The sequence below is a fragment of the Oncorhynchus mykiss genome, chromosome 8, assembly GCF_057628025.1.
Source record: "Oncorhynchus mykiss isolate SJ-2025 chromosome 8, ASM5762802v1, whole genome shotgun sequence".
Taxonomy (NCBI): Eukaryota; Metazoa; Chordata; class Actinopteri; order Salmoniformes; family Salmonidae; genus Oncorhynchus; species Oncorhynchus mykiss.
The window spans coordinates 34194074-34437866 of record NC_143029.1 but is presented as its reverse complement, the minus strand read 5'-3'; the positions used below and the strand labels follow the sequence as shown (position 1 = coordinate 34437866).

Genomic DNA, 243793 nt, shown 5'->3' with positions numbered 1-243793 from the left:
TGAATCCAATCGAGAATCTGTGGAAAGAACTGAAAACTGCTGTTCACAAATGCTCTCCATCCAACCTCACTGAGCTCGAGCTGTTTTGCAAGGAGGAATGGGAAAAAAATTCAGTCTCTCGATGTGCAAAACTGATAGAGACATAACCCAAGCGACTTACAGCTGTAGTCGCAGCAAAAGGTGGCGCTACAAAGTATTAACTTAAGGGGGCTGAATAATTTTGCACGCCCAATTTTTCAGTTTTTGATTTGTTAAAAAAGTTTGAAATATCCAATAAATGTCGTTCCACTTCATGATTGTGTCCCACTTGTTGTTGATTCTTCACAAAAAAATACAGTTTTATATCTTTATGTTTGAAGCCTGAAATGTGGCAAAAGGTCGCAAAGTTCAAGGGGGCCGAATACTTTGGCAAGGCACTGTAAATCTGTCCCAACAGCAGAGCTTTCTTTTCAGCACCATGGAGTGCATCCTTACCACTGTTACACCTTGCTATCAGCTGACCCTTGTCTGGCAGCGGAATAGTTCATTCAACCTCATTTACTGCCTTTTTTAAAAACATAGCTGATATGGCTGACTTGCTTAAGCAAATGTGATTTCTGCTGACAATTGAGAGGTACAAAATATGGCATAAGGGAACAATGAGCGGATAAGAGGCAATCCGTAAGTTTGATTAAGAAATTAATGAGCGAGTTAAGACTGATGTAGTCAGTATAACTATTTGTTTAGCACTATTGAAACGTACAGCAACAGAATTCAAAACATTGGCCGTTCTTACAGTATTCGACCTGCACACCAAGTCAGAACATAGGATAAGTAAATGGGGCATATAAGCAGACAATGAAAGCTACAATATTACAGTATTTTATTCTAACATTTCTCTAAAACAGGCTATAGGCTACATGTGCACAACCAAGTCAGAACAGCTAAGGCTAAGTTATGAGGGGAAAAGGGACCAAATTATTAGGGTGAGGCACATGAGCTACTAACAGTTTACTACACAACATACACTTAGTATTACTTTCTTAGCTACAGTATACATAGCTCTCTGGCATATTACATCATTTATGCAGCAGCATACAAGACATTTTTAGACTCACCTTGTTGTGCTGTGCTCACTTGAACAGGAAGATGGTGCGGCGGTCCTTCTTGTGGGCATATTTTGTCATAAAACTTTGTCATCAAAGTCTGGCATTCTCTGGATTTAGGGTTCTTTCAAGACAACTGAGAACTCTGAAAAAACAAGGTCGAATCATGACGTCTGTGATCTTCAGGCCGGAGCTCTAAAAAGAGGCCAGCGTTCCCGACTTGGAATTCCGAGTTGGATGACTGTTCTAAACGTATTTGACCAGTCGGAACTCGTTCTTTTCCGTGTTCCCAATTGTCTTGAACTCACTGAAGTCTGAGATTTCCCAGTTCAGAGTTTCCAGTTGTTTTGAATGCGGCAGAAGTCATGCTAGATTGACAGCATGGACAATGTATTCAACCTTTTCTGGCCCATGGTGTTGAATGTTTATCCTTTTAAGCTTGGGAAAGAGACCCTTAAACCCAGACTTGGACCACACACCCTCTACACTGAATAGCAGGCTAGTGATTGCTTTGCAACGCTTGCAGTTAGACACTGATTCCTTCTAAACCATTCATTGTTGAATCTGCGATTTCTAACTTGTTGTGTAACGTTTATGTCCAATGGCCGATGAGCACCGATGCATTTTATCTGTAATTTCTCTCATATGACAAGGATAGAAAAATATTTGCCAGTAGTGATTCATGATGATGACTGCTTGCTAGCTAAGATTTTGAAAGTATGATGTTGACATGATCAGTCCAATCAAAGCTACGGTAGATATAACGTGATTTGACGTCACTTTATCTGTGGCCAATGACCTTGAGCCTTCTTGGATGGGCACTTCTAATGTAACCCTATGGCAGCACCCAAGGGGCTTGAATTTTAGAGCTCTCCTCGTCGATTTTGTGGTGACGTATTGTCCCCGTGAGTGAGAGAACACTGAGCCAATCACTGCACAACTAGAGAACATTACCAACCCCTACACTCCGTATTTTCCTCTGGCTGCCCCACCACCATAGAACGCAAGGAGCTAGGCTGAAACATCTGCATTTTGGAGCTGCCTTACTCAAGAAAGCAAAAAAGAGACCATGTTTGTATTATTATTTTTTACATAATTTGCAAACTGATTTGTGACACATATTAATGCCAAAATATCATGCAAAACAGGCAACAACAAAATAATATGTATTTAGATAAACAAGTGAGGCTCAGAACAGTTGGCCCCACCTGCCCTGAATGACGGGCCACCACTGGTTCTTCTAGCCTACTCCCATATGCTTGATACATCTGGTAGTCCTTAGGGCCCTCTGTCCCATGTACAATTGATTATTTCAAAATATGTACAGTATAGCCTTTGTGCATATGTAGACAATATTTCTAGAACTGGACATTCAAAGTCTGAAATCCAACAGACACAGTGGGTTCATAGAAAGATACGTTGAGAAATTTTTATTGTGACCAAGTGGTGACACGTCAAACACGGGCAGACCCAGAGCTGAGTAGTATTTACCCTTTGAATTCCCTCTTCCCTTCTGCCCTTTCTAAATATGAAAAAACATTTGTCCTGTTCACATCTGCATTGTTATCTTTGGGATGATTTGTAATGAGTCCTAAATGGCTGTGAAGTAGAGCAGAAAGAGGGAAATGCTGGGATGGGGAGCGATCCAGGGAGTGTGTGTGTGTAATGAGTCTGACTTTTCGAAGTGAACTCCAGCTGACTGCGCATCCTCATTAACTTCCCACTAGAAAACATTTGTAGCGACTTCCACTAATGGCTAAGCTGCTTGCAACATATAACAATAATGTGGCTTAAACTTAACATCCTGCAATTGACTCAAATAGACTGTTAAACCCTGTAGATATGAAAGGAACATATACACTCAGTTTAACCAATGTAGTAATTGCATCGTCTTCTGATAGGCTAGGTGGAATTCTTTGCCATACTGCTTGGACCTATTCAGGCTTTTCAGATCCACGGGACAGACGGAGTGCATGGGGGAGCCTGGTCCCAGATCTGTTTGTGTGGTCTTGCCAACTCCTTCCAGATCACAGGAGGTTGGAGGCACCTTCATTAGGGAGAACAGGCTCGTGGTAATGACTGGAGCGGAATTAGTGGAATGGTATCAAATACAGAAAACACATTGTTTCCAGGTGTTTGATGCCATTCCATTTGCTCCGTTCCGGCCATTATTATGAGACGTTCTCTCCTCAGCAGCCTCCACTGTTAGGGATTAAACCGATGTTGGACCAAGCTAGTCTAGGGGGGTAGGAGCTAGAGCTCCGTTTGGGATTCAGTGTTACTGTCGTTCTCTGTGATAGTGTTTTGTCACCCTTCTCAAACGACTGTTTAAAACAGTGTACTCTGTGTTGGCATTAATAACAACACAAGCCAAGCCTCCAGCTCTCACACGAAGTCATTAGACTCGGGTGAACGAACAAAACACAAGGGGTACACAACCACTTTAGGACAGTTTATCCTTTGTCATTGAAGTTAAAGGATACAGTAGGGGGCTACACAGCAATACCATAATAAATACAGAGAAATATGAAGACGCAGGTTATAAAGACTTGACATACGACATGCTGATACTGTAAATAGGATTCATAAAACGGACATCATGGAGTGTGTGTGTGTGTGTGTGTGTGCGTGTGCGTGTGCGTGTGTGCGTGTGTGTGTGTGCGTGCGTGCGTGTGTGTGTGTGAGAGTGTATGTTAAAAATGTAACACTCATATACGTTAGATAAGTATTCACCCCCTGACTAAATACATGTTAGAAACAACTTTGGCAGTGATTACAAAGGTGAGTCAGCTTGGCTTAGTCTCTAAGAGCTTTGCACACCTGAATTGTGCAATATTTCCCCATTATTCTTTTCAAAATTATTCAAGCTCTGTCAAGGTGTTGGGGTCATGGCTACACAGCAAAAGTTGTATCCTGAAAAACTCCCTAGTCTTTGCCAATGTCAAGTATCCCAGGGTGATACCATGATGCAGCCAACACTGTGCTTGAATATAAGGAGGCAGTTACTTAGTGATGTGTTGTGTTGAATTTGCCCCAAACATAAGGCTTTGCATTTAAGCCAAAAAAGTGTATTCCTTTACAATCACCAATGTCCTTATGGTGACATCCCTGAGCAGGTTCATTCCTGTCCTGCAGCTCAGTTCAGAAGGACGACTGTATCTTTGATGCGTCTGCGTGGTTTAATATATAATCCACAGCATAATTATTAACTTGACCATGCTTAAAGAGATACTCAATGTCTGATTTGTTATTGTTACCCATCTACCAATCACTACCCTTCTTTACGAGGCTTTTGAAAAGCTTGCTGGACTTTGTAGTTGAATCTGTGCTTGAAATTAATACTTGACTGAGTGACCTTACTGATGTTGTATGTATGGGGGACAGAGGAAGGGGTAGTAAGTATCCTTACCTTGTGCGAGACAAAACAGCTCATAGGGCAGGACCCTATCTTCTGTTTCTATAGCGTGAGGCCACTGAGTTGGTACACAGGAAGGGGTAGTCATTAAAAAATCATGTCAATTCCTCTTTCGACACATAGTGTGTCCATGTATTTTATGTGATTTGTTGTGCCAAATTTGACTACTGAACTCATTTAGGCTTACCTAAACAAAGGGGGGGAATACTTATGCAACTATATTTAATTTTATTTAATTTGTATTCATTTGTAAACATTTGCACTTTTTTCTTTTCACTTTGACATTATGGATTATTTTGTGTAAATCAGTTAATTCCATTTCAATCCCACTTTGTAATGTAACAAAAGGTGGAATAAAATTCAAGGGGGCGAATACTTCTGATACCCACTGTAACGGTGAATATTGACCTGTATCGTGTGTCAGAAGAACATGCACCATTCGGAGTGAGAGTGCTCTGTGGTATTCAGAGATGCTGATTCCACTCCCTCTTATTCAGGAGAAGTCAACACTGAGTGATACTTCTCACTACTGTTAGGGAGTTGAAATACAAATACCTGTGTATGTTTTCAAGTGGAATTCAAATAAGCATAAAAAGATGGTGGTATTCCATTATTGGCCTTCTCTCTCTCTCTCTCTCTCTCTCTCTCTCTCTCTCTCTCTGTACATCTATTTTTCCCTTTCTTTGTAAATCTCTCTCTTTGTACATCTATTAACAACAATGGGAACAAAATGACACTAAATTCCCATGAATCCTTGCTGCTGTTCCGTCCGACGGCGTCTCCGCGCTTGCCGCCGCTTGGTGGCGACGTCGAAGCACGTGACCATCATGACGTTGGCCTTGCAGAGGTTGACCTTGCTCTCCAGCCTCGCCGTGACCACCTCTAACGCTTCCAGGTGTTCCAGGGAGTCAACCTCAAACGTCTGCCACAGGTCAACTACACAAACACAACACAGTGATCAGTGATGACTGGCCACCAAATTAGCATGATCAAAAACGGCCTATTTCAGCTAGCCATCATCTTAATATAACATGAACTACAGAGGCCTCTCAGGATCAACATTAGCCACACAACACCCTTACAAATACACCAGACAAGGACATGAGATAAGAGGAGAGGCAATCAGGGAAGGGAATATCTTATTATACCGGTTCTATGGCAATACGAAGACTTCATGCAATGGCTGCTATTGCATTGGTCAATAATGAAAAGATGATTGTTCACACCTTGTAGTGTAAGTCCAGTTGCTTAGAGAAATAAACTGACTAGTTAATGAATTGCTGATTACTCTATAGTAAACACTTACACTCTTGGTTCCATTTCCCTGGCTCCAGCATGAGATTTTGTTTGGCCAGCACCAGCTCTCTCTTCAGGCTGTTGTACTTGGCTCTCACCTCTTCGATCCTCTGCTGACGGTGCTCCAGGAACTTGAGTTTGGCACTGAAGCAGGCTATTCCCTGTTAACAACAACACAGCCAAGGACAATGAGAGCTTCAGCTACACATCCATTTACACAGAGAAGAGCCTCTTCAGAACAACAAGCCTCATATTATGGATGCAAGCCATTTTCTTAGGTTAGTTCATAGTGTATATGTATTGTATTTAAATACAAACGTATATACAAAAACATTTTTTTAATCGAGCACACAGCCATGCAATCTTCATAGACAAACATTGGCAGTAGAATGGCTCGTACTGTAGAGCTCAGTGACTTTCGACGTGGCACCATCATAGGATGCCACCTTTCCAACAAGTCCATTTCTGCCCTGTTATTGTGAAGTGGAAACGTCTAGGAGCAATAACGGCTCAGCCGTAAAGTGGTAGGCCACACAAGCTCACAAAACGGGAGAGCCGAGTGCTGAACTGTATAGCGTGTAAAAATCATCTGTCCTTGGTTGCAACACTTACTACCGAGTTCCAAACTACCTCTGGAAGCAACGTCATAACAATAACTGTTCGTTGGAAGCTTCATTAAATGGGTTTCCATGGCCAAGCAGCCGCACACTAAGATCCCAATGCACAACACCAAGCTTCAGCTGGAGTGGTGTAAAGCTCACCGCCATATGACTCTGGAGCAGTGGAAACGAGTTCTCTGGAGTGACGAATCACGCTTCATCATCTGCCAATCTGGGTTTGGTGGATGCCAGGAGAACGCTACCTGCCCGAATGCATAGTGCCAATGTTTGGTGTAGGAAGAATAATGGTCTGGGGCTGTTTTTCAGGACTAGGCCCCTTAGTTCTAGTGAAGGGAAATCTTTTTTTTTGTTTTTTTTCTTTTGAATTTTTACCCCTTTTTCTCCCTAATTTCGTGGTATCCAATTGTTGTAGTAGCTTGTAGTAGCTTGTAGTATCTTGTCTCATCGCTACAACTCCCGTACGGGCTCGGGAGAGACGAATGTTGAAAGTCATGCGTCCTCCGATACACAACCAGCCGCACTGCTTCTTAACACAGCGCACCAATGTGTCGGAGGCTACACCGTGCACCTGGCAACCTTGGTTAGCGCGCACTGCGCCCGGCTCGCCACAGGAGTCGCTGGTGCGCGATGAGACAAGGACATCCCTACCGACCAAGCCCTCCCTAACCCGGACGACGCTAGGCCAATTGTGCATCGCCCCAAGGACCCCGGTCGCGGCCGGTTACGACAGAGCCTGGGCGCGAACCCAGGGACTCTGATGGCACAGCTGGCGCTGCAGTACAGCTCTCTTAACCACTGCGCCACCCGGGAGGCCCAGTGAAGGGAAATCTTAACGCTTACAATGACATTCTAGATGATACTGTGCTTCCAACTTTGTGGCAACTGATTGGGAAAGGCCCTTTCCTGTTTCAGCATGACAATGCCCCTGTGCACAAAGCAAGATCCATACAGAAATGGTTTGTCAATATCACTGTGGAATAACTTGACTGCATTACACAGAGCTCAACTCCATCGAACACCTTTGGGATGAATTGGAACACAGACTGTGCCCGACCTCACTAATGCTCTGTGGTTGAATGGAAGCAAGTCCCAACAGCATTGTTCCAGCATCTAGTGGAAAGCCTTCCCAGAAATGTAGAGGCTGTTATAGCAGCAATGGGGGGACCAACTCCATATTAATGCCCATGATTTTGGAATGAGATGTTCGACGAGCAGTTGTCCACATACTTTTGGTACTGTAGTGTATGTATGTATGTACTGCACATGGACTTTATACATGCAATGCATTGTATGCTTGCATTGTAAGTTTGCCATTGTTCTTGAGTTGTGTTTGGCTATTTATGTGTTTGTACACAAACTCAAGAATAGCTCTGATTTCTCCTGATGAACTAAACTAAACATGTATCCAAGCCTATCCTCAAACACCCACTGACATCTTGTCCCCTCACCTGTTTGCCTGCTCCTCCTCTCCTCTGCAGCCTATCCACGTCATCTATCTCATAGACCTTGATCTCGTAGGCCTCTGAGATGCCCCTGTCCACCCAGCGAGACCTGGGCCCACTGGCAGACCTCCTCAGAGATTGGGACATGTCATTGGACAGATGCCGCGGGTGTGAACCTACAGGTCAGATGAAATGGAATAAGATAGTGTAGAGTGGTGCAGAGCAGTGTAGTGTAGAGTAGATTAGTGTAGAGTAGTGTAGTGTAGAGTAGAGTAGAGTGGAGTAATTCAGAGCCAGGGAAGGCATGAGACTGTAATGAAACATTTTATCTTGTGAAGAGACAGCCTTAAAAAATTTAAATCTTGTTTCAGTCATAAATTATCCTTGGTTCCTGCCTGTGCTTGGTAAAGATATGATGGGGGGGCAACATGACCCCCTCCTTTCGGATCATCTGGCAGAATGCCGAGAATATGTTCTATAAGTTAAGATAAGAGACGGTGCCAGACACATGCCGGCACCAACCCTATGAACTATGTCTATGTAACGTGTCTAACAGGACTGCCCCGGCAGAGCTCCTGATAGACCAATATGGTGCATCAAGTTTGTTGGAACCTCTCCAGTTAACTGTTAATAAACAATGATTCGTTTAAAATTGACTTTGAGTGTCCCTGTGTAGAATTTCCTTGACAATTTGGCGTCAACGAACAGGCTGATTGATTCTGCCTGCGTTGCTTTCCTGTGGGGGTCTGCTAGGAAAACCGCTGGCAAATTTTATGAAGTGCGAGGGAAATTCTCTCCTGACCAAAAGAGGATGAGACCCGCCCAGACCCTTACAGTGAGCTGCCCAGGAGGAGACACATCACCTGCAAACAATTGAGGGACTCAGCAATTGAAGTCAATTTAAATGAATTTGTATAAAAATAGGAAAGAATTATAATAAAACCAATTAAACTAAACATAAAAATGGAGGAAGGTACCCCCAGTCCTAAGTCAAGTAATAGCACAAAGTGAATGTGGATGTGAGTTGTGTGAGTGTAGTGAATGCGGATGTGAGTTGTGTGAGTGTAGTGAATGCGGATGTGAGTTGTGTGAGTGTAGTGAATGTGGATGTGAGTTGTGTGAGTGTAGTGAATGTGGATGTGAGTTGTGTGACTGTAGTGAATGCGGATGTGAGTTGTGTGAGTGTAGTGAATGCGGATGTGAAAGTTTTATGAGTGTGGAAAGTATTAAGCTGATTGAAACTGGGATAATAACCAGATTGAAATTTGGATATTAAGAAATATTATTGGATTTGTAGCCTTAAGTTTAGTTAACAGAAAATCACGTTCAACATTCATTGGTACTATTTATAGTTTTATTGGTTAGGGATAAGTCAAGTCTCGTACCTTTACCAAAAGTCTGAGACTTTATTTCTCAGACCCTTTAGACAGTCATACAATGCTTTAACCTTATCTTAGTCAAATGATCCATAAAGGGACCACTCTGAATATTTCTCAGAATAGTTTTTACAACATTTACTTACGTGTGGGTGTGCAAGTCGTATATTTTAATTATTTTTCTCCATTGTTACTTTATCAAATATCTAGTAACTGTCACGACTCCTACCGAAGGTGGCTCCCCTTCCCGTTCGGGTGGCGCTCGGCGGTCGTCGTCACCGGCCTACTAGCTGCCCCTGATCTTTTCCTCTCCCTCCTTGTCTTTTTATTAGTTACACCTGTTGTTAATAAGGTTTATTAGTTGGGCTTTATTATCCAGCCGGCCCGCCTGCTGTGTGTGCGGGATTGTTTTATGTGTACTCTTTGTACACGCATGTATGTCACGGTTGTCCGTGTACGTGAGCTGTTTTTTGGGACTGTTTAGTTCCCGTGTGTTTTGGGGCATTTGTTTTGAGTGGCGTCTGTTTTCACCTGGTCGGTGTATAAAGAAGTAGCCTACTCTGAACTCTCTGTCTCTTGCGTCTGACTCCTTCCTCCACTACACCCCGGGCATTACAGTAACCCATTAAACTCTTCATATGTTACTTTATCTCTAGTAATCCATTATACTTTTCTTCACCAATTCCTCCTTTAGACTAGTCTTCTAATCATACAGATGTTTAGATATTTACACCAGATGTTCTATTTAACAGCACATTCGGGAATAGTACTATCTCCTTTCATATCTCTCACATGCACAAATTCCCTATTCAATACAGATCATCATAAATGCCTACAGACATCCACACCACTCATGTGCATGTTCAACGACTCTAAATAACACCTTGTGCTATTATCAGTGCTTCTCAGACCACGTAGACTATTGTTACACACGTGCTATTATAAAGGACAGTGGCGGCTCAGGTGAGAGAAATCGGGACATTATCAAGGGCGGATTCAGGTGAGAGAAATCGGGACATTATCAAGGGCGGCTTCAGGTGAGAGAAATCGGGACATTATCAAGGGGCCAGCCAAATGCTAGACCGAGAGTGCCGGGGGGGGAGGGGGGTGGTCAACCATGCCAGTAATTGATTTAGGCTTACCCAAAATGGTTTATTTGGGGTATCAGGATGATTGTGGAGGTCTGCATACTGCGGAATTTAGAGTACTTTAGACTAGAAATGCATTGAGATACTGATATGTCATTAACATGCCACTCGCCACAAAAGCTCCAGCTGAAATGTTATTTCCAGAATCCATAAATGAAAGTGTGTAATGAAGCATGTGGAACTGTATGAAGCGAAGGTCTTAAGCCATGGTTTTGCAAGTTGGATTGTACAACCCAGAATGGAGGGTTTGAAAGTGTCCGTGGTTTTATGCGTTGATTTTGTTTACTTACTACTTTGATTGCAGATTTTAGCTTTAGTATGATGATTATGAAAGAAATTAGATTCACTCCCGTTAATTTAAGTATATCCTTTATTTTGATTTTGTTACAATTATGCATTTTGATATAGAAGCTTAAATCTAATGCTTACCTTAAAATGTAATGATTATTAAGAGGATGGAACATTTTATCTTGTGAAGAGACAGCCTTGAAAATGTTAATCTTGTTTTAGTGTCATAAATAATCCTCGGTTCCTGCCTGTGCTTGGTAAAGATATGAAGGGTGGGCGACATGATCCCCTCCTTAGGACCATCTGGCAGAACACCAAGACTATGTTCTATAAGTTAAGATAGGAGATGGTGCCAGAAACATGCCAGAACCAACCCTATGAACTATAACTATGTAACTTGTCTGTAACCAGTACATAAGAGATCTAACGGGACTGCCCTGGCAGAGCTCCTGACAGAAGTTAACTATGGTGCATCAAGTTTGTTGGAACTTCTCCAGTTAACTCTTCTCCAGACCTCCCTGTTAATAAACAATTATTAATTTAAGATTGACTTTGAGTGTCCCTGTGTAGAATTTCCAGACAAATACAAGCCCCACTAATATCAAGACTATTTTTACTTGACAATTCAAGCACTTTTCTCCTTGGGCTCATTTATTAATGATGTGACCTAGATAAAGTCTTTGGAGGCAAATAAGAGGACAGGAAATGCAATGAATCTGTGCAATACCAATGAATTACATAAAAAGCCAATATTACTGTACAATGCATTACAATTTGTGAAAATGCACGTCGCACACATAGCTGTTCCTCACTTCATTGCACATCTGTGTTTTTTTTGTTGTTAACAGAGAAGACTTTGTTCACCAAATCCACAGAGCACATTCCTGCTATTTTAACACAACACAAAATGCAAAGCAGGAAACATGAATCACACACTTGTAACTACAGTGACTTACAATATGACCAGTGGGTAAAACTGGTTCAAATGCAGTCATTACCAGGTCATTTCAACCAGTTTTGTCCAGTTTTGCTCGCTGGCTGTGCATTCAATTAAGGAATTACCCAGATCAGATCTTACCGTTGCTGCTCCTCCTTTTGGGGTTCCTCTCACTTCGGGCCACACTGATCATAGAACAGCTCTTATTGCTGATAGAGTCTCTGTTGGAGGTAATGCTCCCTGTGGCTTCGCTGTCCCTAACCATGCTCTCATAGCCACTGCTCACCACGCTGTTCCTATTGGTCAATAACGCTGTCTTACCCATGGCCGGGGGCAGCTCCCCGCTCAACACACTAGTGACATCACTGGCGTGCCCGCTGAGGTGGTTGGGCCTGCGAGGCGCTGTTACCCTGGCATAGGGTGAGGGTACAGGGTGAACAGGATTAACCTCTCCCATGGATCTACAGGCAGCTCCAGCCGCTGCTGCCATCTTGTCTAGAACTAGTCCTCCGGAGGCCCCACCAGAGGGGTAGGGCTCTCTGCCGATCTGGAGGAGCTCTGAGATGCGCCCGTTGATTACCCGGACGGGGGACTTTGCTATGAGGCGTGGTGGTAGGGTCTGGGGCGAGGGGGTCTGGTTTCGGCTTAGAGACTGGGTGGACCAGGGTGGACCATGCTCAGGTTTCTTCCCATCAGGGGACAGACTGGTGCTCCTGTTGATGGACTGACGGAACGCCTTGGGAGAGAAGCTGAGGTTCTTGGTACTGGGGATGGGGATGGATATCCGGCGGACCTTAGGGCTGGTCATCATCAGTTTCCCCACCGCGGAGAGCTTAGATCGGCTGGTTCTAGGAGACTGGAGGGCTGTGGAGGTGGTGGTGTTGGGCTCAGTTATAAAGGTTGACCTGTTGGTTTTGGGAGAATGGGCTGTGTAGGAGGTGTTTTTGTCAGTCAAGGGAATGGACCTAGGGGCCCTCCTGGGGCTCCTGCTGGCCCGGGGTAGGGTGGATTGGCTGGACTCCCCTTCCCAACTCCCTTTGGAGCCCTTGGAGCTCCCCATGGAGCTCACAGAGGATAGGCTACTGCCTCGGTCCAGAGTGTGGAACTCCAGTGGTATTCTACCTAAAGAGTTGGTCCTGCTTGCCAACTGCTCTAGTTTAGCACTGAACAGTCTACTGCTTTCCTCTATGGGAGATTCCAGCTTGCCGCTATCATGTCTAACACTCCGAGTGGATGGCTTGGGCTCCAACGGTGAACTACTGGCTGTGCTGAGAGGACTGTTACTAGTTCTCTGTCTCTGCTGCTGCTCCAGGCTGTACTTCCGAGCTGGTGAGAAGGGGAGAGGGAGGCTCTCCCTGGCACAGGAGAAGATCCCCTGCCTGGCTGAGGATGGCCTCCTCTCCAGGGTCACCCAGGGACTACCAGGGGTGGATGATGTAACGTCTGGGGCTTTATCTTTATACTCCTCGCTCATTACATAGCTCTCCTGCTTGTTGATATTATGCCAGCCTCTTGGTAGACTGGCTGTTTTGTGGTGGGTAGCTGCAAGGTAACCAGGGATACAGTTCTCTGGTGTATTCCTGCTCCTTTCACCACTGTCCCCTGGTGTCTTTGGAGTAATTAGGGAAGATGGAACAGGTAAGACCCGGTCATAACAGGTTAGGGAACAGGTGGTGAACTCCCCTCCCCTGGGATAGCTCCTTTCTGCTTGGTTACCACTCCTCCCTCTGGCCCTATTCTCTAATGACATCATCTCATAGTAACCGGTCTCTTCCCAGGCATGTGTGTCACATGATGCAACACTATTAGTTTCACCTGGGAAAGGCATCAAAACGCTCTCGTTGGTATTCTTCTCGTGATTCCTCTCAGTAATATAGAACGCACCTTCTGTCTCCATCGCCGTTTTACTTCCTGAACCTTTTAGATGATCTTTCTTCTCGTGTTCAGCATAAGCATCCGCTCGCGTGAAACGGGTGTTAGAAACCCCTCGGCGATGACGAGACCCCTCCGCATCACTACTCCTACTGAGGTCAGCGAGCGAGGGGTTTATAAAGGAGGGCAAGACCTGGTTCTCCACCCTGGAGAGAGAAGACATGGCTTTGGGTTTGGTGTTGACTTCCACAGCCATGATCTTAGTGGTAGTAGCAGGGTCCATGGCCTTGATAGTGGAACCTGTAGAATCTTCACTAATGTTACTGATAATCCTGATGGGAAGGGAACCCAGTACTGACCCTGAAGAAGCTTGGCCAGAGGAGGAGTGGGCATCCCTGATCCTGATGATGTTCCCTGCCCGGCCTCCTCTCTCCAGCGCCCCGCTGATGGTAACCTCCTCCACCATGGTGAACACCAGCTCATCCTGACCCATCTGGTCCAACGGCTGCTGGACCATGACCGTGATGGTGGCCTTCATCTCCTTCAGGTCCGACTCTGTAGTAGGCAGCTTGGAAAGCTGGGGAAGGATAATCTCTCCTAGGGGAACACTGGTAGCCAAGGAGGAGGTGGTGGAGGACGAGGGGGAGAGGAGGGATGGAGAGACAGAGGGGGATATCGGAGTGCTCTTGCCCGCCGGAGAGGTCCTGGTCTGGTGTTGCAGCAAGCCAGACCTCCCTGGGTATCCAGCTGGCTCCAGAGGCAGGGGAAAAAGAGACAGAGGAGGATGAGAGCTTGGCACCGGGCTGATCTGAGTGTAGATGTCACTGTGCTGCGGAAGAAAGCTGTACTCAGGGGGGTTGCCTTGGTTCTGGCAGGCTGGATGTATACTGATAGAGCCACAGGGGTTTGGTTGGTCCTCTTTGGAGCTGGCTGCACTTCCCTCCTCACAGTCATACAGACCAGAGTCCTCTCTCTGAAAACTGTCGACCGGAAGACTGCCATCTGTCACCAGGCTCTCTTTCTCGCCCACAATGGAAAGCTCACACCACTTCACCTTCATATTCAGTAGTTTCAAGAAGGAGGTATTCTCCACAGTCTCAGTTCTGCCTGAGCCATCTTGGGGGACTGGAGGGGACTCGGTCATGGCAGAAGGTTCTTTTAACGATGACTTGGTAACTGTTTCGCTGCCGTCGATGCACCCGAGTCGCTCCTGCAGCTCTGCGAAAGTGTCACACTTAAGACTTAAGTTCCTCTCACATTGGCCCACTTCTGCTGTATTCTGAGGAAGTTGTTCTTGGATGATGCTCTCATTCTTCTTCTTCTCTCCCTGCAGTCTGGGCATGATGTTTAGAAGGTGCTGCAATAGCTCTTTCTTTAGAGCAGAAAGTTCAGCATCCTCCGATTCCGCTTCAGCCTTATTCTGGTGTAGAGAGTGGATAATGGGGGTAAATTCCGGCTGGCCCTGGCCCTTCTGGGTCAGCTCCGCACTGGGCTGCTGGACCGAGCCATCGGGGTTGACGTGGATGACCGTGTCACAGCACTGGTTGCTGCTGGAGTGGTCATCCAGCAGGTCGCCACCGAGCCTGAGCTGGGGCAGGTCACTGAGGTCAGAGTCCACAGCATTGGTAGAGTGAAACGCTCTGAGAGAGAAGGGACTACTCCCTCCACTCCTCTCTCTAGTCAGACTTCTACCACTGGGAGAGCAGGATGTTGAATGCTGAGACAGAGAGAGAGCGAGAGACAGAGAGAGAGGTCAAAGTTAGTGATAATTTTTTTGCCTCGCCACAACAACAAAAAATGCTACTAAACTGCTTCAATTGTTTACTGTTAGGCCACCCAAGGTTCATTGAATAACACTTTTAACAACATTCTTGGCACCAAGAATGTAATGGTAAGTAATCTATAATTCAGTAGACATACGTTTGCCTTCTTCTGTGTCCTGCGAATGCGCGAGGCAATTTGGACAGTGGAGAACGTCTCTGGGAAGTGTTCTAGTGAGTCAGTCACATGGGCCAGCACGGTCGTATGGCAGTTAATATTACCCAGAGACTCCTGTAGCAGCATGGTCACTTTACTATCTCTGTGGTGAGCACAAAATACAACCATCCTCATCATCATCATCATCACCGTCATGCATTATACATAACACAATTACAAGTACAATTATATGACATACCAGTATTAAAGACTCAATTTCATGATCTACTGCTTGAATCAATTGTTTTAAATTGAAAGTCTTCAGTATCTAACCTGTAGGGGATGTTTTTGTTTCCATTGTTGAGTAGGGCCAGTATAACACTGCCCAGTTCAGACTCAGGACGTCCTGTTCTGCTGTCACTGGTTCTACTGGTCCCCTTTATACTGTTAGCCAGGTCTATCATGATCAACCTGCTATGACCCCCTGGTACTGATAGAGGAAGAGGGAGAGGAGAGGAGAGGAGAGGAGAGGAGAGGAGAGGAGAGGAGAGGCGAGGAGAGGAGAGGAGAGGAGAGGAGAGGAGAGGAGAGGAGAGGAGAGGAGAGGAGAGGAGAGGAGAGGAGAGGAGAGGAGAGGAGAGGAGAGGAGAGGAGAGAATTCACTAGAGGAAATGAAGGGCGGAAAAACTGAGATCACCAGAGAGAATAGTTGAGAATCGAGCAAAGAAAATAATAAAAAATAAATCCAAGGTATTCCAAGTATTCTTAGAATCATAAAACAATTGGAAAAATGAGTTGCTGGCCAATATCGACAAGCATCTTCCAGTCCCGGGCCATGGCTAGGTGTCCAGTTTCTGGCTTTGTAGGAGGATACTTGGGCCTTTTCTGTCCCTCCCGGATGAATGTTGTTGTTTTGACGGGATTGCTTGTTTTTGGAGGTAATGAATTGGTTGCACTCCTCTTGGTCTCAAGTGCTGCAGCCAGGCTCTTGAGGACCTGATTGTGCCTCCAGGTGTAGCGGCCTTGTGAGAGGCTGGTCTTGCAACCTGTCATTATATGCCTGAGAGTCGCTGGAGCTGGGCAGAGGGGGCAGGTCGAGTCCTCGCCATACCATTGATGTAGATTTTTTGGTGATGGAAGCACATCATAAACAGCTCTTATGATGAAGCTGATGTTGCTTGCCTCCATTTGCCAAAGCTCACTCCAGTTGATCTTTCTCCTCTCCAGGCCTTCCCACCGCGTCCATTGCCCTTGTTTAGCAAGAGAGACAGCCTTTGCACTTCTTGCAGTCTCCTCCTGTCTACGCACCTCCTCGACCACCAGCTTCCTGCGTTCAGATGTTGTTGCCTTATGGAACGTTGGTTTGCTTGCTGTCAGGCCAAAGCCTCCTCTTCCATGCTGGATATTCCCCACAATGTCTTGGTGTCTCAGGGCTGATGTTGCTTGCTGCACAGCCTTGGATGATGTCCATTTCCGTCCAGTTTGTAGGGGAGGTGCAGCCTTGCTAATGGTCTGGTCTTTGGAGTCCTTCAATGTCATCTGAAGTCTTACTTTAGACAAATGAGGTACAGTTTATTCAGTCAGCCGTCTGCAAATGAAGTCTCCAGATATTAGCTTGATAGCTTACTCACGAGTCCGTACGGTGACACATACAGTGCAAGCTACGTACAGGTCACTGACCAATAAGAAGAAGGAAAAAATACGAACAAAAATAAAGAGCGTACAGACATTTTTACTGTCAGTGTCTTGACAAAGTACTCTGACTGAAACGTGGACACAGTAAGCAATGTGCATAGGTAATAACCTTATTTCCTACACACCGTAGATATAGGGCCCATAGATATCTCTATCTGATCTATATACGGAATAGCATGCCAGAGTTATCTTTTCTACAATGTACAGAAATAGCCACCTTTGCCGCTGCCCTCTGCGAGCTGCTGTTGGACGTGCAGAGTAAAAAACATATGGGAGCTGGAGGAGGACGATGGTGTGGTGATGTCACTGCGAGCTCCACTCGCCGGGCCGCCGGCACGGTGGCGCGATGCGATGGCTGCATCCAGCAGGAAGGCAGCTCTCTCGGCGTTGGGGGCAGATACCACACTGTGGTGCCGAAGCTGCATTAGAGGAAGACCGCATGTTTAACTTTATTTTAGATTTGTATTTTATTTTCACGACAGAACATAGATATTGTATGTAGAGAGGGAGAAAGGTCGGATAGAGGTACAATGGCACAGAGGGGGAAAGGGGGACTCCGGGACAGACACCGGCAAAGCAAGGCATGAATATAATATGACATGTTGTTCAATGTGACAATGCCAATGTCATTTTGTAACTGGGATTATGTACTGTAATTAAGTTAAATCCCACTCCCTGGCTCTTCTGATAATGCATCTGAATAAGGAGTTAATTAGTGTTGTCAAATTCCTGACTGTGTTAGTACCAAACAAAACAGTAATTATACATAAGTAGTTATATACAGTACCTTCAGAAAGTATTAACACCCCTGACTTTTGCCACATTTTGTTGTGTTACAGTCTGAATTTAAAATGGATTAAATTGCTATTTTGTGTCACTGCCTACACACAATACCCCCTTAATGTCAAAGTGGAATTGAAAAAAAAGAATAATTGTTTTTTGACATTTTTACAAATGTATTAAAAATTAAAGGCTGAAATGGCTTGAGTCAATAAGTATTCAACCCCTTTGTTATGGCAAGCCTAAATAAGTTCCGGAGTATACATTTGCTTAACAAGTCACATAATAAGTTGCATGGACTCACTCTGTGTGCAATCACAGTGTTTCACAAGGTTTTTGAATGAGTACCTCATCTCTGTACCCATCAAATACAATTATCTGTAAGGCCCCTCAGTTGAGCAGGGAATTTCAAACACAGATTCAACCACAAAGACCAGGGAGGTTTTCCAATGCCTCAGGAAGAGCCAGCAGCACGCCACCCTCCTTCCCACTGCTTGCTTACTTCTGAAGCTAAGCAGGGTTGGTCCTGGTCAGTCCCTGGATGGGAGACCAGATTCTGCTGGAAGTGGTGTTGGAGGGCCAGTAGGAGCCACTCTTTCCTCTGCTCTAATGAATAAATATCCCAGGGCAGTGATTGGGGACATTACCTTGTGTAGGATTACATCTTTTGGATGGGATGTTAAATAGGTGTCCTGACTCTCTGTGGTCACTAAGAATCCCACGAGACTTATCGTAAGAGTAGGGGTGTTAACCCTGATGTCATACCTAAATTCCTAATCTGGCCCTCATACTGTCACCTAATCATCCCTAGCTTACGATTGGCGCATTCCTCTCCCCTGTAACTACTCCCCAGGCTGTGAATGAGTTTTCAGTCAACCTGGTAAAAAAAAAGAATGGCACCTATTGGTAGATGGGTAAATGTTTAAAAAGCAGATGTTGAATATCCCCTTGAGCATGGTGGCGTTATTAATTATACTTTGGATGGTGTATCAACACACCCAGTCACTACAAAGATACAGGCTTCCTTCATAACTAAGTTGCTGGAGAGGAAGGATACCGCTCAGGGATATCACCATGAGGCCAGTGGTGACCTGTCATTCAGGGCAGAGCTCCCAATTTTTAGCTAAAATAAATAAATCAATAATTTATACATTGGCTCGTGTTCTGTCACGGCTCAAAACAACTGTTAACTCAGAACTGGGAAATCTGACTTCAGTGAGTTCAAGACAACTGGGAACTTGGGAAAAAATGAGCTCTGACTGGGAAAATACATTTTAAACGGTCATCCAACTCAGAATTGTAAATCAGGAACTCTGGCCTCTTTCTAGAACTCCGACCTGAAGATCACTGATGTCATCATATTTCAACCTTGTTTGTTCCAGAGTTCCCAGTTGTCTTTAAAGCACCATAAATCCAGAGAATACCAGACTTTGATGACAAAGTTTTATCACGAAGGACCACCGTGCCACCTTCCTGTTCAAGTCAGCACAGCACAACAAGGTGTCCAAAAATGTATTGTATGCTGCTGCATAAATTATGTAATATGCCATAGAGATATGTGTACTCTAGCTAAGTGTATGTTGTGTAGTAAACTGTTAGTAGCCCATGTGCCTCATCCTAATAATTTGGTCTATTTTCCCCTCTTAATTTTGCCAGCTATTCTGACTTGGTGGTGCACATGTAGCCTATAACCTGTTTTAGATAAATGTAATCAATGAATATTGTAAGAGCTTTCATTGTCTGCTTATATGCCCCCTTCATTTATCCTATGGTTCTGACTTGGTGTACAGGGAAAATCCTGTAAGAACGGCCCATGTTCTGAACTCTGAATTTTTAAAGGGCTGCTTCGCTGCCAGACAAGGCTCCGCTGATAACCAGGTATAGTAGTGGTAAGGTTTTTGGACTGCTGTTGGGAGTCTGCGGTTAGGACAGCTTTATGTAGTTCCTAACAGTTTGTGGGCACTGTTTGTTACTGTTTTAGTGCAATTAAAGTATTGTTTAGCGTTGTGTTGTGGCTTTGCTGGCACACATTCCCAAAACATTAGTTTGCCCCACAAGATTTACATGCTAAAATAGCCACCATTCATATGAGGCGAATGGTGACTTTAAAACAGTTACAGAGTTTAATGGCTGTGATAGGAGAAAACTAAGTATGGCTCAACAACATTGTAGTTACTCCACAATACTAACCTAAATGACAGTGTGAAAAGAAGGAAGCCTGTACAGAATAAAACTATTCCAAAACATGCATCCTGTTTGCAATAAAGCACTAAAGTAAAACTGCAACAAACAAAAAATATTTTTTTTAAACTTCATTTCCTGAATATAAAGCGTTATATTTGGGGCAAATCCAACACTCTTCATAATTTCAAGCATGGTGGTGGCTGCATCATGTTATGGGTATGCTTGTCAACAGCAAGGACTAGGGAATTTTGGGGGATAAATATAAACGGAATAGAGCTAAGCACAGAAAAACCTGGTTCAGTCTACTTTCCAACAGACACTGGGAAACATTCACCTTTTTGCAGGAAAATAACCTAAAACACAAGGCCAAATATACATTGGAGTTGCTTACCAAGACGACATTGAATGTTCATGAGTGGCCTAGTTATAGTTTTGACTTTAATTGGCTTGAAAATCTATGGCAAGACTTGAAAATGGCTGTTGAGAAATGATCAACAACTTACTTGTCAAAGCTTGGAGAAATTTTAAAAGAACAATGTGCAAATATTGTACAATCCAGATGTACAAAGCTCTTAAAGACTTACCCAGAAAGACTCACATCTGTAATCGCTGCCAAAAGTTATTCTGACATGTATTGACACAGGTGTGTGAATACTTATATAAATGAGATATTTCCGTATATGATTTTAAGTACATTTTAAATACATTTCTAACATTTTTAAAAACATGTTTTCACTTTGTCATTATGGGGTACTGTGTGTAGATGGCTGAGAAAAAGGTCAGTTTAATAAATTTTGAATTCAGGCTGTAACACAACAAAATGTGGAATAAGTCAAGGGGTTATGAATACTTTCTGAAGGCACTGTAAGATACACTTAGAGTGACATGACACCTTAGTGACATGTGTAGTAGTAACAATGTAACTACAGTAGCATGTAGAATATTAAGAAACTGTTCTTACGCAGAGATTTCACACCATTGCTGCACATAGAGAAATTGAATAGAGAGCTGACTCTTCCATATTCTGCATAGCAAAGAATCAAGTCAGTTCTATAAACGTTACACATTTCTATGTGATCTGAACCGTCCACAACAATAAGCCCCTGTATCATCATTTACCTGTATTCCATAGATGGGGTCCTCAAAGAGATAAAGGTCTGCCGATGGGCTGTCTTGGAGGTTGCCTGACAGTAAGTCCCTGAGGGTCTCGTCCTCCCCACAGACCTCCATAGCGGACACAGACACAGCCAGGCTGGCCCCAGTCCTCTCCCTCCTCCTCCTCTCTGTGTGACTGTAGAACCAGGAGATGGCACACGGGATGACCCCTAAACTCTGGCTGCTGCTATCACTACCCATCATGGTGTGCGACTTCCCTGTTAACCACAGTAATAAGACACACACAACACAGTCAGTTTGGGTGCTCTGTTTGTGTGTGTCTGCGTGTGCGTGTCTGTGTGCGAAAGTGCGTGCCAACCTGTGTGTGTGTGTGTTTGTGTGTGTGCGTGCGTGAGAGGGAGAGAGAGAAAGAGACAGAGCATCTTGGTAAACAGCTCGCGGGTAGGGGGGGGGGGGCTTCAGAGTTGGTTTATTGAAACTGTCAGTACAGTGCCTTGCGAAAGTATTCGGCCCCCTTGAACTTTGCGACCTTTTGCCACATTTCAGGCTTCAAACATAAAGATATAAAACTGTATTTTTTTGTGAAGAATCAACAACAAGTGGGACACAATCATGAAGTGGAACGACATTTATTGGATATTTCAAACTTTTTTAACAAATCAAAAACTGAAAAATTGGGCATGCAAAATTATTCAGCCCCCTTAAGTTAATACTTTGTAGCGCCACCTTTTGCTGCGATTACAGCTGTAAGTCGCTTGGGGTATGTCTCTATCAGTTTTGCACATCGAGAGACTGAATTTTTTTCCCATTCCTCCTTGCAAAACAGCTCGAGCTCAGTGAGGTTGGATGGAGAGCATTTGTGAACAGCAGTTTTCAGTTCTTTCCACAGATTCTCGATTGGATTCAGGTCTGGACTTTGACTTGGCCATTCTAACACCTGGATATGTTTATTTTTGAACCATTCCATTGTAGATTTTGCTTTATGTTTTGGATCATTGTCTTGTTGGAAGACAAATCTCCGTCCCAGTCTCAGGTCTTTTGCAGACTCCATCAGGTTTTCTTCCAGAATGGTCCTGTATTTGGCTCCATCCATCTTCCCATCAATTTTAACCATCTTCCCTGTCCCTGCTGAAGAAAAGCAGGCCCAAACCATGATGCTGCCACCACCATGTTTGACAGTGGGTATGGTGTGTTCAGGGTGATGAGCTGTGTTGCTTTTACGCCAAACATAACGTTTTGCATTGTTGCCAAAAAGTTCAATTTTGGTTTCATCTGACCAGAGCACCTTCTTCCACATGTTTGGTGTGTCTCCCAGGTGGCTTGTGGCAAACTTTAAACGACACTTTTTATGGATATCTTTAAGAAATGGCTTTCTTCTTGCCACTCTTCCATAAAGGCCAGATTTGTGCAATATACGACTGATTGTTGTCCTATGGACAGAGTCTCCCACCTCAGCTGTAGATCTCTGCAGTTCATCCAGAGTGATCATGGGCCTCTTGGCTGCATCTCTGATCAGTCTTCTCCTTGTATGAGCTGAAAGTTTAGAGGGACGGCCAGGTCTTGGTAGATTTGCAGTGGTCTGATACTCCTTCCATTTCAATATTATCGCTTGCACAGTGCTCCGTGGGATGTTTAAAGCTTGGGAAATCTTTTTGTATCCAAATCCGGCTTTAAACTTCTTCACAACTGTATCTCGGACCTGCCTGGTGTGTTCCTTGTTCTTCATGATGCTCTCTGGTCTTTTAACGGACCTCTGAGACTATCACAGTGCAGGTGCATTTATACGGAGACTTGATTACACACAGGTGGATTGTATTTATCATCATTAGTCATTTAGGTCAACATTGGATCATTCAGAGATCCTCACTGAACTTCTGGAGAGAGTTTGCTGCACTGAAAGTAAAGGGGCTGAATAATTTTGCACGCCCAATTTTTCAGTTTTTGATTTGTTAAAAAAGTTTGAAATATCCAATAAATGTCGTTCCACTTCATGATTTAGTCCCACTTGTTGTTGATTCTTCACAAAAAAATACAGTTTTATATCTTTATGTTTGAAGCCTGAAATGTGGCAAAAGGTTGCAAAGTTCAAGGGGGCCGAATACTTCGCAAGGCACTGTATTTACAGTACATGTCCCCATTGTAGGGTTAACTTGGAGGACAGAGGGGATAGAAAGGGCAGATTCCCCCCCCCAAATTAAGGTTCTAACAAAACAGTTTTAATTGTCCACACCCAAAACACTGTCAAAATACCATCTTCCGAAATGGGAGTTATTTAAGCAATAAGGCTCAAGGTGGTGTGTTATATGGCCAATATACCACGGCTAAGGGCTGTAATCCAGGCATTCCGCGTTGTGTCGTACGTAAGAACAGCCCTTAGCCGTGGTCTATTGGTCATATATACCGCAATCCCTCTAGGTGCCTTATTGCTATTATAAACTGTTTATCAACGTAATTGTCACACCCGTGCTATACAGTCTGATGTACCAGGGATTTTAGCCAATCAGCATTCAGGGCTTGAACCTCCCAGTTTATAATACAGAACATATTCCCTCCAATTTAATAATGAATTTATTGATAATACCGGATTGGATTTACATACGGCACTATACATTGTATGCCACTGCCACTTACTAGCAGACACTTTTATCTTCCTCCAATAAGCACTTTGAAAAAAAGATGCCACTTAGTACCAAAAAGGGTTCTTCCCTGACCCCCACAAGGAACCCTTTCAGAACCCTTTTTTATAGAGCTTTTTATAGAGCAATGTGTAGAAGCCACCTAAGTGATCCAGTATAGAGGAGGGAGGGAGGGACTTTTGTCCCGTATTACAGTACCATAACTCTAGTGATCCGTGTCCTAGGTTTACTCACTCTAATCCAAATGCTAATTGAATTAGGGTAAGAGAATTGGTTTTGTCCAATTAAAGGCGAACCAGCCTGCCATCATTCATTCCAGAGGGCCATTCTATGGAGGGAGGGAGAGAGATTGATATCCCCTGGCAGCCGACCTGCCGCCGTCTACACCGCCCGACTAATTCAATCTGATTTACGGTCGGTGGCGTCATGTGTAGTAGAAAGGTATAGCTCCAAGGAGACACTGCCCTTACAGGAGAGAAAGGGGTTTTATGTATTTGTGTCACACAGACAGTCATCTATTAAAAGCCTTTAGTAAAGCTAAGTGGATTCCATTTTCCTAATAGCAGAGCAGAGATCGTCTTACAGTCCATTTCGTTTTTTAGTCCACCTCGGCCTTCTCATCCTGACTGACAAAATATTTGCGTCATGTTGACGTGTTTTGCAGGCAGAGCGACAGCGGAAGAATCTTAAAAACACTTGGGATGTATTATGGATGAATCTCCCGCTTTTATTTATCGAAGAGGTGGAAAATGAATGGAATGGAAGATGGGATGAATAAAGGAGAGGACGGATGGAACACCTCCCGTGCCACCACAGCCCCCATAGGGAAAAGAGAGATGGAACACCTCCCATGCCACCACAGCCCCCATAGGGAAAAGAGAGATGGAACACCTCCCATGCCACCACAGCCCCCATAGGGAAAAGAGAGATGGAACACCTCCCATGCCACCACAGCCCCCATAGGGAAAAGAGAGATGGATGCACCTTCCATGCCACCACAGCCCCATGGGGAAAAGAGAGATGGAACACCTCCCATGCCACCACAGCCCCCATAGGGAAAGGAGAGATGGAACACATCCCATGCCACCACAGCCCCCATAGGGAAAAGAGAGATGGAACACCTTCCATGCCACCACAGCCCCCATAGGGAAAAGAGAGATGGATGCACCTTCCATGCCACCACAGCCCCCATAGGGAAAAGAGAGATGGAACACCTTCCATGCCACCACAGCCCCCATAGGGAAAAGAGAGATGAAAGCGATGGATGCAACTCCCATGCCACTGCTGCACACAGGAAAAAGATGAATTCAACAGATATATAAAAGACATTGACGAAAGAGATAATAGCCACTCTCCTTATGAGATTTGGTCTTCATGGCCACTTACAACAATGCTACTTTCCTGATGAAAATAACATCATAGACGAGCATAGGCTGGTCATGCTGATCAACGGTATGCATGTATGCTTTTGGCTAATGCTGGTTTTGCTGCTGACTAGCCTTCGCTGTGTTTCTGCTGGTGCCTTCACTGTGTTTCTGCTGGTGCCTTCGCTGTGTTTCTGCTGGTACCTTCGCTGTGTTTCTGCGGGTGCCTTCGCTGTGTTTCTGCTGGTGCCTTCGCTGTGTTTCTGCTGGTACCTTCGCTGTGTTTCTGCTGGTGCCTTCGCTGTGTTTCTGCCGGTGCCTTCGCTGTGTTTCTGCCGGTGCCTCCGCTGTGTTTCTGCCGGTGCCTTCGCCGTGTTTCTGCCGGTGCCTTCGCTGTGTTTCTGCCGGTGCCTTCGCTGTGTTGTTGCTGGTGCCTTCGCTGTGTTTCTGCCGGTGCCTTAGCTGTGTTTCTGCCGGTGACTTCGCTGTGTTTCTGCCGGTAACTTCGCTGTGTTTCTGCCGGTGCCTTCGCTGTGTTTCTGCCGGTGCCTTCGCTGTGTTGTTGCCGGTGACTTCGCTGTGTTTCTGCCGGTGCCTTTGCTGTGTTTCTGCCGGTGTCTTCGCTGTGTTTCTGCCGGTGCCGTCGCTGTGTTTCTGCCGGTGCCTTCGCTGTGTTTCTGCCGGTGCATTCTCTATGTTTTTCGTTGTTCCCAGCCTTTGCTGTGTTTTTGCTGGTGACCAGCCTTAGCTGTGTTTTCGTTGGTGACCAGTCTTCGCTGTGTCTTTGCTGGTGACCAGCATTTGGTACGTTTTTGCTGCTGAGCAGCCTATGCTGGCTTGGAAAGTGATATTTAATTCCAATTAGAATTCAGCCAGAGTGGGGCTTTCCAACAACTGGAACTTTTATTCACCCACAATCTGGATTCAGAATGACTGCCAGGGTTAGAAAGATGAATAAATAAGACTAACTAAACAATCTAAACTGGAACAACCATTTCAGTAACAGGTGCAATAAGTACAACGAACAGATTGGATTAGTTTAGAACAATGATTTAAAAAATTAAAAAATCTTTGTGTGTCATAAGATTCATTAATCAATCAATGTACATGCAAAAATACAACAAACAAAACAGATATTGAAATAAACAATTCTAAGAATCAACTGCAAAATATGATAATGATGGGCTTGGTAAGACCAGTTTGACCAGCTAGAGCAGGGATAGGCAACCTTTGCAGGCTTGCAGATATATATTTTTGAGAGTTAGACTAGTAGAATACACACAAGGTGCAATTTCAAAATCGTGTTATGTCAGTCACTGACAGTCACTCAATTAGCAATGTCAGCTAACATTTTTAATATTGGTAAATTAGTCTAGCCAGCTATCTAAACTTGTAGTAATCATATACATTTTTGTCACTCTCACTCAGATATAGTATTAAATATTGCAAACATTTATCTCCACCCTTCAGCAAAATGTTAAGAATTGTAGGAAATTAGTTGTAAAATTACATTTTTTTTCTCTCTACTTCATGGCTAGATCATTAGAATTGCATGCAATTATAATAAAATCCTCAATCTTCTCTCTGCCTAATGGCAAGATGTGTTTCTCTCCACTGTCAAGAGGAGAGAAAACAACATTTCACTTAGGGCCCTCAAAAGGCTAGGGCCAGCTTTGACTGCATGTGTAGGTACGCACACCTGGGAGCCACTGCAGCCCTTCATGATGAGTTCAGAGTTGCTAGAAAGGTTGCTAGATTGAAACCCCAAGCTGACAAGGTAAACATCTGTCGTTCTGCCCCTGAACAGGCAGTTAACCCACCGTTCCTAGGCTGTCATTGTAAATAAGAATTTGTTCTTAACTGACTTGCCTAGTTAAATAGGTTAAAAAAAATACATTTAAAGACCATGGACCAGTTTGAAATTTATGCTGGTTTGTGCAGTTTTGTTCATTACTTACCTGCTTCACCATGTCCAAAACACAGAATACATCCGTCTGCCCCGTTGACCACAGAACGGATGACGTCAGGCAGAATACCTACACACACCTCCGCCTAGCAGAGAAGATAAAGGAGGGATCGAAAAATAGGGTGATAAAAGGAGAAAAAGAGGGTGAAAAAAGGAGAAAAAGACGGTGAAAAAAGGAGAAAAAGAGGGTGAATCCATCCACCTTAGCATTCATCCAGCTGTTTAAAACGCAAAAAAAACACTTAAGCGGAGGGGCATGAATGAATGAATTGGCTGAGTGTGCCCAATCCATCAAACAACACTAACACACACAGCTGGGAAAGGAAAGAGGCTGGGAGGCTAAGATAACAGCGCTTGATATAGCGATGGCTGTCTGGAAACGGCATTTTAAGTCCCATCAGTTTTCAGGTCATCAGACAGAGATAACAAACCAACCGTACTGTACTGTACCCACTGACCTGGGTTGACTCTAGGGGGTAGGCTGCGTCAAAGACATATGTCTTAGAGTGGCCCTTGGCTTCCCCAGCGTGTGTCGGCGTGGAGTTGGAGTGTGGTTGTTGATTGTGGTTGGTGGTAGGATCAATAAAGGTGACCCTTCTCTTGGCTGGGTCCACACTAAGAATGGGTGGCTGGGGTTGGGAAGAGGGCACGGTGGGAGAGGGGCAGACTCGCAGCACCACTTTGACCTGTGTGGAGAGAAGAAAGCTGGTGGTGAAGATGTGATCATGTTTTTTTTCAGGGGGGCTCTTGGGAACTGGGATGAACAGGTGTTGAGTAGGTAGGGAAGGGAAATTATACCGTAATTCTTGAAGTTATGTCAAATGTCTTTTATATTATTTTTTTTGTTATTTGCGCCAAAGAAAACAGGTGATAAACAACAATACAGATAAAAAAAAACACTTTTTATTTTTCACAGTGTGCAGGTGTGGTTGGAAACCCAAGGGCTTATATGAAAACCACACCATAAACAAACAATATACAATACATAAGCACAAATATAATAAAGGTTTGTGAAAACAGATTATCCTACTAATTACAAATATACAAATGAACTGATCAGCAATCACGATCAGTTCATGTTTAATGTGTGTGTGCATGTGAAAGTGTGTGCATGTGAAAGTGTGTGCATGTGAAAGTGTGCGAGAGTTAGGCTATACGGAGGAGGTCCCTGCGTATTCCGGTTCATCAGGCTGACCCCCAGTCTTCACTTGAAGTTATTGTAAAGTCCTAACTTGAATCTTCATTCTCCGACTTGAATCTTCTATTTAAAAAAAGGTTTGGTCTCATTTTTACGATAAATGGTCCAGGTCGAAGACAAGATCTACATAGAAATCCATAAAAAGAGCATTTACTAAAAGGTTTAGTGGAAGCTAAAATAGTATTTAAATATTCCATATGGGGGAAAAACACAAAATAAAACTGATAGAAGCAAGAAGGAAAGTATGAAAATCCATGCATTATTAAACAATCAAAATCCTAAACAATAAGATCTAAATGCATCAGATGTGATTGTAGAAGAGTCAAAGCAGCTGTCAATATGGGTCACAGGCAGGAGGCTCTCGTTCTTTTAAAGGAGGTTGGAAACGACAGACACGGCAGTCGCATTAAACCCTAGGAGTTTCCCAGCGTTCCTGATTCTATTCGCTTCTATCCCCTGCTATTTATAAGTTTTCTTTGGAATAGGTGTAAGAAGACGTTAAGCTAAACGGAGTAGGGATATCGCACAGCTAGGCAACTGAGGAGAGATTTCAAACGTCACTGGTAAAGAGTGAGAGAAAGGCAGCATTCTGCTGTTCACCCCTGTGAGATGGTGTCTCTTTTACACCAACTTAGTTACAAGAGAAGAGGAATGTAGAGGAAAACTTGTACAGATCAAAGCACACTGTCTGCCACTCTGACTTAAACACCCACAGACTAGTGCTAGAGAGAGGATATAACTGTAGTAGCTGTTATTATAGCTGTTATTATAGGCTACACAGTTTACCCTGTACTATAAAGCATTGAAATCCTATAATTCAGTGTAATGAGTCTATGTAATTTTATGCTGTTACATTGTCTGTAAAAGCACTATATAAATCTAATCAATGATAAATTATTATTAATTCATGTAGCTACATCCTATATATCCCGAGTAGGAACGCCACATGAACAGATTTCTGCTGTTCAGATATTAACCTAGCTCTACTAGAAATACAGTGGATTTAAAGGCTCTGAGAGGTTTTATGTTAAGTTAGCTAAGACCTCAACAGCCACTTAACTTAGTTCTCTGAGGTCTGACTCTGCACATCTGAAGGGTAAGAACGTCACAGAACCACCAAGATGAAGTCAATTAACCATGTACTTATGCTTAATAAACACAACTGAACTGAAGTTTGTTCCATCTGAGCGAGTCTAACCTCACTATGATGACATACCGCACATGTGTTTGATAGATCCTTTATGTTTTCTTCTACTGCCTCTTAAGGGGAAAGTAATCCAAAGGTAACAGAAAGTAATCTGACTACATTACTGAGTTGGGGTAATCCAAAAGTTACATTACAGATTACAGTGTTGGATAGGTAACTAGTAACTGTAACAGATTACATTTAGAATGTAACCTAACCAACCTTGGCACGAGTAAGGCTTTTATTGCGCAATCTAATTTGTGCTGATTCAAAAAGCCTAACGTACTGCTTAAACTTGTGCACTGTTGATAAACTTCAACAGATGAAAATGATTGAGATATCAAAGTGTCACCCATAGAGATCCTATTAAATTAATGAAGTATTCTAATTCCTAATTCAATGATGTCACCAACCGAAAAGTAAACAATAGGCCTAGCCTATAGCAAATGTTTTTGGTAGTGCTCCAAGCATGCCATTCCATGAGAGCAGCATTTCTTTTTCAACCATGTCTTGAAGCAATGAATCCAATCGGTCCTTCAGAACAAAAATATAAACAACAGAGTAGGGTAATAACTCCTTTTTTGGGGGGGTTATGGTCAGGTTAAAGAATTAAACTAATCTATATTTCCATATTTACAAATCCTATTCTTGAAGATCAATAATATAATTAATTGGAATGACTGTAAATCTGACAGACTTTAGATTTTAATGTAAAAATATAGCCTAATCATTTTATTATCTGTATTGAAGTAGAAAGCAATGGGTTAGAAACCTACATAACCCAACATCCATTTCTGGCCAGCTATGTAAACTCTAACATTGACTTGTAATAGATGTCATTCAATTCTTAATATTCATTTTTGTCTTCTTCTAATGCCTCTTAAAGGAAAGTAATCTAAAAGTAAATGAAAGTAATCCGATTACGTTACTTTGGGTAATCCAAAAGCTAAGTTACTGATAACAATTTTGGACAGGTAACTTGTAACTGTCACTGATTACATTTAGAAAGTGACCTACCCAACCGTGAACATAATCCATCAGCCTTGATTATGATGATGAATCATAATAAAAGCTAGTGATGGTAGCTAGTCTGTCTGCTATCTGTTGGAGGAAATCTTGCTGTGTAACTCCTGTAACTCCTGTATGCTATTGAGCTTGTGTCACCGTATATTTATGGGGCTGAATTATTCAAGAAGCCATATACTGAGAGAGAGAGTAAAGAGGGGGTGAGATAGAGAGAGAATGTGGGAAGGAGAACCGGAGAGAGAAAGGGAGAGGGGTGAAAGAGCGAGCGAGAGAGAGAGGGGGAGACAGAGAGAGGGAAAAAAGAGGTTCTCTCTGAGTTGTTCTGGGCTGAGTGCAGGTGGAATGGAGGGATGGGATGGGGGCCTGTTATCTGTAACTCTAGACCATCATCTGTGAAGCACGAGGGCAGCCATATTGATTTCGTCTACAGTATACCCCAGAGGGGGGAGGGCAGAAACAGAAAGGACATTAACACCACATTATAGCATTTCATAAAGATGGGGGTAGGTATTATGAGTGGCGATATAGGATCTTCTTCACTCCTCGACACAACCACTCTCACTTGCTTAATGACTCTGGAATCACAGAAAAAAGTGTATGTGGGAGAACAATTTATTTATTTAATAAAACATTTATTAAAACATGTATTTAAACATGTATTTATACCAAACAAAAATATAAACACAACATGTTAAGTGTTGGTCCCATGATTCATGAGCTGAAATAAAAGATCCCAGAAATGTTCCACAAAAAGCTTAATACTCTTAAATGTTGTGCACAAATTTGTTTACATCCCTGTTAGTGAGCATTTCTCCTTTGCCACGATCATCCATCCACATAACTGTTTAATCAAGAAGCTGATTAAACAGCATGATCATTACACAGGTGTACCTTATGCTGGGGACAATAAAAGACCACACTAAAATGTGCAGTTTTGACACACAACGCAATGCCACAGATGTCTCAAGTTTTGAGGGAGCGTGCAGTTAACATGGTAATTTCCACCAGAGCTGTTACGAGAAAATGATTAGTTAATTTCTCTACCATAAGCCGCCTCCAATGTTGTTTTAGAGAATTTGGCAGTACATCCAACTAGCCTCAGAACCGCAGACCATGTGTGACCATGCCAGCCCAGGACCTACACATCTGGCTTCTTCAACTGCGGGATCGTGTGAGAACAGCCACCCGGACATCTGATTAAACTTTGGGTTTCCACAACTTAAGAATTTCTGCATAAACTGTCAGAAACCATCAGGGGAGCTCATCTGCCTTCTCGTCGTCCTCACCAGGGTCTTGACCTGATCAGGTGGGCAAGCAATTTGCTGACGTTAACATCGTGATCAGAGTGCCCCATGGTGGCGGTGGAGTTGTGGTATCGGCAGGCATAAGCTACGGACAACAAACACAATTGCATTTTATCGATGGTCATTTGAATGCACTGAGGTACTGTGACGAGATCCTGAGGCCCATTGTCGTGCCATTCATCTGCCGCCATCACCTCATGTTTCAGCATGATAGTGCATGGCCCCTTGTCTCAAGGATTTGTACACAATTCCTGTAGGCTGAAAATGTCCCAGTTCTTCCATGGCCTGCACACTCACCAGACATTTCACACATTGAGAACATTTGGGATGCGCTGGATCGACGTGTACGACAGCGTGTTCCAGTTCCCGCCAATATTCAGCAACTTCACACAGCCATGAAAGAGTGGGACAACATTCCTCAGGCCACAATCAACAGTCTGATCAACTCTATGTGAAGGAGATGTGTCACGCTGCATGAGGCAAATGGGGGAAGCACCAGACACTGACTGGTTTTCTGATCCACGCCCCTACCTTTTTTTAAGGTATCTGTGACCAACAGATGTATTTCTGTATTCCCAGTCATGTGAAATCCATAGATTAGAGCCTAATTAATTTATACCAATTGACTCATTTCCTTATATGCTTTAACTAAGTAAAATAAAATAAAATTGTTGCATGTGGCGTTTATATTTTTGTTCAGTGTAGTCAGGTTAAGTCAATGAGAACAAATTCTCTTTTACATGAACGATCTGATTGATCAAGAACGAGGTGAACAACTGACTACAGCTGGTTACCTTGCCAAAGTTGGGTGCGTCTTTGAGTTGGTTGGCAGCTTGAAGGAGGCAGGTGGGGACTGTGGGTGGAGACCTCTGGATGATGCCCCTGTAGCAGGTGTTGTAATGGGGGAGAGGAGACACGGGAGAGGGGGCGGACATTTGGCTCTTCCTCCTCGACGTCAGGCTCAGTTTCTGGGCTGCCCTGTGGAAAGATAGGATGTGGACATTTCAGTAGGTACATCCTCAACTTCTGAATGATTATTTAAGACTTTTTATTAATCATCAGTGAATAACTACCTGCAGGAGCCCATGTCTACTCAGTAGACATCTAACTGACTAGTTTTACACATACCTGACCAGAAAGGACAAAATTGCAGGAGCCATTGGACTGCTCTGGACAGCCACAGTCTCATTCGGTCCCTCTGAGAACTCCTCTGAAAACTGGAGAGAAGTAGAATGATTATCTTAGGAGATAATACTTCAACTGTATTAGAATATCCATAGCCTGGGGGTCCAGTCTGTTTTGGCTATTAGCCAACTCCTCTTTGTGTTCGTTCAATGTCATGCCAAAGTACAGCTTGGCAATGATAAAAGAGTTGCCAACAGCACATCGTAACATAGCCCAGGGAATAGATGCCATTTGGAACACAACCCAAGAGAAGAATCAATTGTTAACCTGTGGATGTGGGGCATCAGGATGAAAGCACATTAGGTAAATGGGACATTCATCATATAGCTCTACATATAGACTAGTAGTCACACATGGGACACATAGCTCCAAGGTTTAACGGAGACATGACTCAGACAATCAGACTCAGAGCCATTACTAAACCTACTGTGACCGTGCTGCATCTGACTATTCCACACCACATACCCTCGAGGATGTGCGTGAAGAGTCTGACTCTTCAACCCAACCCTGCTTTCCCTTCCCTCCAGCCCTAGTGTGTGTGTGTGTGTGTGTGTGTGTGTGTGTGTGTGTGTGTGTGTGTGTGTGTGTGTGTGTGTGTGTGTGTGTGTGTGTGTGTGTGTGTGTGTGTGTGTGTGTGTGTGTGTGTGTGTGTGTGTGTGTGTGTGTGTGTGTGTGTGTGTGTAAGCTTTGGCCTACTCCCTACTCTGTGTATCTGCTGAAATGAAGTCAAAGAGCTTGGCTGCGAGCGAAAGCGACAGCCAGAGTCCTGTTTTATAGTGGCCCCCTCTGCAGCTCTACTGTCTCATCAATGTTTCAGCTTTTAAGGGCAAGATAACAACCCTGTTCCCCTCCCTCTATTGCTACTGCCACAGGAAATATCCAGCCATGTAATGCCAATTAGAGCCAGGAGGCACCTTGGGGCATGACTAACATCTGGAATGAGATGGGTTTAGGGGGCATGGGGTATAGTTCAATTCTACCTCTACTCCTTTCTAACTCTGAACCCCCTGTCCCCCACACCCTGAAGATCTCTCTTTCTCCTGCTATTTTTCTCTCCCTCTCTCTCTCTCTCTCTCTCTCTCTCTCTCTCTCCCCCCACTCTGTCTCTCTCTACCCCCCCCTCTCTCTCTCTCTACCCCCCCACTCTGTCTCTCTCTACCCCCCTCTCTCTCGCTCTCTCTTTCTCTTTTGTCTTCCCCCCTTCTCTCTGTCCCTCTCCTCGTCCTCTCATCTATCTCAAACTGGAATGGTGTAAAAACTCCCATTACCATTAGCATGAGGTCACCTAGCTTTGACTAACATTTGCTCTGCTTCCTACAAGTGGAAAATCACATGAAAACACATCAATGGTCACGTTTCCATCCACAGCTTTTATGCGAGTAAAGTCATGCCTTATAAAAAAGAATCACGACAGCTGTGAGGGAAACAGGAAGTCCAATTTTCTAAATGCCGTCAGGTCATTTGTTTGTTCGACGTGGGATCTTTTGGTGCCTGTAAAATGAATTATGCGTGAAATAGTGGTGGAAACACCTTTATGCGCAAATATTGATATAATAACCATCACATCAAAGTCAACTTGGAGTGACTCAATGACACAGGGTGTGGTCCTCCCACTATAACTCAATCAGGAAAGCGTGCAGTTTATTAGGCTACAGATGAAATAAGAGATGATGAACTTCACAGGGCGGTGAAAGTGCATGATGTGAGTTGGCACATTCGCTATTTAACGCAACAGTTTGGTGACAAAACTATCAGTAGAGTTGAAAATGTGATGGAAAAACAATGAACTTCAGATTTGTATTCAGTACATATAAACGTAAGCGAAAATGTACATTTTGTGAGCACTACGTCATCACGCACAGATTTTTATCCGTTTTGTGGAAACTCACCACTGTTCGGGAAAATGTGCACATTTTCTTTCATGCGGATTTTAGAATATTCACATGAAAATCTGTCACCAATTGGATGGAAACCTTCCTAATAACAAACTTACGCCGGTATAATATGCTCTGCTTTGCATATTGTCTAATAGACTATGGCAGCTAACCTGGTACCAGATCTGTTTGTGTTGCATACAGCCAACTCCTATGGTCATTGTTATGCCAACCATAACTGATCTGAGATCAGGCTAGTCCTCAGCCAGACAGCCACTCCACTGTCAGAAACTGACAGACCAGAGACCACTTCACTTCATTAGCCACAATGGACTGAAGGAGATATAGGTAGATTCCCAAATGGTGCCCTATTCCCTATATAGTGCACTACTTTTGACCAAAGCCCTATGGTAGGAGCCCTATGGCTGAACAAACTACTGTAGCCTACTTAAGGCTCCTTAAATGCTTCCATCCATCCACTTTCGTCCCGGCTGTATTTACCACCTAGCCCTGTGAGGGTTACAATACTGCACTATGCATATTTCACCAGTCGTTAAATATGACCAGGCTATTGATCATTGCGCCGCCTGCTTTTTTTACTGGCTGTTTTATGACGGAAAATAAATCACAACCCAATTCTCTCCATTAGCGATAAGGTTGCAAATGTACACTTCTCAGGATCTAATTGGGGCAGATCGGACGGAGTCAATCAATTCCGACAGTGACAACATCCTCTATGAGAGCATCCACTCCACTCCTCCCCTCTCCCCTTCCCTCCCCTCTCCCCTTCCCTCTCCCCTACTCCTTCCCCGTCATGTGTCATGACTCATGATATTATCCTGATATTGTTCACGTCGCTTCCATTAGACTCCATAATAACGATAGCTATTGTGATATCAAGGCAATATTGTGATATGCAACCTTTAGGTTTTTAGATGTACAGTACCTGGCAGGGAAAGATGGTGACTCCATTATTGCTGGACATTGATATGGAGGAGGCCAGGTGCTGCTGCTCCTCAACCCATCTCTCCATCTCAGCTGGGGTGGGCTTCAGGATCCTCCTAGGGTGGGTCTTCTGGGGGCTTTGACTCCTGGTGAAGCCTGAGAGGCGGGGGCTAGATGGTGCTGTGGAGGTGGTGGATCGAGGTCCAGGGGAGGGCTTGGCAGAGGAACTATGGGTCCTGGCAGAGCGTGAGAGGTGGGGGCTAGATGGTGCTGCTTTGGTGGAGGTGGATCCAGGAAGGGGCTTGGCGGGATATGGAGTGGCCCACTTGGCACGCTCCTCCCTGGCTAGGATCAGGTGGATGGCCTCCTGCTTCAGCTGGCTCAGGTGGGCACCACAGACGTCACAGCCACTCTGCTCGTCCTCCACAGCCCAGACGTCTATGGTACCACTGTGGGTTTGGAGGTTGTCGTGGAGATAGGCTGACAAGGTGGAGTCCTACAGAAGGGATGTAAAGGGAATGTACAGTATGGTTCTATGCATTGAGTCCAATTCAATCACAAAAACAACAAATATCACAGTGAATTACAAAAGCGGATTTTTTTAAATAATTAATTGTCATTGATGACAGTCTGTCATTGAGGAAATGATGTATCAAAATGTGGCATGGTAAGAAGTAGGTCTACATCGACTTCCAGAATCAATCATTATAATAGCATCTATCATAGGACAGAGATGGTGGCATAGCATACTGTATGTTAGTTTCTGTGCCCTTGTTCTCCCTGAACTTCCATTCCAAAACCTTTCTCCCGCAAGCTGCTAATGTCAATGACCCACATTTTGAGTCCCAGACTACTGCAATATTGCATAAAACAAAGTCAACCAGAAAAATGCAGATGTGCCCAAACAAACTCCAAGCCAAAATCTGAGACCGAGCCTGGTAATAGATCTGTTTGTGCTGTGTAGCCAAACTTTGGGTTGTGTGTTTGTCATAACAAAGAGACAAATTGATCTAGGACCAGGCAAAATAATGACCACACAGTCTTAGAAAAAAAGGTTCCAAACGGGTTCTTTGGCTGTCCCCAGAGGAGAACCCTTTTAGGTTCTACTGTACATAACACTTTTTTCCCCCTAAGAGGGTAAGAGGTGGCTAAACAGCACAAACAGGTCTGGAACCAGACTGTCAGAGACCTGTATTTTCTTTAGGATTCATAACAGGACAGATTTCATCATGGCCCTGGTCTGGAAATCAATACACTACAAGAAGCCATTATCAGATTTCTACTGACCGTCTCCGTCCGAACAATGAGGTAATATCTCCACGTAATGGTCTGTGGTTCATTTTAAAACGTCCTGTTCTATTTCATATTCCTCTCATAGGAGAGTGAAGCAAATGTTTTCGTTGTACCTCTGGTAATAAGGTTTGAAGGGAACATGAGTTGCTTTGTTATTAAAACATGAATATCAGTCTGAATCAGTTCACTCTAGGGATAGCCTATGAGTCAGCTCAATGACAGGAACTGATGTCTGCTACATATCAGATGCAATCGGGAGAAAAACATCTAAGTAAGTGACCATTTGGATTTGTCAAGGCAGCTAAAATATGTCTAAAATCTAAAATGTGTTACAAATCTGTGGCTGAATCCCATTTTCTGACCATTTCAATTCAAACCCATTAAATTGTCACCAACGTATATTGTATCACTACAATGAAAGCATGCTACTGTTTACTGCATAAAACACATTTTCATAGAAAGTGAAGAAGTGATTAGCCTACCTTGCATGAGATATATTGAGGAATGACGAGGCTCCGTGCGTGTATCTTTAGTACAGCCACAGTCGCCGTGCAATGCTCACAAATAACTTTTCCGTCAGATTTCCGAACGCTCCAACTTCCCACCATGGGGGGTCTAACCGTGTCAAATACACTGGTAATCCCAGGTCCTCCGGCGCGGGATGGGACATCCGTTTTTGGCCACGGAACTCCATGACGGTCGGCGTTGGACCCTGCACCCTCTGGAGAGGGGCGATCTGTTGATTGACAGTCCTCGTGTTGTACTGTACCGCTCCCAGTCTCAGAGTAAAATCTGGATGATTTACATTGAGGCGCATCTGTCTGTGAAATGTACAAATACCATGCACCTTAATATACTGCAAACTGAAGAAAATAACCATGACATCATCATAACATAAATTGAAACTGATGTTTTAAAAGCCTATGAGTCATCAAATAATATGTTGATACTAGAACTGTGCAACCCACTATCTAAACAACTTAAGATAAATACTGAATGTGGAAAAAATAATATTGAATCAAGCGTCCCTTACCCAATACATTCGGTTCCCTGCTGTGGGACATCTCTCCTTCTCTCTTCGAGTGAGAGATGCCATAGCAATAGGTTGTTGAGAAGGGAAAACGGAACAAAGCCAAAGACAAGGATATGCTGTCTACTTTACTCGGCTTTGTTTTTTTTTTTTTACACGGTTTAAAAATGAAAAGTATGAAGCAATTATATTATTCTAACCCCGTAAAGTATCCGCACTTGCGCGTCTTGTCATGAGCTATTGGCGGTGTGAATGAAGGCGTGCGTAATGTCAGAGCGCATCAAGAGGGAGAGCGCGCAGGCATCCTACTGATTGTATTTATTTGTGCATTCCCCTCGTTCTCCACAGGGAGGCAGTGAAATGCAAACTATAAACGTGGCATTCGGCCTATCTTTTTTAAACTGCTTTCTCAATTGAAGTTTATGGTCTGTAGGCCATGTGAAATATTCTGATTATATGGCCATTTGGGGTATTTCTTCGCGGTTTTTGGATATGATTGTGCCTAACATAATGCTTGTTCGGATGATAGCGGACTTGGCTACAAGATAAGTTATGTGAGTGTGTCTTGAGGACGTTCCATGGACCAGAGTGCCGAAAGTTCATAGCGTGGGTTTTATGGTGGGAGTGTCTGGGAACAAGTTGAATTGATTCTCTCTGATCTTTGGAGAAAATGTACACTCACTCACCACCTCCCACACAGAGGACTTCTCGTTAGGAAATATGCTGTCAGTCATTACTGATAATGAACTCCATTTTGCTTGCTAATTCTTAGATGGTAGGAAACCATATTTTACTGTACTGTGTTCTTGTGGAAATGTTACTTCAATAATCTGACATTCAATATATGTCTGGAAATTGACAGATATTTGAATGTGTGTGTGTTTGAGGGGCAGTGAGGGTTCTCCAAAATGCACATAGGCAACATGGATAGTATGGAACTTCCATAGTATGGAAGGCCAGTCCCGCCACTGAATTTTATAAATGTTGATTCTATTTGGTATTTGGTATTTTATTAGGATCCCCATTAGCTGTTGCAAAAGCAGAAGCTACTCTTCCTGGGGTCCACACAAAACATGAAACATGACATAATCCAGAACATTAACAGACAAGAACAGCTCAAGGACAGAACTACATGAATTAAAATAAAATGACAAAATGCCCACATATCCTACATATCAATACATACACACTAACTATCTAGGTCAAATAGGGGAGAAGAGTTGTGCCGTGAGGTGTTGCTTTGTCTGTTTTTTTTTTTTGATTTCAGAGGTGGCACCACAGATCCCAAAATTGTTTTCCTGGGGCCCAGCGTTTTCCCTGATCTGGCAGCCTAGAGAAACGCATGTAGCCTAGAGAAGCGCATACATTTCACTGTGATTGTTATCAGTAGGTTACAGTTGACCAGACTGGACCACAGATTAATTGTGTACGAGTTGATAAATCATGAGGCAAATCAGTTTAAACAACAGTACTTTGTCCCTCTTTTCAACACTTTTGTGTCAATAAGCCGAATCAAAAGTGTTGGGGCAAATGCCAAATCGCCACATAATTTCAGGTAATTGGGGCCCTTGTCTGCTGGCCGTGTGTTCCTCGGTGGCTGTTGCCAGAGCCTGATGTTGAAATTACAATTAGTGATTAAAAAAGTTCTGAGGACTGCGGAGAGCCTTCTGGGGTTGTTGAGGCACATCTGAGGCGGGAGTGGGGTCCTTACTTGTGGATCTTCACAAGTGGGTAAAGGGACCAAGGCAGTGGGAGAGCAGGTTTTGGGATACAGGTTCACCACTTTCAGATACACCAGGGTAGGCGGCTGTCTGATGGAGCGTCAGTCTTCTCTGCTGAAATGCTACCACTAGTGTGGGCATTGGGATGGGTGGAAGAAGTGGGGCCTAAAATGGTAACTTTGTGTTCAGACACTTCTGCTAGCCTGGTCAGACTTAGAGAATGGAAAGTCAAAGACATAGCCAGGCCTGATGGCATCTGAGGGCGGCAGGTAGACCAGACCTGAGGGTGGCAGGTAACATAGCGGTTAGAGCATTGGGCCGGTAACTGAAAGGTTGCTGGTTTGAATATCCGAGCCGACTATATGAAAATCTGACAATGGACCTTTGAGCAAGGCACTCAACCCTCATTTGCTCCATGGGTGCTGTACTACTATGGCTAACCCTGTTAAACGACATATTTTGCTACACATGCATTAACATCTGCTGAACCAATAAAACCAATAAAATGTGATTGGATTTGTGTGACAATAAAACATATACAGTACCAGGCATAAGTTTGAACACACCTACTCATTCAAGGGTTTTTCTTTATTTTGACTATTTTCTACATTATAGAATAATAGTGAATACATCAAAACTATGAAATAACACATATGGCACAATGTAGTAACCAAAAAAGTGTTACACATATCAAAACATATTTTAACTTTTAGATTCTTCAAAGTAGCCAACATTTTCTTTGATGACAGTTTTGCACACTCTTGGCATTCTCTCAACCAGCTTCATGAGGTAGTCACCTGAAATGCATTTCAAATAACAGGTGTGCCTTGTTAAAAGATAATTTGTGGAATTTCTTTCCTTCTTAATGCATTTGAGCCAATCAGTTGTGTTGTGACAGGGTGGGAGTGGTATACAGAAGATAGCCCTATTTGATAAAAGACCAAGTTCATATTATGGCAAAAACAGCTCAAATTAGCAAAGAGAAACAACAATCCATCATTACTTTAAGACATGAAGGTCAGTCAATCTGGAACATTTCAAGAACTTTGAAAGTTTCTTCACGTGCACTCTACACTACTAAAGTTTGCTGTAAAGAAACCACTACAAAAAGTTCTACAGCTGCACCATCGAGAGCATCCTGCTCAGCCTTTGACCGCAATGTACTACAGAGTGTAGCTCGTATGGCTCAGTACATCACTGTGGCCAAGCTTCCTGCCAGCTAGGACCTCTATACCGGGATGTGTCAGAGAAAGGCCCTAAAAATTGCTAAAGACTCCAGTCACCCTAGTCATAGACTGTTCTGTCTGCTACCGCACAGCAAGCGGTACCGGAGCGCCAAGTCTAGGTCTAAAAGGCTTCTTAACAGCTTCAACCCCCAAGGCAAAAGACTCCTGAACAGCTAATCAAATGGCTACCCGGACTATTTGCATTGTATAATCTATGCACAGTCACTTAACCTCCACCTACATGTACATACTACCTCAATTACCTTGACCTACCTGTGCCTCCGCACATTGACTTTGTACCAGTACCCCCTGTATACAATCAAATCAAACTGTATTTGTCACATGCACCAAATACAACAGGTGAAATGCTGACTTATACAAGCCCTTAACCTACAATGTAAGTTTTAAGAAGAGAATACTTGTCAAGTAAAAAAAATAGATAAGTAAAAAATAAGAAATAAAAGTAACCAATAATTAAATTTAATTTAATTAAAGAGCAGTGGTAAAATAACAATAGCGAGGCTCGCACAATTGGCCCAGTGTCGTCTGGGCTAGGCTGTTATTGTAAATAAGAATTTGCTGTTAACTGACTTGCCTAGTTTTAAAAAAAAGGTTAGATAAATAAATAAATAAATATACACAGGGGGTACTGGTACAGAGTCAATGTGTGGGGGCAATGGTTAGTCGAGGTAATTCAGGTAATATGTACATGTACAGTGGGTAGACTTAAAGCGACTATGCATAGATAATGAGAAACAGAGAAAAGCAGCTTTTGCTCTTTAATTATTTGTTTATTTTTCTATTTTATTCTTTCTTCTTTTTTACATTTTTTTTATTTCATTATAGTTTAGTAAATACTTTCTTAATTATTTTTCTTAAAATTGAATTGTTGGTTAAAGGCTTGTAAGTAAGCATTTCACAATAAGGTCTACACTTGTTGTATTCGGCGCATGTGACGAATGCAATTTGATTCGATTTTTACAGGACACCAATAAGAAGAAAAGACTTGCATGGGCCAAAAAACACGAGCAAATGGACATTAGACCAGTGGAAATCTGTCCTTTGGTCTGATGAGTCCAAATTTGAGATTTTTGGTTCAAACCGCCGTGTCTTTGTGAGACACACAGTAGGTGAACGGAGGATCTCCGCATGTGTGGTTCCCACCATGAAGCATGGAGGAGGAGGTGTGATAGTGTGGGGGTGCTTTGCTGGTGTCACTGTCAGTGATGTTTTTAGAATTCAAGGCACACTTAACCAGCATGGCTACCACAGCATTCTCCAGCGATACGCCATCCCATCTGGTTTGCGCTTAGTGGGACTATCATTTGTTTTTCAACAGGACAATGACCCAACAAATCAAATCAAAAATCAAATCACATTTTATTTGTCACATACACATGGTTAGCAGATGTGTTGCGAAATGCTTGTGCGTCTAGTTCCGACAATGCAGTAATAACCAACGAGTAATCTAACCTAACAATTTCACAACAACTACCTTATACACACAAGTGTAAAGGGATGAAAAATATGTACATAAAAATATATGACTGAGTGATGGTACAGAACGGCATAGGCAAGATGCAGTAGATGGTATCGAGTACAGTACATACATATGAGATGAGTAATGTAGGGAATGTAAACATATAAAAGTGGCATTGTTTAAAGTGGCTAGTGATACATGTATTACATAAAGATGGCAGGATGCAGTAGATGGTATAGAGTACAGTATATACATATGAGATGAGTAATGTAGGGTATGTAAACATTATATTATGTGGCATTGTTTAAAGTGGCTAGTGATACATTTTTACATCAATTTTTACATTATTAAAGTGGCTGGAGTTGAGTCAGTATGTTGGCAGCAGCCACTCAATGTTAGTGGTGGCTGTTTAACAGTCTGATGGCCTTGAGATAGAAGCTGTTTTTCAATCTCTCGGTCCCTGCTTTGATACACCTGTACTGACCTCGCCTTCTGGATGATAGCGGGGTGAACAGGCAGTGGCTTGGGTGGTTGTTGTCCTTGAGGATCTTTATGTCCTTCTTGTGACATCGGGTGGTGTAGGTGTCCTGGAGGGCAGGTAGTTTGCCCCCGGTGATGCGTTGTGCTGACCTCACCACCCTCTGGAGAGCCTTATGGTTGTGGGCGGAGCAGTTATCCTGTCGGGCGATGATACAGCCCGACAGGATGCTCTCGATTGTGCATCTGTAAAAGTTTGTGAGTGCTTTTGGTGACAAGCCAAATTTCTTCAGCCTCCTGAGGTTGAAGAGGCACTGCTGCGCCTTCTTCACCACACTGGCTGTGTGAGTGGACCAATTCAGTTTGTCCGTGATGTGAATGCCGAGGAACTTAAAACTTACCACCCTCTCCACTATTGTCCCGTCGATGTCGATAGGGGGGTGCTCCATCTGCTGTTTCCTGAAGTCCACGATGATCTCCTTTGTTTTGTTGACGTGAGGTTATTTCCCTGAAACCACACTCCGAAGGCCCTCACCTCTTCCCTGTAGGCCGTCTCGTCGTTGTTGGTAATCAAGCCTACCACTGTAGTGTCGTCTGCAAACTTGATGATTGAGTTGGAGGCGTGCATGGCCACGCAGTTGTGGGTGAACAGGGAGTATAGGAGAGGGATCAGAACGCACCCTTGTGGGGCCCCAGTGTTTAGGATCAGTGGGGTGGAGATGTTGTTACCTACCCTCACCACCTGGGGGCGGCCCGTCAGGAAGTCCAGTACCCAGTTGCACAGGGCAGGGTTGAGACCCAGGGTCTCGAGCTTGATGACGAGGTTGGAGGGTACTATGATGTTAAATGCTGAGCTGTAGTTGATGAACAGCATTCTCACATAGGTATTCCTCTTGTCCAGATGGGTTAGGGCAGTGTGCAGTGTGGTTGCGATTGCGTCGTCTGTGGACCTATTGGGGCGGTAAGCAAATTGGAGTGGGTCCAGGGTGTCAGGTAGGGTGGAGGTGATATGGTCCTTGACTAGTCTCTCAAAGCACTTCATGATGACGGAAGTGAGTGCTACGGGGATGTAGTAGTTTAGCTCAGTTACCATAGCTTTCTTGGGAACAGGAACAATGGTGGCCCTCTTGAAGCATTTGGGAACAGCAGACTGGGATAAGGATTGATTGAATATTTCCGTAAACACACCAGCCAGCTGGTCTGCGCATGCTCTGCGGACGGGGCTGGGGATGCCGTCTGGGCCTGCAGCCTTGCGAGGGTAAACATGTCTAAATGTTTTACTCACGTCGGCTGCAGTGAAGGAGAGTCCACAGGTTTTGGTAGCGGGCTGTGTCAGTCGTACTGTATTGTCCTCAAAGTGAGCAAAGAAGTTGTTTAGTCTGTCTGGGAGCAAGACATCTTGGTCCGCGACGGGGCTGGTTTTCTTTTTGTAATCCGTGATTGACTGTAGACCCTGCCACATACCTCTTGTGTCTGATCCGTTGAATTGCGACTCTACTTTGTCTCTATACTGACGCTTAGCTTGTTTGTTTGCCTCGCGGAGGGAATAGCTACACTGTTTGTATTCGGTCATGTTTCCGGTCTCCTTTCCCTGGTTAAAAGCAATGGTTTGCGCTTTCAGTTTCGCGTGAATGCTGCCTTCAATCCACGGTTTCTGGTTTGGGAATGTTTTAATAGTTGCTGTGGGTATGACATCGCCAATGCACTTGCTAATAAACTCGCTCACCGAATAAACGTATTTGTCAATGTTGTTGTTTGACGCAATGTGGAACATATCCCAATCCACGTAATCGAAGCAATCTTGAAGCGTGGAATCAGATTGGTCGGACCAGCGTTGAACAGACCTGAGGAGCTTCCTGTTTTAGTCTCTGTCTATAGGCTGGGAGCAACAAAATTGAGTTGTGGTCAGCTTTTCCAAAAGGAGGGCAGGGGAGGGCCTTATATGCGTCGCGGAAGTTAGAATAACAATGATCCAGGGTTTTACCAGCCCTGGTAGCACAATCGATATGCTGATAGAATTTAGGGAGTCTTGTTTTCAGATTAGCCTTGTTAAAATCCCCAGCTACAATGAATGCAGGCTCAGGATATGTGGTTTCCAGTTTGCATAGAGTCAAATAAATTTTGTTCAGGGCCATCGATGTGTCTGCTTGGGGGGGAATATATGCGGCTGTTATTATAATCGAAGAGAATTCTCTTGGTAGATAATGTGGTCGACATTTGATTGTGAGGAATTCTAAGTCAGGTGAACAGAAGGACTTGAGTTCCTGTATGTTGTTATGATCACACCACGTCTCGTTAATCATAAGGCATACCCCCCCGCACCTCTTCTTACGAGAAAGATGCATGTTTCTGTCGGCGTGATGCGTGAAGAAACCAGCTGGCTGTACCGACTCCGATAGCGTGTCTCGAGTGAGCCATGTTTCCGGGAAGCAAAGAACGTTACAGTCTCTTATGTCTCTCTGGAATGCTACCCTTGCTCGGATTTCATCAACCTTGTTGTCAAGAGACTGGACATTGGTGAGTAGTATACTCGGGTGCGTGATGTGCCCGTCTCAAGGGCCTGACCAGAAGACCGCTTCGTCTGCCCCTTTTACGGCGACGTTGTTTTGGTTCGCCGGCTCGGATCCGATCCATTGTCCCGGGTGGTGGGCAAAACACAGGATCCGCTTCGGGAAAGTCGTGTTCCTGGTCGTAATGATGGTGAGTTTTTATATCCAGTAGTGCCTCCCGACTGTATGTAATAAAACCTAAGATTACCTGGGGTACCAATGTAAGAAATAACACGTAAAGAAACTAAATACTGCATAGTTTCCTAGGAACGCGAAGCGAGGCGGCCATCTCTGTTGGCACTGGAAGTGGTGTGTAAGGGCTGTGTAAGGGCTATTTGACCAAGAAGGAGAGTGATGGAGTGCTGGGTAAGATGACATGGCCTCCACAATCACCTGACCTCAAATCAATTGAGATGGTTTGGGATGAGTTGGACTGCAGAGTGAAGGAAAAGCAGCCAACAAGTGCTCATCATATGTGGGAACTCCTTCAAGACTATTGGAAAAGCATTCCTGGTGAAGCTGGTTGAGAGAATGCCAAGAGTGTTCAAAGCTGTCATCAAGGCAAAGGGTAGCTACTTTAAAGAATATTAAATATATTTTGATTTGTTTTACACTTTTTTGGTTTCTACTGTATATGATTCCATATGTGTTATTTCATAGTTTTGATGTCTTCACTATTATTCTACAATGTAGAACATAATAAAAAATATAGAAAACCCCCTGAATGAATGGATGTGTCCAAACTTTTGACTGGTACTGTATATACAGTGGGGAGAACAAGTATTTGATACACTGCCGATTTTGCAGGTTTTCCTACTTACAAAGCATGTAGAGGTCTGTAATTTTTTATCATAGTTACACTTCAACTGTGAGAGACGGAATCTAAAACAAAAATCCAGAAAATCACATTGTATGATTTTTAAGTAATTAATTAGCATTTTATTGCTAATTTTATTGTGAGGCTATTAGATACTTAAATGTGTAATTCACACTCCGACCTGAGAAAGGCAGCAATACAGCATCTAGTCTGCCGGAAACGCACAAAAATAAGAACAATACGGGAGGGGTAGAAGACTAACAGTATACTCAGTTGAACTGTTGGCGATAGTAGTTGCCCTCCAGTGGGTGGAGGACGTACAACCTGTAAGAATTATAATATGCTCAGATTCTCTATCGGTATTAAATTGTTTATCATCAGGTAAATCTAATAGGAGTCACCTACTATTGGAGGTATTCATGTGAGAATCTGCTGGGTCCCAGCACATTTGGTTGTGGAAGGGAATGAAATTGTAGACCAGTTAGCCAAAATTAGAAATTAGATATAACTTATATTAATGTTCCACTGGGTAGAGGTGAGGCCAAATGTAAGATCAGAGCCATGTGTGGTAGAAGAGATGGGACTCTAAGCCCAAGGGCCGGCATTTGTATGCCCTCCAATGAAAGGTTGGTGGACCAAGACTCAAAGGTCAGATTAGGAAGGAAGAGGTGGTGTTTGCTCAATTGTGCTTAGGACATTATACATTGAACTCGTCATTACATCGGGCTGGCAAGCATGTGAATGGTTTGTGTCTGGAGTGTGCGGCCGATGAAATGGTGGAGCATGTGTTGTTATATTGTTGTAAGTATGTTGAAGAGAGGAAAAGATTGAAGTGTAGGGTCATTGACCGTTGGGTGGTTGGAAGGGATTTGGGGGATGGGGAGGTCTATTAGAAGTTAGTAGGGCTCTTTTTTTATTTTCTCAGAAGTACTGCGTTAGATAGGAGGATTTAGAAATGTTGTAAACCGTGATTGACCACACATTCCAAAACAGTAGGTGGCGGTATGCACCTATAATGTTGGTTTGCAGACCACCATTATATCATAGAAGAAGGGGGAGAATACGGGAGGGGTTTGCTCGCTTTGGCGCCCACAACCCCTTCTGCCAGTGAAAAGGACTATTAACGCTACTGCCATTTGGCGCAGTTAAAAATACGTGAACTTGCATAGCGTCCTTTACAAAATTTCCCGTCTTTGTTGTAATTTTACTTTATTTTAACAGCGTGGTTCAGTTTAGTGTTTTATACATTTTTCAAAATGAGTTCAATTAACGTAAAAAAACTGAAAGTAAACGAGTTGAAGGACGAGCTGAAAAAGCGTCAGCTGTCGGACAAGGGGTTGAAGGCCGAGTTGATGGACCGTTTGCAGGCCGCGCTTGACGAAGAGGCCCTGGCTGGAGATTCTCCCCTTGGGCTGGAGGCCGCGGAGGGAGGCTTTCCCGAGGGAGACGACGACGCCGCCGCCGCTGCTGATGACCAAGAGGACATGGGGGAAGATGAAGAAGACGAGGGCCCCGTCGTTGAAAGCATGGATGCCAACGAGGAGGAAGAGAATGGAAACGGAGAGGGAGACGCCGCTGTCGTGAACCAATGCGAGGAGGAAGAGAACGCGGCCCAGGAGGACGACGAAATGGGTGAGGTAGAAGAGGAAGAAATGGATCCAATGCTGAAGGAAGGTGTGGACGACATGGAGAAAATTACATTGGACGCAGAAGATGGTGAGCCTGGAGACCATCCAGCAGAGGGTGAGTCGCTGGTTCCATTCGAAAATGATTGGGCTGGGTGTCACATGTTTTTGCTAACGTCGTTAGCCTATAATATGTCGGGTGCTTTCGCGAAATTGGTTTCGATGTATATTTGTTAGCTAGTTAAGGTTAGTGTAGCTAAAAAAATGTAAATATTGTTTCACCTGGTCCTACTACACGAAGAACACAATTGGCCTCACCCTATACGTATTTTTTTCTGTTTGGTTGGTTAGCCTAGCTAGATAGCATAGCTAGCAACTACACAAAAGAATGCTTGCTAACTAGGATAGCTAACTCGCGACGCTAGCAGACAGTGGACAAGATTCGACAGGTGCTGGTTTTGGTAGGCTCGTGGTTCTAACTACTACTCAAGAGTATTCTAAATGCGTCTACAAACGGGTTCCAATAAACTGGTCATAATAGAAATGTAGCTAGCTAAAAACAAACATTGTGTAAACTAACTGAATGAACAAGGATTAGCTAGCTGTCAAGCTAACTCGTAAGCTAGCCGCGTATGGCATTGTGCAGGAAGGGGGTCAATGGAGTTCAGTTTCGTCTCTTCACTGACTTGCCTCAGTAAACTATTGACCCCAACATCAGGGACTGATTGACAATGGTCTATTTCCCGATCCATTTTAATAACTCTAGCCGTAGCTGGGTTATTGTGCCTATTTTACTATTTTTGTCGTGATTGTTTACATCTCTACATTTGATCTGTATTGTTGACCAGCTACATTGTAATCAACCCTACTCTCTGGTCAAAACAGCCGTAGACTTCTGTCTAACTTCAGACAGGCAATGGGGTCCTAATGTAATGGGCAACAAGTTAGTCTTCTGTGGGCCAGCCCCACCACAGTCACAGTGCGACCTATCCTTTCAATAAAGGAGCACCTCATTATATTCTTCTTTTATTTCCTAAGGGGATGCGGACAAAGACACGAATGCTGATCAGAAGAATAAGAAGGGTGTTAAGAGACGCCGGGAGGAACATGGAAGGGGCTACTTTGAATTTATTGAAGAGAACAAATACAGCTGGTAAGGATGGGAGACAAAATGGCCTTCGGTATGTCTGAAGAGCCATCACAGCTATGTGAACTGTATTGGCTTTAAGCGCCAATGCATTAATTAGTGCCAAATCCCTCACTTAACTAACTTCTGTCAACATTATGTAAGTTTCATACATGTTTGAATTGAGGGTCATCCCTGGCTTTTAAATGAACCTTACCATTATTACACATGCAGTGCCCACATACACCCCTTATGGACTGCATAATCTAGTAAGAGAAATGAACACCAGTTTATGAATTTGATTGTTCAACATTCACTCTCTTTGTGCAGAAAGGCTTATTGTGTACACTGACAGGGTGACGCAAAGCTGCTCCAAAAAAAACTCCCGGAAGAGTAGCAGATGATGGGTTGGGGGAGGGGGGGTCGCGTAAGGGCACAAGGATGTATCACTTTTTTCCGGGCGTATCACTTTTTTCCGCAAATTGGAGATGGGTGCTCTCCACTGACCGCTCATTGTTCCTGCTCGCATTGTCTTTTTTTGAATGTTTGCTTTTATGTCAAATCACGTCTCTCTCCACCATGTCATCATTATATTCCGTGTGATTGATGTTTTGTTTTTTTACAGGAATGCTTTCTCACTATACAGGTCACTTAAACCTAGTCCAGGACTTAAAATAAATTCAAATGGATATTCCCCATTAAACAAACTTTAGTCCAGGACTAGGCTGATCTGTATCTGGGGAAACGACACCCCCTCCCCCATGTGTGTATCTGGAACCCTATTTTGTTTTCATTGACCCAGTGAGCGGTTATCTAGCCTGTGTAAACAAATAAATCACCTGGTGGCTGATCCTTTGACTGGAGCAGAGCCCCTCGTAGCTGTTAGCTAAACCACACACTATACTGTATGACCCCTGGCTTATGCTCCTTGGTCTGAGTGTGGTCTGACCAATGTTGAGAGAGGCCATTGCGTCTGACCGTACAGCACTAGTGGCCATTGTGAGGACTGTGCAATATGACCAAGAACAGGTTTTTAACTTGTTTTGTTGCAAAGATTGAAGAGCAACGCTGCATTATGGTGTTCCTCCTGTGCCGGAGGCAGGGTTTAGTTCTGCAAATGCTTCAGTCTACATGCTTTGGACACACTCATCATGTTGTGATACTCCTATTCAATATTTCAAAGCTAGTTTCATAAACACAACTTGGCAACAGCTTGATTCTGGTTCTGAAGGCCTTTATTCTTAAGTCGGTGTGGCACAACATTTCCAAACAAGTTCACCTTTTTATCACTACAGTCGCTGGGGTATTAGAACCCCTGCCACACAGTTGAAGCCCCTATAGGCTACGTGGAGCTAGCTTGCGAGCCTCTGTTCCGTGAACATGAAGCGGCAGCTTCAGTGAGATTTGACCTTTAGTGAGAGCAGCTCCACACAGAGTTAAATATATCCAGCAGCCCTTTATACGGCATGACCTTTCAGCATTCTCCAAAACATAAACACAGTTTCTGCCCACATTGAGGCCTTTTGGCTGTTGATGCTTTTTATAATAAGAAATATAGCCCCTGGGACTAATTTTATTTTGTATGTTTATCCAAGGCACCAGTGGACCACTGCAGGTAAGTGATGTTGTTTCATCGTGATTGTCAAAACCTAAAGACTCCAATAGCTTAGTTCCATTTCTGCCCATAGTCTGGACTCTTTCCACTGCTGGACCTCTCCTTCTCTTCCGGGAGGTCACAACCGGATGGCCGTCCCTGCGATTGTATTCAGGTTCCGTCAGAAAGGTTCTAATTCTCTGATGATGTGACTGACTGGCTGTGTTCTCTTTCAGGCCTAGTCTCAAGTCTCCACTGCCACCCCTGGAGGAGGAAGATGAGGAGTTTGATGATACAACAGTCTGCCTGGACAACTGTGAGTCATGTTTGTTGTGTAGCTGGACAGTGTAGTTGTCGCTGGGTTTAATGAATCCCTCTACAAACACTTGTGCAGAAGTAATATGCCTACACCCAATCCCAAATCATAGCCCCTACTACTGCCCCTATGTACTTGTGAAGATTAGCTTGCTATATTGCCTACATCCGTTCCAATATTCTCTAATCTCCGCTAGTGCATTGCGCATAGGGCCTAGGGGACGATTTTGGCATATGACACCAGAATCTAGATGTGTCAGGGGACCGAGAAGAGGGAACTTAATGTGTTTTTTGTTTGTTTGTGTTCCAGATAACTGCGACCTGCACTTCAAGGTGTCCCGGGACCGCTACAGCGCCTCCTCTCTCACCATGGAGAGCTTTGCCTACCTGTGGTCCGGGGGCAGAGCCTCATACGGGCTGTCCCAGGGCAAGGCCTGCTACGAGATGAAGGTAGCCCAGTTTGCGTTTCATTTGTAATTGGGAATTCATAACATTCTGACCTCGGATAACAAACAACAATGGGTTTATCTCCATTTTTATAATTTAAAAGCACCACTACACAGTTAAATAAAGGGTCATATTTTTTTTGATATCTTTTTCATCGCCTGGTTGTGCAATTAAATGCCTGATGTAATCCATTTGCTGCTAACATCACCAATGTAATGTTCTGCCTACAGATAACTGAGAAAATCCCAGTGAAACACATATCCAGTAAGAACATGGACATCCATGAGGTCCAGGTTGGATGGTCCCTAGCTACTGGCAGTCTGCTCCTTGGTCAGTCTCCAATGGCATTGTTGTTTTTCAAAAAGATAATGGTTGTTATGGGATGTTGGCACCCTCTAGAGGTTGTTAGGGAGCATGACATGGAACTGGAACAAAGCCTGTGTGTGTTGTATTTTGCAAGGCAACAATGCAGTGTTATGGAATGAGTGCAGAAACACTAAAATCACCAAATTTATATGACAAAATCCTAGTTTTAGTTACATCACCTAGTCAGCTGTGTGTATCGTGTCTGACGTGAGTTATGTCATTGCAGGTGAGGAGGAGCATTCCTATGCCTACTCTGGCAAAGGCAAGAAAACCACCAATTGCGTGACTGAAGATTTCGGGGAGACTTATGATGAGAATGACGTCATCTGCTGCCTCATTGTAAGATCTTTCTTAATTTAGCCTTACTAATTGCAATAACGTAATATTCTCAACACACAGGCCGATTTTTTAAAATTAATGTTCAGACTTGCATGTGGTGTCGAGTTTCTCATCACTGAGGCCCGTCCCAAAAAAACAAAGCATTTAGATGACATTTATTTAAAAATATGGTCAGTGATGTAAGCTGTCTTCAAAGTCTTCTGTTTAGAAGGTAATCTATGTCCACAAAAACCCATCAAAACCAACCAGTATTTGTGTTAACTTCACTTGGGGTGATAACTTCCTCATTAGCACCTCACATTTTCAATGGTCAATGTTATATTTTGTACATTGAAACTACAAGCTGTAAAATGTTCTATTGCAGAACTTTGAAGGTGAGGAGGTGGAGATGTCCTTTTCTAAGAACGGTAATGAGCCAGTGGTGGCCTTCCAGGCCAGTAAGGAGTCCCTAGTAGGAAAAGCGCTCTTCCCCCACGTCATCTGCCACAATTGTGCAGTGGAGTTTAACTTTGGCCAGATGGACACGCCCTACTTCCCCCAGCCAGAGGGCTACACCTTCCTGCAGCAGGTCACCATGGAGGACCGTGTCCGCGGACCCAAGGCACCTGACACCAAGAAGGACTGCGAGGTAACTATGGCAACCCAAAACATCACTGGCAGTGATTTGTTTGACACAAGGGCCTCCCTAGCAATGTGATCTATCCATAAGCTCAACCTGTATATTTCAGAATAAACGGCTAGTAAAATGTGTATCAGATAATGATTCGCATATTTCTAGGGCCCTTTTCCTCAAACTAATGTTGACTATTTTACGTGCATAACTTCTTCCACCACTTACTGATCTGTTGCGTATGTGTGTCGTCGTAGGTGATTGCCATGGTGGGCCTGCCTGGCTCAGGAAAGAGCACCTGGGTCAACAAGCACATCCAGGAGAACCCCGGGAAATATTACATCCTGGGCAGCGACACCATCGTGGAGAAGATGATGGTCAGTGTTGTACTTAGTCATGGTGTTTGTGGCCCTCTGTATTTTAGAGTAAGTTCTCTCTGCACCCATATTAGAATGAGGTCCTAGTTGTCTGTCAGTTTAGTTTGTGAGCTAAACGTTCAGTCCTATCCTAATTGTTGTATATGTAGTCCCTGGTCATTTGGCACTGTAGGTGTATATCCTGTCCTGCATCAATCTTATTAGTCTCTTTTTGCCATTCATTTTCATATGTAGATTGGCAGTTTGAAGCGTCAGGCGAAGGACACAACAAAGCTCACGGCCATTTCCCAGCGTGCACCTCTCTTCCTGGGCAAGTTCATTGAGATCGCTGCTCGCAAAAAGAGGAACTATATCCTGGACCACGTAAGGCTTGATATTCAATCGCATTCCATCACAGCTGATTTCTTACAAGTCGCAAACACTGACCTTTAGTACTTATTGTGAATAGGAAAGTAGATGTTTGGATACACATAGAATAGTCTCATACACATGAGTACATCATTATATAGTGTAGGCAGGTCTTCGGTGCCAACAAAGCAGTCCAAATCATCATTATTTATGATCACACAGGTCAGCATTATAAGTAATCCCCCCTCCTTCCTCTGCCCAGACCAACCTGTCTGCCCCGGGCCAAAAGAGGAAGATGTGTCTATTTGCTGGGTACCAGCGGAAGGCTGTGGTGGTCTGTCCCTCAGACGACGACTACAAGGAGAGAGCCCAGAAGAAGGCCGAGAGCGACGGGAAAGACGTGCCCGAGCACGCTCTCCTCAAAATGAAAGGTAACGCCGTGAGCTGAGCTACTTCACTAATAAAAACTGTTAAAAGTAGTCTCTCCTACCGTGCTAAAAAGCTAGCGACTTCACGTCTTTAGCACTAATCCAAAAGACTTCCGAAAGTTTGTAGTAATAGAGTAAGGTTACCCGCACCCTAAAACTATTTTGGTTTTCATGTTAGCATGGCTAGCCCCCTCTAAGCTTTGCCCACTCGTGGCTGTCTGTGTCACGAGTGGCCATATCAGGGGGGCAGAGTGACCCTCTCTCCTAAACCCTGGGTCAGGGGCTGCACCCCTGCCTCTGGGCCTGGTGGGAAGAACACCGCAGGTTTCACAGCAGCACTAGAAATCTAGTTTTTGCTACGAAGGACATCATAAGATGGTGTTCATAAGCTGTCTTCGTAACCACCCCATCTCCTTGACTCTTTCCCCTGTGCAGGATTCTTCACCCTGCCAGAGGAAGGTGAGAGCTTCGCTGTGGTGAGCTACGCTGAGCTGCAGAAGGAGGATGCTGCCAAGCTGGTGGAGCAGTACAAGGAGGAGAGCAAGGCGGCCCTGCCGGCTGAGAAGAAGCCCAACCAGGGGTCTTTGACCCCCAAGAGAGGAGGAGGGAGTGTCCGGGGGGGAGGCAGAGGCAAGAACCAGTTCAACCGTGGAGGTGGACCTGGCCAGAGAGGAGGTGGACGAGGTGGCTTCCAGCAGAGAGGCAACTTCCGAGGAGGTGGGAGGTCACGATTATCGGCCATATTGGTCAGATGGTTAGGGTTTTGGCATGACCGGTTTTAACCCCGTTTTTAGGTCTCGCTAAATTGCTAAAACATTCCTTGTTTTGTCTGCAATGATCTGATAGGACTGGACAAGTGAAGGAAAATCAAACCTCTTGATGGGCCTCTGCCCTTTTTCACTTGCATTTATCCTGTAGTTATTGAATAGTGGAGATGAGCAGAGGATTTTAGATCATTAAGATTCAACCCCAGTCTAACTTATGTGTCCATGTCTGCCTCCACCCAGCTCCAGGCCCACGTGGTGGGTTCACTCGCCCCCCTAGAGGGTTCATGCCCCCTCCAGCCTTCAGAGGTGGATTCGCCAACCGGGGCAACTTCAACAGGGGCGGCGCCCTCATGGCTCCCCAAGGAGGGTCCCCAAGAGGGGGACCGATGAGGGGCCACAGGGGTGGAGCCATGAACAGAGGTGGTCCTCCAATGAGCCGAGGGGGCGGCGGTCACATGAGCCGAGGGGGCGGCGGTCACATGAGCCGAGGGGGCGGCGGTCACATGAGCCGAGGGGGCGGCGGTCACAGGGGCAACTTCAACCAGGTGAGTTTGGTCACAGCATTGGAGAATTACAAGTTGGCCTTTATTTGGATAATCTTCTATAGAAGGTGTGTAGATGCTAAAACTATTGACCTGGATTAGAGTTGGTATATAGTTAGTTGATACATTACATTTATAAACCATCTTTAGGGAACTATCCAAATAAGGTGTTATCAAAAAGTTATTGCTACAATTGTGTATTTATTAGCGAGTCTGTTGTCTTTCTCCCCAGGGGTTCCAGCCCAGAGCAGGCAACAGCCGTGGGAATTTTGGCAACAAGAATGGCAGCGGTGGGTTTGGGGGCGGCAGGAATGGTGGAGGACGTGGTGGCGGATTTGGAGACAACAGGACTGGTGGAGGATTTGGCATGGACAAGGCTCAGGCCTTCAACCAGAGCTGGCAGCAAGGGGTGAGTCTCCATTTTGAGTTTAAAGGGCAAATCCTAGCTTGTTAGCCTTGTAAAACAATTGAAGGTTCTCACATTTTTGTATTTTTTTTCTCACACTGTGGCTGTGTTTACACAGGCAGACCAATACAGATCTTTATTAAATAATTGGTATTTTTCTAATAATTGGGCAAAGATCAAAATTGGACTACATGTGTAAATGCAGCTAGGGTCTATAGGGTCCACTGGACATGTCATAATACCCATAACCTAGAGGTCAAACAGGGAAATGGTTCCAATCGTTTTCTTCCATTTATTTTTCCCATAGGGGATTTTAAAACACTTCAAGTTAGGACTGATTCGTGTAGGCTTACCCTGGCGTGAAGGTTTGGTAACCATGTAAGTCTCGCTAGGCCAGGGTTACTTAACAATATTTTCTGCTTTATTTACTCTGATTTTCGAAAATGCTAATTAGCAAAACTACAAATCCCTGCGGGCTCCTGCGTGTCATGTCTAGCAGACACCTTTGCTAACAGGGATTGTCAATTTAAAACTTGCACAAGACAGTTCGCAGAATTGTCAATTTAAGAAATGTTGCCAATTTATTCATTACTACATTTAGCTAACATTAGATAGTTAATCCAGAGATTCTTACCTTTGCCTCGATTCGTCTGTCTCGTTGATCATGGAATTTGTAGTACTTTATGATAGCCACATTGGCAAATACTCAGCATTTTATTTTGGGTGGTAAATACAGGCAAATATATTGATTTGATACGTCACCTTGTCCTAGAGATTTACAAGGTTATCAAAACATCACGCCAGGGTAAGCCTATGCAAAACACAGCCCTTATTTTAAGTGTTTCTAAAATCCCCTATGGGAAAAATTTATGGAAAATGATTGGAACTATTTCTCTGTTTGACCGCTAGGTTTTATGGGTATTATGACTACATTCTGGATGGTGGAGTATACTTTGAGGCTGAGAACGCGAATTGGGAAAGTTTGCATTGTGAGGCCTAATGTCACTTTTTAAGAGTTGTCTTCTATTGTCTGCATCTAACTTCCTTGATCTGTGTCCCCAGTTTTGGAACCAGAAGCCATGGAGCCAGCAGTATCAGCCAGGATACTATTAAAGACTTTCTGATCAAAAGGACTGGTGGCCATTAATGGTAACCAACCACTAGCCACGGACCCCCTGCCCCACCCCTCCCGTTTTTTCTAGAACCCACTTTTTAAATTGAAAACAAAAAACGCAAGCCGATGGAGCAACATTCCACATCCGAGGAGAGGAGTCTCTCTGAAGCTTTATGGGTTTTTCCATTTGATTTTGTACATTTTATGATCCCCACATTTTAAAGAAATCACATGCTTTTAAAAAAAATCCCATGTTTGAGAAACATACCACATCACGAACCGCAACATTTTCCCTCTGCTTCAGTGACATTTTCAGGGTTGTGCATTTTCTGTAATGTTTTTATTTTTTATTTTTACAAAATGTAAATATTGTCTTGCGTAGTTATGTTTGTATAAGAAGTGAGAACACTTAGTTCCTTTCGGTTATTATCTTATGAGAGGCATGGTAGCTATAGTATTGTTAGTGATTTGTATATGTAGTCCATAAGCAACAAACAGTAATTTGTTATTTTTAATTAAAACATCAAGCATGTAATCTAAACTCCGTAGATTTACAATAAACAACCTATTTGCTTTTTGCAGAAGTCTATGGCTTATGACTTTTACTTGAGTTCAAAGGTTACCTAAAGTACCTTTTGAATGGGCAATGGGCTGGTTTGCTACTTCAAACAACGACATCCGCCCTATATCTACACAGTTAGCATCTCACAATGTGCTACTTACTGATGTAATTCATCCATTGTTAATACACACCTCTATCCTTTTCACCTTTTCATGATACAGGTTCATCTCATTGAGTTGATATTTTGCAAGAGATACCTGTTCATCTGGATGCCATTGTGCTTTGAAGAAGTATTACAGCAAATCCATTTCTGTAGGGTATTAGAAGCCATTTTAAATATTGCATTATGCCTTTTGATATCATAATTTATTTTGTGATTTGTATGTTTCTTGATATAATGGGACACATTACTGATCATGGTGCTGACCAGGCTTGATTCTCAGGTGCAAATTGAACAGCGGTTCCTTTAATTTGTCAAACTTTGGTTGATTGGTGTGGCATTTTTAGGTTAAGCTTTGAATAGTGTGAGTATCTCAATTGTTCTCGCCTCAACCATTGGAGGAGAATGTCAGAGGGGCAGGACCTCTTTCTTTCTCATCCAATGGGTTTTAACACGAGAGGACGCAAGCCATATGGAATTGAGATTCTCCCAGAGTCGATGACCACAAACGAGTTCGCAAGAGCACAAACAAATCTGGGACCAGGCTAATTTGAACTATGCTTTAATGGAAGGGTATACATTCTGTGGCTGGTTTAGCACATATGTTCAACACTCAGTTGTAGGCTACATTGAAAATGGTTGATTTAAAAATTACAGCGGCTTGCATTTACACCAGCAAATAAAGGCCTACATGTCAGTGTATACCCACCAATAACCTCACTGCTACTAGAAGTGACTGACATTGAAACACACACAGCAGACATTGAGTTTTGTATGTGTAATGGAGGTTAGAGACCTGGAGTCTTGCTTTTAGTGTAATTTATCCAGTGCAATTTACAGGAGCAATTAGGGTTATGCGCCTTGCTCAAGGGCACTTTGGCAGATTTTTCAGCTAGTTGGATCAGGGATTTGAACCAGCGACCTTTTGGTTATTGGCCCAATGCTCTTATCTCTCAATGCTAATGCCCGGGCTTAAGCTCAGTAGGCTAACAGTCTTATGGCACACATGATCCAGGTCCAAACCAAGTCAGTAACATCTGTTGAGGTGTGTGAACCCTCTGTTCAAATGAATTGGTGACGGAGTAGTCCGACAATGTGTAAACTCGCATAGCTCAGGCTGAAGAGCCTACCAGCAGTGTCAAAGCGATGTGTGTTCCACTGTAACATTGTGTTGCTAGATCATTGAAAACAATTAGACAAAATTGTCAGTCCATTTTGTAATTGTTTCATTAGCTTATTTAAAATTGTATGACCAGGTGTGATGTGTACTTCCCATGTCAAATTGAATGGATGTCCGTGAACTAATTTAAAGTATTCTGCATAATAATGTACGTTTAAAAAATAGCCCAACCAAACAGATCAAAAAATATATTTCTTTCAGCAGTGTGTATATTACTAAATATTTTCAATATACTAATTCATTACGTTGTGAGTAACTTACAGCTTTTCTCTTCCTGCTGAGATCTTTTTTTTTTTGACAATGTTTTGATATGTGTTGATGCTTCAGTTATGTTTTCTACGTATTTTTGTCACATGATCAATAAAGTAAATGATTATAAAAAATAAAAACAAGTGCTTCTTCCTCCACATCTCCAAGGGAAGGTTTCCAGGCGGGGACTGTCATGGTTAAACAGATTTGTTGAGCATCATTTACATCAGCTTCCTGAGTGTGCTGGTTGTTTGATTCCATTAGGATGAGCCGGTGGCCACATAGGGAGCAGACACTGTCACACAAACCCAGAGGCCATATTTACATCTGGCTTAGCAGATAAATAGGACCCAGACACAGTCAAGAAGAGAGAACTCCATAGACAATCAAGGTTCAATTGCAGACTGGGGGTCTTGTCATTTTAATGGGGGTACTTAAGGTTTTAGAGCTTTGGCCAGTCTGGGTACACATTGCAAAGGCAATGCCAAGAGCACCCTCTTGGGTGCTCTAGGGACAGTTTCCCAGACACAGTTAAGCCTAGTCCTGGACTTGATCAATGTAGAAACTCCATTAAAAGTACTTTTTAGTCCAGGACTAGGCTGAACTGTGTCTGGGAAACTGTCCCTAAAGGTTCACTTTATATCTGAAAATGTGATATAGGAGGAGACCTAGCTGCTTATTTCTTTAACATATCAGAAGTCTGTGGCTTTATATCTGAAAATGTGATATAGGAGGAGACCTAGCTGCTTATTTCTTTAACATATCAGAAGTCTGTGGCTTTATATCTGAAAATGTGTTATGAGGAAACCTAGCAGCCTATTTCTTGAACATATCAGAAGTCTGGCTGACACAAGCTACTTTTCCTAACCAAGAGCACCCAATAGGGTGCTCTTGGCATTGCCTTTGCAATGTGTACCCAGACTAGCCAAAGCTCTAAAACCTTAAGTACCCCCATTAAAATGACAAGACCCCCAGAGTCTGCAATTGAGCCTTGATTGTCGATGGAGTTCTCTCTTCTTGACTATGTCTGGGTCCTATTTATCTGCTAAGCCAGATGTAAACATGGAGATGTAAATATGGCCTCTGGGTTTGTGTGTGGCCACCGGCTCATCCTAATGGAATCAAACAACCAGCACACTCAGTCAGGAAGCTGATGTAAATGATGCTCAACAAACCTGTTTAACCATGACAGTCCCCGCCTAATGCTCTTTCACCGAAACAAGTTTATGTCATTAGATAAATAGTGGTTGTTGACTTATCATTACCAACTGAATACAGTGCTAACTAAGGATAACAAGGTGTATGTAGGCTTAGATGAAGCCAAGTGTATCTGTGCTGGGTGGAAGGATACCTTAATAATAAATGTCTGTCAGTGTGATTTTCCCAATCACGCTTCATGACAAATAACAAAATAAAGACATCTTTAATTAAAAAAAATATGTTACATTTAATCATGAAATCCATAGTATTTACAGCTCAAAAATATAACATCTGAGACCAAATCTTGACAGTTTCCTCTGAGTGGTACAGTATACCATTCATACAAAGGCAAACTTATGAATGAATTATTTACAAAATATAATAAAGTGCTTGGTTAGTTTATCTCAAGAGATCTGCCGTGCTCCTTCTTATTATAGCCTGCAACTCTCCCTGAGAATTCCCATTTTAAATAGAAAAGTACTGTAAGTCCATTTGGAGGCGTCCTGCCCTGCCCAGTCCCAAACACTTAACTTCAAACTATGGAGATGTTGTCCATGGTGCAGGCACATGACTCCACGATCATGTTGGGGAACTCAGCCACTTCTATCTCGGTGTAGTCGCCCTTCTTGACCAGGTACATAATGGGCAGCGGAGCGCTCTCTGCGATGCTACACTTCCTCTCCCCGTAGCCATAGTTGCGCTTGGGCTGCTTGCATCCCCCGGCGCATCTATAGGCCTGGTATCCCGCTGGCTCGATGATCCAGTACTGGGTCCACGTGAGCGCGCGGAAATTGATGAAGTATTTATCTCTGCAGCACGTGTCCTTATCTGGGTTGTTTTCACAGTCGCCTCGAGACCTATGCGGAAACCAAATAGGGAGTCGTTAGTTAACTTGTACTAATTGATGTGTAGCCTAAAGGTATGATAATTGTCACCGGACCAGTGTTACAATGTTTACACATTCTGCATATTAAAGAGCGCCTTACCCAAACTCTTCGAGGTTGAGCGTGTAGAGGACCAGCTCAGGTTTTCCCAAGGTGTTGTCCGCCTGGTCCTGGGTGGTAAAGTGGACACTCTTAGCAATTTCTGCCGCGTAGCTGCCAGGTCTCTCGCCCTCGATCCACACCTCCAGGTGCATAGGTGTTTTTTGCTGCGTCTTTGACCAATAGTGCAAAGCCTGAGTGACATCAAAGCTTTTCCAACCGGTCTCATGGATGGGGATCAACCTACAGGAAATAAATGGTTGATTAAAAACTTTGCACATAGGGTCTAAATGATAAGAACAAAGGACAACACATAGCCTAACGGAAATGATCTGGACACGACATGGCTTTGCGTAAAATCTTACCGTGAGTCCACCAAAGAGGTTCTGTTAGAGCCGTTCTCCAGCATATCTACCCAGTAGATGGAGACTCTGGCGTTGTTGACTGGCCGGTGGTTCCTCCTCTCGGGCATGGAGCGCTTGTTAGGGGCTTTATTGTACAGTTTCAGTTCGGCCATGGTCACCTCGCTGTTATGGGGGATGCGGGTATCCATATCGAAGACCATCCGTTGTCGAGTGGTGTCCGAGTACAGAAACACCCCAGAGATGTCTAATAAAACAGAACATAGAAATGCTTAGGTGTTGAATATAAAATCCGATAAAAATATGAATGGGTTGGAATGCACACTTGCATAAACAGAACAATGAGGGCGCACAAATGCATACAAAAAGTACATGTGTGCGCCTATGCCAAAAATAGGTCTGACAACATTAAATTAAAAATAATTCAGATTTAGGAAGCATTTTATTTATGTCTGTACTGTAAAATTAATTTACCTGCATTTCCTCGAATTCCCCTCAGGATCCCCGCCAAGCTCGGCAGAGACCTGCGCCGCCTGTCGTGATGCAGCTTCAGCATTGACAGATATTTATTCTTAACGAGCGTCGGGATGACAAGATTCTCCAAGTCCCTTTTGTGAATTTTCGGAACATCATCCAGCCCAAGTTTTTGAAGCAGGGCATCCTTCATGTCGTTGTGCGTAAAAGCCTTGGAGACGGTGACGAAAGCAGCAGCGCACAAGACGCAAACACGGAGCAAATCCATCGTAAATCTTCTAAGAGGGTGTCGTGTCCAGCAGAGAGGAGAGAAGTACAGCTGCAAAGTAGCTCAGAGAGAGACAGTGGCACTCTGACATCGGGCCGGCCCTTATAAGCCCCTGGCCCTCCCAGTCAGTCATTCACACATTCAGGAGGAGGAGGAGGAGGGGGATGGGAGGGGGACCGATAGGCTATCTCAACAAAAGGTGTGACATTAGAAGCCACGTACCGGTCAAGACATCAGAAGTGCCATACTTGAAAGGCAACCATCTCCCAAACAATGTATTGTATCCGTTTCATGTATAGGGTCATTTGAACACCATTCCTCTAGAATCATACAGGGATCTCTACAATTTATAACCTACAAATTTATACAAAGCGTTTGTCAAATCCAGTCTGCTCAATGTCAATGGGAAGTCTTGGATGCTTGTCACAAAAGCATTACTTTGCAGAGATGTTTGAGGTAAGAAAACTCCTAAAGACAGTATAGTTATTGGATTGTTGTGGGTTGGAAATATTGAATTGATCCAGAGGCATACATGTATTAATTAGCCTACTTTATTTGTAGTAGCTTTAATTATCGTTAGTTTGCAGGACGAGAGGATTGCAAATTGGTTGGAGTAAATGTCTGCATCCTGTTCCGATATTTCAAAATCATCACTAATAATGAACACTTTTAGATTGATGCAATATTTAGATCAATACTAAAGTATATGTCTTTAAAGAGGCTAAATATTACCATTGCATAATACTTTCTTCTTTTAAAAAAAAAAACAAATGCCTTTCCATTGACTCTTCTTCATGTTGTCTACATCTGCACATGTGTTCCCAGACAGTCCCTGACCCTGTGAACCTGGGCTGCACCCTCTCAGTATCACCGTTGTCTACACACTCTAACGTGTGCATTCCACTGGACAATGTAAAGCAAGCCCAGTCTGGCAACAGTATGTCAGTGTGCTTATTTATGTCTGTCTGGCAGCCATTTTAGTTGATCAAGGGTCCCATTTATGGCCCATCACTGGTGTGGGGACTCTGGGGAGGAGGGGCAAAGGGATTACATGTTTATTCCAAACCCACCACCCCTTCTGCCCCTCCGACAGATTAAAATTATTAGCCAAACAGACAGTTAATCCAAGAGTCGATGTGGATTGGGAGGCTCTTCACATGGTGGTGATTATCTGATTCCATTGCAGGATTTGCCTTGCCTTTTTTTGTCACGCAAACATTAGAAGAGGGGTTGGTGGCCCTAGAATGGGCCCTGTCTGTGTGTGTGTATTGGGGCTTATTTCTTTAGAGATGTCAGACAAACTAAAGGAGGACACAGGAAGAACAAATGACAGATTGACTTTCAGGGGGACCATTGCTAGCCACATCTGAAAACCACACTCTATGCTCTGCAGCTACTATAGTCTAGGCTATTTTAATAATTAAAATACCTGAAATGTATTGCTACATAGGTACATCCAGACCTGGTTCATTGTCAAATACTTTCAATTAAACTAGGCAGGATTTAGTTTACCCAGTACGTTGCCCATTGAATACTGTCAAAAGTGCAAACTCCAAGCTCCAAAGGATTTGACATTTGACCCAAGTCTGCATACATCAATCACTACATCCTTAAATCTACAGACGCATGAAAAGATCATTTAAGAAATCAGTAGTACTGATTTACAATGTAGATTACAATCATATCCACATCAGTGAATGTATGATATTTTCACACAAACAAGTAGCTTGTAATGCAAGGTTGGAATATGCAATAAGATTGTCTGCTGATTAGAAACACCACAGTAGACATGTGAATTCAGACCAGATATATTGGGTCAACCTACACATAGCCTAGGGATCTTAGTGAAAGCACAAAACACACAAAACTTTTCCTTCCACTTCGACCCATAATTTAGTAAATTAAGATTCCTCTTGTACGATATTTGGCAGTCTTTCCCTCATCCCTTCCCAATCAAAGCCAAGACAGGTCCCTGGTTCAAAGCACAGATACATCTGATTCTCCCAACGTGCAAATAATCTTCAATCAAAGGCCAGCTCTTACAATCCATAACAGTAGTGTTAATTAACATCTCACATCTGCATTAGAAAAGCTGTTCAATTTATCTGTGATCTTTAGGCCAATTATTGGTATTTTGATCAAACAGATCAGTTACAAATAATTGGGTAAAAGTTCAGAATTGGGCTGCCTGTGTAAACACAGTCAAAATCCCCCTCTCTATACCCATTATCACATGATCGTTAAATCAAAAACATTTTTTTATTTTATGTTTTGAAATATGATAATTATGGTGAAAGATGCCTAAAATTACATTTACCCAACTCTAAAGTACAGGCATTCTGTACATTTGCATGGACTTGACTTCAGCAGAACATCGGAAGACTAGGCCTATTATTTTGAGTATCTCAAATGAGAAAAGGAAGCTGTGTGTAAAGGTCAATATTGAAGTTGTTGCCCTAATTATTTACATGACATTACATTGTTGTCACTAACTTCCTGATTATGGTATCCTGCCTTATCTCAAATATTTGAAGAAATGCAATGTTTTGCACCTGAATTGCTCTACTTGTAACTAACTGCCCAGGATTCAAGTGGGGGAATGTAGGCCAATAATCATTGAGCAAGTCTGAGGACAAGGCAAGAGTGGGAGGCAAGCCAGTTGAAAGCGCTAGACATGTGCAGGGCCAGACAACAATCCACTAATGGTTCAGTCGTATAGGGTATTTAATTGACCCGGCTATAGCATAATTGTGTTAATTTAATTTGTATCACAGTTAATATCGTTTCAAAACAATATTAACTGTTTTCATCCTAGTAATTTATTTCCATTTGTTCATTGACTATAGGAGACAATATTTTGCATCTGACTACTGTAGATGCTCACTTGGCAGAGGTTCCATATTTATCATTGTTAATATGAAATTGATAAACTTGAAATAAATAAATTAAAGTAACTTTTTAGTCACCTTGTCGATGACTGACAAATCTATCAATCGTTATCTGTAGCACCCAGAGAATTTTAGGCTGCAAAATATTCGCCAGGGGGCGCGATTGCTCCAAGTAGGTCATCAGATCCAATTTGGGACTTTCTTGACCCAGTGCGAGCATGTGTTGAAATAATAATAATATATTTTTTAACTTAATTATTTCAACCCTTGGTCCTTGATACGCTTGTTTAATGGCAAAGAATATAACACAATTCTGTCATACCTGCTAGATCAAAGGGGTGGTGGAAGATTTTTAAACAAAGTAAAAGGTTATAGTTTCTGAAAACTCTTTTCAATGTTGAAACCCATAACGTTTGAACTATTCTCTTTGAAATGTAAATGCCTCTCATGTTGACAGTTCAACACCATTATGTTAGCAGTACTTTTATTTATCATAATAAGCTGCAAGAACACCAACATTGATTGATAGGCTCGCTAAAACACAATGCATATCATATGAATATCTTTGTCAATCAATGAAGTCAATAGTTAACATATTTTGACTTCTGGTGAGGTCCAATTATTCTCATTTTCCTGCCTGTTAACTAAAGAAGAAAAAAACTACCCAGGTGAGCTACTTTGGGTGTAGCCTATCCCCCAAAAAAGAGAAAGAATTTAGTGTTAGTTGCTCGCTCAATATACATGTGCCTAAAAACATATATGCTTAGGCCATTGAAGGGCCAGGTTTTCGTTCTTACCGTAAACGTGTCATTCCATTCCACACCGACGGCCACAGTTTCCATTCACAATATTATTGACTCTCCTTGCAGTATACCCTTGCGCCCCACGGCACAGCAGATGCTGTGACGGTCGCCATGATGAGCTGGGATTTTGCCTGCAGCAGCAAGCAGTAGTTGGAGACGGCAAGCGACCAGGGAGGAAGGCAGTGTCCTGGACTGGTATAAGCAAGAATATCGCTTCTTTTCTTGACAGGAAAGCGTTCAACCCCTTCGGAGAAACCGCCTTTTCGACGGATACGGCAATGGACATATACTCGAACCATGGTTTTTGAACCGCGAAGAGGGCCAGGCAGATGATTTTTTTTTAAAAAGAAGATTTGGACTTAAAAGAAAAAACGAGCTAGCTTAAGCCTTTCGCCCTTCCATTCTCAGACTCAACAGAGGAGGGGCATTGGGGCTTTGTAGCATTGCAGATCTAGTGTTGATGCATTTTTTTTTTGTCGCTGCAGAATTGACAACCACAGATAATAACTCAGGGGATTGCTATAACTGCATTGTCACGGGTAATATTTTCATTGCTTTGGATTTTTGCCAGGAAGAAGACTAGAAATACGAAAGGGAATAATACCAGCGGCGTTCATAAGGCTAACAATACGTCAAAATCTGCCGGCCAGGGCAGGGTCTGGTAATTGTGAATTCTTTATGTGTCTTGGGGGAATAGGTTAGCTAACTAAATAAAATGAGGAAAATGTACATGTCTCGCACAACTCCGAGATACTCTATCGATACCTTTTGTGAGAGGTGGCTCATGATAGATCTATTTTAGCTCGCTAGTAACTCGCCTGGATCAAAACTTCAAAGTTTTTTTCCCTTCTCATTTTGCTACAAGGTGAGACGAGCTAGACTAACTTCTGTTCGTCACCGGTAAGCCTGAATATAAGGCTTAACAATTTTAAGTGAGTTTCTATCATTTTCACGACTGCCATCATCACCAGACTACAGTTCGAATCATGTCGGGAGAGGTCCGTTTGAAGAAACTGGAAAAGCTGATCCTGGACGGCCCAGCTCAGTCAAATGGCCAATGCCTTAGTGTGGAAACGCTATTGGATATCCTTATCTGCCTTTATGATGAGTGCAACAACTCACCCCTCAGAAGAGAGAAAAACATATTGGAGTTTCTAGATTGGGGTAAGTTTTTTTTCTTTCTTTTCTTCCCCCGTTTCTCTTTATGTAAGATGATAATGTTGGTGCAATGTGTCCCCTCCCTTTCACAACACTCCTTTTATAGTAGTAGAGACCTCAGTACTAGGCCCATGGAGGATCTGCTATCCTCTTAGCCTAGGCCACCTTCCACACTTACATTTGAACTGCAAGTTAGTTTTCGGGGCCATTGAGACTTTGTAGTGGAGTATGACTGCGTTGAGGTACTTTCTATCGCACTTGTTTCGTGACCCGTAACAAATAGACGTTTATAAACTAACCACAGAAGAACGGTGACATTGTTGCCATTTGTTGTAGACGTGGTTGGTGGTAGTAGGCATGCAGGCAGGGGCCTAGCGTGAGCCCCAAATGTCATGGAACGTTTGCAATCTTGTAACCTCTCACAGTCAGTGAAAATAAAAGCAAAGCACACAGGACCACACGCACACACAAATAACTATAAACTAACTGTGTTTGTGACAACCTTTGGGGGGGGGGGGGGGGGAGTTCGAGCACGTATGTGGAATGCGACTCACATTTTTAAGACTGGCCCTGTGGCAACTCAGTTGCCGGAGCAAGTGTGATTTCATTTTGACATTTCCCGGTGTTGACACGGACACAGCCGGAGTCCAGGGGTGATGGCTCACGAAGTGGGAAACACTCAATAGGTACTGCAATAAGGTCCTCAAAGATAGCTTTTATTCAGGACTCACTCATTTCACTGGCAGTAGCTGCAAACAATGGAACATATTTCATCTTTAAAAACACCATAGAGAAACGATCAAAACATACTTGTCTGCTTCATATAGGCTAAGGGGTTGTAGTGTAGTACAGGTAGCCCTACTGAAATAAAGCAGCTATCAACGCCGTTGCTGTCCTTCATTTGACTTCAAAGCTCACAGCAAGGTTTGATGACATGGTATGACAGGTGTTACATAGCAGAATGGACACCCAGGCCTGTTACATGAAACAGCACTCCCCAACGATGGGCAAGACACTTAACTTAAAAAAAACACAGTTCACTTGGACTTTAATGTTCACAAAATGTGATACTCAAAACATAGGCCTATGTCATCAAGAATAGATAGTATACTTTGAAGTTATAGGCCTATAACTAGGTTGCCTAGTAATGACTTAGGCCTATTTGTCACCGCTCGTATCCCCTTTAATGCTCAGCCCACTACAGTAAAGACAAACAGTATAAGGTTTGCTTTCAATCACTTAGTTGTTTGGTGACCTCATTCTGGTTGAAATGGAGACCCTTGTATAAACAGCAGCCATCAGTGAATGGACCAGGCCTAGTTCACCATATCCTTTTATTATGTCCTCATAACCACCTCAGATGAGGGCCAGTAAGCAGAAGATTGGGAAGAGCCTTTCACTTAAATTAATCTTAATGCTCAATTATTCAACATGTAGGTCTAACGTCATTGTATTAGCTGCTTTAAAAAAATTATTTGGTCATTGAAAATGATGTTAATTCTAAATACTGATAATGACTGTTACAGCACTATACAATAATAATAACCATGTTATAGGCCTAATTCTATACTATATGATAGTATACTAGTATGTATTTCTTTGTAGCCTGAGAAGTTGTCCAGATATGAGTTGGATCACTCACAGAACCAAAGAAACAACAATCTCTGTTTGAATGAACTTTGGTTCTGGTGTGGTGTGTCTCTGTTTGGTAGTTGAAGAGCTCCACCTCTGTTTATGCAGTGGTTGTGGTGGTGAAGATATTTTACACACACACACACACACACACACACTCTGCCCAGGCCAGGTGCAGATGGGCATGGTTGAAGCTAAAAGGGTCTTTGGATGCCGATGATGAGGGTTGATTGTGATGCCAAGGGTCTGGACATCCTTGTCATGATTCTTGATGTTATACTGTTTCCTGTGTGGAGATTCCACAGGGGCAGCTAACAGGAAACACCGGGACTGGCAGCTGGGCTCTTTGGGCACATGATGTCATACCAGGAAGTGGCTTGCCTCTATTGTGTTGGTCACTCCTGTACTGCAGTGAGTTCACAATCACAAAAGGGTACTATGGAGTCTAAGGTTGGCCCATGTCATGTCTTGCCTCAAACTGGATGCCTTCCCTGAACTGTCACTCCACATCAGACAGTTGAAGTAGCCTAAATATAGCAGACCAGCAGTCTGTCACATTTTTACACCCTCCTCCATACTTCAAATAGCACACATACCCGCTTCTAAGAGGAGGTTCCCAGCTCTAATCTATGAAACAAACTACCTAACCAAAAGAAAGTGAAGCTGAGGATAAATACTATATTACAGCTGCAGAAGGAAGCTAAGCTCCTACATACAGTATGCATGACTGGCTCTGGTCTTTCTCACCATTCTCTCCCGGAGGGTACAGCTCTGTTTATTAGCAGCCTCTGAGGACCAGGAGGTTGGTAAATGGCTGCCTGTCTGCTCTCCCCCGGGGCTCCCCATACTCCCTCTGGCGCTGGGGTGACCCCTCAATCCCTCTCCTGCCTGTGGAGCCAGCTGGCCAGGCTGTATTTACAGAACTTTTTGGTGTGAATAAGAAACACACACACACACACACACACACACACACACACACACACACACACACACACACACACACACACACACACTTTCTACCTGTCCAAATAGGTAAATGGTGTATATATAATATATGTTAAATAAGAAAACACATTTTTGCTTTCTGTTTCAAAATGGTTTCTCGTTGTTAATTTCATACAAAAAAAATGGCCCTGGAATCAAATGTTTTCCCTGTGGCTTAACTCACAAGTCACAACAATCCTAAAACGTATGATGGTGTACACACACACACACACACATGGGCTGAATAAGAAGCATAACTGTACTTCTAAATTAGTCAAACCCAAAGGAACAATTAGCCACTCTTCCATTTCCTCCCTCCCTCTGCCAGCCAAGTCTAGACCAATGACACAGAGCAACATTGTTTTCCCAAATAATTTATCACTTGAAAGGATGAATTGATGCAAGGCCTGCTAGTTGAGCTGTTCTGGCTGAAATTGATGCAGAGCCAATTGGCAAAGACACCTCGCATACTTCTGTCTTTCCCCCTCACTTAGGCATACTGGGCAAGGGTTTCTGTGGTAGCAGGGTAGAGGGAGAGGACCCAGAGGGCTTCTGTTAAGCAGGGTTTGGATCAATTCCATTTCAAGTCAGTTTATTCAGGAAATAAACTGAAGTATCAATTCCAGTTGGTTGCCTATCTGGTAGATACCGGAACTGATTAAAAAAGTGTCATCACATATTGGATCCGTGCCCAGATATACTACCTTCAACCTCAGGATGAAAACTATTAGCAGCTCTTAAAACAGGTCCAGCGTCTTAGAGTAGGAGTGCTGATCTTGTATCAGTTTAGCCTTCTTAGATCATAATGAATACGATTACATGACGGGACGGGGGGCCCTGATCTTAGATCAGCCATCCTTCAGGGCTGAGAAGCTGGGCCTGAGTTAATAAATAACGCGCAGAAAAACCAGGATCTCTCTAGACTTTTAGTTTGGCTCCCCTTCTATCATGGGATGTTGCTTCCAAACACAGAGGGCTTGGCACTGAACACCAGATGTAATACTATGGTTGTTCCAAGTATTTCACCTCCGCTTCCTCCCAGCCTGGTTTTCTCTCCTTCTCCCTCACTAGCTCGTGCCCTCTGTATGTTTTATGTCCCTTGCTGGGTCTGGGTGTGGTTGGGAAATATGCCTACAGACAGACGTGCACACACCCGCATACCAACATACACACACTCACGCACAGATTGATATGAAGCAAACAGACGGCGCATTACAATCATTCTTCAACACAAGCAGGACCAACAAAAGAAACATTGCCAAATGCCAAGTTCCCCAAATTATACTATTAGATAGCAATAAACAATGTATTCTGTGGTGAGGTGTTTAACGTCAAAGGTGTTGTGGTGATGGGTTAATTATGGGGCACAGGCAGGCCAGCGAAAGCCTGTGGTAGCTAGGAAGTGAATGAGAAAAGAGTGGGTGCTTTATGAGCCCCTGTGCATGCCGTAGCCAGAGCATCCCTGCATTTTGTGGAGGCTCAGCTCAGCTGTGTGTGAAAGCGCTGACTCAGCCAAGCCCCGGTCCTTCACAGCTCGGCTGTGGAATTTGGATTGGAGGTGCAATGTGAGGAATACAGCAGCTGTTTAGGGGCTAGCTCTTTGTCCCTCCCTGTCCTCTCTCTCTCTCTCTCTCTCCCATGCTTTCTTTCCTTCTCTGTCTTTCCATCTTCTACCCCTCTCTTGCAATTTCTCTCCATCTTTCTTTTTCCCATCTCTTTCTTGCACCCTCCCCCGTCACTCCGTCTGTGTCTGTCCCTCTCCTGCCCCCTTCTTTTTCTCTCCATCCACCCCCACCCCTTTCTTGGTTTCTACTCCTCCATCGCTCTCCCTCCTTCCCATCCTCTCTGAGGCCCTGTGTTCAGGTATGGTGACTAGTCAGTGTGTGTGTGTGTTGGGTATGGCGGCTGAGCCGGTGTGACCGTGACGATGCAGCAGCCGCCCAGAGCCCAGCGGTGTTCAGTGTTCTCTGACAGCGCTGCTGCTGCTGAGTCACATCTCTACTGTACAGCACAACACAGAGCACTGTAGCTATCTGGTTGTACACACTGTTTATGTATACAGTATGTAAACCTATATCAGGGACTGGGACACACGGTACCAGGATCAGTGGCAATGGACAGGATATAGAAGTAGAATGGAGGGAATCCGTGGTTATGGACAGTCAAATAAGGAGGCACTGTAGTCTATTGTTTTGGAATGATAAGAAATGCGAGAAGTACAGGCTACTAATTAATGAAATGTTCCAAAGGTTGGGATATGTTCAATATGGCTGCTGACTGGCGGCCATCCACATATTGTGGAGTACTGCTTTGAGTTGCAATGTCTGTCATTCTTTTTCCGATCCTATACTACCACCTAGCATTTCTCTGGGAGTGGGTAGATTGTGCCCTTGACTTTTAGTACGTTGGTGATTTTGAGGGTGACCGTATCTATTTTAAGTTGACATGTGCAAGCCAAGCTTCAGTAGCACTGTCAAAGCTGGTGGCACGTCGGTCCTTTGTGGGCAAATTTTGGCATCAAACTTTGTCATCAAAGTCTGGCATTCTCTGGATTTATGGTTGGAACTCTATTGAATAGCAGGCTAATGTTAGTGGTTTCTTTGCAGTGCTTGCAGTTAGCCACTGATTTCTTCCGAACGAGTCATTGTTGAATTTGCGATTTCCAACTGGTTCCGTAATCTTTTTGTCCAATGGCGATGAGCACCGATATTATAGGTTTTTATCTATAATTGCTCTTCATTATTTCTCTTCATATTTATTTTACCTTTACCTAGGCAAGTCAGTTAAGAACACATTCTTATTTTCAATGACGGCCTAGGAACAGTGACTGCTAGCTAAGACTTTGTAAGTAAGATGTTGACCTGATCAGTCCAATCAAAGCTGCTGTACATGTAACGTGATTTGACGTAATTTTGTATGTCACTAATGACCTTGAGCCTTCGTGGAAGGGCACTTGTAATATAACTTTATGGCAGGGCTGACATTCATCCACATTATGGATGTCTACCCCTACTAAGGACTTAAACTTGGCGATGACGTACTGTCCCCATGAGTGACTGAACCAATCACGGCGCAGTGCTCCTGTTTTCCGATGGCTCGCCCCACCATCACAGAAAGCACTGAGCTAGGCTGAAACACCTGCATATTGGAGTTGCTTTACTCAAGAACACAAAAAAAGAGACCGTGTGTATTAGAGGTCGACCGATTAATCGGAATGGCCGATTTAATTAGGGCCGATTTCAAGTTTTCATAACAATCGTAAATCGGTATTTTTGGACGCCGATTTTAATTTAAATTTATTACATTTTATTTTTTACAACTTTTATTTAACGAGGTAAGTCAGTTAAGAACACATTCTTATTTTCTATGACGGCCTAGGAACGGTGGGTTAACTGCCTTGTTCAGGGGCAGAACGACAGACTTTTACCTTGTCAGCTCAGGGATTCAATCTTGCAACCTTGCGGTTAACTAGTCCAACGCTCTAACCACCTGCCTCTCATTGCACTCCACGAGGAGCCTGCCTGTTACGCGAATGCAGTAAGAAGCCAAGGTAAGTTGCTAGCTAGCATTAAACTTATCTTATAAAAAACAATCAATCAATCATAATCACTAGTTATAACTACACATGGTTGATGATATTACTAGTTTATCTAGCGTGTCCTGCGTTGCATATAATCGATGCAGTGCGCATTTGCGAAAAAGGACTGTCGTTGCTCCAACGTGTACCTAACCATAAACATCAATGCCTTTCTTAAAATCAATACTCAGAAGTATATATTTTTAAACCTGCATATTTAGCTAAAAGAAAGGTTAGCAGGCAATATTACCCAGGTGAAATTGTGTCACTTCTCTTGCGTTCATTGCACGCAGAGTCGGGGTATATGAGCAGCCTGGCTCATTGCGAACTAATTTGCCAGAATTTTACGTAATTATGACATAACATTGAAGGTTGTGCAATGTAACAGCAATATTTAGACTTAGGGATACCATCCGTTTGATAAAATACGCAATGGTTCCGTATTTCACTGAAAGAATAAACGTTTTGTTTTCGAAATGATAGTTTCCGGATTTGACCATATTAATGACCTAAGGCTCGTATTTCTGTGTGTTATTATGTTATAATTAAGTCTAGAGCAGTCTGACTGAGCAATGGTAGGCAGCAGCAGGCTCATAAGCATTCATTCAAACAGCACTTTCGTGCATTTTGCCAGCAGCTCTTCGCAATGCTTCAAGCATTGCGCTGTTTATGACTTCAAACCTATCAACTCCCGAGATTATGCTGGTGTAACCGATGTGAAATGGCTAGCTAATAGCGTTTCCAACGTCACTCGCTCTGAGACTTGGAGCAGTTGTTCCCCTTACTCTGCATGGGTAACGCTGCTTCGAGGGTGGCTGTTGTCGATATGTTCCTAGTTCGAGCCCAGGGAGGAGCGGGGAGAGGGATGGAAGCTATACTGTTACACTGGCAATACTACAGTGCCTATAAGAACATCCGATAGTCAAAGGTATATGAAATACAAATCGTATAGAGAGAAATAGTCATATACAGTGGGGCAAAAAAGTATTTAGTCAGCCAACAACTGTGCAAGTTCTCCCACTTAAAAAGATGAGAGGCCTGTAATTTTCATCATAGGTACACTTCAAATATGACAGACAAAATGAGGGAAAAAAATCCAGAAAATCTCATTGTAGGATTTTTAATGAATTTATTTGCAAATTATGGTGGAAAATAAGTATTTGGTCACCTACAATCAAGCAAGATTTCTGGCTCTCACAGACCTGTAACTTCTTCTTTAAGAGGCTCTTCTGTCCTCCACTTGTTACCTGTATTAATGGCACCTGTCCACAACCTCAAATAGTCACACGCCAAACTCCACTATGGCCAAGACCAAAGAGCTGTCAAAGGACACCAGAAACAAAATTGTAGACCTGCACCAGCCTGGGAAGACTGAATCTGCAATAGGTAAGCAGCTTGGTTTGAATAAATCAACTGTGGGAGCAATTATTAGGAAATGGAAGACATTTAAAGACCACTGAAAATCTCCCTCGATCTGGGGCTCCACGCAAGATCTCACCCCGTGGGGTCAAAATGATCACAAGAAAGGTGAGCAAAAATCCCAGAATCACACGTGGGGACCTAGTGAATGACCTGCAGAGAGCTGGGACCAAAGTAACAAAGCCTACCATCAGTAACACACTACGCCGCCAGGGACTCAAGTCCTGCAGTGCCAGGGGGACACCCCCTGCTTAAGCCAGTACATGTCCAGGCCCGTCTGAAGTTTGCTATAGAGCATTTGGATGATCCAGAAGAAGATTAGGAGAATGTCATATGGTCAGATGAAACCAAAATATAACTTTTTGGTAAAAACTCAACTCGTCGTGTTTGGAGGACAAAGAATGCTGAGTTGCATCCAAAGAACACCATACCTACTGTGACGCATGGGGGTGGAAACATCATGCTTTGGGGCTGTTTTTCTGCAAAGGGACTAGGACGACTGATCCGTGTAAATGAAAGAATGAATGGGGCCATGTATCGTGAGATTTTGAGTGAAAACCTCCTTCCATCAGCAAGGACATTGAAGATGAAACGTGGCTGGGTCTTTCAGCATGACAATGATCCCAAACACACTGCCCGGGCAATGAAGGAGTGGCTTCGTAAGAAGCATTTCAAGGTCCTGGAGTGGCCTAGCCAGTCTCCAGATCTCAACCCCATAGAAAATCTTTGGAGGGAGTTGAAAGTCCGTGTTGCCCAGCAACATCCCCAAAACATCACTGCTCTAGATGAGATCTGCATGGAGGAATGGGCCAAAATACCAGCAAAAGTGTGTGAAAACCTTGTGAAGACTTACAGAAAACATTTGACCTCTGTCATTGCCAACAAAGGGTGTATAACAAAGTATTGAAATAAACTTTTGTTATTGACCAAATACTTATTTTCCACCATAATTTGCAAATAAATTCATTAAAAATCCTACAATGTGATTTTCTGGATTTTTTTCCCCCATTTTTGTCTGTCATAGTTGAAGTGTACCTAATGATGAAAATTACAGGCCTCATCTTTTTAAGTGGGACAACTTGCACAATTGGATGTCTGACTAAATACTTTTTTGCCCCACTGTAATTCCAATAATAACTACAACCTAAAACTTCTTACCTGGGAATATTGAAGACTCCTGTTAAAAGGAACCACCAGCTTTCATATGTTCTCATGTTCTGAGCAAGGAACTTAAACGTTAGCTTTCTTACATGGCACATATTGCACTTTTACTTTCTTCTCCAACACTTTGTTTTGCATTATTTAAACCAAATTGAACATGTTTCATTATTTATTTGAGGCTAAATTGATTTTATTTTTGTATTATATTAAGTTAAAATAAGTGTTCATTCAGTATTGTTTTAATTGTCATTATTACAAATACATTTTAAAAAATCGTCCGATTAATCGGTATCGACTTTTTTTTGGTCCTCCAATAATCGGTATCGGCATTGCAATATCATAATCGGTCGACCTCTAGTGTGTATACAGATTTATTAACTGAATGATTAATATGTGACACACATTAATGCCAAAATATCACGCAAAACAGGCAAGCCCCAATTTTTATAATTTTTTATATATATATAAAATTATAATTTTTTGTTGCTAAAAATGTGCTCTGCCCTGAATGACGGGTCACCATTGGATCCGGTACTCATTTTTCAAATAATAAAATTGATCTGGTGGCGGTGGCTAACCTCTGTTGTCGTCAAGCTCGATTTTCCTCATAAAATGAAGCACCTGTCTTTTGCAGACTAATCACATTACTTGTCTGTCAGCAAGTTGCTTTCTGTACTACATAAGGTCACATGGTATGTATGAGGTAGCTGTGACGTAGTGAAGGTGTTTGCGGGTTCTTCTACCCAGAAGCGTGTGTGTGTCCCTCGCTTACATGCCTTTTTGACGAGCAAAACCTTTTATGGACGATACTTACTTGCGTGCACTCAACTTCATCTAGATACATTGAGTTTCCTAGGCCTGTTTGTCAGGGAAACTGTGAAGCGAGCTGAAGCCTGTTGCCCGTTTCCGTTTGTCTTTTATGAATGTAAAACACTGTTGTACCTGTTTTCTGCTTTTCATTAAGTACTGCGTAGCTGTTCTTTATATGGCTTAAAATACATGTGTTCATCTGGGAAGAATATTATATATAGGCTGTAGCGTCACAAATTTTGATCAGTTCTGAAAACGAATCTGATACACAAACATATGAAAACATTAAATCATTACCTTCATTTTTTTCTTACTAGAACTTGCTGTAAATAAAGCAGACATTAGCACTGTTAATCACTTCACTGTCATTCAGAAATGATTTACTGGATCAGCTGATGGTTGACAATAGGCCTGTCACGGTAGTAGGCCTTGCTAAACAGCTCGCTACCAATATGCACGTCCAGCAAGTAGGCTGTTAGCCTATGCATCATTATTGAAGAACGACTAATCAATTTAATGTGACCCCTTCATCAGATTATTGTCCCGCTGATGGCCAATCAGGTTTCGATGGGCTTCTTATTGTTTTTGGATGATTGATTAGAATGACGCTTCCAGAACATTCACACTTGTCTAAACTGTTCAATCAGCATGCAGTCTTGGAAACTTTCCTTCCTTCCAGTCACCTTTCCTTCTCACATTTTTCATATAGAAAAAAAATGCAGCCAATTAATAGACTTTCCATATTGGTTTCAATCACTAGTAGCCTAATAATACTCCTCCAATCTATGGAGAGAAATTTAGTAGGCCTATGCTGCTGACAAACAGCATGTTGGAGGGAGTAGCCCTATGCTGCTGACAAACAGCATGTTGGAGGGAGTAGGCCTATGCTGCTGACAAACAGCATGTTGGGAGGGAGTAGCCCTATGCTGCTGACAAACAGCATGGTGGAGGGAGTAGGCCTATGCTGCTGACAAACAGCATGTTGGAGGGAGTAGCCCTATGCTGCTGACAAACAGCATGTTGGAGGGAGTAGCCCTATGCTGCTGACAAACAGCATGTTGGAGGGAGTAGCCCTATGCTGCTGACAAACAGCATGGTGGAGGGAGTAGCCCTATGCTGCTGACAAACAGCATGGTGGAGGGAGTAGCCCTATGCTGCTGACAAACAGCATGGTGGAGGGAGTAGCCCTATGCTGCTGACAAACAGCATGGTGGAGGGAGTAGGCCTATGCTGCTGACAAACAGCATGTTGGAGGGAGTAGCCCTATGCTGCTGACAAACAGCATGGTGGAGGGAGTAGGCCTATGCTGCTGACAAACAGCATGTTGGAGGGAGTAGGCCTATGCTGCTGACAAACAGCATGGTGGAGGGAGTAGCCCTATGCTGCTGACAAATAGCATGTTGGAGGGAGTAGGCCTATGCTGCTGACAAACAGCATGTTGGAGGGAGTAGGCCTATGCTGCTGACAAATAGCATGTTGGAGGGAGTAGGCCTATGCTGCTGACAAACAGCATGTTGGAGGGAGTAGGCCTATGCTGCTGACAAACAGCATGTTGGAGGGAGTAGCCCTATGCTGCTGACAAACAGCATGGTGGAAGGAGTAGGCCTATGCTGCTGACAAACAGCATGTTGGAGGGAGTAGCCCTATGCTGCTGACAAACAGCATGGTGGAGGGAGTAGGCCTATGCTGCTGACAAACAGCATGGTGGAGGGAGTAGGCCTATGCTGCTGACAAACAGCATGTTGGAGGGTGTAGGCCTATGCTGCTGACAAAAAGCATGTTGGAGGGAGTAGCCCTATGCTGCTGACAAACAGCATGGTGGAGGGAGTAGGCCTATGCTGCTGACAAACAGCATGGTGGAGGGAGTAGGCCTATGCTGATGACAAATAGCATGTTGGAGGGAGTAGGCCTATGCTGCTGACAAACAGCATGGTGGAGGGAGTAGGCCTATGCCGCTGACAAACGGCATGTTGGAGGGAGTAGGCCTATGCTGCTGACAAACGGCATGTTGGAGGGAGTAGGCCTATGCTGCTGACAAACAGCATGTTGGAGGGAGTAGCCCTATGCTGCTGACAAATAGCATGTTGGAGGGAGTAGCCCTATGCTGCTGACAAACAGCATGGTGGAGGGAGTAGGCCTATGCTGCTGACAAACAGCATGTTGGAGGGAGTAGGCCTATGCTGCTGACAAACAGCATGTTGGAGGGAGTAGGCCTATGCTGCTGACAAACAGCATGGTGGAGGGAGAAAGCCTATGCTGCTGACAAACGGCATGTTGGAGGGAGTAGGCCTATGCTGCTGACAAACAGCATGTTGGAGGGAGTAGCCCTATGCTGCTGACAAACAGCATGGTGGAGGGAGAAAGCCTATGCTGCTGACAAACGGTATGTTGGAGTGAGTAGGCCTATGCTGCTGACAAATAGCATGTTGGAGGGAGTAGCCCTATGCTGCTGACAAACAGCATGGTGGAGGGAGTAGCCCTATGCTGCTGACAAACAGCATGGTGGAGGGAGTAGCCCTATGCTGCTGACAAACAGCATGTTGGAGGGAGTAGCCCTATGCTGCTGACAAACAGCATGTTGGAGGGAGTAGCCCTATGCTGCTGACAAACAGCATGGTGGAGGGAGTAGGCCTATGCTGCTGACAAACAGCATGTTGGAGGGAGTAGCCCTATGCTGCTGACAAACAGCATGTTGGAGGGAGTAGCCCTATGCTGCTGACAAACAGCATGTTGGAGGGAGTAGGCCTATGCTGCTGACAAATAGCATGTTGGAGGGAGTAGCCCTATGCTGCTGACAAACAGCATGGTGGAGGGAGTAGGCCTATGCTGCTGACAAACAGCATGGTGGAGGGAGTAGCCCTATGCTGCTGACAAACAGCATGGTGGAGGGAGTAGGCCTATGCTGCTGACAAACAGCATGGTGGAGGGAGTAGGCCTATGCTGCTGACAAACAGCATGTTGGAGGGAGTAGCCCTATGCTGCTGACAAACAGCATGGTGGAGGGAGTAGGCCTATGCTGCTGACAAACACCATGTTGGAGGGAGTAGCCCTATGCCGCTGACAAATAGCATGTTGGAGGGAGTAGGCCTATGCCGCTGACAAATAGCATGTTGGAGGGAGTAGGCCTATGCCACTGACAAACAGCATGTTGAGGGAGTAGGCCTTAGCTGCTGACAAACAGCATGTTGGAGTGAGTAGGCCTATGCTGCTGACAAACGGCATGGTGGAGGGAGTAGGCCTACGCTGCTGACAAACGGCAGGTTGGAGGGAGTAGGCCTATGCTGCTGACAAACGGCAGGTTGGAGGGAGTAGGCCTATGCCGCTGATGTAACAGTATAACTTTAGACCGTCCCCTCGCCCATACCCGGGCGCGAACCAGGGACCCTCTGCACACATCAACAACTGACACCCACGAAGCATCGTTACCCTTCTCTCCACAAAAGCCGCGGCCTCTGCAGAGCAAGGGGAACAACTACTTCTCTCAGAGCAAGTGACGTCACCAATTGAGACGCTATTTAGAGCGCACCACCGCTAACTATGCTAGCCGTTTCACATCCGTTACACTTACAAACAGCATGTTGGAGGGAGTAGCCCTATGCTGCTGACAAACAGCATGGTGGAGGGAGTAGCCCTATGCTGCTGACAAACAGCATGGTGGAGGGAGTAGCCCTATGCTGCTGACAAACAGCATGTTGGAGGGAGTAGCCCTATGCTGCTGACAAACAGCATGGTGGAGGGAGTAGCCCTATGCTGCTGACAAACAGCATGGTGGAGGGAGTAGCCCTATGCTGCTGACAAACAGCATGTTGGAGGGAGTAGCCCTATGCTGCTGACAAACAGCATGGTGGAGGGAGTAGCCCTATGCTGCTGACAAACAGCATGTTGGAGGGAGTAGCCCTATGCTGCTGACAAACAGCATGTTGGAGGGAGTAGCCCTATGCTGCTGATAAACAGCATGGTGGAGGGAGTAGGCCTATGCTGCTGACAAACAGCATGGTGGAGGGAGTAGGCCTATGCTGCTGACAAACAGCATGTTGGAGGGAGTAGCCCTATGCTGCTGACAAACAGCATGGTGGAGGGAGTAGCCCTATGCTGCTGACAAACAGCATGTTGGAGGGAGTAGGCCTATGCTGCTGACAAACAGCATGGTGGAGGGAGTAGGCCTATGCTGCTGACAAACAGCATGGTTGAGGGAGTAGGCCTATGCTGCTGACAAACAGCATGGTGGAGGGAGTAGGCCTATGCTGCTGACAAACAGCATGGTGGAGGGAGTAGGCCTATGCTGCTGACAAACAGCATGTTGGAGGGAGTAGGCCTATGCTGCTGACAAACAGCATGTTGGAGGGAGTAGCCCTATGCTGCTGACAAACAGCATGTTGGAGGGAGTAGGCCTATGCTGCTGACAAACAGCATGTTGGAGGGAGTAGCCCTATGCTGCTGACAAACAGCATGGTGGAGGGAGTAGCCCTATGCTGCTGACAAACAGCATGTTGGAGGGAGTAGGCCTATGCTGCTGACAAACAGCATGTTGGAGGGAGTAGGCCTATGCTGCTGACAAACAGCATGGTGGAGGGAGTAGCCCTATGCTGCTGACAAACAGCATGGTGGAGGGAGTAGGCCTATGCTGCTGACAAACAGCATGGTGGAGGGAGTAGGCCTATGCTGCTGACAAACAGCATGGTGGAGGGAGTAGCCCTATGCTGCTGACAAACAGCATGGTGGAGGGAGTAGGCCTATGCTGCTGACAAACAGCATGGTGGAGGGAGTAGGCCTATGCTGCTGACAAACAGCATGTTGGAGGGAGTAGCCCTATGCTGCTGACAAACAGCATGTTGGAGGGAGTAGGCCACTATGCCAAAGTTCTATACCCTAAACTCCTCGTTCTGAAAATGTATGAATCTGCGCAGTGCTTTGCTATTCAACATATAGGCAGGCCTCTACCTTTTTCAAGGAAATAATATTATTGTAGGCCTAGTTTTATTATATTGATCATTCGATTCTAGATCCTATGCTTTCTGTGACTTGTTCAATTGCATGCAGTTCAGGTATTTTTTTTTTATAGACAAAGAAGAGCGATCAACCTGTGAAATAAGATTTAACATGGCCTACAAAAAATTGCTAGCAGTCTCCATCTAATGGTGCAGACGCGGGCGCACGCCTAGGAAGGAGTTCGCCGTAGAGTCGCCTAGGAAGGAGTTCGCCGTAGAGTCGCCTAGGAAGGAGTTCGCCGTAGAGTCGCCTAGGAAGGAGTTCGCTGCAGCCTTGCTTCGGTGTGGCTCGTGTGTGTGTGCGCACGTCTGTGTGTGTGGATCCTGTTGTTGTGGTGGAGTGTTCCCTGACATCTTCCTCCTTGTCGGGTCACAGGAAGCTGTGGCTAGAGGAGCAGTCCAGTAACGCTGCCTTCCCTCGCGTGACACGACATCATCAGGAAATCCTCTGGTCGCTCTGATTGTCATCTCAATTGCCTGTAGGATAGGACATCTCTGCTGCTGCCAATAGGCCTATATATAGACTGATAATTCATCTGTCTGTGGCTCTGTCAGGGTGGGAGATTTATTTGGATGAAAGAGCCTCAGGCCTGTGTGTCTGACAGCTCTGCTCATCTGCTGCTTGGTTGTGTGTTTTCCTCATTATCTTGGGATGACTTGCTGGATGACTTGCTTTAATGCCCCCCCCCAACACACACACACACACACACCATTTATAGCCCCATGGTCCTTCTGGCTACAGATTAGTAATTCACGTCACACTTCAATAATTGTAATGCTGAGTTTACGTTGAGGTAGAAAATAATTAGTTTTTTTATAAGCTTTTCCAGCCGTAATGACTTATTTTAATGATAATTACCGGCCATATGCTCAAGATGTTTTAATGTAGACCCTTCAGCTAGATACTTAACCTTAGTTGCTTTGGTGAATAATATCCATCTATAAAGCATAAATAGGTCGACATCAGGGGTTCTTCAACTTTTTCAGCCTGGGACTCAAATTAGAAATGGTGTTTTCTTTATAAACACACTCAACTATACGTAAATATCGGTACATTTCATTGCCCTTACGCCTAAAACAAATGCAACATAGACTAAAACAAAAACAATTAAATACCCATATAAATAGCTATTCATGTTTATTTATGCCCATTTAAAAACACTCTTCTATATCTGTCTAGGTTGACACTGTTGCTGTTAAAATACACACACAGGCTCAGTTTTTGATAGTGCAACCCTAAGTAACAGTATAGATTTAAAAAATGATCAGGCCTACTGTACATCTTACTGTAGAGATTATTGTTAAATTTGAACTGTGACTGTTAAAATACAATAAATCATTTTTATTCTGAACTTGAATTAACTGATTGATCACATCACACAGATGTAGACCAGAAACACACACACACACACACACACACACACACACACACACACACACACACACAGTCCTAATGAGAGGTGTGTGTGTGTGGCAGTTTGACGTTTTTAAGTCTATTCTGGGCTCAGTTTCTGACAGTGCAACCCTGAGGTCATGCTCAGCGTTGAGTTGAGAACCCTGACTCGCATGGGTATATGCTGGCAAACTGGATCAGAACATCTACTGCTTTCTCAGTCAGGCAGGAGACCGCTTCCTGCTGTAGATGAGCAAACCAGAACTGTGCGAGTGTGTTTACCTCAAAAAGCATATTGCCTCAATCAGTTTATTCCAGTTTAGAATCAAAATGATTACTTTTTTTAACAGCAACAATACCATCCTAGACTTGTTTTCAACCATTTTTCATCTGTACTGTTACTTAGGGTTGCACTATCAGTAGCTAGGTAGCTTACTTTAGCCAATTAGCTATGTACAAGGGTATTGTTTGAAAGAGAAACTCAAATCTACTACTATGAGAGAGAGTACTCCCTTATTTCTGTTTATCATCACCTGTTGTAAAATGATAACAATGCCTTGCTAGCTGACTTGCTCTTCCACTGTTGAAGCACTGTTTGCTGAAGCATTCTGCCCTGTTCTGAAAGAACTCCCTGGGTTTACTGTCATGCTATGAATGTTTGGTCAGGACGTATCGTTTTAATTTGTTCGTTTTGAGAGACTCATTACTGAGCACTTCCCAGCACAAAACGCATTGTGGGCACTCCTCATTTTATCAAAGTTTGTATGAAACCAAGAGAGAAACTCATCGCTGGTTTTGCGTTTCATGACGATTGAGCTCAGTCAGACTTTGTGGCAAGCTTGAGTCCATTCGATGATTGACAGCGGCTGACAGCGCATCATCCGCTTCTGAACGACAGCGCTGCAGCGTGTGGGTCGGGGAGTAATCTTCAAGAAAACTGCAGAAAAAATATCATGTTAACCACGATGCAGATGCTGAGATCCCTCCCACTTGCGCAGTTGCCAAACTAAGCAGAGAGCGCAGTTGCACTTGGCCAAATCAATTCCAGTATTCCATATTTCTATATTTAGACACCTCATGACCCACCATTTAACAGGTCTGCGACCCAAAGTGACCTATACTTTTAAGAAAGGCTGGCCTACAAGGTCCAGGTTCGTGCAAATCTGTCTCCTAAGTGGGCCTCGATAAGCCTGTCTGTTATTGTGAGCCACGTGTAAGGCCTATAATGCTACTCAAACAGCTGTGAAGTATAGCCGGTCATTGACTGAAAGTGCAAAGAAATGTTGGTGGCACTTACTTTTACAGAACATAATAAAGTGGTAATAACATAGCAACAACCTGGTTATAGTATGCTAATAAGTTATAGTTACAATGAAAGCATATAGAGACGACACTAGCCTTCTTTAAATAGGACCAACTTAGTTTCTTCCTCGTGATGGCTAGTGTCAGTCACTATGCTGTGTATACTCTGTAAAGATTAGCCTACTTAACCTGACTAAGTTCCCAACGCTTCTTATGTCCTCTTGTTAGGAACACCCTCAACAAAAACACGTCTGTTCTGTCCACAAGTGGATAGGGAAGGGGCCGAGCATGATGAGGTGTTGTTTTGAATGGCTCTCATGCTGTGGACTTACATCATGGATTTGACTTGTTACTCAGTCCTTTGATTATGCTATTACGTCAGAAACAACAACAACAACAACCGGACGAACCCTGGCCTTCAAAAAGTCAACCTGGTTACAACCGTCTGACTGCTGTCAAACACTTATTTTTCTCTGGCACTCATCCCTCATCCAATAGAAGCCATTTTGCAATATGTTCCCTTTGAACTATAATTCATTTCTGAGCAGTTGCCTGTGTCTTTTCTCTTCCTCCCGAGCGAGGTGCACGTCGAGACACGTCCGATCTGTAGCCAGCCAGATGCATATTTTTTGGGAATGCTTTCTGCTTATGGTTACTTACAAGTCTCGGCATCGACACCTTAGTTTCTTCAGAGAGATATAATTAGTAGTGTTCCCTGCCGTAGGGATTGGTTGTGGCCTAGAAAGCGTCTGCTATGCTGTGAACTGACGGACTGCGGAGGAGTGTGTGTGTGTGTGTATATATAGGTTTTTGTCCCCCCTCATTTATTCTTGTAGGCAAAAAGTGGTAATTTGGTGGGTTTTCAACTCGGCGGCACCCATTTTGTAAACATATTATTGTATCCTTGTTCGAAACCGTAGCCACCTGCAATGGATAACTGAACACACTGACTAGCCCTAGATGTAGGCTAAAGAAGAAAGGTCTAGCCTCCCATCACGTCACTGTCCTCAAATAGTGTCTGGTCTAAAGCCCTTTCGTCATATCAGTCACAGAAGAAACAGCTTGCCTGCAGTGTAATACTTGGTGTTCTGTGCGGATGCAGTCAGTACAAAGGTTAGCTTAGTATGGGAGATGGTGTTACACTGACCTCCACCACCCCCAGGTTCCCTATTCACAAATAGTCTCTGTGTCGGACTTGATCTAGGATCAGTTTGACCTTTTTGGATCATAATGAATAAGATGTACATGGGGGACCTGATCCTAGATCAGCACCCGGGGCCCAGGTCCTCTTTCCTATCAGCCATGACAGAGAACCTCCAGCCAGGGTGCACCTCACCTCAGCCACTGTCGGTTTGGTTTCCCGCAGAATGAAAGGGTTAGAGTTACCTCTACCGTCCGTGATGCATTCTGCCATTCTGGGGGGGGGGGGGGGGAGAGGAAAGTAAGGCCTGACATTTTAATGTCTTTCAATGAAAACACGGATAATCTGTAAATCCCCCCCATGGTGACAGATCGGTGTAAAAAGAAGGGGCTATGTCAGGGCTGAAGCTAAGGGTTCACTGTCGGTGTCATGTCATCTCAGAATACAGCTGTACAGTATGTGGGCTTAGACGAGTTCTCCCTCCCTCTCCTCCATTTTGAGCATCTGTACCTGTTTGCTTTAAGCCAGAGTAGAGAACCTACTGTACACAGCTCGAGGGCTGCAGCAGGCAGGGTGTGCTAGGCTAGCCTTCCATTGTGTTTCAGGTCATTTAGGTAATTAACTGGGGAGAGAGAGTCGTCTCACCTGCTTCTCAAGGTTACAGTTGTTGATTTATGGTTGAATTAAGCCTATCCCTTTTTCACACCTTAAACTAGGTTAGGTAATCTATATCCTACATAGAGCAGCACAATCAACTAACAATATTTTCTGACCCTGACAAGTCTCTGAAAATTAGCGTTGGCCTTATTGTGTTCTATTCTATTCATTAAGGTTATGGGGCATGTTGTAAGGGCATTTGGGACTGAGAACCCCCTTCATCAGCTCCCAGAGCAATCTGGTATGTAGGCCCCAGCTCTGGCTTTTAAGGACTCCTAGAGATCCGTAAATATATTTGTTCCTTAATTTGAGAAACAAGCACCCTGCTAAAAGTAAAACCGGCAGTTTCTCTCACAGCTGCCTATGTCACCCTCTCTTTCTCCTCCACCCATCCTTCTGCACTATTGTCCACAATGACTCAAGAAGACATGCTGAAATCTATGGACCTGGATGAGGCCAGTATCACAATACTCATTAGTATCCCGGCAAGGAAACAAACACGAGACAGATTTAACTTCTTTAGAAAAACAGTCCTAATGTCAGAAACAAACATAGTTATGTCGTCATCCAGAGTCCCAATTAATTTCCAAGCACAATATTTTACATACAGCAGTATATCGTACATACAGTGGGGAGAACAAGTATTTGATATACTGCCGATTTTGCAGGTTTTCCTACTCGATACATGGCCCCATCCATCCTCCCCTCAATACGGTGCAGTCGTCCTGTCCCCTTTGCAGAAAAGAATGCTGTTTCCACCTCCATGCTTCAGTGTTGGGATGGTGTTCTTGGGGTTGTACTCATCCTTCTTCCTCCAAACACGGCGAGTGGAGTTTAGACCAAAAAGCTCTATTTTTGTCTCATCAGACCACATGACCTTCTCCCATTCCTCCTCTGGATCATCCAGATGGTCATTGGCAAACTTCAGATGGGCCTGGACATGCGCTGGCTTGAGCAGGGGGACCTTGCATGCGCTGCAGGATTTTAATCCATGACGGCGTAGTGTGTTACTAATGGTTTTCTTTGAGACTGTGGTCCCAGCTCTCTTCAGGTCATTGACCAGGTCCTGCCGTGTAGTTCTGGGCTAATCCCTCACCTTCCTCATGATCATTGATGCCCCACGAGGTGAGATCTTGCATGGAGACCCAGACTGAGGGTGATAGACTGTCATCTTGAACTTCTTCCATTTTCTAATAATTGCGCCTACAGTTGTTGCCTTCTCACCAAGCTGCTTGCCTATTGTCCTGTAGCCCATCCCAGCCTTGTGCATGTCTACAATTTTATCCCTCATGTCCTTACACAGCTCTCTGGCCTTGGCCATTGTGGAGAGGTTGGAGTCTGTTTGATTGAGTGTGTGGACAGGTGTCTTTTATACAGGTAACGAGTTCAAACAGGTGCAGTTAATACAGGTAATGAGTGGAGAACAGGAGGGCTTCTTAAAGAAAAACGAACAGGTCTGTGAGAGCCGGAATTCTTACTGGTTGGTAGGTGATCAAATACTTATGTCATGCAATAAAATGCTAATTAATTACTTAAAAATCATACAATGTGATTTTCTGGATTTTTGTTTTAGATTCCGTCTCTCACAGTTGAAGTGTACCTATGATAAAAATTACAGACCTCATTGCGGTTTGTAATGACAGACAAGCATCTGTCTGGCATGGTAGGTATGATCCCAGTGGGGGCACATTATCGCTGAAATCTGGCACCAGTGGGGGCACATTATCGCTGAAATTTCTCTCCCAATGCCCACATAGCCTAGACCTAGATGTCTCTGATGCTTCAATTTATTATTATTTTTTTTACAGAAAAGTTGAATATGTTGCTATGTCCGAAGGTTTGGTATAGCCTCCAATTTATACAATTGTCTAAATAAACAGTGAATCTGTCGATTTAGGCTGAAATCTTCCAGACAATTCATGTTGAGCTGAAGTCTCATTTTGTTTCACACGTTCAGGCGACGCCAAAACAGAAACTCCTGTAAGCCGATGTTCTCATCATTTTTGCATTTTTGTCCCATGTGTAGCCTTTCAGTTGTCATGACTCATGACACAACTCTGATCTAATCTTTCGTCTTGTGCCTTTACCCCCCCCCCCCCCCACACTTCTCTGCCGCTTTCTTAATATTTGAAGTACATCATGTTTGTTTGTTTACTGCAGCGACAGTGAGACGCACCCTGTTCTATTTAAAACGGCTCTGACTCCAGTTGCGACCCAACTGGCACCCTATTCCCTATATAGTGCACTACATTTGACCAGGAAAGTAGTGCATTATATAGGGAATAGGTTGCCATTTTTGAAAGGCACACCCTGACCTCCTATTATTGTGGAGACGGGGGACGACGTCATTGCTCTGGGAACTCTGGTGTCACGAGTGTGCAGTGCAGTATTAAACCAAATGTATTGGTCAGATGCATGTTGACGTGCTATGTAAGTGATTCCCAGGATCCCAGACGCGTTTATGTATTTGGGCACTTTATTAATGATTTAATGGTTCCACTCTCCTCTCAGTGATGGGCTGACATATCCCGTGTTTCCGTCGCAGTCATTTATGTGTCGCTGCGCCACGGCAACAAACAAAAAAAAGATGGAGCGTGAGAACATATTTCTGCCGAGGCGCACTTTGAAGATGTTCAGAACAGTCCACATAAAATGTTCCACTGCAAACGAAACGAGAAATGAATAAAAGGGTGACTACCCCATAGAAGAGTAGTTTATCTATTTACCTAGTTGGCTTGTTGTTGTGGTGTGTTCTATGCGAGAACTTGAATACCGTCTCAAGGAATGTTTGAGTGCCATAAGGAGGGAAACGTAAATTCTGACAAGCAGTCAATGCACAAAGTCTTGCAATGGAGGGAAAAACTGTTTTAATGGCTTTGTTAAAAAGAGGGGGATCCCAGTAGGGCTGTGGCCGTCACAAAATGTTGTCAGTCGGTGATTGTCAAGCAAATAACTGTTGGTTTTGTGGTAATTGACCTTTAATTAACATGAACACATTTAACATCTCCTGCCTTCCACACATAGCCTACAAGCCACTGATACAGATCTTTTGGAGCATCTACATTTTAAAAAGTCTAATAAATCCATGTAATATAGACTACACCATCAGAATAAATCCATTATTTTATTTTAGACAGGTCTAAAGAAACATGATATGAAGAAAATGTAGTCTACTTCAGAAGAACAGAATAGCATCCTCTGAGATGTCCTGATGTGGCTATGCCAAATGGCTGTGGGCTATACTAGTTCATTTAGCAGACAAGATTTGCTTAGAATTCCATAAGTTTATTGTATGAAGAATGCAATTGAACAAAGCTGAATAAAATATAAATATTTTTTCTCAATGATTTGAGGGAGTGCGCACATGCGGCTACCCTGTGAGCGGTTAACAAAGAAATGGGTATTCCTATGTGCTTAATTTAGAATGATTAATGTAACTTTAGTTGTTCTATAAATGTTGGGCTATGTTTTTATTTTATATACATTTTAAGGCTGCATGGTGCGACTCTAATGATGATTTGAAAAAAGTTGCTTGAATATCATGAGCTCTGCTTAGTTTTTTTTGCGCAGGCTGTACACACTTCATTAGTCTCTAATTCATAATTTGACAAGCACTTGATAATGCCTCGAATTTCCCAGCGGCATCCCCATTGTTGCTGTATTGTACCCTAAAAAAGTCCATGCCTTTGTTGTGCCCTTCCTTAGTGCTGCATGCTCCGAAAAAAGCTGTTTATTATGCTGGCCATCATTCACAAGTGATAGGCTAATATTGTCACCCATCAGACTATTCTTGATTTAATCTTGTCTTTACATATATGTGTGAACATTTGTCTTGATTTAGAATGGCCCATTATCATGCACCTGTCTTGAAACAGGGGGCAGCAGAAAAAATACAATGCACTTAAAGTGCACATCTATGCACTTAAATAGTGAATGGAGGACGCCTTTCCCGTGATTAGTTTTCATGCCAGCCAGGTAGGCTATACTCCTATTGTAAAGAACAGCAATGAGCTTAATATTAGGAAGTCGAGAAATCAACATAGTAGCCTAGCCTGATGAGCTGATGGGATCCCTCTTTTTAATAGAGGCCATCACTCTGTTTTCTCACGCAATTGCATAGCCTATAGAAATGTTGCACAATATGGGCTCTCATGAAGTGTTTGATTACATTTTTGATACATTTGCATTGATGTCAGAGTGATTAGAGGGACAATCGAGTGCTAAGTACCAGGCAGTTAGCAAGTTTGGTAGGCTACTAATGACCATGAGCCGCATCAGAGCTTGGAGAAGCCTAATTACCGTGACTAAACGGTCAAGTGGAATTTGACTGCCTTCATGCCTCGTGACCGTTGTGGCGGTAATACGGTCACCGCAACAGCCCTATCCCAGCTTTCCATTCCTAGATTATTTATTTCTCAGCTTTAAAATATGCTCAAACTGCATATTTTTAAACCCAGAGTTTTTAGCAGCACTATGGTTAAGCACATTACTGCTCAGCATATTGCATAGTGTAGAATGGGGCTATATGTAACACGGGTCAATTGTAGGGTATCTTGGGGTAAAATGCCACCCTACCTCAAATGTTTTTTGGGAGGGGAGTGTCTTAACAAATTGTGATGAGACTGATTACAATTTTAGTTGAGCAAGAGTAGTGGTAACCAGGGAAAGTGTTTTGGGGGAAAATGGTGATATGAAGTGGTTTCTGTGAGAAGTACAGGCTGTGTTACCCCAGGTGGATGTTTACCCCCAAGTTACCCTAACAGATAGGCCTAGATTATATTCACTGTGTTTGTGCGTTTTTTTGGGGGGGGGGACATAGAATTAATCAAAAGGATGCTTACTATTTCAAAGAGCACATATGGGATCTAGCAAATAATTAGCCCGATAGCAGATAAGCAACCCAATGCGTCAGCCCATTTATTTATAGCTTCTATGCTCCATCAGCTACAGGTGATAGAATGCTTATTGCTAATAGCATACCTGATCATATGGACCACACATAGGCTACAGTGCCTTCAGAAAGAACCAACACCCCTTGGCTTTTCACACATTTTGTTATATTACAGCCTGAATTTAAAATGGATTAAATATGTTTGGTTTTGTCACTGGCCTACACACAATACCACACAATGTCTAAGGGGAATTATTCGTTTTTTGAAAATGTTTACAAATGTATAAAAAAAATGAACAGATGAAATGTCTTGAGTCAATAAGTATTCAACCCCTTTGTTATGGCAAGCTTAAATAAGTTCAGGAGTTAAAATGTGCTTAACAAGTCACATGATTGTTGAATGACTGCCTCATCTCTGTACCCCACACAGAATTGTCTGTATGGTTCCTCAGTTGAGCAGTGAATTTCAAACACAGATTCAACCACAAAGACCAGGAATGTTTTCCAATGCCTTGCAAAGAAGGGCACTTATTGCTAGATGGGTGAAAAATAGGGCTGTACCCGACTACAAAAATGTCTTCGCCACAGAAAAACATTCTCAATAGAACAGGTATTCCCAAACTGGGGCAGGGTACGCGCAGTGCCGTTGGAGGTACGCCAAATAAAAATAGGATTCACATTTAAAAACATATATAAAACATTTCTTCATATTTTCAAACAGTCCATTTATATTTTCAAACGGGGCTATTCATTTGGGTGAGGTTATTTTCTCACCTGAGTAGCCTCGTTTCACTGCCAAAAATAAAATTCAACCTTCTAGTGCTCAGCGAAATAACAACGCAATGTCAAATACAGGTAGCCTAGTCAAATTATTTTATCCAATCACATTAACCGTTACTCTCTCGTGGGAAACCTTCACTCTTGAGCAGACATTTAGAAACAAAACATGAGAATTTGAAAAATCTCGCACAGAAGTTTTTTGAACGAGAATAAAGACGACTTTTGGAGTAGTAAGACATACATAAAAGCAACAGATAAAAAGAAGGGGCTAGAAGCGTCTCATATGGTGAGCTACCGAGTGGCTAGGGCAGGCAAGCCCCATACTATTGTGGAGGACCTAATTATTCCTGCTGCTATGGATATGGCTGGGATAATGCTGGGGGAAAAGGCCCCAAAAACTATACAGACAATGTCTTCATCAAACAGCACTGTTTCACGACGCATCAGTGACACTGCAGGAGATGTTTTGAAACAATTACTGCTATGCATACAAGCCAGTGAATTATATGCATTACATCTGGGTGAGTCAACAGATGTGGCGGGCCTGGCACAGCTCCTGGTATATGTCTGTTATGCTTATGGGGGTTCAATTAAGGAAGACATCCTCTTCTGCAAACCACTGGAAACCAGGACAATATGAGAGGATATTTTTAAAGTACTGGACAGCTTTGTGACATCAAATTGACTTTGGTGGTCAAGATGTGTTGGTATCTGTACTGATGGCGAAAAGCCATGACAGGGAGACATAGTGGAGTGGTAACGCGTGTGCCAGCAGTTGCTCCCGACACCACTTGGGTACACTGCAGCATCCACGAGAGGCTCTTGCTGCCAAGGGAATTCCTGACAGCTTGAAAGACGTTTTGGACACAACAGTGAAAATGGTTAACTTTGTTAAAGCAAGTCCCCTGAACTTGTATATTTTCTGCATTATGCAGCGACCATGTAATTATTTTACAACATACAGATGTGCGCTGGTTATCAAGGGGCAAAGTATTGACATGTTTTTTTAAAATTGAGAGACAAGCTTAAAGTTTTCTTTACTGACCACTTGCATGATGTTGAGTTTCTCACACGACTGGCCTATCTGGGTGATCTTAATCTAGGATTTATAGGGACTCTGCAATTATATTCAATGTGTGGGACAAAATTGAGGCAATGATTTAGAAGTTGGAGCTCTCTTCTGTCTGCATTAACAAGGACAACACACAGGTCTTTGCATCATTGTATGATTTTATTTTGTGTGCAAATAAACTCAAGCTTACTGACAATGTCAAATGTGATACAGCGAAGCATCTGAGTGAGCTGGGTGTGCAATTACGCAGGTACATTCCCGAAAATGGACGACACAAACAACTGGATTCGTTATGCCTTTCATGCCCTGCCTCCAGTCCACTTACCGATATCTGAACAAGAGAGCCTCATTGAAATTGAAACAAGCGGTTCTGTGAAATTTGAATTTAATCAGAAGGCACTGCCAGATTTCTTTAGAGTCTGATCTCCCTATAGGCTGTCTCATCGTTGTCTGTGATCAGGCCTATCACTGTTGTGCCATCAGCAAACTTAATGATGGTGTTGTAGTCATGCTGGGTCATGCAGTTATGGGGTATTTTGTGTAGATGGGTAAGAAATATTATTTTAATCCATTTCGTTTCGTTTTTTTAAATGTACAAACATTGTTTTTGGACAATAATTTCCTCCAGTTTAGATGGACATCATATTCTATTTGTCTCCTCTTCTCGTTGGCTTATTATATGGACAACATTGTTTTTATTGATCTCTTTCAGTGTCAGAATAGTAGTCTACCCTGTAATTTGTCGTATTAATATATATATTTTTTAATCTGCTAATGTCTCCCGTCATATAAAGTGTAGTAGAATTGCATGAAATGTCTTCAGAACAGGCCAAATTTTCCCCATGCAAAGAAAGAAGAAAAGTATCTGATCTAGCCTGTTGCCTAGGCTTACTCTACGCAATGCACACTCAACCATGCATTGAAGTCTTTTAAAACATTTTTTTTTGCAAACAGTGATTGAGTTCTATTATTAGCCTAAATTATGACTATCCAATCTACTCATCACATTATGAATAGTAGGTTATGTTACGTACGTCTGCAAATGCCACGATGCATGGAATGCTTTATTATAAAGGTGCATTTTTTTTATGGTGAAAATTAGCGTTCCCAAACTTTTTCTCACACAGTTGCTTATCCCATCGAAATGTTGCACGACATGAGCTCGTGGGCTCTCATGAAGTGTTTGATGTGATTTTTGATTGAATTTACGTTGATGTCAGAGTGATTAGAGTGACAACCGTGCTGAGTACCAAGCCATTAGCGACTGGCAGTTAGCATGTTTGGTATGCTACTAATGACCATGAGCAGCATCAGAGAAGCCTATTTACCATAACTAAATGGTCATGTGGAATTTGACTGCGGTCATGACTCGTGATCGCTGGTGTGGCGGTAATACGTTCACCGTAACAGCCCTGCTCTTTACACGACGTAGACTTAAACATCTTAAAGAAAGATTTGTAAAGCCTTGAGATAATTTAGACATGAATTGTGTACCATTCACAGGTTGAATGGACAAGACAAAAGATTGAAGTGCCTTTGAACGATGTATGGTAGTAGGTGCCAGGCGCACCGGTTTGTGTCAAAAAATGCAACCCTGCTGGGTTTTTCACACTGAATAGTTTCCCGTGTGTATCAATGGTCCACCACCCCAAAGGACATCCAGCCAACTTGACACAACTGTGGGAAGCATTGGAGTCAACATGGGCCAGCATAGCTGTGGAACGCTTTCAACACCATGTAGAGTCCGTGCTCTGATGAATTGAGGCTGTTCTAAGGGATAAAGGAAGGTGTTCCTAATGTTTTGCACACTCAGTGTATATCATACATGACAAAATTCATGTTATGGAAGTCCCCTTGGCTAAGCCTGGGTAGCTCGCATGCTGCAGATTGTCTGATTCCCGGCCAAGTCTTTTAGTATTGCTACTCCTCCTCAGCCTGTCCTCGCTTCACATCTGTGTACTGGAGACCGGAGAGCCCCTTGGCCGTGACTTGAAGGGCCTGGTTACATTTTCATCTGTAATTTGGGTAATTTACAGGATGTTTTAAAGCTACTTGCAATTAAATGGCTAAAAGGTTATTTAAAAAAAAGTTGCCTGGCTGGTTGACGCTTGGGTCACTCTAGTTCGAAGCAGCTGGGGTAGCAGCCTACTTAAAAGTACAGATTTCATTTTTGATAAGGAAACAACTGACTATGCAGCTGTTTCCCCTGCTGCATTTGTACCCTAATTCAATTATTTATTTAACCAGGAAGTCCAGTTGAAATAAAGAATATCCAAATCCTTAGAGATCAAGAAGGCAGCTCTAGTTTAAATGAGAGAGAATCAGGGGTTGGAACTGGTTCAGGGAAAATAAGAGAAAATGTTTGTTCTTTTCCGGTTTTGAGGAACAGAACCGGAACAGCATGAGAACTAGGGATGTTAATGGTTAACAGATAGTCAGTTAGCTGGCCGAAATTAACAAATCAAATTGTATTTGCCGAATACAACAGGTGTAGTGTTGACTTTACCGTAAAATGCTTACTTTACAAGCCCTTAACCAACAACGCCGTTCAATAAATAGAGTTGAGAAAATATTTACAAAATTATCTAAGGTAAAAAAAAAAAAAAAGTAACACAAGAAAATGACAACAATAATGAGGCTATATTCAGGGGGTACCAGTACCGAGTCAATGTAAAGGTTAGTCGTGGTAATTTGTAAAGTGGCTATGCATACATCATAAACGGTGAGTAGCAGCAGTGTGAAAACAAAGGGGGGGTCAATGTAAATAGTCCGGGTGGCCATTTGATTAAGGAGCCTTTTGGTCCTAGACTGGTACAGCTTGCTGTGTGGTAGCAGAGAGAACAGTCTATGACTAGGGTGACTGGAGTCTGACAACTTTTTGGGCCTTCCTCTGGCACTGCCTAGTGTATATAGGGTCATGGATGTCAGGAAGCTTGGCCCCAGTGATGTAGTGGACTGTACACACTACCCTCTGTAGCACCTTCCGGTCAGATGCCGAGCAGTTGCCATACCAAAAGGTGGAACCTTTTGAGGATCTGGGGACCAATGCCAAATCTTTTCAGTCTCCTGGGGGGGGAAAAGGTGTTGTCGTGCCCTCTTCACAACTGTCTTGGTGTGTTTGGACCATGATAGTTTGTTGGTGATGTGGACACCAAGGAACTTGAAACTCTCGACCTGCTCCACTTCAACCCCGTCAAAGTTAATGGGGGCCTGTTTGGCCCTCCTTTTCCTGTAGTCTACAATCAGCTCCGTTGTCTTGCTCACGTTGAGGGAGAGGTTGTTGTATTCACCCTCTTGGCCCTCTTGTCAAGTATTCACCCTCTTGGCATTTTTCCTATTTTGTTGCCTTACAACCTGGAATTAAAATATATATTTTTGGGGGGGGTTTGTATCATTTGATTTACACAATATGCCTACCACTTTGAAGATGCAAAATATATTTTCTTGTGAAACAAACAAATCAGATTTTCTCTGTCTTTTCTTCACGCGGCTGATGGGGATTTGGGCCTTGTCTCGACAAAGCAGTATATCCTTTGCATCGGACTCATTAAAAAAAAAAATCTTTGTCGAGGTGAGTAATCTCTGTTCTGATGTCCAGAAGCTCTTTTTTTCAGTTATAAGAGACGGTAGCAGCAACATTATGTACAAAATGAGTTACAAACAATGCAGAAAAAATGAATGAATAAATAAATAGCACAGTTGGTTAGGAGCCCGTAAAACGCCAGCCATTGCTTCCGGCGCCATTACCAGAACACCGTCTTGATCGACCGGAGTTATTATATTTATATAAATAATGTAGAGTGAGTTTATAGCGTTAGAAAGTAGCTTTCTTATGTCAACTAATGGCTGTCTCTAGTCAGTGAGCTGTGAGCAAGCCAGGGCAGAGACTTTTTGCTAGGGAACTCACAGAAACAGGCTGTAGTGAGCAGTGGGAGAAAGAGGAGCTGCTAGAAGCATCTAACAGCTAAGCTAGCAACCAAAACATTTTCACATCCTTTCTCTCCTGTTCTACTGGTTTTTATATCAACTTTCTTCCCTTGTCCAGAAGCCAAAAACACAATCCTAGTCATATTAACAACCCATCCTGCATTTTTACATTTGCCCTCTTTTTCACATTTTCTAACGGAGATGTTCATCTCTGTCACATGAAACGGCTTGCATGAGGTGCATCTTTAGGGACAGTGTTTTCCCGCAAATTGCATTTTGGAAAATGTTTGATATATTCCATTGTCTGCTTCATTACAGTAGTTGTATGTTTAATAATATGAGAGGATTGCTATTGTCACATTTTTTTAAAGCTCTTAATGAACAATGTCTGTTCTTTCCGTGCATGGGGTTTTCCATTGGCACTAATTTTACTGTTTGCAACCAATTTAACTGTCTGTTAACCGGTTAATGGGGGTTGGTTAGTCGGCAACAAAATTTACCAAAATGTTCATTCCTACTGGGATGAAAAACGCAACAAAGCACCCATGCAAAACCCCCACTGTCACTGTCACATTTTAAGTTAGAAAATAAGGGATTCACTTTTTCAGTGCTAGTTAAGGATACTATAGTGATCTCCTTTCACATTGGATTTATTAAATAGAAAATGGTATGATCATTATTTCAAATGTGGTGTCGCTCTGCACACACAAGCTTGTTAGCTAGCTAGCCTACTCTGGTCCAATTTTAAGCCAACTCTGAAGTTAAAAGAAATCCCTTCATGCCCAGGTGCTTCAAGCCAAACCTCCCGCATCACCCTCTCTTGCCCTCTCCCTACCGACAAAATATCAGTCGCATCTTGTACCCTACAACTATCGCTTCCCTGTTCCATAGCAAGCTGCTCTATCTGCACTGATTGGTGAACAAATTTAATGTTGAGCTAAACTTTTTAATTGTTTTTATTTTAAATATTTGATTTCAGATGTTTAAAAAGGAACAGAAAGGAACGATATAAACCATTACTTATTGGGTGTTCTAACCGGTTCAGAACTTCATTTCGCTGGTCGGAACAGAACGGGGAAAAAGTATGGTTCTGTTCAGAACAAAACGGTTGGAAAATAATTTTGGTTCCAACGGTTGGTTAGAACTGTTGAAGTCCACAGACAAAGACGTGTTAGTCCTGCGTCCCATTGTGACAGCTACACGTTTTCTCTTCCTTTGAATGTGATGACGGTTGGGGAAATGGCGTGGGCCGCGTCGAGAATTCCAAAAGTATGAAAGCCAAGATCTTACAAGGTCGAACTTATTATGAGGAACATCCTTCCAGTAGTGCTGTGAAAAGCCATTCCCAGATCTGGCCCCTCTCGCTCGCTCTCCCTCTTCTCCTCCTCTGGAGGTGGCATTTTTGTGTCATTACCTCACTCTGGCTGTAAATAATCCCTCTTATGGCTTCCAGATGTCCCCTCTCTCTGTACATCACAGCGCTGCCTGGATGTGGGATCTACTGTCTCGCTCACTCTCACTCAGTTCAATTCAATAGACTATTGACAGGGCAAGTTAAATTAAGTACACATAAAACTACAAAGATCAGGTTAACCGTAGTAGCAATAATAATAGTAGGACTGGTAGTAGTAGTAATGCTATTAACATTAACAACATCTAATGAGAATAATAATGAATAAAAGTAATAGTAGTAGACTTGTTTTAACATGACTGAGAAGCCACATGCCATGAAAGCCCAAACAAAACAAAAAGGCAAATACTATTGATACATTCTGTACTTTTCACTGGCGGCCCATCGGGTAGTGGCAGGAGGACGAGTACCGCATTTGGCTGCCAAAACTGCGCACTTGAGTTTTTTTTCACACAATATTAGTTTTTTATAGTTTCAAATTCTTTGTAGTGAATGATCATTTGAGGAAAGAAAGATTCTCGTAGGTCTGAGTACACACTCTCTCTCCTTCTCTACTGTACCTGTTTCAAGTACGGGGATGGTAGAGCAAATATACATTGGCACATGTAGGCCAGTGCATATGGAGGAGGACTTGTTCAAATGAACACGCACATACGTGCTTACGCACACAAGCCTAGGCTTACACACACACACACACACACACACAGACACACACAGTATTGAAAGTGCAGAGCCCTAGGGTGACGCCTGGTTACTGTATAGACCATGACGTTTGTTTCTTTAGCTGAATGAACACACTTGTCTACAGTAGGACAACGTTTTCCTTCAGCTGCATCCTCTGTGGATAATAAACTCACTTCTTCGAATGGACCTAGATCTGTCTGATAATCTGTATCTGGGATAAACCAGTCCGTCACTGGATTAGTTGGGCCTACTCATGTTTTTCCAGTTGCGTTGCATAGGTAGTCACAGCCAGTGCTTCTAACCAATGAAACTGAAAGTCTCATGGCTGTTTTGAGTGCGAGTGCATAATGTTATGTGCGCTCTGTCCTGCTAACAGTGAAGTCACTTAGTTTGAATGCTTTTGCAAAAACGTCGGGGACAAAACAAACACCAAGTCGGTCATCGTTTGGTTGGATATTCACGTTTTAAAGCGCCACAAACTGGCTTGCGCCACACCTTGTCATTGCAACCGTTGCTATGTTTGGCCGACCCGTATATTTTGATAGTTAGTAAATATGTATAGTCAGAACTGTAAGGTCTTTGTCGGAAGCTCGGAGTAAGAAGGGCGGGATGTCACAATGTACATTACTTCACTGTTAGACAAAACGGCACATGACCCGTGGGTTGTTTCTAGGCCTAGTTACTGTGTCTTTTTTTTAAAAGTCAATGCAACAAGTAAAGAAGTGGTGGTGGTGGTGGTGATACTGGGGTGTTATAGTAACTGCGAGATTAAGGATTGGAGAAAGGCCCAGTGTGTGCCAAGCTAAGCGTCGGCTCGTTCCACTTCCCACAATGTGGACGGACATAAGGAAAATAGACCCTTGTGAAATATTTGTTGAAACCCCAGAAATTGTTCATGCCGTTTTTCCGAGTTCACGGGAATTAACGGTGACTCGTTCCGTTGAGAAATGGTCATCAGGAACAGAGATTATGCTACAGGACTGGTATTCCAGGGCGCGTTCTCAGAGCATGCGCAGAGCAGCTGGCAGGCATATTCACGGTCATTTTCAACCTCTCCTTGTCCCAGTCTGTAATCCCCATGTCTCAAACTGACCACAATCATTCCTGTTCCCAAGAACTTTAAGGTTTCATGCCACAAAGACTACCGCCCTGCAGCACTCATTACTCACTATAATCATAAAGTCCTTTGAAAGGCTGGTTATGGCCCACATCAACTCCATCATCCCAGACACCCTAGACACACTCCAATTTGCATACCGCCCAACAGATCTATAGACGACACAATCTCAATTGCACTCCACACTGCCCTCACCCACCTAGATAAGAGGGAAATCCTGTGTGTGAGAATGCTGTTCATTGATTACAGCTCAGCGTTTAACACCATTTTCCCCTCCGAGCACGTCCACATTGACGGGGCTGCAGTAGAGCGAGTCGACAGCTTCAAGTTCTTTAATGGTCCACACGTGCGCACAGTCATGAAGGAGGTGTGACAGCGCCTCTTCCCCCTCAGGAGGTTGAAAAGGTTGGCCATGGGACCTCTAATCCTCAAAAAAAGTTATACAGCTGCACCATTGAGACCACCTTGACTGGCTGCATCACTGGTTGGTATGCCAACGGCACCGCCCTCGATCGCATGGCGCTACAGAGGGTGGTGCGGACAGCCCAGTACATCACTCCCTGCCATCCAGGAACTCGATATCAGGTGGTGTGAAAGGAATGGCTGGAAAATCATTAGACTCCAGCCACTGCCATAGACTGTCTTTTCTGCTTCCTGAACAGCTTCTGTCTCCAAGCCATAAGACTTCAAAAATTGTCCCTGTAGCCATTTTGTTAGTTATCATTGTTATGTTAGTTATCATTGACCCCATTTTTTTTGTATTTTGTTTTTGCACTGTCTCTATGCACACTCACAGGACTCTACACAGACACTCCATCACTCACTCACTCTCTCTCACACACACACACACACACACACACACACACACACACACACACACACACACACACACACACACACACACACACACACACACACACACACACACACATAAACACATATACACACATATATATATATATACATATATATATATATATATATATACATACATACATACATACATACACACACACACACACACACACACACACACACACACACACACACACACACACACACACACACACACACACACACACACACACACACACACACACACACACTACCTGACCAAAAGTGTCGTTGAACATCTCGTTCCAAAATCATGGGCATTAATATGGAGGTGGTCTCCATATTAATAATAGCCTCCACTCTTCTGGGAAGGCTTTCCACGAGATGTTTAAACATTGCTGCGGCGACTTGCTTCCATTCAGCAACAAGCGCATTAGTGAGGTTGGAGCGATTAGGCCTGGCTCGCTGTCGGCTTTCCAATTTATCCCAAAGGTGTTAGATGGGTTTGAGGTCAGGACTCTGCAGGCCAGTCAAGGTCTTCCACGCCAATCTCCACAAACCATTTCTGTATGGACCTCGCTTTGTGCATGGGGGCATTGTCATGCTGGAACAGGAAAGTGCCTTCCTCAAACTGTTGCTGCAAAGTTGGAAGCACAGAATTGTCTAGAATGTCATTGTATGCTGTAGTAGCATTAAGATGTCCCTTCTCTGGAACTAAGGGGCTCGAACCATGAAAACCAGCCCCAAACCATTATTCCTCATCCACCAAACTTTACAGTTACCACTATGCATTGGGGCAGATACCGTTCTCCTGGCATCTGCCAAACCCAGATATGTCCACCGGACTGCCCGATGGTGAAGCGTGATTCACCACTCCAGAGAACGCGTTTCCACTGCTCCAGAGTCCAATGGCGGCGAGCTTTACACCACTCCAGCCGTCACTTGGCATTGCACATGGTGACCTTAGGCTTGTGTTGGGCTTCATGGCCATGGAAACGGCCCCGACGAACCGTTATTGTGCTGACGTTGCTTCCAGAGGCAGTTTGGAACTTGGTAGTGAGTGTTGCAACCGAGGACAGACGATTTTTACGATTTTTGCTTCAGCACTCTGCAGTCAAATCTCTGAAACTGGAAACGCTTATCTCCCTCACTAGCTTTAAGCACCAACTGTCAGAGCAGCTCACAGATTACTGCACCTGTACATAGCCCACCTATAATTTAGCCCAAACAACTACCTCTTTCCCTACTGTATTTTATTTATTTATTTATTTTGCTCCTTTGCACCCCATTATTTTTATTTCTACTTTGCACATTCTCCCATTGCAAATCTACCATTCCAGTGTTTTACTTGCTATATTGTATTTACTTTGCCACCATGGCCTTTTTGCCTTTACCTCCCTTATCTCACCTCATTTGCTCACATCGTATATAGACTTGTTTCTACTGTATTATTGACTGTATGTTTGTTTTACTCCATGTGTAACTCTGTGTCGTTGTATGTGTCGAACTGCTTTGCTTTATCTTGGCCAGGTCGCAATTGTAAATGAGAACTTGTTCTCAACTTGCCTACCTGGTTAAATAAAGGTGAAATAAAAAAAAAGTCCCATTCCGTGAGCTTGTGTGGCCTACCTCTTCGCGGCTGAGCCGTTGTTGCTCCTAGATGTAGCACTGACAGTTGACCAGGGCAGCTCTAGCAGGGCAAAAAATTTGACGAACTGACTTGTTGGAAAGGTGGCATTCTATGACGGTGCCACGTTGAAAGTCACTGAGCTCCTCAGTAAGGCCATTCTACTGCCAATGTTTGTCTATAGAGATTGCATGGCTGTGTGCTAGATTTTACACACCTGTTAGCAACGGTGTTGCTGTATTAGCCAAATTCACTCATTTGAAGGGTGTCCACATACTTTTGTATGTACGTTATAGTGTATCTACCTCTGTCAGTCCAGTATCTGTGCACATTGTAAATATGGTATTGGAACTGACCCTGGATATACAGTAGCTTACTTAGTTCTCGTGTTCTTGTTTTTTTTCAATGTTGTTATTTTTTTTGTCCTACATTGATATTGAGTACTGCATTGTTGGGTTTCCAGCTCGCTAGAAAAGCATTTCACTGTACTTGTGCACGTGACATTAACTTGACGTGCACTCTTACAGTATATTTAAACACTGAAGAAGGGACATCGGTATTCGTCATACCACACTGAGCAACTGAAAGCCCCTCCTTTCCTTTCCTTTATCAGTAAAGGTTGTTGTTGGGTGTTGGTTTGGTCTGTTCTCTGCCTGGCTGGGATTCTGACAGGGGAGCCAAGGGCCTCTCTGGATAAGCCTGGCACATAATGACCGTGCCAGGATGGAACACTAACCAGTGGATGGATGGATGGATGGATGGATGAATAAATGAATGAATGACTAAATGAATGAGTATTTGATGTGACCCATGTATTCTGCTTGTGCACAAGGGTCCACCTAAGCGAAATGCTGCACAGATCATCAGCTCCATCCATCAGTAGGCCCATTCTATATCCTAACATATAGGCCAATAGGCATTTAATAGGTCTGTATTATGTTCAATAGTATCCAATCTGCTGCTCAGTAGTCTGACCCTGCTGAACCAACTGGCAGTCTACCTCCAGGTTTAATGGAGGATCCAAAGTAGAAAAGGAAGTGGATGAATGTCCTTCCTCGACAAAGTAGGGAAAATGCTGCTTGTCTGTTTACTCCGGATTACGTTTGTGAGTCACCCAGAACCCGAGGCTAGGTCAAATGTAAGGGTAACGGTAGACAGTTTTATAACTGCCTTCTGCACTTCCAGACCACTGTGGTTTACGATAAAGATCTCAGCGGTCATGATCACAGATTGACCCTATATCAGCCCCTCCGCATACAGGACTGACAGGCAGGAGGACACTCAGCGGAAATCATTACTCGTGGCTAAATCCATTTTGAATTCGATCCCTATTTGACAGCACCACCTTCTGATTTGAACGAAACCTTCTGTACAAATGTGCCCTTTGTGGTGCTCAGGAAGTGACTTTTTGTATCTAAATGCCAAGACATTAGAGAAAGGTGCTCAAAGTTGAATTATTTTGCATACCCTGCGACATCCATGTTTTCATCACTGGAAAAGGTAAAGCGTTGAGATTGATATAATTTAAAAGCTTACAGTGACAAAAAAATATATATTAGATGTTTTTTTTTTTACACCTTACATTTTTATTTTACATTTATCTAAAAACACAAACTCAAAAATAAAAGACAATTAGCTAATGTTGCAGCTTAGACCTTATTTTATATCAGGTTGGAGGTCCACACATAAGATAATGTTGACTTGAATAGGAATATCTCTCGTTTTAAACTATACTGTCAATTTTCCATAATAAACCTATTGAAATCATATAAATATAGATAATATAATAGACATGATAGCCATTTATGTAGACAATCGACGGTTGGTGGAATGACAGCCATCTTGGTGGTGGTAATTAGGACATTTAAATGTCAACGGTGTGTACCTGTACCAGCTAAATTGCAGTGGTATGAAGGGATGGGCCCATTCTATGTATTATATTTCTATGATTTGAAATGACACCCACCTTGCATTCAAGAGCATGTTGTGTCTCAATCAATGATTTATATATAGACTAGATGACCAGTGGCTTCAATGCCTCTCAATGGCCAATTATATAGTAAACCCAATCCAGGGTGTATATACCGTACATCACCACTGATGGTGGGGACAACACAAAAACGTCAGATTTTAAAGTAGAGTCGAAACTACAACATGTGCAAATATAGAAAAAATGGGAGTAAACACATTTTTTTGATAATCGACGTAAAAGGTAAAAGAAATGTTATAAAAAAAAATCCTGTTTGTAATCTTTTAAATGATGATGTACTCAACCGTTGATCTTTTCCAGTGATGAAGACATGGATGCCTCACGTTGTGGTGGGTTTTGCAAAATGGGTCAACTTTGAGCAACTTTACCTCCTGAATGTTTTTGGCATTCAGGTCCAAAAAGTCACTCTCTGACTACTTCTTCCATGGGAAAACATGTATGGAAAGTGTTTTTGTTGTTGTTTAAATCAAAAGGAATGGCATCAAAAAAATGATTACATTCAAATGGATTTACCTGTGTTGTGTGCCACTTGCTTTGTGTCCGATTTCTAGTATCCACCTAAAAAATGTATTTCTGATTTGCTGTTTTATTGTTTTATGAATTAAATCATGATGATGCGCAACTATTTTAGTGTGCGCATTCTCAGGTCAAGTTCAATATTTTAAGTCCCCAGAATTCTAACCTCTCCCTCTCCCTCTCCTCTCCTCCTGCAGCCAAACCCTTCACTTCCCAGGTGAAACAGATGCGCCTGCACAAAGAGGACTTTGAGATCCTCAAGGTGATTGGACGAGGAGCCTTTGGAGAGGTATGTTGTTTTTTTGTGCCTTTTTTTATTGTGCTTTTTTATAACCTGATTTCACTGGGAAGTATTTTTGAAGTTTGAACTTCAATAGAAAGCTTGCAAGACATCAGCAAAGGAAAAAGCATTTCAAGTGTAGCCTACATAGGGCCTAGAGACAATCACAACAACAGAACAATGCATGCAAAGACAACATAGTTCCTCAAGAATCTGGATATATATATATATATATATATAAATGCTATTTGATAGTTGGTGCACATAGTGTGATCCCAGCAGCAAGGCATGGGTCACTAGGCCACATGCTATATGCATGACTTAACATTTAAGAGAAAAAGCTTTAATATTTTCTTCACCGTCGTGGTGAAAGATTTCTATACAAAATTAAACTAAAACCGGACCTTATTTTTCTTCTTCGCGGCTCGAGGGCAGGAGTTGAAATATAGTTATTATTATGTCTTCTACTGCGAGTGATGTCAAACCTGGGGAATGTTGGCGAGCTAGCAATGGCAGCAGAAACTCAGCCGTGTAAGGTTACATGACAAATGGTCTTTGTGTATTATAGCCTGCTAGGCTAGCTGCTGTGCTGCTGGCAGACCTGGGTTCAATACTATTTGAAATGATTTCAAATAGCCTAATTTATCTGTGGTTGATTGAGCTTGGCTTGCTTCATGGACCAATAGAATAGTTCAAACTGGCAAATCTGACACTGCAAAAATAATCTAAATCTAATTTTGTCACGTGCGCCGAATACAATGAAAGGTCGAAGGGTCAGTGCAAGATGGGGTCAGTGCAGATAGTTTGGGTATCCATTAATTGACTATATAGCAGTCTCATGGCTTGGGGGTAAAGCAGTCTTGGCGCCTGTTTGTTCCAGGCAGGTTAGAGAAAATGCTCAAAGTATTTGAAAGATTTTGAATAGTGTTTGTATTCACGTGTTGTGGAATGGGTTGGTTGGCGCTCTACCCAGTGCTGAGGTCCATATGGCCTGTTTCAGACTTATTTTTATTGGGGTTTTAATTCACAGTGAATGAAAGAAAAGCATGTTTGTGCCCTGGTCCTTAGCCCTGTGTCAGGCTAGCAGCGGCGTTCACTCGTGCTAGAGCTATTTCTGTGGCCCTGACGTTCAGCTAAGCTACAGTCTCACAGTTGACCCTCTACTTATTGTATTTCTGATATAGGCCCCTGTGGTGTACCTCATCTCTTCTCGCACCTTGTGTTGAGGTAGGCCTAAAGGTTTCCTTCCGCAAAATTCGGTTTCGGCTGGCGCCTAGTCAAACTCGGCTAGGCGAACTGAACGAGTGTATTCGTATACACCCTTAAAAGACCTTCGCTTGGAAAACGAGAAAATAAATCGGCATTAGTGCTGTTTGTCCATCTTGAAACTCCGTAGCCAGTATACCCTTCCTCAGAATAGTCAGACTTAATCTAAGATACAGTAATACAAGCAATCTATCTGTTTTTGCCAAGGAGATCTTAGTTCGAACAGTTTTACATCGAACTAAGATGTTTGGGGCAGTATTTCTCAAGTGAAAAATGTGCATGAAAACGAGTGGTCTATCTTTGAATGACAACACTTCATTGAAGAATCCCTACGGTTGACCAATCACCGGCTTCGGAATTTCGGTTTGCCTCAAAAAATAAATTTGTGTCCATGAACAGCCGAATAAACACTTGTCGAAGGCCAAAACGATCAACATTTTGTCATAATATATGCACAAACTGTTCCCGAACTGTTTTGGATGGGAAGCATGCGGACGCCTTTAGTCTCTGTGCCTCCTGTGCTGTGTCATGCAGGCCTGTGTATTTCATATAGCCTAGCCTACATGCTATCCAAATCTACTGAGTTGATTGGAAAAGCAGCAACAAAGTAAGTGGCTGGAGTTGTTTAATTCATAAAAACATATATTTACAATCACAGGTCTAATTCAGTTCACTATACATTTTCAGGCCTATTCACAACAACAACAACCGTATCCAGTGGCCGGCAGGCAAAGACATAGCTTAGGGCTAGATCTATGTAATGATTATGAAGTCATCATGATTTAAAGGTCTCTGGCCAGAGGTCCATCTTATGTCTTTCCAGTGGTAAGCCATCATAGTGCAACCAGTATTTCCCCTATATTCATTTAGCAGCGATACACCGGGAAAAAAAAAGTATTTCTTTTTTTCTTTCTCATAATGCCGCAGGAAGACCCCATTCACAGTAGCAGTTTTGCAAAATTCTGGAAAATTTCCTCGTTACTTTTTTATTTATTTTTTGAGGAATACCAGTAGTTCTGAAAAACTTCTCCAAAGTTCTCCTGTTTTCCATAAATACCAGTTGGAGAATTACATAAATCAGGAGGGAATAAGCAGGGAGGGGAATCCTCAAAATGGGATTTCAGGAAAAACCTGTGAAATCTGAAAAAGGGACAGGAAGATCTGGCAACCCTATGGAAGAGTGTGGATTGGGAAGCTGTGGAAAAAGAAAAGAGAACAAATGATGAGCAGGAAGTTTTTATTTCATATCCCCATTGTCAACTCAAAGAGAGATGGCGTCTGTCTGTGAGCTGGGAGAGGGAGCTTGGCATCTGTGTGTGATGTTTTGGCTCTCCTGATGAATCTATTTTTCTTTGTATCCCTACAGCGTAGAGCAGCCAGTCAGCCACCCTGCATGTCAAGCTCTCACACACATGTTTGAGTGGTGAAAGCTAAGAAAACAGGGAGGGAGGGAGTATACGCTATACACAGGGCCAGTAGCAAGAACAGTCCTCTCCTTTCCCCCCATCAGTTCACCAGGAGGAAACCCAAACAGCAGGGGAATGTTATATTTGCATTTAGCGTTCATTCTTTTTCTCCAGCTCATTTAATGGACTACAGACTACAGAGTTTTTGTGTGTGTTGCATGTCATTTTCTGTGTGCATTTCATGCGTGTGTGTGTGTGTGTGTGTGTGTGTGTGCATTGCGTATGTGTGCGCACATGCATGCTTCCTTGTGTTTGTGTGACTGAGTGGATGATTGGTGGTTTAAATTCCTCCCATGGGGGACGGAGGGAGTTGCGGAGAAGCTGTAGTGAAAAAGGCTTTCTCTTGTGTCTCCTGGCAAGCAGACAGGCAGGCAGGAGGGAGGAATCCTGCTAGCTGAAGTCATCTGGCCTTGCTCCGGTTGCAACTCAACTCGTTTTAGGAATGCTCTTGTTTACTACACTCAGGCCTAACAATGGGGGCTGCCTGTGGTTGCGTCAGAGACGTTAGCACTTAGCAGTAGCTTGACTAGCTAGGTGTCCTATCCTTGCTGGGTCGTTCCGTTTGATTTCAATCACTTTTTGACCGTATCCCTTTTGATTTGAAGGAAAGCTTCCATACATATTTGCCCACGGTAGTAGTTTTTTTTGCATACCCAATAATGAGTTATCCACGTCTTAATCACTGAAAAAGATAAACGGTTAAGTTTGATATAGTTTAAAGCTTACATTGTTTTCAAACTATTTTGTAATAAAAAGAAGAAACCGTTTTTTAATCCGTTAACATCAATTATCTAAACGTGTAAACTTAAAAATATATATATATATATATTTTCACATATGTTGTAGTTTAGACCCTCCTTAACAATCTGAGTTTTTTGTGTTGTGCACGCCATCAGTTGAGACACAGCATACTTTTGAATAAAGGGTGGGTGTCATTGCAATCATAGAAATATAATTAATAGTATGGACATATCCCTTCAGACCACTGCAATTAGCTGGTACATCATTGACGGTTTAATTTGAATTGACGTTGTTACTTCCAATTACTACCACAAAGATGGCCGTCGGTCCAACCACCGTCGAATGTCAACTAAAATAGGGATGTCTACTCTAGATTTCTATGATTTTAATAGGTTTCCTATGGCAAATTGACAGTATAATTTAAAACAACTGATATTCCCATTCAAGTCAACATTCTCTGATGTGTGTACCTCCAACCATGTTTGTGCTACCATTTGAAAGTTGACATTCCCCCCCCCCCCCCCCATTTTAGTAGTATGACATCCACCCTGTGGACAATGCTGTTCCCCAACCAATGGCGGGCACAACACAAACACCTCAGATTATGTAAAATAGAGTCTAAGCTAAACATATTCGAAAAATTAAGACAATTATTGTAAAAGGGGAATTTTTTTTTTTAATTTTTATTTAAAAACATGTTTTTCAAAGAATTCTAAAATCATTTGACAGCCCTGTTTTTAAGCTTTTAAGTGATATCAAACTCAACCCTTTATCTTTTCCAGTGATGAAGACATGGATGTCTTATGGAATGGTGTGATATGCAAAATGGGTCAACTTTGATCACCTTTTATCATCTAAATGTTTTGGCATTCAGGTCCAAAAAGTTACTTTCCAACCACTTCTACCTTGGGTAATAGGTATAAAATGTTGTGTTTAAATCTTCTACCTTGGGTAATAGGTATAAAATGTTGTGTTTAAATCAAAAGGTATGAGGTCAAAGTTATTGAAATCAAATGGAACTACCCTGCTGCAAACCAGTTTGAAATCAGTGTATTTGTGCTGCCGTGCGACTGTAAGTGGCACGTCAAGGCCCTTGAGCGAAAAGGATCCCAGCTGTGTGTGTGTGTGTGTGTGTGTGTAAAAGAGGATCCAGGTGGTGTGTCTCAGGGGTCACTGCCTCTGTGTCCGAGGTCACTTCCTGTCCCTCTTCCTTTCTCTTCCCCTACTCCTCTCGTCCTGACTGTATGGACGCATTTCATTCCACAAAGATGTTCCCTTCTGCCCTCGTTCACTCCCCTTCCCGGTTCTAATAGGAGTGGGTCATGTACAGTAGGGAGAACGTTCTGAAACTAAGGGAAACAGAGATTCTACCTGAACTTCGTCCTACGGCTTTGCCCTATTGAACATGACAGGGTAGATGTAATGAATATGGTGGATGGAAACTTTTCTCTCATATCCTCTCTCTCCCTCTCCCTCATCCTCTAACTCCCTCTCTCCTCTGTTTCCTGTAGGTTGCTGTGGTCAAAGTGAAGAATGCAGACAAGGTGTTTGCCATGAAGATCCTTAACAAGTGGGAGATGCTGAAGAGAGCAGAGGTGAGCACTGGCTATATGCTAACAGCCATAACATTACAGCATTATTTAGGGATAAATGCGAACAGAAATAGCTCATTCCATGGAAGGCCTAGTGTCTGCTGGTCTTTGTTTTTTACTGTCAATTAAGACAACCAGTTAAGGGTAGTTCTTTAACCACTAGGCAGGGTAGCCTAGTGGTTAAAGCGTTGGACTAGTAACCGAGCTGACAAGGTACAAATCTGTCGTTCTGCCCCTGAACAGGCAGTTAACCCACTGATCCTAGGCTGTCATTGAAAATAAGAATTTGTTCTTAACTGACTTGCCTAGTTAAATAAAGGTAAAAAAAAAAAAATGTGACCTTCATCAATCAAGTACAAGGGTAGGAGCAAAAATCCGCAGACACTCGGGCCTCTGTGGAATGAGTTTGATAGATGTGCTTTACAGCATTCCTCAGGGCTACATACTAACAGCCATTGCATTTAGGTTTGGGCGTTATCCAGATTTTCATACCGTCTCTGTACCATACCGGGTTATACGGTACTACCGAATGTGCACACAAGGAAAACCAAATGCATAGCTGGAGCCTTGAGCTGGATAAATTTTACTTGACACATCTTTGGATTTCTTATAGTTGTACTTAACTTAGAAGCAGTGGCGTAGCACGCAGCCCCCGCGAGGTGTGGGTGCCCTGCAACCGCCCAAATATTATTGTTATTATTGTTGTTTAACGGTATTGAAAATAATACAGTTAGTATTTTGAAATACCCCGGGATACAGTATAAACGCTATATTGCCCAAGCCTAATTGCATTACAACACGACTCCGGGCTAAATGCTAACTGGAGATAGCATTATGTAACTCTGGCTTTTGCATGAAACATGCATTACATAGAACATGCGAAGCAAGATTTTCATTCAATTTTTTCATTAAAAAGTTTCGAATAATAAATGTGAATTTGATTACCACAAAGTTTTTTTTGTTTTTACCATGTGAGGTGTGTACAGTATATCTGTTAATGCGCTGTGCTTTTCTCATTGGCCTCCCCTGACGGTCATGCAGACGTTCATAGTGGTCCCTGTGTGTGTGTGCTTGCACGTGCGCGTGTTTGTGTGTAGCAGTTCCCAGAACTACCCACAGTGTGTCTTGACATGGGAAACTGTCTGCAATAACAAACTCTCAGTCTCAAACCCATCTACTACAACTACAACAAATGTTCAAATCAAATCAAATCAAATTTTATTTGTCACATACACATGGTTAGCAGATGTTAATGCGAGTGTAGCGAAATGCTTGTGCTTCTAGTTCCGACAATGCAGTAATAACCAACGAGTAATCTAACCTAACAATTCCAAAACTACTCTCTTGTACACAGTGTAAGGGGATAAAGAATATGTACATAAGGATATATGAATGAGTGATGGTACAGAGCAGCATAGGCAAGATACAGTAGATGGTATCGAGTACAGTATATACATATGAGATGAGTATGTAAACAAAGTGGCATAGTTAAAGTGGCTAGTGATACATGTATTACATAAGAATACAGTCGATGATATAGAGTACAGTATATACGTATGCATATGAGATGAATAATGTAGGGTAAGTAACATTATATAAGGTAGCATTGTTTAAAGTGGCTAGTGATATATTTACATCATTTCCCATCAATTCCCATTATTAAAATGGCTGGAGTTGAGTCAGTGTCAGTGTGTTGGCAGCAGCCACTCAATGTTAGTGGTGATCATCCTTGATGATCTTTATGGCCTTCCTGTGACATCGGGTGGTGTAGGTGTCCTGGAGGGCAGGTAGTTTGCCCCCGGTGATGCGTTGTGCCCGGTGATGCGTTGTGCCCGGTGAAATGTTGACACCTGCTCATCGAACATCTCATTCCAAACTCATAGACATTAATATGGAGTTGGTCCCCCCTTTGCTGTTATAACAGCCTCCACTTTTCTGTGAAGGCTTTCCACTAGATGTTGGAACATTGCTGCGGGGACTTCCATTCAGCCACGAGCATTAGTGAGGTCGGGCAGGGATGTTGGACGATTAGGCCTGGCTCGCAGTCAGCGTTCCAATTCATCCGAAAGGTGTTCGATGGGGTTGAGGTCAGGGCTCCATTTCTGTATGGACCTCGCTTTGTGCATGGGGGCATTGTCATGCTGAAACAGGAAAGGGCCTTCCCCAAACTGTTGCCACAAAGTTGGAAGCACAGTATCGTCTAGATTAGATGTCATTGTATGCTCTAGCGTTAAGATTTCCCTTTACTGGATCTAAGGGGCCTAGCTCAAACCATGGAAAGACCATTATTACCATTATAGACCATTATTTCTCCTCCACCAAACTTTACAGTTAGCACTATGCATTGTGGCACGTAGTGTTTTCCTGGCATCCGCCAAACCAAGATTTGTCTGTCCGACTGCCAGAAGGTGAAGTGTGATTTATCACTCCAGCGAACGCGTTTCAACTGCTCTAGAGTCCAATGGCGGCGAGCTTTACACCACTCCAGCCGACACTAGGCATTGCGTATGGTGATCTTAGGCTTGTTTGCGGCTGCTCAGCCATGGAAAACCATTCCATGAAGTTCCCGACGAACACTTCTTGTGCTGACGTTGCTTTCAGAGGCATTTTGGAACTTGGTAGTGAGTGTTGCAACCGAGGACAGACAATATTTACGCGCTACATGCTTCAGCACTCTGCAGTCCTGTTCTGTGAGCTTGTGTGGCCTACCACTTCGCGGCTGAGCCGTTGTTGCTCCTAGACGTTTCCACTTCACAATAACAGCACATATAGTTGACCTGGGCAGCTCTAACAGGGCAGAAATTTGATTAACTGACTTGTTGGAAAGGTGGTATCCTATGACTGTGCCCTGCTGAAAGTCACTGAGCTCTTCAGTAAGGCCGTTCTACTACCAATGTTTGTCTATGGAGGTTGATGGCTATGTGCTCGATTTGATATAACTGTCAGTAACGGGTGTTGCTGAAATAGCCAAATCCACCAATTTGAAGGGGTGTCCACATACTTTTGTGTATATATAGTGTAGTCTAGCTACAGGCAGAGGACAGAGGCTGGCTTGCTCATAGAGTTAGAATGAGCTTTGTCCACACGGATGGAAAATATACATTTGACTGTGTTATAAGATTGTTAGAAAGTGTAATTGAATTGATATACTTAATTGAGCCCCAAAGGGGCTGAAATGGGGTTTCCCATATAGAGGTAGACTCAATAGATTATATTTCTATGCTTCCCACCACTAGCAGACACAGGAATTCATTAAACACAGGTTGGAACAGTGCTTAACTTCGATTTGAAATCGGTGCCGGTACTCATTTCCTTTATTTAGGTGAAGGAACTCTGCAATACTTTTTAGCTGGTATTCTATAAGAGGCGCAGGAAGTCAAGCAGAAGCAAATTTGAGGTGCTGGTCCTCAGTTCCAGTGAGCTCCTGCCCAAAAGAAGCACTGGGTTGGACCAAATAGTGATGGCGCACAGTGAGTTCCAATGAGAGTAGCTACATTCTATTCATTATCTTTGTATGACGGTTGTCCTCTGTCCTCTCCCTCAGACGGCGTGTTTCCGGGAGGAGCGGGACGTGCTGGTGAACGGGGACAGCCAGTGGATCACCACCCTGCACTACGCCTTCCAGGATGACAACAACCTGGTAAGATCTCCACTAACTTCAAACGTTTCAAAGACTTTCAATATACTGTATGTCAATCAGTTTCATATGGTGACCACTCGAGCATTAGTTGGGTAAAGAATAGTGACCGGTCTGTTGATTAACTAAGCAGCGTTCCAATGGACTCTCATTGGCTCACACTGTTGAGCTGACTGCCCTTCCCACTTTCACATTTCAAGGCTTGCGTTGCAAATGGCACCCTTTACCCTTCTGCCCCTACTTTTTACTGGGGCAAAAGGCTCTGGTCATAAGTAGTGCAATATATAGAGAATGTGATGCTGTTTGGGATGAAAGAATGGCAGGATGAGAAAGGAGAAGGGGGGTAGAACCTGAAGGAAGTAAGTTCGGAAGATGGAGGGAACAAGTTGAGGAATACAGAGAATGTTACTTGTACACTATCATACAGCAATATTATTATCACTACATGGTAAGTGATGTTAACATATATACTTTCCCCTCAGTATCTGGTGATGGATTATTATGTGGGTGGGGACCTGCTCACCCTGCTTAGTAAGTTTGAAGACCGGTTGCCGGAGGACATGGCTAGATTCTACCTAGCTGAGATGGTGCTGGCTATTGACTCAGTGCACCAACTGCACTATGTCCACAGGTGAGTCACACACACACACACACGTGAGCGTTTGTTAATGTGTGTTGTATTAATGACTCATGAAGACTCATTTTTCCAAGCCACCTGTATGAACTCTGAAATATTTGACTCCATTGTGGCTCTAAAGCTACAGTGCCTTGCGAAAGTATTCGGCCCCCTTGAACTTTGCGACCTTTTGCCACATTTCAGGCTTCAAACATAAAGATATAAAACTGTATTTTTTTGTGAAGAATCAACAACAAGTGGGACACAATCATGAAGTGGAACGACATTTATTGGATATTTCAAACTTTTTTAACAAATCAAAAACTGAAAAATTGGGCGTGCAAAATTATTCAGCCCCTTTACTTTCAGTGCAGCAAACTCTCTCCAGAAGTTCAGTGAGGATCTCTGAATGATCCAATGTTGACCTAAATGACTAATGATGATAAATACAATCCACCTGTGTGTAATCAAGTCTCCGTATAAATGCACCTGCACTGTGATAGTCTCAGACGTCCGTTAAAAGCGCAGAGAGCATCATGAAGAACAAGGAACACACCAGGCAGGTCCGAGATACTGTTGTGAAGAAGTTTAAAGCCGGATTTGGATACAAAAGATTTCCCAAGCTTTAAACATCCCAAGGAGCACTGTGCAAGCGATAATATTGAAATGGAAGGAGTATCAGACCACTGCAAATCTACCAAGACCTGGCCGTCCCTCTAAACTTTCAGCTCATACAAGGAGAAGACTGATCAGAGATGCAGCCAAGAGGCCCATGATCACTCTGGATGAACTGCAGAGGTCTACAGCTGAGGTGGGAGACTCTGTCCATAGGACAACAATCAGTCGTATATTGCACAAATCTGGCCTTTATGGAAGAGTGGCAAGAAGAAAGCCATTTCTTAAAGATATCCATAAAAAGTGTCGTTTAAAGTTTGCCACAAGCCACTTGGGAGACACACCAAACATGTGGAAGAAGGTGCTCTGGTCAGATGAAACCAAAATTGAACTTTTTGGCAACAATGCAAAATGTTATGTTTGGCGTAAAAGCAACACAGCTGAACACACCATCCCCACTGTCAAACATGGTGGTGGCAGCATCATGGTTTGGGCCTGCTTTTCTTCAGCAGGGACAGGGAAGATGGTTAAAATTGATGGAAAGATGGATGGAGCCAAATACAGGACCATTCTGGAAGAAAACCTGATGGAGTCTGCAAAAGACCTGAGACTGGGACGGAGATTTGTCTTCCAACAAGACAATGATCCAAAACATAAAGCAAAATCTACAATGGAATGGTTCAAAAATAAACATATCCAGGTGTTAGAATGGCCAAGTCAAAGTCCAGACCTGAATCCAATCGAGAATCTGTGGAAAGAACTGAAAACTGCTGTTCACAAATGCTCTCCATCCAACCTCACTGAGCTCGAGCTGTTTTGCAAGGAGGAATGGGAAAAAATTTCAGTCTCTCGATGTGCAAAACTGATAGAGACATACCCCAAGCGACTTACAGCTGTAATCGCAGCAAAACAGTATTAACTTAAGGGGGCTGAATAATTTTGCACGCCCAATTTTTCAGTTTTTGATTTGTTAAAAAAGTTTGAAATATCCAATAAATGTCATTCCACTTCATGATTGTGTCCCACTTGTTGTTCATTCTTCACAAAAAAATACAGTTTTATATCTTTATGTTTGAAGCCTGAAATGTGTCAAAAGGTCGCAAAGTTCAAGGGGGGCCGAATACTTTCGCAAGGCACTGTAGGTATTCAAAATATGAAGCTCCTTAGAAAAGAGAGAGTGCGATCACATACAGTACCAGTCAAACGTTTGGACATGCCTACTCATTTAATTTATTTACTATTTTCTACATTGTGGAATAATAGAGAAGATATCAACGTTATGAAATAACACATATGGAATCATGTAGTAACCAAAAGTGTTAAACAAATCGAAATATATTTTAGATTCTTCAAAGTAGCCACCCCTTTGCCTTGATGACAGCTTTGCACACTTTCGGCATTCTTTCAACCGGCTTCAGGAGGTAGTCACCTGGAATGATGTTCCAACAGTCTTGAAGGAGTTCCCACATCTGCTGAGCACTTCTTGGCTGCTTTTCCTTCGCTCTGCGGTCCAACTCATCTCAATTTGGTTGAGGTCGGTTGATTGTGGAGGCCAGGTCATCTGATGCAGCACTCCATCACTCTCCTTCTTGGTCAAATAGCCCTTACACAGCCTGGAAGTGTGTTGGGTCATTGGCCGGTTGAAACACGAATGATAGTACCACAAAGCGCAAACCAAATGGGATGGCATATCACTGCAGAATGCTGTGGTAGCCATGCTGGTTAAGTGTGCCTTGAATTCTAAATAAATCACTGACAGTGTCACCAGCAAAGCACCATCACACCTCCTCCTCCATGCCTCATGGTGGGAACCATGTGTGTGTCACAAAGACACGGCTGTTGGAACCAGAAATCTCAAATTTGGACTCATCAGACCAAAGGAGAGATTTCCACCGGGCTAATGTCCATTGCTCGTGGATCTTGGCCCAAGCAAGTCTCTTCTTCATATTGGTGTCCTTTAGTAGTGGTTTCTTTGTAGTAATTTGACCATGAACGCCTGATTCACGCAGTCTCCGCTGAACAGTTGATGTTGAGATGTGTCTGTTACTTGAACTCTGTGAAGCATTTATTCGGTCTTCAATCTGAGGTGCAGTTAATTGCCGATTTCTGAGGCTGGTAACTCTAATATCCTCTGCAGCAGAGGTAACTCTCTGTCTTCCTTTGCTGTGGCTGTCCTCATGAGACAGTTTCATCATAGCGCTTGATGGTTTTTTGCGACTGCACTTGAAGAAACTTTCAAAGTTCTTGACATTGTCCGGATTTCCTGACTTAAAGTAATGATGGACTGTCGTTTCTCTGCTTATTTGAGATTTTCTTGGCACATGTGACTCACCACCTGGATTTGGTCTTGTGTAGCACAATTTGATATTTTTTTTAAATTTTTTTTTTTTACATTTGACATAAAAGTAGACTCAGAGCTACAAAATGGAATATCATATACAGCATGTTTGAGGAACAATGGGAAAGTATTTCTACTTTGAAAGTTGATACACTTGAAAACTCACTTTTTAGAAAAGGGCCTTTTGAATGTTTTGGTACCTACTGGAGAGCACTCCTTTGTCGACACCCATTCAGCGTTGCGCAGCAGCTGAAACCTAGTCCCAACAGGCCGAACACTCCTTGGCGACAACACCAGGCTCCAGAGCATCGAAGCTGTAAAACAGGGAATGACAACACAAAATCAGAAGACATTACAACCCTGCACAACATCAATTCACCTCCCAAGTTAAGATAAGAATAACCTCATACAATGAAAATCATTTTTTACCTGAAGTGCTGGTACTGCTTGATCTGTGGTAGCAGCCTGAAGTACTGAGTCAGGTGTTGTTGCCAGCCATAGCTTTCCACCAACACTGTACCATTCTCCAGTCCAACAAGCTGTGGGATGTTAACCCCTGTCACAGTGCTGTCCAACACCAACAATCTCAGACAAGGTGTTCACTCTGGTCTTTCTGAAGCGCTGCTTGATGAGGCAGAAGAACCAGTCAGGTTCAAACTTGGTGTGGCCTGTGATCAGGAAGTGAAGGTCCAGATTGCGGTGGAGCTTGTGCCTGGTCCAGCAGGCACAATACCAGAGCACAGACTTGTTCTTGTTTTGGACACTGCAGTTATCACAATTCAAGTCCACACGTGTTTTCCCAACTCTGTAGTTTGTGAAAAAAAGAGTCAGGTGTGTAATACTGATTGATCCTGAAAGACAAATTCCAGATACATAGATTTTAGAATTATTATACAATGGATGTGAAATGGAATTCTGAGAACATCACTACACACAGTTCATACAGGTAATGTTAGCTACTGTTGCCAGCCAGCCATCTAATGTCAGCTGGCTAGCTAACAGCAAGCTTTAACTAGCAATACAAACCCATTGTCATAGCCAGCTAAAGTTAGCCTTTAGGTTCAATGATAGCTAGTTAGCTAGCTAACATTAGGCAATGACCAGCAATGCGAAATGGCATTCTGAGGACACATTACACATTACACACACCTCATACACATACAGTGGGGCAAAAAAAGTATTTAGTCAGCCACCAATTGTGCAAGTTCTCCCACTTAAAAAGATGAGAGGCCTGTAATGTTCATCATAGGTGCACTTCAACTATGACGGACAAAATAAGAAAAATAAATCCAGAAAATCACATTAGGATTTTTTATGAATTTATTTGCAAATTAGGGTGGAAAATAAGTATTTGGTCAATAACAAAAGTTTATCTCAATACTTTGTTATATACCCTTTGTTGGCAATGACAGAGGTCAAACGTTTTCTGTAAGTCTTCACAAGGTTTTCACACACTGTTGCTGTTATTTTGGCCCATTCCTCCATGCAGATGTCCTCTAGAGCAGTGATGTTTTGGAGCTGTTGCTGGGCAACACGGACTTTCAACTCCCTTTCAACTCCCTCCTTTTCTATGGGGTTGAGATCTGGAGACTGGCTAGGCCACTCCAGGACCTTGAAATGCTTCTTACTAAGCCACTCCTTCGTTGCCCGGGCGGTGTGTTTGGGATCATTGTCATGCTGAAAGACCCAGCCACGTTTCATCTTCAATGCCCTTGCTGATGGAAGGAGGTTTTCACTCAAAATCTCACGATACATGGCAAACTAGCAAACTTCAGACGGGCCTTGACATGCACTGGCTTAAGCAGGGGGTGTCCCCCTGGCACTGCAGGATTTGAGTCCCTGGTGGGGTAGTGTGTTACTGATGGTAGGCTTTGTTACTTTGGTCCCAGCTCTCTGCAGGTATTCACTAGGTCCCCCCATGTGGTTCTGGGATTTTTGCTCACCATATTTGTGATCATTTTGACCCCACGGGGTGAGATCTTGCGTGGAGCCCCAGATCGAGGGAGATTATCAGTGGTCTTGTATGTCTTCCATTTCCTAATAATTGCTCCCACAGTTGATTTCTTCAAACCAAGCTGCTTACCTATTGCAGATTCAGTCTTCCCAGCCTGGTGCAGGTCTACAATTTTGTTTCTGGTGTATTTTGACAGCTCTTTGGTCTTGGCCATAGTGGAGTTTGGTGTGTGACTGTTTGAGGTTGTGGACAGGTGTCTTTTATACTGATAACAAGTTCAAACAGGTGCCATTAATACAGGTAACGAGTGGAGGACAGAGGAGCCTCTTAAAGAAGTTGTTACAGGTCTGTGAGAGCCAGAAATCTTGCTTGTTTGTAGGTGACCAAATACTTATTTTCCACCATAATTTGCAAATAAATTCATTAAAAATCCTACAATGTGATTTTCTGGATTTCTTTTTCTCATTTTGTCTGTCATAGTTGAAGTGTACCTATGATGAAAATTTTAATGTTAGCTAGCAAGCAAGACAGCCACCTAACCTCACCTAACGTTAGCTAGCTAACAGCAAGCTGTAACTTGATCTTTTGTTTAGACATGTCACGTTAACATTAGCTAGCTAAAAAAATAACTATAATCCCAATCCATAGAGTAACGTTACTAGCAATACAGACTTGATTGTCATAGTAAGCTAAATTTAACCAAATCACGTTAGGTTTAATGTTAGTTAGCAAGCCAGCCATTGAATTCCAGCTGGCTAGCTAACAGCAAGCTCTAGCTTGCAATAACAACTTTGACAAAATTAGAAATGTATCATATCTGAATCTGTAGCTAGATTCTTACCTGTATACATGTATGGAAGCTTCACGTTAGGTTCATTGTTAGTTAGCAAGCCAGCAACATATTTGCAGTTCTCCATGGATAACTTTATCTTTAAAAAAAATGCAGTAGAAATGATTATCAAGGCATTATGAGCAGCTCATTTTATAGACACGATGCAACACCGCAGACCAATCCAAACTCATCTCTCGGCATGACCAGCCCACTCATTATCTCTGCCAATCATGGCTAGCAGGAAGGTTGCTGACTTTCTCTGTGGCTAAACCAACTAGGCTCGCAATTTAACAATTTTATTTGTATTTACAGATGACATTCAAGTTTGATATTAAGGCGTTTGAGAACGTATTTTGATAAAATAAAATGTTTTACGTTCAAAAGGCTCTCCTGTGAAGTCGTGACTTGCGACATACGCCTAGTTTCCTGAACCGGGTCACATATGGACTTGGTCTTATACCAAATAAGGCTATCTTCTGTATACAACCCCTACCTTAACACAACTGATTGGCTCAAACGCATTAAGAAGGAAAGAAATTCCACAAATGTACTTTTAAGAAAACGCATTCCAGGTGACTACCTCATGAAGCTGGTTGAGAGAATGCCAAGAGTGTGCAAAGCTGTCATCAAGGCAAAGGGTAGTTACTTTGAAGAATATAAATACATTTTTGATTTGTTTAACACTTTTTTTTGGTTACTACATGATTCTATATGTGTTATTTCATAGTTTTGATGTCTTCACTATTATTCTACAAAGTAGAAAATGGTACAAATAAAGATAAACCCTGCCATGAGTTGGTGTGTCCAAACCTTTGACTGGTACTCTGTCAAGTCTCATTCACATATAAATAATATATACCATTTAGCAGATGCTTATATCCAAAGCGACTGTCATGTTTGCACACATTTTTTTGAACATACTGGTGGTCCCGGGAATCAAACCCACTATCCTGTCGTTGCAAGCGCAATGCTCTACCAACTGAGCCAAACTCTCAATCTAAATAGATGTTGCAGTGGTCCCCTGACTAACAACCTGGCAATGAGGGAGTTTTGTGATCAGGGATGTGACAGCCAATAGGAAAAGTCCTCAGCCTCAAGGGCTCGTGGGATGTCTGGTGCCTGTGTGGTGGAAACCACTCTCCCTCTCACACACAGGAAGTGGTCACCAGGCTTAATCTGCATAATGACTGTCTTGATTCTGAAGAGGCCCCGGAGCAACGATTTGATTGTGTCCTCAAAGGGGGGGGGGGGGAGACAAAGGGAGAGAGGAAGGGAAGAGGCACACAGGAGTTAGGGTGTGCCTGGCTGGCCAGTATAGTAGCATTGATCTCCCATAGTGGAGCAGTAGTATAGACTCAGTGTAGCATTGGGGACCCACTAATTGTATGGTGTTTTAGGGGGAGTTGGGGGAGGGGCAGTGGCGGTTGACGTGTCATTCCCCTTTGAGGCCCTCTGAGACTTTTTGGGACGGTAATGACTGGGTGCTCGGTTGTGTGGTGTGTGTGCAGGGGAGGGGGTGGGGGGTGATTGGCACGCTTGGTTTATGGAGGGTGGATACAGCAAGGGAAGGTCCCTTGAGGAGGGTGCATTCTATCTCTCTCTCTCTCTCTGTGCGTGCGTGTGGATGTGACTTATGCTTACTGAAAGGACAGTGCATTAGGCTAACCCTGTAGTTGATCTAATATAAGGCCCATTAAAATAGCTCGAATCAGTGCATATAGGCCACATTTCTGAAATGAGGATGGCCTAGTTATAGAAATGGTCTATGTAAGTTAAGTAGTTCAGTCCTGTATATAAGTACCACTGTAAGCATAATGCCTTGTCAGTGCCACTGAAACACAGCTCAGCTGTTATATCTCAATCACAATAACCTACCTAGGAGAAGAAGGCCTAATGGTTAAATGAAATATATGTATACTTTTAAACTTTCTTTAAATAAAAAAAAAATTAAAAAATAATAATAATTTAACAGTTTAGTGCCCATCCCCCTCATTAGTGTGTGTGTGTGTGTGAGGCTGTTCAGTGATCGGCATGGCCTCCCACAGGGACAAACAAACACTTCAATGGACCAACTCAGCATGGCCCAGCGCACTGTTAGCAGGGCCAGCATCTGGCCTGTGTGTTAGTGTTTGTGTCAGTGTCTTTGTGTTTGTGCACACTCGTCGTGTGTGACGCGCATGCCTGTGTGTGTGTGTCTCTTTCTCTCTATTGATCAGGGCCGTGTGTGTTATATTATTGATCAGGGCCATGTGTGCTCCACAGCCCTGTTTCCACCCAATGATCTAAGGGACCAACCCCTTTCATCAGAAGGACCACTGCACTGACCACGGCCACAGACATCTCCATTACTGGTTAATATTATAAAGCCACCATGGTAACAGTGACAGGAACAATGCCCTGTTTGTTGTTGTAGAAATTTGAATAAATGTTACCAATATCAGTAACGGCCAAAGGTATGTATGTACAGTATGTTTGCGCGTGCGTCCAAACAGTGGCGATGAGGTCCCATAGAGCATTTTCTGTGTGTTTGCCTGTGTCCCTTCCCTATCTCTGTCCCTGTCTCTGTAAGGAGACGTGGTGTGTGTCTGTGTGCGCGAGTGTCTGCTTGTTTTTTTGCAGGGGTGGATTGACCATCTGGCAATTCTGGCAAATGCCAGAGGGGCTGGACAATTATTTTGTTGTTGGGTGAGCTGGTCAAAATTGACACACACACACCCTAAAAAATTGGTATAAAAATAAAACAATCTCAAAGGTGGCCCATGGGCCTGCTAAGATGTTTTTTTTATTTGTATTTTTAAAAATCTGTAATGAGCCTTTTGCCCTATCAAGATAGGCCGGCCTGGTTTTCTGATAAGCTGAGCTCCGGTCACGCAAACTCACAATCAAAGTCAAACTCGGCATCAGAAAAGAGCCCAGCGCCGACTATGTCATCAGTTAGACAGCCATATGGATCATTAAAAAAACTCAACTAAAGTGCACCGATAAGTGTAGAAAGAGCACATTCCACATTGTCACCTCACTGAATTTTTGGGGCGGCTAAAACTATGATTTGGTCAAACAGTAAAGTGCAATATCCTCATGTACTGAAAGTATCTGGGCTGTGCCCTCAGTGGGGCCTGCTGCTGTAATGAATGAGCCACTCTCCTCTCCCCTCATGTGGTCGAGATAAAAATGCATTCTGATCATTTCAAAATGCAATTGTGGGAAAAACACAGCTTTGGATTCTTCTTGTCCCTGTCAAAGAGAGGAGGGTCTCCGCTTTCTGTAGGGGTAATTTATTTTTTAACTCAATAGCAACTATTTTACAACCAATATATTTGATATGGCTTTGAGATATGGAGTGGCGTGCCTGCGCAAAATGTTCACCTGCCATTGCGAGGGCATAGGCCTTGGGTAGTAGCTTACAACTGCAACGTATTTTTAGGACATAACATTTACTGTTGGATGAATACATAGCTACTAGTAGTGGGTATTATATTTAGTTAGCGATCTCTGGTTAATGTGCTTTGAGTTTATACTTCCTAAGGTGTTTAAACCCAAATGAATTAGTGTAAGATATTAGTTAGTACGCATAAAGGTGTATGCAATTCATAAAATAAAAAATAAAAAAAATAAAAAAATAGATATAAAAATGGAAATTCTGTAATTCTATTTTGAAAGAAAAATATAGCTACTCGTTTTGTCAACCAAAAATATCTCTCATTTGCAATATAGTCTAAGTCATTAGCTTGGCTTTTATAATGTGTAAGGTATGCTTGGGTGGTATCCAAATTGTCATACCTTCATACCGACCTTGTAAACATCCTGTGAAATTCGGTAATACCGGCACTGAACACAGGGGGCACTATTTTCAAACCCCACTGAGCCTCTGAGATCCATAGGTTAGCAGTGCTAACAAGCGCATGTAAAATCTCATAACGAATGCTAACTAAATGCTAACAGTTGCACATTTTATACAGTCGCTGATCTAAACTTTACTGAAAACTTTACAAAAATATAAACGCAACATGTAAAGTGTTTCATGAGCTGAAATAAAATAACACAAATGTTCCATATGCACTCAAAGCTTATTTCTTTCAAATTTTGTACACAAATTTGTTTACATCCCTGGTAGTGAGCCTTTCTCCTTTGCGAAGATAATCCATCCACCTTACAGGTGTGGCATATCAAGAAGCTGGTTAAACAGCATGATCATTACACAGGTAATGTTTGGGGAAAATAAAAGGCCACTCTGAAATGTGCAGTTTTGCCTCCCGAGTGGCACAGCAGTCTAAGGCACTGCATCTCAGTACTTGAGGCGTCACTACAGCCCCGGGTTCGATCCCAGGGTGTGTCACAGCTGGCCGTGACCGGGAGACCCATGAGGCGGCACATAATTGTTGTCAGCGTCGTCCGGGTTAGGGGAAGGTTTGGCCGGCTGGGATGTCCTTGTCCCATTGCGCTCTAGCAACTCCTTGTGGCGGCCGGACGCCTGCGGGCGGACTTTGGTCGCCAGTTGTACGGTGTTTCCTCCTATACATTGGTGCGGCTGGCTTCTGGGTTAAGTGAGCAGTGTGTCAAGAAGCAGTCTTGGCAGGGTCGTGTTTTGTAGGATGCATGGCTCTTGACCTTCGCCTCTCCCTAGTCCGTATTGGAGTTGCAACAACTGTAACTGCAAGAATGTCCACCAGAGCTGTTGCCAGATAAATGAATATTAATTTATCTGCAATAAGCTGCCTCCATCATTGTTTTGGAGAATTTGGCAGTATGTCCAACCGGCCTCTCAACCACAGACCACGTGTAAACACACCAGCCGCAGATCGCCACATCCGGCTTCTTCACCTGCGGGATCGTCCGAGACCTGCCACCCGGACAGCTGATGAAACTGAGGAGTATTTCCGTCTGTAATAAAGCCCGTTTTGTAGGGAAAAACTAATTCTGATTGGCTGGGCCTGGCTCCCCAGTGGGTGGGTCTATGCCCTCCCAGACCCACCCATGGCTGCGGCTCTGCCCATTAATGTGAAATCCATAGATTAGGACCTAATGAATTCATTTCAATTGACTGATTTCCTTATATGAACTGTAACTCAGTGAAGTCGTTGAAAGTGTAACATGTTACGTTTTATATTTTTGTTTAGTATATTTGCAAGACAGTCATCCCAGCTCATACAGTTATACAAGTAACTAAAAAAAACGACTCAGTTTGCTGTGCGCGCAAAACAAATATTGGACAGTAAAGGCTCTTGATCCAGGAGGAGATTCTCTGCTGTTACCAATCAAAGCTTGATTTTGCAAGATTCCTTGTTTAGCAAGATGGCTAACTAGCTACTAAATTAGCAAATCAAATGCACAACGGCAGAGCATTTAGAACATTTGAGACAGTTAACTTAATAGTTATTAGATATCTAGCTGGCAAACATTTTAGTTGTGCATTCCATACTGTAACTAGATCACCTGGAGCGCACTGCACCACAGTGACTCACAAGGCTCCAGTCACTATTCGTTGTGTGCTTGTAAACCAACACTGTGACGGGGGACTACGGGCAAGCTTCATAATGAAAAGTTATGTGTTGAGTGAAATGAAGAACAAAATATTTGTTGATCTCCTAATGTATTGCACAAGTTGACTACAAAAAAAAGCAGTTCCAAATATTCCAATTTATAAAAAAAAAAAAAAAAAAAAAAAAACTTGAAATAGTTTTGGCGGTATTGAAAAACCATCCTGTGGCTATTTCAAAATACTCCGGTATACGACATACTGCCCAAGCCTAGTATAAGGCTTAAGCAGACAGGCATTCAGACAGTGAGAGAACAAGAAGAAGCACAGAGTGACAGCAGAGAAGATGCTGAGACAGATAGCACAACAGGGAGGCAAACAGTGTGGATAAAATGCCAGGGCTGAATTCTTGTCCCAGTCCAGCCGTGTGTGTGTCTGTGTGTGTGTGTGTCCAGATGGCCCTCACAGATGGATGCCAATGAGGTCTTAAAGGAGATTACCTCCCTCTATTCTCAGCCCCACTGCTCCTTCCTTAAGACTGCAGGAGCCCTGCCCTGGCTGAGGCAGAGCAGCCTAATTAGCAACGCGCTAAGTTAACTAGCTTAGCATCCCCTGTGGTATGTCTAGGGGAGAAACCGCTAATGTTGTTAGCCATGTTAACCTGCCTTGGAGGCATTAACCTGCCCACGCCGCCCACTGTCGAGTCACCGTGGCCCTACAGGGAGGAATGAGAGGTTGGACGGGAGAAAAGGAGAGGAGGTAATGTCAGATAGCGACATAGAGGGGAGGTGGAGATGAGGCAAGCTACCGGGAGTGAAAGAGGGGTGGTAGCCATGTTCTGTTTGATCTCTGCTTGTTAGCAGCTCAGGTTTTCACTGTGTTCTAATTGGTTTATCTGGAGGAGGAACACACATATACATACACAGAGAGAGACAGGCTAGATCCAGGTTTGAGCCTATAACTGAGAGGTTGGAGACACCAACAGAGGTGTTAAGTAGAGGGAGCAGAGGTGGGGGGAGAGGTGCACACTGGGAAACTGAGTTTGTCCTGAAGAGAAGGCATGTCAGTAGTTTTAATTTTTTTCTTTATTTAACCTGGCAAGTTGGTTAAGAACATATTCTTATTTACAATGACGTCCTACCCCGACGACACTGACCCAATTGTGCACCGCCCAATCGTGGCCAGATATGATACAGCCAGACATGGTTGGATAGAATAAACAACACAGAAATGTGTTAATTGTATCATTATAACTAAACTTGAGGCGAAAGTAAGTAGGCCTACTTTGTAGGAGGGTGTTCTGTTGGTGCACCTTTTAGCCCATTTACTTGATTCAACATGAAAATAAAGGCTCCTTCTCTGTCTCTGGTCTGAATCCCAAATGGCATCGAGCTATTCCCTATTAAGTGCACTACTTTTGACCAGGGCCACCAGGGCTCTGGTCAAAGTAGTGCACTTTGTAGGAAATAGGGTGCCATTTTGGGCTGCAGCCTCAGTATCCTGCTGTCCAGTGAGAAGCCTTTGTTCTTTTGTATCCTGCTGCCCCCCCCCCCCTCCCCAATCCTCTCAGCAAGCCTTCTGTTTACCTCTTTGTGCCTGCTTATGAGTAGGGGGTACCCCCCCTTACACCCCTCCCTCCCCAGAGCAGGGTGTACTGTACCCCCATACTGCCCACCTACACCCTTCCCTCCAACTAGAACCCTCCCAACTTGTGTTGTATGGGTGTGTACCTTGGATTTGCTTCAGCTACACTGGTATGTTTTGTGCATTAATAGTATATTAATAAGGGGAACAGTGGAGACACAGGCTTGACATTGTCTGCATTAAGTGGGGTGTAAAGCCTTCTTGGAATTGTGGTCGGGACAGGGTCTCCTGGTCAGGGAGCGTGTGTGTCACAGGCCCCCCCTGTGAGGGGCCTCCCCTATTGGCAATAGTGGCAGCGAACCGAATAAACACAAGACTTCAAATCAAATTTTGTCACATGCGCCGAATACAACAGGTGTAGGTAGACCTTACCGTGAAATGCTTGCTTACAAGCCCTTAACCAACAATGCAGCTCAATAAATAGTTAAGGAAATAATTATCAAATGAACACATTTTTAAACATTTAAAAAAAATAAAATAACACAAGAAAATGACTTAACAATAACGAGGCTATATACAAGGGCTACCGGTACAGAGTTAATGTACAAGGGTAAAGGTTAGTCGAGGTCACTTGTAAAGTGACTATGCATAGATAATAAGCAGCACGAAGCAGCAGTGTAAAAACAAAGGGAGGGGGGTCAATGTAAATACTCCGGGTGGCCATTTGATTATTTCTTCAGCAGTCTTATGGCTTGGGGGTAGAAGCTGTTAAGGAGCCATTTGGTCCTAGACTTGGCGCTCCGGTACCGCTTGCCGTGCGGTAGCAGAGAGAACAGTCTATGGGGAACTGGAGTCTTTGACAATTTTTTGGGCCTCCTAGTACACTGCTCAAAAAAATTAAGGGAACACTAAAATAACACATCCTAGATCTGAATGAATGAAATATTCTTATTAAATACTTTTTTCTTTACATAGTTGAATGTGCTGACAACAAAATCACACAACAATTATCAATGGAAATCAAATTTGTCAACCCATGGAGGTCTGGATTTGGAGTCACACTCAAAATTAAAGTGGAAAACCACACTACAGGCTGATCCAACTTTGATGTAATGTCCTTAAAACAAGTCAAAATGAGGCTCAGTAGTGTGTGTGGCCTCCACGTGCCTGTATGACCTCCCTACAACGCCTGGGTATGCTCCTGATGAGGTGGGGGATGGTCTCCTGAGGGATCTCCTCCCAGACCTGGACTAAAGCATCCGCCAACTCCTGGACAGTCTGTGGTGCAACGTGGTGTTGGTGGATGGAGCGAGACATGATGTCCGAGATGTGCTCAATTGGATTCAGGTCTGGGGAACGGGCGGGCCAGTCCATAGCATCAATGCCATCCTCTTGCAGGAACTGCTGACACACGCCAGCCACTTGAGGTCTAGCATAGTCTTGCATTAGGAGGAACCCAGGGCCAACCGCACCAGCATATGGTCTCACAAGGGGTCTGAGGATCTCATCTCGGTACCTAATGGCAGTCAGGCTACCTCTGGCGAGCACATGGAGGGCTGTGCGCCGACCCCAAATAAATGCCACCCCACACCATGACTGACCCATCGCCAAACCGGTCATGCTGGAGGATGTTGCAGGCAGCAGAACGTTCTCCACGGCATCTCCAGACTCTTGTCACTTCTGACACGTGCTCAGTGTGAACCTGCTTTCATCTGTGAAGAGCACAGGGCGCCAGTGGCGAATTTGCCAATCTTTGTGTTCTCTGACAAATGCCAAACGTCCTGCACGGTGTTGGGCTGTGCTTACAGCCCCCATCTGTGGACGTCGGGCCCTCATACCACCCTCATGGAGTCTGTTTCTGACCGTTTGAGCAGACACATGCACATTTGTGGCCTGCTGGAGGTCATTTTGCAGGGCTCTGACAGTGCTTCTCCTGCTCCTCCTTGCACAAAGGCAGAGGTAGGGATCCTGCTGCTGGATTGTTGCCCTCCTAGGGCCTCCTCCACATCTCCTGATGTACTGGCCTGTCTCCTGGTAGCGCCTCCATGCTCTGGACACTACGCTGACAGACACAGCAAACCTTATTGCCACAGCTCGCATTGATGTGCCATCCTGGATGAGCTGCACTACCTGAGCCACTTGTGTGGGTTGTAGACTCCGTCTCATGCTACCACTAGAGTAAAAGCACCGCCAGCATTCAAAAGTGACCAAAACATCGGAACTGAGAAGTGGTCTGTGGTCCCCACCTGCAGAACCACTCCTTTATTGGGGATGTCTTGCTAATTGCCTATAATTTCCACCTGTTGTCTATTCCATTTGCACAACAGCATGTGAAATGTATTGTCAATCAGTATTGCTTCCTATGTGGACAGTTTGATTTCACAAAAGTGTGATTGACTTGGTGTTACATTGTGTTGTTTTAAGTGTTCCCTTTATTTTTTTGAGCAGTGTATATAGGTCATGGATGTCGGGAAGATTGGGCCCAGTGACGTACTGGGCCACCCGCACCACCCTCTGTAGCGCCTTCCGTTCAGATGCCGAATAGTTTCCATACCAGGTGGTGATGGAGCCGATCAGGATGCTCTCGATGTTGCAGCTGTAGAACTTTTTGAGGATCTGGGGACTAATGCCAAATCCTGAGGGGGAAATGTGTTGTTGTGCCCTCTTCACAACTTAATGATGGGAGACGTGAAAGCTTCCAGGAGAAAACACACTCTCTACAGAACCAAAATCTCTCTCTCCCTCACACAGTCTCTTTCTCTCACACCAAACAATCACTAGTGTGCGTTAAAGTTGTTTTCACTCTCTCATTCTCTCTCCCAGTCTACCCCTCTGGGATATGTTTTTTTGTTTTGTTCCACTCCCGCTTCCTCCATCTATCCTTCTTCCTCTTAGGTATCAGTACATTTAGTTTGGTGTCTCTGTGTGTGTCTCTCAGGGACATCAAGCCAGACAACATCCTGATGGACATGAACGGCCACATCCGCTTGGCGGACTTCGGCTCCTGCCTGAAACTCATGGAGGACGGCACGGTGAGCACGTGCGCACACACACACACACGGCTATGTTCCAAACCAAACACCTCCAAACCAGCAGCCAATCATCCCCCCTCTTGGCCTCCCCTCTGGCGGATTTCATGGCTCTGCCTGTGGTTAAGATACTTCCTCTAGTTGAGCTTCTCCAAAGGGGTTGGCAACTTGGCTTTGAATGAGTTGAGACCTTAGAGGACCCGTCTCTCTCAAGCTGCTGTGACTGATGCTCTTTTGGCCCAGTCTCAGTTAAGTAGTATTTATGTAGTATTAACCCTATGGTATTGGTCTCGTTCAGGTTTGGCGGATGTATTTGACTACAAACTCACTGTAGACACGCAATTAACATCTCCTGATTACATATTCATGCTCCAGATGATACATTGCCTTCAGAAAGTATTCATACCTTTTATTTTTCCACGTTGTTGTTTAAAGCCTGAATTTAAAATGGATGAACAGTTTCTCACCCATCTACACGCAATAAATACCCTATAATGAGAAAGTGAAAACCATGCTTTTTAGAAATAGCACATTTATTGAAAATGAAATGCAGAAATATCTCATTTATATAAGTATTCACACCCCTGAGTCAATACTTTGTAGAAGCACCTTTGGCGGCGATTACAGCTTTGAGTCTTGGGCGTGTCTGTATCAGCTTTGCACATCTGGATTTGAGGATTTTCTCTCATTCTTCCTTGCAGATTTTCTCAAGCTCTGTTAAGTTAGATCGGGAGCGGCGGTGAACAACAATCTTCAAGTCTTTCCCCAGATTATCAATGGGATTCAAGTCTGGGCTTTGGCTGGGCCACTCAAGGACTTCCACACTCTTGTTTTGAAGCCATTCCACCGTTGTTTGGCTGTATGTTTGGGGTACTTGTCCTGTTGGAACGTAAATCTTTGCCCCAGTCTAAGGTCATTAGCACTCTGAAGCAGGTTCCCATCAAGGATTTGCCTGTATTTGGCTCCATTCATTGTTTCCTATATCCTTACCAGTCTCCCAATCCCTGTTGCTGAAAAGCATCCCCATAGCATGATGCTGCCACTACCATGCTTCATATAGTGCTTTGCGTTCAGGCCATAAAGGTAACATTTTGTCTCATCAGACCATAGATTATTTTGCCTTATGCTCTGTCTTTCATGTGCCTTTTTGCAAACTCCAGTCGTGCTGTCATGTGCTTTTTTCTCAGGAGTCTTGCCACTCTCCCATAAACCCCAGATTTGTGAATTGCTGTATAAACTGTTGTTCTTCTGTCAAGTTCTCCCTAATCAGCCAAGGAACTCTGTAGTTCTGTCAGTGGTCATTTGGTTCTTGGTCACCTCCCTGACCAAGGTCCATCTTGCCCGGTTGCTCAGTTTGATCAAACGTCTTGCTCTAGGCAGGGTCTGGGTAGTTCCATATTTTTTTTCCATTACCCAATTATGGAGACCACTGTGGTCTTGGAACATTTGAAACGCTCAATAAATTGTTTTATATCCTTCCCCAGATACAGTGCCTTGCGAAAGTATTCGGCCCCCTTGAACTTTGCGACCTTTTGCCACATTTCAGGCTTCAAACATAAAGATATAAAATTTTAATTTTTTGTGAAGAATCAACAACAAGTGGGACACAATCATGAAGTGGAACAACATTTATTGGATATTTCAAACTTTTTTAACAAATCAAAAACTGAAAAAGTGGGCGTGCAAAATTATTCAGCCCCCTTAAGTTAATACTTTGTAGCGCCACCTTTTGCTGCGATTACAGCTGTAAGTCGCTTGGGGTATGTCTCTATCAGTTTTGCACATCGAGAGACTGACATTTTTTCCCATTCCTCCTTGCAAAACAGCTCGAGCTCAGTGAGGTTGGATGGAGAGCATTTGTGAACAGCAGTTTTCCGTTCTTTCCACAGATTCTCGATTGGATTCAGGTCTGGACTTTGACTTGGCCATTCTACCACCTGGATATGTTTATTTTTGAACCATTCCATTGTAGATTTTGCTTTATGTTTTGGATCATTGTCTTGTTGGAAGACAAATCTCCGTCCCAGTCTCATGTCTTTTGCAGACTCCATCAGGTTTTCTTCCAGAATGGTCCTGTATTTGGCTCCATCCATCTTCCCATCAATTTTAACCATCTTCCCTGTCCCTGCTGAAGAAAAGCAGGCCCAAACCATGATGCTGCCACCACCATGTTTGACAGTGGGGATGGTGTGTTCAGGGTGATGAGCTGTGTTGCTTTTACGCCAAACATAACGTTTTGCATTGTTGCCAAAAAGTTCAATTTTGGTTTCATCTGACCAGAGCACCTTCTTCCACATGTTTGGTGTGTTTCCCAGGTGGCTTGTGGCAAACTTTAAACAACCCTTTTCATGGATATCTTTAAGAAATGGCTTTCTTCTTGCCACTCTTCCATAAAGGCCAGATTTGTGCAATATACGACTGATTGTTGTCCTATGGACAGAGTCTCCCACCTCAGCTGTAGATCTCTGCAGTTCATCCAGAGTGATCATGGGCCTCTTGGCTGCATCTCTGATCAGTCTTCTCCTTGTATGAGCTGAAAGTTTAGAGGGACGGCCAGGTCTTGGTAGATTTGCAGTGGTCTGATACTCCTTCCATTTCAATATTATCGCTTGCACAGTGCTCCTTGGGATGTTTAAAGCTTGGGAAATCTTTTTGTATCCAAATCCGGCTTTAAACGTCTTCACAACAGTATCTCGGACCTGCCTGGTGTGTTCCTTGTTCTTCATGATGCTCTCTCTCTTTTAACGGACCTCTGAGACTATCACAGTGCAGGTGCATTTATACGGAGACTGGATTACACACAGGTGGATTGTATTTATCATCATTAGTCATTTAGGTCAACATTGGATCATTCAGAGATCCTCACTGAACTTCTGGTGAGAGTTTGCTGCACTGAAAGTAAAGGGGCTGAATAATTTGCACTGTATAATGTAAGTCTCATCATAATAATCTCTAAGATCTACAGACAGTTCCTTGGACTTCATGGTATAGTTCCTGCTCTGGCATGTGCTGTCAACTGTGAGACCTTATACAGACAGGTGTTTTTCTTTCTCAATCATCTCCAAACAATTGAATGAGCCACAGGTGGACTCCAATCAAGTTGTATCGGCATCTGAAGGATGGTCAAAGGAAATTGGATGCGCCTGAGCTCAATTTGGAGTGTCATAGCGAAGGGGTGTTAATATTTGTGTAAATTAGATATTTTATTTTCAATAAATTTGCAAAAACTTCTAAAAACATGTTTTCACTTTGTCATTATGTGGAATAAGTCGAGGGGTATGAATACTTTCTGACGGCACTGTAAATAAAGTATTATGTTATTTAAATGGTTGATCCCTCATGTCATCTATCCACTTACTAATCGATTCATTTCCTGGGCCTGGTCTCCCTCAGGTCCAGTCGTCGGTTGCCGTGGGGACCCCGGACTACATCTCTCCGGAGATCCTGCAGGCGATGGAGGATGGGAAGGGGAAGTATGGTCCTGAGTGTGACTGGTGGTCCCTGGGCGTGTGCATGTACGAGATGCTGTATGGGGAGACCCCCTTCTACGCAGAGTCATTGGTGGAGACCTATGGCAAGATCATGAACCACAAGGTGAGGAGGACTGCTTATAGTGGTTGATGGTGACTGGTAGTGAGATTGCACTTACTGTACTAAAACCCATCTTTAAATAAGACCTTTCTGTTTTTATTCAAACCTTTGTTCAAGACACGTGTGATTGTTTAGGCTGAAGTCTTGAGTTTGTACGTTCCAGGTACATTCTGTTTCATAGAGTTCGTTTTCTTCTTTCTGACGACAAAGCGTTCAACTCTTCCTCCTTCTCTACCCCTTTTTCTCCTGATCCTTTCCGTCCACCGACAGGAGGAGTTAGGTGCTGCTGTGAGTGTTTCTTTTTGGGGGTCTGATTGCCCAGTCCCAAATGGACTCTTTCCCCCTACACCCTATACACTTCTAGATTCCTCTCAGATCTCCACAAGTGCATAGGCGGTAGGTGGCTTGGGGTCGATTTGGGACTGGGTCTGAGTGAGTGCGAGTTTGTTCTGTTCAGGGGCTGTATGTATCAAGCGATTTAGAATAGGATTTCTGGTCTAAGATCAGTTTAGCCTTTTAGATCATAATGAAGAAGATTATATGGACAGAAGGGACCTGATCCTAGATCAGAACTCCTACTCTGAGACAAATGATACATACGACCCCAGGTCTGTTCATAGTTCGTTTCAGCCTATCCTGACTCCAAACCACTCCGCTCTACCTTCCTAACTCTGCCCCCTCTCCCTTCCCATCATCTTTCAACTATACTTTCACTCTCACCCGGCGGCCATATTAGCTGAAAGGAATGCCTTATTTGTGTGCGTTAAACCAGCTTGCATAGAACTATACTGCTTTCTACTGCAACAGGGGAAACATGCATGGGCTATATAATACATTTAAAAAAATGTGCTGTGCTTCTTTGTCAAGGACCATGAACACAAATAAATACATGAAACAGGAAAATAATTATAGTATGGAACTATACTGCTGTATACTGCAATAGGGGATAATGCACGATCAGTGAAAATAAATGAGAAATAGAACGATTTTTGACAACTTTACACAAATAATATATTTAGCGTGCGTCCCAAATGGTACCCTATTCCCTGGTCAGAAGGAATAAGGTGCCATTAGGGACATATCCTCATTGTTCTGACTCCTTTCCCTCTCCTCCCTCCGCCGGGTCCCTAGGAGCGTTTCCAGTTCCCCCTGCAGATGACGGACGTGTCCGAAGAGGCCAAGGACCTTATCCGGCGCCTCATCTGCAGCCGTGAGCACCGCCTGGGCCAGAACGGCATTGAGGACTTCAAATCTCACCCCTTCTTCTCTGGTAGGGCTCGAATCCGTTTGAGGGGGCTCTGTATCGCCATAACTCTTGTCTGTGCAACTTTAGCCTATTATCGCGCAAACCCTTGTCTCCAATCATCGAGATAAAATGACTATAGCTGCTTTTATCGAGATGACTGCCGTTGAAGTGAAACTAGACGATAGTGATACAATTTTATACGACAATAAGAAACTGTATATTATGATAAATATGACCTTAATAACAAACTATAATGCCAATGTCTGCCATTCCTGTCAGGCATCGACTGGGACAACATCCGTACGTGCGAGGCCCCTTACATACCAGAAGTCAGCAGCCCCACAGACACGTCCAACTTTGACGTGGACGACGACTGTCTCAAGAACTCGGTAAAACTATTTCTCTTTATTCGACTACATCAAGACCTGGAGTCTTTCTTACTCTCATCTTTCCGTCTCTGTTTCCATCGTTTATCGCGCCGTCATCTCAACGGTCTGCGACGTTGTAGAGGTGTGTTTTAATCCAATGTGTTTTGTGTTGTGTCAGGAGACGATGCCCCCTCCCTCTCACACGGCCTTCTCTGGACACCACCTGCCCTTCGTAGGCTTCACCTACACCAGTAAATGGTGAGTGGCCACTAAACAACGTCACTCGTCTTCAGTTACAACGTTTACTTATACAGCTTTGTTAGTATCTACAGCATGCATAAAAATACATCCTCACTCCTAGCCTGGTCCCAGATCTGTTTGTGCCGTCTTGCCAACCCCTATGGTCATGTTTGGCATAGCAATGACCATAGACTACACAGCACAATCAGATCTGGGACCAGGCTACTTCACTCCTACTTTTCTATCATCTGATCTAACCACAACCACACTTAAACCAACACTCAATTTCCACTAGTGAGAAGCTATTGAATCGGGATTGTTTGTCATCTTATCTCTTATCCTAGCCTGAAGGCTAATGGTCTGTTAATAGTGTTTTTTCTCTCTCTCTTTGTGTCTTTCTCTCTCACCCTCTCTCCTCACTTTCTCTTCCTCTCTCTCTTCCTCTCTCTCTTCCTCTCTCTCTTCCCCTCTCTTCCCCTCTCTTCCCCTCTCTTCCCCTCTCTTCCCCTCTCCCTCTCTCACTCTCTCACTCTCTCACTCTCTCACTCTCTCACTCTCTCTGTCTCTCTGTCTCTCTGTCTCTCTGTCTCTCTCTCTGTCTCTGTGTGTGTGTCCTCTTTCTCCCCCACCTCCAGTACCCTATCTGACCGGGGCTGTTTGAGGGAGTCGGGAGGTTCGGGTCCGGCACAGATGGATGTGTGTGTCCAGCGCAGTCTGGAGGAGAGTCTAGCTACCGAGGCCTACGAGAGGAGGATACGACGCCTGGAGCAGGAGAAGACTGAGCTCAGCCGCAAGCTGCTAGGTACACACACACACGCACAAATACACTGAGTATATATACCCATGTTGACTCCAATGCTTCCCACAGTCGTGTCAAGTTGGCTGGATGTCCTTTGGGTGGTAAAGCATTCTTCATACACACGGGAAACTGTTGAGCATGAAAAACCCAGCAGCGTTGCAGTTCTTGACACAAACCGGTGCGCCTGGCACCCTACTACCCACACCGTCTCTCTAATACTCTGAAATCACTTTCCCACTCTCCTTTCACCTTCGCCTCAACCTCTCCGCTTTCCTCTTCCAGAGTCGACCCAGACAGTCCAGGCCCTGCAGCACGCGCCAGGAGAAGGACCAGCATCCGTCCCCTCTAACAAGGAGGTGGAGATCAGGAGTCTGAAGACTGAGATTGACATCCTCAAGAAACAGATCGCAGGTAAACATTCAACTGTAAAGATGTTACTGTGTAGTAGAACACAAACACATTCCAGCCAGGTTAGCGTTGACCATACATGGATAGTCGGACTGGAAATACATTCTACATAATGGGCAAGTGCAGAGACAAAATGGAAAGATGGACAGTAATGACTAGGAAGACGTAATAGCTGGCAATAAATAATGCACACAGTAAACAAGCCAGGTTTATTATGGGAATTGCATAGTCATTGACCTGTAAAATAAAATATATAATGACTGGAAACATACATCAGAGGGAAATGTAATGCATATTGGCCAATGTTGTGTATAACAACATTGACCCTCTGTAATGTGGGTGATGTGTGTGTCAGACTCGGGTCAACTGGAGCAGAAGTTGGAGGAAGCTACATCAGCCCGTCGAGAAATGGAGGGCTCATCCAAACACATCAGGAGCCTGGAGAAACAGATGAAGAGCCTCAACCTGGAGAGGGACGACCTGCACAAGGTGGGTGTGTGTGTGTCGGTGTGTGTGTCGGTGTGATTCTACCCTAGGCCTTGATACTGTATTGGGTTAACTCACCCTATTCACCACCAACATACAGCACCCGCCTGGGTGTTACTCCCAGTCATTCAGTGTCAGCCACTGACCCTGACCCTCATTCCCTATAGGACTTAATGGAGGCCAGTGAGAAGATGAAGAGTCAGTCTAAGGAGTTGAAAGAAGCCCACAGCCAGAGGAAGCTGGCCATGCAGGAGTTCTCCGAGCTCAACGAGCGTTTGACTGACCTTCGATCAGCCAAGCAGCGCCTGGGCCGTCAGCTCCGGGACAAGGAGGAGGAGATGGAGGGTTTGTCCCAGAAGGTGGAGGCTCTACGGCTGGAGGTGCGCAAGGCCGAGAGGTCCAAGAAGGAGGTAGAGTAGCCTCGTGGTTCCCCTGGTTCTTCGAGGTATTGGTGTGTCGGATGTTTTTTTTTAACTGTTGGACTGTTTAACTGTTTAACTGTTTAACTTTTGGATAGTTCGTGTGTGCGTGTCTACGTGAAAGAAGATCTGTGGTGGCGTGTGTGTGTGTGTGTGTGTGTGTGTGTGTGTGTGTGTGTGTGTGTGTGTGTGTGTGTGTATGTATTAACCCCTTGCTGGATGTGTCTTTCAGATGGAGGCCCAGTCTGAGGAGCAGACAGCAGACGCTCAGAAGGAGAGGAAGCTGAGAGAACGATCAGAGCAGCACTGCAGACAGCTTGAGGAGGAGCTGGACGGACTCAAGGTAACACACACTGGAGGCCTTCACGGGTGGCCAAAAAGATGGCCCTGGGGCTTTCCCATCTGGGCCCGATATGCGTAAATTCATTTGTAAAATATGGAGACCCATTCCAAACGGACTCGCGGACAACTAGATCCGTTCTGTATAGAACTGGTCAGATCCAGACCCGGTCCGATCCGAGTGAAGGAAGCAGCAGAAAAGGTTTAAGCGACTAGACATTACGGCTAGACGTTCCGCTAGCAGAACCCCTCGACAACATCCGGTGAAATGGCAGATTCAAATTAAATTACTATAAATATTCAACTTTCATGAAATCACACATGCAATACACCACATTAAAGCTACACTTGTTGTTAATCCAGCCAACGTGCCAGATTTCAAAACGGCTTTACGGCGAAAGCAAACCATGCTATTATCTGTGGACATCTATAAGTATCTAGGTGTCTGGCTAGACTGTAAACTCTCCTTCCAGACTCATATCAAACATCTCCAATCCAAAATCAAATCTAGAATCGGCTTTCTATTTCGTAACAAAGCCTCCTTCACTCACGCCGCCAAACTTACCCTAGTAAAACTGACTATCCTACCGATCCTCGACTTCGGCGATGTCATCTACAAAATGGCTTCCAATACTCTACTCAGCAAACAGGATGCAGTTTATCACAGTGCCATCCGCTTTGTTACTAAAGCACCTTATACCACCCACCACTGCGACCTGTATGCTCTAGTCAGCTGGCCCTCGCTACATATTTGTCGCCAGACCCACTGGCTCCAGGTCATCTACAAGTCCATGCTAGGTAAAGCTCCGCCTTATCTCAGTTCACTGGTCACGATGGCAACACCCACCCGCAACACCCACCCGCAGAAGTTGGAGACTTTTATCGCCCCCACCAACTTTAAACATCTGCTATCTGAGCAGCTAACCGATCGCTGCAGCTGTACATAGTCCATCGGTAAATAGCCCACCCAATTTACCTACCTCATCCCCATACTGTTTATATTTATTTACTCTTCTGCTCTTTTGCACACCAGTATCTCTACCTGCACATGACCATCTGATCATTTATCACTCCAGTGTTAATCTGCTAAATTGTAATTATTCGCCTACCTCCTCATGCCTTTTGCACACAATGTATATAGACTATTTAAAAAATAAAAAAAAATCACAAAACTCAGAAATAACGATATAATTCATGCCTTACCTTTGAAGATCTTCTTTTGTTGGCACTCCAATATGTCCCATAAACATCACAAACGGTCCTTTTGTTAGATAGATTTCAGCGTTATATCTTCAAAATGTCCATTTATTTGGCGCAACAAAATATCTAATAAGTTACCTGTAAACTTGTTCCAAACATTTCAAACAACTTTCCTAATACAACTTTAGGTATTTTTTTCCATAAATAATCAGTACAATTTAAGATGGGATAAACTGCGTTCAATAGCAGATAAAAACAAAGTGGAGGGATCTTTCAGGTCGCCCGCCCCTAACAAACAGTACACTAGACTCAACCCTCGCCCTGAACAGCCCTACTTCTTCATTTCTCAAAGGAAAAACATCAACCAATTTCTAAAGACTGTTGACATCCAGTGGAAGCGATAGGAACTGCAAGCAAGTGCCACAGAACTCTAGATCCCCATAGAAAACCCATTGAAAAGAGTGACCTAAAAAATTTTTTTTGCCTGGATGGATTTTTCTCAGGTTTTCGCCTGCCATATCAGTTTTGTTATACTCACAGACATTATTCAAACAGTTTTAGAAACTGTAGAGTGTTTATCTAAATCTACCAATTATATGCATATCCTAGCTTCTGGGCCTGAGTAGCAAGCAGTTTACTTTGGGCACGCTTTTCCTCCGGACGTGAAAATACTGCCCCCTAGCCCGAAGAGGTTTTAAATACCCGGAGCTGATAAATTGCGAGGGAGAAGAAGTAGAGCAAGGTGACGCTCTAGCAGGGGCCGTGCTGTATGTGTAGGCTACTGTGAGTGTGAGCGAGTGACGAATGAGGGAGAGACGAGAGACTGCAACCAACCAAGTTGACTCGCTCTATAGTAGACTAATAGCTGCCATAGCTAGGTTATTTATCATCAAATATGATTACGTAGTACCTTTCTTGACTGCATCAAACTGGGAGAAGCTAGTTAAGCTAGCTAGCTCCATTCAGAATATAAAGTAGCAGCCAGCCTGTTGGCTCTTGGTCGTTGTAGTCTATCCTTCTCCTTTGTTTTAATTCTGTCATTTTTATTCCATCTTCCATTGATTAGATATTTTTTTACTTTTGCCACACACGAAGGCTCTATGACTGTAGCCTATTGCCCCTTTGATGACTTATGATATGCCAACAACAAGCCACACGAGGCATTCTCGTGAAAAGCAAAGAGCAGCAGCATAAATTATACCATTTCTCTCTCTCTCTACCTCTGCAATCGTGTTCAGATCTGTATGGTTCCTTCTGGACAAGTCAGTTAAAATTACACATACCCGTGACAATCATATCAGATCCGACCCAGACCCGTGTGACATTATTTAGAATTCTGGATCCGAGTCCACTCGATTCGCGGATCGGGTCTCGGGTGTTCGGGTACAGGTGGATTCGTGAGGACCTCTAACACACGCACACACAAATACACACAAACACACACACAGATACCCTTTCTAGAAGACGTAACTCACCATTCTCTTATTTTCTTTCCAGTTCTTTCTCTCACTCTCTGTTGCTCATGTACAGATCTTCAGATCTCCAGAGCGACTTGTAGTCAGAGACGCACATGTAGGCGATGTGAAATGGCTAGCTAGTTAGCGTAGCGTTCAATCGATGACGTCACCCATTCTGAGACCTAGAGGTCGTTGTTTTTTGTAGCTTGACTGGTCACGCTACTTCATGGATGACACTTCTCGATGTGTTCAGAGGGTCCCTTGTTTGAGCCCAATCTGGATCAGGGACAGGGACGGAACCAATACTGCAACTCACAAAACACACACAACTGGGGTGTGTTCACTAGGAACCAAAAGGAAGCAAACGTTTTCCATTGCAAAGCGTTTTGCTCCGGCATGCACTAATGAACGCACCCCTGGACATGTGTATCTGGCTAACTCCTCTCTTCCCCTGAACCAGAAGCAGGTGGGACCGTCCGCTTCGGTGGTGGGCTCGGACCAGAGCCAGGAAGTGGGGAAGCTGCGTGCCGACCTGGAGAAGAAGACCTTGTTCTACGAGGAGGAGCTGAGCAGGAGGGAGGCGCAGCACGCCAACGAACTCAAGGGTCTCCGCAAGGAGCTCCGCGATGCTGAGGGACAGCAGCTCACCCTGCAGAAGGAGATCCTGGTGCTCAAGGACAAACTGGAGAAGACGCGCAGGGAGAGGTGTGTTTGTCTTGTCTGTCGACATGTGTATTTCTTTGTGTGTGTAATGAGTTATGTGCGCTGCCGCCTTAATGGATTTGGATATCCACAACACTCATAGACTTATAGGACAGTCAATTTAGAGACATAGACAAAGCATTCATGTGGTTCTGGTTAAAACTGTTTGTAGTACATGGAGATATACTATACATGCCCGACTGTGTTCTTCCCCTTCTTTCCAGCCAGGGATAAACATGGTCAAAGTTGCTTCACTCTGGACTCTACTGTGCTCACAGTGTAGTTTGATCTTAGATGCCTCCTATTAGGATTGTCACCATACCAGTATCGTGATACAAACATTTTCCATGGCACAAAAAAACCTCAAAGCAGACTAAAATCATTGCTCCTTTAAAAACCTGCTTCTTCCGCTTCAAGTTTTCATGTTCCTTGCTAAGATGCATCTGAGTATCACGATACTGGTATCGTCACAGCCCTACCCCTCTATTGTGACCTTGCTCCTGAGAAGACTCTTGTACATGTCTTAGAATCCCTTAGATCTAACTGCCGTTGTTTGTCTGTCTACTTGAGCATTTCCATTGAAAGTGCTTTTTAAGTCCAGTTAATTTCATCTGGTACCGGGAAACGGGCCTATGGAGTTGACCTATTCAGTAGACCAGTTACTCTCCCTCTCTGTCCTAGCACTTACCTGACAGTGTACTCGTCCTCTTCTTTCCAGCGAGGTTTATGCAAGGTAAACATGGTCAAAGTTACTTCACCCTGGCCTCAACTGTGCTGTACTCGCAGTGTAGTTTAACGCTAGTTACCTTCTCTCCTCTGACCAAGCTCCTGAGAGGACCCTTGTTCATGTCTTAGAGTCCCTTAGGTCTAGCTAGTGTTATATACCCCTCTGCCTCTATCCAAGAAGCAACATTCCTCTAACCTAACGGCACTTGATAGAGACTGACACTGGAGAAGAAGTTGTAAGACGTTGTTTTTCCACCCTCCAGCTTAGCATCCCTGGCTTGCTTACTTCAAACCCTGGGCGTCCCAAATGGAACCCTCTCCCCTATTTAGTGCACTACTTTTGACCAAGACCCATAGGGAATGGGTTGCCATTTGGGATGCAGATCTGGCCCCTGGATAGTCTCTTTAACAGTATTGATGTGGTTGAGATTAATATTTCATGTCTGACGTGTCTTTGTCTCAAAGCTCCTTATCTGGCCTATGTGTGTATTCATCGGATCTTTCTCTGAATAGCAGGTATAATGTGTTTGTGTGTTTGTGTAAGTGATGATTGATCATCTGAATGTGTGTGTGTGTCTGGCAGCCAAAGTGAGCGTGAGGAGTTTGAGACGGAGTACAAGCAGAAGTACGAGAGGGAGAGGGTCATTTTGACCGAGGAGAACAAGAAGCTCTCCAGTGAACTGGACAAGGTGAGATGTTATACGCACCCACACAGGCACACACACACACACACTGCCCTGACCTGAGGTAACCCTCACACACACACATCCCAATTCTCGCATCATATGACCCCCCCCACATCAAATCAAATGAAATTGTATTTGTCTCATGCGCCGAATACAACCGGTGTAGACCTTACTGTGAAATGCTTACTTACAAGCTCTTAACCAACAATGCAGTTCAAGAAATAGAGTTAAGAAAATATTTACTAAATAAACTAAATAAAAAACAAAAGGTAACTCAATAAAATCTTAATAACATGGCTATGTACAGGGGGTTACGGTACAGAGTCAATGTGCGGGGGTACAGGTTAATCGAGGTAATTTGTACATGTAGGTAGGGCTAAAGTGACTATGCATAGATAATAAACAGCGAGTAGCAGCAGTGTAAAAACAAATGGGGGTGTCGGTAAATAGTCCGCTTGACCATTTGATTAATTGTTAGAAGCTGTTAAGGAGCATTTTGGACCTAGACTTGGCGCTCCGGTACCGCTTGCCGTGCGGTAGCAGAGGGAAAAGTCTATGACTTGGGTAACTTGAGTATTTGACAATTTTTTGGGCCTTCCTCTGACACCGCCTAGTATAGGATGCTCTCTATGGTGCAGTTGTATAACTTTGAGGATCTGGGGACCCATGCCCCCAAAAAATTGGTATCCTGAAGGGAAAAGGTGTTGTTGTGCCCTCTTCACGACTGTCTTGGTGTGTTTGGACCATGATAGTTTGTTGGTAATGTGGACACCAAGGAACTTGAACCTCTCGACCTGCTCCACTACAGCCCAGTCGATGTTAATGGGGGCTTGTTCGGCCATCCTTTTGCTGTAGTCCACGATCAGCTCCTTTGTCTTGCTCACGTTATGGGAGAGGTTGTCCACACTGCCAGGTCTCTGACCTCCTCCCTATAGGCTGTCTCGTTGTCGGTGATCAGGCCTACCACTGTTGTGTCGTCAGAAAACTTAATGGTGGTGTTGAAGTCGTGCTTGGCCACGCAGTCGTGGGTGAACAGGGAATACAGGAGGGGACTAATCACGCACCCCTAAAGGACCCCCGTGTTGAGGATCAGTGTAGCAGATGTGTTGTTGCCTACCCGTACCACCTGGGGGCGGCCCGTCAGGAAGTCCGGGATCCAGTTTGCGAGAGATGTTTAGACCCAGGGTCCTTAGCTTAGTGATGAGCTTTGTGGGCACTATGGTGTTGAACGCTGAGGTGTAGTCAATGAACAGCATTCTTACATAGGTGTTCCTTTTGTCCAGGTGGAAAAGGGCAGTGTGGACTGCAATTGAGATTGTGGATCTGTTGGGTGGTATTGGAGTGGGTCTAGGGTTTCTGGGATGATGGTGTTGATGTGACCCATGACCAGACTTTTAAAGCAATTCATGGCTACCGACGTGAGTGCTGCAGGGTGGTAGTCATTTAGGCAGGTTACCTTTGTTTTCTTGGGCACAGGGACTATGGTGGTCTGCTTGAAACATGTAGGTATTACAGACTCGGTCAGGGAGAGGTTGAAAATGTCAGTGAAGACACTTGCCAATTGGTCCACGCATGCTCTGAGTATACGTCCTGGTAATCTGTCTGGCCCTGCGGCCTTGTGAATGTTGACATGTTTTTAATGGTCTTGCTCACATCGGCTACGGAGAGCATGATCATACAGTCGTCCGGAACAGCTGGTTCTCATGCATACTTCAGTGCTGCTTGCCTCGAAGCAAGCATAAAAGACATTTAGCTCATCTGGTAGGCTTGCGTCACTGGGCAGCTTGCGGCTGGGTTTCCCTTTTGTATTCCATAATAGTCTGCAAGCCCTGCCACATCCGATGAGCGTCAGAGCCAGTGTAGTAGGATTCAAACTTAGTCCTGTATTGACGCTTTGCCTGTTTGATGGTTCGTCTGAGAGCATAGCGACATAACCAGGCGTTGCTGTTCTGACCTGCCGATGCACAGAAAACCCAGCCAACTGTATATTTTCCGTGTCGTCGTTCAGCTGCGACTCGGTGAAACATAAGATATGACAGTTTTTAATGTCCCGTTGGTAGGATAGTCTCGAATGGAAATCATCCATTCGCACGTTGGCCAATAGAACTGACGGTAGGAGCGGGTTACCCACTCGCCGCAGATTCTGACAAGGCACCCCGATCTCCGCCCCCTGTATTTGTGTATTTTCTTCGCGAGAATGACGGGGATTTGGGCCTGGTCTCGGAGATGCAGTATATCCTTCGCGTCGGACTCATTAAAGAAAACATTTTAGTCCAGTTTGAGGTGAGTAATCGCTGTTCTGATATCCAGAAGCTCTTTTTTGTCATGAGAGACGGTAGCAGCAACATTATGCACAAAATAAGTTACAAACAATGCGAAAAAACACACAAAATAGCACAGTCGTTTAGGATTCCGTAAAACAGCAGCCATCTCCTCCGGCGCCACCCTTCTCTCCTGGCAAAGCCAATATAATCACTGTTCATCTATATCTACCTTCAAAACAGACCACAGTTTCTTACACACGCAAATGGACCGGCCCGTTGGATCCCATACTATTGACTTTGGAAGTGGGAGAAATGGGAATGAGAATTGGAAGTTCCCAAGCAAAATACTTTTGTAGGATTTCTGACGTATCGTATTAAAAGTGATGTTTGTTTTTGTGGTATTGTATATTAAGTATGAAGCAATGCCTGGAAGTTGATAGCAGCCTGGGTGTATGTGGAAAATAGGGAACATTCCCCAACACTTCCTGAACACATGCTCAACTTGTGCCAGGGAAGAATAGGGAGAAGCACATATCATTGGCTGTGTCTCAAATGGCACCCTATTCCATTTATAGTGCGTCACTTCGGACCAGGGGACTGGTCAACTGTAGTGCACTATTTGGGAAATGGGTGCCATTTGGGACGCAGGCCCATATCATTCTGTTTCACATGCTTTCCGCATGAAAGCCAGAACACAAGGATCAGATTATATATATATATATATTATTTTTTTCTATGAATGATCAGATTATATTTAAATGTTTTCTATTCTAAAGCTAGCTGCTTTCGTTCGGAAATACATTTAACACATGTCAACAAATGCAAGGTTACCTTGGAACTATTATATTTATCCTGTTTAAAATGATCCTTCAAACGGTGTATTCTAACTCCGGGTCCATGTTAGCTTGCATTTACCATTGTTTTGCTCGTCCTATGTCAACCAACAACCTACTTGCCACTGATCAGATTTTTGCAATATGCGCAGTAATAATTTCCCACTGTCAAACCGTTACGCTAAAACACATTCCCTTTGCAACTGTCAAGTAGCTTATAATTACCAAGCCAGCTACAGGTATTTAGATATGGCCAGTTACCACGAAGGCTAGGATCAGCACTTATGACATCATCGATCATAATTGTATTATAATTGTCCTCCTCTTTATCTCTACCCACCCTACCCTTGGTTGGCATCCACCCCTGGCCTGTCCTTCTCTCCCCTCTTCTTTTAACATTCCCCTGTACCCTGTCCCCCCCCTTTTTTATTTTATTTTATGCCCCCTCCCCCTTCCCTAACTTTCTTACATTCTGCCCTAACCTTTTCTCCCCTCTATCTTCTGTCCCTCTTTCCCCTTCTCCTGCCCTGCCTTTCCCCACCCTGTCATACCCTTGAAAATCTGGCGCAACATGGCTCAAATTAAAGTTCTATCGCAATATCTGCTGAGGTTGCCAAACTCTGTATAATATCTATGGCTCGGATTGACTTTGTGTTGCCCTCTGTCCTGTCCTCTCTCCTCTAGCTGACGTCCATGTTTGAGAAGCTGAGCAGCAGCAACAGACAGCTGGAGGAGGAGATGAGGGAGCTGGCTGACAAGAAGGAGAGCGTTGCTCACTGGGAGGCCCAGATCACTGAGATCATACAGTGGTGAGGGACGGAGAGACCTATAGGACACACACACTCTGTAACAATGAACTGATACAGTGGTGACTGGTGCCCCCTGCTTGCCACTCCAGGCCACTGCAGTAGAAGAAACAGGAATAGAGTCTGGCCCAGAGCTCCTGGTTTCCATTAGATAGCACAGCCATAAAGGCAATATTGGTTATATTGTAAAAAATCATGAAAACCGAAATGTGCTTTTTGGGTTTACTGTACGGTTAGGGTTGGGCATAAGGTTAGCACTGTAGTTATGGATAGGGTGGTAACTAGTGACGACTGGAGCTCCTGTATGGACCTTAGAGACCCCTAGTGGGAGAAATGTGTATGTACTGGCCAGGAATGTTCAGAACCCTCTATGCCCTGTATGTACACATAGAACTCTGGCTCTGGGCCTATTTAGTGTTCGTCCCAAGTGGCACCCTATTCCTTTATAGTGCACTACTTTTGACTGAAGCCCAGGGCTGTGGTCAAACGCGGTGCACTATATCGAGAATAGGGTGCCACTTGGGACATATCCTTAATCTAATACTCAATGGGAGGATAATGGCAAGTTATCGTAATCTTGCAGTCCAGTTAAAGTGACAGTTTGGATATGATAGCTTATGCAACGGATACTGTGGTTAGTGAGTTGTGAGGGCTGCTCATATCCCTGTATTTATTGACTGTGTGACAGGGTCAACGAGTTCATCCGTGCTACCTACAGGGTAGGGCTTACCTGTGTCTGTGTGCCCACATGAGTGGGTGTGTTTGTGTAATGACGCGAGTGAATATGTTCTCTGTTTGTGTGCGACGCGTGTTCCAGGGTGAGCGATGAGAAGGATGCGCGAGGTTACCTCCAGGCTCTGGCCACTAAGATGACTGAGGAGCTGGAGGGACTGAGAAACACCAGCCTAGGTGCCAGGGCCACGGTGAGACATATACATATACACATATATATATACACACACACACACACACACACACATATACACACACACACATGCATATATACACACACACATATATACACACACACACATATATACACACACATATATATATATATATATATATATATATACATATACACACATATACACACACACATACATATACGTACACACACACATACACACACGTACACACACACGTATACACACATACACACACACACGTATACACACATACGCAAGAACCTCTGTACCTCTCTCCTCACATCTGCATTGGACTTACCCTTCTTCATTTACATCCCTTTCTCCCCCCCCCCCCACACACACAGCAGGACATGCCGTGGAAGGTGCGGAGGTTCGCTAAGCTGGACATGTCAGCCCGTCTGGAGCTGCAGTCTGCACTGGACGCTGAGATCAGAGCCAAGCAGACCATCCAGGACGAACTGAACAAAGTCAAGGCCTCGAACATCTCCACTGAGTGGTACGTCCACTGCTGCTCTTACTTGCTTTTCTACCTTTAAACTCTTAGTCCAAGAACTACGCTGAGATTTGGGATATGGGGCACATTCAACGGCAGTACAGTGCAGTCAGTGAAGAGCGCGCACCTAAACCATTACTCTGTTACGCTTGCATGATCGGATTTGGCATTGTTGACGTACTCTGGCTCATCTATCCTCCTCTGTCCTCAGTAAGCTGCAGGAGTCGGACACTAAGAACCAGGACCTGCTAGCTGAGATTGAGAGGCTGAAGAAGGAGACGGAGGAGCTCCGCCTGCGCAGGGGTGAGACTGGAACCATCCCCTCTGACCTGTGTTTCTCATCTCCAAACTATATGTTCTGTTTGAGTGCCGACCGTTGAGTTTTTATATGTATGGAATAGGAATATCTGGTCTTAAGCACCAACTAAGAAACTTTCAATGTATGAAACTGGGAGAGGGCAAAATGTTTCTACTTTCTCTGTGCTGCTTTTAGGACAGCATGGTGATGTGATTGTGGTCTCTCTCTGGTGTGGTTGTTTTGTGTAGGTGTGAAGCACCAGGACTCCCAGAACTCTTTTCTGGCCTTCCTCAACGCCCCCACCACAGCCTTGGACCAGTTCGATGTAAGTAGCCATCCCTCGCACTTTACAGACAGGATGGCTTTTTAATAATCTGCTCTAAATTCCACGGTCTCTGACTTGTTTAAAGATTAGAGGAAATGTTTAAAAGGCCTCTCTTCTTTTGTTGAGTGACAGTGTCTTCCTTCACTTTTTTTTTTTAACAGATTTTGTTCAGAACATTCATTTTCTTCTATTCAATTTTCTTTATTTCATTTGTGTGAATATTTCACATCTTGTTTTTATTTGGTTCTCCTTGCTTTCATGTTCTGCCACGTCAGGATTATTTTTCCTCGTCCTCATCCTCTTTAATAGATTTTTGGGAAGACGTAAGTTTCTGTTGGGCAGTGGCTGACGTGTGTGGTGCTCTAGACTGTAGATGGATAATATGCTAACTAGTTGCCTCAGAGAGTGGTGGTGTGATTTGGTCCAGTGTTTGTGTGAGTGAGTGAGTGAGTGAACCATACCTCTCTGTGTTCGTCCGTGTGGGTATCTGTGAGCGTCGTAGCTAGTTCCGTGTGAGTAGATAAGCCTACTAGCCAATGAGTCTTCTGTGAATGTAGTAGTGGATCAGCAGCATACCCAGTCTTTGGCTAGGTCCCGATTTTCCACCCTTCTCCCAAATTGTGCACTTGCACACTCTGTTGTCATGCATTTAAAAGCAACGGGTTGGCTAGAGGGAGTTTCCCCCATTTGTTAAATCCATGTGAGAAAGTGCTCAGTTCAGGAAAAGGGCGGAGAAACAGAAAATAGCCATTGCGTGAGTGGGGTTTGCAGCAGCAGAATTTGGGCTCCTTGGAATTTAGTCAAGACTTGAAAGAATGTTTGTATACTGAGGCCGATTCCTCCCACTTAGTATACAGACATTCTTTGATGCCATCCATGGCTACTTGGCTTTGAGTCCAGACACTACAGAACATACTGTTTAACACTCTGGAGTGAGATTCCCTTCCACACTGTAGTGCCATCACGAGTTCCCCTGTTAGTCCTAGAGCCTATGTCCCATATCGCACCCTATTCACTACTTTTGATCAGGGGCTGTGGTCAAAAGTTGTGCACTGTGTAAGGAATAGGGTGTCATTTGGGACACCGGGAGTTATTACCCAATCCAGGCAGTGTCCTTCAGTGCAATGTGGAAAGGACATCCTCAGCAAATAGATAGGCTACCATTCCTTTTAATGTGACCTATTTAAGAGCCACTTCAGACTTCTCGATGTTGACTTCTTTCCATTTTTCTGTCCCTCTCTCCCTCCCCCCACCGAAGCGCTCTCCATCCGTTGGGCCAACTAGCAAAGGCAGACGTGTAAGCTAAGCAGCGGCTCTGTGCTTGTGATTTTGTCTGTGCCCAATCACCCTCCGAACCTCAGCTGTGTCTGTTGCATGAAAGGGTGTGTGTGTGTGTGTGTGTGTGTGTTGTGTCGGTTGTTATGCATGGGGCTTTGTGGAGGTGCAACATTTGGACTTTCAAAAAAGTGAAGTATTTTATTGTATTTGTCTTTGCTTTTAAGGCATGGTGGGTGTATGGGTGTATGGCCTGCACTGTAGTCCTCCAATAAACTACAGTAGAGTATATGTGTGCATCTACTGCAGCTGTTTTGTCATCCTCCACGTGGCTTTGTGGATTTCCCCAAACCAAGTGTATGGTGTGTGGCTGTGCTCTTGTCCCTCGTGGCTACAGTCAGCATGGTCAATGGGTTACAGTGCATTCGGACAGACTTACGTGAAAGGCTTATTCTAGAATTGATGAAAAACAAAATGTTCCTCATCAATCTACACACAATACCTCATAATGACAATGCAAAAACAGGTTTTTAGACATTTTTGCAAACGTGTGTATAAATTACAAGAACAACAAAAAGGTTAGCACATTTACGTAAGTATACCCTTTACTCAGGACTTTGTTGAAGCACCTTTGGCAGTGATTACAGCCTCGTGTCCTCTTGGGTATGATGCTACAAGCTTGGCACACCTGTATTTGGGGAGTTTCTCCCATTTTTATCTGCAGATCCTCTCAAGCTCTGTCAGCTTGGATGGAGAGCGTCGCGGCACAGCTATTTTCACATCTCTCCAGAGATGTTCATTTGGGTTCAAGTCGGGGTTCTGGCTGCGCCACTCAAGGACATTCAGAAACTTGTCCCGAAGCCACTCCTGCTTTTTCTTGGCTGTGTGCTTTGGGTCGTTGCCCAGTTGGAAGAGGAACCTTCGCCCCAGTCTGAGGTCCTGAGCGCTCTGGAGCAGGTTTTCATCAAGGATCTCTCCGTACTTTTCCCCGTTCATCTTTCCCTCAATCCTGACTAGTCTCCCAGTCACTGCCACTGAAAAACATCCCCACAGCATTATGCTGCCACCACCATGCTTCACCGTAGGGATGGTGCCAGGTTTCCTCCAGATGTGACGCTTGACATTGAAACAAGAGTTCATGCTTGGTTTCATCAGACCAGAGAATCTTGTTTCTCATGGTCTGAGAGTCCAGTAAGTGCCTTTTGGGCAAACCAAGCGGGGTGTCATGTGCCTTTTACTGAGGAGTGGCTTCCGTCAGGCCACTCTACCATAAAGGCCTGATTGGTGGAGTGCTGCAGAGATTGTTGTCCTTCTGGAAGGTTCTCCAATCTCCACAGAGGAACTCTGGAGCTTTGTCAGAGTGACCATCGGGTTCTTGGTCACGTCCCTGACCAAGGTCCTTCTCCCCCGATTGCTCAGTTTGGCCATGTGGCCAGCTCTAGGAAGAGTCTTTGTGGTTCAAATCTTTCATTTAAGAATGATGGAGGCCACTGTGTTCTTGGGGACCTTATATGTGTGTGCCTTTCCAAATCATGTCCAACCAATTGAATTTACCACAGGTGGACTCCAATCAAGTTGTTGAAACATCTCAAGGAGGATCAATGGAAACAGGATGCACCTGAGCTCAAGTTCGAGTCTCATAGCAAATGGTCTGAATACTTATGTAAATAATTTAGTTTTATAATTTTTTTTACATTTGCAAAAATGTCTAAACCTGTTTTTGCTTTGTCATTATTATAGGCTATTGGGTGTAGATTGATGAGGAAAAATGTATTTGATCCATTTTAGAATAAGGCTGTAATAGTAACAAAATGTGGTAAAAGTCGATGGGTCTGAATACTTTCTGAATGTACTGTATGTGTAGTACTCGTGTGCATCGTTCATGGGTTTGTGGTCCAACCTGTAGGCTTCCTAATGACCGTTGACCAATGGATTGGTCAGTCCCATCTCTGCTACGACTACAGTCTCCATTTACCTCCTATAATACTGTGCATCTACCTGGTTGAATTGTTTTCTTGCTTTTTACTCTAAGCATGGATGGTGCTTTTTGGTCCCTTTTGGCTTCCTTACTTTCTACCAACTCCATCACCTGTTTCTATGTCCTGCAACCTATTTTTCTTTCTTTATTTCTCTCTCTCTTTCATCCCTTTTTCCAGGTGGACTCAGTGGACAACTTCACTCCCTCCAACACTCCATCCAGAGGCGAGGACTCCAAGTCCCAGCTCAAGTCACGCTCACGGTCGCCCTCCATGGCCAGCGACGTGGAGCCTATAGAGGTGAACTCTAACCTCTGAACTTTGGACCTCCAACTTATATTAGGCTTAATCTTAGACTGTTCTTAACCTCTCAGGGCTGATTTTCTAACCATAAAATAAAAACGAATTATATATTGTGCTGTACTTAGGGCTGTTAAGGTGACCATATTATTGCCACACCGGTGGTCACGAGTCATGAAGGCAGTCAAATTCCACATGACCATTTAGTCACAGTAATTAGGCTTCTCCAAGCTCTGATGCTGCTGATGGCCAAACTTGCTAACTGCCTGGTACTCCCCGCACCCTATTGTTCCTCTAATCACTCTGACATCAATGCAAATGTCATCAAAAATCAAATCAAACACCTCATGAGAGCCCATGAGCTCATGTTGCGCAAAAAAATGAAGCACAGGGGTTTAGAGCCTGACTGGGATACATAAGCTGCAAAGTGAGTTTCAAGTTTGGGGAAGATTATTTTCAACTTTTTAAAATCATCATTAGAGTTGCATCACGCAGCCTTACAATGTGTTAAACATAAACGGATAGCCCAATGTTTGTAGAACAACTAAAGTTACATTAATAACTCTAAATTACGCATATAGGAGTACCTATTTCGTTGTTAACTGCTCAACGCAGAATAGCCGCATGTGCACACGCCCTCAAATCGTTTGGAGATAGTATCCTTTCCATTTAATTCAGCTTTGTTCAGTTGTATTCTTCATACTCTTAAAACGATGCCATGGAATTCTAAGCAAATTGTGTCTGCTAAATGAACTAGTGTAACCCACAGCCATTTGGCATAGCCAGATCAGGACCTAACATAAGGAGGTCTGCTATTCTGTTCTTCTGAAATAGACTTCATTTTCTTCATATCATGTTTCTTTAGACCCGTCTAAAAATACATCATGGATTTATTGTGAAGGTGTAGGCTATATTAAATGGAAAACGTAGATGTTCTTATCAGTGTGGAAGCCAGGAGACGCTAAATGTGTTTATGTTAATTAACGGTCAATTACCGTGAGACAGACCAGTTATTTGCTTGACAATCACCGGCTGATGACATTTCGTGACCGCCACAGCCCGAGCTGTACTCAGATCTTTCTGTCTTCTCCCACCCTCTAGTTGATAGACCACCCCCCACGGCCGGTCCAGACCGCCACCATGCGGTCAGGAGGGTATGGTAGTATTGGCCGCTCATCACCCAAGGTAAGACCTGACATCCTTTTTGACTTCCCAAATACCTTTCTACTGTTTTAACCTCGGTCAATACTTAGTAATGTCAATCCCGTGGACCCGACGAAGACCAGTTGCTGTATTTCAATAAGTAAACTGTTGCTGTGGTCCAATAAAGCGTCTGTATTAGTCCTATGTGTTTGTCCCCTGCAGCCCAAAGCCCACCAGTTTGTGGTGAAGTCCTTCAGTGCTCCAACCAAGTGTAACCAGTGCACCTCTCTGATGGTGGGACTCATCCGCCAGGGCTGCACCTGCGAAGGTACAATGAGAGAGAGAGCGAGAGAGAGAGGGAGAGGAGGGGGGGTAAAGGGTGGAGGAGAGCGGGAGGAAGACAAAAATGGGAGAATGAGGAGGGAGAGGGATAGAGGAAGGAAGACTGGGATCTGAGGAAAGGGATGGAGGGAAACAGATGGAAGGAAGAGAAGAAGGCAGGGGATTGGGATGGAAGGAGGTGAGGTGGGGCAGGACTGAGGTGGGAGTACAGTCTCTTTTGAGGCTAGATATAAATCTGATATAAACCCCTTATTCTCTCCTGTCTGGTCCTGCAGTGTGTAACTTCTCGTGCCACGTGACATGTGCTGACAAGGCTCCAGCAGTGTGCCCCGTGCCACACGACCAGACCAAGGGGCCATTGGGCATTGACCCTCAGAGGGGCATCGGCACTGCCTACGAGGGACACGTCAGAGTACGTATGACACCGAAGATTGTTTATGCACTCTTTTAACAACATTTCCTGGTAGAATAAGTACCTGGGAATTAAAGTGCAAATGTAAAACTAAAACCTTACCTTGTACGTTTAACGTCCCTATATCACCAGTGGCTGACCTGTGTGTGAGGCTTGCCTGTTAATTGTGTCTGTATAATAAAATATGTCTCTGTCTCTAAAGGTTGTTTACCACTGTCAATACTAGGTTGGGTCAATGTGTGAGACTGAAGTGTGTGTCTGTCCCTGTGTGTGTTTCCAGGTGCCCAAGCCAACGGGGGTGAAGAAGGGTTGGCAGCGGGCGGTTGCCGTAGTGTGTGACTTCAAGCTCTTCCTGTATGAGCTTGGAGAGGGCAAGGCCACGACGCCCAGTGTGGTGGTCAGTCAGGTCATAGACATGAGGTAAGGACTACAAACTGAGCTCTGTCTGAACTCAAACTTCCATAGCTGGGGAAGGGCCACAATGCCCAGTGTGGTGGTCAGTCAGGTCATAGACGTGACGTGAGACTGACAAGGACTACAACCTGAGCTCCGTCTGAACTACAACCCAGTCTCTCGGAGAGAAATGGCTGCTTATTAGAATTACTTCTGGGTTTAGTCCTTTATTTGATTGACTCAATCACTCTCTCCCACTTTCTCTCTGCCTCTCCCCTCTCCCTGTCACACACTTTCTCCTTCCTCTGTTTTCCAGGGATGAGGAGTTTTCAGTCAGCTCTGTTCTGGCGTCTGACGTCATTCACGCCAGCCGCAAGGACATCCCATGTATATTCAGGGTTAGCCTTTTTTTTTTCTTGAATACATGCATTTATACAGTCGTACATTTACTCCATGATTACTCCCCCGCCTATTCCAGTCTTCAGATTTCTCCGCTTTTTAACAATGCTTCAAAATGGTTGTGGGATGCCATTCCAAAAGCCCTAACCTCTGACCTCTAAACCCCTCCAGGTGACTGCTGCCCAGCTGTCCGCCTCCTCCAGTCACAAGCCTTCCATCCTGATCCTGGCCGACACCGACCACGAGAGGAACAAGTGGGTGGGGCTTCTCAACGAGCTACAGCGCATCCTCAAGAAGAACAAGCTGAAGGAGCGCTTTGTCTACGTGCCCAAAGAGGCCTATGACAGCACGCTGCCGCTCATCAAGACCACGCAGTCCGCCGCTATTATAGGTAGGGGAGACACACACACTCACACACACGCTGCCCCTCTATTTTGGTCATGTAGTAAGCAAGTAATTGTTGGGGGGGGGGGGGTCTTCTCTGTATCTGTCTCATTAAGAGTTTGTAGTATACAAACTGCATGTTCTACTTCAGAAGGGATCAGGACATAGTTTCTGCACCTTGTTACCTAGCTATGCGGTAGACTGTATCAAACGTCCTCTTGATGTTTTATCTTCAGACCACGAGCGTGTTGCCCTGGGCAACGAGGAAGGCCTTTATGTTATCCATGTCACCAAAGATGGTAAGACTCTTGCACCTACCCGCCTGATGCACTTCACCCAGTTTGCAGTAGAATGCTCACCACATATTGGCTATCACAGTGCACAGGTCTTTTTGACAACTCGCTCTCTCTCACACCCCTCCTGACCTAACAGAGATCATCCGCGTGGGAGACAATAAGAAGGTCTACCACATCGACCTGGTCCCCCAGGAGCAGCTCCTAGCAGTCATCTCCGGTCGTAACCGCCACGTCCGCCTCTTCCCCATGGCCGCGCTGGACGGACGGGAGATGGACTCTTACAAGCTGGCCGAGACCAAGGGCTGCACAGCGCTGGTGTCCGGGCCCGTCCGAAACAACTCCCTCATCTGTCTGTGTGTGGCCATGAAGAGACAGGTCATCTGTTACGAGGTGGGTGGTGGGGACGGAAGGGGTTTTAAAGTACATTGTCGCATTTTTACAAATTACGTAGTATAACTTTGCTTAGAAAAGCAACAATATATAGGCTATTTTCATGGGATAATGAAATATTTAAAAAATGTACTCGCTAAATAACAGCATGATGGTTCTCTATCTCCCAGGTGAACAAGAGCAAGGCGCGCCACCGCCGGCTGCGGGAGCTCCAAACCCCAGGTCCTGTCCAGTGGATGGGTCTCCTGAGCGAGCGGTTGTGTGTGGGCTACCAGGCTGGCTTCACGCGCTACAGCGTGCACGGGGACTGTGCCCCGGTCAGCCTGCTGCACCCCGAGGACCACACCCTGGCCTTCATATCCCAGCAGGGCCTGGATGCGTTGTGTGCCGTGGAGATCTCCTCCAAGGAGCTGCTGCTATGCTTCTCAGCCATAGGGGTCTATGTGGACTCGCAGGGCCGCCGCTCGCGCCAGCAGGAGCTGATGTGGCCGGCCGTGCCCAACTCCGCCTGTGAGTTCTGAACCAGCACAATTGTCTTACTGTTATCATAAACCAACATAGGTTTTATTTCTCCACTGTTTACAAACAACAAGTAAATAAAAAAGTATATAGCTTCCGAATATGTTTAAAACTATCATGTGGAGACAGTCCTTGCTTCTAGTGCGGCTTTCTACAAATTTGTGAGGGGTTACATGTTCTCTGCCTCATCCCAAACTTGTTTACCAAAACAAGTAGCGAGGCTGTCGTTTTGCATTTAAAAGCAAATCCCAGAATGTAGCTTTAAGCCTGGAGCTGATGTTGTCCTCCTTCCTCCCCTCCAGGTTATAACGCCCCCTACCTGTCAGTGTACAGTGAGAATGCTGTGGATGTGTTTGATGTCAACACAATGGAGTGGATTCAGACCGTCCCACTAAAGAAGGTGAGAGTATAGGACTGCACATGTAGCGGAGGGCCGGTCGCCGGATTGGTGTAGGTGTAACATTTGACCCCTTTGTATCCACCCTGAAGGTGCGACCTCTGAACCCTGACGGATCCCTGAACCTCCTGGGTCTGGAGACCGTGAGGCTCATCTACTTCCGAAACAAGACGGCAGGTCAGTTTGCACACAGGATAGGCCTTCGGACCTCTAAATGCATAGGAGAGTGTAATACTCATTTTAATGGTCGTATTCCCCAGTAGTATTACCATGTTCTTTTTTGAAATAGATTTTTTTCAACAAACAAAATAAAAACTGGATTATAAATATATATGATGATCATGGTCATGCTACTGATGATGCTGTTGTTGTTGATGACGGTGGCCATGTTGTTAATATTCCAGAGGGTGATGAGCTGGTGGTCCCCGAGACTTCTGACAACAGCAGGAAGCAGATGGTTCGCAGCTTGAACAACAAGAGACGCTTCTATTTCAGAGTCCCCGAAGAGGAGCGGCTACAGCAGAGGAGGTACACTACACTCTATGTAGTGCACACTACACACTACCTAGTGCACACTACACTGCTTATGATAGTCCATCGTCTCCGATGATGACTTCCACTTCTGAGTTAGCGCTGGATTCTTTGGTGACTGTCGAGTCCAATCTGAGATCCACAAACTTTATTGTTGCTGAGGCGTATGCGGTCTGTGTTGGCGGGGGGCAGGCATGGTTGTATGTCTCCTGAGCTGTTCTTGCTGTCTGTTTGTGCTCCTCTCCTCCTCCCACCTCTGTACACCGCTCTGGCAGAGCTGCCGCCAGGTGAAACGGTCGGCATCAGTGTCCTCTAGGTCTGTGGGTTTGATGTTGCACTTCTTCAGCCACGTTTTTAGCTGGTTCTTGTAGCGCTTCATCTGTCCCCCTGCAGACCTCCGTCCAAGATGTAGCTGGCCCCCTCTGCAGACCTCCGTCCAAGATGTAGCTGGCCCCCTCTGCAGACCTCCGTCCAAGATGTAGCTGGCCCCCTCTGCAGACCTCCGTCCAAGATGTAGCTGGCCATACAGGATCTTCCGCGGCAAGTGCTCCCGAGGCATTCTAATGACATGCCCAAGCCAGCGCAGTTGGTGTTGGGTGACCATGGCCTCCATACTCTTGCAGTTTGTCTTAGCAAGTATTTCTGTATGGGGCACATGGTTACACCAGGTGATTCCCAGGATGCGCTGCAGGCATCTTACGTGGAGTCGCTCGGGCTGCTTGTTGTGGCGACTAAGTGACCCAGGCTTCACAACTGTAAAGAAGTGTGGTGATGCAGACGGCTTAATAGACAGTGATTTTGGTGTGGAGGTGGAGATCCCTGTTTTGGGAGACCCTGCGTCGGAGTTTCCTATTTTGAATTTCGAGGTCGATGCTGCAGTTCTTCGAGAGGACGCTGCCCAGGTATTTGAAGGATGGGACTATTGCCAGTGATTTGTGTTAAATTGTGAAGACAGGCGTGGTGGGTGGAGGGCTGGATCTCCATTGGCAGACCACCTCAGTTGATAGACAGTCCCATCCTGCTATAGACCCTCACAGCTGCTACAAGGACAGACTGAAAATCTTCCAGAGTGTGGCCATGAGCATAGTCATCAGCATACTGCAGCTCAAGAACCCGCTCTGTCAAAAACCTTGGTGGTTGCTTAGAGCCTCCTGACGTTGAATAGATTTCAATCCAGCCCGAAGTCCACCGCAACCCCGCTGCTGTCCTCAAGCTGGGGGACACATAGGAGGAAGATGTTAAAGAGTACAGGTGCCAGCACACACCCCTGCCTTACACCGACGCTGACTCCAAAGGGCACTGACTCCTGCCCTCCTATGGCCACTGAGGCATCATCCCATCATGGAACTGGAAAATGATGTTAACACACTTGTCTGGACAGCCAAATTTGAGTAGAATGCCCCGTAGTAGTTCCCTGCTCACCGTGTTGAAGGCCTTGGACAAAGGCAATGATAAGGTCCTGATGTTGTTCACGGCACTTCTCCTGGAGTTGCCGTGTCGATTTCTGAAGCCGCATTGTGACTCTGGCAGCAGTTCCTCTGTGATGTTGTTCACCAGCCTGTGTGGCATCACCTTGGCCAGGACCTTGCCAGAAGAAATATCCCCTGGCTGTTGCCGCAGATGAACTTGTCTCCCTTGTTCTTATAGGTGGTGACAATGTTTGCATCCCGCCACTGTTGGGGGACGATCTCCCAGGCCCAAACCTCAGTGATGTGCTGGTGGAGCGTTCTGGTGCAGAAGTAACCTCCCTTCTTAAGTAGCTCTGCCGGGATGCTGTCAGCGCCAGGAGTCTTGTTGTTCTTGAGGGAATGGATAGCTGATAACACCTCTTGGAAGGTTGGTGAATGGTTGAGGTCTTGAATGGCTGGATGGACAGGAAGTTCATCCAGGATGGAGTGGTCTGCAGGAGAGTACTGATTTGAGTAGTGCTTCAAAGTGGTCAGCCCACCTCATCAGGATCTGGTTTTGGTCCTTCAAGAGAGTCAGACCATCAGCTGTTTTCATGTGGGTGATGGAGTGACTACTAGGGCCATAGCTTTAGTTGAGTTGTAGAAATTGTGCATGTCGTTTTTGTCGGCATAAACTTGGATTTATTGTGCCTTATTCGTCCACCATTCGTTCTGCAGAGCACGCAAGGTTGTTTGCACTTCCTTGCGTGATGCACGCCATTGCTTGCAGAGGGTAGCTGATGTGGGGCTGTTGAGAGTAGCCCTGTGCGCTTTGTTCATATTGTCCAGTAAAGGCTGTGATGGTGTCAGAGTTGTCATCGAACCAGTCCTGATGTTTCCTACCTCTGTAGCCAATGGAGTGGGCCGCTGCCTGATAGAGCACTGAGCTAATAGATGCCCACAACTGGTCCATGGGGTCATCTGCGCTCAGAAGAGGATCAGTCTCCCCCAGCCTTTCAGCGACAGAACTCGTTCCCTTACTGCACTTTTCTTAAGCCGGATACAGCGCAGATGCCTCTTTCTGGACTTCTGCAGGCGTTGAGGGGGGGTGGACGTATTCTCATGTGGAGTTTAGACAGTATCATACAGTGATTTGTCCAGCATTCTGCACCCCTCATGGTACGTGTCAGCAGGATGTCATTAGTGTCAGAGCATCTCACTATGGTGTAGTTGATCAGGTGCCAGTGTTTGGAGTGTGGGTGCATCCATGATTTAGTCGATCAGGGGCCAGTGTTTGGAGTGTGGGTGCATCCATGATGTTTTGTATTCGTTCTTCTGCTGGAACAAGGTGTTAGTGATAATGAGATCGTGCTCGGCATATAGAGTTAGTGGACTCGTGCCGTTCTCGTTGACCTAACCAACACCATGTCTACCCAGCACTACCCAGCACTACCCAGCACGCTCTGTGTTCTGTCCCACCCTAGCGTTGAAGTCACCCAGCATAAAGATCTCGTCATTCCGGGTGAAGGGCCTCATCTCGTGACTAGGGAGATACGGAGAGACATGAGTCTTTCACTTATGCCGAAAGGTGTTTCGGTGAGGCTGGGTAGCTCTAATTGCCAGTCCCACACCGTGCCAATGTTGTCCACCCGGAGGGTAACCTTTCCAGAAGAAGGTGTAACCTTCTCCCTCCTCTTTCAGGGAACTTACATCCAGAAACATGGTCTCACTCAGGGCAGCAATGTCAATGTCGTAGCGCCTTAGTTCTGCAGCAATCAAAGATGTTCTCCGATAGGGTCTATCGCTATTATCGTCAGTGTCCAAAAGAGTTCTGATGTTCTATGTCGCCAGTTTCAGGGGAATTATTTTCTTTAGCATTTTTCAACCGCTGAGTGGAACGTTTTTTTTTTAGGCCACTTTCTAGGCCTCTCCCCAGCTGGGGTGAGCAGTGTGGCTAAATAGGGCTGCTCAGTCACACGGGGGTCTGCCGAGAGCAGCTGCCACTCATGTCCCAACTGCTGGTGACCATTATAGCCCTGTGCCGCTGGCGTGCAGAGGGGTCTGATTGAGGGCTCCCGGTGCATTCACTCCTGCCCCCGTCACCAGACAGCCCAAACCTGCCAGGCTTTAGGCCGGTTTCCGGTTGATGGCTTCACCGAGGTCAGAAGTGGATACCTGCACAAAGGAAGTTATTTAAGGTGTCGCTGAGGGTGCGCAATCCTCAACAGCACTACTTCACAGTAGGAAGGTGACATTCCAGTGGCAAGGAGGGAAATCCAGGACGACCAGTACCTTCCACAGCTGCAGGAGTCTGCCTGAACCTCAGTCTGTCTGCGTCCACCTACCGCGCGCCGCCAGCACGCTGCTTTTCTCTCAGGGTGTGCTCCCCTTGCCTTTGTCGTACCAGACTAACCCACAAGGCAGCGGGACAGTGGCTGATGGCTGCCAGGACGTGTCCACACTGCTGCTTCGAGAACCCCTGCCGGGTTAGCCTGGTGTTTCAAGACAACCAGTTAACGTGTGCTGCCGCGGTAAGGCCCGATTGGAGTCTTGGTCATGGCTTTGTACCGGCAAGGGGAGACTTGTGCATGAACTGCTCCCCAATTCACTACAAGAGCTAGCCGGCAGCAGTGAGCTATAAGCGAGAGTATGCAGGCCCATGGTAAGCGGGGCATGCAACTAACCTCTAACCAGGCACTACTGCACTAGATGTGTCACATGCACCCTGCTGTTGCCCGCCGACATATCTGTTCATATCCACACACTACATAGTGTGCACTACACCATACACTACATGGTATACACTATAGTGCACAATACACTACACACTACGTAGTGCGCACTACACAATACACTACACACAGTGCATAATACACTACATAGTGCACACTACACAATACGCTACACACTATGTAGTGCATGCCATACTACGTAGTGCACAATACACTATGTAGTGCACAATGCACTATGAGTGTGTAGTGTATAGTGTACAATACACTACACCAAGCTACTTCACAGAGGGAGTGTACAGCTAATGGTACATTACACACTACAGATTTCGTACAGACTCCATACCATTCATCCATATTCGTCCCCTCCATATGCATAAAGCTCATTCTGTTCACGCAATATCACTCTCGACTGGTGCGTTCACCCTGTTCTGGCCACAGTGACCTCATTCCTGGGTTTGGTGTGTGTTCTGTACAGGGAGATGCTGAGAGACCCAGAGATGAGGAACAAGCTGATCTCCAACCCCACCAACTTCAACCACGTGGCCCACATGGGACCTGGGGACGGCATCCAGATCCTCAAAGACCTGCCCATGGTAAGATGGGCCACTACAGAGAGTGTCCATAGATGTTCTGCTTAGTTGTAACATGCTGAGTACTTGTACTTCCTTCTCTGGTCCGACTGAGCATCATGTGTTTGTACGTGTGAAATGTCTGTGCGTTTGTGTGATTTAATGTCTGTGTTTTTGTATGTGCCTATGTGTGGTCATCATGCCTAAATGACATGTTATATGTGTTCATATCCATATTTGTCATTCTGGGGAATATGTATTCACAAATGTTTATCTATGCGTTCTCATCCCATCGCCATAATCCACATATCTGTGCCCCTCTGTCCTCATCCGCCCCGGTCTATTCTGTCCTCCCCTGTCCACTGGCCTTTCTGACACAGAACGTGCGTGTTCAGGAGAGTCGTGCTGCAGGCTTCAGTGGCTCCGTGTCCATCCCCTCCATCACCAAGAACAGAGCCGAGCCGGGACGGTCCATGAGCGCCAGCAGTGGACTGGGCATCCGTAAGTACCACACTACCAAACACACTAAGCTAGTAAGCTCAATAGTAAAATGGGGATTAAAGAAGCATCAAAAGATGTAGGCCTGGGTAGAGAAAATGGATGTGTTTGTTACTGGTGAACAATGGAAAGTAGATCTTTGTAGATTTAAATGCATTTACAGTGCCTCGCCTTTCCACATTCTGATGTTAGACTTATAATAAAATTGATTAAATTGTTTTTTTTATACCTTTTTGAAAATCAATTCAAAAAAATATATCTGAAATATCACATTTTCAAAAGTATTCAGACCATTTACTCAGTACTTTGTTGAAGCACCTTTGGCAGTGATTACAACTTTGATTCTTCTTGGGTATGACCCTACAAGCCTGGCACACCTGTATTTGGGGGGTTTCTCCCATTCTTCTCTGCAGATCCTCTCAAGGGCTGTCAGGTTGGATGGGGTGCGTTGCTGCACAGCTATTTTCAGGTCTCCAGAGATTTCTGGGCTCTGGCTGGGTCACTCAAGGACATTGAGACTTGCCCCGAAGCCACTCGTGCGTTCTCTTGGCTGTGTGCTTAGGGTCGTTGTCCTGTTGGAAGGTGAACCTTCGCCCTTGTCTAAGGTCCTGAGCACTCTGGCGCAGGTTTGCATCAAGGATCTCTCTGCACTTTGCTCTGTTCATCTTTGCCTCAATCCTGACAAGTCTCCCAGTCCCTGCCGCTGAAAAACATCCCCACAGCGTGATGCTGCCACTACCATGCTTCACCGTAGGGATGGTGCCAGGTTTCCTCCAGGCGTGACGCTTGGCATTCAGGCCAAAGAGTTCAATCTTGGTTTCATCAGACCAGAGAATCTTGTTTCACATGGTTTGAGAGTCTTTAGGTGCCTTTTGGCAAACTCCAAGCGGGCTGTCATGTACCTTTTACTGAGGAGTGGCTTCCGTCTGGCCACTCTATCATAAAGGCCTGATTGGTGGAGTGCTACAGAGATGGTTGTCCTTCTGGAAGGTTCTCCACAGAGGAACTCTGTTAGAGTGACCATCGGGTTCTTGGTCACCTCCCTGACGAAGGCCCTTCTCCCCCGATTGCTCAGTTTGGCTGGCCTACCAGCTCTAGGAAGAGTCTTGGTGGTTCCAAACTTCTTCCATTTAAGAATGATGGAGGCCACTGTGTTTTGGGGATGTTTAATGCTGCAGAAATGTTTTGGTACCCTTCCCCTGATCTGTGTCTTGACACAATCCTGTCTCGGAGCTGTAAGGACAATTCCTTCGACCTCATGACCTGGTCTTTGCTCTGACATGCACTGTCAACTGTGGGACTTTATATAGACAGGTGTGTGCCTTTCCAAATCATGTCCAATCAGCTGAATTTACCACAGACTCCAATCGTTGTAGAAACATCTCAAGGATAATCAATAGAAACCGGATGCACCTGAGATCAATTTCGAGACTCATAGCAAGAGTCCGAATACTTATGTAAATAAGGTATTTCTGTTTTTTATTTTTAAAATATTTAGCAACAATGTCGAAAAACCTGTTTTCGCTTTGGCATTATTGGATATTGTGTGTAGATTGTTCAGGACTTTTTTTTATTTTTTTTATCCATTTTAGAATAAGGCTGTAATGTAACAAAAGTCAAGGGGTCTGAATAGATTCTGAAGGGTGACACTCATCTGTCTCTAACTTTCTCTCTTCTTCTCTTCCTAACTCCCCCTCCCCTTCTCTGTCCCACTCTCTCCCCATTCCTCTCTTTCTTCCCCTATCTCTCTATTTTTCGCTCTCTCCCTCCTTTTTCCAGGTTCGTCATCTCAGAACGGCAATGCGTTGAGGAGAGAGCTGTCCGGGGGTAGCTACAGCTCTAAGCGCCAGACCATGACCTCTCCCTCCGAGAGCTCCTTGTCCTCCGGAGGGGGTATGGACGGCTGCAGCGACGCACCCCTCTCCCAGTTCGACAGAGAGGTACGTGACCAGCCTAGCTTGCTTCCTCCCTCGGGCGCCTGAGTAAATTGCACTTGATTAAGGCTACCAAAACTTGGCTACTAATAATTGGGAACAACTGTGCTGAATCTGTGTCTTCGCTTAGATGATATACCGTCGCATCTCCGATACTAGTGTTCAGATGGTTGTATCTTGGTTGTGAGAGTCAAGTGGATGGATCTGAAACCACGTTTCACTAGTCGTTTGAGCACAGTGGCTCTAAATATGACTAGGTTCACCATAACACTACACAGACACTGAAAATACTCTCGCTGGTGACCAATGACGTGGAAGACATATCAAACATCTATGTAATTAGACATATCAATGTGTGCCCCGTAACTCTGCGCCCCCCTTTTACCCACAACATCCACCACCCAGCTTACGTCTTCTCGTAACCCTCCCATATCGCCCTTTGCCTCATCTTATCCCTCGGTCTGATTGGTTCCTAGACCCACCACAGCCCCTCATAGGGAACTCAATCGGGCCCCCCATACGCAACCCTGACCCAAACCTCAGTCACAGCCATTCCCCTCTCTGGTTCTCTGCATCTGGCCTCTCCTCACTCAGCCTCAACCACCCAGCCAGTAGTAGCTAGCTACAAGTCACCACTAACCACTGATTCAGGGTCAGATAGTTTTTTTCATCCCCCTAATGTTTAAGGTTAGATTTGGGGTCCAGTAATCTGATCCTAGATCTGTGGTTAAGAGCAGCTTTTACCTCAAGCATCCAGCCATCCTCAAAGCAAGGGATTCTTGCTCTAGCTATCCATTGTGCCTTTGGCTCCCTCTTCTGGCCTGGCTGACTGTCTACCACCCCCACTGTCCCTCATACCTGGCTAGCTCCATCGTGATTCGTGCCTGCCCCCATCTCGCCCCCCTCCACCCGCTTCGGTCCCCCCCAGCATGTTGTTCTCTGGGCCGGGCCGGGTCGCTGAGTCTGTAACTGTTCCTCTCCAGTGGCAGGCGGTCTCACCATCGGAGAAGACCCCCGATCTGAAAAGGGCTTTAAGGACCCTGCTTAGTAAGATGAAGGTAATGTCAGCACACACACACAACCAACCCAGACGCACTGTAACCCACCCCTCAACCACACACACAGACACCAACACGCACGTGCGAGCGTTGCCCACAGTCGTGAAGCTTTGCCCCCAAAGCCTCCCACCACTGCACCATTTCAGCCCCAGTAGCACCAGCATCTGATTGCCCCCTCTGTTTCTGGCTAGAGGGTGGTTACTCATTCCCCTTTCCCCTGACCTACTCTGGGGTTTCTACTTCATTTCCTGGTTTGGTTTTTTGAATGGTGTGTCGCCATCATCCTCTACCCCGCATGCGTCTGTCTGCTTCCATACTGCCCCCCTGTGGCCAGCCCAACCCATGTTTCTAAGAATGACCATGACAGTATCTGATTTGATACATCATCAGGAAGATACTGTGACGCTCCTCTCCTATAGGCCATTATAGTACCTGTACCTTTGTGCCAGCTACTGTAGTGCGGCGGTGGACAGTGGTAGCTCCCACAGCCGTAGCCTACTGTACAAATAGCCATAGAAATGAAAAATGTACGTTTTGTCTGTGAGAAACATGCGGCGCAGAGGACAAATTCACCCTCACCACCTCCCGTGTAGAGTTGCAAGATTCTGGTAACTTTCCTCAAATTCCCAGGTTTTCTAGAAACCCCAGTTGGAAGGTTTCCCGGAATCAGGAGGGAATAATCAGGACGTTTCTGGGAAAACCTGGGAATTGTGGCATAGTTACTGGAATTTTACAAACCCTGCGACCTCCCTTCAGTGAAGGAGGGAGATGATCTTAACCCTGCTTTTCTTAACTAGCAACTCTCAGTGCTGTCCTCAGGGATATCTTGTACACAATGGTCTACTATAGCAGGGGTGGCATATCATAATTATGGAGGACCAGCAGTGTATGCAGGGTTTTGTTCCAGCCCAGCACTCACTCACACACACACACACACACACACACACACACACACACTACACCCCTGATTTAACAAATCGCGTTCTCCAAAACCATATATGTGTTGATTGTTTGAACCGTGCGTTTTCTACTAGGCTGGAACAAAAGTGTGTCAACCTCCACTGACTGCTGTGTATTGTAGTAGTAGACCGTAGACGAGGGGCCTCGTGTGTATTGCGTATGTGTTTTGATGTAACCAATCACTTCCGGCCAATCGAGCTGCTCATTGTCTGATGATGTGGAAGGTTCCCGGGGCATTAAGTCACTGTTGCCTAGCGCTCTGTGTGGTGATGTGAAGAGATCTCACCATGTCCACATCGGCAGGCAGGAAGTCAAACAGCAGATTAGCTTTGATGATGACAGTGGTTGGTTGGAAGGACAAACACACACAGAGGTCCCTGAGGACTGGTGTTGACCAGGCCTGATCTACTGAGCCCATTGGAGAGATGGGTTGTGTTCAGTAGGCGCGAATATGAGAAAGTGTGTATATTATTTGTGTGTTATTTATTTTTATGAAAAAAGGGGCAATATTTTTCTCAGACAAGTTAAGATCGTATCGCCTCTTGTGTTTCAGGGTTTTCTTGCGTTGCATGCCTACTGACCGTGACCCTGGCCTGTTTTGTGTTTAGCTGTGAGAAAAATATGACATCTCAGTGGCTCTCCCTCCCTCTCTTTCTTCCTGTTCTTCCCCTTTCCTTCTCCCCCTATCTTTAACTCTCCTTCTCTCTCTCCCCCCCCCCCTCTCTCCAGGACTCTGACTCACCCCGTCACTCGACGGCGTCCAACAGTTCTACGTTCAGCAGTCCCCCCAGCCCGGCCTCACCCCACAAGACCAAGTCCCTCTCACTGGAGAGCACAGACCGCATGAGTGGCTGGGACACATGAGTGACAGACCGCACACAGCTCCATTCCCTGACCCTCACCAAGCTCCTGGGCCCGCCCCCCTTCCCGGGCCCTGCCCACGGAACTGCACCCGCTGCCACAGGGAAAGGAAGTGTTTGACCAAGAGGGAAATACTGGGAAAGGGTGTGTGTGTGCGCGCGTGTGTGTGTGTGTGTGTGCTCGTGTTTGTGTGTGTGTGTTTTTGAGGGAGGGCATACAATATAGGAATTAAAATGTACACCCCCTTTCATCTGCTTTGTAGCTGATAACCAGAATAAGCGAAGCGCTGAGTTTTATTGAGAGTACTTTTGATTGCAGCACTACTAGCCCCGTATAGATTATTATGTCATTGGCAACTCCTGTAAAAAGACACACAAACCTCAAGACGCGACAAAGAGAAGAGGATCAATATGAAACAACAGATCATTTGATACGTGTACATAGCACCCTTTGGGCTTGGGGGGTGGCCACCTTTTATTTATTCATCTATCTATCGAAGACATGGAGAGCAAGGTGCTTTGCAGCTAGAGGAGAAAGAGAGGATGTTTTCACTCTCTCTTTTTCCTTCTGTTGCTTTCTTCCAAAACAGTAGTTGGCAGCAGGAGAAGAGGGGGAATTCCATTTTACAATACAAGGCTCACAAAATAACATTTTAAAAAATGAAGAAAAAAAGAAAGCAATTATGTATTTTTTATTTAATTTTTTTGCTCATGAAGTGAAATATGTGCCGTGACTTAATGTCTTCGTACCATCAGCGAAAAGCTACAGTAAAGCAGTACAAAAATACAAGTATGGTTAGGGGTATTTTAACTCTAGGTGACACCTCGCTGGCTTCATGTTCTCGAATTCTTAGGGACAGCGGTGTTTTAGAAGCAGACTGAACATTCAATGATGACATCACAGCTCCTTATGCGACTTCCTCATGACATGGGCCAGTGACCTCATCCAGTGATCTGGGACCATTTTCCATGTAGTGTAGACCTAGTACCGTAAGTGCAGTAATAGACCAACCACCGATCAATTCCAAAAAGCCAATTCCCATCACAACCATGTACATAGGTTAAAATCAGAGAATAATATATGATAAGGGAATTACTATAGAGAAATAGATGATGGGGAGAAGATCCTCGATTCCTGTTTATCTTTTGAGTATGATTTGGGGTGATATCCGCACGAAAGCCATTTTAAACCACTTCAAGTTCCTCTGATTTTGCTTTTAGATTTGTTTTAGTTTTTTTCTTTCTATTTCATATATGAGACACAAACTGTCAAGTGTCATTTTGATTTGCGTTTGAGGAAACTAATATTAAGGGTCGCATGGACCCCGTGCTGTTAAGTGAATATGTGCATTTATTTGAAGCGATCGTCTTGTCACAGATGCATGCGTTCACACTCACATGCACAAACACACACACACACACGCGCGCGCGAGCGAGCGAACACACACACACACACACACACACGGCCGTTTCCCCCGCCACTCTTTCCACTATGGTCCACAGTTGGATCAGTTTGAGGTGGGATTGCATCTTTCCTAACTGAAAGTGATTCTGAAACACTTAAGTGTGTATTTCCATACTTTTCTCTGTGGTACCAACGTGTGAACCTCAAATATGTTGTATCCTTTGACTTCCGAGAGAGATTTTGGAAAGCTTGTTATAACCAAAAATAGAATGACTTGGAATCTTGAGTCTTCGTTCTTTTTCAGACAGCCTTGCTTATTTTGAAGAATGTTTTGATAGGTTATGGGGGGGGGGACAATTGTAGATGTCGATTTGACTAGACAGACAGACAGCGCTAGGCTGAAATGGGGGGTCAAAAAAGAGTGAAATAATGGAAAAGAAATGCTAAGATGACAAGTTCAATGTTTAATTTCTGTTCCAATCCTCCCTGCTGTCATTGATATGTTCTTACTATTAACTGGTAAGCTGTATATTACTGTCTGGTAATGCAATAACCTTGATACAAGCCACAAATTGGGGTCAATTCCATTTTTCTTTTGTCAATTCAAGTTCCATTCCAATTTTCCTCAATGCTTCTTTGTGACAAATTTGGAATTAGAATTTCTGTTTACTTTCTGAATTGCCTACATTGAAATGGACCCCAACCCTAATGCAAATCACAGCATGGTGTTGTTGATGTGTATTTATATGTGGAAATGAAATAAGCTTTGGGTCGAGTGCCTAGATCAGCTGACTCTTCTCTCTCAAGCGGAAGGGAGGGGACTCTTATTCTGGAAAGGGGACTTTTTTTTTCATTTCTAATGAGGAATTATTTTTATGTTCCAGACCGTTTTAATGAATGACCGTTGTTACTTACTGTTCAAAGGGACCTTCTGTCTTAAGGTTTAGGAGTGTTGAAGTGTACCAAGTAGTCAAACATGGCAGTTTATCGATCCTAGTCAGAAGTGTATAAAAATATAAGATTTCAGATTTCTGCTTTCATCCGTGCCATCGGGGGCCTAAACCTTCACCCTAAACCACAGTTCTATTATATTCCCTTGAAAATACAGTCATTTATCTCTAGGCTACTCATTCCACGTGTTTTTAGAATTCCATTTTATATTGAGCTTTTGCAAAATAAGAATTTTGCCTTTAGACGTCAGTCTCGCTAAGTTGGTTTTACTCAACCGTCTCAACTTAACCACCTCTCTTACGATTTCCTTTTAACGCTACCAAGAGTCTCTATTCATATCTGCTGGGCCGTGTCTGTAGAATGTATTAGCTGAGAGCGAAGAGGAAATATCTTAGTCTGAGAGTATGATAGACCAGGCTTTATACTGTATAGTTAAAGGCCCGAAATCCCACTTTAAAAAAAATAAATTACAAAAAAAAAACTCAGGAATGTCAGAACCAATGATTATTTTCACCCTAACAATGGAAGTGAGTGTGACAGAACAGACTACACTTGGGAAAGAAGAGCTACATTTAGCCGTAGTGTAGCCAGCTGTGACTAGGCGTAAGGGTCTAAAGATTCAGGTGGAAGAAAAGACGGATACACGGAGGAAGAACTCAGACAAGTGTTTTGAATTAAGGATGAAAAGGGGTGAAGGAGCAGATGGAGGGGTAGTAGTTTGAGGCTGAGGTGTCACCATGATAACCATTAAAAAATATTTCAAAAAACGCCTTTGCATTTCAGTGAGGTCTTATCTTCAGTTCCTTCTATATTATTTTGTTCTTTCATATCATATTATACACCTTGTTTTTCTAGGATTGCTTTGTAATAATTTGTACAGTTTTGCATGTTATAGATGTAATCATTTTATTTGAACGGTTTTGGGGAGTTTTATTGAGGATACCCACTACAGGTGATGTAGATTCTTTTTGCACAGAAATATTTAAGGTGTAAGGTCAAACAAATAATGTATGGAAACTGGCCACCACACTTGTGGAGAACTCATTATATTAACCTGACTCCAATGTATTTCAATAAAGCAGAGGGCTGTTACAAATACGGCTTCACTGAGTCTCGTGTCCTGATTATCATTTATTTCCCTGGGAGCACACATAATAGCCTGGATCCACCCTGAATCGCTCTGGTTCACTTGTAAAATGGAGCAATTCAGTTTGTTTTCCAGGCTAGGGCACAGATCCACTTACACATTTCCCAGATGTATTTTCAGAAGATTTATTACAAATTCAACAAAAGACACCCCCCTCCACCCCCCCAAAAATCTATTTACACCTATGCACATGCCACTACTAGAAGTTATGGCTAACAATTATCTATACAAGTAAGTATGCACTTTGTAATACTACTACTGATTCTAGTTCTAACTGGGGGGGGGGGGGGGGGGGGGGGGGGAGAGAGAACACTCATATTCTACCTATAAGGCTGGAGTTTGGAATTCCGCTTTTATCCTGTAATACAATACAGCCCTTCACTTCACAATGGCTGATTCATCAATGCAATTGTTTCATTGTCAATTGTTTCCAATTGATTGACAACAGGACAGGACACTGTCCACGATCGCCTTCACATTATCACTAGGACCCAGAGTTTTCCCTGGGCAGGTCACAGTCAGGAAACACTTCAGGCCCTACTCCTCACATACAGTACCTTCAGCTGCCTCCATCAGAAGTGCAATGAAACCAATTGACGTATATAAAAGTACCTCGATGTATAGTAGTGTAGTACAACAGTGGTTGTGGAGACGCGTCTACCGTACTCCTCGTGCAGGTAAACAATGTGGTCAGCAGGAATAAAGGCTTGGCCTTCATGGACGAGTGCTTGGCAGCACGTGCTTGTGTCACGCATAATGTAGAATCCTTTAGATTGAACCCTTTTCACCCCCCTGAGTAGTGGAATGTGCCAATTAGATAAGAAGCTCTGTAATGTCAGGTATGGATGAATAGCCTGAAACTGATCCCAGAGCTGTCCTACACTTAAAGGGTAGAGTGTCCTTCACTAAGAGCTGACTCCAGAACATTGAACAAAAAGCATCGGCGATCAGCAGTCTGTGCCCAAGAGTATGATTTCTTCTTCTTATTGGTTCAGCTCTCACTCCTGCAAGTCCAAGTTACACTGTCCTCTGAATCCAAGTCGTCTGCTATCTTCATTTATCAGTGCTGTTTAATGAGAGGAGACATGTTGAGACACATTGTCAAACTGTCCACAATCTCCTTATTTTCAAACTGCCATACTGTGGCTGAGTTTACACAGGCAGCCCAATTCTATATATATATATATTTTTTTATCAATTAATGGCAAATTATCTGATTTGATTGGTCTAAAGACCAGTAATTGGGCAAAAGATCAGAATTGGGCTGCCTGTGTAAATGTAGCCATAGAGGACTGCAGTATGTCCAGTCCAAAATCAACCTCTACCCCCTAGACCAGGGGTATCAAACTCATTCCACGGATGGCTGAGAATCTATAGATTTTTTTTGTTTTTCCATTTCCATTAAGACCACCAGGTCTTAGTTCATCAACGAAGTACAAGGGCGGAGTCAAAACCCCGCAAACACTTGGCCCTCTGTGGAATGAGTTTGACACATGTCCTAGACACTTGTTGTTTAGCTAAAAGGTTGGCATGGGTTTTAGGGTAGAGGCTAAGGTTTGTTTTGCCGCCAGGCCGTTTAGATGTCTCAGTTCAGGCCGTGGCTCCATCCTCTTCAAGGACCCTGTGAATTCCATTGCCGGGGGCGCTCTGAATGGCCTGGGTGACGTTGCTAAGGTCCCTGATGCTGCTGTGCCGTGATTGGCTATCCAGACGCTGGGTGGAGCCATGCTTTGATAGGCTGTCTAGCCTGTTGGTGCTGCAGTGTCTGGACCCTGATTGGTCGTTGAGGCGGGGCATGCTGCCATAGGGGAGGCGATCGTCAACGCCGCGGAAACTACATGCTGTGTACCTGACAGAGAGGAGAGAGATGGTTGGTCAGGCATCTGGGACTGTAAATAACATGACAAATACTCCATGTTTTTAACACTCTCCCAACCCTTTCAGATCTACACATTTACGCCTCTATTCATCCATACTTGTTTTCCACATCTGGCTTTTTTTCAATCCCCAAATCTATTAAATCAATCTGACACCCCCGCGGTTCCCACCCCACCCTCCCCGTCCATCCCTACCTGCTGTCTCTGGATCGATGCAGACTTCCATGGAAGCTGCTCATCTTGCTGCGGGCGCTGCGGACACTACTTGCCCGGCTGGTGCTCCCACTGGGGGGCTCGTCTAGCATGGCCAGGTGGGTGGAGGAAGCGTGGGTGGAGGTGCCCTGCGTGGATGTTCCCCTGGACTTCCTCGCGATGGGGGTGTTGGGGTCCCGCAGGAGCAGCTGAGCAAAATCTGGCTCCTGGAGTACCTGTCTGCTCTCGTTGACCACGCTACTGGAAAAGGGAGAGGAAGAGGGGGACGAGGAGAAGGGGTAGGGAGGGATGGAGGGGAGGGAGAGGCGGAGGAGGAACGGGAGAGAGAGAGGGAAGGTGGAAAGGTAGATGAGGAAGGAGGAGTGTGTGGAACAGGGAATGGGAGAGGGGGTTAATGCTCTGATAACAGGGGGGGGGGGGTGAACGCAGAGAGTGGGCCTTTCACTAACACTACTATACAGCACTGTTGAATTTAAAATCTTGGAACCACTTTACTTAAAGGCAGCAGGTATAATACATTAAGATGCACTGCATTGCCTGCATTCCATATCATATACAATAGCATATTTATTTGATTGAATTCAAATGTGCACTAATCGTGCAATTCATTTAAAAAAACAACAACATTGCTCTTCATGAGAAATACATTGATGTTAGGGAGAGAAAGCGTGTTTTAGAGACTTACTCTTTGCGTCTATGTCCGTGGAAGAAGCTGGCCCATTCGAAGCAGGTCTTCTTGCTGCCCACCCAGAACACTGAAGGGATCCCTACTACCAACATCATCAGGTACTTTATGATGAACAGGGACAGGTTTGGTCTGCTGGTCTGCTCGACCTAGGTCACCCATGGAGAGGAGAGAGGTGTGAGTGGGTCTGCCATAAGGGAGTACTCTACTAGCAATCTGTACTGCAGGGAAACAGTGTGTGTCTGTGAGTACGTTTGATTGTACATGTATGTCTGCTCGGCTGCGTGGGTGAGAATGTAGTTCTCAGTAAGTATGACACTACTACGGTAGGTTGTCTGCAAGGCAGTGAGGCACTGCACTCCTGAGTCGTGTGTGTTTTCCCACATGCATGTATTTTCTAACAGACTCGGCAGCTTACCGCTACAGGCATAAACAAATCAGCAGCCGACACAATGGCATGACTCTCTCCTCCCCCCTCCCTTTGTCTTATTCTCCCTCTCTCTACCTCTCATTCCCTCCCTCCACCCCTGCTCTCATTTTCTCTACTTCCATTCCCATCCATCCCCAATCATTCCCTCTCTCTCTACCTCCCCCCTCTAATTTGATCTCTTTCCCTCCACCCCCCTCTCTCTTCTGTGCCCCCCCCCCCCCCCCCCCCCCCCCGTAGATAGTGCACCTGTACCCTCAGGCTACACTGTACCCTCACACGGGTCTCTACTGCAGAAGGGTACAGTACAGCAGCACAACACAGCACTCATCTTCTCACCCATACCTGCAAATACACTGCATCACTGCTGTAACACCATAGCAGCCTTAGTAAACACACAGACACATAGTGAATGTATGTCAGTGGAGGCTGCTGAAGGGAGGACGGCTCATAATAATGTCTGGAATGGAGTGAATAGACTGGTATCAAGCACGTGGTTTCCATGTGGTTGAGACCATTCCATTGACTCCGTCCCAGCCATTATTATGAGCCGTCCTCCCCTCAGCAGCCTCCACTGATGTACAGTATGTGCATATCTATCTCCCCCTATCCCTGTAAGAAACATACTCACATAAATCCCTTGTTTCTTTCCCAACACACACACACGCACATACACAGCAGTCCTGATGGCCTCGTTATGAGTGGAGCAGGCAGGCAGAGCAGCCTGGAGCTCAGAGAACCTCATTACAACAGAATGAGATAAGAGGAGAGAGACTGAATCACTGCAGCCATATGTCCTTTCAGTTAACATGTCTTATCTTCTAAACTCCTCTAGATTGGCATCTCATACGGTTCTGGCCAATCAGAGGGGAAGTAGTAGAAAAGCACAGGGTGGATGCAGCAGAACTGACTCGTTGAAATAGAATGGCCATCCTTATTCAAGTCAATGGGTCTGTAATGGGTGGACACATCTAGTGATAATATTTCTATGGGCCTGACCCATAGTAGCACTGGTTGGTTTTCACAGCTGATTCCTTTTCTCTATGACATTTAATCCAAAGTGACTAAGATTTTCGTATTCCCTGCGGGAATCAAACTCACAATTGTAGTGTTGCAAGCATCGTGCTCTACCAACTAAGCCACACAGGACCTCTCTCTCTCTCTCTGTGACACACACACACACACACACACACACACACACACACACACACACACACACACACACACACACACACACACACACACACACACACACACACACACACACACACACACACACACACACACACACACACACACACACACACACATGATCAAAAGTATGTGGACACCTGCTCATCGAACATCTCATTCCAAAATCATGGGCATTAATATGGAGTTGTTCCCCCTTTGGATGCTATAATAGCCTCCACTCTTCTGGGAAGGTTTTTGGCCTGGCTCATAATCAGCGTTCCAATTCATCCCAAAGATGTTCGATGGGGTTGAGGTCAGGGCTCTGTGCAGGCCAGTCAAGTTCTTCCAAACCGATCTCGACAAACCATTTCTATATGGACCTCACTTTGTGCACAGGGGCATTGTCAAGCTGAAACAGGAAAGGCCCTTCCCCAAACTGTTGCCACAAAGTTGGAAGCACAGAATCCTCTAGAATGTCAGTGTATGCTGTAACGTTAAGGTTTCCCTTCACTGGAACTAAGGGGCCTAGCCCCTTAGAAAAACAGCCCCAGACCGTTATTCCTCTTCAAACAAACTTTACAGTTGGCGCTATGCATTGGGGCATCCGCCAAACCTAGATTAGTCTGTCGGACTGCCAAATGGTGAAGCGTGATTCATCACTCCAGAGAACGCGTTTCCACTTCTCCAAGAGTCCAATGGCGGTGAGCTTTACACCACTCTAGCAGACGCTTGACATTGCACATGGTGATCTTAGGGTTGTGTGCAGCTGCTCGGCCATGGAAACCCATTTCATGAAGCTCCCGATGAACAGGTCTTGTGCCGACAATGCTTCCAGAGGCAGTTTCGAACTCGGGAGTGAGTGTTGCGACCGACTACAGACAATTTTTTCCGAGCTACCCGCTTCAGCGGTCCCATTCTGTGAGCTTGTGTGGCCTACCACTTCGCGGCTGAGCCGTTGTTGCTCCTAGATGTTTCTACTTCACAATAACAGCACTTACAGTTGACCGGGGCATCTCTAGCAGGGCAGAAATTTGACAAACTGACTTGTTGGAAAGGTAGCATCCTATGATGGTGGACGTTGAAAGACACTGAGGTCTTCAGTAAGGCCTTTCTACTGCCAATGTTTGTCTATGGAGATTGCATGGAGGTGTGCTTGATTTTATACAACTGTCAGCAACAAGTGTGGCTCAAATAGCCGAATCCACGAATTTGAAGGGGTGTCCACATACTTTTGCATATATTGTGTATATAGATCTCTGCTGAACCATAGCTTTATAGTATATATGGGCTCAGGAGATTGTCTGTTTACATGTTAGCTACTGTGTTACTGTATGTTTGTGTGCTCTGGGGAAGCAGAATCCTCCCACTCACATCCACCACACATCACAAAATTATGAAGGGCAGTCAGCGGGCCTACAGAGACCTGGCCGCCCATTCTCAGTCTTTCTATATAAAAAACGAAAGACTTTCACTCGTTCCATTACTCTCACTAGTACCCTTCCCTTACTAGCCGTTACCAAACCACAGACATTCCTCACTATTACATTTTGCCTGTGTAGTTTGGTCCATACAGTAGCTTTACTTTCTTTACAACTGCATTACCATAGCGTCGCCCTTCTCTCTGATCCATCTTTCCCCCAGAAACAGAACCTCTGGGAGAAACTCACCGCTCTCTTACGCAGTAACGCTTGCATGACAGATTAAGGCCCCAAACGACTCTCTTTGCCTCCCCCCGGCCTTGCCCCTCTGTTTCCCCCATCCCCCCACCGTAACAGGCCTCTAATGCCGTCATAAGCTATCTATGTTGGGGGTACACACATTTATACACACACACACACACACATACACACGGAGACACACACATGGAAACACATGGAGACGGACACAGACAGACACACATGCACACAAATGCTCTACTGTGTGCCAACCAGCCTTCCTTTAGAACTAACTAAAAGGCAAGAGATTACACACCATCACACATCCAAACGTGGCAATGGAACTGAAAAACATTGACATATAGACACTTGTACAAACAAACAAGTAGAGAAGCTATTCACTCTTTTCACTTCTCTACCCATCCAAACTCTGCTATCTGTGCCACCACAGTAACTAGTAACACAAAACCTTTTTAAGGAGGACAGAAAAAGAAGCACAGCACACACACACACTCAAACATACATACACACACACAAAAACAAGCATATACTGTATATATATATATATACACACACACACACACACACACACACACACACACACACACACACACACACACACACACACAAATGCTACCAATTTACAGCAGCAAGGATGAAGTGTTTGAATGATTAACTGCTTCTCCAGATGAGTGGGGATGTTGTTCCACCGCTCCAGGCAGAGAGTAGCTTCTCTGAAGTGCTTCATCTATTAAATAGAACCAACCTGAGATCTCTCCCCGGTCTGTGTTTGCACTGGAACACTGGAGCTAGGTGTGTTGGGAATACAACTACAGTGTGAGACTGAAATACATTTTTCTTACTCTGTTGTTTTTCTTTCCCTTATTGAACTTGGCACCAGAATTCAATTCCATCTTTTTTCTTGGGACCCCATGAAAGCTCACAGAGGTCCCTCAGGGGTCCAAGGCCCCCTGGTTGAGAATGACTGATGTACTGTAGGGGTTATAATAATATTTGAGTGTAGTTGATTGTAGTTTCTAGAAATGGTTACAGTAGCTGTATAATCTGATATTACATCCTATGGACAAGTGTATGGTGTAGTGGTTAGAGTAGATGTAATGTAGCGTGGTGCTTAAGAAAGGGGGTACATGGTATACCTGGTAAGACAGGGGATATGGTGTATTGGTTAGAGTATGGATCTCACCTTGTGCTGTGGTGGTCATGAAGTTATGTCAGCCGATTATTGTCATGCAAAAGAAAATGAGTTGGCCTACTGTATTTTATTTGGCTATGCTCTATGCCATAGGCTGTAGGCTTGTTCATTTAGCTGACAATATATGCTTATAAGTCCCATAACATTATTTGATATAATATAATGTTATTGTAAGAAGGATATAATTTACCTTAGCTGAGTAATATAGAATGGAGTGCTTATATGAAGTGGCAATGTTGAGCGTAAAAGTGATCATTTGAAACAGGTCCTATAGGCTACGCTATATATTGGAATTACTTAGCAACTTTGGTTGTGAATGATACAAACCATATAATTTCTCAGAAATCAAAACATATATGGGTTGCACGATGCGACTATATGCTAAAAAAAAGAAGAAGCTTTGCGCTCTGTCTTCGCCTCAGGCTACACAGCTGTTCTCTCATCACGTGATCATATTTTCACCCATCAGACTATTCTCAATTTAATCTTGTCTTTACTAATATGTCAAATGAGTTTCCATTTAGAATGGCCCTTTATCAAATGGGCAGGAACAGGGGCAGTGGAAAAAAGACATATTCCGTAGGCTATGCACTCGAATAGCGAATGGAGGCTGCGCGCTTTCCTGCGGGTTTTTCCAATGTTGCCGGATAGGCTACTTCTGTTTTATATTGGAGCTATGCTTAATATGAACAGCTGAGAAATAAATATAAGACCATTTATTTCACTACACACGTCAACCACTGTTTGAGGAGCATGCTCTCGCTGTGCGACAGGTGATATTCCGCCCAAACTCTGTATGCCATGGGTTCTCCAACCCTGTTCCTGCAGATACCCAGCGCTTAATTTCGGAAACAAACTTAAATCTGTATAGTAACATGTTTTCGCAACTAAACATATTTCACTAAACTATTGACGCACGTCTGCGCACCTAAGAAAAAAATTAAGGAGAGAGAGACGAGAAAAGGGAAATGCATAGTGGTGAGATGTTCTGTAGCTAAAGGTAATGTAAGCCTATTAATTATGAAAATATAACCAAATCCACATTACTAGGCTATTCAAAATCATATACAAATTCTCTATAATTGTAAGCTAACTGTAAGCCGCCCTGCACAATCAATGAACCAACAGCATCTCCTAGGGCTATACATTCTCTCCCAGACTCGTGGATAGACATTTTGGAGCGTAGCATAAGGTAATCCAGTCCATCCAGTATGCAACATAATAAAGTCCACACGATTACTCAAATGCGTTTAATTTTGAATAATAAACTAGACCAATTATGTACCAAAGACATCTTAAATCAGTTTTGTTTTATGTTTTTCTGCCATGCATAGTATGTGGTAGGCTGTGTATTGTATAACAGCACGAGCATCATTTTGATTCAAGGTATTTTATCGGGCTTGGCCTCATAAGCTTATGCATAAACGAATACTGTGCATTCGAAAGAATTCAGACCCCTAGACTATTTCCAAATGTTGTTACGTTACAGCTTTATTCTATAAATATATGTAATTGTTTTTTTCCCTCGCCAAACTGCACACAATGACAAAGAAAAAAATGTTTTTTAGAATTGTTTGAAAATGTTTGGTTTTTTTATATCTGAAATATCCCATTTACATAAGTATTCAGACCCTTTACTCAGTACTTTCTTGAAGCAGCTTTGGCAGCAATTACAGCCTTGAGTCTTCTTGGGTATGATGCTACAAGTTTGGCACACCTGTATTTGGGGAGTTTCTCACATTTTTCTCTGCAGATCTTCTCAAGCTCTGTCAGGTTGGATGTGGAAGATTGCTGCACAGCTATTTTCAGGTCTCTCCAGAGATGTTAGATCTGGTTCAAGCCCTGGCTCTGGCTGGGCCACTCAAGGACATTAAGAGACTTGTTCCTAACCCAGTCCTGCGTTGTCTTGGCTGTGTGCTTAGGGTTGTTGCCCTGTTGGAAGGTGAACCTTCACCCCAGTTGGAGGTCCTGAGCGCTCTGAAGCAGGTTTTCATCAAGGATCTCTCTGTACTTTGCTCTGTTCATCTTTGCCTCAATCCTGACTAGTCTCACAGTCCCTGCCGCTGAAAAACATCCCCACATCATGCTGTGGGGATGGTGGTGCCAGGTTTCCTCCAGACGTGACGCTTGGCATTCAGGCCAAAGTGTTCAATCTTGGTTTCATCAGACCAGAGAATCTTGTTTCTCATGGTCTGAGAGTCTTTAGGTGCCTTTTGGCAAACTCCAAGCGGGCTGTCATACGCCTTTTACTGAGGAGTGGCTTTCGTCTGGCCACTCTACCATCAGGGATGAGTTGGACCGTAGAGTGAAGGAGAAGCAGCCAGAAAGTGCTCAGCATATGTGGGAACTCCTTCAAGACAGTTGGAAAAGCATTCCTCAAAGACAAGGTGGTTGGAACCAAAAATCTCAAATTAAGGACCCATCAGACCAAAGGACAGCTTTCCACCAATCTAATGTCCATTGCTCATGTTTCTTGGCCCAAGCAAGTCTCTTCTTATTATTGGTGTTCTTTAGTAGTGGTTTCTTTGCAGCAATTCAACCATGAAGGCCTGATTCACGCAGTCTCCTCTGAACAGTTGATGTTGAGATGTGTCTGTTACTTGTGAAGCATTTATTTGACCTGCAATCTGAGGCTGGTAACTAATGAATTTATCCTCTGCAGCAGAGGTAACTCTCAGTCTTCCGTTCCTGTGGCGGTCCTCGTGAGAGCCAGTTTCATCGCTTGATGGTTTTTAGCGAATGCACTTGAAGAAACTTTCAAAGTTCTTGAAATTTTCCAGATTGACTGACCTTCATGTTAAAGTAATGATGGACTGTCGTTTCTCTTTGCTTATTTGAGCTGCTCTTAATATGGACTTGTTCTTTTACCAAATATGGGTATCTTCACCCCTACCTTGTCACAACACAACTTGATTGGCTCAAACACATTAAGAAGGAAAGAAATTCCACAAATTAACTTTTATCAAGGCACACCTGTTCATTGAAATTGCAGGTGACTACCTCATGAAGCTGGTTGAGAGAATTCCAAGAGTGTGCAAAGCTGTCATCAAGGCAAATGGTGGCTACTTTGAAGAATCTCAAATATAAAATATATTTAGATTTGTTTAACACTTTTGTTTTCTGATACATGATTCCATATGTGTTATTTCATAGTGTGGATGTCTTCACTATTATTCTACAATATATAACATCTTTTAAAAAAACTTTAAAAAACTGGATTGAGTATGCGTGTCCAAACTTTTGACTGGTAGTGTATGTAAATAAGGATTTTTGTATTTTATTTTTTTGTATACATTTGCAAAAATGTCTGAAACACTGTTTTGGCTTCGTCAATATGGGGTATTGTGTGTATATGGAGGAGGATTTATTTTGATTTAAATGTGGAAAAAGTCAAGGCGTCTGAATACTTTCCGAAGGCACTGTATGCATATGGATGTTTTGAATCAATCACCCCCTTATAAAGCGCTGTCGATTTCATTGTGTTTGGCTTTGAGACAACATCCACAACAGCCACGTTTTAAACTCAGTTTCAACCTGCTGTTGAACTTCTTTCTTCAAATTGATCAATCACAGTGAGGTGAGTTTTAAAAGCACAATGCTGTTTTGATGATAAGTGCTCGATGTGATTTTCCATTGCATTTGCATTGCTGTAAGGGTGGTTAGAGGGACAATAGAGCCTTGAGTACCAGGCCATTAGTGATCTAATGGTCATTAGGGTACTACCAATGCATGTCCTGAGTGCATAAGAGGAGAATACCGTGATTCAACAGTCACATGGAATTCTACTGCGGTCATGACTCATGACTGCCAGCGTGGCGGTAATACGGTCACTGCAGCAGCCCTAATCTAACCTGGTATGGACAGGGGATGTGGTGTACTGGTTAGAGTATGGATCTCATCTGGCATGGACAGGGGATGTGGTGTACTGGTTAGAGTATGGATCTCACTTGGTATGGACAGGGGATGTGGTGTACTGGTTAGAGTATGGATCTCACCTGGTATGGACAGGGGATGTGGTGTACTGGTTAGAGAATGGATCTCACCTGGTATGGACAGGGGATGTGGTGTACTGGTTAGAGTATGGATCTCACCTGGTATGGACAGGGGATGTGGTGTACTGGTTAGAGTATGGATCTCACCTGGTATGGACAGGGGATGTGGTGTACTGGTTAGAGTATGGATCTCACCTGGTATGGACAGGGGATGTGGTGTACTGGTTAGAGTATGGATCTCACCTGGTATGGACAGGGTATATGGTGTACTGGTTAGAGTATGGATCTCACCTGGTGTGGACAGGGGATGTGGTGTACCGGTTAGAGTATGGATCTCACCTGGTATGGACAGGGGATGTGGTACTCTCTGCAGCGCTCCTGTACCCAGGTAGTCTCCCAGACAGTCCTATAGCTGTTCTCATACAGGTAGCAGGCTATGACCGTCAGCAGAGGGACCAGGTAGAGCACAGAGAACACCCCGATGCGGATCATAAACTTCACCAGCTTGTCTTGGTTCTCCTTCTCCAGAGGGATCTCCATACGGACGCGGTTCAACGCCAGGATGCCCGCTAGCAGCAACGCCACCCCCACCTAGAATCAGACAGAGTTGATATGGAAGGATTAGACAAAAGATGATGACATAAGAAGACCAGGAAATGAACACGGTATATTGGTTGGGTAGGTAACAATTTCAATAAATTCCTTCAGTTCCATTCAGATCCACTTTCTTATGACTTTTGAGATGTGTATGACCGTGGTATAATCGAAGGAGAAGGCACAGTGTCAACACGTTTACTGAACTTTGTGCATGTGCACACGTAAACTTTGCGCACACATACCCACAAAGGACATCCTACAAATACTTTACTGAATCACCTAGGTTGCATCCCAAATGCCACCCTATTCCCTATATAGGGAATAGGCTGCCATTTGTTACACACACCTTATCCCACTGTGACTCATTCCAGCCCTCTCACCAGTACATCCAGGCCCAGCGGAACCAGCAGGAACCATCTCAGCGCTGTGCGGTCATACAGCCCCACAAAACACACCCCGCTGACACTATCCCCTTCGATCTTGTTCATGGCCAGCAGAGTGACAGTCAGACAGCCGGGCAGGCCCCAGGCAAAGGCATGGAAGAGCAAGGCCTTCTTCTCGATGGCCTCGCTGCCCCACTTAGGCACGGCAGCCAGGAACCAGGTGATGGTGAGGATGACCCACCACACACTGCCAGCCATGGTGAAGAAGTAGAGCACCATGAACAGCAGAGTGCATACCTGGAGGGGAGGAGGGGAGTAGGAGAAGAGAACAAGGTTTAAAAAAAGATTGAAGACATTGAAAATCCAAGAACATTGAAAATATCGTACCAACAAAAAAACTATGATATAATAGCCCTGAATGTCCCAGAGAAAATGATAAATCAAACAGTCAATTGGTTAATTAAACAATCAGTTATCAATCAATCACTGCGCGGCCGATGGGTCACCTTGTTATGGGAGCCCTGGGTGACGGTGGACGCCCGGAAGCGCCCGGGGCTCGCCGCGTTGCACGCCACCCGGTCCTCCAACAGGAAGCCCAGGAAGAAGACCAGGGACACCATCATGTAACACACGGCGTAGAAGATGATCGGCCGCTCCGGGTAGCGGAACCTGGACACGTCGATGAGGAAGGTGAGGAAGGTGAAGAGGGTTGCCGAGAGACAGACGATGGACACCACGCCGATGAAGTAGCGGGCGAAGACCAGCTCGTCCCGCTGGAAGTACATGTTGGGGCAGGGGGGCGAGCAGTCCCTCACACCCAGGAAGGTGTAGCCCAGGTCGGGGTCGATCTTGAGCTCGCGGGGGCACCAGAAGCCATAGTCGCGCTGGACGGAGATGGGCGACTCTGTGGAGTCTGACCTGGACAGCAGATCTACAGGACGGGGGTATGGCTCGTCACAGTCTGGGAACCTGGGGGACGGAGAGGAAACAGCTTATGTTAGACACATTATATTTAAACTACAGAAAGACACAAAGATAATATTTAACAATACTGTTTCCACAGTTTTGACCTTGTATTTGCTAGGAAATCACGTGTTACCATTGTTCAATTACCATTTTGCCATTCTTATTGATGCTATGGTACAGAATGACCAGGTATTTCCTGATAAATTCATGGTAAAAGGAATGATTACCAACAAAGACATATGTGCCCCATGTGTGTAAAAGTGTACCCGACAGTACAGTAGACTACTAACCTGTTACAATCCATCTCTTCTGGCCAGGTGACGCCGAACATGTCCATGAGTTTGTAACAGTCTCCCTTGGCTCTCAGGCACAGCCGTCGGCAGGGCAGTGTCATGCGTCCGTACTCTGTACACACTGGAGTGTAGAGGGCACACAGGAACATCCTGAGTTCTGACGAACACTGCAGGTTCACCATGGGGTGGAAGGGCTGCGGAGGGGAGAGGAAAACACAAGACTGTCAGGAGGTGTATAGTCAACAGCGGAGTATGAGAGGGCGGGGGGTTATGGAGTGTGTCTGTGTTTCACACACATCATACGTCTTCTGTCATATACAATCATACACACGGAGACACTCGCACACACCGTATGTCAAGCACACTGTGCATCTACCACAGAACCTGTCAAACACTCAACCCCTCAGCATTAAAGAGACACACACACACACAGACAACAGAACAGTCTTCTAAAGCAGGACATTATTCATGTGAAGCCAAAATGAGAGCACAAAACAGACAGTATCATCTTGTCTGACATAGTTTGGAGCCGACTCAAAAAACACAACTCCGTCCCCTATCCTCATAATCCTCCTCCCCTCCTCCCCCTTTCTCCCACCAACCTGGCAATAAGACAGAGGGAGGAGAAGGAGGGAGGGAGAGAGGAGGAGTAGGACAGGCTTGGTAACCCAACCCCCCCCCCGTTCATCAGATACCCGGCACAGGCAGGGGCTCTGGAGAGTCCTTTGTGTTTGGGGGAGGGCAACGCTGTTACACACACACACGCACACACACGCGCGCACACACACACACACTTCCCTCTCTGCCAATATGCATTCAGGGAGAGAACGGTAGCTAGCTAGCAGCTGTGAGGCATGGCTTTAGTATGCAAATCCCCAGGGGGAGTGAAGAAAGGGTCCCCACCGGCCCCTAGCCCCACCCAGGGCCAAGATAGACGCATCCTGCTCCTGCTGGGGCCAGCCTTTGTGACTGTGACAGGGAGAGGGGGAGGGGGACAAGACAGGGACCCAGGCAGCCAAAATGTGAAGATGAGCTAAATGGAATTTCATTAATAGGGAGTAATAGGGGAACAGAACAGGGTTTGTATTCAGTGGATATGTATTAATATACACTATATATACAAACGTATGTGAACAACCCCTTCAAATTAGTGGGTTCGGCTATTTCAGCCACACCCGTTGCTGACAGGAGTATACAATCGAGCACACCGCCATGCAATCTCCATAGACAAACATTGGCAGTAGAATGGCCTTACTGAAGATCTCAGTGACTTTCAACATCGCACCATCATAGGGTGCCACGTTTCCAACAAGTCAGTTCATCAAATGTCTGCCCTGCTAGAGCTGTCAGTGCTGTTAATGTGAAGTGGAAACGTCTAGGGGCAACAACGGCTCAGCCGCAAAGTGGTAAGCCACACAAGAATGGGATCGAGTGCGCATAAAAATCATCTGTCCTCGGTTGGAACCCGCACACTGCTCTTGATAGTGTCACTGATCTTTAATAAGCTTACGTATCGGCCTCACGGCCTACGTCAGAACTTTTGTGAGTTTTTTTTTAATTAGCATCCTTATGTAGACCTGGCCCCACCCACATCCGTTCCACGCATCGAAGTGGTTGGAGGCAAAGGAAAAACAAATAAGTGCTACCAACTATAACAATATGCATTTCATAAATATTCAAATAAAGTGTGTAAATAAGACGTATTCAAACACGTCTGTAAAACCACAATGAGGACATAGACCTACCAAGCAAGTTTTCATGAATTATTGGGTACATCGTAGGAAAAACAGCAGAGTAACCTTAAATAGGGACATAATTCATGTTCAAATTCACAACATAACATACATAGGCATTTCATCATTAAGACCTTTAGGAAATAATGTCTGGAGGGTGAAAATCCAAAAACATTCTCTTTTAATATCTCCTCCCCTGTCTGATATCTTAACTTTCTCTATGCCACAAAATGTGAAGGTAGAAATGTCATGCTTTAGGTCATTCAAATGTACTGCTAGGTCTACATAAGGGTGCTAATTTAAAGAAATTCACAAAAGCTCTGACGAAGGCCGTGAGGCCGATACATAAGCTTATTAAAGATCAGTGACACTATCAAGAGCAGTGTGCGGGTTCCTTTTTCCTTCATCTTGTTCAACTGTTGCCATGCACCTGCAAAAAAGATTGCTCAGATGTGCGAGTGCCTTTTGAATTTTGAATTACAAAACTGAAAGTTAAAGACACAAACAAAACTTAAAAATGGGAAGTATAGAAATAGCGCACATAGAATGAATGAAAGATCTACAACTAACATTTCTATGTGAATTTGGTCGGGTCAACCAAAAAGTTACATATTGTATGTTAACTTAACCTATTTTCAGTCTCCAAGACAGAGGAATACACAGCAGCACTATTATATTCAATACCACATACACTCCCTCACACACACACACACACACACACACACACACACACACACACACACACACACACACACACACACACACACACACACACACACACACACACACACACACACACTTCCTATGACTAGGATAGGAGGCGCAGCTACCTTTTCATCCATCATCACCATAGCTTAGCCTACATATTACACCATTCATTCATCGTAATTCTAACATAGAAATGTAGACAGAATTCCACTTCTGACACCAGTGTTCAGTCTGGGCTGTCTCCCAGACGCCTGCCTGTATTTAAAGGGATTAGGACGGCTGTTAGACTTGCCGATTCCCACACAAAGAACCTACATCACATCCACATCCCGACAGCTTTTGTAAATGCTTTGTACATATCAAACACAATATTTCTGCCTTCAGATTTTCATTTGACCATAACATAAAGGAGGTGACGTTGATGTGCGGTTTTATTAGACAGTTCAGTGACAGTTGGAACATAGGGCTCAGGCAGACGTCTGAGATGACTGACATCCTCTGAACAAAATATTGAATGCAGTAAAAAATATATATATATATCCACACATACAGTATTTGAGTTTCTAGATGTACAGGAAAGCACGGCAGAGCAAATGTCACCCGTCCTCAAATGCCACCCGTCCTCAAATGCCACCCGTCCCGTATTTTGTGTAGGTTTTACTGTGTTTGGTGACTTACTACTGCATCTGTACAAGGCTTTTTTCTTGTTTATGTGTATTTTAGTAGATTGGTTCACTTCCACACTTGTCAAAAACAGTCAAAGCAATCAGTTCTGAATAAATGGACCGCCTGCAGACACAAGGCCCAAAACAGTCTCGCTTGAGGCGGTGGTAAGATGGGAAGAAACACAGAATGAAATAGAGTGTATTATAGGATCTCTATGGGGAAGAACTTCCTTCATAGCAACCAATCGGTAAATGCCTGTTACCCCAACCCTCCGAGCATTCCTTTTCATTAAATCAAGATCTTATGACACACCTGGCACCATCTTCCTAATCAAATCTTTGAGATCAAACAAGCAGGCAAACACATCCACGTTGATCTGATCTGTATAGAATCAAACAGGGTGGCACCCTTCCCTAGCCTTCGCCAGCCTCCAGTCCGGTGACATGGTGCATTACATGGTGTATTACACACACAGACAGGACAGGGATGATTTAACTTCAAGTGGATATGCATCTGGGGTTTGCCTTTCTTCTGCTCTCTGCCTCCGCATTTCCAAGGCAGATAGATGTGTGCTCTAGTACGAGATGAATGTATGGTACAGCATGTGTGCGTGTGTGTGCGTGTTAGAGGGTTGAATATTTTCCCGGTATTTTACAGATGTTCCATCCCGAGAATGAATCACGTTTCTCCCGGGTAGACCGGTATTTCCCGCCAAAACCGGAAGTGTCGTTCAAAAGCATTATAATTCATATAAATAGCTTTATGTCTGGATTTGAGTAGAACTTTGATAAAAAACAAATTAAAGTCTGATGCTACCTGAGCCTGATGAACCATACATGAAATACATTTCATGAGACCTACATTAAAGACATTTTATAAACCCTACATTTAAAGATATTTTATGAGCCCTAGCACAAAAAAGCACACGTGCCATTATCCAATACATATATGATATAGGCTACTGCACATTTAGCACAACAGAAAAACAGAAAAGCCCATAGATATGTTCTCTTGGTGAAATAAATGAAACTAGCTCCACTAGGCTAATATTTCTCAGTGTGGACTGCATTACTGTACTGTGTTGTATTATACTGTATTATATGTACTGGAATAACGTGTTCAAACCATGATAAAGCAGGGAGAGAACATGCGATTCTGGTGCAGCACATGCGGCCTACAATGTTACAAGTATAGGCTAGCAAATTTGACTTAATTTGACTTAATTTTTAAATATAATAGGGCCTATTTGTATAATTGGAAGGCTGGCACATATACCTTTCATAATATTTCCCCCAATGTTATTAGCCTTCCTCCTCTTTCTCTCTCTATTGTTGCTTTATTCATTCCTCGCTTCCAAAAGTGAAATGAAATACGTTTTGTTGTCCTTCTCTATAGAAATTGAATGACATCCATCAATAATATAGGACTAGAATTAGATGCAGAAGGCTTTCACTTCTCTTCGTGAAGACTGAAGTGTTATGGGTCTGAATAAATAACCGCTGTAGCCTACCGCCATCGATCGTTCGCTCTTCCTTCAAACTACCGGTGAGTTCTATTGGGCTGCTGTATTTCACATTCAGCAAACAAAGCGCTTTCGTCCCTCTTCGAATAGTCTATTGGTAGAAGAAACGCAAACAAAAATTTGGTCTAGCTTTTCTTGCACGGGACTCCAAGAGCTAAGGAGCATTAAGGAGAGAGGCCAGCAGATTACGTGCGTATTGCGCAAGAGACAGAGGCTATAAATTAGAAGCTTACTATGCAGAACCCATCATTAATTAGCTGAATATAAGACTAATACTGCATTGAATGCATTACCTGAAGGAGGTGGGCTACAACATCTGTACATAGGGCTATATATCAATCTAGAACAGGATTATCTATTTTGAATGCAATTTGAATGGAGTTGGAGAGAGGGAAAGACTGTGAGAGAGTGTGTGCACACTGATTTAAAGCAACGGTATTCGAGTTAAAACTCTGCAGCTGCAATATAAAAACAATTATTTTTACAATTAGAAAAGAAGGTGACCCCCGAAAGCCAGACGGCGATGGGTGAATTAGACGCACATTCACTCTTTATATTACTGACTCTGCTGCAGCAAATGCAGGCCTACCTGTGACAAGAATAAAAGTTACCAAAATGAGATTATAGGTCTACATGCCTTGTGAGCTGCGCTCCATACTGAGATGGGCTGTCTGTCCCCACCCTGAGCGTTGATGATTCATCATGCAGAGGCCGTAGAGAAGACAGATTTAGACTTCACATATCATTTAACAGTTCCATTTTACGCCATGCTGTTCATATACATAATGGATTATAATGTACTGGTTTCTCGCAGTTATTTATCCCGGGAAAAGGGAGTGTTTTTTTGGCGGTAAATCCCAGTAACCGGTTCCGCCATTCAACCCTAGTGTGTGTGTGTGTGTGTGTGTCTATCTTTATCCACATGGCAGCCCAAACAAATGTAAGACGTCTTGTCTTGTGTGCTCTGGAACAGAACAGTGGATTATGGTAACTTAGTCACATTAGAAACAGCTGCTGTGTGTCTGCCAGAGGTTGGCTGTGTGTGTGTGTGTGTGTGTGTGTGTGTGTGTGTGTGTGTGTGTGTGTGTGTGTGTGTGTGGAGGTGTGGGTGTGTGGGTGTGTGTGGGTGTGTGTGTGGGTGTGGGTGTGTGTGGTGTGGGTGTGTGTGTGTGTGAGTGCGTGCGTACGCACGGCGGAGATTGGTCTGCTTTTGCCCCAGAGCCCCCTCACTCCACTGTTACTATGTAAGTGGCTCAAGCGTGTAATACATACAATTCTGTCAAATGCTGTTCTAGCCCTGAGGATAAGTATGATAATGCAATTTCAACTCGCTGTAATGTGATTATGTATTTATGGGGGTAGTTAAGAGATTTTGGATCTCCAAAAAAGTGGTCAAATTATATGAAGCCACCTGGAAATGGCTGCCCTCAAAAATACATAAATGAAAAAACAAATTGCTACTTTGATGATTGTGTGATATTTGTCATATTTATTTGTCATATTTTTCATGACCGGTCCGGTAAAGCTTATTTATGACTCAAATTAAATCACTGATAAGAGAATTAATGACAGATCAATCAACAATGTACTGTATCTACACAGACAACTGATCTGAGTGATATACTACTATTAAATATCTGGAAGAAGTCTCACAATTTACTGGATTTATCTTCTATTCCCATCTATCCCTCCATCCATCCACTCCCGCGTTCTCCTCTTTCCCTCTCTGCTCCTTCCTTCCTTTCCCCCTCTCTGCTCAATTCTCTGCATTTCTACCCTGACTGCCAGGGCAACGGCTGATGCACCAACAGACGGAGGGACTAGTTTGAGGATGGGGCCGTGGTGTGTTCAGCAGGGGTCAGAGGGCGGCGAGCGGGGACCACCTCCTGAGAGCCACAGAAAGCTTGCCCCTTTGTTAACGACACAATTGGGACCCGTTTCCCAGGCAACCGTGCAGTGTACCTCGCATGGGGGAAGGGGAGGGAGCGAAGGACAAAAGACTGAGATATGGCAGAGGAGAGAAAGGGAGAGAAGGATGGGCCACCTCCTCCTTCAGCTAGCCGGCCGTGTTATTCACATTACTGTTTATTAACCACACACACCAGTTGTTGTTGAGAAAGAGAGAGAGAAAGACAAAGACAAAGAGGGAGAGAGAGAGAGAGAGAGAGACAGAGAGAAAGAGAGAGAGAGAGAGAGAGAGAGAGAGAGAGAGAGAGAGAGAAAGAGAGAAAGAAAGAGAGATTCCATTCAGTCTGGAGCTTATAAACAGCATGTTTGACATTAAATAAAACAGAGGTCTATTGTGGGTTTGGGTCAGAGTGAGCTGGGTTTATCAGACCATAACATGTATCGTACATCCCTCGCTAGCTACTAGCCATGTGTTATCTGCATACTGTGCACGTGTGTCTGACGGTCATCAGAGACCACAGTCAGCCTTTTATATGAATTTACAACGGACGGACGGAGTTTCTGATTTATATACAACAGAAACCTTATCTGTAGAGGATACACATGTCAAACACTGACAAAAGGCATAACATGGGGGAATGATTCATTATAATAATTAAACTATTATTTGTTCATTATTGTTTCATAAATATTACATTTAGTCAGCCATACTATACCAATAGATTCAATAATCTATTGGTAAAAGGCAAGACCTCGCTTTGTGCACAGGGGCATTGTCATGCGGAAACAAGAAAGGGCCTTCCCCAAACTGTTGCCACAAAGTTGGAAACACAGAATCTAGAATGTCATTGTATGCTGTAGCTTTTAGATTTCCGTTCACTGGAACTATGGGGCCTAGACCGAACCCTAAAAAACAGCCCCAGACCATTATTCCTCCTCCACCAAACTTTACAGTTGGCACTATGCATTGGGGCAGGTAGCGTTTTCCCGGCATCCGCCCAACCCAGATTCATCCATCGGACTGCCAGATGGTGAAGCGTGATTCATCACGCCAGAGAATGCATTTCCACTGCTCCAAGAGTCCAATGCGGCGAGCTTTACACCACTCCAACCAATGCTTGGCATTGCAAATGTTGACCGTAGGCTTGTGTGCGGCTGCTTGGCCATGGAAACCCATTTCATGAAGCCCCCGACCTACAGTTCTTGGGCTGACGCTGCTTCCAGAGGCAGTTCGGAACGCGATAGTGAGTGTTGCAACTGAGAACAGACGTTTTTTACGCTCTATGCGCTTCAGCACTCTGTGATCCCTTTCTGTGAGCTTGTGTGGCCTACCACTTCATGGCTGAGCCGTTGTTGCTCCTAGACGTATCCACTTCACAATAACAGCACTTACAGCTCTAGCAGGGCAAACATTTGATGAACTGATTGGAAAGGTGGTATCCTATGACGGTGCCACATTGAAAGACACTGAGCTCTCCAGTAAGGCCATTCTACTGTCAATATTTCTCTATGGAGATTGGATGGCTGTGCGCTCGATTTTATACACCTGTCAACAACAGGTGTGGCTGAAATAGCTGAATCAGCTAATTTGAAGAGGTGTCCACATACTTATGTATATATAGTCTATCTATCTATCTATCTATCTCCTTTCTCTTTCTACCCATGCCAGTCAGATCTATGGAGTGATACTAGTCCCATCAGAAATTGAATCTGAAATGAGTCAATTCATATGAAATTTCAGGTGGCACTAATATCACTCCATACAGATGTACCACCGAAGCTCCCTCTCTTAGCAAGCACAGAAGATGGCACAGAAATAGCAGATTCCCAGTCTTCAGGCTGCTGTCCCACTTCAGCAGTGGGGTTATACTGAGGTCAGTCACAGCCACAACAATCCCCAACGACTGACTGACTGGGAGCTTATTTTGAGAGGTGTAATTTGTGCACCAAATGGTCAGCTACCACAGAGCCAAAAAACAGAAACCAAACTGAAAAACACTATACTGGAGAATGATTAAATGAGGGTTGGGGTTTGGGGGATGTAGATACTGAGCGTTTTTTTTTACTCTAGAGGCAAGGGCTAGCCAGTTATGCTACAAATTTCCCAGCCCCAACCTCACTTAGAAGGAAAAGACATGAAGATCTTTAAAAGGCACACCACTTCTGAGGGTTTTCTCTCCAGACAGGGATGAAAGGAAGCCATTGGTTCTCGTCCAAGTCACAATTTCTCCACGCTACAAGCCATTCATCATCATTATCATGGCTATTGGGTGGACCTAATTCCCTTTCAAATCAACTGTCAATCCTCATTTGGCTTTTTCTCTTCTTAAAGGCTCTGGTATTCTCCCATGGACCGGTCGGCCATGCCAAGGCTAGTATGAAGAGACAACATGGACATAGAGATAGAGAGGCGTTTTGGAGCCGCAGTCTTCCTCATCTATTGGGATTCATGTGTTTTCCAAACATCAAACTAGCTTTTGAATGCGACTAACAGAGACATGCTGGTGAAAGCATGTCTAATCAAACTGAACTGTTGTCTCTAACCAAAAGCCTTAGTTTAGTGCACATTCAAACTAAACAAGTGTCAAAAAAAAAACCTGGGCTAAAAAAATAACAGTGGTTTATAAGTCAAGCTAACACTGCTAACTGGTTCACATCTAGGGTCGTTTTTGTGTATTTATTTTACAGCCAAATAATAATAACTGCTTTGGGTTATGAACAGCAACTGATTAAACCCCTTCAACTGAGGTCGGGATCTCAGGAATACTTTGGGAATACTACAGGGAATGGCATGGGAATGGCATGGGAATGGCATGGGATATTTAAAAGGGATAAGCTGGGTTCACTTAGTGCAGATGGGATGTAGTGCCTCTCTCTATCTCCCGAGGCCAGGGCACATTCAGAGCAGAGTTTACTTACATAACTCCCACATATCCCTTGCTCTCTCGCTCACTCTCTCTTCCTCTCTCTCTCACTCTCTCCCTCTCTCCCTCTCTGCCTCCTCCATCTCAGTCCCCTAATAGTAGGATAGGAACAAGTGGGCGGACAGGGCTCAGCATTCAGTATCATCCCCTCCATTGCCCCTCTGAGTGGGCAGAGCAGGGCAGAGAGAGGTGGGTAGTGGTGGAGAGTGGGGTTGGGTGGCATGGAGCATTGGGTGGATGGATCAGATGGATGGATGGAGGGGGATGGAAAGGCAAGGAAGCAACCTGCTAAGTACTGGATAGATGAATCTACATAGATAGATATACATGCCACTAGATTCACCTAACGAGGCAATGCAGCTGCTCTCTGATTGAGTTCAAATGCCAACAATCAAGCTTGTAAAGAGGATCACTCAACAGTCAAAAGCAAGGACACATTCATGCATTATAGCCGCCAGCTCTGTGTGTGCGTACAGTACAGGGCATTAGGAAAGTAGTCAGACCACTTCACATTTTCCACATTTTGTTACGTTACAGCCTTATTCTAAAATGTATATATATATATTTTTTTTAAATCGCTCATCAATCTTCACACAATACCCCGTAATGACAAAGCAAAAAACAGGTTTTTAGAAATGTCTGCAAATGTACAGCCTCGAGTCTTGTTGGGTATGACGCGACAAGCTTGGCACACCTGTAGTGAGCAAGACAAAGGAGAAAAAGAAAAGGAGGGAAAAACACGCCCCCATTCACATCGACGGGGCTGTAATGGAGCGGGTCGAGAGTTTCAAGTTCCTTGGTGTCCACATCACCAACAAACTATCATGGTCCAAACACACCAAGACAGTTGTGAAGAGGGATCAACAACACCTTTTCCCCCTCAGGAGACTGAAAAGATTTGGCATGGGTTGCCAGATCCTTAAAAAAATGCTACAGCTGCACCATCGAGAGCATCCTGACCGGTTGCATGACCACCTGGGATGGCAATTGCTCGGCATCCGACCGTAAGGTGCTACAGAGGGTAGGGTGTACGGCCCGATACATCAGTGGAGGCAAGCTTCCTGCCATCCAGGATCTATATACTAGGCGGTGTAAGAGGAAGGCCCAAAAAATTGTCAAAGACTCCAGTCACCCAAGTCATAGACTGTTCTCTCTGCTACTGCACGGCAAGAGGTACCGGAGAGCCAAGTCTGGGTCCAAAAGACTCCTTAACAGCTTCTAGCCCCAAGCCAGAAGACTGCTGAACAAGTTATCAAATGTTGACATGGACTATTTACTTTTTATTACATTTTTTACTTTAGTTTATTTAGCCAATATTTTCTTAACTCTATTTCTTGAACTGCATTGTTGGTTATGTGCTTGTAAGTACACATTTCATGGTAAGGTTGTACCTGTTGTATTCGGCGCTTGTGACAAATAAAATTTGATTTGGGGAGTTTCTCACATTCTTCTTTGTAGATCCTCTCAAGTTCTGTCAGGTTGGATGGGGAGCGTCACGGCACAGCTATTTTCAGGTCTCTCCAGAGATGTGCGATCGGGTTCAAGTCCGGGCTCTGGCTGGGCCACTCAAGGACATTCAGAGACTTGTCACTAAGCCACTCCTGCATTGTCTTGGCTGTGTGCTTAAGGTCGTTGTCCTGTTGGAAGGTGAACCTTCGCCCCAGTCTGAGGTCCTGAGTGCTCTGGAGCAGGTTTTCATTAAGGATCTCTCAGTACTTTGCTCCATTCATCTTTCCCTTGATCCTGACTAGTCCCCCAGTCCCTGCCGCTGAAAAACATCCCCACAGCATTATGCTGCCTTCACTGTACCTGGCACCATCAATCTTGGTTTCAAACTTGGTTTCATCAGACCAGAGAATCATGTTTCTCATGGTCTGAGAGTCTTTAGGTGCCTTTTGGCAAACTCCAACCGGGGTGTCATGTGCCTTTTACTGAGGAGTGGCTTCCTTCCATCTGGCCACTCTACCATAAATGCCTGATTAGTGGAGTGTTGCAGAGATTGTTGTCCTTCTGGAAGGATCTCCCATCTCCACATCTCTGGAGCTCTGTCAGAGTGACCATCGGGTTCTTGGTCACCTCCCTGACCAAGGCCATTCTCCCCCGATTGCTCAGTTTGTCCGGGCAGCCAGCTCTAGGAGGAGTCTTGGTGGTTCCAAACTTCTTCCATTTAAGAATGATGGAGGCCACTGTGTTCTTGGGGACCTTCAATGCTGAAAAAAAAAATTGTACCCTTCTCCAGATCTGTGCAAAATCCTGTCTCGGAGCTCTTTGACCTCATGGCCTGGTTTTTCTCTGACATGCACTGTCAACTGTGGGACCTTCTATAGACAGCTGTGTGCCTTTCCAATTAATGTCCAATCAATTGAATTTACCACAGGTGGACTCCAATCAAGCTGTAGAAACATCTCAAGGATGATCAATGGAAACAGGATGCACCTGAGCTCAATTTCAAGTCTCATAGCAAAGGGGTCTGAATACTTACGTAAATAAGGTATTCCTGTTTTTTTATTTGAAAAGAATGTGCAACAATTTCTAAAAATCTGTTTTCACCTTGTCATTATGGGGTATTGTGTGTAAATTGATGAAGATTTTTTTTTTTAAATCCATTTTAGAATGAGGCTGTAACGTAACAAATGTGGAACAAGGGAAGGGGTCTGAATACTTTCCGAATGCACTGTATGTGTGAGTGTGTTACAGCTCCATAGATACCGGAATTAGAACAATAAACATGGGTAAATCATGCACTGTACAGCCAGCTTAATCCGGGCAGCGGCTGGAATCCAACATCGTATCATGAACAGGACTGTTAATTCACTTCACTTCAGCAGAGTGGATCTAGATCCTAGCCAAATGTTAAGCCCACGAAGCAAAGCCTGTTACATAAAATGGGTTTTTATAGTCTTTAAAGCAGAAATGACTTTGAAATCGTCTCTAGTTGCTGTTGGCTTGTCTGTCACAGCAGAAACAGCAGGTTGCTGCAGCAGATTAGACCACCACACAATTCATTTCACAGAGTCATTTAATAATTGATGGTTTTAAAAATGGCCCCAAAAGAAATGTTAAAAGTTAATTTATCACATAATGTTTTTGTAATATATTCTCAGTCCCCTGGGCTAGAGGAGCCGACTAAAAGTAGGCTACCACTTTGATATTATCAACATTACCGGTTATTCCATTATCCATGGTAGCACTGTCTGCTACTGTTACGATGTCCATGGGGCAGACAGACCACAGAGTCTGGCACAGATAAGGACAGTACAGTTGCAGCATGTGTCTCTTCATCCAGACACATGATATATATTTTGTTCACTTTTATTTAACTGGGCAAGTCATTTAAGAACAAATTCGTATTTACAATGACGGCCTAACGCTTGGCCAATTGTGCTCCCAATCACGGCCGGATGTGATACAGCCTGGAAATGAGAGAAAGAGAGAGAGCAAGAGAGAGAGAGCAAGACATGAAAAACAGTGAGTCAGTGTTTACCTCCATGGCGAGCGCGGCGGTCTGCTGGTCGTAGTGGTTGAGGAGATTGGGCATGAAGGTGGAGTTATAGGGCAGGCCCTGACACATGCGCAGGGTGATAGGTTCACAGGTGAACATGCTGTGGCTCCCAGCAGCAGACTCCATGGGGATGGCTTCTACCACCACTGCTGGAGCCATCAGCATGGACACACACAGCACCCACAGGAGCCCCATGGTCCCCGCAGGCAGGGTCAGGGACAGGGGTAAGGAGGGACCCAGGCTGGACACAGGTACAGTCCGAATGATCACCCTCATTCACAAAGGTTGGCGCAAGAGAGAGAGCTCACGCGTGGTACAGGTAATTGACAGTCAGGGGAGAGACTGGTCCTGTTCCTGGTCTCAGAGAGTGACAGTCTGTGTGCGTGGGTATAATCCAAGATGGACGCCATGGCTGAGGCTGGCTGTTTCCATCTCCCTCTTGAGTCATAGGAGCTCCATCACCTGACCATGAGTCCTGGCGTTGGGTGTTGGACCACTTCTCACCAGGTCGCTGTGCTTATACACAGAATATGAACAATGATTAGGATCAGAGAGTGGATCCCTGCAATAAGTGTAGATGTCAAGGGATCTGGGGGGAGAATAGAGAGGGGAGATAATACATGTTTACAAAATGTAAACAATTGCAAATGCGACTACAATTAATGATGCATCTTAACACAATATTTTAAGAGGCACATTATGAGAAATGATGCTTTATTATCTATTCATGGGGATTATAATCTGGTATGTGGGTGGATATTGAATGAGTGAATTAGTGCACCAATTATATTTCTGTAGTAGCTTAACGGCACCATAATAGTAAAGTTATAGCAATTTGCATTATATATTGTCTCTTTAAATACGCACACACCCTGTTGCAAGATAATTATTCGCCAGAACCTATTTTCCACAGCATCCATTACCACTAACAGACCATGCACTTTCAAATATGACACGTAAAAACAACCCCTGAAACATTTCAAACAATATGTGACATTTCACAATTGAATATACTGATAGTGGCTTGCACTGTAGGCAAATGACTGTGCGTAATAGCATTTACTGGCGTCTTCGGCAGGATTGTTGCGCATTACATGCTTAGAACCATGTTACAAAACTACCGGTAAATAGACACAACAGTGATGACATGAAACTATATTAGTATATATATGTCAAAGGCAGCTGGTCACTCCTCCGACAGCGCCTGGTGGATAAACACATTTTATCCGACAAAAGTAAACATTTTATGAAGCAGAACAAAAGATGACGGTTGGGCTACTTAATCTCAACTGATACTGACCGTATGGTGACTAGTCGACCTAAACTGAATCTCTCCAGGCGTATCCCGATGATTTAACGTTACTACGATCCAGCCGTGTTGCCAATACATGTGTCCGCAATTCTGTAACAGAAAATATCTAGGGGAGTGCCAGAAATATATCATAAAATAAGACGATTTTACCTTTCTGTCGGGAAGATTAATTCACGTGTTGGGGTCTTCGCCGCTCCTCGAGGCCGTAACAATGAGTGAATAGCCCACTCCTCTCCTGCTCCCTCTCTCCCTCCTCCTCGCCCAGCAGGTTTACAACCGATGGCCTCGAAGAGCGAGAGCGCGCATTAAACACAGACGCGCAGCCAACTGAACTCAAATGCTTGCCTTTTCAGTTTTGAAATGACAAAATGATTGGTTTGAATGAGGTTCACACCTGTGCGCACTGAAGCCCTACATCTACAAGGAATAAAATACAAATGGAAAGACGTGAGAAAAATGTGGAGAATATAGGCTATGAAGTCATCAAACTCCCTGAATGGCAAAATGTGTTGCAAACTAGACAAAATCCGTATCGTGTGTGCAACATGCTCTGCGTGATTTGCAACATTGTGAACGGTGACATTGTACCCACTGAAACCACATGCATGCCGCACCTTGTGTGTGCGAATTGCATTTCGGTGGCAACAGCGCCACCCTTGTGTGTCAAGCGGTGTTTGCGTCGCTCATGTCGTTGCTCTTGACTACGCAAAGCGGCGACGGTGACAACGTTGGGTGGAGAAGGAGAGGGGGAGGTGCACCCCACAGTACACCCATTACTATGGAAACAGGTAAACTGTACGAGCGCTTGAAGAACAAAGTGACATGTACTGGTAATCCTATGGACAAGATACGAATACATAACACTGAGGATTCGTGATTGGGATGATAACTATGCTTGCTTGCTTCATGCATCATAGGCCGGAGGAGATTGATGGTAGGACTTTTCCACTAGTCTAGTGGACCATCCACATCTGTAATATAGAGAAAGCAGAGCTAGTAATTGTACAGGTATCTTATGTAGGTTTTATGTGACTGTTCATTGACTGACTAGGACTGCTTGAGCTACTCTAATTTAATGAGTGAATAACGCAAATAAATACACATGCGATAGCCCTAAACAATGACGATTCACTTCAATGCATCTACCAGGTGATGCAATCTTCTTCTCCCTCCACAAAGATCTGACTTGTTGCGGATTTGTAGCAGCTGAAAGATGTCCTTTGCACCGAGGACCTCACTAACCTCAGCCAAGATGACCTCACTAACCTCGGCCAAGATGACCTCACTAACCTCGGCCAAGATGCAGACCAAAATGAGTGCCTGGACACCTCTTAACCACCAGCTGTCTAATAACAATGTAAAGGTGACCTCTAATCTTTATAATAATCCAGTTTTAATGTAATCTTCTACTTAGATTAAACATCTCTCTCCTTTAGGTGTTTGAAGAGCGAAGAAACCTGCTGGGAAAATGGGTAAGTGGGCCTCTAAAAATTGGAAGGTTAAAAATTGCTAAAATATTAACCATGGAGAATAGGTTAGACATACAACAATGCAGCCAGAACCACATAAGCAATCTTTTTACAGCTTTTCTACTTTATTTACCCCCATCTGAAGAAGGTGCTTGTTTGGGGGCGGCAGGTTGCCTAGTGATTAGAGCATTGGGCCAGTAACCAAATGGTTGCTGGATCAAATCCCCAAGCTGACAAGATAAAAAAAATCTGTCATTCTACCCCTGAACAAGGCAGTTAACCCACTCAATGTAAATACGAATTTGTTCTTAACTGACTTGCCTAGTTAAATTAAAAAATAAATGACATCACTTAAGATCAACTGATGCCATCCCTGTGTGTCTGTTAGTTTGACAAGTGGAGCGACGGCCAGAGGAAGGCGGTTCTACAGGACTTTTTCTCGCGGTGTTCAGTGGGCCAGCTGCGTTTCCTCCGTCAGAACCTGACCAAGAGGGTTCCAGAAGAGAACCTAGACTTCACCTCTGTCCTGCCCAGAGTTCTCTCTCTCTATGTCTTCTCTTTCCTCGACCCCAGGAGTCTTTGCAGGTGTGCACAGGTAGGTACAGTAGGGAGGTAGGCAAGGGTGTTTCTGGTCTTGTTCATATATGTAGCAGAAATTGAACAGTAAACAAGTTATGTGACTGAAGATTGTGTAGCTATTTTATTTTAAATTGAGACACTCTCTCATTCTATAATAATAGGTTCCTAGCTATATTCACCCAGTCATTTCAGCATCATACATATGCTTTTAGGCACCACATTACAACACTTAAATGTGTGACATGTCCTGGCCCATTTTAGCAGTACCTGTGTACCTGTGTTGGCAGGTGAGTTGGCACTGGAAGGGTATAGTTGAGTTGGACCAGCAATGGATGCCCAAGTGTCTTAAACTGGGCTGGTGCATCAACTTTGCTCCCACACCATTTGAACATGGGGTCTGGAAGAGACACTACATAGAGACCGTACTGGAGCTCCACATCGGCAAACCTAAGGTGAGTGACTGGGGGCCTGGACAGTGTATAAAACTACCTGCACGGAACAGACACCATTTCTGTGTGTTCAGACTCTATCACAGCAGGAGTTCATTGTCCCCGAGGTGACGTCCATAAACAGTGTGACGTTTGACCAATCAGAGAGCTTCCTCAGAGAGGTGCGATCCGCACGCCCCGTCCAGCAAGAGAGGAGCGGTGGCGGCACCACGAGGTGGTCAGGAGGGTCCCAGCTGAAGGGGCTACCCCCGTGGAGGGGTGCAGACAGACACCCCACTGACACCGTGCGATTCAATTATCTGGAAAATCTGGACCCCATAGAGCACGCCCACCAAGTGTAAGACCACTTCCTCTAGTATGTAGTTAGTATGTGTGTGTGTGTGTGTGTGTGTGTGAGTAGTAAAAAGTACATCAGTCTTGAAATACAAAGCATTTACCAAACCAATGCATTCCTTCCCAAATGAAAGCACAATCAACTCTTATTTGCCCCTGAGGCTATAAATAAAGTATAATATTGAATTGAACAATCAGACATTGGTTAAATCAGCCTATGAATTCCAATGTAACTTGGCCTGGTGTTCCAGTGACAAAGGTCTGTTTTCCAGAAAAGTGAAGAGCAGAGGGGTCTTCAACACATACAATGAAAATAAGAAAGAGCTGTCTGCATTCAATTATAAACTGCGCAAGGCAAAGTCATTGGTAAGCACCTCTCATCAGAATATGACCAGTCTGAAAGACCCTGTCTTGGATAACAGCCAAGGGAATGCTTAGAATTCCCAGGAGACACACACCAAGAGACATAATGCATATTGAACAGACTTCACATGGAAATTCATGTAAATGCGTTACCCAGGGGGACTCTCTCTGTGTGTGTGTGTGTGTGTGTGTGTGTGTGTGTGTGTGTGTGAGTGAGGACAAAAACGCTGTTGCTGCTTCAGGGGAGGAGGAGAGGGAACACTGTCATTGAACATTCTAAGTGTTTCCATTTACAGAAATACCACACATTTTATCAGCCGAAATACCAAACTAAAAGAGAAAACACACCTAAATATATTGTTACAGAATACAATAAGAGGACTTCACATATCGTGTCATCTTGCAACTTAGACACACACAGATTGGGACAATACGGACTGTATAACATGTAGGCATGCATCAAAATATACATAGTTTGCATCTGTTCTTCTCCCTCTTAGATGTTCCTGTCCTTGGACCTGACTCCAGGTTCGGGTTCTGGAGCAGGACAGCAGAAGCAGAACCGGTTCCGCCCCCAATGGGCCACACAGAGCCTAGAGTACCCTGTCACCAAGGCAACAGCCAAGAGCCTGTCGCGGTCGAGCCAATGGAACGCTGGGATACGACCTAGTCCTGTGAGGCCAGCGGTGCCCAGGCTCAGTCAGGAAGGACTGAGGGCATCAATGAGGACAAACAGGAGTACTCCTAGTTAGAAACATCTTTCCCTCCCTTCCTTCCTCCTTTTCTTCTTTCCTACTTTCCTTAAATCTGTCCATCGCACAGGACACACAGGACCACGCCTAGTAAGACAATAGATGACCAATCCTTTCAATGTACATTCTTGGTTGAACTAACAGAATGAGCTCTCCATCAAAAAGGAAACTTGTGTCCAAGGAAACACGTGACATGACATTCTTACTCAATTAATGCTTTCTTTCACTGCGTGAATGTTCTGTATCATGTATGATGTATAATTGACTTACATGGTTTGAGGTTTCAGCAGCACCACTGTTTGAGGGACGGAGGATACCAGCGACCAGTGGTGGATCAGACGAGTGAACTATATCGCCACCCTGTGGAGCACGTTAGTACTGTAGCACAGACGTTCTGCATGCCTACATGTTATACAGTCCGTATTGTCCCGCAGCAGCGGTGCTCAACTGGAGTCTGACCAATGTTCCCTCTAGTTTTTTTTTTTGGGGGGGGGGGGGGGGGGGCTGAGCATATTTTTGGTCTTGTGAGCAGGAACTTCAACATTGTGAGAATTTTGTGCAACTTCCGGCGCGCGTTTACAGTGAGCACTGAGGCTGTACCCATACAGTTTTAGACAATGGGCCAAATAGGTGACTGTAAATTGCCTTGGGTTGTATGATGCAAGAAACCCCTTTACAAATAACAATTAATTATTACCATACAGAGAATTAGACAGTGTACGCTACCCCTCTGCCTATTGGCTTATTTGCATATTCAAGCCTGTCTCAAAATACAACTCTGCCCCTTTAATTAAGACAAGCTTTTTACCAGACTGACTTTTTAAAGACATGTTGAAATGTAGCCTACACGTTTTGTGCTTCTGTAGGAAGCTGGAACGCCCCATTGCTGACCTATACTTATCTATAAGTGAGCTAACTAGCAAAGAATATCAAGAAATGTGCACACGGGCGGCTCAGATCTGAAAAGCGCATTCACTCTACTCCATGCGCTCTGGCTACAACAAAATCAGACTCAATCTTGTAAAATTAGGTTTGTTGCATTGAAAAGGGGCTGATATGTTGATTCGATCACAGAAAAAACGTTGATCTATATATTGCAAACTAATTGGGCGAACTCAGTGAAGTTCAATCTCTTGCATTTCTTCTGCGCAGCAGTCCTGGAGGAAATGCGCGCACAGTTTAGAAGGAACATTGGTCGAGTGGTTAGAAATCGGTCGCGGGTGTCTGATTAAATACAATTATTGTTTTGGGGTGACGAATAAAAGACTTCAGTCTGCACTTAAACTACGAAAGCCAGGTAAAGGTTGTAGAAATCATTTAAAAAAAAAATGTATCTCAATATCGAGCTATTTAGCAGATTTGGTTGATTTTGTGGTCTCAAACCAGTTAGCATACACACGTTTATCAATCATGGGTCAAATTAGTATTGACAATAGAACATGTGGGAACGTTGTTACCTTGTCATATACATTGCTACATCAATATAGCGTTACAAATACTTCTCCAGGTGGCTTTTTTTAGTTCTAATATTGGGTTGTGACCGAGACAACGGGTACCAATTTGGGCCCGGAGAAAAAAAACAGTTGAGAAGCACTGGTACAGAATACAGAGGACGTACAATACTGATAACAGTACTATACATACTGAAGTAGTGAGAATCAGAAGAGAAGCCGTTCAACCAAACAGTACTGGGAAGATGGAACTGAGAAGTGTACTCTTGATTTTACATCAAATCATGTTGACGTACATTTCCACTAAGTTGAATTATGACAACACAATCTATGGACATGACTATATAATTTGATGTTTGGTATGGAAAAATGTCAATAAAATATTCATGACGACAAAACCAGGTGCAGAAAATGTACCAGTTTAATTTTCGGTTCACACATCCATTCAATATAAAGCAAAAGCCATTTATAAGAAACATTGAACCAACGTTCCAAACCATTAAAAAGTATTGTCAGTTAAAGCAAATCCAACTACTATTCAAATATCTCAATATTCAACACAGCTTGCATACAACACACAATAATAATAATAATAATAACAACAACATGTATTGTGCTGAAGACATTGTGTAGTTCAATACTGATAGAAGTTTGATGGAAATCTTTTTTTGGAATTAAACCTTCGAAACATCCTCAGTATATGGCTTGTATGGTGCACATTTAGCTTGACATTTGACAGGTCCACCACATACAGTATTCATCCATTGCATATATACATTGCATCCATCACACACAAAAAGTATGGCTCACACTTGTCAAAGTGCATTATGGATCACCAGACAATATAGAAAATAAACAATTAACATGAATGTCAAAATCCGTGGAGGTTATGACCTGTTTCATTTTTTTCTTAAACGTTTGTTAGTAGCATTGCATGTTATCACGATGAGTAATGTTACAGAGATGCATTGAGTAAGGATTTTAGTGAAGCTTGGATGGACAAACAGATATTCACTGTGTGGATTTTAAAACTCTATAATAGCCCTTCGTCTCATTTCACATTAACACTGTGGATCCTAATAATTTACTGTAGAATTACATACACTTAATTCATAATTCTCTGAGGTCGGTGACTATTGCTGACTTCGGGACAAGAAAAGGCACAAGACAGGCTACTTCAGTCTAGCATAAAAAGCCCATTGACGGTTGTAGGGTTGTGGGTTTCTCTAATAAGGAAAATATGAACAGGACACATTTGTAAAGGCTTGGCCATTGTTTAGTAGCCCGAGTGCCCGTCTGTGCCATCATGCCAACTCCCTGCCACTCATTGTCAAGTGAAATGTTTGGCTTGACAATGACCTCATGCCAGTTGGCAGGAGCACAAACTGATCTGGGACCAGGCTAATTGTTTGCATGCTGCTCAACATGACATAGGCCAATTAGGCTGCGTTAACACCAGCAGACCAAATCTAATCTTTTTCCACTAAATTGGTCTTTTGACCAAATCAGCTCTATTGCCAATAATTGAGCAAAACATCAGAATTGGGCGGCCTGTGTAAACAGCCATAGTCTAAAATGGTTTCATCTCTGCATTTCCCTATCATAAAAAAAAAAGCTTCAATTCCACATACGTCTGGACAGACAGGATCGAGACAGCAGCACAACAAGTTAACGCAGATTTTCTTCCAAGTCATTAAAAAAAAAAAAAAAATCAATAACAAGCGATTGTGACCTTTACCAAACAACCGTTTCTCCAATTCCATAGAACACCACATATTTCCAGAACAAAAGCCACTCACAATCCTGACATTTTGTAGATAACTTTCCAATATCGTTCTCCTGTTAATAATTAGATGAATATTATTCACCACTGAACCAAGTCAAAAAGATAGACATCAGTGTATACATGCTGATTGAGCTTTGAGAATACTCCTATAATGCCCCTTTGGTCAATGTTCATTAGCATGAAACAATGCTGCACACACACACAAACTACTCAAAAAAAGGGCAACACAAATTACACAGGGGTCAACACCAGTCTGAAATTGACATATTTAATCAATCATCAAACCAAGATATGGAGTGTAGATTTAATCTTGGAGTGCCTCCAAACAAAATCAGTGACACAAATATATTTGCACATTCGGATGTACGTAAGAGTATAGGAGCGAGCGACAAGGCCTTATTCGACAGAATGGTACTTTGTGTGTACTGAAATGATGACTGCTGCGAGTACATTTTTCAACGCTTACACCAACGGTAAGGGAACGAGTACACTTCAGGTAGGAGGATAGAGAATGGGACCACAGTCAGACGGAGGCGTCACTCGTCCTTAAAGAGGATAAAGGAGAACAACTAGGAGAAAAGGCTCACCAGAATCACCGCTATCCTACTACCAGAGTAGAGATCTAAAAAAAGGAAGGAATTGTTTTTGCCACTGCGTGTCACTTCAAAAATAACCATGACTTAATTTGTATTGAAAGCTGCTTCTTTGAGCAATGGACTTCTGTTAGATACAAAAAGGAACACACCTGATACATGAAAAATAAAGAAAACTAAACGACATACTGTATCCTCATCCTCCTGCCACACAGGCTCAAACACTTGGGGCGGCAGGGTAGCCTATTGGTTAGAGCGTTGGACTAGTTGAAGCGTTGGACTAGTTAGAGCGCTGGAAGGTTGCAAGTTCAAACCCCCGAGCTGACAAGGTACAAATCTGTCGTTCTGCCCCTGAACAGGCAGTTAACCCACTGTTCCTAGGCCGTCATTGAAAATAAGAATTTGTTCTTAACTGACTTGCCTAGTAAAATAAAGGTAAAATAAAAAATAAAAAAAATTAATTTGGTTGATTGGTTTATTTCTTATGGCACCGTCACTTCCTTGCCAACGAAGCACAACAACGTCCGCCAACTTACCGAAACCACTTCAAAATGAAAGCCATCACCCCCCACCGATGCTTCCCCTCGCTAAATTCCAAACCAACCTCTAGTCCCTACAGGCACTCCTGTAGATCTGATAGGTTTGAACAATCTTCCCCTTGCCTTCTGATAGACTAGGTGGAATTTGCGCCATATTGCTTACACCCATCCAATCATCCCGATCTACAGAGATGGATAAGGATTGGGTAGCATGGTCTCAGGTCAGTTTGTGCCGTCCTGCCAACATTGAACCACCACAGGCGTTAGGAAGACAGCGCAAAGTGATCTGGGACCCGGTTCGACATCAATTCGGAATTCAGCTTCTGTTGACAACGAACCACCAATGAAGCTCCTTTCATTCGCCCGCTCCCTCATAGGAACCAACCGGAGTGCTTGTTTCTTCAAGTGCTGCTTGCCAAGCTCAGTTCGTAAGGCTGAAAGGTATATCCACAATTTGTGCTTCCAACAAAAATTACAGTATAGCCAACTCATTTTTCAAAGTAAAAGGTACATGTTCTATATGTTTCAGTAAGTTGGAGGGAATGACTATGTAAATACACAAGTATTAACATCCAGTCTTTTAAATTATGTAAACATATACATCTTTTTTTTTTTTGAGGTCAGTACATTGACCCTCTTTCGATAGAAATGTTACTGAAGCATCGTTCGGATGTTTTTTGGAGTGGACTCGTCATTCAGGTGTTTAGTGGTGAACCTGAAAGAGAGAGCAGACTAATGTGAAGCAGGCAATGGGACTGAAACACCTCGGTGGCAGCTGTTTTCAGACTTTTCTATCAAAATGTGCCATGTTAATTAAGGTCGTCTAAAAAAGACACAGGAGTCACATGGACTGTTCGCCGCATTGCTGAGAAAATGCTTCCAACCAAAGAGCACCGCCCATACCATCGTCAAAAACTGTTAGTAGCATTCTTACCAAGGCTCTATTTGTAAATCATTTGGTGTTCAGAAACTTTAGTAAGGTTGGACATGACCCCTCTCCCCCTCAGAGAAGTACTAAACTTAGGCGAGGAGAGAGACTTACTTGAGGGCGTTCAGGAGACCTTCAACGTTATCTGCTGGTTGTTCTTTCAGGACCTTTATGCATCCCTTCATCTGATGAGAAGCAAAAAAACAAAATTTAAACCTTGAAATACATGTTTAAAGCATTCAGGAAAAAAAAAAAAAAACTCGCCCACATTTCCCATTGACGCGATTTAGACGAAAGAGCGAAATTACGCATGCTAACATTAGAGTAAGATTGGGCCTTCAGGGTATTATAGAATCAGTATATATTAGAGGTGGTGCTGACGTCGATCTTGGAGGACTTGTTGAAGGCTCCGTTGGGATGGACGTGGTCATACAGGATGATGACTCCAACCATCACTCTCATACAAAACAGGAGCGTGTCCTCACTGTTGAACCTGCTCGTGTAGTCTCTGGAGAAAGAGAAAGACATCGACACACGCTATTCAATTAAAAGTACACGTTGAACCGTGTTTAATAGTGGCATTGATAAACATACTGTCGCTCTGGATACATTTTCCCTGGAATGTCACGCTGCAAACATGTCAAGTCAACTCACGGTGTCTCCAGCATGACTTTACAGACGCTGGCCATGGTGCTGAGAACGTCAGTGGTGTTTTCCAGGGGTAATGTCTTATTCTGGGTGGGGGGGGAATAGAACAAGGTTACTATTAACATCATAACACCAACTTGCCTCAAAACAGACTGAACAGTGCTGCTATCAAATTAAACAAACCTGACCATCAAATCGTATCACCGAGCAGCAAACAAAGGGGAAAAGGACTAGTCTCTTACCTCGGTTACGAAGTTTGTCGTAGCTGTGCTTAAGGTCTTCAGCATGGGCGTCGCCTCGGCGTAGAACAGTGACATTCTGTTGGCCATCTCATTGTTGACCTCGCTCTCGATATCCAACTAGAGACAAGACAGGCATAAAACAGACAGTCAGGCTCAACGTCTGATCCTTCTTTAGCGTCAAGGCAGAGGAGACTGGATGGCAACGACAAAGGAGTTCAGAGGCGACCCCCCCCCCCCCCCCCCCCCCCCCCCCCCGGACACAAAACTCTGGTAACTTCCCCAAAATTGCCAAGTTTTTCAGAAATCCCGGTTGCAGGATTGGGGAAGTTACAGGATTTTTGCAATTCTAGATATGACAACAGTTTCTCTGACTCACATTCATGTTGTTTATCCTGTTTCGACTGATTGTCCTCCTGTAATAACTGAAGTCATTCTGAATGGCAGGAATTCTCATCTGAAAGACAGAACAATCATTCAGTACCAACATAGACAATATAGGAACTCTTTACCGGAGGGAATAAAACGAGTACAAAACTTTGCACTTTCAGAGAAATGATGTGTGTTTAATTAAAAAAAAGTGTGGTTTGATGTAGTGTTCCAATAGCAGCCAGTCCGACCTTGAGTTCGTCGAAGCGCAGGGTGAAGTGGAGGATCTCGGCAAACTGTTTGGCCAGAGCCTGCTCCTTCTCCAGGTGCTGGGTTGGGGTGTAGGGGGGGCACGTCAGGGACTCCAGCAGGCCCTGGAGAGCCTTCTCTACAGGAGCAGAAACACACAGATATTACGTTACAAACATGAGTGAGGTTTTAAACACGCCAGGCTCTCCAGCAGGCTACACATGGCCCCCTCGACACACAACCAGGAGAACGAGGCTAGGTTGTCAAAAAAATACTTTACGTCTCAAATGTGAATAAGACTACACTTAAAAAAAAGACATGCTCCTGAACTTTGGTGAATCCTACACATTTTCTTTACCTCCCGCTTTGGGTTGATGTGCCAACGTGTAGCTTATGTGTATACTTTTTTGTGGAATTACGGTTTTTACCTCAATTAGTCACGAAATCCCTAGGTTGAAAGCAACTGTTTTTCTAGAAGCTGTGCCATTCACTAAAATGTTTCCCCGCATGGGCCGGCCCCCTAGCAATTCAAGTTTAACCAATGAGCTTCAGCCCCTCGCCATATGAGTGACAGCTAGCAAGAGGCACATCATCGAGCCACAGCAAAGCGAGAGAGCAACGACGTGTCAGCACTTGCGTGACGCAGTACGTCAGGGGAGAGAACACTTTTAGCGCTACTTTGAGAACTACTTGGCTAAAAAGTACACACAAGTAGCAGAGAATCCCCTTTAAGATAACAGTACAGCACCAAAATGTCATCCCCCCTCTGCGCTTCTTCGTGAAGGGATTGAATGTTGCACTGACCTAGTCTCAGGGAGAAGCCGTAGAACTTTTTGAGCCGTATGACTAAGGGGCAGACTGAGTTCCAGGCTCTCTCCTGTAGGAGCATGTCATTGGGGTTCTGAATGGCCTGGGGACACACATACAGACAATGGTTAAATATACATCTATATGGGATATATAAAAAATAAAATAACAGGTCCGAGAATTGGAAGTCAATGAGATCATTAACAGAACGATAAATGTATAGGTTTGTTTCAGTTTGTGTGTGTGCTGAATATGAATAGCCTATGTCTATGACTGTGTGTGTGTGTGTGTGTGTGTGTGTGTGTGTGTGTGTGTGTGTGTGTGTGTGTGTGTGTGTGTGTGTGTGTGTGTGTGTGTGTGTGAGAGAGAGCATTATCCAGTAGATATACATACATCTCGTATCTCCTGTCCTGCTCCCTTGTAGGCCTGTAGGCCAGAGAGGATGCTCTCAGAGTCCTGGAGCACAGTGTTCACCTGGTTCCATACCTCCCTCTCACAGTCTGTCGGCTGTGCATCTGCCACACAACAACAGTTAGCATGGCTAGCTAACAGGCAGCACATAGACAAAACACTGTGCATGAAACTTCACACATTCTGACACTTTGGTTTTTAATGATCATGTGACGAGGCAAACGGTACGTTTACAGGAAATGGGGATGCTCCAATGTGTATGACTGTTTGTCGAAAACAAATCCCGTACGTATAGGCCATTTTCCTCGCATCGCAATACAACTTCTAAACAATTAATTAGAATTAAATACATTTAGTCAGGGAATTATATAGACAGACATGAATCTCTAGAATCAAAGCTAGACTAAATCTAAAGCATGACGAGACAAAGCAAGGCCACTCTGTGGTGAAACAGTAGATCGGCAAGGTCTCTTACGGTATTAAAGCAGCATGGCCTGCTCCTCCCTACCAAGCTACAGCAGGCGGAAGATTTACAGCTCTGCCCTTTAGACGGCTAGCTTTTCAAAAGCATACCCATGGCATTTTCCTATAAGCTGCAGCTAACAGTCAGTAGCCTACAATATATTCAGACAAAGGCTAAATATAGAACATTAGTTACAATACTGACTGTGGGGAGTATTTGCGTTATAAAAAAACATTCCCCTCCTTCCCTTCCTCTATGGTAGATTAAAAAAAAGAAAAAAGTGGTGTTGCCATGACAACAAGGGATGAATAAGAATAAGTTTAGCACTAAGGAATATGCTTGGCGTGAGTGTGTCCCCCCATGTGTGACTAAGCTAAAAACAGGATATTTGAATATGTTAAAACAGTTCAGCTGTTGTGTCTCACCTACATTATGTGTCTAACCTACATTATGTGTAGGAAGAGGGCAAGGCAATGAAGCAATGGAGATTCATGTTGCATGCGTTCGTGCAACGTGAGACGCCATTGGTTTACGACGTTTCGACTGCATCTGGGGCCTAGTCTAAGAACTCTACTATCGGGACAAGCATAGACCAATGGGAGGTCGGGACGTATTAAACATCCAAAACGAGAAGATCTTTCTAGAATGCGTCATTCGCTGGCATGAGACAATATGAGGAAGATGACATGGTGCGGCTTTTAAACAGATATCGCGTGGTTAGATGAGACAATAGGCAAGCAGTGGGCTGTTCTAGGAGCAGAGGGACTATGAAGCATGCAGGTAGGTTAGTAAAAAAAAAAAAGGGTCAGAGACAATTCCGGTTCATTTCAGCCAATGGAAGAAAAATAAATTACAAAAATAATTCTAATTGGAAGCGAATTGAAATTGTCCCAAAACCCTGGTTAGTAAAAGCTCTACAGAAGTGAAGATGTAGAGAAGGTAGAAGAACCCAGGCCAGGCAAAAGCTGTGCTCACTTTCAAAGTCAAGGAAAAAGTTTGGCCCCTGCTCGAGCTCAGTGCAAGTGAGCACTTTTAACAGATTCCCCATTTGGTTTCTGAAAGAGAGGAAAGCGAGAGAAGAAAGGAAGGTGGGTGGCGTGTTAAGAGAGATCGAGACAAGTACAGACGTCGCCACAGCTTTCGGTCCAGGAGTGACCCATAGATACAAACCACCTGCTTACTGACGGACTACGGGGAAGAGTTTCATGGTTACAGCATCCTGTCAAACTCCTGCACACTCCTTCAGACTTACTTTCAAAGTCCAGGAAAAAATGTGGATAGTTCTCTATTTCCCTTGTTAGGACTTTTAGAAGATTACCCATTCCAGCAAACCTGATCAAAAAAAAAAAAAAAAAAAGTAAAAATCCTTTTAGATGCATTTTGAATATACTTACAATTCAACGTGTCAAATTATTCAAGAGAACATTCACTGTGGTAAAAACATTCAGTGATTATAAAGATTTAAACATTTCTAATCCCCTTTGAACACATTTCACAGTACTATGTAGTACAACAGAGGTCGTTTCAGCTCGTTTCTGTCCTTTATATAGACTGATAACCACAGCGACAACATTTTGTGTAAAGTGAAAGTCACTAAATCTCAGAGGCCTGACTGGTAAAGTGGTTCTCTCACACAGACACTCAAGAGTGAAAACAATATTTTTAGAGGCCGCTGTCAAACATTCCAGGCCATTAGCATTCTCTCACCAGTGTGTGTGTGTTACAGTTATGTGGTGTGTCTTCTACGCCAGCGAATCGGAATCGCAACCCACATTTTACAGTGGGTCGTGAGTGTGGGCAATCTTCTCATTTTCTTTAAAATATAGACTCCAGTCTGAATTTAAAACAACTTAAACCAGGTAGAAAGTGTGTAGAAACGATATTGAACTAACATTTTCGAATCATTTAATCTCTGAAATGTTTTTCTTCATATCACATTCATTTAAATATAGGAGCTATTATTAGCAGTGCTATTTTGGCGTTGGAAGCCTCAAAACGAGAGTTTATGAACATTCAAGAAGATGGGCAAAATGTTGACAATGAGGTAGATATGTTTTTCCCTTATATAATTGCTACATTTACCATCAATATAGCACAACAAAAACATGTTTTCCAGATTGTATTTTGCCAATTCTTTATCGCAACGCGAATATTGGGTCTCGACTGTGACAGCCTGGTTCAACCAGAGGCAAAACCAGTCGAGAACCACTACTCCACATCAAGATATATTGATGTGATTTAGTTGTGGGTTAGGCGTTTATGGACTCCATGTACTAGGCCTGTGTAATGGAATAACACAGTGGCTCCTCTATGTCGCACAGTGTGTGGTGTGTGTGTGTGTGTGTGTATTGAGGAGGCCTGACGATACTTAAACCAGATCTTCAGGTCAGGCATTTAGAAGATGAAGTCCTCGCTCTTCTTCGGGATTTGGTGGGTCCCCTGCGGTACGGCTGAGCTAACGTAGGCTAATGCGATTAGCACTGCTTTCCGGGTGGTCACTATAACATGAGCATGATTACCATTAAGAGAGGTTGATCTAATGCAGTGGCTCCCAACAAGGGGTACCAGGTCCCCTGGGGGTAATGCAGTCACGGCTGGACCAAACAGAAGGGGGAGGGAGTGAATGATCAGGATGATCAGGGCCGTTGGCTGTTTGGTTGCACGCTTTGCGGTTCGATGTTAGTAGAACTGATAGGAACGTCTACGTCCTATTTAGTAGGCCATATCCAGGTGTTCAGTTGTAGAGAACTCACACACAGTACAGTGATATATTAAAATGTAGCTTTTTCCAGATACCAGACAGTAACTATTAGGGTGGCGACACAAAGACCCACTGTTACAGTGTGCTCTGCACATGATCATCACACTGTACGTCTCCCACATTGCATCTCTTTTACTGGAAAGCGCTTCAAAGTGATCGGCTAACACTTAACAAGAATGCATTATGTAAGTCGACAAGTCAAATCAACCCCTTTCAGAATCTTCAGCCACTCGCATACTCCTGAGAATGGAATCCAGTTTATTCCACTTCATTTGAGGGGTGCATCACCTTTGCATCACTTTTGCCCACTAGGGGCTGCTGTTGGCACATGTTGCTTATTCCCAGCGCTTCATTGAATGTCCTAGATCAGTCGACTACAGGGTTTGTTTCTCTCGTTTCAAAACTTCTGCATACAGCAGTTCTAGATAGAGCTGTATGGTTTTCAGGCTTTTGCTCCAGCCCAGAACTAACACCACCAATTCAGCTAACCGTGGTCTCTAGAATAGAGACCAACAATTGAGTTGAATCAGGGTGATGGTATAAAAGCCTCGAGTGGGAGACCATCTGCAGTTGTCAAAGTTCCAGACCGTGTCCCAAAAGGGCACTGTATTCCCTATTTTTAACCAGAGCCTCAAGGTCCCTAGTCAAAAGTAGTGCACTACATAGGACATTGGGTGCCATTTGGGAAGCGACCCAATGTAGCTGTGTGGAGAAGAGAGGAGAATGTGGAACACAATACTGTTTCTTTTTTTTTTGTTGCCTTGGCCAGGCTGGATGATTCTGTTGATCAGGCTCAAATGGACTCTGTAGATTCACTACCGTTTCCCCGTCTCAGTCTCTCACAGAGAAATGGGAAGAACAAAAATCAACAAGTCCAGGCCCAGGGCCAGTCTAAACAAGCACAAGCTAATATTCAGAGAGGGAGATAGTTAGGCTGGGCATCACCATAGTAACAACATCGTGCTGACTGGCTGCATTAGTCTCTTTACTGTGCCCTGGAACTTAGTGGAAGTAGTAGGCCTAAGTTCAGCTCAATGTCAGGAACACCGACCACAAACAAACATGTCCCCATTCAAAGAACTCCTAGCAATAAGAGACCTTAGCGGTGTGAGATAGTAGACTTCCTGCTATTAGACAAGGCCTTTCCAGCATAACCCTCCGATGCCTCTCACTGACAGAATGGTAAATACGGAGGGGAATTCAGACATGCTCGGTTCCACTGTCAACTATTGAGCTGCATGTTTTAACCTGAAAAGCAACGCTCGAGTGACCTAAAATGTTCCCCTCTTTCCGGTCTTGGATTGGCTCAACCTGGAAACACAATACCTCACTAAAGTCGTAAGACACAGTTGGATGTAGCAACTGCAGATTTCCCCTTAATTAAAAAAATAATAATAATTTTAAAGGGGCCTTGTGTATCATTATAACCCATGTTTTAAAGGGAAGTCTTTTAGGAGGTCAGAAAGCAACACTGCTTTAACAGTCTAAATGTCAAGTCTAAAATGGTTGTTTTCCCCCCATTTTCTCTGCTGTGCGAGTTGTCCTCAGTAGGGCTGGTTTAACACGCGCCATAACACTGTCCTGATTTCACTTTTACAAATAGAACACAGTGAACGTTATTGCCGCTGGTCGTCACGCTTTGTGCTTCATAATTAAAACTCCGTGCAATTAAAGTCGAAATGGGTGGAATGCTAAACGGCTTTCCTCGCTGCGTTTATATTGAAACAACCTCTGTTGGGGAAAATAGAGTGCCTAGAAAAAAGAAAAAAAACCTACCACAACTTCTGCTCTGGATTGAAACCAGGATATCACTTTGGTGCACATATTTCAAAACGGCAGTAAATTTATAACTAAACCCTCAAGGGTGGTTGCCCAGACCAAGATCTAGTCCTACTCATGGGTTGTGTTCAGTACAGAATGGGAGAAAACTATTTGCAACAGAAACTTGTCCAATAAGAACATACATTTTAGTTTAGCTTTCCTGATGGGAAAAAAAAAAAAAAAAAAAAACTTTTGGCAACGGTGTGCTCTGCTGAACATGACCCAAGTCTTATAACACTCCACTTCAAGTGGGTTTTCATGCAGGAGTACACCATCTGGGTCTGTGCAACCAATAGACAAACATCATTGGTGCAACCCCCTCAAACATGTTTCAGTGTACATTACCAAATAGCTGTGAGAACATGGCCGCAGACTCAAAGAAAGTTGTGTATATTACATAACAAAGAAGCTAATCTTAGATGAAGTACCAAGTAATCATGAAAACCATAGGAACATTGTTACAGGGTTGTATCGCGTCACTGAATGAGTCGTGTGGTGGTGTCAGGGCCCGTATAATGCATTTCAGTGTTGGAGTGCTGATCCAGGATCAGTTTTGCCTTTAAGATCAGAATGAATAAGATAATAAGGAAAGGGGGGGCATGATCCTAGATCAGCAATCCTACTCTGAACACAGGCCCAGGGGTCAAGCGTAGCTAAACTGTGATAGAGATCAGTTACCTGTACCTTATCTGGCGGAGGACTTGGCTTCCCTTCTAGAGCATCCACTTATTCTTAGTTTCTGAAAAAAAAAAACACAAAAAACAGCTTCTATCAATATCTAATTTTCGTGCACAATAGTGCATTGAACATCTAAAAGCAAGCACTGTCAATGAGTGTCAGATCAACAGCGAAGTGGAGACGTCTTGTTACGCATTGACTAGGTACGTGTGTGTGTGTGTGTGTGTACGCCCAAACAAACATTAGGTTTCCGTTGATCAACCTCTCCTTCTCCTGGGTGAAACAGGACTAAATTACTCAAGTGAAAGCGGCGTTCTAAAATAACGACGGGAGGCGGACGATGATTAAAACGCATCTCTCAGCTGTCCCAGGTTAACATCCTCCAAGCCCACTGAAGACCTGGACCGAGTCTGCAGGGAAGGAGCACACACACACCAACTACAGTGACTGCCACAGACGACATGGGAGATGCCACAGCTTGGCCCCGTTGTAACGAGTCAAGATATGTAGGGCAAAACTACATCACGTTCTGCATTTGTCCCACATACTGCATGGCTTAGTGGGCCCGTCAGAACTCCATCACTGTTGGTTCCCTATCAGATCCCCCACATCTAATATTGAGGAATTGGAATGGAAATTAGGCTGCAGGGCAGCGCAGATGAAAACTTTGTTAACAGAATGGCGGCAAAAACAGTCCAAACTTTGCATCTGCACTGTTCAAGTAGATGTGGTTCTGTAAAATGTTCTGTAGAACTTAAGTAGTCCTTGTATGGTTTGTTTAACTTTACAATCATTAGTTTTTGTTTGGCATACTTTTAAAGTGAAAAAAATAATAATCAGTCTCAGCATCATTCTGTTACCGTGTAATGGTAATAAATACAAATGTGCAAGAGTAGGTAAATGTGAAAGTACAACATGCTAACAAATCATTAAAACACCCATATAGGCCAACCTAAGTATCGGTCAAAAAACCTGAAAAGTAGTGACACACAAGCACCCATTTTCTCCCAGCACTGTGTGCCAACATGTAGGCAGGGAGAGGAAAAGCAACAGGAGAAGCCTGAATACCGTACACAACCCAGCCAAGGTGTAGAGAGCGAAAGAGAGCTGGGTAACACGTGCTGAGCTGGTTTCACTGAGACGAGAGAAAGCAGCAATCCCCGTTTCTTGATTTGTCAACACACAGATGACAAGTGTGTGTTAGCAGCAGCCGCACAAAACGGGACTAAAGTACACTCGCATTCAAATTGTCACATGCGCCAAAACAACAGGTAGACCATACCGTGAAACTCTTACTTACAAGCACTTAACCAACAATGCAGTTCAAGGAAAAGTTAAGAAAATAGTGACTAAATAAACAAAATAACAATAATGGGGGGGGGGGGGGGGGGTTCAATGTAAATAGTCCAGGTGCCAATTTTTATTAAATTGTTCAGCAGTCTTATGGCTTGAGGGTAGAAGCTGTTCAGAAGCCTCTGGGACCTCGACTTGGTACTCTGGTACCGCTTGCCATGCGGTAGCAGAGAGAAGAATCTATAACTAGGGTGGCTGGAGTCTCTGGCAATGTTTTGGGCTTTCCTCTGACACCGCCTGGTATATACACGCCCTGGATGGCAGGAAGCTTGGCCCCAGTGATGTACTGGGACTTCGCGCTACCCTCTGTAGCGCCTTACGGTCAGATGCCGAACAGTTGCCATACCAGGCGGTGATGCAACCAGTCAGGATGCTTTAGGTGGTGCAGCTGTAGAACCTTGAGGATCCATGCCAAATCTTTTCAGTCTCCTGAAGGGGAAAAGGTGTTGTGTCCTCTTCACGACTGTCTTGGAATGTTTGGACCATGATATTTAATTGGCGATTTGGACACCAAGGAACTTGATGCGCTCGACCCGATCCACTACAGCCCCGTCAATGTTAACGAGGGCTTGTTCGGCCCTCCTTTTCTTATAGTTCACGATCAGCTCGTTGGTCTTGATCACATTGAGAGGTTGTTGTCCTGGCACCACCTGGCCAGGTCTTTGACCTCCTCCCTATAGGCTGTCTCATCGTTGTAGGTGATTAAGCTTACCACTCGTGTCATCAGCAAAATTAATGGTGGTGTTGAAGTCGTGCTTGGCCAAGCAGTTGTGGGTGAACAGGGAGTACAGGAGGGGACTAAGCACACACCCCTGAGGGGCCCCAGTGTTGAGGATCAGGGTGGCAGACGTGTTGTTGCCTACCTTTACCACCTGGGGGCTGCCCGTCAGGAAGTACAGGGTCCAGTTGCAGAAGGAGGTGTTTAGTCCCATGGTCCTTAGCTTAGTGATGAGCTTTGTGGGCACTATGGTGTTGAACTCTGAGCTGTAGTCAATGAACAGCACTCACATAGGTGTTCCTTTTGTCCAGATGGGAAAGGGCAGTGAGGAGTGCGATTGAGATTGCGTCATCTGTGGATCTGTTGGGGCGGTACGTGAATTGGAGAGGGTCTAGGGTTTCCGGGATGATGGTGTTGATGCGAGCCATGACCAGCCTTTCAAAGCAATTCATGGCTATCAACGCGAGTGCTACAGGGCGGTAGTCATTTAGGCAGGTTACCTTTGCTTTCTTGGGCACAGGGACTATGGTGGTCTGCTTGAAACATGTAGGTATTAGACTCGGTCAGGGAGAGGTTGAAAATATCAGCAAAGACACTTGCATGTTGCTACGACACAGATACGCGAACGCACACACACACTACTCACTCTACTGGGTTTCCCTTAGACTCAGGCTTCGGTTCTTGCGACAGCGCATGACCTAAGGCCCACACTTATAGCTCCGCTTCAGGGCCTCTGGTCCTGATGACAGCCCCTTAGCCTCCTGCTCCGGTGGGTCACAGAAAACACACTCTGGAGTGGACGAAGAGAGATCTGCTTCCTCTACCTCATTCCTCGTTTGTCACAGCAAATAGTCCTCGCTCCCCACACCTCCATCCAACCTGGCTGGCTGTGGAGCAAGGGAATAGATGGAGAGGGCTGGGCTGGTCACATGGGGCCTGTTGTAGTGCTGGAGCAGAAGTCCTTATATGGGCATAGAGGCAAGCAGGAGGATCCCCGTGGTTCAACGCACAAGTGGTCTTGTCCTCGACACGCTAGACACTCCATTACTCACCACACGCGATACACACACCTAGACAGCCAACGAGCCATGTGTACAGCACAGACCACTCCATCAAACACACATTTTACCGACGAAACAGACCCTCTTCCTCCCTCTCCCCTTTTCTCTCTCTTTCTGGAACGATGGAAAGATTGTCTGCATTTCCCCTGAAAGAGACACAGCAGGTACTGGAATCAGGAAAAGAGACTCAGTCCCAAACGGCATTCTATTAACTATTTAGTGCACTCATTTTCACAAGGGCCCATAGCTCTCTGGTTAAAAAGTAGTAGAGCACTAAAAATAAAACAGTGCCCTTTGGGATTGAGAGAAAATACAAGAAAATAAACATGTTTTTCAGCAGAGTGGAATTTTCCAGCCCGGTGACCCTACCACAGTAATAACAAACACCAGTGTTGTACCTAGATCAGAAGAGATAGGATGTGTGCATCTCTAGCAGAGAGTGTGAAAGGCTTTGGACATTCAATGCTGAGGCTGAATCATGGCCAGTCTCTTGAACAGTGATGCCGTGTTGCTCCTTAGCATGATGAAGTTAGCCTGGGTGCCAGGCTGTTTCTGCTCTCTTGCCAACTCATGGAATGGTCATGCTAATGGAGTAGACAAAAGTACAAACGGATCTGGGACCAGGCTATGACGAAGAGTCTACAGGAAAAGTCTGCTTACTGCTTAGACACACACACAGCTAATGAGCTTAACACGTATGCTTAGGCTACATCACAATGGCTAACTACCTAGTGTAACATGACAAAAGACGTGTGTGTGCGTGGTGCTAATGGAATGCTGATTGATCCGTCAGACTAGTAGTAGTGTCATGGATAATGGGTGTTCCCCGCTGACCTCTAGGTCTCCTCTCCTGTCAGGAATTCTGGACAACGTGATCCACCTCCGCACATGCACACTTTGCTGAGAGCCTGCGGCCTCCTGTCTAGGTGCTAAACTGTTGCCATGGTTACTACGGGCCATTGGCCAGGGTGGGGTGGTACAGGCAGATTACATTTCTGTAGTGGAACCCCACAGACACACACCTCACCAGCTCTTTGTTCCCCACTGACAGTGAACCAACCGGAACACTCAGTCAGTCAGACATACTCAATTCTGATTCAACTGAAGGTGTTCTAAGCAGAGAGAGAACCTCTCTCATCTTGTTCTCATTTAGACCAGGGGGGGGACGGGTTCCCTTCAGTCATCACATAAAGCAGACAGATTTGAGGAACACCGTTCACAGACACTTTCAGTGACGCGCGAGAGTGAATGAGAGAGACAAAATTCTGAGTCAGAGAGAGAGAAAGAGCGAGAGACGTCTAGGCCTTGTAAGTAGGCTACTTAACGACTGCGTCAGAGTCAAAAGAACTCTTTGTATGGCATGAATTTATTATCAGGGCAAATGTGAAAATACACAAATGTTGGCCATAGTCACAGCCTGGATAGTGTCAGTCAGAAGGTCTGTTTTTTATTTTACCCTGTTTTCTCCCCAATTTCGTGGTATCCAATTGTTGTAGTAGCTACTATCTTGTCTCATCGCTACAACTCCCGTACGGGCTCGGGAGAGATGAAGGTTGCGTCCCCCGATACACAACCCAACCAGCCGCACTGCTTCTTAACGCAGCGCGCATCCAACCCGGAAGCCAGCCGCACCAATGTGTCGGAGGAAACACTGTGCACCTGGCAACCTTGGTTAGCGCAGACTGCGCCAACCAATGTGTCGGAGAAAACACTGTGCACCTGGCAACCTTGGTTAGCGCAGACTGCGCCCGGCCCGTCACAGGAGTCGCTGGTGCGCGATGAAACAAGGATATCCTTACCGGCCAACCCCTCCCTAACCCGGGCGACGCTAGGCCAATTGTGCGTCACCCCACGGACCTCCCGGTCGCGGCCGGTTTCGACAGAGCGCGAACCCAGTCTCTGGTGGCACAGCTGGCGCTGCAGTACAGCGCCCTTAACCACTGCGCCACCCGGGAGGCCACAGAAGGTCTGTTGTTGATGAGGTAACAGATCACAGAATTCACCTGGGAATCCATTATTCACTAGAATGTTCTCCATCTCTCCAGCAGGAGAGCGACAGACTATGCCCAGAATGGAGGTCACCCAAGGGGAGGCAATGGGAGTCTGGCAAAAACCCAGGCGGTGCTCTCCTAGTGCTGCCGCCCCAGGATTCCAAGATGTCCGTCTCTTTCCCTGTGCGTGTGTGTACAGTGTAGCAACAGCACTCGTCGGGTCTTGGCAAAGTGTTTTTCCTGTGGCGAGACATCTGCCTGAGCTTAGTGTGAGCAGCTCTTAACCGACAGACAGGCACACTCTCTCCAGGGTCAACCCAGGGTTAGTGATGGAGGTTCAATGGACTGGAAGATCAACAGCGTCCCACGAGTAAACGACTCCGCGTGTCAAAACACCAGGCCATCTAGCCATCTCAACTCTGCACGGCAACAGCATGGCAGTCTAGCCTGTCTCCTCTCTGTCCACTGAAGCAGTGGATATGATTTAGTTAAGAGCACATCCTTTTTCTTTAGGAATATGGTCCTTTGATTTAACCATTGTTTTTAACCAGACATGTTGACAGAACACATTGAGCCATTCGGAAGCTGGGTCTTAGTAGGTGTATGGGTCACTTCCTGTTCATTCCGGATAAGAGAAATCACCTTCATTCATTCATTTCAATTGAAAGAGCAAAACAGAATTGACCCAAAACCAGCACTGAACCCAATGCCCCAACACTAATAGGCTTATTTCCACCAATCCCTTGCTTGAACTAGGGCAACCAAGATGTGTTGACGGGCAAAAAGGGTCAAAGTTCAGTGTTATCGTCACAATCAGTCTCATTTGAGACGTAGACTCCAGATCAAAGTCTGATTCCATATTAGCAATTCTTACCCGATAGCTGAAATACTATTTCCTTCATCTCTGTAAATTTTTATATCAGCCAATAAATATTAGGAGCAATTGCTATCAATTAGTTACATGTCATCTATAGAGGTTTGTGTTAGCAAATTAGCCTAACGTAAGTTAATAATAAATAAAACAAATCTAGCCATCACATCATTTTGTCTATAACTATCATGTCAGCGGTTGTCCTACATTTTACAAGGTCATTACACCCTGCTATTGCGCTGTGCCTGAAGACAGTAGTCTAAACACAAATCAATACCAGAGAGAGCAGGAAACGCTGTTTTTTGTTCTTCCTCTGCACAAACCCAGCTAACTAGCTGAACTCGACCTGAAAAGGCGTGGGAGAAAGTTCTCTCACCCAGGTGACTATTTCAAAATCAGTGTACTACTCCGAGACAGACTGCTGCTGAGCTGAACACGGAGAAATAAAACAGAGAGAAAAAAAACGATAAAGAGAGAAAGATTTCCTGTCTGTCTCCATCGTCTGTACACACCACGCACCTCAGCGTCTTAGAAAACCACTCATTCAACCGTCAGGTTGAACATCTAGCTTAGTCATACAGCCTACCAAACGTTAGTTACCATGCATTACCAGTTGATGGAAGATGAAGACCCTTTCAGGAATCCCGACTCGCCAATAACCGCAGGTTCAAAAACGCCAAACAAACCATCGGAGTAATGACGAGCTTTATGATGGCCTGAATCGGCGAACAGACCTGTCTTTATATTGTGTTTCGGGACAGCTGGAGAGAGACTGCTGAACGGATGAAAGAGGAAGAGGTCAGGGGAACACTACTCATAAAACGACAGAACATGGTCAGCGTAATCTCCCCTGGCTGTATTCCACTGCTGTTATGAAACAACGGTATATTCCCCCAACTACTGACGAAATGGAAGTAACACCAACGACAGATTTACAAGTCTGATTTTCAGCTTTTCAAACCAAGACTGCAAAACTTGCTGTAGGGCCCAGGCAGAGCACATCAAAACGACACTAGAGTTTGAAATTAACTTCTGTCCGGAGGAGATTTGTAAAAGGCCTGGCAAGCGCAACTACTACTATTCAGTGCCGTAGTACCAAATGTAAAGAGCATGTCTTTTGACAGCCACCAATTTGTCCCAAAACCTCCCCAATAACAAAAACTTCACTTTTGGCCCATTGTAAGAATACAAACCAAAAAGTTTAAAAAACGACCCTCAAGCCAAATCCCTCAATTAGAGTAACATTTCGTGGCGTTATTGGTCATTTTAGCTTCATAACGAGAAAAGAACCATAAAAGTCCTTCTGAATATGTATTTAGCAGACTACGTAAGGCCGTGGTTTACATGTCTGGAACTTCAGAGGTGAATATTACACGAGGACAGCGACAAATACTCACTGTAGTACAGTAGGAGTGGAGCACTGTAGACAGGATGTTATTCGGCAGCAAGGCAGTGTGTTTTGTGCGACAATGCCTCGCCGACATCCTCCACTACGGTATCCTTTGAAAATAAAATAAAAAAAGACAATAATGCTTTGGGACAAACGTCATACGACTTAGTGATTTAGGCTACCGTATAAAATCATGTCACCCTCAAGCCAACAACTGCATGCTCCACTTTATCACAACAACCATGTGGCTGTGGCGCACTCATATCCATTCTTAAAGACCTTACACACATCACTGTTTGGACCGGCGAGAAAAACAGGCTTAAACTTTGGTTAGGAGAGACAGAGCTGTGCCTCCCTCGGGCTTGGAGCTCCAGTAATGGGTCAGGGAGCCGAGCTCAGCTTCAGGGAGGCTGGCTGAGTTCTGCCCTTATATGGGCAGAGGGCATGGGGGTTGGGTGTGGAGGGGAACCTGCCTACCCACCCACCATGGTTGCCTTGCTTCCTCTGGCCGACCGCCACATGGACTAGCCCTCCTCTGAAGGGCACTCAGCTGCTCACTCCCATTAGCACGGCTGGGCTAAAGGCCGGGGCTGAACTCAGACAAAATGCACTGCAGCCCCCTACATGTGGATTTGTAGTAAGAGGGAGGGAGATTATGACGTCTGACGAACACTGTACAGAGGTTAAGGGTCACGGCATCAAAGCGACATTATCAATTTTAGACGTCGCCTCACTCGTCTGGCTTCTTGTTTACCAAGCGGTGTAGACCTTCAATTAAAGCAAACAGTGGAAAGAGCGAGAGACAGAGCTAAAGGGGTAAGGAGGAAACAGAGGTAAACAACAAGAGCTCTTTAAATCAGTCAGCCCAGCCAGTCAGTCAGTGGCACAGAGAGACTGAGGGTTGCTGTGGTATTCAGAGCCAGAGAGGAGTGCCCTGCCCTGCCTGCCCTTACAAACAGTTCATTACCGTGTGGGACTCCAGGCGTAAAAAAAATCCTCCTACGTCGACCTCGTCGGCCTGAATAGCACTTCTGTTCTGGTGGTTTCTGCAAGTCAAAAGCACTGAGATACAAAGGAGCCATTTCTCAGTGTGTGTGTGTGTGTGTGTGTGTGTGTGTGAGAGAGAAGAGAGATTCACTACAGGCCTTTTTCCTGGGGGTGGAGACTGCTATGGCTACGCTAAGCCCAACATGTAAGCACAGAAATGTTAGGCCTTTTTGTCGTAAGATTTCAAATGGGTCGCTTTTATCCTAAGCAACTGCTATTCAGTAGATAACGTAAGAATCAAACCCACTCTGGCGTAACGAGCACTGGCTGAGCGATTAGAACCGTACACTGTATATGATTAGTAAAGTATAGTCTGAGGATAATAGCCATGATAGAGTGTTGTCTGAATGAGATATAGCCTAGGCCCGAAGCCAAAGGTCATTACTCCGGCCGGTCCGCTTAGGATTCAGTGACACGTGGTTGTGGGGGAGAGGTGTTGAACCTGCCCTTTTGGCTGTGGTCCATATCAGGCTGTCAAACATATCTAAGCCACCCCACCTCGTTACTTCCTCCTCAAACATGGTCCAAATTCCTCACCGCCGCACTGCAGCTGCTGGCCAGCAGGTTGTCGTCGGCAACACCGAGTTAAATAGCTTAGAAGTTATAGAACGAAAGACCGCCTATAAGGGAAGAGTGGTTTTCATATACGCCTCTTTGGGCATCCAACCTCAACTCCACACTGTTTTACTAGGTTTGTTTATCTGTACTCTTTTGTCTTTCACATATTTTCTTTGGTGCGAATTTCTTTGGTGCGAATAAATAAAACCTCAACATCAAAACGGATCAGGAAATTTGCTAAAGAGGAAGAGAGTTGAACAAAGCTAAATGAATGAATGTGGTCATGTTACGATTTGTTCTTTTATAAAGTTAGTTTCAGGACTTCCTTCACACTACTGTCGAAGCATGCTCGCTCAACTTGACACATTTCTGAATATTGCACTTGACCCCGTGGTCTTTTTTTTGGCACGTTCGGTTATTACATACTACCCAGAGACGGGTGACTGCGCTTCTTTCTCGCCAGAACAATATTCCCAGTACTTTCACAGACTGTTACCATTACCAAAACAGCATAAATCTCCCTCCTGTTCGAGCAGCTGCTGTAATCAATGAGCACGCTGCGGAGCTGAGAACAGACAAGCAGCCGCGCAGGGGCCATGGTTTCTGTAACAGAGTGGTATGAAGGCGTAGCTAGCAAGCTAACTCTCCAGGATTAGGCCTATATCACTGACCAGTCTTTTCAAGATCTTAAGGCGACTAACGACCGAAATGTATGACATTATTTGTCCGAGTGCATGGCTAACCGCCCCTCCTGAATAAACCAGGTTTTAGGGCCACCATTGACCGGTCGTCAACTAAACTATTAGGGACTCATGACTGAACAGTTCCTGTGTAGCCGTGTCATTTTTGGGCAGGTAACATGGGATGAAAGTCAATCACTTAACGACTAGGATAAGGAAACTGGTGTTTCCAAAGCTTTACGTGGCTTACAAAGAACTGTACTTACGGCAAAAAAATAAGCTATATGAAATATGCCTATGACAGACTGTTGAGGCATTTTCAACCAGAGATTAACAAATCGATAAAAATATAGGCATATTTTCACCTACACTATGATTCATGCCTCCGCTCTGGTTTCAACATTGCTCGTGTCCGTCTGATGGTCATTAGGCTATAGCCTAAACAAGGCAGAATTGTCTACGATGTCAATGTAGCTGACTAACAAATTAGGTTACAGTGTGTTTGATGTCATTTCAAATGGGCTACCAGTGGGAGAAGGAACACCTATGTGAGAATGCCGTTCATTGACTACAGCTCAGCGTTCAACACCATAGTGCCCTCAAAACTCAACACTAAGCTAAGGACCCTGGGATTAAAACACCTCTTTGCAACTGGACCCTGGACTTCCTGGCGGGCGAACCCCAGGTGGTAAGGGTAGGTAACACAGCCGCCACGCGGTCCCCCTCCTGTACTCCCTCTTCACACATGACCGCACGGCCAGGCACGACTCAAACACCATCATTAAGTTTGCCGATGACACAACAGTGGTAGGTAGGCCTGATCACCGATAACGACGAGACAGCCTATGGTCAGAGACCTGACCGTGTGGTGCAAGGATAATAACCTCTCCCTCAACGTGATCAAGACAAAAGGAGATGATTATGGACTACAGGAAAAGGAGGAACGAGCACGCCCCCATTCTCATCAACGAGGCTGTAGTGGAGCAGGTTGAGAGTGTCAAGTTCCTTGGCGCCCACATCACCAACAAACTAACATGTTCCAAGCACACCAAGACAGTTGTGAAGAGGGCACAACAAAACCTATTCCCCCTCAGGAGACTGAAAAGATTTGGTATGGGTCCTCAGATCCTCAAAAAGGTTCTACAGCTGCACCATCGAGAGCACCCTGACAGGGTTTGCATCACTGCCTGGTACGGCAACTGCTTGGCATCTGACCGCAAGGCACTACAGAGGGTAGTGCGTACAGCCAAGAACATCACTGGGGCCATGCTTCCTGCCATCCAGGACCTCTATACCAGGCAGTGTAAGAGGAAGGCCCTAAAAACTGTCAAAGACTCCAGCCACCCTAGACAGACTGTTCTCTCTGCTACCACACGGCAAGCGGTATCAAAACACCAAGTCTAGATCCAAGAGGTTTCTAAACAGCTTCTACACTCCAAGCCAAAAGACTCCTGAATTTCTAATTAAATGGCTACCCAGACTATTTGCATTGCCCCCCCCCCCCCCCCTCTCTCTCTCTTTTACACTGCTGCTACTCTGTTATCATCTATGTATAGTCACTTGAATAACTCTACCTACAGTCACTTGAATAACTCTACCTACATGTACATATTACCTCGACTAACCGGTGCCCCCACACATTGACTCTGTACCGGTACCCCCTGTATATAGCCTCGCTATTGTTATTTTACTGCTGCTCTTTAATGATTGGTTACTTTTATTTGTATTTTTTTGTATTTTTCTTAAAACCGCATTGTTGGTTAAGGGCTTGTAAGTAAGCATTGCACTGTAAGGTCTACCTACACCTGTTGTATTCGGCGCATGTGACAAATAAAATTTGATTTGACTGCAACCTTGCGCTTAGATTTCAACACAAAGCGTTAGTCTCAAACTCTCCGGATATGAATGAGAAAAGTGAAACGTGAGCAGGATGTTTGTTTACTGCCAGAGTGCAGCCATATAACCGGGGCAATTCAGTTCAAACACATATTTCCCCCAGACAGACAGGTTGGGTGAAACAGGAACTCAAACTACCAGATGATCATTTGCAGAGCATTTCAGAGCAGCACAGGGCAGGCACGGCCATATACAAATAACTCCTTTCCTGGCTGGTGAAAAAAAAGCAAGCGGAAAAATTAAATCCTGGAAGCCCAACATTGAACAGAAACAAAACATCTGAAAAATGGCTACTATGGCAGCGTTTCCGCTGCAATTATTTAGCTGTGGCTGTGTGCCACGACAAAATCATTGCCTCCATGGCATTTTTTTTTCCTGCTGAGGTGCACTTTGAAGATGCTGGAACAGTCCACATTTGCTTTCCCTCCGCAAACATAACGAGTAACCAATAGGAAAAATAGGCTATTATTTAGTAGGCTACTCAAACTTTTACAGGCCGCACCGGTTTGCACTTTTTATGGCCTGCGTATGGTTTAATGAACGAAAGCCTGACTTCATGTAATAATTAAACACAAAATAGGCTACCGCGTTGTTGACCTTCCAAACGTGTGATTTCACTCACGCAGCACCTGTACGATGGTGTTGTAGCCTATTCCCTGATCATAACCGTTTCAGTTTATTTCTCCGGTTCTCCAAGTTACCCATTTATGCATGAGATAGGCTCTCCAGGCAAAGAAAACTTAGCAATGTTTCGTATTATCACGTGGGGAGAGGGAACATAAACTATGCATATGGACAAATTAGAACGTTTTAGCACGACACAAATACGGGAGAGTGCCCAGGTCCTCCTCCTCTCATTGTATAGACCATGCATAGGCTACATGAAAACACTGCTATGGCATGTAGGCTAAGACCATGGACACGTCCATTTTAACACCACCAACACTCATCACTTCATTTCACAGATCAGAGCATTGAAGAATATAGCCCAGAGTCATAAAGATCAGATTTATATATGACTAAGATCACTTTACTGGTCATATGATGGTTCTGAGGTAGCCTAAAGGCTGGTTCAGAGATGAAGGGGTTAAGTCAGACAGCCAACCCATCTATGCCTATCCAGAGGCATCCCAATCTTATCATGGCTGAGTCTGAGCAATGAGGCTCAGGTCTGCACTGCTGCTGTCTGAGTCCAGTCCATATGGCCCTTTAGCTGATTCAGCATGCTGCTGCACCCTGATGGGCCATGGTAAACTGCCTGATAATCTGTAGAGGGCATCTGAGAGGAGGAGACTAGGGGGGGGGGGGGGTTCCAGCCTGGTATTATGGAAGTCGAGCTGCAGGCAATAACAGACGGCAGTCGCTAGACTTCATTATAAGAGTGCTATATATAAGCTGGGCCTAATGGTGTATTATTGTGTCCCTGAGATGTTTACGTGAAACAATTCTCCAGGCGTTGAAAGACCTGATCGTCTGACCCTTAGGCGCATGTCTTGAATAAAGCTCAGAGGAATTACTTGGTTAGCTAGGCCAATACCAAAATCAGATATTAGGCAATTGGAGGAAATCCAGTGGGATAATAAATGTTATGCCCCAAAATAAGATTGAAACAAAGCTTGATTTAGACTTCAACGAATGACTACCAAAGTAAAAAAAAGTAGGCTAGTTCTCTATAAAAAAAAAAAAGCGTTTTCAATAACATAACATGATGAAGACAAAACGTTCAAAGAAAATAACAATTCTGGCAAAGTTGAGGTTAAAACACAAAAAGCACATTTGTGCAAAATATAAAATCAGACAATGTCTAAGGTATGTACTTGCTACTGGTGATAGGACACCGCAGGAGCAGCTCAAAACCACAATAAACAGCAACCCTCTGACAGGTTGTGAAAGTGGCAAGCACACGCATCCTGTTTTTCAGTCACAGTCAGGTGCACAAAACTGAGCCGAGGACATTTGTGGATTAACTATGATTTTACACTCGCTTCTCTGCCAGCTGGAGAGAAAGTGGAGCATTTGGGGTGGGCAAACTATGCTGATATTTTATTTAACTAGGCAAGTCAGTTAAGAACAAATTATTATTTACAATGACAGCCTACCGGGGAACAGTGGGTTAACTACCTTGTTCAGGGGCAGAACGACAGATTTTTACTGTTTCAGCTCAGGGATTCGATCCAGCAACCTTTCGGTTACTGGCCCAACACTAACCACTAGGCTACCTGCCGCCCATGCTTGGCCAAGACCTTTCGCACTCAGTCCCTATTACATGTTTATATGTTCCAACGGGTCACTCAACATGATATCTGGTGTCTATAAATCTCTGACAAAGTCCTCACAAAAACTGTACAATAATTGATTAGTCAAGGTTCAAGGATCCTCAACAGGGAAAAAAAGAACAATCTTAAATTGCTCCAATTAGGTTACAGTAGGTACAGTATTGGCAGTATGACACTGTGGCAAAAACAAGGGTCAAGAGGAAGTTTAACCTACTTACACAGTTCAGTCATTTCCAGGTCAAATTATCCATATTCACAAGACCCATCTGCCGTAACAGTGACAGCGCTGACTGAGGAAATGCTGCAACAAGATACCTGGCGTTCCAACCGAAACTAAACACACCAAGAGGCCCTGCTCCTAACTCAGCGTTGAGAAGTGCAGCTGTCGCTGTACGTCCAACAATCGGCAGCGTTTCACAATGGATCAGGCACAATAATAAATCAGGGAATCCTCTGGTGGTGAAGGAATAGCGCAGGCTGGTTTGGGCACAGACAGAAACACAAAAATGCCAAGTATTTGGGTGGTCCAGTCAGCTAGCTATGTTCCCATGTCTAACCAATGAAGGTCCATTTTCCTGCCTGCTGCTGACTTGTTTGTGTGCCTATGATGAATCTGTTGGAGCGGCTCTCTCTAATATGCAATCACTTTCCCAGGAGCTAGCAGCAGTCATTAATTGGTTAGTTGGTTGGTTGTCAAGTGAGAAACAGCTGTTGCGGTCTGATACTGGCAGCAGCGCCCTGAAGACAAAAATCACTAGACTCCATTGCCGGTTCGGCAGGTTGGCACATAGAGATCCTATTCCCAATTGTATGGGCTGGATGCCCTGAGCTAGGAAGTCATTTACAGTTTTGATTTTGCTTCTAGGCATTCACCTGAATGCCTGAGACACTGGCCTGAGGCTAGTGATGTTGTAGTTATCAGTTAAAATAGCAAGCTAGCTAACGTTAAAGTATGTGAAAAGATACTGTGCAATGCCCCCATGGCCATGCCCAACTGGACTACGGAGAGCTGTTGATATTCAGATTATAAAGAGGTAGTTTGACCTTTTCAAAACTAGGATGTTGTTACTTTAAAGTCGTGTAACAGTATGAACATGCAAAGCAGCAGCAGTTAGCAGCACACAACTAGCTAGTTGGCTCACTAGACTAGTAGCACTACTGTCAAGCTCATGACCAGAAAACAATTTCATTGCCGAAAAGAACTCCGTATTTGGAAGTTTTACTACGTTTTTAGAAATAATGATTTAGATACAAACAGGCAATTATTAGCTAATGGATTTAGCTACCTACCTAATTCAGCATGTATGCATTCGTATTTTGGCAAACACACGAGTAGGCTAGCTACGTTAGCAATCTCACTTCCTGCGGCGTTTTCGATCCATGTGAACTCGCTTGGCACTAACTGATTCTGCGTCGGCTACACATTTCCGAGACTACCGTTTATCTTAATTAGCCAAACAACGGCTCTTAAAAGTTGCTCGCTCAATTACACTTACCAGTGACTTCTTAAAATACTACTTTTGAATGGGAGATCCGATGTCTCTGCACCCCGATAGGCCACTTTCACCCCCTACTTTCAACCTTACAACAACGCTGTTTTTTCCACGGACCCCTCCCTCCAACACCGTTATAAAGCGTGTCTCTAAGCCCCGCCCATACCAAAATGTAATTGGTTAGTATATAGGCGCCGTCCGATATTGACCAATAACACGGAAATTAGCTTACCTCTTTGGCCAATAGTGACGTCGAAAACGCACTGTGGTTGTGTCTCGCTCTATGGCTGAAAAATAATGAAATGAGACTGGGGACCCAGTAGATATGAATTAATCTTTTCTAATTAGTGTTGAAATCTAGACTTTGAATGTATCCATACGGCCTTGCTGTCTATGTGATGAAGGTACTCCTCACAAAGTGGCAAGATGCTGACCTATGCGAAGTTGCAAACTAAACTATATTTTCAATATTAGTATCTGTTGTGTCCCTACCCCAGTTTTGAAATACTCCAAATTGCCATCAGTTGTCATAGACTATTCAGATACCTCAGGGTAAATTGGAATCCACTGTGTAGAGTAGTAAGTTTTCCTTTGTGCAATGCCAGCTCAATCATCAAGGCTTTATAAAGATTGAATGATGTGCTCACAGCATTGACAACATTTCCAAACAGCTCTTACATTAAAAGGGTATTATCATAATTTCCACAGTTTCAGAGTATTATTCCAACCTCATAGTGTGGAAATATATAAAAACACAGGAAAATCGGGTTTTTAACTGCACTGTACTTTTAAAACAGGAACATTCTCTCTCAGCCTCATGACATAATGTGTAGAATAGCATTATAAAACTGAATATTTCTCTCTGCCCCATGGCAACATGTGTTGAAATGGAAGTTAGCAGGGGTGGGTGGGTTGTGGGGCTCCCTGGACATAGGTGTTCCCCAGAGCACAGCAAGGACAATATAACAGGAAGAAGACTTTTAATGCCACATGGTACAAAGACTATTCATGGATAGAGTATTCACGTGTGTGTATGTTTGCCACCTTTAGAGCCCAGCCTTGAACCAGTTACATCAACCCTAAACCTTCAGTACCAGCACGTTAAATATTACTCCTGGACTCTCCTCTGACTCTCTTTCTCTCTCTCTGTCCAACAGGCATTCAGCCAGTCCTTAGTTCAACTCATACCACATTCAACCCTGAGGTGTCCCAGTGCCAGAGACTGTACTTCTTTAATATTAAAGGGATAGTTCACCCAGGAACTGTGGGCCCCATGAAAAGATATCACATTGGGTCCCACCACCACAGGCCACACCAACCCTGCGCAATTGCTGTAACCACACACCTCCAGAACCCAATTAATCCATTCAAAACTTTCAATTACTCTACCTTTAAAGGCTTGCAACGCACTTGTAGTCCAATATTTACTGTACGATATTTACTGACAGTGAGCTGTGAAAATATAACACTGTGCAGACATGCATGCAACATTCTGCATACAGTGGAATTCACTATTTGATGCAAGACTGATACCCTCTATAGGAAATGTGCTAAAGGCCATCTTTTACAGTCTAAATGTCATTTTAATGGTACAATTCTTGAATGGAAAATTCTCTTAACATTTATGAATAACTTAAAATAAATAGAACTTAAATATACATTAACCTCTTATATTAAAATATATTAACATTATCATCTATAGAATGATATAACAAACAAAATAATAAAATCAGCAGCAGATTTTTGAACTAAGTATACATACCAACTAGAAAATTAACAGCTGTAAAAATGGAAATGAAAAGGCCTGGTGGTGGCGCTAGAGGAAAGGTCAAGAGGTCACCAAATCATTAGGTTTCTTCCACTTAGGGTCTTGATTGTGCGCAACAAATTGTATGGCAATCCAGCCATTACTTTGCCATATATCTTTTTCTCAGTCTGTTCTCAGTCTTGTTCTCAGCCTGTGGGCATCATGTGTGTAGTGATCCAATATCCATAGCCATGCCATTGAACAGTTATCACTGGCCCTTGCTCAGCCTTACTCACCAAAAGCCCAGCACCGAGCCTTCTTGCTAGCAAAGTCACTGATCAAATCCAGCTTTCTAGCTAACTGACTTTCAATGGATAGCATGGCAAGACTGCAAAGCCTGTTCTGGGACATAGTGGACATCAAATAGTTTTTTAATCAGTTTTAGCTTACTGAAAGCTATCTTGCCACCAGCAACAGTCACAGGCAGTGTGCAAAATATACATAAAGCAATGTAAACTTCTTCAAAAATGCTTTGCAGCTGCATCTTACAAATTGCATTCAGGAAACCAAGAGGGGACAAGTTAGAGGGGACAGTGGCAGCATATACAGTGTTCAGGTGTCTCACTTTCCTTTGAAACCCAGGCACACAGAAGGGACTTTATCCTCATTAATCTGCCCAACTTTCAGGACAGCAGAAAATTCTTCAACAATTTTTGCAGTGGTGTCAAACCCGGTGTCCAAGTCACTTATGATGTTGTCCATAGCAGTAAAAAAAACACTGTTCCGAAACACCGTTGCTGCACTGTCCTGAGCTGTCTCCTCTTGAGAGGTCTCACCATGGAATCTCTTCCTTTTCCTCTGGTGGCTGTGTTCCTTGCTAAATTGAGATGCAACATCCACTTGAGAAGCAATCAGTGTTGTCTCAGACAGGAGAGACTCCCATCCATCTCTGAGAGCCTGCATCTCTTCCTTTAAGGCTCTGATATTGGCTGCCTCTGTGTCAAGTGAGATTTTTCATGACTGGAAAATCACATTCCTGTCCTCAATGCATTTCAGTACCTGAAAATATGCCAACTGAGATGTCATTCAACACAATGCTGCTCACCTCCTTCTTCAGTTGGAACTAGGGCTGGTTCAGGGGTATGGGGATGGGGATGGGGAGACAGGGCTGGTTCAGGGGATGGGGATGGGGAGACAGGGCTGGTTCAGGGGGATGGGGATGGGGAGACAGGGCTGGTTCAGGGGTATGGGGATGAGGAGACAGGGCTGGTTCAGGGGGATGGGGATGAGGAGACAGGGCTGGTTCAGGGGGATGGGGAGACAGGGCTGGTTCAGGGGGATGGGGATGAGGAGACAGGGCTGGTTCAGGGGGATGGGGATGGGGAGACAGGGCTGGTTCAGGGGGATGGGGATGGGGAGACAGGACTGGTTCATGGGGATGGGGATGAGGAGACAGGGCTGGTTCAGGGGGATGGGGATGAGGAGACAGGGCTGGTTCAGGGGGATGGGGATGGGGAGACAGGGCTGGTTCAGGTGGATGGGGATGGGGAGACAGGACTGGTTCATGGGGATGGGGATGGGGAGACAGGGCTGGTTCAGGTGGATGGGGATGGGGAAACAGGGCTGGTTCAGGGGGATGGGGATGGGGAGACAGGGCTGGTTCAGGGGGATGGGGATGGGGAGACAGGGCTGGTTCAGGGGGATGGGGATGGGGAGACAGGGCTGGTTCAGGTGGATGGGGATGGGGAAACAGGGCTGGTTCAGGGGGATGGGGATGGGGAGACAGGGCTGGTTCAGGGGGATGGGGATGGGGAGACAGGGCTGGTTCAGGGGGATGGGGAAGGGGAAACAATGCGGAAACAATTTCTTTCCACTCCATGCCAAAACAGTTACAATTGCAGGAAATTAGCTTTAAAACTGCAGATTTCTTCTCTCTCTGCCAAATGGCAAAAAGAGTAGAATTGCATGAAATTTGTAAAAAAAAAAAAAGTAAATCAATATTTTTTCTCTGCCCCATGGCTAAATGTGTAGAACTGCAGAAAACTTGCTTTAAAACTGCAGCATTTTCTCTCCGCCGCATGAGAAAATGTGTAGAATTACAAGAAATGTACTTGAAAACGAAAATGTTTCTCCGCCGTCAAGAGGGAGGCTACTAAATTGTTTTGCCCAGGCGGTAGAGTGTGAGAGGGCAACCAAAAGGCTAGATCTCCTATCATACTCTGCCAGGGGTGCAACTTTCACTGGTGATGGGGGGACATTCTGAAATTGCATTTTTAGCCCCGCTAGTTTTATCATTGGAATGTGATACAAAACGAGGCAACGGTGTGCTTTAGGACCATGCGAGCGGTCGGGTATGCTGTTTGTAGTGTTTTCCGACTGGATAAAAATAAAGTTACCCCTGCTTCTAAAACCAAAGTTATGCCCCTGTACTCTGCTATTTGTCTTGCCATCCCTGGCACATCTCGTGTCACCTGTGCATAGCTGCATACTCACACCACAGATAGAGCAGTGAGACAGGTATTTCACCGGATGTATAAATGTGTAGCATCCTCTTGGTGTTTTCACTCACTACCAAATATGGAGAGGAAGCCCAGTTGCCGGCAGTGGGAGAAGATGGAGCGAGATGGATTTTGGCCGACATTCTGCTAATTTTCTCATTGATGAAGCCTTTGATCTCAATACATTTTTCTGTTCCTTTTTACTATAAACAGTTTTCTAGATTTGACCCTTTTCTAAATTTTAACAGAGTTAGGCGAACAGAGTTATTGCACATGCACTCTTCACGGAGTAGGCGTTCCCTCACGGAAATATGCAAATATATGCTAAAATGCGCCAATAGGATCTCGCTAGCTTGTGCTTGGCTCAGCCCACCTCCTTGCTTGTTCTTCCCACTATGACTAATTTGTTCCCGTTTTAAAAGACAGGCTCTGGTCTATCTTGGTCTAGTTATACAAACCTTTGTTCACCCTGTGTATGACTGCAAGTGTATTACAAGTGACACCTTGTGGTGACTGTGGATTATGCACCCACAGTGGATCAGACATTGGCCAGTTGGAGAGAAATTCCACCAGAGGGCAGTCATTCACTACATACTGACCCCGGTGAGGTTACTACGAGGCACAGCATACTCTGTCTATACTCGTGTTATCCATAATCATCAGTATACTTACAGTATCATAGTATACTTACCATTATCTACTTTGATTATGTCAATAATCATTTGGAATTTGTTGTCCAATGTCTCATGATAATAACCACACGTTATGAGGAAGTTCAAATCTACTTTTCCATTTCAAGTGGAAGCCACTTGGGGTGCTTCCTCTGGGGTGCTTAGCAGTTAGCACAGTATCATAACACATAATTGAGGGCTTCAACAATAGTGCATCAAGAAAGTCTCAAAGTGGCAGACCTTGTCATAAAGACTTGACGTTTAGATGTTTTGGACTCTTAGGAAGAAGTGGAGCCAGGTGTCCTGGAAAACCTTGCAGAACAGAACAGTCATTCAAATGGTCCAATGTTTTTCACTTTGAACATGGGAGCATTTTCCCCCCTATCCCTTTCATCATAGTTTCATGCTGTACTGAAGAAATGTTAAACAATGTTGACATTTCCATTCGTGGGTCAGAATATACATCCCTGGGTTGAACTGAGTAATATAAATGTATGCAATGATCTAAATGTCAACTGCGGCATTAGATGAAAAAAACTCGTGTTGAAAGCTGAATTCACAGCCCAGGTGTCTCGCCTCTCAGCATTTTGGCAGACGACGGCGCCGTCAGAGGGAGGACACATGGCACATTGAGAAATGAGGGAAAGAGTCCCAAAATAAAGCCTATTCACTGGGCCCAGATGGATCTACTGGGTCATCCGTTTGGGTAAGTCGCTGCTGTAATTCAAACAAAGTGACAAGCAGGCAGACAGTCTCACACCGATGGGTAGGATGATGTAACAGCATAGGCCTGCGATATGTTTGCTGCTCTATGCAAATAGCATTTCCTGAAATATTGTGTGAACCCATCCACTCAGAAACACCAGGCTTTACCAACTGGGCACAGCTGTCATTTCGGCGTCTCGTTTTGATTTGCATTTGGTTGAGTTGTCAACTAACGTGAATTCAATGTGAAATCAACAAAACATTTCACCGTGTCATTGGATTTAGGTTCAAAGTTAGGTGAAAAATGGACCAAATTCCCTTTACGTTGATAACTTTTTGCAAATGCAATTAGTTTCCCATTGTGGTTCAACATCGTCACATTGCAATTTGTCGGTTGAAATGACGTGGAAACAACGTTGACTGAACCAATTTTGCCCAGTGGGTAGCTTGTCTTATACACACGCGCACACACACACACGCATGCACAGACACACACACACACACACACGGCACACTCTTGTCAAACTAATTGGCTTCTGTTTCTGCATCGTGGACGCTCCCCTAAAAGCAGCCAAGCTCTGCTCCCCTTGACAGAAAACAGGGGTGCTCCGATCTGCCAAGAATTTGAGACTCGAACGCACGTTAGGGTCTTCCTGGGCATCCGATCTCACCAACATTGTCATAGCCTCTGCTACTTCATTACCCAGACTCACCTGGTAAAGAACAACGCTCAGATTGGCTGCAGTGCTGCTGCATTCTACTTGCTGTTTGTTCCCTTAATGCTTCCTCTCACCTCACATGTAGAAATGGGAAGCCAGAGGTGTGTGTGCATAATGCGTGTGTGTGGCTGTAAAGGATTCCTCGGTTATTGATGGCAACACAATCTCCTTTTGTGTTCCGATCAATGGCTGGGCACAGTGGAATTATTGTCATGGTGCTCTGTCAGAGACTGGCATGGTGCTCTGTTAGAGATGAAAATAGCTGCAGCCACTGGATTGTCTGACATATCTGTGGTGAAGGAATAGTGTAAGGAGATAGAGGGAGAGAGAAAGAGAGGGGAAGAGAGAAAGAGAAGAGAGAGAGACATAGTGTAGGGATGGAGGTTGAAATGGCTCATTTTCACTACCCTGAATATAATCTGACTGCACCCGTAATCCTCTGGTAATCTCTAATCAGATTGGTGTCAAACATTACAGAAAACACCATTGACTTTAATAAGATATAGATAGGCTTGGTATATTTGTTTAATATGGTGAAGCTTTTCAATCTTATGTTGGAAATTAATCCCTATAAAAATAAATCTCTGATGGCTATACACTGAGTTATTCAAAACATTAACAACACCTACTCTTACCTTGACATAGACTGACCAGGTGAATCCAGGTGAAAGCTATGATCCCTTATTGATGTCACTTGTTAAATCCACTTCAATCCAGGCAGATGAAGGGGAGGAGACAGGTTAAAGAATGATTTTTAAGCCTTGAGACAAGGATTGTGTTTGTGTGCCATTCAAAATGGGCAAGACAAAATATTTAAGTGCCTTTGAATGATGTATGGTAGTAGCTGCCAGGCGCACCGGGTTTGTGTCAAGAAATGCAACGCTGCTGGGTTTTTCACACTCAATAGTTTCCCGTGTGTATCAATGGTCCACCACCCGAAAGGACATCCAGCCAACTTGACACAACTGTGGGAAGCATTGGAGTCAACATGGACCAGCATCCCTGGAATGCTGGTCCATGTTGGAACACTTTTGACACCTTTTAAAGTCCATGCCCCGATGAATTGAGGCTGGTCTGAGCGGGGGCAGCAACTCAATTTTAGGAAGGTGTTCTTCATTTTGTGTACACTAGGTGTATATTTTAACAATAAGGCACGAGGGGGTGTGGTATATGGCCAATATACCACGGCTAAGGGCTGTTCTTATGCACGACGCAACACGGAGCGCCTGGATACAGCCCTTAGCCGTGGTATATTTTATTTATATTTTTATTTAACCTTTATTTAACTAGGCAAGTCAGTTAAGAACAAATTCTTATTTATAATGATGACCTACCAAAAGGCCTCCTGTGGGGACGGGGGTGAGATAAAAAACTAAAATCTATATAAATACAGGACAAAACACACATCACGGCAAGAGAGACAACACAACACTACATAAAGAGATACCTAAGACAACAACATAGCAAGGCAGCAACACATGACGACACAGCATGGTAGCAACACAACATGACAACAACATGGTAGCAACACAACATGGTAGCAACACAACATGGTAGCATCATAAAACACTGTACAAACATTATTGGGCACAGACAACAGCAGAAAGGGCAAGTAGGTAGAAACAACAATACATCAAGCAAAGCAGCCACAACTGTCAGGAAGAGTGTCCATGATTGAGTCTTTGAATGAAGAGATTGAGATAAAACTGTCCCGTTTGAGTGTTTGTTGCAGCTCGTTACAGTCACTAGCTGCAGCGAACTGAAAAGAGGCGCAACCCAGTGATGTGTGTGCTTTGGGTACCTTTAACAGAATGTGACTGGCAGAACGGGTGTTGTATCTGGACGATGAGGGCTGCAGTAGATAGCTCAGATAGGGAGGAGTGAGGCATAAGAGGGTTGTATATATAATCATCAACCAGTGTGTCTTGCGACGGGTATACAGAGATGACCCGTTTACAGAGGAGTATAGAGTGCAGTGATGTGTCCTATAAGGAGCATTGGTGGCAAATCTGATGGAGGAATGGTAAAGAACATCTAGCCGCTCGAGAGCATCATTACCTGCCGATCTATAAATTATGTCTCAGTAATCTAGCATGGGTAGGATGGTCATCGGAATCAGGGTTATCAAATCAAATCAAATGTTATTTGTCACATACACATGGTTAGCTGATGTTAATGCCGACCATGCAGTAATATCTAACAAGTAATCTAACCTAACAATTACACAACAACTACCTTATACACACAAGTGTAAAGGAATGAATAAGAATATGTACATAAAAATATATGAATGAGTGATGGCCGAACGGCATTGGCAAGATGCAGTAGATGGTATAGAGTACAGTATATACATATGAGATGAGTAATGTAGGGTATGTAAACATTATATAAAGTGGCGTTGTTTAAAGTGGCTAGTGATACATTTATTACATACATTTTTATATTATTAAAGTGGCTAGAGTTGAGTAAGTATGTTGGCAGCAGCCACTCAATGTTAGTGGTGGCTGTTTAAAAGTCTGATGGCCTTGAGATAGAAGCTGTTTTTCAGTCTGTCGGTCCCTGCTTTGATGCACCTGTACTGACCTCACCTTCTGGATGATAGCGGGGTGAACAGGCAGTGGCTCGGGTGGTTGTTGTCCTTGATGATCTTTTTGGCCTTCCTGTGACATCGGGTGGTGTAGGTGTCCTGGAGGGCAGGTTGTTTGCCCCATGTGATGTGTTGTCCAGACCTCACTACCCTCTGGAGAGCCTTACGGTTATGGGCGTAGCAGGTGCCGTACCAGGCGGTGATACAGCACGACAGGATGCTCTCGATTGTGCATCTGTAAAAGTTTGTGAGTGTTTTTGGTGACAAGCCAAATTTCTTCAGCTTCCTGAGGTTGAAGAGGCGCTGCTGCGCCTTCTTCACCACGCTGTCTGTGTGGGTGGACCATTTCAGTTTGTCCGTGATGTGTACGCCGAGGAACTTGAACTTTCCACCCTCTCCACTACTGTTCTGTTGATGTGGATAGGGGGCTGCTCCCTCTGCTGCTTCCTGAAGTCCACAATCACCTCCTTTATTTTGTTGACATTGAGCGTGAGGTTATTTTCCTGACACCACACTCCGAGGGCCTTCACCTCCTCCCTGTAGGCCGTCACGTCGTTGTTGGTAATCAAGCCTACCACTGTAGTGTCATCTGCAAACTTGATGATTGAGTTGGAGGCGTGCATGGTCATGCAGTCGTGGGTGAACAGGGAGTACAGGAGACGGCTGAGAACGTACCCGTGTGGGGCCCCAGTATTGAGGATCAGCGGGGTGGAGATGTTGTTACCTACCCTCACCACCTGGGGGCGGCCCGTCAGGAAGTCCAGGACCCAGTTGCACAGGGCGTGGTCGAGACCCAGGGTCTCGAGCTTGATGACGAGTTTGGAGGGTACTATGATGTTAAGTGCTGAGCTGTAGTCGATGAACAGCATTCTTACATAGGTATTCCTCTTGTCCAGATGGGTTAGGGCTGTGTGCAGTGTGATCGCGATTGCGTGGTCTGTGGACCTGTTGGGGCGGTGAGCAAATTGGAGTGGGTCTAAGGTGTCAGGTAAGGTGGAGGTGATATGGTCCTTGACTAGTCTCTCAAAGCACTTCATGATGACGGAAGTGAGTGCTACGGGGCGGTAGTCATTTAGCTCAGTTACCTTAGCTTTCTTGGGAACAGGAACAATGGTGGCCCTCTTGAAGCATGTGGGAACAGCAGACTGGGATAAGGATTGATTGAATATGTCCGTCAACACACCAGCCAGCTGGTCTGCGCATGCTCTGAGGACGTGGCTGGGGTTGCCTTCTGGGCCTGCAGCCTTGCTAGGGTTAACACATTTAAAAGTTTTACTCACGTTGGCTGCACTGAAGGAGAGCCAGCAGGTTTTGGTAGGGGCAGTGTCAATGGCACTCAGTGGTTTTGTCCTCAAAGCGAGCAAAGAAGTTGTTTCTGGGAGCAAGACATCGTGGTCCGCGACGGGGCTGGTTTTCCTTTTTGTAGTCTGTGATTGACTGTAGATCCTGCCACATACCTCTCGTGTCTGAGCCATTGAATTGCGACTCTACTTTGTCTCTATACTGACGCTTAGCTTGTTTGATTGCCTTGCGGAGGGAATAGCTACACTGTTTGTATTCGGTCATGTTTCCGGTCACCTTGCCCTGATTAAAAGCAATGGTTCACGCTTTCAGTTTTGCTCGAAAGCTGCCATCAATCCACGACTTCCAGCGAAGGTGGTTCCTCTCACTGTTCGGTGCTCGGCGTCGCCGGGCTACTAGCCATCACCAATCCATGTTTCCTTTTCCGTTTGTTTTGTCTTTGGTTCATTCACACCTGGTTTTCATTTTCTTTCATTTCTGTGTGTATATTGCCTTAGGTTTGTGCGGGATTATTTTCTTGATGCTTGTGGAGGCTTTCCTCAGTGTATTTTGCGTGTGTTTATTATAGTAAGGTGCGTTGTGTTGTTGTGTTTTTGCGGCTTACGGGAGTACTTTTAGTACCCATTGTCTTGGGCGTTGTTTTGGGGTATTGTACTGTACCGTCTTTTTGGACTTGCCCTTATTAAAATATACGCTACACTGACATCTCTGCTCTCCTGCTTTTGACTCCTTACCTACCTTCAGTGCGTAAACGTAACATGGGTAATGTTTTAATAGACGCTGTGGGTACAACATCTCCAATGCACTTGCTAATAAACTCGCTCACCGAATCAGCGTATTCATCGATGTTGTTTGGGAGCTGGGGTGAAAGAGGAGCGATTTATGATAGAGGAAACCAAGTTTAGATTTAACTTTAGCCTGCAGCTTTGATATGTGCTGAGAGAAGGACAGTGTACCGTCTAGCCATACTCCCAAGTACTTGCATGAGGTGACTACCTCAAGCTCAGAGGTAGTAATAACAGCTGTGGGAAGAGGGGCATTCTTCTTACCAAACCACGTGACCTTTGCTTTGGAGGTGTTCAGAACAAGGTTAAGGGTAGAGAAAGCGTGTTGGACACTAAGAAAGCTTTGTTGTAGAGCATTTAACACAACACGTGGAGAGGGGCCAGCTGAGTATAAGACTGTATCATCTGCATATAAACAAATGAGAGAGCTTCCTACTGCCTGAGCTATGTTGTTGATGTAAATTGAGAAGAGTTGGTGACAGGCAGTGGCTGAGACAGCATATTTTCTGACTTTATACACTGCACTCTTTGAGAGAGGTAGTTAGCAAACCAGGCCAAAGACCCCTCAGAGACACCAATACTCCTTAGCCGGCCCACAGAAATGGGAATGGTCTACCGTATCAAAAGCTTTGGCCAAGTCAATAATATATTGGCCA

General features: G+C 44.3%; 7 protein-coding genes across 51 annotated transcripts; 3 read left to right on the top strand and 4 right to left on the bottom strand.

Annotated features, from left to right (window-relative positions):
* Window positions 1–4794: 4794 nt before the first annotated feature.
* LOC110529837 (kinesin-like protein KIF26B) lies at window positions 4795–38337 on the bottom strand. The gene is made up of 15 exons (XM_021612426.3): window positions 38182–38337; window positions 37631–37969; window positions 35857–36351; window positions 32980–33068; window positions 32646–32829; window positions 27596–27823; window positions 27130–27223; window positions 21175–21428; window positions 17309–17510; window positions 15730–15886; window positions 15400–15559; window positions 11749–15196; window positions 7865–8034; window positions 5807–5957; window positions 4795–5436 (listed from the first exon to the last, which is right to left on the bottom strand). Exons 1-15 carry the CDS (start codon window positions 38242–38244, stop codon window positions 5237–5239), a joined length of 6234 nt encoding a protein of 2077 aa, XP_021468101.3. The 5' UTR covers window positions 38245–38337; the 3' UTR covers window positions 4795–5236.
* A 9136-nt stretch (window positions 38338–47473) lies between these two features.
* Window positions 47474–57436, top strand: LOC110529836 (heterogeneous nuclear ribonucleoprotein U). Of its 2 annotated transcripts, XM_021612425.3 has the most exons (14): window positions 47474–48191; window positions 49112–49226; window positions 51030–51109; window positions 51419–51558; window positions 51786–51885; window positions 52148–52260; window positions 52625–52888; window positions 53128–53247; window positions 53482–53610; window positions 53858–54026; window positions 54459–54740; window positions 55031–55335; window positions 55565–55741; window positions 56801–57436. In XM_021612425.3, exons 1-14 carry the CDS (start codon window positions 47705–47707, stop codon window positions 56849–56851), a joined length of 2532 nt encoding a protein of 843 aa, XP_021468100.1. In that variant the 5' UTR covers window positions 47474–47704; the 3' UTR covers window positions 56852–57436. The 2 variants fall into 2 exon arrangements, with proteins under 2 accessions (XP_021468100.1, XP_090099429.1); XM_090243303.1 differs by lacking the exon at window positions 49112–49226 and having other exon boundaries at window positions 47492–48191.
* Window positions 57437–60425: 2989 nt separating this feature from the next.
* On the bottom strand, window positions 60426–66026 carry lft1 (lefty1). The gene is made up of 4 exons (XM_090243294.1): window positions 62023–66026; window positions 61552–61795; window positions 61190–61429; window positions 60426–61060 (listed from the first exon to the last, which is right to left on the bottom strand). The coding sequence occupies exons 1-4, from the start codon at window positions 62288–62290 to the stop codon at window positions 60736–60738; spliced, it is 1077 nt and encodes a 358-aa protein (XP_090099420.1). The 5' UTR covers window positions 62291–66026; the 3' UTR covers window positions 60426–60735.
* Window positions 66019–171315, top strand: cdc42bpab (CDC42 binding protein kinase alpha (DMPK-like) b). Of its 22 annotated transcripts, none has more exons than XM_090243278.1 (42): window positions 66050–67145; window positions 105250–105341; window positions 110317–110400; window positions 113942–114037; window positions 114517–114665; window positions 130388–130481; window positions 133872–134072; window positions 134340–134357; window positions 135201–135339; window positions 135595–135704; window positions 135862–135941; window positions 136559–136725; window positions 137005–137133; window positions 137486–137619; window positions 137784–138026; window positions 138268–138378; window positions 141495–141736; window positions 143043–143148; window positions 146927–147051; window positions 147866–147971; window positions 148325–148473; window positions 148682–148773; window positions 149017–149093; window positions 150352–150390; window positions 152525–152644; window positions 153746–153829; window positions 154010–154115; window positions 154405–154541; window positions 154822–154961; window positions 155251–155332; window positions 155505–155724; window positions 155954–156016; window positions 156150–156403; window positions 156574–156913; window positions 157225–157322; window positions 157412–157496; window positions 157724–157847; window positions 162446–162563; window positions 162920–163040; window positions 164817–164977; window positions 165955–166029; window positions 167719–171315. In XM_090243278.1, the coding sequence occupies exons 1-42, from the start codon at window positions 66968–66970 to the stop codon at window positions 167851–167853; spliced, it is 5424 nt and encodes a 1807-aa protein (XP_090099404.1). In that variant the 5' UTR covers window positions 66050–66967; the 3' UTR covers window positions 167854–171315. The 22 variants fall into 22 exon arrangements, with proteins under 22 accessions (XP_090099405.1, XP_036841251.1, XP_036841250.1 ...); XM_036985354.2 differs by having other exon boundaries at window positions 148322–148473; XM_036985353.2 differs by having other exon boundaries at window positions 141492–141736.
* An 8-nt stretch (window positions 171316–171323) lies between these two features.
* On the bottom strand, window positions 171324–199861 carry fzd3a (frizzled class receptor 3a). 4 transcript variants are annotated; one of them, XM_036985361.2, is made up of 9 exons: window positions 199090–199861; window positions 197772–198378; window positions 184824–185020; window positions 184074–184536; window positions 183565–183864; window positions 182927–183178; window positions 174128–174276; window positions 173425–173682; window positions 171324–173201 (listed from the first exon to the last, which is right to left on the bottom strand). In XM_036985361.2, exons 2-9 carry the CDS (start codon window positions 198063–198065, stop codon window positions 172943–172945), a joined length of 2172 nt encoding a protein of 723 aa, XP_036841256.1. In that variant the 5' UTR covers window positions 198066–198378; window positions 199090–199861; the 3' UTR covers window positions 171324–172942. The 4 variants fall into 4 exon arrangements, with proteins under 4 accessions (XP_036841256.1, XP_036841257.1, XP_036841255.1 ...); XM_036985362.2 differs by having other exon boundaries at window positions 197772–198305; window positions 199252–199643; XM_036985360.2 differs by having other exon boundaries at window positions 199252–199641.
* A 30-nt stretch (window positions 199862–199891) lies between these two features.
* fbxo16 (F-box protein 16) lies at window positions 199892–204338 on the top strand. Its single transcript, XM_021612410.3, has 8 exons — window positions 199892–200035; window positions 200281–200458; window positions 200538–200573; window positions 200959–201165; window positions 201437–201601; window positions 201673–201935; window positions 202204–202297; window positions 202795–204338. Exons 2-8 carry the CDS (start codon window positions 200315–200317, stop codon window positions 203044–203046), a joined length of 1161 nt encoding a protein of 386 aa, XP_021468085.3. The 5' UTR covers window positions 199892–200035; window positions 200281–200314; the 3' UTR covers window positions 203047–204338.
* A 562-nt stretch (window positions 204339–204900) lies between these two features.
* LOC110529830 (CYFIP-related Rac1 interactor A) lies at window positions 204901–232285 on the bottom strand. 20 transcript variants are annotated; one of them, XM_021612401.3, is made up of 13 exons: window positions 232127–232271; window positions 224181–224283; window positions 216796–216850; window positions 212782–212861; window positions 211049–211170; window positions 210653–210758; window positions 209851–209987; window positions 209610–209687; window positions 209234–209350; window positions 208998–209077; window positions 208725–208851; window positions 208458–208528; window positions 204901–208130 (listed from the first exon to the last, which is right to left on the bottom strand). In XM_021612401.3, the coding sequence occupies exons 4-13, from the start codon at window positions 212849–212851 to the stop codon at window positions 208067–208069; spliced, it is 972 nt and encodes a 323-aa protein (XP_021468076.1). In that variant the 5' UTR covers window positions 212852–212861; window positions 216796–216850; window positions 224181–224283; window positions 232127–232271; the 3' UTR covers window positions 204901–208066. The 20 variants fall into 20 exon arrangements, with proteins under 20 accessions (XP_021468076.1, XP_036841242.1, XP_021468069.1 ...); XM_036985347.2 differs by having other exon boundaries at window positions 216790–216850; window positions 232127–232236; XM_021612394.3 differs by lacking the exon at window positions 212782–212861 and adding an exon at window positions 212505–212584 and having other exon boundaries at window positions 232127–232232.
* Window positions 232286–243793: the final 11508 nt, after the last annotated feature.

Excerpts from the sequence above, each read along its gene's own strand:
- LOC110529837 (XM_021612426.3), bottom strand. The coding sequence starts at position 38,244 with ATGGCATCTCTCACTCGAAGAGAGAAGGAGAGATGTCCCACAGCAGGG. Across the intron at positions 27,224-27,595 it reads ACCCCCTAGAGTCAACCCAG|GCGGAGGTGTGTGTAGGTAT; the intron begins GTCAGTGGGTAC and ends CTTCTCTGCTAG. Across the intron at positions 15,197-15,399 it reads GGACACAGAAGAAGGCAAAC|CATTCAACATCCTGCTCTCC; the intron begins GTATGTCTACTG and ends TCTCTGTCTCAG.
- lft1 (XM_090243294.1), bottom strand. The coding sequence starts at position 62,290 with ATGGATTTGCTCCGTGTTTGCGTCTTGTGCGCTGCTGCTTTCGTCACC. Across the intron at positions 61,430-61,551 it reads ACCTCTTTGGTGGACTCACG|GTTGATCCCCATCCATGAGA; the intron begins GTAAGATTTTAC and ends TATTTCCTGTAG. Across the intron at positions 61,061-61,189 it reads CTCAACCTCGAAGAGTTTGG|GTCTCGAGGCGACTGTGAAA; the intron begins GTAAGGCGCTCT and ends GTTTCCGCATAG.
- fzd3a (XM_036985361.2), bottom strand. The coding sequence starts at position 198,065 with ATGAGGGTGATCATTCGGACTGTACCTGTGTCCAGCCTGGGTCCCTCC. Across the intron at positions 184,537-184,823 it reads GAAGAGATGGATTGTAACAG|GTTCCCAGACTGTGACGAGC; the intron begins GTTAGTAGTCTA and ends TCCGTCCCCCAG. Across the intron at positions 183,865-184,073 it reads CCCAGGGCTCCCATAACAAG|GTATGCACTCTGCTGTTCAT; the intron begins GTGACCCATCGG and ends CCTCCCCTCCAG.
- LOC110529836 (XM_021612425.3), top strand. The coding sequence starts at position 47,705 with ATGAGTTCAATTAACGTAAAAAAACTGAAAGTAAACGAGTTGAAGGAC. Across the intron at positions 54,027-54,458 it reads CGCTCTCCTCAAAATGAAAG|GATTCTTCACCCTGCCAGAG; the intron begins GTAACGCCGTGA and ends TCCCCTGTGCAG. Across the intron at positions 55,742-56,800 it reads ACCAGAGCTGGCAGCAAGGG|TTTTGGAACCAGAAGCCATG; the intron begins GTGAGTCTCCAT and ends CTGTGTCCCCAG.
- fbxo16 (XM_021612410.3), top strand. The coding sequence starts at position 200,315 with ATGTCCTTTGCACCGAGGACCTCACTAACCTCAGCCAAGATGACCTCA. Across the intron at positions 200,459-200,537 it reads ACCAGCTGTCTAATAACAAT|GTGTTTGAAGAGCGAAGAAA; the intron begins GTAAAGGTGACC and ends TCTCTCCTTTAG. Across the intron at positions 201,936-202,203 it reads ATAGAGCACGCCCACCAAGT|AAAAGTGAAGAGCAGAGGGG; the intron begins GTAAGACCACTT and ends TCTGTTTTCCAG.
- cdc42bpab (XM_036985352.2), top strand. The coding sequence starts at position 66,968 with ATGTCGGGAGAGGTCCGTTTGAAGAAACTGGAAAAGCTGATCCTGGAC. Across the intron at positions 130,482-133,871 it reads AACTCATGGAGGACGGCACG|GTCCAGTCGTCGGTTGCCGT; the intron begins GTGAGCACGTGC and ends GGTCTCCCTCAG. Across the intron at positions 154,542-154,821 it reads CCTACGAGGGACACGTCAGA|GTGCCCAAGCCAACGGGGGT; the intron begins GTACGTATGACA and ends GTGTGTTTCCAG.
- LOC110529830 (XM_021612390.3), bottom strand. The coding sequence starts at position 212,577 with ATGGGGAATCTGTTAAAAGTGCTCACTTGCACTGAGCTCGAGCAGGGG. Across the intron at positions 209,688-209,850 it reads TGCGCTTCGACGAACTCAAG|ATGAGAATTCCTGCCATTCA; the intron begins GTCGGACTGGCT and ends TCTGTCTTTCAG. Across the intron at positions 208,131-208,457 it reads GGTCTCCTGAACGCCCTCAA|GTTCACCACTAAACACCTGA; the intron begins GTAAGTCTCTCT and ends TCTCTCTTTCAG.